The sequence below is a fragment of the Lycium barbarum genome, chromosome 10, assembly GCF_019175385.1.
Source record: "Lycium barbarum isolate Lr01 chromosome 10, ASM1917538v2, whole genome shotgun sequence".
In the NCBI taxonomy this organism is placed as follows: Eukaryota; Viridiplantae; Streptophyta; class Magnoliopsida; order Solanales; family Solanaceae; genus Lycium; species Lycium barbarum.
The window spans coordinates 69,194,614-69,482,971 of record NC_083346.1 but is presented as its reverse complement, the minus strand read 5'-3'; the positions used below and the strand labels follow the sequence as shown (position 1 = coordinate 69,482,971).

General features: G+C 39.9%; 1 non-coding gene across 1 annotated transcript; it reads right to left on the bottom strand.

Moving 5' to 3' along the window:
• Positions 1–215,450: 215,450 nt before the first annotated feature.
• On the bottom strand, positions 215,451–215,556 carry LOC132616345 (small nucleolar RNA R71). The gene has a single exon (XR_009573133.1). It is a non-coding gene; the product is annotated as a small nucleolar RNA R71 (small nucleolar RNA).
• Between the last annotated feature and the right edge of the window lie 72,802 nt (positions 215,557–288,358).

The window sequence follows — 288,358 nt, the reverse complement described above, 5'->3', positions numbered from 1 at the left end:
ATTTATTATCTTCAGTTGAACAAAGTTACCATCCAGAACAAGTATCCAATTCCCCGCCCAGCTTTAGGGAGCCATATTATTGTCCAAGTTGATTTGAGGTCGGGATATCACTAGTTGAAGATTAGGGCCGAGGATATTCCCAAGATGGCCTTCAGGACTCGTTATGGTCATTACGAGTTCCTAGTTATGTCTTTCGTGCTTACAAATGCCCTGATAGATTTTATGGATCTAATGAATGGAATCTTCAAGCCATATTTGGACTCTTTTTTCATATTCTTCGTTGATGACATTTTGGTGTATTCGCGAAGCAAAGAAGATCATGAGAGGTATTTGAGGTTTGTACTTGGATTGTTAAAGGAAAAGGAGCTTTATGCTAAATTTTCCAAGTGTGAGTTTTGGCTCAATTCTGTGGCACTCTAAGGGATGTTGTGTATACGGATGGGATTATGGTAGATCCCAAGAAGATTGAGGCAGTCCGAGATCAGGCTACGCCCACTTCAGTGATTGAGATCTGGAGTTTTTTGGGTCTTGCAATTGAAGGAGTTCTCTTCAATTTCTTCCCATTTAACTCGTTCAACTCAAAACAATGTGCCTTTTCAGTGGTCCGATGAGTGTGATAGGATCTTTCAAAAGCCCAAGACTTTGTTGACTACGACTCCTATTTTATATCTATCGGTCGAGGGAAAGGACTTCACTTTGTATTGTGATGCTTTATGTATAGGTTTCGGTTGTGTTTTGATGTAGGAGGGTATGGTGATTCATTATGCTTCGAGGCAGTTGAAGGTACATGAAAAGAGCTACCGTACTCATGACTTGGAGTTAACGGCTGTGGTATTTGCTTTGGAGATTTAGAGGCACTACTTGTATGGGGTTCATTGTGAGGTTTTCATCGATCATCATAGTCTTCAGAATGTGTTCAATCAGAGGTATTTGAATTCCAGACAGCGCAGATGGATGGAGTTGGTTAAGGATTATGACCTGACCATTCTGTATCATTCTTGCAAGGCCAATGTTGTGGCGGATGCATTGACCCAGAAGGCGGTGAGTATGGGTAGTTTGACTCGATGGGTTGTAGGGGAGAGATCATTGGACAGAGACGTTCAGACTTTGGCAAATGGGATAGTGAGGCTTGACATTTCGGATTCAGGTAGAGTTTTGGCTTGTGTTGAGGCGAGGTCATCTCTTTTAGAAGAAATTAAGCCATAATAGTTTGAGGATGTGAAATTGTGCAAGATTCATGATAAAGTGTTAAGTGGCAAGGCCAAAGAGGCAATTCTGGATAGTAAGGGGGTTTTGAGGATTAAGGGGGGGGGGGGTGTTTGCGTTCCTCGGGTTGGTGGCTTGATAAAGATGATTTTAGAGGAGGCTCACAACTCTAGATATTCCATTCACCCTGGTGCTACTAAGATGTACAGTGATTTGAGACAACACTATTAGTAGGGAAGGATGAGAGACAACACTATTGGTGGGGCAGGATAAAGCGTGATATTGTTGAGTTCGTATCTCAATGTTTGAATTGCCAGCAGATTAAGTATGAGCACCAGAGACCGGGGGTTTGATTCAGATAATGCCAATTCTAGAATGGAAGTAGGAGAGGATAGCCATGGACTTTGTGTTTGGTCTACCGAAGACCTTGGGTAAGTTTGATGTTGTTTAGGTTATCGTGGATAGGTTGACCAAGTCCGCGCACTTCATTCTAGTTCAGACTACCTACAGCGCGGGGAAGTTGGCCCAGATCTACATATGACAGATTATTCGATTGCATGGGGTGCCCATTTCCATCATCTGCGGTAGAGGCACTCAGTTCACGTCCCATTTTTGGATGACTTTGTAGAAAGAGAGGGGGGCTCAGTTGGATCTTAGCAACGCTTTTCACCCACAGATTGCTAGTCAGCCTGAGCGGACAAATTAGGTTTTAGAGGATATTCTCTGAGCATGAGTGCTCGACTTGGTGGTCATTGGGACCAGTTCTTACTTTTGGCAGAGTTTACGTTCAACAACAACTATTACTCGATTATCGATATGGCTCCGTTCGAGGCTTTATATGCGAGGTAATGCCGATCTTGGATTTTCTGGTTGGATGCCATTGAGGTGAGACCTTGGGGTATTGCTATGTTGAGAGAGTCGTTGGATAAGGTGAAGTTGATTCAAGAAAAGCTTCTGGCAGCTCAGATTAGGTAGAAGGTATATGCGAACCGAAAGGTTCGTGATTTGGAGTTTATGATTGGTGACCAGGTTCTATTGAAGGTTTCACCCATGAAGGGTGTAATGAGATTTGGGAAGAAGGGCAAGCTTAGCCTGAGGTTCATTGACCATTTGAGATCCTTCGTCGTGTTAGAGATGTAGCTTATGAGTTGGCGCTACCTCTGGGTTTGTCGGGTGTTCACCCGGTGTTTCTTGTGTCCATTCTGAAGAAATATTATTCGGATTGGTCTAATATCATCCAGTGGGACTTAGTCCTATTCGATTCGAATATGCCATTTGAAGAGGAGTCGATAGCCATCTTGGATATGGAGGTTCGAAAGTTGAGGTCAAAGGAGATAGCTTCGGTGAAAGTTCAATGGAAGCTTCGTCCAGTTGGGGAGGCTACGTGGGAGACCGAGGCTGATATGCGTAGTAGATATCCCCATCTTTTCACCGAGTCAGGTACTTTCTCTTTATTTCTTTTCTTTCCGTTCGAGGACAAACAATTGTTTAATTGGTATCTGATGTAACAAACCATTTGGTCGATTAGTCCTTTTTGACCCTTCTACCCCTGTTGACCGTTCCCCTAGCTCCGATAGAGCATATTTAACTCATAGGGATGGGTAGCACAGTTACCTAGGCGATCCGAATTGGTTTGAAGGAATTAGAGGCTTAAAGTGAAACACTATTGAACAATAGTTGACTTTTGAGTAAATAAGACCTTTTGGGAATGTTGTTGATTCCATGAGGTTCAGAGAGCCATTTATAACTTGGTGGGGTGATTGGTTTGGATCCCGAGGCACTCGGGAGTGTTTTGGGTCCTTGGTTGGAAACTTGATTTTGGGGGTTTTAGGGGTTGACCAAGCCAAGATGACCTCCGTTTGGAATTCCGATGGCACGGGTGGTTTCATAGCATGTTTTTATATTGATGTGCATATTTGATTTGTATTCGGGGGGTCTCGGATGAGTGTCGGGTTTCTGAATGGACTTGGTGAAAACTAGATTTTTGTTGGTTTCTAATTTCCTGCTTCTGCGGGCATGTATTCGCTTCTTCCGATCCTCCCATACGGGTCTTCGCCCATAGACACAAAGTGGTGATGTGGTAATTGATTCCGCGGATGTGAAGTCCTCTCCTTGGAAGCGAGTCCGCATCTGCAAACAAGGTGCCCGCAGATGCGAAAATCGCTGAATGAGAAAACCCTTTTATTTCCAACTATGAATCGTTCCTTCTATTCACCAGATTCATATAATGTTGTGGATGAAATTGAAAAGCTTTAAGTTCCTTTGCTCTCTCTTGTAATTTATTTATGATTTAGGCTTGGATTTCATGCTAGTTTTCATTTGGTAAGTTGGGGAAGTTGGATAGAGACCCTAAGTTATTCCTTTATGATTTTTTATTATTTCCATGAATTTGTGAAAGGTTTCTTAAATTCTAAGCTTGTAATCATTAGGGATTTAGATACTAAGTTGAATCTCTTCTTAAATTCTACGGTTTGAAATATGGAATTTGGGGGTTTCTATCATTGATGAAATTAATGCTAATTGGTGACTAATTAGTGTTGAGGGTTAGTAATTAGACTTCTTTAACTATGGATTGACCTTTTTCAACCCATAGTTTCCCGTTTTACTCTTGCGGGCCTGGGGTCACTTTCAGCGTTATTTTGGGGGTTTTTTCGAAAGAATAGCAATATTTATATTGATAGGTTCGTAGTCTATTGTAGATCATTTAATTGTTAGATTTTGAACCTTCCGAAGACAATCCGAAAGGGGAAGGCCCAAATTTGAGGAGTTCGAGACTCGTGCTCAGCTTCGTGGTAGTTACAGCTTATTTTCTTAGACTTTAATTAGCGAACCGCATGTGTTATGTAGTTGTTGATGGGGAAAGCATGATAGGCCTTCGGGCATGTTTGTGATGTTAAATCAACTAGGTTGGTATGATTTTTTATTAAGTGGGCTCGTCACCATTCTTTATACAATTATTGACATGTGGTGTACTTGACTACGTGGTTGTGGTGATATAGGATGTGTTGGTTATAATTGTTGTAATTGAGTTTGATTTTCTGATATGTTTCCATGGTAGTTGATATTCAGTGCAAAAATTGAATTGGCTTTATGGTGTTTTGTGACTTCCATATCATATTCATTAGCACTGTTACATGTGATCCCTAATTCTTGCATTCATACATGATGAGAGTGTTATGGAAACTGATTCGAATTGGAAAGAAAGAGAAAGATAAAAGTAAAAGTAACAAATGATTATTGGACAATTATTGCTATGGTCCGAGGTTTGTGTAAAACCGTAAATTCGAGTTAAGTGTGAAAGTGTCTTGGAGAATCGGACTCCACAATTTTTGGTTAATGTAAAATACGACCAAAGAATATGGCCCGTATTCCTTGTGCGTATTTTACCACCTTCCTAGGTTGCTCACGTTAATTTTATCACTTATTCACATTCTCATAAACCCTAAGGACGAAAACTTTTCTCTAAGTCTCCAAACATTAAGGTAAGAACATCTTTAACATTATTAATCAATCCTAGCATTAAACCTGTGATTCTTAACATGATTCTTGAATGAAAAACTTAGGGTTTGCAAAGTAATCCTTCTCAAAGTAACTCAAGCTAGGGTTTTGGGTGTTATTAGCTAAGAAGGTGAATTGTTAGGATACATAAGGCTTAATTAAGGTATGTCTCTCTTTTAAAAACCTTATTTTGGGATGTATGTCATCTTTTCAGAAGTTCTTAATTGAATAGAGAGCTGAACTTCTCATATGTTACAAAACCTAATTCATGTTTTGATTGTGGTTGGTGTGCGTGAGGGGACAAGCCCACATTAAACCTTGATTGTATTATCCTCTATATACATACATCAAATCGAAATCGTTTTCTTCTATAAGAGATGGTCAATAAGGATGGCTAAGGATTGGTAATAATGTTTTCATATTGTACTATGACATTCAAATCTTGGTTAAAGAAGTGTAAACATTTTCAAGACGTTCTTTGAAATGATTTATCTTTACGATATGGCATAATGAACTTTAATGCTAATTGATGGTGTGACTACATTGTGACAACTTGTGAACCGGCTTCTATGCTATGAACTTTATTGTTGTGTTTGGCCTAGCTACTCGGGAGGAAGGGTAGTCACCATGAATCCTAGTATGGTAATTGCCTAGCCATTTGGGAGGAAGAGTGGCCACTACCGGGTTCGCTACCTGGAGTGCGGTTTATGCCTAGCTATTCGGGAGGAAGGATAGCCACCGAGAATTACATATTCTGGTGTGGTGTGCTGTGATTAGGGAACCTCTATGGTCATCCCTTGGATATGATTGATTCTCTGGCCTGTAATGGCATGTGTGATATTCTTATTGTCTCATGGAACTGTTGTTGACAATCATGATCAATTTGAAAGGCATAATTGAAAGTTGTAACTTGACAAGAGGCTTCATAAGAAGTTTTGATAATTCTTATTGAGATACACAAGTTGAATAACTATTTTTAGATTGATTTCACATGGGTTTCAGAACTAATTTCTTTAAGTATTATTGTATTCTATTTTCGTATTACTTGTTGTCCCCGAGGCACTCACTGGGTACAAAGTACTCAGGCATACCATTGTTATTTTTGATGGTATGTTAGGTAACGGAAAAGAGCAGGTTCTTGATAATTCAGGCCCCTAGGAAGGACTTGTTGTTGCTGCTGACTTGGTGAGCCCACATGTTCATTGGTGGGACACCCTCATTATATTTATTCATTATTTTAGCATTTTTGCGGGCTGCGTCCGGAATGTTAGACAATCATTCTTTATCTTATAAGCTCCACAGTATACATTCTTGTGGGTAGTTATCGAGTTGTTTAACTCTTGGGCATGTGATACATTTGATTAAGCTTTATAATATTAAAGACTTCCGCTAATTTAATTCATATCCCATTATTTGTGTAAGTTTATTTTATAAACTGTTGGAGGTGATTATTGAACCTGGCGGGTTCAAGTGTTATTATTGCATCTTTTAGGTTCTTCCAATGTGGTTCATGACGTCGAATGCCGGTCATGTCTAGTGTGGGTTTTGGGACATGAAAAGCTTGGTATCAGATCCAGGTTTAAATATGTCCTAGGATTACTGTCGGTGTCTGTGGAGCTGTGTCTAGTGGAGTTTTCCTTGTGCAGCCTGATCACCTGCATGACCGAGAAACTCCCAGGACATTTATGGGTGTTTCCTATTCTTTTTTATTCTAGATTGTGTTGTGAAGGCCTTTTAGGATCGTTCTAATTCGCTCGTTAATTCGTGCCTTGCAGAAAGGGCTCTAACGCCATCAAAAAATGGTAACCGAGGACAACCCGTGAGACCTAACTGAAATCTCAGGGGCGCGGATGCGGGTAACGGGAATGATGTTGGAAACCAAGCACCACCTCCAGCACTGCCTGGTCCTGTTGTTCCTGTTATGGGTGTGCCTGAGACTGGTACGATACAAGATGCTATTCAAATGTTGACTACATTAGTTGCATCTCAGCAGCAGCGTGGAGGTGTGGGACCTCATGGTGGAGGCAGACTTAAGCAATTCCTCGACCTAAAGTCACTAGAGTTATTCGGGTCACGGGAGGTGGATGACTCCCAGCACTTTTTAGATGAGACTTTCAAGGCATTGAGGGCAATAGATTCCCATGATCCAGAAGCTGTGACTTGCTTCTTACCAATTGAAGGATGTTGCTCACGCATAGTTTGAGATGTGGAAGTCTGAGAGGGGTGATGCTGCTTTAGCTCCGACGGGGGCTGGATTTGAAGAGGCATTCATGGAAAGGTTTTTGTCTGATGAGGAGAGATTTGCTATGGCTACGGAATTTGAAAAGCTGGAATATGGTAACAAGTCGGTTCATGAGTATAGTTTGGAGTTCACCCGTCTGTCAAAGTATGCTTTATACATGATTCTGACTGAAAAGCATAAGTTGACTCGCTTTGTGAAAGGCTTGGTACCACGTATCAAGTCTGCATGTGTTGATGTTTCTATGTCTCCTACTTGCACTTTGTCATCTATGGTTGGGTTTGCTGAACAACAAGAGAGTTGGAAAAATGAGGAGAGGGTGGATCGAGACCAGAACAAGAAGGCCCGATCAGCGGGTGGTTTCAATGGTAATAATTATAAGGGAGGGCAGAGTAAAGTGTACTCTGCACCTCCTCAGCCTGGCGCATATTCGAACGCCAGTGTGCCTTCTGGTAGGTAAAGTCTAAAGACTAATAACCAAAGCAGTTCTCCCAAGGTAGTAGTCGGTCCGCTATATGGGAGGATCGTATCTATCATTATTGTGGTATTAGGGGGCACCTTAAGAGGGAATGCAGAACGTGGCTACGCGAGATGGCTGCAATGTCTAAACAAAGGAATGATTCGCCTTCTTCTACATCTGCAAAAAATTTGCCTGCTGGTAATGCTAACAATAAAAATCAGAATGCTCATAATAATGACAAAGGAAAGGAAGTTGCTAACATTTCTGGTGGAGGGACTACTTGGCTTTATGGGCTGACTCGTAGGGAGGCAGCTGAGGCTTCTGACACTGTGGTTACAGGTATCCTTACCATATGTTCTCATGATGCTTACTCATTGATTGATCCGGGTTTAAATTTATCCCATGTGACCCATTATTTTGCTCTTGATATGGGTATGAAACCCGAACCTTTGTTGGAACCCTTTGTTGTTGACACGCCTTCTGGTGTTCCTGTTATTGCTTCTAGGGTATATAGGAAATGTGTTGTTCTGATTAAGGGATGTGAGATCGTGGCTGATTTGTATAAACTTGAGATGGTGGATTTTAATGTGATTATGGGGATGGACTGGTTGTCCGCGTGTTATGCTAATGTGGATTGTCGCCATAAGTTAGTTTGTTTCGTATTTCCCGAGGAGCCTATTGTTGTGTGGGAGGGTGAAATGGCTAAGCGAAGGGGTAGATTTATTTCCTATCTTAAGGCTCAAATGATGATTACTAAGGAGTGTATTTACCATTTGATTGCTATTAATGATACAAAAGCCGTAGTACCCGAATTTTCATCTGTTCCAATAGTCAGTCATTATCCCAAAGTCTTTCCTGGAGATCTTCCTAGTATTCCTCCTGATAGAGTTATTGATTTTAGGATTGATGTTATTCCCGACACCCAACTTATTTCTATTCCAACCTATCGTATAACTCCAGCGGAGCTAAGGGAATTAAAGGATCAGTTGAAGGACTTGTTGGATAAAGGTTTCATCCGACCAAGTTCCTCACCTTGGGGTGCTCCAGTATTGTTTGTTAGGAAGAAAGATGGTTTCCTTAGAAAATGTGTTGATTACCGTCGGCTTAATAAAGTGATCATTAAGAATAAATATCCTTTACTTAGGATAGATGATCTGTTTGACGAACTTCGGGGTGCTAAGTTCTTTTCAACCATTGACATGAGGTCTGGGTATCATCAATTGAAGATAAAAGAGAAGGATATCCCAAAACCTGCACGCAACAAATACCAGCAATGCCTCACAGGGTCAATATATATATATATATATATATATACACAACATATCTTAGCCACACAGGGCTCCCACTTTCAAGTAAAAGCACAAAGATGTCGAAACTTACCTCATATATCACGCTTCGAGATATACCTGATCCTTTAGCGATCTGCCCTGTTACCTCGTCCTATTTACTTTTTCTTTCATTCTTCGGCTTTACATTTCGATCATATCTAAATATTCTTACTTTATTCGACACACATCTTTCGTACCGTTACTTACCTTTGTTCTGATTCATTCAATTTGCTTAGTTCTCAACTTATAGCTGAACTTATCATCAAAAGACACATTTAATCAATTTCTCTGTCATATGAGCACTGACTTACCTCCACGGCAATCAATTCAGCATCATATAATTACATATTTCGATAACGTAGCCTCAACGAAGGGGCTTACCTCCGTAACTTTCATTGTCATCAATCACTTTGTTCTATCATTACCATTCTTCTGCTGCAATAGGGATTAGTATAAGGAATCGCATTTCCTATGGCTTAGCTCTATCGCACGATCTTAGAGATGAAAGAAGAGTAACCATCCAAAATGCCCTGTAGCCTCCTGTTTATAGATGTGACGCGCAACACACCATAAACAAGACTCTACTAGACACGACTCGTAGACATTTCCTAGGACTGAACTGCTTTGATACCACTTTTATCACGACCCGACTAGGGGCCATGACGGGTACCCGGGGCTAACCACCGAGCACCGCTCATTCTGCTACTATCATACTCGTTAAGCGTTCTTTCATCAAATTCATACTCAAATCATAGAAAAATCATTTTTCATTTGGAAACATAATTACCTTTATGTGCATAAGCCCTTCGTCTATCAAAATAATACACACATACATATATATATGTATATACGCTTATCAAAATCGTGAGACCATACTACCCACACATACGTATCTACGAGCCTCTACTAGAATACTAGACATATGGATGGGACAGGACCACGTCGTGCCCAAAGCATACATGTACATAAAATGGTAAATCAATGGCACCTCCGAAATAATGGAGTCGTTTCAAAACTCTGCTTATCAGCTTTTATAAATCCGGGTCGCCTCCCTGTCTACCTGTGGGCATGAACACAGCATCCAAAGAAAATGGACGTCAGTACGAATATTGTACTGAGTATGTAAGGCATGAATGAAATAAACATAATAGAGAATCATAAGACATAAGATAAAGACATAACCTGCGTAACTTTTAAGGGAGGATACCTTTCATGCCTATATCATATATTATCACTGTACAATATCATCATAGCTCATACATCGTCGTATCATACATATATATATATATCATAACACCGCATCTGCTCATACACCTTAAACGTTATCCGTATATGGCCACGTAGTGGCTTGACAATATCACATACATATTTTCCGGGCTTTTCCTACATATATCATATTCATGTCTATATCATGTACGTATCCATATCATATACATATTTATATCATATACATACCTGGCCAACCAAGGCTTCAGGGTTACACATACCTGGCCATCCAAGGCTTCAGGGTTATACATACCGGGCCATCCAAGGCTTCAGGGTTATACATACCTGGCCCTACCAAGGCTTCAGGGTTATCCGTACCCAACTGTAGAGGTGCACGCGCGTTACATAAATATATATATATATATATAAATATACATTCTACCCGGCCGTATAAGCTCGAGGTTTCATAATAGCCATACATAGGCACAGATATACCTAAAAGACCATAAATATCTTTGGTGTCATCACTATTATTATCGTCATCATTATCATCATCACTATCAACATGGTGATTATTATCATCACATATATCTCATAATCTTATCATAACTTTTCATAGAGCATACATTTGGATTTAAAGACAATCTATGAAAATCACATCGTATTCGTAGCATGAACTTCGTAATAATATCACATAATAGACTTTATAATCTCTAACTTAGGCTCATCATTACCATCATCGTATCTATAGCATATCTCTTACCTTTATCTCATATGAAATCCTCTATGAAGATACACTCGTAACTTTTTAGAACATTGTTCATAGGACATATATTAGAGCTTATAGACAGTTTATAACAATGTCAGGGTGACATAAGGTCGAGAGCCCCCGATTCCATTATAGAGCATTCATAAGCATTATGCCTCACCTCGAAGGAATTAGCATATAAGGTGAGTGTAGTCACTGAACAACATCAATGGATCGTAATATGGATCATGTCACGACCCAACCCCATGGGCCATGACTAGTGCTCGAACTGGACACTCGTATACGAACCTGCTAGATATAGACAGACTGAAACTAAGGACAGTATGAAAACTTGTAAAAACAAACGAATGATTCACAACGCCATATATCATAAACCTGTCTCCCGAGGAGTCATAGCTGACCAAAGCATAACACAATACGCAAGCCGACAAGGCTGCCACTATATACGGGAAGATCCAAAACAAACCATATCGGCACAGTCAGATATAACCCACAAATGTCTACAGACCTCTAAGAGTGTACAAGTGAAATATGACGGGACAGGGCCCTGCCGTACCCCTGGACATGTAAAAGTCGACATCAAAAGATCTGTGCCAAAATAATCTAGGCTCCGGAATAATGGAGCTCTCCAAAACAGCTGAGCAGAAGTCCTAAGCTGGAGGATTATCAAACCGAGTTTCTGTACCTGCGGGCATGAAACGCAGCCCCCCGAAGAAAGGGGGTCAGTACGAGATATGTACTGAGTATATAACGCATGAAATACAATAAAGAAGATCAAGACTGAATAAAAGGTAACAGAAGGCAAGTATGATAATCAAGGATACCAATGTACCGGTGCCTTACAAGATGAAAATCATGTATGTCTATATCATATACTATATCCGGCCCATTATGGGACTCGGTGAATAAAGTCATCATATACCATACCGACCCATCATGGGACTCGGTGCCATCATCACATCATCATATCATCATCATCATCATATATATATATATATATATACGTACCCCCTCTAGTGAGGGGCTCGGTGAACAATGCAGTGAAACTGTGCACGAAAACATACCCGGCCCGGGCCTCGGTGAAAGATATATTAATGGCATGCACGAGAAGAGTAGTGAGCAACCATATGCAAACTAAATCATCATCTGAGACTCAATAGAATAAGTAGAATGAACCAACACTTGAGTATTAAAGACAACAGTCATGTCAAGTGCCCCTCGAATGTCACTATGGATTATATCAAATAGAATTTTAGGAATCATAGACACTTATCAAGACATAATGAAATAGCTTCTGGAAATCAAGAACATTAGCCATCTTGGTGTCTCTAAGAATAGGAGCTTCTTTGGAGTTTATACATTCGTCATCTGTTTGTCTCACATAGATCATGCCAAAAGAAAGAAGGGATAGCTTTACATACCTTCCATCGTCCAAGGAACTCAACTTAATAACGAACTTTTCACAATTAGTATGCCAAACCTATAATCGTAAGAATATGCACGTGACTTAAGAAGGCTTTCGTATATCATATATATTAATTGATAACTTAATTCTAAAACGAAACGGGCAGCATCTCCTCTATATCATTAGTATCTCCCAATTCAGTATATCACCACAACAGCCCAACAACAAATAAATCTCAAAAACACAACAATTTACTTAATTTACTGCAACAATCCATCCAATATATATCCCTAAAATCAATCCCTTAAACTTATCTCTATTTCTAACGGAATTTTGACAGCATTTCCTTTATAAACTGGACAAACCCGAAAATCCAATTCAGGTAAATTATCAGCAACAACGTCAAACAACAATATCGACAATCAATATACATCATAACTCAGATATTTCCATCCATTTAACTCCACTGAAACAGCCCCACCTTCATAAACCTCCCAAAAATGCCAAACGAGCTTTTAACATTATTTCCTCTGTTCTAATCCTTTAAAACTCTAAATAAACACTTTAATAACATAAAGGGAACCTTATACATACCTTAGCAGCAAATCCATCACGAAATATGACCCCCCCCCCCCCCCCCCCGCGCAAGCTGAATAATTAGCTTAAAACGATGACAACAACTCGTACTACACTTTATCCTTCACGAGCCTGGAGATTCGGGGCCTCGAACATGCTCGATTCTCCACTTTCTCTTTCTAACTCTCCTCTCTCTCTCTCTCTCTAAAAGTTTGTAGACTGCTTGATTTGTAAATGAATGAATTTGTATGCATTTAGCCCTTATATATGGGTCTTGGGTCGGTTCCCACCGACCTTGAGTTGGGTTGGGCCGAGCCCACTGCACAGCTTGACCTTACTGCATTAAGACATCCAAAACATTTTATCCCTATGTCGTGTGAAGGCCCACGACCTATCGTTGGAAAGATAATTTAATTATCTACAACTTTCATATTTGTGGTTTTCCCAAATTACCAAATAATGATGGGGTTACGGTCTCCCGAAGTCAGATCACCCGAAAACATAACTTAAAAACATCTTTTTGGAGGGCTTACACTTGGATTTGGCTGAAGGGTCCTTCTTGAGTTGTGTTTAACTTCACATATTTTTTCCATATAACTTATCATATGTCCTTTATAAAAATCCCATCATGTGGGCCCCACCTCATCTTACGGTTACAAGGGCTATATATCTTTTAACGTATCTTGTAATATTTGCTCCTCCTTGAGCTCACATTAAGCCGTCTGTAGCCTTAGTAACACGAAATTTTCTGGGGTGTAACAGATCATTAGCGTTGTAGAACCATAATATTATAGGCCTTAGAATCCTTAGACTTAGACTCATCATCATCATTACCACATTTGTAACATACCTCTTATCTTATCCCATATGGCTATTCATGACCATAGGCTCTTAGTTTTCCGGAAGGTAGGAAAGTCATGGAGAGGTAAGGAAAATACTATCATAGGAATCATATAATGATCATTAGCTTCGTAGGAATATCATATCATGATCTTTATGACTTTTAGACTTAGATTCATCATCGGTATCGTCGTATTCGTAACGTATCTCTTTTCTTTATCTGATATGAAGTTGTTTATTCTCGTAGATTCATAGTTCCCAATATGTAGGAAAATCATAGAGAGATAGGAGGATTCATACCATATGATTCATGCCTTAGAGAGAAAGGACTAGCCTTACATACCTCTTTCGTTTAACAATTTCCATCGCTTGGTTGTTCTCCTTCAATGCTCACGTTTTTACATTCAAGAGAATTCGCATTCACATTAGCTAATCGATTACATGAACGTGCTTACTAAAGCTAGAGAAAATTGGGAAGCATTTCCTTTGTTTATACAACCTTTCCCGTATTGTATATCAACTCCCAAACATTCATAATAACGTTCACAATATCATAACCAACAATCTTCATTCATCTGCATTACCCTCGTTTCACAATTCCACTTCAATTTATCCATAATCATGGTCATAGTATACTAGTGCTTTTTCACACATATAATGCTTATCCCATGTCCTTAATATCATTTATAACATAACCATATCAGAACACATCAATAATCGTGACTCAATTCAAGTTATCACTCAAAATGACACTATTCACACTTTCATTACCCATTTTCTATATCATTTCACAATCCAAGTGTTTCAACTTTCAAATACCTTAAATAATATGTAAATACCATAAATATTACCTTAGATGGTGTAGGAATTAACCTTGAGTGCAAACACTTCACTTGAGCAAAACCCTAGTTTCACCTTCACTTGGATTCCTTGTCTTGGGTGAACTTTAATGAATTTCTTACACTTGATTTCCTTGGTTTGATGTAGTTAATCACTAATATCCCTTGAATTCTTGTTGGGGAAGTGTAGAGAGATGTTTTAGATAGAAGGGGTGTGAAGGAAAAATGAAATGAAATGAGACTTGGTCCCTTATTAAATATACAAATCTGTCCCGACCCATTTATACGGACACACATACGGTCCGTACAATTTATACGGTCCATATGTGTGACCGTATAATGGTTCCAGCAGAGACTCTTCTCTAGACAAGTTATACGGCCAGATCTACGGTCCGTATAATGGACCGTACAATCCACAGTTTTTCCGAAAATCAGTTTCGTCGACTCGTTTGATCTCCAATCCTTATGGAACCTTCTTGACACTTGTTTATCACTTCATTAACAATATAGGGGTCGTTATAACTCTTCTCCAAAGCATCCTTTAATCATCATACAATGTTACTCATAAATGCTTTCCGATACATCTCGTATGTCTTGCCTCCTTTTGGCAAACTTTCTTCTCTTACTTCGAATGTCTTTGAAATCTCATTTAGAATCGTCAAATGTTATTTCTTACTTATCAAAACATCGCATACGTTGTACCCTTCATCGGTCTATTCACTGTGAATGAACGGAAAATTTTCCGAGGTGTAATATTCTTCCCCCCTTGGGAACATTCGTCTTCGAATGTTAAACTATTCGGGATTCTACGAAAGTTCGCCATATATTTACCTTCAACTGACCCGGAGTATCATGACCACACTATTCTTGGTTACCTCTTACTCCTCTTTTTAGGTACCCAATTGGTTTCATCGGCGACGTATAAATACTTGCAAGTTACATAATCGCTCTTGCGTGATTCGTGTACCTACACACTTATACATATACAGGTATCCATATATGTCTCTGTATTCATAATCGTACTCATTTACATATCATATCCATAGTCATATTCATATACATAGCATGCCCGACCACATAGGTTCGGTGTTTCGCGTACTCGATCATAACTAGGCTCGGTGATCATTCATACCAAAACCCTTTTGTCCATCTATAGTAACTTATCTCGTCATGCTCTCTTCCTTCCTTTATTTTTCCCTTGATTATCATATCTTATGTTCTACTATAGAAAACCTTAGGCCCCTTTCTTAATTGTCACTTATAAATCACAATATCATTACTTACGACTTTACCTTTAGTGCCTTTGCCTCTTATTCAGGTATAACATCGCCATCCTTTACAATACCCTCTTGAGTTATTTGCTCTCAATGTCACGTGGTTCAAGGTCTTCATGAATGATTTCCCCTACAGTTTTGTAATCAAGTAATACAACCGGCATAGCAATCCGAACAAGAATGTATTTTACTTAGCTCATTTGGTAGTTATAAGTCAATGTGTAAATCCGCTCCAATTCACAACCTTTTGTCCCATAAAGATGCCCACACGAGTAGTAGGTATAGTTATCCACACCCTCCATACAATGTCACTTTCCCTCTTTTTCAGTGCTCAAAATTCACTTGTAACGTCATCTTTGTTTTCCCGGGCCTAAGTCTCAGGCGTAACTAATACTCCTTATGCCTCATACTCTTTTACTCTTGTGTTGCACTCAACATTGGTTTCAAAACCAACCATAATCATATTGTGTTTGTCGTTGGTGATTGCTTTATTCTATCGTTTTATTGTCGTATGGTAAACTTCATAACTCATGATCATATTTTCTTTTCAACTTATTACCTCATATACTTTACTCATTCTAACTTGGTATAGGATATTGATGGGAGATGCATCTTCTTTTAATCATAACACGACTACTTCTTAAGTGCGCGTACTTTGCGGCGCATTCCCTTCTCTTTCCAATCCCATTCTTATTCTTTTACATTCCTTCCTTCTCAATTTATCTTATTTCCTCCCGTTTTATAATCAATCCTTTATTCTCCGCACGTGGGACCCTATTCATAACCTAGTACCGCTTGTCCTTTAGAATATACTACTCTGGTACAATCCATTCTTCGCATCAAAACTTATCCTGTTCATTCTGATCATCCCCTCTCATCCTTATTGTGTTGATCTTTTTCTAACAATCGTCCTATTTCGTTATTCATCTTTCTGTAGTCTTGGTCTTTTACATCCACCTAAAGATATCACTTATACCCTTGATTATACAAATCACAAACTACTTGTACTTTACCATCTCACATTTATCTAATTTCTCTTTCAGGTTGTTTTTTTTTTTTTTTTGTCATTGCTTGCTATCACTTCTGTCATTGAGGAACCTCTATGCTGGACTTCCCCTTAACAAGGTCTTATAAGCTTTCTCATCTACTGCCCCATGGCTCGCTCGTTGGTTTCACACTTGCATTCACTTTTTATTCACAAAGAACATGTCACATCATTAGTCATTTCCTCGCTATACTTTACTTACTTTGTATCCCGGTTCTTGCTATGTCCTCATTATATCCTGATCATAATCAACTCTATAGAGTGACGCTTCTTGATCTCGTTCACGAGCCCGCTTACGAAATAGAATAAACCTCGTGAAGTAAGCATACTCAACCTGTTACTCTTTCTGGTTATCCCTATTTCACTTACCACATAAGTCATCTCACCAATGTATTGACATTCATTATAACCCTTCATATTCATACCTCTGTCTCTGTGACGCTGCTGCTTTATTTTTCTAATAAACTTATTGTTGCTCCCAAACGCACACGCAAGTATACGTGGTCGTACAAGTAATATAGACTGTTATGTCCAGATATCGATTCCACAGAGACTTAGATTCTACTGTTAAGCTAATTCAAATTCGAATGAAACTATTCAAGAAAGTGAAAATCAAGATGTTTGTTGTACTAAACTAAAGCTGAAAAGTAAACAATTTGTGATGGGTGTTTTTGTGCCTGGGAATATCTTGACAAAGATTGTAAGAATTATCATATGAAAGAAAGATCTAGGGTCATGGCTTTCGACAATCCAGTTGATCTTCGGACAATTCCACCTATTTTATTTACTGGGTTACTAGTTGACAGATTAATTATACCTTATGATATTCCCTCGAACTACTCACAAGCCTGTAGATGTTACTATAACACCTATATCTCTATGGTCATCAGAGGTAACAAGAACGCATTTATTTCTCCGTACTCAACTAAGTAGGGCTAAAGGGTATATCTCTATCCTCAGTAGCGAAACGATTAAATCGAACATACTCTATTTATTCTTATTACGTACGTGAATTCTCTTTCTCAAGTCCAATTCGCGCACCACAGATAGTGTCTAACTATTGGCCAGATAATCAAACAATTAAGATCAAGAATAAATAAGCAACCCAAAATATGGAAAATCAAATTGTCATCAAACCAACTTTCAAGTCTTTCGCTACAACCCTAGAATTAAGAAATTTAGCTACTCATGATTCGATCATAGACAAAAGAATTCATGAATAATCTAGGGTTGGAGAAGATGAAAAATAAAATAAACATAGAGAGAGAAAATAGAACGGTGGCTTACAAGTCTTTCAATAATCCCAGCACACCGTTTTTAGCTAATAAAACGTGTATATATAGTCTAGGGTAAAAACAAAAAATAAGTAAACCTAATCCTAGTCGAACCAGGAAAGCTTGCGCAGAACCCCGCTTTCCTTCCGCGATGCGGAAGGATCGCGCAATTTACTGAGGCCTTCCGTTTTCCTTCCGCGATGCGGAAGGAAAGACTGATGGTAATGCCTGGGCTGGTTTTGTCCGCTTTCTTCATGCGATGCAGAAGAAAAGCGGACCCTTCAATCGAATTATTTTCCTTTTAGTTCGTCCTTTGTGGTCTTCGACTCGTCACCTCGTCTAATCGTCATATGCTCCAAAATCAATCACTTTAAGCACAGTTTTCCATCGTTTGTCATCATTGTACCTAGACACATGAAATATAATGACATAATTTCAAATACGACGATTGCATCATGAATTAAGCGATAAAAGTCATAAGAGTAGGATGTAAAATGACACAAATATGATATTTGTGGCAAATGTCACTTATCGAGAAAACTCAAACCAACACCAAACTACACTTCTAGCTCAACTCATTCAAACAGGTCTGCAACGGGATTCGGCTAGTATGATTATCTCAAAAGAAAATTTTCAAAACCAAAACAATGAGCCAAGTTGCGAAAGCCATGCCAAAGATTTAAAACTTTCAATGTTTGGCACCAAGGACCACCTTCCTACAAAAACACTTCAATTTTAAAATCAATTGACCCAACGACACCACTTTAAAACATGTAAGCAACCTTATGATCAAGAAATCAACACTTGACCACTCTATTGCTAATTATGTGCCCTCACCAAAATAAAGTAGGCCATATCTCTCAAGAATCACATATATTTAAATGAATGGACCTAAAATCAATAAGTACGCTCACTCTCACAAAGAATATCACATGTAAAATACGACATACCATAGGCTTGCCCGTAGTGTAACCACTTCACTAATACAAGTAAGACGAACCTAGAATCAAGTAGGACTTCCAGGGTTGTAATGTAGGCTAAGGGACGGATCAGAATTATTTGGATAATAGTTACTAACCTCCCTAAGCACTTTAATACATATACTTTTATCATTCTTGTACAATTTCTTCATTAGCCCTTATTCAACACCAACGAACCTTTAAATTTCTCCCAATTCACCTATTTTCTTTGTTTAAGCACCACTCTTTTTAAAAGTGACACAAGTTAGAAGGGAAACCTTTTCACTACATTTTTTCTGTCTTTTTCAGATTTCTTTTTTTTTTCTTTCTTTCAATTCCCAACTAACAGCTGAATTAGTTCTGTTCATTCGGTACTCCCATTGTCTTCCTAGATTACAACTAAGAACCATTTCCCCTCTTTATTTCACATCCCAACTCCCATTATACGTGTAAATGATTAAAGTGCTTATAGAGTATTTGGATCAAAAATCAAGTTTTATAGAACGAAGGGGTAAAGGCTAATTAACTGCTATCAAAGAAAAGGCTAAAGGCTCAAAAGGGTTAACTAGGGTGCTATTTGCAAGTTGGTGGGATAACTTTTTAGTATTTTTAGTGACTAATCAATGAAACGCCTCTATCATTTTCTAGGCTCAACCGAACTTCATTTCGCTTTGTGAAAACACAGGGCAAGTTCTAGACGTCAATACCAAACATGGATTCAAATGCAAAACCTTACTCACACATGGCACACAATCAACGCAAGAGGGATCCGGTTGTCCCTCGAATCAAACAACAATGAAAATCAACAATGCCAAGTGGGTCATACGAGTCAAAAAACCATTTTCAAGTGCTTTCAAGAAAAGTGATACAATTTCACGGCATGTTTTCATAAAAAATTTCAAGATCACTCATATGCCAATACTTCACCTAACCCGTGCACCTAGCATTTGAATAAACCTATCCTAAGGACTAATTTTTCCTCAAGCAGGTTATCATCCACCCGTCATCAGGAAAAGCCCTTTCTATGACTATAAAAGAAAAAATCTACCTACGCCCGATTCAAAGGCCCCCCCTCGGGAAAGAACCGAGGCCATAAGAAAACCTAAGGGGGTGGATGATGAATGCCTACTAATGAGGGACTTAAGAAGTTATCAAAGAAATTTAAGGAAAATAAAATATTTTTGAATTTTTTTTTCAACTTTTTCTATTTTTGTTTCGACACTAAGATGCAAAACTACTAAAAAAAATAATCCTAAGGCATACTAATCATCATCCGCAACCTCAAAACATGTTGTTAGAAACTAGGGACGTATTTTCCCATCCCACACTTAAAATTATGCAATTCCCTCAATGCATATATATTTGAAAACAAACAAAGCGTAAGCAAGGTAAGAAATACTCCCTGGGACCCACTAGGGCCTAGTCGTCCTCATCGATGTAGTCCTCATCATCAGCCTCACCATCATCTGGCTCGGCGTCCTCTTCTTCTTCATTTTCGTCGCCTTGCATAAGCAACTCTACCTCTTCCCCTTCTTCGAATGCAGACATTACTCGATCAACTGAGTTTTCGTCCTCATCCTCAGGCAACTGAGACACCTCACCCACAAGTGCCCGAGAATGTGGGGTGTGGGGATTATGAATAAAGACCCTTGAAAGATCAACGTTAAAATGCTCACTCACAACCATTATCCCCGTGTAAAGCTGGGCTAGTACAGTGGATTGGGCGGACCTCTCCTCTACCGGAGTCAAATGATGTCAGGACGCAGTCGCTGGGGCCATGACATTTGAGATGTCGAGTGAGTCAGTGGGCGCCTCAAGTACTCTATCAGTAGAGTATGCCAACTCCTCGTCGAGCCTTATTAAGTAGGAAGTGAGAGTGTGTCCATAACTCAGCCTTTTAGACTTGCCAGCCCGCACTCTTCAAATTTCCTTCATCATCCAATACCCAATGTTCACCAGCTGCCCTGTCATCAAGAAATACACTATGCACACTCTCTCCTTTTGTACCTCTGAGAAGTGATCAAGTGGCACGATTCTAGCATTTAGAAGGCGCAACCAAACTCGGGCTTCTCTACAAAATTACTCATACTCATACTCATGCTCCGATGCTTCCGCAGCGGCCCTGAGTATCGTGCCCATTGAGCTTTGGAGTTGGCTCCACAAAGAGTTTCCCGGATAGCCCTAAAATCGGGCCTTCTGATGAATTCTAGCAATGGTTCAATAGGCACATTCGGGACTCCAATTTCCCCACACAAAGTCGACGCCGTCATCGGCATCTAATTTTTTTGAACAAATACAAAATCGGGATTCCCGTTGCTTGGCATGCTAGCGTAAAGTTCCATGACCCAATCAATGTTCACTGGCCCCGGTTGTTCAAACACAGACGTCCATCCCACGACGACTATGCTGTTGTAGATATCCCGAAAATTCTTCTTCAAAGGGGCTCGACTGATCGCTCGCTCATGATTGTATCCCTTCGGGGTGTCAAACCCCGCATACCACTCTTCCTCGTCCCCAGAGAGATGGGGGTGGGGTGTCCTTTTAGATGCCGGAGGAATGACAATCGCGGGATGCTTGCCCTTTCCGGATGGTTGCCCTTTTGTCGCTTTGGACGGGTTTTGTGCTCTCCCTCTTTTTGTGCCTTGGGAGGAGGAGGCTACAGATTTTCCCTTGGACTTGGCGTGAACCATTTTGCCTGCAAAACAACGCATTACCAAACGATAAGTACAGGTCAGTAACTAAGGGGGTCGTGGCACAACCCCACACTTACTTAAAACTACATTACGAAAATCAAAATCAAAGAAGTTAACTACTCCTACATGACAAAACAATCAAAAACAAAGTAAGCTATTTCATTTTGTAGGGCTTGGGATGGAAAATCACAACTCTCCAATTCTCCTTCACAATTCGAATTTTATGGTGAGAGGAGATGCACAAGGGTTCCTATGCTTGGTTAATGTTCCATTGCTATTCAAGACTTCACAATTTCCACAAAAACTTGGTTTAGGACTTTTATCGAACACCTTGTGGGCCTAAAATCGTCCCTTCACTTTTGATAATAATGGTGGGTTTGGAAACCCTCCTTAGTGCAACTGGAGTAACATTCTAGCCATACTCACTCATACCACACAAGCAATACCAATCCCCGCCTAATATTCCCCTATACCCATATCCCTACCTTACAACTACAACTATCAATAACACGGGGAAAATGGGAAAAGAAAAAAAAATGGAAGATGAACCCGCTTACCTTGTGAAGTTAATGGGGGATGGATTGGAGCAACTTGAAGTTGTTTTTGTTAGAGAAGGAATGGGGATGGGGATTTTTCGTGTGAGAGGAAATGTGTTTGTGAGGGAATAGGGGTGAAGGGGCACGATTATATCATGAGTTGGAAAAATAAATACAAACTCGGGTCGACCCGCGTGATCCGTCCGCATCGCGGAAGGAAAGCGGGAGGCTTCAGTATATTGCGCGATCGGTCCGCATCGCGGGACCGATGCGCAAATCACTGAAGGTTGCTGATTTTTCATGCGCGATTGGTCCGCATCGCGGAACCGATGCGCAAATCACTGGGCAGTTCGTATTTTCTAGTTTCCGCCCAATTCCTGCAACATCAACAAACGCGACCTATATCATACAAAAAAAAATTGGGTTGCCTCCCAACAAGCGCCTTAGTTCATGTCGTGGCACGACACTTTTATGTATTTTTCTCATTTTTTTACACGGGTTGCCTCCCGAGAAGCGCTTGATTTAACGTCGCTGCACGACGTAGGATTTCCTCAAGCCTCTTCTAGATCGATGGAGGACCTCGCGCGGTCAGTGGCCTCCCCGTAGTAATGCTTCACTCTTTACCCGTTCACTAGGAATGTCTCATCCGAGTTGGGTTTCTTTAGCTCAACTACTCCATGTGCAGTCACACGAATTACCTCGAATGGCCCAGACCACTTACTCTTCAACTTTCCACCAAAAATATTCAGCCTAGAGTTATATAGCAAGACTAACTGCCTAGGCTCAAAGTCACGAGATTCGATGCGCCTGTCATGAATTCTCTTAGTTCGCTCCTTATACATTTTCGCGTTTTCATAAGCATGATAGTGAAATTCCTCCAACTCGTGCAGCTGTAACAGTCTCTTTTCTCAAGCTTGAACTATGTCTAGATTCAGCTTCTTGATCGCCCAATATGCTCTATGCTCATGCTCAACTGGTAGATGACATGCCTTACCAAAGACGAGCTTATAGGGAGATGTGCCAATCGGAGTTTTGTAAGCTGTTCTGTATGCCCACAAAGCATCATCAAGCTTCAATGACCAATCTTTCCTACTTACACTCACAGTCTTCTCCAAAATCCTCTTGATTTCTCTGTTCGATACCTCCACTTGACCACTCGTCTGAGGATGATAAGCAGTCGCTATCTTGTGTTTCACCCCATACTTGAGCAGCAATTTATTAAAGAGCCGATTACAAAAGTGCGTACCTTGATCACTGATGATGGCCCGAGGGGTCCCAAACCTTGTAAAAATGTTCTTTTTCAGAAATCATGCTACCACACTAGCATCATTGGTGGGAAGTGCAATGGCTTCCACCCACTTCGAGACATAGTCTACAGCAACCAATATGTACTTATTCCCCTTGGATGGTATGAAGGGGCCATGAAGTCAATACCCCACACATCAAACAACTCGATTTCTAAGATGCCTTTCAAAGGCATTTCATGACGCTTGGAGATATTTCCGGTTCTCTGGTAGCTATCACTTGCTCGCACAAATTCATCAGCATCTTTGAACAAAGTTGGCCAGTAGAACCCGGACTGAAGTACCTTTGCAGCTGTTCTGTCACCAGCATGATGTCCCCCATAGGGTGATGAGTGACACTTCTCGAGAATCGCGGAGACCTCTTCCTCTAGAACACACCTTCTGATCAGCTGATCTTTGCCAACCCGGTAGAGATAGGGCTCATCCCACACATAGAAACGACTGTCATGCAAAATCCGCTTCTTCTTCTCGTGATTAGCACCAAGGGGGATAAATCTCACTTACTAAAAAGTTCACCATGTCTGCATACCATGGCACCTTTGCTGATTGAAGAGCAAAGAGTTGTCCGTCAGGAAAAGTCTCCTTAATCGCCACTGCTTCATCCACATGTTCCCAATCTTCTAATCTCGATAAGTGATCTGCTACCTGATTTTCTGTGCCCTTTCAATCAAGAATCTCGATGTCAAACTCTTGCAGCAGCAACACCCAACGAATAAGCCTCAGCTTTGCATCCTTCTTTGCAAACAAATAACGAACTGCAGTGTGATCAATATAGACAATCGCCTTCGTGCCCACAAGATATGATCGGAATTTGTCAAAGGCGTAGACAATCGCCAATAACTCCTTCTCTGTGACAATATAGTTCATCTGGGCTGCATCAGGTGTCTTGCTGGCATAGTAAATAGGATGAAAAATCTTGTCCCTTTTTTGACCAAGGACAGCTCCCACAGCAAAACCACTTGCATCATACATCAAAATAAATGGCAGAGACCAATCGGGTGCGATGATAATAGGAGCCGACACTAACCTTCGTTTCAACTCATCGAAAGCCGTCAGACAGGCTTCATTAAACACAAACTTCACATCTTTCTCTAAAAGCTTGCACATTGGATTAGCAACTTTAGAGAAGTCTTTGATGAACCGTTGATAGAATCATGCATGCCCAAGAAAACTGCGCACTCCCCGAACTAAAACGGGTAGTGGCAATCATTTGTCAGGCCTAACAATAGCCTTAGCAATAGTTGCCAGACTAGGCCTAGCATAACTGGATAAAAGAATCTGTTGTTCTTGTGCTCTCGTAACTGCTCTTTCACCCTGTTCATCACCGTGTCAGGCTCTATCCCTTTCTTCCTGTTCAAGAGCAAGTCTTGCTACTTCGTTAGCCATTTTTCTCTGTCGGTGAAAAGTTCTTTCGATTTCGTGATCAAGATCAACTAACGTTTTTCCTGAACTTCTAGTGCTTAGCATAAACCAGAGAAGCCTGAAGTGACACAAGTAGAACAACGAAAAAAGTAAAGACATGAATAGAAAAACAAACTCAAATTAGAAAAACAGTAAATTTTTCTAAGTCCCTGGCAACGGCGCCAAAAAAAAGCTGCTCCCAAACGCATACGCAAGTATACGTGGTCGTACAAGTAATATAGACTATTAAGTCCAGATATCGATCCCACAGAGACTTAGATTCTACTGATAAGCTAATTCAAATTCAAATGAAACTACTCAAGAAAGTAAAAATCAAGATGTTTGTTCCACAAAACTAAAACTGAAAAGTAAACAATTTGTGATGGGTGTTTTTGTGACTAGGAATATCTTGACAAAGATTGTAAGAATTATCAGATGAGAGAAAGATCTAGGGTCATGGTTTTCGACAATCCAGTTTATCTTTGGACAATTCCACCTATTTTATTTCCTGGGTTACTAGTTGACGGGTTAATTATACTTTATGATACTCTCGAACTACTCACAAGCCTGTAGATGTTACTATAACGCCTATATCTCTATGGTCATCAGAGGTAACAAGAACGCATTTATTTCTCCGTATTCAACTAAGTAGGTCTAAAGGGTATATCTCTATCCTCAGTAGCGAAACGATTAAATCGAACAAACTCTATTTATTCTTATTACGTACGTGAATTCCCTTTCACAAGTCCAATTCGCGCACCACAGATAGTGTCTAACTATTTTCCAGATTATCAAACAATTAAGATCAAGAATAAATAAGCAACCCAAAATATGGAAAATCAATAGATAATAATTGTCATCAAACCAACTTTCAAGTCTTTCGCCACAACCCTAGAATTAAGAAATTTAGCTACTCATGATTCGATCAAAGACACAAGAATTCATGAATAATCTAGGGTTGAAAAAGATGAAAATAAAATAAACCTAGAGAGAGAAAATAGAACGGTGGCTTACAAGTCTTTCAATAATCCCAGCACACCGATTTCAGCTAATAAATCGTCTATATATAATCTAGGGTAAAAACAAAAAATAAGTAAACCTAATCCTAGTCGAACCGGGAAAGCTTGCGCAGAACCCCGCTTTCCTTCCGCGATGCGGAAGGATCGCGCAATGTACTGAGGATTTCCGCTTTCCTTCCGCGATGCAGAAGGAAAGTCTGATGGTAATGCCTGGGCTGGTTTTGTCCGCTTTCTTCACGCGATGTGGAAGAAAAGCGGACCCTTCAGTCGAATTATTTTCCTTTTAGTTCGTTCTTTGTGGTCTTCGACTCGTCACCTTGTCTAATCGCCATATGCTCCAAAATCAATCACTTTAAGCACAGTTTTCCATCGTTTGTAATCATCATACCTATACACATGAAATATAACGGCATAAGTTCAAATACGACGATTGCATCATGAATTAAGCGATAAAAGTCATAAGAGTAGAATGTAAAATGACACAAAACATGATATTTGTGCCTAATATCACTTATCGTATCCTTCTCGTGCTTATCCCTCCAATCAATACTTCAATATCACACTCTTTTGGAGTTACCCTTTCTCTTCTATGTCATGCTTTAGTGCTACCAATCTCCTAAATTTATTCTAGCATTTCTCTTTACCATATCAATGTCGCTCTTATAACTACCATTACTATCAATTCAACAACATTTAGCTCATCTCTTATAATCGTCAATGATACTCCTAACTTAACCTCATCCTTTCCTTACTTTTTGCACAACATATTTTCCCGTTATGACATATTGCAAGCTTATATCTTATTTCTTTTAGATTCTAGGAAAATTTTGGCAGAGTTTCCTCTACATTTCTTACTATCCCAAAACCTGCACGCAGCGAATACCAGCAATGCCTCACAGGGCCAATATATATATCTATACACGACATATCTTAGCCATACAGGGCTCCCACTTTCAAGTAAAAACACAAAGATGTAGAAACTTACCTCATATATCACGCTTCGAGATGTACCTGATCCTTTAGCGATCTGCCCTGTTACCTCTTCCTATTTACATTCTCTTTCATTCTTCGGCTTTACATTTCGATCATATCTCAATGTTCTTACTTTATTCGACACACATCTTTCGTACTGTTTCTTACCTTTGTTCTGATTCATTCAATTGGCTTAGTTCTCAACTTATAGCTGAACTTATCATCAAGAGACACATTTAATCAATTTCTCTGTCATATGAGCACTAACTTACTAGAATACTAGACATATGGACGGGATAGGACCCCGTCGTGCCCAAAGCATACATGTAGATAAAATGGTAAATCAATGGCACCTCCGGAATAATGGAGTCGTTTCAAAACTCTGCTTATCAGCTTTTATAAATCCGGGTCGCCTCCCTGTCTACCTGTGGGCATGAACACAGCATCCAAAGAAAATGGACGTCAGTACGAATATTGTACTGAGTATGTAAGGCATGAATGAAATAAACATAATAGAGAATCATAAGACATAAGATAAAGGCATAACCTGCGTAACTTTTAAGGGAGGATACCTTTCATGCCTATATCATATATTATCACTGTACAATATCATCATAGCTCATACATCGTCGTATCATACATATATAGATATCATAACACCGCATCTGCTCATACACCTTAAACGTTATCCGTATATGGCCACGTAGTGGCTTGACAATATCACATACATATTTTCCGGGCTTTTCCTACATATATCATATTCATGTCTATACCGTGTACGTATCCATATCATATACATATTAATATCATATACATACCTGGCCAACCAAGGCTTCAGGGCTACACATACCTGGCCAACCAAGGCTTCAGGGTTATACATACTAGGCCATTAGAGGCTTCAGGGTTATACATACCTGGCCATCCAAGGCTTCAGGGTTATACATACCTGGCCCTACCAAGGCTTCAGGGTTATCCGTACCTAACTGCAGAGGTGCGGGCGATATATATACATTCTACCCTGCCATATAGGCTCGAGGTTTCATAATAGCCATACATAGGCACATATATACCTAAAAGCCCATAAATATCTTTGGTGTAATCACTATTATCATCATCACTATCAACATCGTCATTGTTATCATCATATATATCTCATAATCTTATCATAACTTTTGATACAGCATACATTTGGATTTAAAGACAATCTATGAAAATCACATCGTATTCGTAGCATGAACTCTGTAATAATATCGCATAATAGACTTTATAATCTCTAACTTAGGCTCATCATTACCATCATCGTATCTATAGCATATCTGTCACGACCTAACCCCGTGGGCCATGACTGGTGCCCGAGCTGGACACCCGTACACACCTGTTTATCGAATCGTCGTAGCCATATCTTATTCATAACCAACATATAATGATTTATACAGATATTACTCTGAAGCGGTCACATATATCGTACATATCAAATCGAAGCATATACATAAGCATATATACATACAAGCCGTTGAGGCTGTCATAGCAAATGGGATCACTTAAACGCGAACCACAGACATGACCGAACAATAGCGACCCACGACTCACATATATATCTACAGGCCTCTAACAAACAAAACAGAATCATATGACGGGACAGGGCCCCGCCGTACCCCTGAATATGCACACATATATACATAACAGAAGAGTATGTACCAAAAGATGGGCTCCAGAACAAGGGAGCACTCCAAAGCAGCAGAACAGATAATCTAAGCCGTTGGGTCTCTCACACGAACGTCAGTACCTGCGGGCATGAAACGCAGCCCCCCGAAGAAGAGGGGGTCAGTACGGAATATGTACTGAGTATGTAAGGCATGAAATACAACTAAAAAGATCATAACTAAAACAGAGATTACAGAAGTCAGGTATTAAAATCAAGAAACCACTGTACCTGTGTAGTACGGAGCAGAAACAAACATTTTCATATTACATATCATACCCGGCCCACCCTGGGACTCGGTGAGTGAAAATCATATCATTATATCATCATGAAAACATGTATACATATATCGTACCCGGCCCGAGTGGTTATACATCAAATCGTACGAAACAGTTTGTGGAAATCAAAGACATTAGCCATCCTAGCGGCTCTAAGAATAGGAATTTATTTGCAATCATACGTATATGTCATTTATTCATTCTATCAAGATCATGCCAAAAGAAAGAAAGGTGAGCCTTACATACCTTGCCCGCTTTCTACTCTAACCCGAACTTAAGTCTTTTGCCTCGCAAAATCTACAACAATATTCATGTATGCCAATCATTAGCCATAAACACTTAGAATCCAATTCTAAACCAACACTTTTTCTACAGAAATTTCGGCAGCATTTCCCCTATAAATACAACATCCCCGAGAATTCAACTCGGCCAAAAATACAACAACAAATCCGAGAATTTAACTCGGCCAAAATATCAACAACAACACCAACAATCATCCTCACAATATCCATAATCAATTCAAAATGCATTCTAACATTAACAACTTCCTTCTACAACATTGACGACTTTCCATCCTTGTTCAATTCATAATGGCTTACACATTCAAGTTCAAATCCACAACCATTCAAACACTATTTAAACATACTTCAAACAATCCGTAAAATATTCAAATAATCCAACCCATATGCTATGCCATCCAAAACCTTCCAAAGTGGACAAGAACAATAACAACACATTTTCTATCTTCAATTTCATGAACTTTACCAACAATTCATACACTAACAACATTATTTTCCATAAGTACAAGAACACTACATCCAATTCACCTTAACTTCTAAAACAATTTTCCAACAATTAAAACTTAGATTAGAATCATCAACTTCTCATTACCAACATGGAATCCTCATCAACAACAACTAAAACACTAAATAAAATAATTGAACCACTGTTCCTACACACCATATACACACACGGTCACCACACAATACATCAATATTTTCATAAATTTCACTCATTTCTACATACTACAACATACACAACCATCTACAACATATAAAAAGAGGATTGATTCTTACCTTTTCTCCCTTAGCTTTCTACTTTGGCTAGAGTCTACAACTTGCTAGAATGCCAATTTTTCTTGCTCCAATAATTACTTCACCTTGCTAAGGACCATCCAATTAGTAGGAAAACAATTTTTGAACAATTTTTCCCAAGAATGTTTCCTCCATCACCATGGCCGAATAGGCCCTTTGGTTTTTCTTCTTCTTTAATTTTCTTGAATCTTCTTGAACAATGAATAATTTGTGGTCCCTTTTCATCTATTTATGACTTGGATTAATTATTTCCCATGGGCTTGGGCCATTGCCACTATGGCCGGCCACACCCCCACATTGGGCCTTTATTATTATTATTTTTTTTACTTTTCCCTAGCCCAATTACTTTGGTTCATATTTTGTAATTCACGAAATTAATTTCCGAAATTCCAATTTTGCCCTTAGCATTCTTCAATATTTCCGCATCAATAGTTCTCATGAACAACATATGTATTAAATAGAATCAAAATATTGCCTTGTCTCTTACTAGTCACAATTATTTCAAATTTTTCGAATATGCAAAACACAGGATATAACATCCTCCCCCATTTAGAACATTCGTCCTCGAATGTTGAACTGGCCTCATGGCGTATCATAATACTTCGGGGAGGTCTCCTCTATAATTATCACACATGACAATTTAACATTCCTATCTTAGAAGCTTAAATTGCTTGTAGGCGTAGGAGATGATTAGGAATACTTCCTCTTCGTTTCTTCCTCCGGCTTCCCAGGTCGTCTCCTCTATATTACTGTTTTACCGCGATACCTTAATAGAGACCACGTACTTGGTGTATAACTTTTCACCTAACCATTCGTTATAGACACAGATTATTCTTCATGTGGTAGCTTCTTGGTCACTTAGATATCACTTATATGAAACACTTGACAAGAGTCACTAACACATTTGCGAAGCATAGCACGTGGTAGACTGGATATACCGTTTCTAATTTGATGATATCTCTGATTCATGTATGGCATATTCCATATTTCTTGCGTTCATCGCTTCGGTACCCCTTTCGGCTTTCCTCCAATTGTTACATTCTAAGTGTTTATCCAATCGCGACTTTGTCGCTAATGAGCATATTGGTTGTGTTCCTTTCTAAGGCCAATCATATCAGTATTCCGAACGCATATACGTGACATTATGTTGCCATTTCCCGTCCTTCACAGTCCAACTATACCCATGACAACTTATGATTCGAATTCAGTTAATTTCTTAGCTCGCAACATCCTTGGGTTATTTTCCTCGTTTCCTTTCCTCACATTCCTCGATGTCAGTACACTTGTTTGTAACTTCCTTGAATTAGTGATCATTGCGTCAATCGTCATTCTTTATTAGCTCTCCAACGTGTACCCTTTATAATTAGGCGTTATTTCATGCTAGTTGTTCCTACTCTCTTTATTGCTTCCTTCTGGAAGTCATATCGTTATAATCCGTTTCAAATCTAGTATGTTCTCCCCCCCTTTATTAAGAGGGTCTATATACGTCTATGCCCTTTAAATAGCCATCGTTTTTCGCGGTCTTCTTACAATTGAAGTCCTTTCTTAGGGAGTAACTTCTTCTCTTGTCTTCCATTTACTTACTCTCTTTCCTTTCCAAATATCATTGCATTAGAATCTGCTAATCTTGACCTGTAGTGAAATCAGTATCAATTTACCTCATAACATCTGTACCATGCCTTTCGCCTTGTCTCTGGCATTCTGTCCAGTTAACGTCTTCCATACGTTACAACACTGGTCGTTAGAGTCTAGCTATCGATCAATATAATCATAAATGAGATGTCCTATACATACATATATATATTACTGTCATTTCTCTTACAAAACATTTCCAAACGCTTGTTCAAACATACTCCGATCCCAGAACAACGTTCCTCTTTCTTTCTTTTCACTAATCTAGTCCGCCTCAACCTACGCGACCTTTATAAGGTTTCTAACCACTCCACATACTCAAATTTCATTTAGGTTACCCCTAATTCCTATTTGTCTCTCATAACTAGATCTATGAAAATTTTTGATACACTTCCCAGGGGGTCACCCATCCCCAAATTGCTCTGGCCCCAGCACGCTTAACCTTGAAACTTTAGTGCATTTCGATGCGTTAATGCCGGTATAATTGTATCCACTACTCCGTAAGACCTTTATCACGTAATTTAAGGCAAGTCGGGGTCTTAACAATTTTCGGAAAGTTCTCGTAGTGGGTCCCACTCTGATCTAGAGAGGATCCTTTATTTTTCTGACTGCGCAATCTCCGAGTTAGCCTCTTAAATTCTCAACATTCACTTTTCATCTGTATGTATAGCTATCTCAGACGGTCCTATCAATTTCGGGTTTTTTTTTTATTACAGTTCTTATGACAATCAGGGGGAAATATATAATAAAATAAAGTCTGAATCTATCAATGCATATACATTTCAATAGAAAATTAATGGTATACCTGCAATCACGTCTGGTGACGCCTCCTGGTCCTGTCGGCTGGCCAAAGCATATAGGCGGTTCGAAGGACCGCTAGAACCGGGAGCTCCGCCTCGACCTCTACCGCGACCTGCCGGAGTCGGCCGCATAGCTACAGAAGGGGAAGATGAGCCAGCAATTGATCCGGTGGGCTGAACTGAACCACCTTGACCACCCCTAAACGGGCACTCCCTCATAACATGGCCCGGACGGCCGCAAGCAAAGCAAGCATTTGTACCAAAACGACATTCCCCGAAATGGGGCCTACCACAGTGAGAACACCGAGGCAAGGGTGGCCTTGTCTGACCGAAATCTCTGTCCACCCGCAAACCCGAGGCCCTGGAACTCTGGCCCACTCCTGTGTGCCCAGTGCTATCAGATCGCCTGCCCGTGAACTGTGAAGGAATACTACGGGCTGGCTGAGAAAAATATCCACTATGCTGCTGCTGAGGCTGGCCGCCTCGAGACTCCCCAAAATATCTAGCTGATCTGGCCCTCTTAGGCTGCCTCCTATCGCGATCCCTACCAGACTGATCCTCTCTGTGTCGGTCCTCCATTCCTTGCGCATAAGCCTGTAACCGGGCAATGTCCATACCGGTCTGCGATGCCACCGCCATACAGCTGTCAATCAGATAGTTATCCAACCCTATCACATACCGGTGCATCCTGTCAGTCATATCGGCTACAATGGTTGGCGCATATCTGGCCAGGGAGTCAAACTCTAGACTGTACTCCCGAACACTCCGGCCCCTCTATCTCAGCTGTAAAAATCTATCCACCCTTGCTTGCCGCATCTCGGGAGGCAGAAAATGGCCGAGAAAGGCGACTGTAAACTCATCCCACACAGCTGGAGGGGAATTCTCGCCTCTGGACAGCTCGTAGGACTCATACCAATTGACGGCTACATCCCACAGTCTATATGAAGCCAGCTCGACAGACTCGATCTCAGAAGCTCTAACTAATCTCAGCGTACGCTTCATCTGTCGAATAAAGTCCTGGGGGTCCTCGTCGGGCTTTGACCCATAGAACTCCGAAGGATTACAGGTCAGAAAGTGGCGAACTCTTAAGCTGTCGCGTCTATCCTCATAATCACCCCCTAGTCCAGGCCTGGGAGCCTGCGCTGCTACTAACCTCGTCAGTAACTGTACAACATCTCTCATTGCCCTATACTCTGCTACTAGCTGAGGAGCTGGTGGCTTGGGCACTGGAGCCTCTGGAGCTACTAGTGGAGCCGCCTCCTGATCCACAGCGGCAGCGGCTGCTGCTCCAGGCTCCTCTGATGATGATAGTGTAGCAGAGCCCGCTGACTGGGGCATAATCTCGGGCATAGTCTGAGCACGGGCCCGAGTGACTCTCTGAGCCTGACTAGTCTCTCCAACTGCTGTTGACTTGCCCTTCTGGGCAGCTGTCGCTTTTCTCGGAGGCATCGCTGAAAACATAACAGTCCGTTAGAAAAGAGCCACCCTAATAGCACAGCTCTGTCGCACGATCTAAGATCCAAAGAAAGGGTGACATCCTAAATGTCCTGTAGCCTCCTGTTTATAGATGTGGTGCACAACACACCGATAAACAAGACTCTACTAGACACGGCCTGTAGACATTTCCGAGGACAAACCGCTCTGATACCACTTTTGTCACGACCCAACCCCGTGGGCCATGACTGGTGCCCGAGCTGGACACCCGTACACACCTGTTTACCGAATCGTCATAGCCATATCTTATTCATAACCAACATATAATGATTTATACAGATATTACTCTGAAGCGGTCACATATATCGTACATATCAAACCGAAGCATATACATAAGCATATATACATACAAGTCGTTGAGGCTGTCATAGCAAATGGGATCACTTAAATGCGAACCACAGATATGACCGAACAATAACGACCCACGACCCACATATATGTCTACAGGCCTCTAACAAACAAAACAGAATCATATGACGGGACAGGGCCCCGCCGTACCCCTAATATGCACACATATATACATAACAGAAGAGTATGTACCAAAAGATGGGCTCCAGAACAAGGGAGAACTCCAAAGCAGCAGAACAGATAATCTAAGCCGTCGGGTCTCTCACACGAACGTCAGTACCTGCGGGCATGAAACGCAGCCCCCCGAAGAAGAGGGGGTCAGTACGGAATATGTATTGAGTATGTAAGGCATGAAATACAACTGAAAAGATCATAACTAAAACAGAGATTACAGAAGTCAGGTATTAAAATCAAGAAACCACTGTACCTGTGTAGTACGGAGCAGAGTGATAAAACTCCGGAGGCTTTAGAGTGATAAAATCACGAGCCCTCGCACTCACCGCCCAGTCTGCCTGGCCCTCATCTTGCCGCTGAACTTGTGCAGCAACTAGCTAGGTCAGCAGCTGAATAGCCTCTGCCATCTGCTGGCCCGCAGCTGCTGGCGGTGGAACTGGTGGTACTGGGGCTGGAGCTGGAGCTCTTTCCTGCTCTGCTGATACCGGGGAAGTAGGAGGAGTCTGAGGGGGAGCTTAATTATAAGACTCATCTTCTTCTAGCTCCCGTTCAACTCAGCTTCCAGCCGTCAACTTGCCCTTCTGGGCCGCCGTAGCCCTCCTCTTCATCGGCATTACTGAAACCATTACATAGAATTAAGAAAGGAACAAGGAAGCCTGGTAACATAGCTCTATTGCACGATCTAGAGTACAAAGAAGGTCAGATTTCCTAAATGCCCTGCAGCCTCCTGTCTATAAGTGTGGCGCGCTACACACCCATAAACAGGATTCTACTGGACACGGCTCGTAGACAAACCCCTAGGACCGCCTGCTCTGATACCACTTCTATCAAGACCCAACTAGGGGCCGCGACGGGTACCCGATACTTGTACCGAGCACCCCCTATCCCGTATCTTATTCATTTTACCAAATGGGCCGTATGAGTGATATTGTTATTTCATTACTTAATACTATCATTAATAGCCTAATCATAATCATGTGTTAATAAACTCTGCTAACATATTATACAACCTCAACAACAAATAAAAGCTCAAAACATCTAATTGTACATATCTGTCTACGAGCCTCTAAACAAAGTACATATATACATAAGAAGGGTCGGGTTCTGCCGTGCCCGATTATGTACACAAAAGTAGTACCAAGAAACTGAGGCTCCGGAACAACTGGAGCGCTGCTACAATACTGCTGATGAAGCTCCTAGGAGTCAAATCTGTCTACCTGCTGACCTGCGCGGCATGAAACGCAGCGTCGACAAGAAGGGACGTCAGTACGAGTAATGTACCGAGTATGTAAGGCATGGAAGATAATATAAACGGAAACATAAGGTACGAATAACAATATCATGGGATCGTAGAACATGTATTGAGATAAGAAAGTAACCTGTACATAGGAATGCCTTTTAGGCCGGATACCATGAATGCTTGTCTTTCCCTTTTTAAAAAAACATTTCTTTTTCATAGACATAGAAAATAGAACTTATATCATATCATATCTTATCATATCATATCATGTCATATCAGATCATGTCATAGCATAGCGCCGAACAACGTCGGCTCGCCCACATAGCGCCGAAATACGTCGGCTCGCCCATATATCCCGCGTCCGGGATGATATTACGCCAGCTGACCAGGTGGCAATGCAACATATGTCCCTTCCCCTCCATATCTCCCTCCCTCCCCCCATGTACATATACATATCATATACATATATCATATAAGCATGCCGGAGAGCCCAAGGAAAATCATGTATCCATCGGAGTGACGTAAGGTCGGTGGCCTCCGATTACATTATGGAATAATCATCAAGACTTTGCCTCACCTTGAAGGAACTAGTATTATAAGGAAAGACTATCAATAAGAATTGGCATTAAGAGAAAACGTAGAATAAGATCACGAACCTCATAAAACATTCATTCATACACTTTAGAGTCTTTTAGAAAAATAGAGTCATAATAAGGAATAGAATTGAAATCAAAAACTGGCTTGTTGTTCTTATTTTCATATTGAATCCTTAACATAAGACGTTGAGACGTGAAACCATTCTTATTATTGTCATCATAGAAATATTCTCATTAGAACAGTTACAACACTTATCGTTTGATAAACGGGACAATAAAGAAAAATCCGGGAACCATGGGCCCACCTCGGGCCGAATGAAGTGGCGTACACACAATTCACGTATGTTACATTTCATGACGTCACTTGTGAGAGTTTTAAGGTAATTGGGTCCTATTTGTGCAAGTTCTAGATGTTTAGATAATTTTCCAACATTTCATGCAATGTTTAATTCAATTCTACTGAATGAAAGAGGGCCAAATCCAAACTCCGATTTCTAGGAATGGAGTTGTCCCCGAGGCCCGTACCCAAACATATTACGTCTAAGACATGCAAAGGAAGGAAGGGCAAAGCCGTACATACCTTTTCCCCCTCTTACGCCACTCCAAACTCAAGTTTCAAATTCGCCAAAATCTACAATTTGGTCACATTAAAGTAACACTTGTCTACCGAAATTTCGGCAGCATTTCCCCTGTAAATACAACGTCCCCCAAGAATGTATCTGTCACACCCCGACTTTACTAGGGTGTGATGGGCACCCGACCCCATATCTGGAGCAGAGCGAACCCGCTGACTCTTATCACATAGATGAACTCTTATATCAATTAAGAAATAAATACATAGTAAGCTCTAAATTTTTTTTCCATAAGTAATGTTATCATCATATGGGACCCGCGCCATGAAATGTAATAGCATTGTGACTGGTGAAGCCGTCTACTAAGCTGACACTCTATACTCATGACTCTGTCTGCAAAGTCTCTAATATAGAACAAAACATCATAGTATAGCACGCTGACTCGGCTACACTCCAGGGCCAAGTGGAGCTTGCCAACTTCGCTGGAAAATCTTCTATAATAGCTTTTGCTCATCTGGGTGTACCTGCGCGGCATGAACGCAACCCCCGAAGAAGAGGGGTCAGTACGAGTAATGTACTGAGTATGTAAGGCATGAATAGTAACATAATAAAGGAATATACAGTATGAATAATAACGGAATAGACATATGGAGATTATCCTGGGACAGATGTAACCTGTACATATGAATGGCTTTCTGCGGATGCCATGCATGCTTAGTTTCTTATTCAGAAAAACGGTGCTTCTTCTTTACATATGCAGAAAACAGAACATTTCAGAAAACGGTGTTCTTTATTTACATTCACAGACGCCGAGTACATCGGCTCTCCCACCCCCCTCCCCAACAGTGTCCCAACATATTATATATATATCACATATACAGACGCCGTATCCGGCTCTCCCATATCCCTCGTCCGGGCATCCCGCGTCCGGGACGAAATCCAGCTGAATCAGGTGGTGATATAACAGTGGCCCTTCCCCCTTTCCCCATATACATATACATATACATATTCACATTCATATACATGTGTCATACAATTGGCATGCATGAGAGCCCAAAGAAAGTCATGTGTCCATCGGAGTGACATAAGGTCGGTGACCTCCGATTACATTATGTAATAAGCATGGGCGCTTTGTCTCACCTTGAAGGAACGAGTATTTTAAGGTGATACTACCAACGGAAAATAGCCTTAAGAGAGAGCATAGAATGAAATCATGGGCATTATAACCGCCAATTCATATGCTTTGAAGTCTTTTAGAAATTAGTGTCACAGCTAAGGAATAGAATTGAGGTTCAAGAACTAGTATAACACTTTCACATTCTCATTAGATTCTTAGCTCAAGACTCTTAGTCTTGGAATCATTCTTATCGTAATTATCATAGGCATATTCTCTTTCTTAACGTCATCATTATCATTGTCATCATAGGAGTATCCTTGTTAGCATAGTTACAGTACTTGTCATTCGATGAACGGAATAAGGATCAAAAGTTTTCTTTGGATTCTGCTACAAAATAGATCAAACGGAACAATAAGGAAAATCCGGGGACAATGGGCCCACCTCGGGTCAAATGAGGCGGCGTACCAAATTTACGTACATTACACTTCATGACGTCACTTGTGAGGGTTTTAGGGTAGTCGGGTCCTATTTATGCAAGTTCTAGAGGTTTAGGAAGTTTTTCCAACATTTCACATTATTTTTAATTCAATTCTACTGAATGAAAAATGGGAAACTTTAGGTGCGAATTCCGAAGAATGGAGTTGTCCCCAAGGCTCGTATCCAACCTAGTATGTCTAAGACATGCCAAAGAAGGAAGAGTAAAGCCTTACATACCTTTTCTGCTTCTTATGCGACTCCAAATTCACATTCCAAATCCGCCAAAATCTACAAATTAGTAATGTTTACCAAAACTTGATTAGAGCCTTTAGAAGTTGATTCTTTAAAGTAACACTTTGTCTGCCGAAATTTCGGCAGCATTTCCCCTGTAAATGTACCAACCCCGAGAGTACGGCTCGGCCCCAAATCGATGACAACAATTCGGGAATTTGACCCGGCCAAACCAACAACAATACTAGCAATTATTCCAGCAACAATTCAATCAAATTCACTTCAATTCAATTCAATTCTCATAATCTTCCAACAACTTAATCAACATATATAATCAATCCAAAACCATACAAACATGATTCCATAACATTTCCAACAATCCACAAAATTTTCCAACACAACCCGAAACCTTCCAAGTCCAAGGAAATATCACAACACATTTCTTTCTTCAAAATTCACAAACTACACCAACAAACCACACTTTAACAACATCATTATCATAATTACAAGAAACTACATTTGATTCAAATTGGCTTACAAAAACAGCCCGCAACAACTACGACACCAACTTGGATCATTAAACTCTCATTTACATCACATAATCCACAACACAACAACCCAAACATACTAAATAAAATTAGTCCATTCTTTGACATGCAAAACAGTCCATTTTCGGCCACAACAACTACACCCCTATTTTCATGAATTTCCATCCTTTTCCATACATTGCAACAACAACTAACATACTACATAGAATTAATCCATTCTCTTCCAAATCACACTATGACCACACGGCCACAACTACATATACACGGACAACTATTCAACATCCATATTTTCATAATTTTCATGAGTTTCATTCGCTCCTACGCACCACAACATACACAACCATACATAACATATAAAAGAAGATTAAGTTCTTACCCTTTTTCTTCAATTTCCCACTTGGCTAGAATGTTGATCTTGCAACAATAAATGTTCTACTTGTTCCAATGACCTCTTCTCCTTGCTAGGGACCTTCCAATTAGTAGAGAGTAATTTTTGAGAAAATTTTCCAAGGTTCTTGTTTCCTCCAAGCATGGCCGAAATTGGCCCTTTATTTTTCTTCCAAAAGTGTCTTTTTTTTTTCTTTGTTTCTCTTGAAATTTCTAGAGTTGTAAATGATAAATTGTCTTGTTTTTTCAAGACTCATATATATATATATATATATATATATATATATATAGTTATAGTGGCATGTGGGGGGCACATGCCTCTCTCTAGATTTTTCTCTTTTTTTTTTCCATTTTTCCTTTTCTAGAGTTTTCTTGAAAAAGATGACTTGGTTGGCTTCTCTTGCAAGCTTTGTCCATACATGTACATAATTAACCCCCATTAAATAAAAAGGTAGACATATAGGGGCATGTCACACGGCCAAGGGCCCTTGAAGAACATTCTTGATATTTTTTTTTTGAAATTCCCATTTTGCCCCTATTCTTTCCGCAATATTACCATGAACCCTTTTGCGAATTTTCCTTCTTACCCTTGGCCTTTCTCAACATTTCCATTCTAGTAATGTCCATAATTGATATTTATAACCAACTTGTACATTAACAGAATTTTTGAAAATAGCCTTACCCTTAACATGCCACGACTACCTTGGAATATCCGAACGTTTAAAATACGGGATATAACACTATCTTGGCCAATTTTACTCAACAACAATCCGGGAATTCAACCCGGCCAAACTATCCACAACAATATCAGCAATCATACTAACAACTTTAACGATTTATCCAAATTACATTCTAACGATTCAATCAATATACTACTTCCTTCAAGACCTTCCAACTCCAATAAGAACGATAACAACCTAACAACTTACACACCAACAACATCACACTAACCACATTATCTTCCATACATGCAAAAACATTATGTTCAGTTTACATAGACTTCTAGAACAAGTCTCCAACTACCATAATTTCACTATGATCATTAAGCTTTCATTAGCACCATAAAATCCACAACAACAACAATCAAAACACTAAATAAAATTGACTCATTTTCTCCTATGTTTCACTACAACCACACGGCCACTTCTAACACACATACACGGCCAAACATCATGCACACACACATGGCTACAACCTCACTAAAATCATCCAACCTCCATTATCAACATGGCACCCACAATAACAACAACCAAACACTAGATAAAATAATTAAACATGATTCCTACACACTCACATACATGCACGGCCACACCCCTATATTCATATTCTTCATGAATTTCATCCCTTTTTGTACACTACAACATGCACAAACATCCATAACATAAAAAGAAGGATGAATTCTTACCTTGTTCCTTGATTCTCCACATGACTAGAATTTGCAACTTATGTAAATATGTGTTTTTCTTTCTTCAATAACCACTCCACTTTGCTAAGGACCCTTCAATGGAGTGTTTGGATGGAAGAGAATAATTTTTGAAGAAAATGTTTCCAAGGTTCTTGCTTGTTGAAGCTTGGCCGAATGGCCCTTCTTGTTTTTCTCCTCCTTTTTTTTTGTTCTTGAATTCTCTAGAGAATTATGTGATAAGATGACTATTAAGTCATCTTTTAAATCATTCACTTAATTCCCATATGGGCTTGGCCCATCAAGAAGGGAGTTGGCCAGCCAACCTTGGCCCAAAGTGATCTAGCCCATTGTTTTTGTTTTGTTTTGCACCTCATGACAAATTTTAATTTTTCCAATTTCCAAATTTTCCCTTCACCTTCCTCCATATTTCCACGAGTCATATTGCAAATTTACCTTTTTGCCCCTAACCTTTCTTAATATTTCTGCTTCTAAATTCTTCATAAGCAACTCATATGCCAAACAAAACAAAAATAAGGCCTTGCTTGTTGTCTTCCCGCGATTGTCTTGAATTATCCGATTGTACAAAAATGCGGGATATAACACATAAGCGTTTCAGAAGCCACTTTTGAAAAATCACAACCATAATCATATCAAAATTTTTTGGACATCTTTATGGATCAAATCAAATAGAACTTTTGAAATCTTATATACATATCAAAACATATCAGAAATTCATTGGGACTTTTAGAACTCTTTTAGGACTCAAACTCTTTATGCACGTATCATTATTCAATCATATCGTAGGCTCAAACATATTAAGCATGCTCATACCCAGAAGTACGTGAGAATCGTAAACAGACTCGGGAACATATCAAACAAACTTCGGACATTATGGTTATACATTAAATCATACGAAACAGTTTGTGGAAATCAAAGACATTAGCCATCCTAGCGGCTCTAAGAATAGGAATTTATTTGCAATCATACGTATACGTCATTTATTCATTCTATCAAGATCATGCCAAAAGAAAGAACGGTGAGCCTTACATACCTTGCCCGCTTTCTACGCTAACCCGAACTTAAGTCTTTCGCCTCGCAAAATCTACAACAATATTCATGTATGCCAATCATTAGCCATAAACACTTAGAATCCAATTCTAAACCAACACTTTTTCTACAGAAATTTCGGCAGCATTTCCCCTGTAAATAGAACATCCCCGAGAATTCAACTCGGCCAAAAATACAACAACAAATCCGAGAATTTAACTCAGCCAAAATATCAACAACAATACCAACAATCATCCTCACAATATCCATAATCAATTCAAAATGCATTCTAACATTAACAACTTCCTTCTACAACATTGACGACTTTCCATCCTTGTTCAATTCATAATGGCTTACACATTCAAGTTCAAATTCACAACCATTCAAACAATATTTAAACATACTTCAAATAATCCGTAAAATATTCAAATAATCCAACCCATATGCTATGCCATCCAAAACCTTCCAAAGGGGACAAGAACAATAACAACACATTTTCTATCTTCAATTTCATGAACTTTACCAACAATTCATACACTAACAACATTATTTTCCATAAGTACAAGAACACTACATCCAATTCACCTTAACTTCTAAAACAATTTTCCAACAATTACAACTTAGATTAGAATCATCAACTTTTCATTACCAATATGGAATCCTCAACAACAACAACTAAAACACTAAATAAAATAATTGAACCATTGTTCCTACACACCATATACACACACGGTCACCACACAATACATCCATATTTTCATAAATTTCACTCATTTCTACATACTACAACATACACAACCATCTACAACATATAAAAAGAGGATTGATTCTTACCTTTTCTCCCTTAGCTTCCTTATTTGGCTAGAGTCTACAACTTGCTAGAATGCCAATTTTTCCTTCTCCAATAATTACTTCACCTTGCTAAGGACCTTCCAATTAGTAGGAAAAAAAATTTTGAACAATTTTTCCCAAGAATTTTTCCTCCATCACCATGGCCGAATAGGCCCTTTGGTTTTTCTTCATCTTTAATTTTCTTGAATCTTCTTGAACAATGAATAATTTGTGGTCCCTTTTCATCTATTTATGACTTGGATTAATTATTTCCCATGGGCTTGGGCCATGGCTACTATGGCCGGACACACCCCCACATTGGGCCTTTATTATTTTTTATTTTTTTTTTACTTTTCCCTAGCCCAATTACTTTGGTTCATATTTTGTAATTCACGAAACTAATTTCCGAAATTCCAATTTTTCCCTTAGCCTTCTTCAATATTTCCGCATCAATATTTCTCATGAACAACATACATATTAAATAGAATCAAAATATTGCCTTGTCTCTTACTAGTCACAATTATTTCAAATTTTCCGAATATGCAAAACACGGGATATAACAATATCTCTTACCTTTATCTCATATGAAATCCTCTATGAACATAGACTCGTAACTTTTCGGAACATTGGTCATAGGACATGTATTAGAGCTTATAGACAGTCTATAACAATGTCGGGGTGACATAAGGTCGAGAGCCCCCGATTCCATTATGGAGCATTCATAAGCATTATGCCTCTCCTTGAAGGAATTAGCATATAAGGTGAGTGTAGTCAATGAACAACATCAATGGATCGTAATATGAATCATTAGCCTTGTAGAACCATAATATTATAGGCCTTAGAATCCTTAGACTTAGACACATCATCATCATTACCGCATTCGTAACGTACCTCTTATCTTATCCCATATGGCTATTCATGAACATAGGCTCTTAGTTTTCCGGAAGGTAGGAAAGTCATGGAGAGGTAAGGAAAATACAATAATAGGAATCATATACGGATCATTAGCTTCATAGGAATATCATATCATGAGCTTTATGACTTCTAGACTTAGATTCATCATCGGTATCGTCGTATTCGTAACGTATCTCTTTTCTTTATCTCATATGAAGTTCTTTATACTCGTAGATTCATAGTTCCCAATATGTAGGAAAATCATAGAGAGATAGGAGGATTCATACCATATGATTCATGCCTTAGAAAGAAAGGACTAGCTTTACATACCTCTTTCGTTGATGTTACACCCCATATCTTCGAAGAACACTTATCAAATTTGAGACATAAGTACGTTGAGTTAGGGTTAAGTAAAACCACTTTGGGATATACGGAGCAAGCATTATTAAGTATATTTAATAAGTGAAGGATGTATATAAGGTATACCGGAAGGTTTTATAAGGAAATGAGTGGAAGAAATGGAGTAGTACGACTTTGGAGAAAGGATGGGTAATGTTTTGTGTGAAACTTTTGGTCCAACTTGGGGGGCAAATATCTCTGAGCATATGAAGTGTTTGAAGGTAAAACAAAAGCCTAAAATGAATTTCGTTGAGTCTAGTTTCAAATGCAACAAACCGCTCGTCTATAAGACATCGGAGTAGAGAATTATGGACTTTACATGTTCAGCTAATAGAGCAGAAACGCGTGCTATAGTAACCGACCTGCTACAGTGCTACTCCAGTAAAATGGTACAGTGAACCCGACTCGAATTTGACCCAATATAAAGGGTAATAACCCCCTTTTTTCATCATAATTTCCTAGAAAATTCCAGAAATTGGAAGAGGGAAAGTGAGGGAACCAAAAGTGAGCAATTTTTAAGTCGCGGAGTAATGGTTTAGGTCCGGGTAACGCATGGTGGTGATTCTAGTATTGTTTTGCGGTGGAATTTAGCGTGCATATTGAGGATATTTCTGTCTTAACAAGAAAGAAGGTATGAATCGTTCTCTTTTGGTATTATTTAAGGCTTATTTACGGAGAAAAAGTCGCTAAACAATTGTGTAGTAAGTTGGTTAGTTATGGAAGTTGGAAAACAGCGTGTGGGCTATTTTATGGTACATATCGGTCTTAGAAATGATGTTATTGATGTTGGTATTTTTGTTGTTGTTGTTGTTGTTGGTTGTTGGATTGTGACTTCGGGCTAGGCATATAAACAGGGGAGGTGCTGCCTGAATTTCGGCAGATTCTAAACGGAATTAAATTAAAGGCTTAAGATGAGCGTATGACATTGAGAATAATAATACTATGAATGGTTTATATGTAGATTTACGAGCTTGGAAGGATAAAAGTTGAACTACTAAGGCAACCGAAAGGTATGTTAAGGCTCGTCTCTTTCTTTCAGAGGCATGATTCCTATGGTATGACTTCATAAATGTTTTCGTAACCTTCTTGTCTTCAAGAGCTAAAAGTCCATGGTTCTTAAAATTTCTGATGATGTGAAGGATAGGAATGATTTTATGATGGTGACGACGATAATGATGATTTTGAATTTTAAGAACTCAAGTGTATGATTTCAAAGTGAGTATGAGAATGTGGAGCTACATCTAGATTTTCTCAATTCTATTAATTGATGATGACTCTACTTCTAAAGGCTCCAAAGTGTATGTAAAGTTACCCTTTCTTTCTTTATGGCATGAATTACATAAATTGAGCGAACAACGATCATGTATGACTCCAAGGAACTCTAGTTCTCAATAGTGCTTGACATGATAGTTGTCTTTAATTCTCAATTGTTGGTTCATTCTATTTTTCTACTGAGTCTCAGATAATGATTTAGTTTGCATATGGTTGCTCATGATATTCTACTCGTGCATACCGTTAATATATCATTCACCGAGTCCCGGGCCGGGTACGTAATCTGCACCGTTTCATTGCATTATTCACCGAGTCCCTCACTAGAGGGCCGGGTATGCATATTATATATTTCAACGAGTCCCATAATGGGCCGGGTACGGTATATGACTATTTCACCGAGTCCCTCACTAAAGGGCCGGGTACATATTATATTTCACCGAGTCCCTCACTAGAGGGCCGGGTACGTATTATATTTCACCGAGTCCCTCATTAGAAGGCCGGGTATGATATATTATATATATGCACGCATGACTCATTTCATAAGGCACAAATGCATTGGTATCTTTGATTTTCATACTCGTCTCCTATCGACTTTTTGCTCAGCCATGATCTTCTTTATTGTAATTCATGCTTTACATACTCAGTACATTTTCCGTACTGACCCCCTTTCTTTGGGGGCTACGTTTCATGTCCGTACGTATAGATACTCAGTGTGGTGATCCTCCAGCTTAGGACTGCTACTCAGCTGCTTAGAGAGCTCCATTGTGCCGGAGCTTTAGTCATTTTGGTACAGATCCTTTTGGTAATGACTTATACATATTCAGGGGTACGGCGAGGCCTTGTACTGCCGTGTCTTACTAGTGTGCTCATAGAGGTCTGTAGACATATGTGGGTTGTATATATGATCTGGTCAGCTATACAGACGTAATTCGTTTCGGATGTCTCCCTGTATAGTGGCGGCCTTATTGGCTTGCATATTTGTTGTGTCTTGATTAGCTATGACTTCTCAGGAGACAGGTGCATTTTGATCTGACATGATGAGTTTATAGCATGTTTTTACGGATTGCCAGATTGTTTTCAATTCAGTCTGATTAGATTATGCCCAGCAGGTTCGTATACGGGTGTCCAGCTCAGGCATCAATCATGGCCCATCGGTTTGGGGCGTGACAGAAGTGGTATCAGAGCAGTTCGTCCTAGGGATTGTCTACAGACCGTGTCCGGTAGAGTCCTGTTTATGGGTGTGAAGCCGGCCACACTTATATATAGGAGGCTGCGGGGCATTTGGGAATCATTGACCTTTCCTTCTATCTTAGATCGTGTGATAGAGCCAGAGTCTAGGAAGATCGCTTCTGATCCTTTTTCTTGCAGGCAGGTACAAACTGACGAGAGATGACGAGATCAGCTTCAAATAGTGGGGGTGCTAAGAAGGCCCCTAGAGTATCTCCAGGACCCTAGGCTCCTGGACCGAGCAGAAGGAGCCTCAGTTATTCTATTGAGACTGATCCTTCGGAGGACCCAGCGATGATTCCTCCAGAGTTGTTGACTCCCAGCGAGGAGGACCCCACAGAGGATAGCTATGACACAAATACGTCTGAGTATTCGTTTGGGACACCGGAGGATGAGATTCCCGAGGCCATACCAGCTGCTCCTATGGTGGAGCACTACGTCAGACCAGCCTCCCCGGTGAGTGTTACGGATTACTCCAGCCCCCTATCCTGGCCGTCGGTAAATCAGGAGTTACCCGGTTATGTATATCCTTCGAATTCAGATGAGAAAGATGACGAAGGCCAGACGAGCAGATGGTGGGTCGATGATGATGAGGAGCACACTTCACCTTATAGTCCACCAGATCAGACTAGGGACCGATCAACTACAGGTATATGAGCCCTTATTGGAATTTTCTATATATATGTATTTGGTGTAAGATTATTACTTAATAGTGGCGAGCGGAAATCTAAGGGCCGATAACCAAGTATTTATAACTAACTGCGATCAAGGTGTTTTCGCCACCAGTGGAAATCTGGAAGTCTAGGACGAAAGGTAGTTATACACATAGGTGAAAGGTGAATATTGAGGATTGAAAAGGCTAAAATAGTAATTGTATAGTCAGAAGAGTAAAAGACCTTTTTTGATTCGAAGGGAGATGTTTTACGAGAATGTTTTGGAATCTGTTAAGACTTCAACTTGCTCTAGATTATGTGATGAAGGTCATGCGGTGAGGTAGATGCGATTATACCAGCATTAATGCACCGGATTTCATCAAAGTTTCAAGGTTAAGCGTGCTAGGGTGAGAGAAATGTTAGGATGGGTGACCCCCTGGGAAGTGTACTAAAAGTCCTATAAATTCAAACATAAGAGACAAATGAGAAGCTAGAGTAACCTAAGGGAATTGGAGTATGTGGAGTAGTTGGAGACCTTAAGAGGTCGCGTAGGACGAGGCGGACTAGACCGGTGAAGAGAAAGAAGGTGCATCACAACTCTAGAACTAGGATGGGTTTAAGTAGCGTTTGGAAACACTTTGTAAGCGAGGTGTTAAAATACATATATTTGAATGCGTTTGATATCCCATATGTGGTTGTATCAACGGGTATGTGTATCCCAGCAACATGTTTTGCGGTATATTGAAGGCATTGATCGAACTGGGTGATAAAGTTCAAGTGACAAAAGAACGTTACCAGGTAGGCTGATGTTATCTTCACCACAGGCTAGAACTGGAAAGTCCTAAGGTAATGACATCTGGAAAAAGGGGAAAGTGAGTATAAGCAAGGTAAGGAGATCAAAATGTCGAAAAAAAAGTGAAAGAGTAAGAAAAAAAAGAGAATGAAGCCTCCAAGAGAGACGATGGGCAAAGCACGAGACTATTTGGGTAAAGATTCGAAGGTAGGCATGTGAAAGGGATAAAGTGTGGTAGTATAGAACAAAAGAGGAATGGTGGGGTTCGAGAACCGAATTCGATAAGTGAGGCTAAAAGGATAGTGACCACGACAAGGAATGTGAAGTTAGAGAAAGAATGATTAAGCCTTGCAACGATCCTAAAAGATTTCCAACTCTCGAAAGATATATATATATATATATATATATATATATATATATATATATATATATAAAGGGATAGATGTGTAGTCATATTGGTATGGTTGCCTCGGATATAGAGAAGCTTTCCTAAAAAGTGACTTAAGAATAGAACGGATTTGCACGTTTCAAGGAATATTTCACGAACTTCAGGGTCGATACTGTAAATAACGAGAGAAGAAAAACGCTCAAGGAGGAAGGAACCTAAGGAAGGGTAAGGATGAAAATAGGGAAGGGATACTAATGGGCTGATCGAAGGAAGAGGAGAGTATTTAGGAGTAAAGTAACTGGAAATCTTTAACCATGAAAGTAAGAAGCATACTTTAATGAGTTAGCGGTAGGAAACCGATTACTCATCGAGAAAAGAACGAGGATGATGGGGTGACCCACGTGATTAGAAAATTAATGATATGAGGCAAGAACTTCCGTAAGGACCGATAGGTTCGATTATAAAAGAAATAGAATGAAACGTAAGGAACGTGCATGAAAGAGAAGACAACCTGGCAGTGGCGTAGAAAGACGGATAAAGACCCGATGAACGAGAATAGAGAGAGTGGAAACTGTAAGAATTATGTGTTGAGAAAAAAGTAGAAGGACACTCAAAAAAACTTGGACGCGCAGCTGCAACACAAACGCGTAGTTAAGAAGAATTACGAGTAAGTGCGCTAAACGGGTGGAAGGACTAGTAGTGGATGGAAGGGTATGGAAATGTTGAAGAAAAACTCAGGGTAAGAAGTTTTAGAGATGTCATAAGCAAAGTCGGGAAGAGAGACGAGGAGTAAGGTATAATCGAAAATTTCATAAAGGATGTGGTGAATCTCGATGCCCCTATTAACTTGCGTATCTGAAAAATCGCTAATCATAAAAGACAGAGGTGTGAAAAGACGGAAAGGAAGGCATCAAAATCGGATCTAACCCTTATAAGTGTTCCAATTGAATGCAAAAGTGTAACTAGAAAAAAGGATAAATAAGGCAGACCATACGGTGACAGAACCCCGACCTTGAGAAGCTCGTGAAGGGCGGCAGATAATTGCCGAAGACGATGGATATTCGAACGCTATTGGTGTATTAGGACCTCCTTAATAAGGGGGGAAGAACATATTGGACTTGAAAGGGATTATGACGTTCTCAAGCTCCAGAAGGAGAAATTTATTAGCTCGGGGCCAGAGTTCGAAACATAACGGCATATCAGGAAGGTATCAGAAAGAAGCAGAAACGAATTGACAATAAGTGTACCATGAGGCAGACATAGGAAGAAAGTATGGAAGACATCGTAAGAGAATGCTTCACGCCAATATGAACTACGATATTTCTAGACCGTGATTTGAATCCCTCACATCGGGTAAAATAGTGTCGTACCTAAATATGTAGTGATATGCCTAAAAGGGTAGTAAAGAGACCAAGAACGGATTACAAGTCAAATTCACAGGATGACGGATCCAAGGATGACGACAAAAGGGGATTTTACACCGGAAGGGATAACAATTGTAACAAAAGAAACAAAAATTGGTAGTTCGGTAATTTTCTGAGGAAAGTGTCACGACCCGACTCGGGGTCGCGACGAGCACCCGGTACTAGCCCACCCGAGCACCCTCTTATCTTACTCTTATGCTTACATCTAGGTGAGCCACATAATTATACATGCATTTCCATTCGTTCATCAACTAGTCCCATTTGGACAACAACACATTTATATCATCGTAGGCATTTATGTCACATCAATGTACATGGGCCAACGTGGCCGACAAAATGATATAAAAAACATAGGCTGACAAGGCCAAACATATCTACCCACATACACACACATGTCCACGAGCCTCTAAGAGTATAACATATCACATTAGCGGGACAGGACCCCGCTATGCCCATAATTATATACACAAAAGAATGAGTACCCAAAAGATATGGCTCCGAAGGAAATGGAGCTCTCTATGTAATCTCCGAATAGGCAGCTATGGATCAAGTCTGTCTCCCTGTGCACCTGCGGGCATGACGCAGCGTCCACAAACAAAAAGACGTCAGTACGAAGAATGTACTGAGTATGTAAAGCATGAGCAACATCAATAAATAAGCATCATGAACAACATATGAAATAGCATAGGAGGGGGGAGACAATAATATCATCGTCATAGTGCTTACCTGCCTTTCGTAGGACTTTCCATTTCTCATACGTATTTGTACACCTACGTCATCATCTGTATTCCATAATAGTACTCATACCATACTTGTGCTCATATTCGTATACATGTCCTTATTCGTATTCTTATACATAGTCTTATCACATTCATATTCATATTATATACATAGTCATTTCATATACATGGCATTTACATAGCATACCCGACCTCATAGGATCGGTGTTTCATACATACTTAGCCAACCAAGGCTCAAGGTTACTCATACCTGGCCCTACCAAGGCTTCAGGGTTATCCGTACCATCTGCAGAGGTGTGCGCGCGTTTCATAATCGTATACATACTTTATATATATTCATATACATATATCCTACCCGGCGTTATAAGCTCGGGGTGTCATTATAGCCCTTCATAGGCACATGTAAGTATAATAGCCCGTAGGCACCTTTAGCATCATTATTATTATCATCGTCATCACTATCATCGTCATTATCACTACATCTATATCTTATGCTTACTCGTCATATGGGGTGCGTAGTACAATCGTATAACATATCGAGGATCGTGAGCTTATGAGCTCGCAGTGTCAATCGTTTGAATACAACATACTCATATAGAGGATTTAAGAGTTTGGCCAAGGAACCATGCCTTATGAAAGAAGGGTTAGCCTTACATACCTTTTCGTCGGACTATTCTACCCTTGCGCGTACTCCTTCGATGCTCAAGTTTCTACCTTCATTAATAATAACAATAGCCATTAGTCATTCACATTGTCCACATTCTTCATTTTACCCTCCATTGACCATTTTAGTATATACTTCTAGCATCCAAGTATTTCAACTCCCCAATATGTTAACCAACATGTAAATATCATGAATCTTACCTTAGATGATGTAGGGACAAGCTTTTGTTGATAATACTTCACTTTGAGCAAAACCCTAGTTTTTCCCGTTTGCATTTCTTGACTTGAATGGTATTTAATGGCTTGCTTACACTTGATTCACTTGTTTATGTTGTTGGTGACTTATAATCCTTGAAAACTTATGAAATAAATGTAGAGAGATGATTCTAGAGGGAAGTGGTGTAATGTAGAAATGAAATAAAACAAGTCTTGGTCCTCTTATTTAATGAATTCAAAATCTGTGCTGAGGTGAACAATGGTCGTCCATGGAGGTTTACGGTCCGTATTCCACTTTACGGACCGTCCCTCATGGTCGTCTTTAACCCTAAGCAGAACCAAAAACTTTGGCTACATGCATGGTGATTTACGACCATGGTTTACGGGCCGTAAATCACTTTACGGTCCGTCCACCAGGTCATTTTTAACCATTTTCTCGACTGGCAGACAGTTGAAGCTTTTGCATGCCAATTTACGACTGGCAGTTTACGGACTGTATTCCATTTTACGGACTGTATTCCATTTTACGGTCCGTATTTTGCACTTTACGACCACTGGGCAGTTTTGCCCACTCTCAACTTTTCACATTTCTCGACTTTTCATTCTTATCATTCTCGTCCATTTACGCACATTGCTTATGAAACCTTATACACTCGCACTCCTCGCACACATCACTAGTTCGTTTACTTGCGTACCAACGGGAAATTTTCCGAGGTGTAACATTCTCCCCCTCTTAGGAACATTCGTCCTCGAATGTTAAAGTCTCGGGGAATTCTACAAAAATTTCGCCAGAGTTTCCTTTGTAATGTGGCATTACAATCCTGTCACAACAACCCACAATAGCAATGCCTCACAGGGCAACAACACAATAGCAATAGAAATTTGGCCACACACGACCTAATGCATAAAAGGAAAAATATACATACCTTATGATCTTGACGTCTCATCTTGGGCTTCTTCCAAAGGCTGGAATAAATGTGGGTATTTGGATCGCATACTTTCTTCCACTTCCCATGTCATCTCCTCTCGTTTACTGCTTCTCCATAGAACCTTAACCGAGGCCACTTCTTTGTTTCTAAGCCTCCGTACTTGCCTGTCTAATATGGCAATGGGTACCTCTTCATAAGTCAATTTCTCTGTCACTTGCACATCATTTACTGGGACGATCCTAGTGGGGTCTCCAATACATTTTCGAAGCATCGAGGCATGAAATACTTGATGGACTGACTCCAATTCCGGAGGTAGATCTAAGTCATAGGCCACTTTGCCTATTTTGCGCACAATCTCATATGGTCCAATATACCGGGGACTAAGCTTCCCCTTTTTGCCAAATCTCATAACTCCTTTCATTGGCGACACTTTCAGGAATACCCAATCCTTCACGTTGAACTCCTAAGTCTCTTCGACGATTATTCGCATAGGATTTCTGACAACTTTGGGATGCTAACAACCGATCTTGTATAAGCTTGACCTTCTCTATAGCTTGCTGGACCAAGTCTGGCCCTATCAATTTAGTTTCTCCGGTTTCAAACCACCCAATTGGGGATCTACACTTTCTCCCATATAAAGCTTCATATGGTGCCATTTGAATGCTGGAATGATAACTATTATTGTAAGCAAATTCAATGAGTGGCAAATGATCATCCTAATTTCCTCTAAAATCTATCATACATGCTCGTAACATATCCTCAAGAGTCTGAATAGTACGTTCAGCTTGTCCATCGGTCTGGGGATGAAATGCCGTGCTAAGGCTAACTCGGGTCCCTAAACCCTCTTGGAAAGACCTCCAAAACTTAGCTGTAAACTGAGTCCCTCTGTCAGAGATAATAGATACCGGGACGCCATGGAGTTTTAATATCTCTTTAAGATAAAGCTTCGCATAATCTTCTGCCTCATAGGTTGTCCTGACTGGCAAGAAATGAGTTGACTTGGTGATTCTATCCGCAATCACCCATATGGAATCATACTTACGTCGAGAACGGGGTACGCCTGAAATGAAGTCCATGTTAATCACTTCCCACTTCCAAGTTGGGATTTCTATAGCTTGCAACAATCCACCCGGCTTTTGGTGTTCAATCTTCACTTGTTGGCAATTAGGACACTGAGCTACGAATTCCGCTATATCTTTCTTCATCCCATTCCACCAATATATAGACTTAAGATCATGATACATCTTCGTCGCTCCGGGGTGAACAGAATAACAGGAACTATGGGCTTCTCTCAAAATCCGGTGGCGTAGACCTGCCACATCAGGGACACATAATCTGCCTCGGCATCGGAGAACTCCGTCTCCTGAAATATCAAACGATGACTCCTCTTTCTGAGGGAGTGTATCTCTGTACTGCATTAGCATGGGATCCTCATATTGTCGCTCTTTTACTTCCGCTACTTGCGATGAAACTGCTGAATTCTGAATAGTAGCTCCGCTGCTACCTGAGTCCACTACTCGGACTCCTAGGCTAGCTAATTGTTGAAGCTCATGGGCCATCTCTTTCTTTTCTGGTCGTACATCACTTAGACTTCCCATCGACCTACGGCTAAGAGCATCAGCCACAACATTTGCCTTTTCGGGGTGGTACATGATCTCAACATCATAGTCTTTTAGCAGCTCTAGCCTTCGTCGTTGCCGCAAATTCAACTCTTTCTGCTTGAAGATGTATTGAAGACTCTTATGATCTGTGTAAATATCCACGTGGACACCATATAAGTAATGTCTCCATATCTTTAATGCATGGACCACCGCAGCCAATTCTAAGTCATGGGTAGGATAATTCTGCTCATGTTTCCGCAATTGCCTTGAAGCATACACAATCACCTTGCCATGTTGCATCAACACACAGCCTAGCCCAACACCTGAAGCGTCGCAATACACAACGTATCCTTCCAATCCCTCTGGAAGTGTCAGAACTGGGGCAGAAGTCAATCGACCCTTTAACTCTTGGAAACTACGTTCGCAAGCATCTGTCTATTGAAACTTGGCTGATTTCTGTGTCAACTTTGTGAGTGGTGCAGAAATAGAGGAAAAACCTTCAACGAATCTCCTGTAATAACCTGCTAAGCCCAGAAAGCTACGAACCTCTGTAGGAGTTGTGGGTCTTGGACAAGTTTTCACGGCCTCAATCTTTTGACTATCCACTCGAATACCATCGGCTGCCACAATATGCCCTAAAAATGCCACTGAGTTCAATCAGAACTCACATTTGGAAAACTTTGCAAACAATTCTCGAGTTCGAAGAACTCCAAGGACAATACGCAAATGATCCGCATGTTCTGCTTCGGATCTAGAATACACATAAATATCATTAATGAATACGATTACAAATAGGTCCAGAAAGGACCTGAACACATTATTCATCAAATCCATAAATACCGCTGGCGCATTAGTTAGCCCAAATGACATCACCCGGAATTCAAAATGACCATATCTCGTTCTGAAGGCTGTCTTAGGGATATCTTTCTCCCTAACTCTCACTTGATGATACTTGGACCTCAAATCAATCTTTGAAAACCATTTGGCGCCTTGCAATTGATCAAACAAGTCATCAATCCTTGGCAGAGGATATTTATTCTTAATCGTTACTTTATTCAATTGCCTATAATCAATGCACATTCTCAGGGAGCCATCTTTCGTTCGGACGAACAATACGGGCGCTCTCCACGGGGATTAACTAGGCCTAATGAAGCCTTTATCAAGCAAGTCCTTCAATTGCTCCTTCAACTCTTTCAATTCTGCGGGTGCCATTCTATATGGAGGAATAGATATAGGTGTGGTGCCTGGCAACACATCAATGGAAAAATCAATCTCCCATTCGGGAGGAAGGCCTGGAAGCTCTTTCGGGAACACATCCGGAAATTCGCTCACTACGGGAACTGACTGAAGAGTCGGAGATTCAGCTTCTACATCTTGAACTCGCACTAGATGATAAATGCACCCTTTTGTGATCATTTTCCTTGCCTTTAGATACGAAATAAACCTACCTTTTGGTGATGCCGTATTTCCTTTCCATTCTAACACTGGTTCTCCCGGGAACTGGAAACGAACCACCTTCATCCGGCAATCAACGTTGGCATAACAAGAAGCCAACCAATCCATGCCCATGATGACATCAAAATCTATCATTTCTAGCTCATGCAAATCAATCATAGTACGGCGATCACAAATCACAATCACACAATTCCTATATACTCGGCTAGCTATTACCGATTCACCCACGGGTGTAAACACCTCAAAAGGTTTGATAGACTCCGGCTCAATAATAAATTGACCCGCAATATATGGAGTAACATATGATAATGTGGAGACCGGATCAATCAAAGCATATACATCATGAGAGAATACCGATAATATACCCGTGACCACGTCAGGAGAAGACTCAAGATCTTGGCGTCCAGCCAAAGCATAAATACGGTGCTGAGGACCGCTAGTACTAGGAGCTCTGCCTCTACCTCTACCATGGCTGACTGGCGCATGTGTACCAGGCCCCGTAGGGCGCACAGATGCCGAAGATCCAGCTACCGACCCCGATGGTTGGGTCCTACCTCTACCATGTACTGAGGGGCAATCACGCATAATATGGCCTGGTTGACCACATGAATAGCAAACATCTGAACCCAATCGGCATTGACCCCAATGCGACTTCCCACACTGGGAACATCATGGTATAGGTGGCCTTGTTTGGCCTGAATCACCTCTAAACTGGGACCCCGAATAACTCTGACTCGGCCCGGGATGAGTAGATCTATCAAGGCTCTGGCCTGAAATCCGTGGAGGTGCACTGGTCATAGAATAGTTTGAATGTCTAGGGAACTGTTGCCTGTGTCCGCTTCGGGACTCACTCATTGGGCCTGAAGATCTGGCCCTCTTGTTATGTCCCCGATCTTGCTCACGTTCACCTCTTCGCTGCTGTAGGCTTTCTTCTAAGTTCTGAGAATGTGCCTGAATGCGTGCAATATCCATACCGTCCTGAAGGGACGCAGTTAAGCATTTGTCCATCAGATGGGGCCCTAGGCCCTTTACAAATCGGTGTACCCTGTCGCCCATAACTGCTACCATGGCCGAAGCATACCTAGCCAAGGAGTTAAAACGGAGGCTATACTCTAGGGCACTCATGCTTCCTTGCCTCAAGTTCAAGAATTTATCGGCCCTTGCTCGCCGAACTTCTGGAGGCATATAATGACGGAGAAAAGCATCAACAAACTCTTGCCATACTGGGGGAGGTGCATTGGCTCCCCGTAAATCCATTCATACTGTATACCACTGGATCGAGACATCTCTCAATCTATATGACGCTAGCTCTACCAACTCGGTGTCTGAAGCATGTATCAATCGGAGCGTCCTTAACATACCATCGATGAAATCCTAAGGATCCTCCTCCGTCTTTGACCCAAAGAATTTCGGAGGGTTCAAAGTAATAAAGTCACGGGCTCTTGCACTGACAGCCCTATCACCATACCCCGAACTGTGCCTCTGAGCCTGGGCCGCAACCAACTGAGTCAACAAATTAATGGCCTCTTTCACATCTTGGCCAGAAGCATTCAATGGAGGAGCTGGAGGTGCTGGAGCTGGGGCTGAGGCTCCCTCATGCTCCTCAGTAATAGGCACTGTCTGGGAGGACTGAGATCGAGCCGCACTCTGGGACTCACTTTCCTCTACTACCGGTGGCGGTGCTCTTTCAGCCCGCTTTTCTGCCACCGTCTTGCCCTTTTGGGTTGCCATAGCCTTTTTCTTTTTAGGCATCTTTTAAATACACAACACACGATTAAGGAAAAAGAATTTCTTACATCATAGCTCTATCGCACGATTCTTATGAAGAAAGAAGGCCATTCATTCCTAAAATGTCCGCAGCTTCTTGGTTATAAGTGTGGCGCGCAACACACCCATAACCAAGACTCTACTAGACACGGCTCGTGGACACACCTTAGGACTGAACTGCTCTGATACCACTTTCGTCGCGGCCCAGAGTCGGGTCGTGACAGAAAGGAAGAACACTGCTCTTGTGGATGGAAATAAAGAGTTCACTGGATATTAGAAAACATTTCATGGATTGCTCATTATATTGAACATGAGAGTATATGCTATGGAACTATATGAACCGTCAACTTGAAGCTATGCCCAACTACAATTGTAAAAAGGCCACACCAGAAAGCCAATAATGAATAACGACAGATGAAGCGACCGCCGGTACAAGGAAATCAAAGCTATATATATATATATATGTGTGTGTGTGTGTGTGTGTGTGTGTGTGAGAATTGAGGGAAGAAAGTTAAAGGAACAGTTATGGCAGGAGCTCAAAGAGGTTGTGAGCTATGAAATTATTTGAACTCAGATTATGAATTGCATAAGTGTAACTGTACGGTGAAGGATGGTAAAAGGTGAAGAACCATTATGTATATGGATCGATGGAGGTGGTTTTGGGATGGAACTGGGAGGAATAGTTTAAGGAACACAGCCATTATGCCCCCTAGCTGTCACGACCCGACTAGGGCCGCGACCGGTACCCGGGGCCAACCACCGAGCACCGCTCACTCTACTACTTATCATGCTCATTAATCGTTCTTGTATCAAATTCATACTCAAATTATAAGAAAATCGTCATTCATTTGGAAAACTTAAATACTTTTATATCCATAAGCCTTTCGGCCATCAAAATAATATATACATAGTAGCAACCTCGTGAGACCATAGAACCTACACTGCGTATCTACGAGCCTCTACTAGAGTACTAGACATATGGACGGGACAGGACCCCGTCATGCCCAACATATACAAATATACACAAAAGAATAATCAAGCACCTCTGGAACAAAGGAGTGCCTGCAATCAGCTAACCGCTCCTACGAGTCTGGGTCGAGCTCACCTCCCTGTCTACCTGTAGGCATGAACACAGCGTCCAAAGAAAACGGACGTCAGTACGAACATTGTACTGAGTATGAGAGGCATAAATAATAAAGATACGTCAATGAGATAAAGAAAGCATCAGTAAGAAACAATTGTATATGACTGTCACTTATAAAAGAAATAACACGTGCTGTCTTACTCATAATCATCATCATATCATATATGCATAAATGTATAAGCTGTCCATCCATACCGGATCGGTGTGATAATCATTAGCCTGCGTCCAGGCCTCCCGCGTCCGGGGTACCATCTCATGCTGCCCACTAGTGGTGCTGCCCGTGCCATATAGACATGATGTAATCATCTATAAGCCGCCTGCCTTAGCGGTGCTGCCCGGCCATATAGGCGCGATGTAATATAATCAACATGTACTCATCATAATGCATGCATAGAGACTCAGAGATAGCTATACTTTATCGATGTGACATAAGGTCGTGGACCCTCGATTCAATTACGGAGCATTTATAAGTATTCTTCCTCACCTTGAAGGAAATAGTATATAAGGTGAGTGTATACAATAAACAACATCATTAAATTTGTAGGGATATCATATCATGAACTCTAGAATCTCTATACTTTAACTCATAATCATCATTATTGGGCTCATAACATCTCTTATCTCATGTAGCTATTCATGAACATAGGCTCATAGTTTTTCCAGATTGTAAGAAATTCATGAAGAAGAAAGAAAAGTCAAGCCATAGGATTCATGCCATAGAAAGAAAGGACTAGCCTCACATACCTTTTCCATTTAACTAATCTATCGCTTGCTTGTTCTCCTTCAATGCCCACGTTTCTACCTTCAAGAGAAGTCGCATGAACATTAGCTAATCGATTACTTGAAAGTGCCTACTAAAGCTAAAGAAAATTAGGCAGCATTCCCTATGTTTATACAACTTTTCCCCATATCATATATCAACTCCCAAACATCCATAACAATATTCACAATATCATAGGCAACAATCATCATTCATCTACATTATTCGCATTTCGCCATTTCACTCTAATTTTCTCCACAATCATGGTCATAATTCATCATTGCATTTTCTCACAAATAATACTTATTCCATATTCTAGATGTTTTTCATAATATATTTACAATCCCAACATATCAATATTCATCATCCACCCCAAACTACTACTCAACAATGACACTATTCACACATTCATGACCCATTTCCTACCTCCTTCTACAATCCAAGTGTTTTTAACTTTCAATACCTTAGACAACATGGAATGATCATAAAACTCAACTTGCATGATAGATGAACAACCTTCGAGTGGAACTTCTCTTCTTGCACCAAAACCCTAACTCTCTTCTCTTGAGTTTTCTTGGTGTAGATAAACTTTTAATGGGTTTCACACACTTGATTTCCTGGTTTTGGTGTAGTTGATCATGGATTTCCTTTGATTTCATGTGGATGAATATTAGATAATGTTCTAGAGGTTTCTTGAAGAGAGGAGAGAGGAAATGAAATGAAAATAAAATGAAGGAATGTTCCTTATATTAAATCATGAAATCAGTCCCGATCGAGATATATGGTACGATCGACGAAGCGTCGATCTGATTGACGTGGCGTCGATCTGATCATCGAAGTCGTTAAATTTCGAGTGAGCAATCTGTCGTTTCCTCTCATTCTACGGTAAGAAGGACGGTTCGTCGAACTGATCGATAGAGCGTCGATCTCTTCGTCGAATGGTCTTCGCTCTAGCTCGATTCTACGGAACAATTGATGAATCGTCGGCCCGTCCGACGGTACAAAGAACGACCGTCGAACCCCCTTTTCGCAGAACTGCAGTGAAGTTTCATTTAATGAACTTTTCTCCCTTGCCTCTAACTTCTTTGGAATCTTAATTAGAATTATTAAGTATTCCTTCTTACTTGTAGGGACATCATGTACACCTTAACTTATGTTAGTCCATTCACCGCTCAGCAACCCAAAGTTCCGAGGTGTAACATTCTTTCCCTCTTTTTGGAACATTCGTCCTCGAATGTTAAGTACTCGGGAATTCTACAAACATTTTGCCATAGTTCCCCCTGTAATATGGCATTACCATCCTGTCACAACAACCCATAATAATTCTGCCTCACAGGTCTACAACACAATAAAACTATAAATTGGCCACACACGACCAAAAGCACAAAAAGTAAGCATACATACCTCAAAATCTTTGTGTTTCATCATGAATCTCTTCTGGGGACTAAAATAAGTGCGGATATGTGGATTTCATCTTCTCTTCCGCCTCCCAAGTCATTTTTTCCCGGTTGTTGTTTCGCCACAAGGCTTTGACTGAAGCTACCTCTTTATTTCAAAGTCTTCGCACTTGCCTGTCTAGGATGGCAATAGGCACTTCTTCGTAGGTTAGCTTTTCCTTCACTTGGACATCATTTATTGGCATGATCCTAGTAATATTTCCAATATATTTACGAAGCATCGAGACAAGGTTGTTAGATCTAATTCATAAGCCACCTTGCCTATTTTGCATACCATCTCATAAGGCCTAATGTATCGGGGACTACGCTTCCCCTTCATTCAGTGATCTTATTGCATTCGTAAGTTGTCATACCCCAAGGCTACTGTAGCAAGCGTATAGCATGTACTTATGTAATATTCCATGTAATTGTCCTATTTACCCCTAACAATAATCCCAACTCAACATTTCAACTCAATTTACCATATATTTTCCTTCAACTGACCTGGGGTATCATGACCACACTATTCTTGTTTACCTCTTACTCCTCTTTTTAAATATCCACTTGGTTTCATTGGCGACGTATAATTACTTGCGAGTCACATAATCGTTCTTGCGTGATTCATGTACATACACATCTATACATATCATTTACAACTACTATGTCGCTGGTGTCTTTACCTCTATTCTAGTATAACACCGTCATCCTTTACAATACCCCTTGAGTTATTTGCTCTCAATGTCACGTGATTCAAGGTCTTCGCGAATGGTTTCTCGTACAGTCTCAGATGCATGCTAAATTCGTGTTCATTTATTTACTAGTCATTGGACTCAATTCTGCGCAACTCTCACTCTTTGTTTTAGAGTCTATATCTGTCACATTTTAGGATCCATCGTCCCAAATCTCTACACTTGAATTCCCTTTACTCGTTTCCCCCCTTTAAGGGTTTTACTTGTACCATTCTCAAATCTGTTGCCTCTCCTTCAAATCTTGAATTCATACATCCCTTACTACACGACATCTTATTCATGCCATTTTCTCGTAATTCATAGCTATGATAATTCATGTGTGAAGTCTTAACATACTCACCTTCCAGTCTTGTAACCAATTAATACAACCGATATAGAAATCCGAACAAGATGTATTTTACTTAGCTCATCTGGTAGTTATGAGTCAATGTCTAAATCTGCTCCAATTAACTACTTTTATCCCATATGGATGCTCACCATAGTAGTAGGTATAGTTATCCTTACCATCCATATATGTCACTTGCCCTCTTCTTCGGTGCTCAAAGTTCACTTGTAACGTCATCTTTGTTTTCCAGGGCCTAAGTCTCATACGCCACTAATAGCCCTCATGCCTCTTATTCTTTTACTTTTGTTTTGCACTCAACACTGATTTCAAAACCAATCATAATCGTATTATATTTGTCGTTGATGATAGCTTTACTCTATCGCTTTGTCGTCGTACAATAAACTCATAACTCATGATCATCTTTTTCTTTTCGACTCTTTACTTCATATACTTCACTCGTTCTAACTTGGTACAGGATTTTCGCAGGGAATGAATCTCCCTTTAATTATAACGCAACTATTTCTTAAGCACACGTACTTCGTGTATTTCCTTCTCTCTCTATTCTCGTTCTTATTCCTTCCTCCTCAATTTATCTTGATTTATCCCGTTTTATAATCAATCATTTATTCTTCATATGAGGAACCCTATCCCTAACTGAGTACATCAACTTTTGTCCTTTAGAATATACTACCTTTGTACAATCCATTCTTTGCTCCCAAAACTTATTCTGTTCATTCTGATCATCCCCTCTCACCCTTATTGTGTTGATCCTCTTTTTAATAATCATCCTATTTCGTTATTCATCTTTCTGTAGTCTTGGTCTTTTACATCCAGCTAAAGATATCACTCATGCTCTCGGCTATACCAATCACAAACTACTGCTACTTTGGCATATCACTTTCCTCTAATTTCTTTTTCAAGTTGACTTCCCCTTTTTGCTGGCTATCATTTCTGTCATGGAGGAATCCCTATGCTGGACTTTCCCCTAACAAGGTTTTATAAGCTTTCTCATCTATTGCCCGATGGCTCACTTGTTGGTTTCACACTTGCATTCACTCTTTATTCATACAGAACATGTCACATCCTTAGTCGTTTCCTCACTATGCTTTGCATTACAGTTCTTGTTGCATTCTCATTATAACCTGATCATAATCAACTCTATAGAGTGACACTTCTTGATCTCATTCGCAAGCCTGCTTATAACATAGGATAAACCTCGTGAAGTAAGCATACTCAACCCGTTACTCATTCTAATCAGTTCTATCACGCTCACCATATAAATTGTTTTACCAACGTGTCCTCATTCATTATAACCCTTCGTATTTGTACTTCTGTCTCCGGGTACGGTTACTTTAGTCGCTAGTAAACTTATCACATTTTTTTCGTGCTTATCCCTCCAATCAATACCTCGGTATCGCACTCCATTGGAGTTACCCTTTCTCATCTATGTTGTGCTTTTGCACTACCAGTCTTCCCAATTTACCCTACTATTTCTCTTTACCATATCATTGTTGATCTTATAATTACCGTTACTCATCTCTTGTAATTGTCAATGATACTCCTAACTCAATCTCGTCCTACTATTACCTTGTTGCACATCATCATTTCTAGTCAGGACATATCATAAGCTTGTACCTTGTCTCCTTCAAATTCTAGGAAAACTTCGGCAGAGTTTCTTTTGTAGGCATAACAATCCCAAACGTACACATAGCCCCGAAAACACGTCTGCTGTCTCAATAGTACATATATCGGAACACACATAATACGCAACTGCACAACACAAGATCACTTACCATTAAAGGATATAAATAGTAGAGCTTGTCTCATAAGTTGTGCCTGCACACTCGGTCTAAAATTCCAATATCTATATACATACACATATTATTTGTATTCACTCACCGTCAATCAACTTACGCGTAAATCACGATTCTGGCTATCATTAGTTACTAACAAATATAGTCATCTCAAATTTTCGGATTGGCCCAATTTTTTTTTTCATCTCAACACAATCATCACAACGGGGGTGATACATGACAGCATAGGGTCCGAATCCATCGATGCACACATATCATAAAAGGATACTGACAATATACCTGGGACAATATCAGGGGAAGACTCAAGATCCTTTCACTCAGCTAATGCATGAATACGATGCTGGGACCCACTTGGACTGGGAGCTCCTCTTTGGTATCTATCACCACCTACTAACATTTGTGGCCTTAGCCTTGGAGGGCGTACCGATGACGAAGAGCCAGCTACTAACCCCATAGGTCGAACCTCATCTCTACCACACCTCCATGGGCAGTCGCGCATGATATGGCCTGGCCGAGCACAGGTATAACAAACATTCGAGCCCAAGCGGCACGGTCCCCAATGTAACTTATGACAGTACAAAGTGGTACCAGGGATCTCATTTGACTAGAACCACTCCGAATCTGAGAACTGGAAACTCTGAGACTCGGGGGTGACTTAGAATAAGTAGATCCATCAAATCGGTGTCTAGGAAACTGCGGAGGGGCACCACTTGGTGAACGAATTGAGTACCTAGAGAATTGTTGCCTCGGAGCACCCCTACGCTCATGATCAGACCCTGATGAACTAGATCTCTTCCTCCAACCCCTGTTATCGTGGCCTACATCCTGCCGCTGAGCTTGAGCGGCTACCAATTGAGTCAGTAGAAGAATGACCTGTCTTATCTCTTGGACCGAGGCATCTGGTGGAGGAACCGGGGGTGCTGGAGCTAAAGATGAGGCTCCCCTCTGATCCTCAAAAGTTGGCGAAGTATGGGAAAATCGAGACGGGGGCTTATTCTGGGGTTCGCCCTCAACATCTATAGAGGGCTCTCGTTCAAGCCCTTCTTCCACCACCATCTTGCCCTTTTGGGCTGCCGTAGCTTTTCCTTTCATCAGCTTTGCTGAAATTATAACGCACAATTAGGGAGGGGATAATCTTATACACAGCTCTATCGCACGATCTCATAAGAGGAAAGATGGCCATTTTTCCTAAATGTCCTGTAGCCTCCTGTTTATTGATGTGGCGCGCGACATACCATAAACAAGACTCTACTAGACACTTCTCGTAGACACTTCCTAGGACTGAACTGCTCTGATACCACTTTTGTCACGACCCGACTAGGGCCGCGACGGGTACCCGGGGCTAACCACCGAGCACCGCTCACTCTACTACTTATCATGCTCATTAATCGTTCTTATATCAAATTTATACTCAAATTATAAGAAAATCGTCTTCCATTTGGAAAATTTAAATACTTTTATATGCATAAGCCTTTCGGCCATCAAAATAATATATACATAGTAGCAACCTCGTGAGACCATACAACCCACACTGCGTATCTACGAGTCTCTACTAGAGTACTAGACATATGGACGGGACAGGACCCCGTCATGCCCAACATATACAAATGTACACAAAAGAATAATCAAGCACCTCTGGAACAAAGGAGTGCTTGCAATCAGCTAACCGTTCCTACGAGTCTGGGTCGAGCTTACCTCCCTGTCTACCAGTAGGCACGAACACAGCGTCCAAAGAAAACGGACATCAGTACGAACATTGTACTAAGTATGAGAGGACTAAATAATGAAGATATGTAAATGAGATAAAGAAAGCATCAGTAAGGAGCAATTGTATATGACTGTCACTTATAAAATAAATAACACATACTGTCTTACTCATAATCATCATCATATCATATATGCATAAATGTATAAGCTGCCCGTCCATACCGGATTGGTGTGATAATAATTAGCCTGCGTCCAGGCCTCCCGCGTCCGGGGTACCATCTCATACTGCCCACTAATGGTGCTGCCTGTGCCATATAGACACGATGTAATCATCTGTAAGCCGCCCGCCTTAGCGGTGCTGCCCGGCCATATAGGCGCGGTGTAATATCATCAACATGTACTCATCATAATGCATGCATAGCAACTCAGAGATAGCTATACTTTATCGAGGTTACATAAGGTCGTGGACCCTCGATTCCATTACGGAGCATTTATATGTATTCTTCCTCACCTTGAAGGAAATAGTATATAAGGTGAGTGTATACAATAAACAACATCATTAACTTTGTAGGGATATCATATCATGAACTCTAGAATCTCTATACTTTTACTGATCATCATCATTATTGGGCTCATAACATCTCTTATCTCATGTAGCTATTCATGAACATAGGCTCATAGTTTTTCCGGAATGTAAGAAATTCATGAAAAAGAAAGAAAAGTCAAGCCATAGGATTCATGCCATTGAAAGAAAGGACTAGCCTCGCATACCTTTTCCATTTAACTAATCTATCGCTTGCTTGTTCTACTTCAATGCCCACATTTCAACCTTCTAGAGAAGTCGCATGAACATTAGCTAATCGATTACTTGAACGTGCTTACTAAAGCTAAAGAAAATTGGGCAGCATTTCCTTTGTTTATACAACTTTTCCCCATATCATATATCAACTCCCAAACATCCATAACAATATTCACAATATCATAGGCAAAAATCATCATTCATCTACATTATCCGCATTTTGCCATTTCACTCAAATTTTCTCCATAATCATGGTCATAATTCATCATTAAATTTTCTCACAAATAATACTTATTCCATATTATAGATATCATTCATAATATATTTACAATCACAACATATTAATATTCATCAACCACCCCAAACTACTACTCAACAATGACACTATTCACACATTCATGCCTCATTTCCTACCTCCTTTTACAATCTAAGTGGTTTTAACTTTCAATACCATAGACAACATGGAATGATCATAAAACTCACCTTGGATGATGGATGAACAACCTTTGAGTGGAACTTCTCTTCTTGTACCAAAACCCAAACTCTTATCTCTTGAGTTTTCTTGGTGTAGATAAACTTTTAATGGGTTTCACACACTTGATTTCATGGTTTTGGTGTAGTTGATCATGGATTTCCTTTGATTTCTTGTGGATGAATATTAGAGAATGTTCTAGAGGTTTCTTAAAGAGAGGAGAGTGGAAATGAAATGAAAATAAAACGAAGGAATGGTCCTTATATTAAATCATGAAATCAGTCCCGATCGAGATATACGGTACGATCGATAAAGCGTCGATCGGATCGACGTGGCGTCGATCTGAGCATCGAAGTCGTTAAATTTCCAGTGAGCAATCTGTCGTTTCCTCTCATTCTACGATGAGAAGGACGGTTCGTCGAACTGATCGACGGAGCATCGATCTCTTCGTCAAATGGTCTTCGCTCTAGCTCGATTCTACGGCACAATCGACGAATCGTCGGCCCGTCCGACGGTACAAAGAACGACCGTCGAACCACCTTTTCGCAGAACTGCAGTGATGTTTCATTTAACGAACTTTTCTCCCTTGCCTCTAACTGTTATATCCCATATTTTTGTGCGTTCGGACAATTCAAGGTAATCGCGGGAAGATAACAAGCAAGGCCATATTTTTATGTTGTTTGGCATATGAGTTACTTATGAAAAATTTAGAAGAGGAAATATTAAGAAAGGCTAGGGGAAAAAAAGGTAAATTTGCAATATGACTCGTGGAAATATGGAGAAAGGCGAAGGGCAAATTTGGAATTTGGAAAAATTAAAATTTGTCATGAAGTGCAAAACAAAACACAAAAAAAAAGGGCTTGATCATTTGGGCCAAGGTTGGCCGTCCCCTTCTTGATGGGCCAAGCCCATATGGGGATTAAATGAATGGGTTTAAAAGATGACTTAATAGTTATCTTATTCACATAATTCTCTAGAAAATTCAAGAACAAAAAAAAAAAAAAAGAGGAGAAGGAGCAAAACCAAAGGCCTATTCGTCCATAGCTTGCAAAATTTGATGATCAAAAATCTTGATCCAAAAAAATATTTTTTTCTAGTATTCCTACTAATTTGAGGGTCCGCCTTAACGTGGTATAACTGTTGAGGCAAAAATCCTTCTCCTTATTGCAAGTTTACAACTCTACCTAGGTGAAGGGTTGAAGGAAAAAGGTCAGAATTCATCATCCTTTATATGTTTTAGATGTTTGTATATGATGTGGTATGTGAAAATGGATGGAATTTATGAAAATATGGATGATTGATTGTAGCCATGCAAAGGTAGTAGTTGGCCGTGTAGTGTGTGGTGTATGTTGTATTGTGAAAGGATAGTGAGCAAATTTCATCTAGTATTTTGGTTGCTATTGTAATGAAATCTATGGTGAGAAATGGAAGTTTAATAATTCTAGTTTAAGTTGTAGTAGTTGGAAACTTGTTTTAGAAGTTAATATGAATTGAATGTAATGTTCTTGCATCTATGGGAAATGAGGTTCTTAATATGATGTTGTTAGTGTGTAAATTATTTGGTTGTCGTACTTGAATTTGAAGGAAGGAATTAGGTTGATATTATTCTTTTTGAATGGAAAGGTGTCGGGTGAAGTAGTATGTCGATTGAGTCATTCGAATGTTATGCGAACTGAATTGAATATAAATGAAATGTCACTGAATTGTACGACAAGATTGCTAATGTTGGAATGAGTCTTGGATTAATTGTTGACGTTGTTCGCAAGATTTTGGTATTATTGTTGATAGTTTGGCCGGGTTGAATTCCCGGATTGTTGTTGATTAAAAATTGGCCAAGATAGATTCTTGGGGACGGTGTATTTACAGGGGAAATGCTGCCGAAATTTCGGTAGACAAAGTGTTAGCCTAGAATAAGGTTCTTAGACATCTATAGCTAATGTTTATATTCAATAATATTGTTATAGATTTTGGGAAGACCAAGAGTTAAGTTGGATTTACCAAGGAAGCGAACAAGGTATGTAAGGCCCGTCCCTTTTCTTTCAAGGCATGATTCCGACGTCATGACTTTATAATTGCTTCCATATTTTTCCTAGTTTTCAAAATATAGATGTTTATGATTCTATGGCATGACTCCCTTCCGATATCTCGTAGATGTTTTTCCAAGAGTTGGAAACCTATGATTTCTAAAAGTTCCTTATAATGTTAAGGATTGGATACTTTCCATAGTGTCCTTACTCTCAAAAGTTGAAGTTTCATAAAGTTCAAGAGTTTCTTATAACACTAGGGATGAGTGAACCTTATAAAGCTAAAGAAGATGAAATGTTTATTATGATGAAAATGGTTACGTGTTTGAAAGTCTCAAGTTATGAAACCAATATGAATACGAGGATATTGAGTTAGTTCTTGACCTTAAACCTTATTCCTTAATTATGATTCTATTTTCTAAATACTTCAAGAACATAAGTTGACGCCTTATGAGGTTTCATAATCTTATTACATGTTTTCTCTTAATACCATTTTTATTTATAGTCTCACCTTATAGTACTAGTTCCTCCAAGGTGAGACAAAGCGGCCATGGTTATACCATAATGTAGTTGGAGGCTACCGACCTTACGTCACTCCGATACGGGTATGACTTTCTTTGGGCTCTCATGCATGCCATTTATATGCTATAAGTATATGTATACGTATATGGGGAAGATTGGGAAAGGGAAGGTGCTATAGACGCATAGCCACCTGATCAGTTGGAGTATAATACATGATATCGTCCCGGACGCGGGATATATGGTTAAATGGATCGGAGCCGACGCCTCGGAAATATGATATGTTCTATTTTCTATATATATATGAAAAATGTTTTCCAAGAAAGTAAAGTATTATATGCACATATGGAGCGGGCTGCACGTTCCGCAGCAAGATGTTATAGTCAATGCACATATGGATCGGGCTTCACGTTCCGCAGCGCTAAGCATGCATAGTATCCGCCAAAGGGCACTTATATGTACAGGTTATTTTTCTACCTCATGATATGCTCTATATTTCTTTTATGTCATTATCCTTGTTCTATATTTCCCGTATGTTATTATTAATGCCTTACATACTCGGTACATTACTCGTACTAACGTCCCTTCATGTGGACGTTGCGTTTTCATGCCGCGCAGGTACACAGGTAGACGGGCTTGACTCTTAGGAGCTTTGTCAGTAGTATTTGAGGGTGCTCCAGTCGTTCCAGTGCTCCAGCTTATTCGTACTACTTTTGTGTACATATTCGGGCACGGCAGCACCCGACCCTCCTTGTTAATATCTGTATTTTGTTAGAGGATCGTAGACAGATATGTACAGCTAGATGTTTCAGAACCTTGTTTATCTCTGTCACTGTATAATGTGTCAGTAAAGTTATCAGTATACGTTTATAATGATGCTATTAATGATAGTGTTAATTAAGGAAATGACGGTATTGATTTATACGGCCCACCTAATAGTAATAGTACGACACGAGATAAGGGGTGCTCGGTACAAGTATCGGGTACCCGTCGCGGCCCCTAGTTGGGTCGTGACAGAAGTGGTATCAGAGCAGTTCGTCCTAGGGTTTGTCTACGAGCTGTGTCCAGTAGAGTCCTGTTTATGGGTGTGTAGCGTGCCACACTTATAAACAGGAGGCTGCAGGGCATTTAGGAAATCTAACCTTCTTTGTATTCTAGATCGTGCGATAGAACTATGTTTCCAGGTTTCTATGTTCTTTTCCTAATCCTGTGTTATGGTTTCAGTAATGCCAGTGAAGAAGAAAACTACGGCGGCCCAGAAGGGCAAGACGGTGGCTGGAAGAAGAGTTGAACGGGAGCCACCGGCGGAAGCGGAAGAAGGTGAGTCTTACAACGAGGCTCCTCCCCAGATTTCTCCCGCTTCCCCAGTATCAGCAGAGCGGGAGAGAGGTCCAGCTCCAGCCCAAGCACCTCCAGTTCCCCCGCCAGCAGCTTCGGCCCAGCAGATGGCAGAGGCTATTCATTTGCTGACCCTGCTAGTTGCCGCACAAGCTCACCGGCAAGACACAGACCAGGGAGACAGGGCAGTGAGTGCAAGGGCCCGTGATTTTATCGCCCTAAAACCTCCGGAGTTCTATGGGTCGAAACCAGAGGAAGACCCGCCGAGTTTTATAGATGAGATGCTGAGGACACTGAGGATAATACATGTTTCGAATACAGAATCAGTAGAGTTGGCCTCTTACAGATTGCGGGATGTAGCAGTTCAGTGGTATAATAATTGGATATCTTCAAGGGGAGCAAATGCACCTCCCCCGGTTTGGCAGGAGTTCACTGAGGCATTTCTGCGACATTACTTACCACCGGAGATTCGACGGGCTCGAGCCGATATGTTTTTGAATCTTAAACAGGGAAATATGAGCGTCCGGGAATACAGTCTTCGTTTTAACTCTTTGGCCAGGTATGCCCCAGCCATGGTGGCGTATATGGGAGATCATGTACATCGGTTCGTGAGCGGGTTGGGGCCACATTTAGTTAAGGAGTGTTTGACAGCTTCACTCCAGGACGGAATGACTATTGCTCATATCCAGGCCCATGCCCAAAACTTGGAGGAACAACATCAGTTACGGAGAGAGGAGCGCGATTCGGATAGGGGTTCCAGAAAAAGGAGCAGATCTTTCGGGGCTAGAAGTGAGTATAGAGGAGGGCAGGCACAGCAGTATTACGGGTATTCGGGCTAGTCAGCGGCCAACGCACCTTCTCAATACGGGAGTAGGAGATTTGATCGCCCTACCTATTCGGGGCCAGATCAGAGTGCCAGAGCTCCAGGATCCCAGTATAGAGCGGATTCTAGCAGGATGATGCCACCCCCGCCACGGTGTCCTCGGTGTGACAGGCCACACTCTGGAGAGTGTCGCGCCGGTACAGGTGCTTGTTTTACTTGTGGACGGGTTGGCCATTTGATGTGTGATTGCCCACTGAGGAATGAGGGAGAAAGAGCTCAGCCCGCCGGATCGGCAATTGGTTCGTCATCGACTGTGCGCCCTCCTGGACAGACTTCCCATGCTCCAGCAGGCCGTGGCCGAGGCATAGGAGGAGGGGCACCCAGTTCAGCCGGTCCTCCGCACCGTATATATGCATTGGCAGGACGGCAGGATCCTGAACCTTCCCCAGACGCGGCTACAGGTACACTATTGACATTTTCCTATTATATGTACGTGTTAAATTGATCTAGATTGTACTTTATCATGTACCGTCCTTTATATTACTGAACGTATTGGGAAATTGGAGATTTAGGACGAAAATAGCCGTACACATAGGTCAAAGGTGAATATTAGGGATTGTTGAGGTCAAAATAGTAATAAAAAGGAAGAGACGCGTTACGAGATCGTTTCGGAAATTGTCAAGACCCCAACTTACCCTAGATTACGTGATAAAGGCAGTGCGGGGGAGTGGAAACAAAAATACTAACATTAAGATACCGAAATACATTAAAGTTTCGATGTTAAGCGTGCTAGAGTGAGAACAATTTTGGGATGGGTGACCCCCTGGGAAATACGCTGAAAATTTCATAAATGTAGAAATAAGAGGTGAATGTGAAATCAGGGCAACCTAAGAGGAAATTAGAATATGTGGAGCGGTTAGACACCTTATAGAGGTCATGTAGGTTGAGACGAACTAGATTAGTGAACGAGGGAGAAAACACGACATAACTTTAGAATTAATGAACGTCTGAGTAACGTTTGGGAATGTTGGTAGGTAAAAATGGTAGTAATAAACACATATGAATGTAACATATCATTTATAACTGTAGAGTCCCAGAAGTAGTGTTGCGATATATAGAAGATACTAATCGGACGAAATTCAAGAAACGTAGTGAAAGGTATAAGTACAGATGTCACAGGGTAAGACCGATACTAGCTCCACACTAGTTAAGACTAGAAATTCTTAACACAGTAGTACACGGGAACATATTTAGCGAGAGGATAGACGTGACAAACTCCGCGATGAAGAAACTACAATTGTAGGAAGATCGCGGAAGGCGATGATTACTTAAAGGGCATAGGCGTGCATAGACCCTCTTAATAAAGGGGGGGAGAACGTGTTAGACCAATAATGAACTATGACGATTCAAGTTCCAACAAGGGGGACTTGTTAACTCAGGGCCAGAGTTCGGAGTTAAATCAATTGGCCTATGGCCAACAGACAACCTGAGCTTCTAAAATGGATATGTTAAGCGAAGTGTAAGATAACTACAAAGGAGACCTCCCCGAAGTATCATCATACATCACGAGACCAATCGAACATTCGAGGACGAATGTTCTAAAGGGGGGGAGGATGTTATATCCCGCATTTTTGTGCATTCAAACAATTCAAGGTAATCGCGGGAAGATAACAAGCAAGACCATATTTTTATTTTGTTTGGCATATGAGTTACTTATGAAGAATTTAGAAGCGGAAATATTAAGAAAGGCTAGGGGCAAAAAAGGTAAATTTGCAATATGACTCGTGGAAATATGGAGGAAGGCGAAGGGCAAATTTGGAATTTGGAATTTGGAAAAATTAAAATTTGTCATGAAGTGCAAAACAAAACACAAAAAAAAGGGGCTTGACCATTTGGGCCAAGGTTGGCCGTCCCCTTCTTGATGGGCCAAGCCCATATGGGGATTAAATGAATGGGATTAAAAGATGACTTAATAGTCATCTTATTCACATAGATCTCTAGAAAATTCAAGAACAAAAAAAAAGAGGAGAAGGAGCAAAACCAAAGGCCTATTCGGCCATAGCTTGCAAATTTTGATGATCAAAAATCTTGATCCAAAAAAATATTTCTTCTAGTATTCCTACTAATTTGAGGGTCCTCTTTAACGTGGTATAACTGTTGAGGCAAAAATCCTTGTCCTTATTGCAAGTTTACAACTCTAGCTAGGTGAAGGGTTGAAGGAAAAAGGTATGAATTCATCATCCTTTATATGTTTTAGATGTTTGTATATGATGTGGTATGTGAAAATGGATGGAATTTATGAAAATATCGATGATTGATTGTAGCTATGCAAAGGTAGTAGTTGGCCGTGTAGTGTGTGGTGTATGTATGGCCGTGTGTGTATGTTGTATTGTGAAAGGATAGTTAGCAAATTTCATCTAGTATTTTGGTTGTTATTGTAATGAAATCTATGGTGAGAAATGGAAGTTTAATAATTCTAGTTTAAGTTGTAGTAGTTGGAGACTTGTTTTAGAAGTTAATATGAATTGAATGTAATGTTCTTGCATCTATGGAAAATGAGGTTCTTAATATGATGTTGTTAGTGTGTAAATTATTTGGTTGTCGTACTTGAATATGAAGGAAGGAATTAGGTTGATATTATTCTTGTTGAATGGAAAGGTGTCGAGCGAAGTAGTATGTCGATTGAGTCATTTGAATGTTATGCGAATTGAATTGAATATAAATGAAATGTCATTGAATTGTAAGACAAGATTGCTAATGTTGGAATGAGTCTTGGATTAATTGTTGATGTTGTTGGCAAGATTTTTGGTATTATTGTTGATAGTTTGGCCGGGTTGAATTCCCGGATTGTTGTTGATTAAAAATTGGCCAAGATAGATTCTTGGGGACGGTGTATTTACAGGGGAAATGCTGCCGATATTTCGGTAGACAAAGTGTTAGTCTAGAATAAGGTTCTTAGACATCTATAGCTAATGTTTATATTCATTAATATTGTTATAGATTTTGGGAAGACCAAGAGTTAAGTTGGATTTACCAAGGAAGCGAACAAGGTATGTAAGGCCCGTCCCTTTTCTTTCAAGGCTTGATTCCGACGTCATGACTTTATAATTGCTTCCATATTTTTCCTAGTTTTCAAAATATAGATGTTTATGATTCTATGGCATGACTCCCTTCCGATATCTCGTAGATGTTTTTCCAAGAGTTGGAAACCTATGATTTCTAAAAGCTCCTTATAATGTTAAGGATTGGATACTTTCCATAGTGTCCTTACTCTCAAAAGTTGAAGTTTCATAAAGTTCAAGAGTTTCTTATAACACTAGGGATGAGTGAACATTATAAAGATAAAGAAGATGAAATGTTTATTATGATGAAAATGGTTACGTGTTTGAAAGTCTCAAGTTATGAAACCAATATGAATATGAGGATATTGAGTTAGTTCTTGACCTTAAACCTTATTCCTTAATTATGATTCTATTTTCTAAATACTTCAAGAACATAAGTTGACGCCTTATGAGTTTTCATAATCTTATTACATGTTTTCTCTTAATACCATTTTTATTTATAGTCTCGCCTTATAGTACTAGTTCCTCCAAGGTGAGACAAAGCGGCCATGGTTATTCCATAATGTAGTCGGAAGCTACCGACCTTACGTCACTCCGATACGGGTATGACTTTCTTTGGGCTCTCATGCATGCTATTTATATGCTATAAGTATATGTATACGTATATGGGGAAGATTGGGAAAGGGAAGGCGCTATAGACGCATAGCCACCTGATCAGTTGGAGTATGATACATGATATCGTCCCGGACGCGGGATGCCTGGACGCGGGATATATGGTTAAATGGATCGGAGCCGACGCCTCGGCAATATGATATGTTCTATTTTCTATATATATATATGTGAAAAGAAATGTTTTCCAAGAAAGTAAAGTATTATATGCACATATGGAGCGGGCTGCACGTTCCGCAACAATATGTTATAGTAAATGCACATATGGATCGGGCTGCACGTTCCGCAGCGCTAAGCATGCATAGTATCCGCCAAAGGGCACTTATATGTACAGGTTATGTTTCTACCTCATGATATGCTCTATATTTCTTTTATGTCATTATCCTTGTTCTATATTTCCCGTATGTTATTATTCATGCCTTACATACTCGGTACATTACTCGTACTGACGTCCCTTCTTGTGGACGCTGCGTTTTCATGCCGCGCAGGTACACAGGTAGACGGGCTTGACTCTTAGGAGCTTTGTCAGCAGTATTTGAAGGTGCTCCAGTCGTTCTGGAGCTCCAGCTTATTGGTAGTACTTTTGTGTACATACTCGGTCACGGCAGTACCCGGCCTTCCTTGTTAATATCTGTATTTTGTTAGAGGCTCGTAGACAGATATGTACAGCTAGATGTTTCAGAACCTTGTTTATCTCTGTCACTGTATAATGTGTCAGTAAAGTTATCAGTATACGTTTATAATGATGCTATTAATGATAGTGTTAATTAAGGAAATGACGGTATTCATTTATACGGCCCACCTAGTATTAATAGTACGACACGAGATAAGGGGTGCTCGGTACAAGTATCGGGTACCCGTCGCGGCCCTAGTTGGGTCGTGACACTAACTTCTTTGTAATATTAATTAGAATTATTAAGTATCCCTTCTTACATGTAGGGAAATCATGTACACCTTAACTTACGTTAGTCCATTCACCGCTCAGCAACCCAAAGTTCCGAGGTGTAACACTAGCGACAAGGTCATGTTGGATAAACACTCGGAATGTAAGGGTAAGAGAGATGGTGACAAGGATGTAGGGACTAATGAAGCTGACTAATGAAATACAAAGAGTTAGTACAGTGTATAACCAAGACCAACAGGTATCAAAAAGAGTAGCCCGAGGGTGCACCGAAGGAGTAAACGCAATGAGGGCACCGTAGAGAGAGAAAGGTAGCTGCCCACTAACAAGGAAACAAGGAGCGAGAAAAAAAAAGAGTACTTACAGGACGATGAATAGTTATGGCACGGCAAGTCAAGACTACCATAATGGAGAAAGGATAAGAGCGAGATGCTAGTAAATTTTCGATCATGTACATTAGGACAAAGAAGTGAAAGGAGATGACTGAAGGCAATAAAAGACTTAAAAAGAATGAGAAGAAACTGACCCAAGTTATAGTTTAAGCAAATGGTAATCGGACCCTAAAGGAAAAATAATTGTTCTAACGAATCAAAGATGGTGTCGTGGGTTGGCGATACAGCAACATTCGAGGACGAATGTTTCTAAGAGGGGAAGGATGTTACACCCCATATCTTCGAAGAACACTTATCAAATTTGAGACATAAGTACGTTGAGTTAGGGTTAAGTAAAACCACTTTGGAATATACGGAGCAAGCATTATTAAGTATATTTAATAAGTGAAGGATGTATATAAGGTATACCGGAAGGTTTTATAAGGAAATGAGTGGAAGAAATGGAGTAGTACGACTTTGGAGAAAGGATGGGTAATGTTTTGTGTGAATATTTTGGTCCAACTTGGGGGGAAAATATCTCTTAGCATATGAAGTGTTTTAAGGTGAAACAAAATCCTAAAATGAAGTTCGTCGAGTCTAGTTTCCAACTCAACAAACCTCTCGTCAATAGAACATCGAAGTACAGAATTATGGACGTTACAAGTTCAGCTGACAGAGCAGAAATGCGTGCTACAGTACTGCTACAATGTTACTACAGTAAAATGGTATAGTGAACCCGACCCGAATTTGACCCTATATAAAGGGTAATAACCCCCTTTTTTCATCAGATTTTCCAAGAAAATTCCAGAAATTGGAAGAGGGAAAGTGAGGGAACCAAAAGTGAGCAATGTTTAAGTCGCGGAGTAATGGTTTAGATCCGCGTAACGCATGGTGGTGATTCTAGTATTGTTTTGCGGTGGAATTTAGCGTGGATATTGAGGATATTGCTGTCTTAACAAGAAAGGAGGTATGAATCTTTCTCTTTTGGTATTATTTAAGGCTTATTTACGGAGATAAAGTCGCTAAACAATTGTGTAGTAAGTTGGTTAGTTATGGAAGTTGAAAAACAGCGTGTGGGCTGTTTTATGGTACATATTGGTCTTAGAAATGATGTTATTGATGTTGGTATTTTTGTTGTTGTTGTTGGTTGTTGGATTGTGACTTCGGGCAAGGCATATAAACAGGGGAGGTGCTGCCCGAATTTTGGCAGATTCTAAACGAAATTAAATTAAAGGCTTAAGATGAGCATATGACATTGAGCCTAATAATAGTATGAATGGTTTATATGTAGATTTATGAGCTTGGAACGATAAACGTTGAACGACTAAGGCAACCGAAAGGTATGTTAAGGCTCGTCCCTTTCTTTCAAAGGCATGATTCCTATGGTATGACTTCATAAATGTTTTCGTAACCTTCTTGTCTTCAAAAGATAAAAGTCCATGGTTCTTAAAATTTCTGATGATGTCAAGGATAGGAATGATTTTATGATGGTGACGACGATAATGATGATTTTGTATTTTAAGAACTCAAGTGTATGATTTCAAAGTGAGTATGAGAATGTGGAGCTACATCTAGATTTTCTCAGTTCTATTCATTGATGATGACTCTACTTCTAAAGGCTCCAAAGTGTATGTAAAGTTACCCTTTCTTTATTTATGGCATGACTTACATAAATTGAGCGAACAATGAACCTGTATGACTCCAACGAACTCTAGTTCTCAATGGTGCTTGACATGATAGTTGTCTTTAATTCTCAAGTGTTGGTTCATTCTGATTATTCTATTGAGTCTCAGATGATGATTTAGTTTGCATATGGTTGCTCAAGATATTCTACTCGTGCATACTGTTAATATATCATTCACCGAGTCCCGGGCCGGGTACGTAATCGTGCACAGTTTCATTGCATTGTTCACTGAGTCCCTCACTAGAGGGCCGGGTATGTATATTATATATTTCACTGAGTCCCATAATGGGACGGGTACGGTATATGACTATTTCACCGAGTCCCTCACTAGAGGGCCGGGTACGTATTATATTTCACCGCGTCCCTCACTAGAGGGTCGGGTACGTATTATATTTCACCGAGTCCCTCACTAGAGGGTTAGGTACGTATTATATTTCATCGAGTCCCTCATTAGAGGGCCGGGTACGATATATTATATATATACACGCATGACTCATTTCATAAGGCACAGATGCATTGGTATCTTTGATTTTCATACTCGTCTCCTGTCGACTTTTTGCTCAGCCATGATCTTATTTATTGTACTTCATGCTTTACATACTCAGTACATTTTCTGTCTGACCCCCTTTCTTCGGGGGCTGCGTTTCATGCCCGCAGGTACAGATACTCAGTGTGGTGATCCTCCAACTTAGGACTGCTACTCAGCTGCTTGGAGAGCTACATTGTGCCAGAGCTTGAGTCATTTTGGTACAGATCCTTTTCGTATCGACTTATATAAATTCAGGGGTACGGTGAGGCCTTGTTCCGCCGTGTCTTACTAGTGTGCTCGTAGAGGTCTGTAGACATATGTGGGTTGTATATATGATCTGGTCAGCCATACATACGTAGTTCGTTTTGGATGTCTTCGTGTATAGTGGTGGCCTTGTTGGCTTGCATATTTGTTGTGTCTTGATTAGCTATGACTTCTCAGGAGACAGGTTCATTTTCATCTATGACATGATGAGTTTACAACATGTTTTTACGGATTGCTAGATTGTTTTCAATTCAGTCTGATTAGATTATGTCCAGCAGGTTCGTATACGGGTGTCCAGCTTGGGCATCAGTCATGGCCCATCGGTTTGGGGTGTGACAGTTTAACAATTTCCATCGCTTGGTTGTTCTCCTTCAATGCTCACGTTTTTACCTTCAAGAGAATGTGCATTCACATTAGCTAATCGATTACATGAACGTGCTTACTAAAGCTAGAGAAAATTGGGCAGCATTTCCTTTGTTTATACAACCTTTCCCATATTGTATATCAACTCCCAAACATTCATAATAACGTTCACAATATCATAACCAAAAATCTTCATTCATCTACATTACCCTCGTTTCACAGTTCCACTTCAATTCATCCATAATCATGGTCATAGTATACTAGTGTGTTTTCTCACATATAATTCTTATCCGATGTCCTTAATATCATTTATAACATAACCATATCACAATACATCAATAATCGTGACTCAATTCAAGTTATCACTCAAAATGACACTATTCACACTTTCATGACCCATTTTCTATATCCTTTCACAATCCAAGTGATTCAACTTTCAACTACCTTAAACAACATGTAAATACCATAAAACTTACCTTAGATGATGTAGGAATGAAACTTGAGTGCAAACACTTCACTTGAGCAAAACCCTAGTTTCACCTTCACTTGGAGTCCTTGTCTTGGGTGAACTTTAATGAATTTCTTACACTTGATTTCCTTGGTTTGATGTAGTATCACTAATATCCCTTGAATTCTTGTTGGGGAAGTGTAGAGAGATGTTTTAGAGAGAAGGGGTATGAAGGAAAAATGAAATGAAATGAGACTTGGTCCCTTATTAAATACACAAATCTGTCCCGACCTATTTATACGGACACACATACGGTCCGTACAATTTATATGGTCCGTATGTGTGACCGTATAATGGTTCCAGCGGAGACTCTTCTCTGGACAAGTTATACGGCCAGATCTACGGTCCTTATCTTTTGTACGGTTCGTATACTGGACCGTACAATCCACAGTTTTTCCGAAAATCATTTTCGTCGACTCGTTTGATCTCCAATCCTTATGGAACCTTCTTGACACTTGTTTATCACTTCATTAACAATCTAGTGGTCGTTATAACTCTTCTTCAAAGCATCCTTTAATCATCATACATTGTTACTCGTAAATCCTTTCCGATACATCTCGTATGTCTTTCCTCCTCTAGGCAATCCTTCTTCTCTTACTTCGAATGTCTGTGAAATCTCATTTAGAATCGTCAAATATTATTTCTTACTTATCAAAACATCGCATACGTCGTACCCTTCGTCAGTCTATTCACTGTGCATGAACGGAAAATTTTCCGAGATGTAACAACATTTCTCATATAAACACATGGACATGTACCACAACCTCAAGTTCACCATATTCATATTATCTACTATGATTTCCAGCCAAAATAACATGTACGTAATACTTCAAAACAGTCCAAAACACAAGAACAACATACCTATGATTTTCAAAAAATCGGGCAGCACTTCCCCTATATCTTTTACCTCTTTCCAATTCAAACCAACACCAAAACAATAAGAATAACAAAAACATTATAATATCCAAGTTATTCCATCAATTTCCAGCCATAAAATACCACAAGAACAACTTCAAAATAGTTCAGCACTAAAAACATCACAACTACGATTTTCAAGCTTTATTTCAAAAGTTTTCAACCGTACAAGTTAGTCACGACTTCTATAGGCTAATTGTTACACCTCGGAAAATTTTTCGTTGATGCACAGTGGATAGACTAACAAAGGGCACGAAGTTTATGGTATTTCGATAAGTAAGGAATGACATTTGATGACCCTAATTAAGATTTCAAAGATGTTCGAGAAAGGGGGAGAAAGTTGCCAAGAGAAGGCAAGGCATACGATAGGTATCAGAAGAAAATTACGAGTAACAAGTTAAAGAGGATTTAGTGATGCTTTGGAGAAGTGTTATAACTTCCCTTAGATTGTAAATGAGGTGATAAACAAGTGCTAAGAAGGTTCCATAAGGATTGGAGATCAAACGAGTCGACGAAAACGAACTTCGGATCACTGGGGATTATACGGCCAAACATACTGGCCGTTAAAACATATGGACCGTACAATCAGCCCAGATTGGCACTATTCTCTGGACCAATTCTACGGCCAGACATACAGTCAGTATAATTTATACGGACCGTATATTGGTTCGTAGATCTGGTCGGGAATAGATTGGTGTATTTAATGAGGGATCAAGTCTTATTCCACTTCATTTCTATATTACACCCCTTCTCTATAAAACATATCTCTACATTTATTCCACATGAATTCAAGAGGTATTAGTGATCAACAACATAAACTAAGTGAATCAAGTGTGAGAAACCCATTAAAAGATCATCCAAGTCAAGAAATCTCATTAGAGATGAACTAGGGTTTCGGCTCAAGTGAAGTATTTCCACCCAAATCTTGTTCCTACAACATGTAAGGTAAGATTTATGGTATTTCCATGTTGTTTAAGGTATTTGAAAGTTGAAATACATGGATTGTAGAAGGATATAGAAAAATGGGTCATGAATGTGGAATAGTGCCACTTTGAGTAATAGCTTGAATTGAGTCATCATTCTTGATGTATTGTGATATGGATATGTTATAAATGATGTTAAGAACATGAGATAGACATTGTATATGAATGAATGTAAATATGTGTTATTACCATGGATATGGGTGATTGGGAGTGAGTTGAGAAATATAGATAATGTGGATGAATACAGACTATTGTTATGATATTTTGAATGTATTATTGACGTTTGGGAGTTGATATATGGTATGGAGGAATGTCGTATAAATAAAGGAGACGCTGTCCGATTTTATCCAAGTCTTAATCGCGTATGCTAGCTATCGATTTCTAATGATAGTGTGACTTTAATGAAGGTAGAAACGTGAGCGTTGAAGGAGAACACGTAAGTGGTAAAATAGTTGAACGGAAAGGTATGTAAGGCTAACCCTTCTTTCATAAGGCATGGTTCTTTGGCCAATCATCTAAATCTTCAATAAGTCTATGATGTCCTCTAAATGACTCTATCTTCAAAAGCTACTAAGCTTATGATTTTCGATATGTTACGATTGTACTAAGTTCCTCATATGACGAGTAATCCTATAAGGATAGATGTAACGATTACGACGATAATAGCGATGACGATAATGACAGTGGTGATAATAGTAAAGATGCTTATGAGCTACTATGTATATGTGTTATGTCCCGTGTTTTCGCATATTTGAAAATCGAGAAAAATGAATAAGACTTGTGTGTTATAAGGAAATATTTTGATTCTAGATAATATGACTATGTTGGTTATGAAACTATTGGTGCTAAGTCATTGGGGAAGGCCGAGGGTAAATTTGGAATTTCGGAAATTAGTTTCGGGAATTACAAAATGAGACTTCAACGAATTGGGCCAAAAAAAAAAATTGGAACAAAATTTGAGCCCAAGTGTAAGGGGTGGCCGGCCAAGGCTTGGCCCAAGCCCCATTTTAAGTGGTCATGTGATTACCACATGACCCTTAATCAAGTATACAACATCCTTAGCTATTAGAATGTTCAAGAAACAAAAACATAAACCATTGAGCTCCAAAAAAAAGGCTCTCGGCCGAAACCCCATAGAAGAGAAAAGAAAATTTTCTAGCCTTGATCTTAGTCTTAAAAATCTTGTTCTTCTTGTATTCGTAGAGTACGCAAGACGCTCTCCGACGTGATACAAGTAGTTTGGCGAAAGAGCGACGCTTGCGGCAAATCGGAATTTCAAGAAAAATGTGAGAAATCTATGTTTTTATGTTATGAAATGGGTTTATATGTTATAGTGATTGATGTTGCATGAAGATTATGGAATGGTGTTGTGTTTGTGCATGGCGTGTGTGTGTGAGAAGGGTGTGATTGGCCGTGAGCCATAATGTGGTGGAGGGGAGGTGAATTTGATTTTGTTTAGTTTGTTAGTTGTGTCGTTGTGGCATTTATGATGTAAATGAATGTTAAACGAATTGAATTGGCATTGAAAATGGTTGCGGATTATTGTGGGAAAGTATATGATTTTGGTATATTTGTGTATATCATTGTATAATTATGATATTAAGGCTTTAAATGTGACTTATGGTTGTTGTTAATGAACTTGGAATGAAACAATGTAAGTTGGAATGTTCGTCGGAATTTTTGATGTTTCGGGTGAAATATGGAAAGTAAGGACTTCTTGAAATTATGTATAGTGTTTGGAACCTAATTGGGATGTGCTTGAATAACCTTGAATGGGTGAATGAATACAATAAGGTGAACATTAGTTTGGTATTGTGAAGTTTGAATGAAAGTTGTCAACTTATATGGTAAGGAAGAATATTGAAGTTAAAGTGCTTTAGTTGTGGTTTGTGTTGTTTGTGATGTTTGGGTTGTTGTTGTTGATGTATTTTGAGCCGAGCTAAGTCTCGGGGGTGTTAGATATATAGGGGAAGTGCTGTCGAAATTTCGGTAGGCAGAAATGAAGTTAATGGAATTTTTAAGCTTAAGAATCTCTAATAGGTAACTTTGACCATTTGCAGATTCTGGACGAAACGGGATTTGATTTTAGGGTGAGCATAAGACGTTTCTAAGGTATGTAAAGTTTCCCACTTCTTCTTTTGACATGTCTTAGTATGTTAGGTTGATATCGGAACCCCGGGAGAAATTCTGCTCCTCGAAATCCGATCTAGAAAATGGCTACTATTCATTCAATTCAATTGAAGCCTAATGTTCCTATTTTGGCAAGAAAGCAATCAAACGTCCGAAGCTTATGCAAATGCAATCGGATTACTTTGAAATCTTTATGTATGATCTTATAGACCCGAAATGTTCATAAATTATGTTCGCCACCTCGACTTGACCCGGGGTGCGCCCGCTGACCCCGAGATGCCTTATTTGTCCTACTAGGCTCTCTTTTTGGATAAGCTTCGACAAAGAATCTTCGATTTTGAAATTGTCCTCTATGAAATAATGTTCGGAACACTATGATGTAACAAACTATGTTTTGAGCCATACGTACCACTTTGGAAACATTTTGTGAAATAAACTTTCGTACTAACTAATTATTTGACTATTTTGGTTAATGAACTGACTTATGAAGTAATCAAGTTTTGAAAGGCTATTTTAATATACAAAGTGCATTGTTTGCTCACGACTCCGCTCGTGCCTTACTATGACTTCGTTCACCGGTTCCCGGGCCGGTTATGATTCGTGCGCTCTATGATGATTCGGCCGTATGCTGTGTTACGGTTCCCCGAGGCCTCGCCATAGGGCCGGGTTCCGTTTGGAGTTATGCTGTGATATGGCTGTGATGTGATACGCTCATATGTGTGTGTTCGGCGATGTACGGAGATTTGAACCTTCTGGTGTTATGCTGTGTGTGGCACCAGCGTCGGAGTGGTGACCACGTTACTGAGCTTTGCATGATTTTGTTTGCATTATGTATATATGTTTTTGATAAACATTTGATATACTGTTCGGCATTTCTCTCCTTTGTGTTCTGTTTGCTTTCAGTTGTGGCCTATATTTTTGTACTCCATGCTTTACATACTCAGTATATCTTTCGTACTGACCCCTTTCTTCGGGGGCTGCGTTTCATGCCCGCAAGTACAGACGCCGGTGATCCACCACTGTAGGCTCCACTTCTGCTATTTCGGAGTACTCCTTTGATTCGGAGTCCACTTTTGGTATATATACCTTTCGCCATGTATATATTTCTGCATATCTGACTATTTGGGTACGGCGGGGCCCTGTCCCGTCATATTATTCTGTCGGTCAGTTTAGAGGTCTGTGGACATGTCTGTATGCTAATGTGTATATGTTGTTTGGGCGATCCCATACGCCGAGGCGGCCGGTCAGCATATGTTTGTGCATTGCTTTGATTAGCCCTGTGTGGCCTCTGTTGGTGTTTGTTGTGTACAGGGTTATTCTGGTTAGTCCGAAAAACAAAGGAAACTCTGCCGAAATGTTTCTGGATATTATCTGTATTTGGAATATAGCCTTGTCGGCTTTTGCAATATATATTTGAATACGTTTGATAGATGGGTTTGGGTGCCCAGATCGGGCACTAGTCACGGCCTACGGGGTTGGGTCATGACAAAAGTGGTATCAAAGCAGTTTGTCCTCGGAGTGTCTACAGGCCGTGTCTCGTAGAGTCTTGTTTATCGATGTGTTGTGCACCACATCTATAAACAGGAGGCTACAGGGCATTTAGGATGTTACTTTCTTTGGAATCTTAGATCGTGCGATAGAGCTGTGCTATTAGGATGATTTTGATCTGACTCGTTCTTGTGTTTGCAGTGATGCCTCCGAAGAAGGAAACAGCGGCCCAGATGTTGTAGGAACGAGCCTTGGTCGAAATACTTCACTTGAGAAAAAACCTTAGTTTTCCTTCAATAAGATTTTCTTGACTTGAATATTCTTAATGGGTTTCCTTATAGTTGATTCACTTGATTTGTGTTATTGATGACTAATAATCCTTGAAATCTTATGGAATAAATGTAGAGAGATGTTTTAGAGAGTGGGGATGAAATGTGGAAATGAAATAATAAACTTGGATCCCTTATTTAATGACTTAAAATCTGGTCTGGAGTGAACAGTACAGTGGTCGTAAACTTGGTTTACGGTCCGTATTCCAGTTTACGGACCGTCCTTCGTGGTCATGTTTTATCACAACAGAACCAGAAACTCAGGCTGAGATGTGGTGATTTACGGACACAGTTTACGAGCCGTAAATCACTTTACGGTCTGTATTTTGGGTCGTATTTAACCATTTGATCATTTGGCAGAAAGTTGAAGTTTTAGTAGCCAAAATACGACATGGAAATTTACGGGCCGTATACCACTTTACGGTCCATATTTCATTTGACGTGCAACTGGCCAAAATGCAGATCTGCAACTTTCCACATTTTTAGAACCTATAATTATTCATTATGGAGCATAACCTATCTCTTATTGCAATTGCCTTCGGAATCTTACTTATGTAAGTCAAACATCGTTCCCTTCTTATTAAAACATCATATACTCGTATTCTTCGTTTGTCTATTCACTGTACGTTCACGGGGGAATTCCTGAGGTGTAACATTCTCCCCCCCCCCCCCCCCCCTCCTTAAGAACATTCGTCCTCGAATGTTAACGTCTTCGGGGATTCTATAAAAATTTCGCCAGAGTCTCCCCTATAATATGGCACTACCATCCTATCACAACAACCCAAAATATCATCGCCTCATAGGGCTACGTCACAATATCAACATATCTATGGCCACACACGACCAAAAGCATGAAAAGGAAATCATACAAACCTCATACCGCTGATGTTTCATCTTGAATCTCTCCCAAGGGCTGAAATAAATGAGGGTATCTGGATCGCATACTTTCTTCCGCTTCCCATGTCATTTCTTCTCATTTACTGCTTCTCCATAAAACCTTAACTGAGGCCACTTTTTTGTTTCTAAGCCTCAGTACTTACCAATCTAGTATGGCAATGGGCACTTCTTCATAAGTCAACATTTCTGTCACTTGCACATCGCTTATTGGCACGATCCTAGTAGGATCTCCAACACATTTTCGACGCATCGAGACATGGAAAACTGGGTGAACTGACTCCAAATCCGGAGGTAGATCTAATTCGTAGGCCACTTTGCCCACTTTGCGCACAATCTCATAAGGTCAAATGTACCGGGGACTAAGCTTCCCCTTTTTGTCAAATCTCATTACACCTTTCATCGGTGACACTTTCAAGAATACCCAATCTTTCACTTGGAACTCTAAGTCTCTTCGGCGATTATCCGCATAGGACTTTTGACGACTTTGGGCTGCTAATAACCGATCTTGTATGAGCTTGACTTTCTGTATGGCTTGCTGGACCAAGTCTGGCCCTATCAGTCTGGCCTCTCCTATTTCAAACCACTCAATTGGGGATCTACACTTTCGCCCATATAAAGCTTCATACGGTGCCATTTGGATGCTAGAATGATAACTGTTATTGTAAGCAAATTCAATGAGTGGCAAATGGTCATCCCAAATTCCTCCAAAATCTATCATACATGCCCGCAACATAACCTCAAGAGTCTAAATGGTACGCTCGGCTTGTTCATCAGTTTGCGAGTGAAATTCCGTACTAAGGCTCACCTGGGTTCCTAGACCCTCTTGGAAAGACTTCCAAAAATTGGCTGTAAACTGAGTTCCTCCGTCTGAGATAATAGATACTGGAATACCATGGAGTCTCACTATCTCTTTGACATAAAGCCTCGCATATTCTTCTGCCACATAGGTCGTTCTGACCGGTAAGAAATGAGCTGACTTTGTGAGCCTATCTACAATTACCCATATAGAGACATACTTGCGTCGAGAACGGGGTAAGCTTGTAATGAAGTCCATGTTAATCACTTCCCACTTCCAAGTTGGGATTTCTATAGCTTGCAACAATCCACCCGGCTTTTGGTGCTCGATTTTCACTTGTTGAAAATTGGGACATTGAGCTACGAATCCCGCTATGTCTTTCTTCATTCCATTCCACCAATATACAGACTTAAGGTCATGACACATTTTCGTCGCTCCGGGGTGAACAGAATAACGGGAATAATGAGCTTCTTTCAATATCTGGTGGCGTAGACCTGCCATATCGGGAACACACAATCTGCCTCGACATCGGAGAACGCCATCTCCTAAAATATCAAATGAGGACTCCTCCTTCTGAGGGAGTGTATCTCTGTAATGCATTAGCATGGGATCTTCATATTGTCGCTCTTTCACTTCTGCTACTAGCGACGAGACTGCTGAATTCTGAATAGTAGCTCCCTTGCTACCTGAGTCCACTACTCAAACTCCTAGGCTAGCTAACTGTTAGAGCTCACGAGCCATTTCTCTTCTCTCTGGTCGTACACCACATAAACTTCCCATAGATCTACGGCTAAGAGCATTAGCTACAACATTTGCCTCTCTAAAACATCTCTCTACATTTATTCCATAAGAATTCAAGAGGTATTAGTGATAAACAACATAAACTAAGTGAATCAAGTGTAAGAAATCCATTAAAAGATCATCCAAGTCAAGAAATCTCATTAGAGATGAACTAGGGTTTTGGATCAAGTGAAGTATTTCCATCCAAAGCTTGTTCCTACAAAATCTAAGGTAAGATTTATGGGATTTCCATGTTGTTTAAGGTATTTGAAAGTTGAAATACTTGGATTGTAGAAGGATATAGAAAAATGGGTCATGAATGTGGAATAGTGCCATTTTGAGTAATAGCTTGAATTGAGTCATGATTCTTGATGTATTGTGATATGGATATGTTATAAATGATGTTAAGAACATGAGATAGGCATTGTCTATGAATGAATGTAAATGTGTGTTATGACCATGGATATGGGTGATTGGGAGTAAATTGAGAAATATAGATAATGTGGATGAATAAAGACTATTGTTATGATACTGTCAATGTATTATTGACGTTTGGGAGTTGATATATGGTATGGAGGAATGTCGTATAAATAAAGGAGATGTTGTCTGATTTTCTCCAAGTCTTAATCGTGTATGCTAGCTATCGGTTTCTAATGATAGTGTGACTTTAATGAAGGTAGAAACGTGAGCGTTGAAGGAGAACGTGCAAGTGGTAAAATAGTTGAACGGAAAGGTATTTTAGGCTAACCCTTCTTTCATAAGGCATGGTTCTTTGGCCAATCATCTAAATCTTCTATAAGTCTATGATGTCCTCCAAATGTGTCACGACCCAAACCGATGGGCCATGACTAGTGCCCGAGCTGGGCACCCTTATACGACCCGCTAGATATAATCAGATTGATACTAAGGACAATGTGGAAATATGTAAAACATGTTGTAGACTCATAATGCCATATATCAGAATGAACCTGTCTCCTGAAGATTCACAGTTAACCAAACATAACAAAATACATAAGCCGACAAGGCTGCCAATATACACGGGAATATCCAAAACATAACTACATCTGTATAGCTGACCAAACCATATACATAACCCACACTTGTCTACAGACCTTTAGGAGTATGACAAAGTCTATATAAGAAGATCTGTACCAAAACAGCTCAAGCTCCGGGACAATGGAGCTCTCCAAACAGCTAGGTAGAAATCCTAAGCCGGAGGGTAACCAAGCTGAGGATATGTACCTGCGGGCATAAAACGCAGCCCCCGAAGAAAGGGGGTCAGTACGAATAGTGTACTGAGCATGTAAGGCATGAAATCAATATATACATTAAATCATGGAAAACATTTGAGGCGTGTCAATGAATGGGCAAAATAAATGCATCAGTATAGTTATATCAAAGAAACACATATATCCATAGAAATATCACAACAAAGGCCACAGCGTCACCGCCTGTCAATTGTGCCATATATATACACATCACAACAAAGGCCACAGCACACCCCCTGTCAACTGTGCCATATATATACACATCACAACAAAAGCCACAGCACACCCCCTGTCAACTGTGCCATATATATACACATCACAACAAAGGCCACATCACACCCCCTGTCAACTCTGCCATACATATACACATCACAACAAAAGCCACAGCACACCCCCTGTCAACTGTGCCATATATATACACAACAAAGGCCACAACACACCCCCTGTCAACTGTGCCTTACATATACATGAAGAATGAAAATGAGTGCAGTGCATAATCAAAATGAAATAATAGAGCTCTTTGTGATGTCACAAAATAGTCATATGCATATATTATACTCATGGCATGCATAGGAGTTCAAATGAAAACTATCGCTCTATCCCACCTTGGAGGAACAATTTATAAGGTGAGATCAACAACAATGAAATAAATCGAGAAAATCATGAAATAGCTTAACATTTTTATATCATCGTTGAAATCATATTTGAGACCTTTAAGCATAAAATCATCCTCAACGTAATCCTCATAAAAACATTCTCGTTCTTAACATCATAAGAAGCTTTAAGATTCGTAAACTTTTATCTTTCAAATAAAGGAGGTTATGAAAACACTTATGGAATCATACCATAGGAATCATGCCTTTGAAAGAAAAGAACGAGTCTTAACATACCTGTTCAACCTCCTAGTAGCTGCGCGTATGTGTCCGAGCTCTCAACACTTGTAGAATATGAAAAATGAAGTAAATGAAAATCAGCCCGTCGTGACTTCCACGGACACTTATACGGTCCGTATAAGTGGTCGTGGTTTACGAACCAGAAAATCATCTCCCTTCTGGGATTTATATGGACCGTATAAAGTTATACGGAAGGTAAAAGTGGTTGTATAACTCCATTTCTCTAAAATGGTTTCCCTCGTTTCGTCCGATCTCAAATCCTTGTGGAACCTTCTTAACACATGTATAATACTTCATTAACCATACAATAGGCTCTATAGCATCCCTTCAAAACATCACCACATAAACATTAGCTCAATCATAGCGGAACCTTTCCGAACACGACTTACGTTTCGCTCCCTTTAACAAACTAAACTTCACATATTCATAGAACTTCAAAATCTTATTGTATGAACCTCAAGATATCTAATCTTTTGCTTAACCTCGTAGGGATTTCATAATCACCTTAAGCTCACATTAGCCTATCCACAAGGCAACACATACGGAATTTTTGAGGTGTAACATTCTGCCCCCTTTAAGAACATTCGTCCTCGAATGTTAGGTCTTCGGGGATTATATAAAAATTTCGCCAGACTTTCTCCTATAATATGGCACTACCATCCTGTCACAACAGCCCATAATAATAATGCCTCACAGGGCCATAACACAATAGCAATAGAATTTGGCCACACACGACCCAAATGCATAAAAAGAAAACATACATACCTTATCACCTTGATGCCTCATCTTGGATCTCTTCTAGGGGCTGAAATATGTGCGGGTACTTGGATATCATAATTTCTTCCGCTTCCCATGTCATTTCTTCTCGTTTATTGTTTCTTCATAAAACCTTAACTTAGGCCACTTCTTTGTTTCTGAGCCTCCGTACTTTCCTATCTAATATGGCAATGGGTACCTCTTCATAAGTCAACTTTTCTGTCACTTGAACATCATTTACTGGCACGATCCTAGCAGGATCTCCAACACATTTACGAAGCATTGAGACATGGAAAACTGGGTGAACTGACTATAAATCAGGAGGTAGATCTAACTCATAGGCCACTTTGCCTATTTTACGCACAATCTCATAAGGCCCAATGTATCGGGGACTAAGTTTCCCCTTTGTGCCAAATCTCATTTCGCCCTTCATTGGTGACACTTTTAAGAATACCCAATCTTTCACTTGAAACTCTAAGTCCCTTCGACGATTATCCGCATAGGACTTTTGACGACTTTGAGCTGCTAATAACCGATCTTGTATGAGCTTGACTTTCTCTATGGCTTGCTGGACCAAGTCTGGCCCTATCAATTTAGTCTCTCCTACCTCAAACTACCCAATTGGGGATCTACACTTTCGCCCATATAAAGCCTCATACGGTGCCATTTGGATGCTAGAATGATAACTATTATTATAAGCAAATTCAATGAGGGGTAAGTGATCATCCCAATTTCATCCAAAATCTATCATAGATGCCCGTAACATATCCTCAAGAGTCTGAATGGTACGTTTAGCTTGTCCGTCGGTCTGCGGATGAAATGCCGTGCTAAGGCTCACTTGGGTCCCTAAACCCTCTTGGAAGGACTTCCAAAAATTAGTTGTAAACTGAGTCTCTCTATCAGAGATAATAGATACTGGGACATCATGGAGTCGCACTATCTCTTTAACATAAAGCTTTGCATAATCATCCGCTACATATGTCGTTCTGACTGGTAAGAAATGAGCTGACTTCGTGAGTCTATCTACAATCACCCATAAGGAATCATACTTACGTCGAGAACGGGGTAAGCCTGTAATAAAGTTCATGTTAATTACTTCCCACTTCAAAGTTGGAATTTCTATAGCGTGCAACAATCCGCCCGACTTTTGGTGCTCAATTTTCACTTGTTGACAGTTAGTATATTGGGCTACGAATTCCGCTATATCTTTCTTCATCCCATTCCACGAATATATAGATTTAAGATCATGGTACATTTTCGTCGCTCCAGGGTGGACAGAATAACGGGAGCAATGGGCTTCTCTCAATATTTGGTGGAGTAAACCAGCCACATTAGGAACACATAATCTGCCTCGGCATCGGAGAACTCCGTCTCCTGCAAGCTCAAATGATGACTCCTTCATCTGAGGGAGTGTATCTCTGTAATGCATTAGCATGGAGTCTTCGTATTGTCGCTCTTTTACTTCCGCTACTAGCGACGAGACTGCTGAATTCTGAATGGTAGTTCCCCTGCTATCTGAGTCCACTACTCCAACTCCTAGGCTAGCTAACTGCTTGAGCTTACGAGCCATTTCTCTCTTCTCTGGTTGTACATCATACAAACTTCCCATAGATCTACGGCTGAGAGCACCAACCACAAACATTTGCCTTTCCAGGGTGATATAAGATATCAACATCATAATATTTTAGCAATTCCAACCATCGTCGTTGCTGCAAATTCAACTCTTTCTGCTTGAAGATATACTGAAGGCTCTTATGATCTATATAAATATCCACATGGACACCATATAAATAATGTCTCCATATCTTTAGTGCATGAATCACTGCAGCCAATTTCAGATCATGGGTTGGATAATTTTTCTCATGCTTTCGTAATTCCCTTGAAGCATACGCAATCACTTTACCATGTTGCATCAATACACAACCTAGCCCAATGCCTGAAGAATCGCAATAAACAACATATCCTTCCTGTCACACCCCAATTCTGATAGGGCATGATGGGCACCCAACTCTTACTTAGAGTTGAGCGAACCCTCTAGCATTCACATAATGAAACTGGACATATAATTTATTTATTTTTTGGAAATATAATAAAGTACTTTCAGTCAAACCATAGAAATTTGCAAACGATACTCAATTAATCAAAAATCGAATAATTCAAACTGACATGTCGGCCTACATGGTCGCTTTACTCAATGCATGACATCTCAACATACTAACCACAGGACAGTGTCTGCAAAGTCTCTAAGAGTAAACACCTGAATCATATGAATCGGGACAGGGCCCCGACATACCTATACACACATATGATAGCCATAATGACTCGGCACTACTCCAAGAAGAAAATGGAGTTTTCCAATCCCAGGTGATAGCCAATCACCCTAGCTGAATACTTTTACCTGCAAAATAATCTGGGACTGTGTGGCATGAACACAGCGCCCCCAGGCAAAGGACGTCAGTACGAACAATCTACCGAGTATGTAAGGCAGCATTTGTTATATCCCGAATTTTTATACGTCGAACTATTCGTAAGCTAATCGACATAAGTTAAGGACGGGATTATTTTGGGATATAAAATTAGTGCCTTTAATTCTCGATTTTAATTAGTGAACAATTCGTTTATAAATTTTAATTAGTATAGAAATATTATTGGAGATTAGGGACAAATTGACTATGATTAGATTATTAAGTGGGGATTAGTTATTAATTGAGATTAATTAAGGTAGCTAATTAGACACCAAGAGGACCCCACCGATTTTAATAAAAAAAATAGGATAAAATAAATAAAACAAGATATTTATTAAGTAAAATAGGTGGATGATTCACTATGGGGGGGGGGGGGGTACGTGTCCTATACATGGGCAAGATATATATAGCTACATTGTGACTAATCTTGCCATGTAATTTCATTTGCAAACTTAACAATTGAAAGCTAAGGGAAAGACATAGCCATGGCTGCCAAGGTTCGGCCATGGCAATCCCTTTATTTAAAAAAAAAAAACATTTTCTTTCTATTAAAATTTCAAGATATCTCACACGTTCAAGAAGGCACAACATAAAGTATTGAACCGAGAAAGAAGAAGCGGTGCAATTGGTGCAAGTGAGTGTAGAATTTGCTCCGATTAAATTAAGGTAAGATCTTCTCATTTCATGGCATAATTGGATTAATGGAATTGTTGAGTTGAAAAGATTAAAAGTGTGGTTTATGTTCATATGTTGTTATTCGTGTTGTCGTTGAGGTTGATTTTAAATTTGGAAGAAAGAAGTGTATAACGTATCGTATATGAAGCATATGTTGGTCTGTTTGGCGTATGATCTTAAATGTTAATGATTGGATTGGAAAAGGATTAAGAAAGGTTACTGGATTGTTTGAGTTGTTTATGGGTTGCATTGTAAGGATTTGATATCAATATTTCTATTACTATCGTTATTAGTATTTCTATGATAACAGGAGGTTAATTGGAAGTTCGGATTAAGCGAGTTATATAGTGGAAATGCTGCCCGATTTCCGTTAAGTTCTTAACTAATAAAAATCCTAATCAAGAAAGTATGAATTGAAGAATGATTCCTATAGGTAATTGGTTGCAGATTTATAAGCTAGAAAGTATAGTTTACTAACGATAACGTTACTTTCATAATGAATAGGCTAAAGGGGCGGCGAAGCGAACTTGACTACGGTTAACCTATAACAGGTATGTAAAGTTAGCCTTTCTTTCTTTTTTGGCATGATCTTTGTGAAACGAACAGACGACGTATATATATATGACTCCAAAGAAGTTCCTATTCTTAGAGCCACTAGGATGGCCAATGTTCTTGATTTCCAGAAGCTATTTCATTATGCCTGGATACATGTATATGATTCCGGAAGTTCTATTTTGATATAATCCATAGTGACATTCGAAAGGTATTTTATATGATTATTGTCTTGATTTTCAAATGATAGCTCGTTTTGATTATTCTATCGAGTCTCAGATGTGTTTTAACTTGCATATGGTTCCTCACTAATCTGCTCGTGCATGCTTCAATATGTCTTTCACTGAGTCCCGGGCCAGGATACGTTTTCGTGCACAGTTTCACTGCATTGTTCACCGAGTCCCTCACTAGAGGGCCGGGTACGGTATATATATATATGTATATGATGGTGTTATGATGTGATGATGTGATGGTGTTATGATGTGATGATGTAATGGTGTTATAATGTGATGATGGCGCCAAGGATGGTATGTGGCGACCTTCTTCATCGAGTCCCATAATGGGCCGGATATGATAGATGATATTGATATGCATAATTTTCATTTCATAAGGCAAGTGTATTGATATTTTAAAAGTCATACTTGTTTCTGGTAATCTCTATTTCAGTTATGATCCTCTTTATTGTATTTCATCCTTTATATACTCAGTACATATTTCGTACTGACCCCCCTTTCTTCGGGGGACTGCGTTTCATGCTCGCAAGTACAGATAGTCGGTTGGGTGACCCTTCAGCATAGGACTTCTACTCAGCTGTCTTGGAGAGCTCCGTTGTTCCGGAGCCTAGACTTTTGGTACAGATCTTATGATGTATTTATATATGTTTACCCAGGGGTACGGCGGGGCCCTGTCCCGTCATATTTCGCTATCGATATTCTTATAGGTTTGTAGAAATATGTGTGGGTTGTGTATAACTTTGTTCAGCTGTGTCTATACGATGTGCTATGGATATGCTCTTCTGTAGTGGCAGCCTTGTCGGCTTGCGTATCATGTTGATATGTTGTGGCAGCCTTGTCAGTTTGCGTATCATATTATGTTCTGATCAGTTGTGACTCCCCAGGAGACCGGTTATTTGGATATATGTATATATGATGATGTTATGAACCCTTGGAGTTCTTTTGCAAGTTTCCATATTGATTTTAGCTTCAGTTGACTATATCTAACAGGTAAGTATACAAGTGTCCAGGTCGGGCACTAGTCATGGCCGACTGGGTTGGGTCGTGACAAAAGTGGTATCAGAGAAGTTCATGCTCGGAGTGTCTACAGACCGTGTCTAGTAGAGTCTTTTTTATCGGTGTGTTGTGCACCACATCTATAAATAGGAAGCTATAGTTCATTTAGGATGTTACCTTTCTTTCATATCTAAGATCGTGCGATAGAGCCCAGCCATAGGAAATGAAATTCCTTATACTAACCCTTGATTTCAGCTGAAGAACGGCATCGACAGAAGGAAGTGACTGATGATATTGGAAGTTACAAAGTACACAGTTAAGCAACGGTGCAAAAGATGCATGTCGGATAAGGTAAGAACATTGAAGTATGATTGAAATGTAAAGTTGAAGAGTCAAAAGGAAGGTAGATAGGAAGGTATAACAGGATAGATCATTAAAGGATCAGGTACGTCTCGAAGTGTGATATGTGAGGTAAGTTTCGGCATCTTTATACTTTTACTTGAAATTGGGAGCCCTGTGTGGCTATGATATGATATGAAATATATGTATATATGTTGGCCCTGTGAGGCAATGTAGGTATTTCCTACGTGCAGGTTTTGGGATAGTGAGAAGTACAGAGGAAACTCTGCCAAAAGTTTCCTAGAAATAGAAAAAAAAAGAATGAGATATAAGTTCATAATATGTCTTGAAAGCCGACATCGATAGGGTAAATTTATCATGATGGATCAAAGCTTTAAGAGATACCCTCCATGTCATCCGTAAGAGGCATCATTGTTATTTGGGAAATTTCATTTCAAAGAAGCATATATGAGCAGCAAAGTTTGGAATTCATTTGAACGGACCAGAATACTTTCCAGCCACATTTTTACCTTAGAAATAGCTCACGTTGAAGAGCAAAAACGTCCAGCAATTAAGTTTCACTTTTATTGAAGAGTACAAAGCATACAACAAGTAGTTTATGAACTAAATAATTCGTTCACGACTTAAGAACAAATCTGGAGCTAAACCATGTGAATCAAGCACTAGAGGTCCTGTGGTGCTTGTCGGATTCTAGTTTTTCTTCTGGTGGTGGTTGGAGGATGCTTCATGGTGACATTTTTATTAGTTTTAATCAACTAATTGGAGATGGGATTTGTGGAAAGAAAAACTCAAACTTATGGGCTGTCTAGGATCATGTGTTTCACGTGTTGTTGATGAGATGCTAGGATAATTTGGAAGGGCTAGCGACACTAAGAGATGGTTTAGAAAAGGTGGCAAATCTTAACAGAAGGTTATATTGATGTATCGACTAAACTGATAAGCAGGGATAAATCACGACGAGTTTACAGTTAAAAGGAGTAGTAGTATGATTGAGATAAAAGTACGGAGGAGGAAGAATTATGACAAATTATGAAGGTATTAATAAGACAGCTTGTGAGATATTAAGGATAAGATTGATCAGAAAGGGTGAAGGGTTAAGTACGCCTACTCCACAGAGTGTAATTAAAACATAGTAAGAATCGTAAATAAGATTAAGAAGTGTTACGTTATAGGATTGATTACGAACAGGATGTAATGTGAATACCATAAGGATTGTTATAAAAATGAGTAAAGCCTAGCGAGGAAGCAACTAAAGGATATAATGTGATCAGTGTGAAACGAAAAAGCAAATATAGAACGAATAAGAAAGACTTATAAAGTCCTATAGGGAAAGTTCAGAATAGAGATAAAGTGGTAACGAAAGTGAAAGCGAGCACAAGAAGAGAAGGAGTTAATTGAAAGAAGAAAATAAGAAGAAAGAGAGTGGGATTACAGTGTAGCGATGTGTTATGACATGTATAGCTAAGAAAACGAGTAATATAAGTGCCAAACTAAAGGAAGATGAGCAACGAGACAGAATAAGTGCCAGAAATAACTGGTACGATAAGGACAAATAAGGATAAAGATAATATGTTTTGAAAATGAGAGAGGGGTTATGTAGAAGTAGTGTTTTCCGAAGGATACAAGAGTAGCATGAGATTCCTTGTGCAAAAAATAAAAAATGGACATAGAATGGAGAAATGAAAGGAATACTAAAGAAAGCACCCAAGACAGACATAATCAAGTGAGTACGAGTATAAAATAGAAAGGAAAATATATAGCTACGAACTTAAAAGTGCAGTACGACGACAAGGTAGTGAGATAAGACCATTATTAAGACGAATTTGATATGATTTTGAGTAAATTAGAAGTTAGTGCTAGGTACACAACAAGGGTGAAAGAGCACAGGGCATAAAGGAGTGCTGCATGTATATGACTTTATCTCGGAACTAGTGAAATCCTTAAAGGACAAGGACTGTAGGCCTAAGGAACAAATAATGTATTGTAAAATTATTACAGGAAACAGATGATATCCATTGAGATAATGATAATACTACAGGAGCATTTTGGACACTTATCATCGGAATATAAGTGCTAACCAATTGAGCATTTGGAACGACTATAGGTACTGATTAATTACGAATTGGAGTAAGTGGAATGTGGCCTTAGATGAGTTCCTACATGGGTTGCATTACTCGAGTATAGATGGTTAGATGAGATTTTGTACTGTATATAGAAAAGTTCTCGTCGCCTCGTGATTATGTTAGGGTTTCGTATATGGGTAATCTAAGTTATAGATGATATAAAAAAAAAGACATGGATATGGTGTAGTATACCAAATGTATTGGAAAAGAATCATATGAATTTGAAAATTGGAAATGGGGACATAGAGCAGAATATAAATAGATAATGATGTGAGTACACCCAAAAGGGGGGAAGCGGATGAGAGAAATGCAAGTGTAAGATGAAAACAACTGACGCTGCAATACAATTAATGTGAATACTTAAACTTCAAGTGAGATCCCTTGCTGAAACAAGTTAGTAAGATTTGAAAGCCAGCAATAAACAGATAAAAGTCAAGATGGTATTTGAGACAGTGCTGAGAATTATTGGTAAAGATCTTGGATAATATGACATTAGAAAGTGGATGCTTATAAAAAGGAAGAATATGACAAGAAAATGGTAACGAGTAACTTAAGAGATATTATAAAGAATAGAAATGCTATACTGGATTGGAGGTTGAGACGTTGGCAATGGGGTTGCTTGCTAATGATATTGTGACTTATAAGTAGTAAAGCAGAAGGGATAGGGAATCTCCTATAGTAGAATATGAGAAAATTGAATGGTAAGTAAAGGAAGGGAAAGGAGTATGACAAGATAGACAGCAAGTGAGTTTTAGTACAAATAAGATATGTAAAGCAAAATGAACCAGGAGAAGGATAGACTATGACTAGGATTGGATGTACTTTGTACAAGTTATACTAGAATAGTGGTGCGATCTACGCATATTGGTATGTTAAGAATGAGACCAAGTGAGTACTTGATAAGAAGAGTAAGGATTCAGTAATAACAATGTGGTTACGATGTTTTGGATACATTAGGGAAAGGTGTAAGATGGTTTGAACCAAAGTACCGAGATGAAATTAGCACTGAGGGAAAAAGCCATAGTTAAGCCTTGATATCAATTGAAAGATATAAGAGGAGAATGTAGGGTCTGCATAAAGACTAGTCATGCGACTCTAAGGTATTTCTCGGGCTGATTTGAGCACCTACACATACTCTTGTAAAGATTGCAATATGATGCGTGATAGGAGAACTAAGAGAAAATTTAAGTAAAGGGGCAATGGAAGAGTTTGAAGTAAAGATAATGAAACGACACGACATAATATGCCTAAAATGTTACAAGTTGGATTAAGGGAAGTTGAAAAATGGTTTAACCGAGACGGTCAAAACAAACGGGTTACTGGTTACTGGATGACAGTGAACTTATAATATGAGGAAACTCCAGCGCTACTTGATAGCCAACTCTAAAGATCGAGATTAAGAGCTAAAAGCAAAGTGACAGTTAAAGACCTTTAAAGGAAAGTCGAAAAATGACACATGATGCTGAAGCTTCCAGAATATGAACTGTAACAGTAGAGCAAACCAAGGTTATTGGAGTAAAATAATGTTACACCCTGAGAAATGTCATTTTATTCGTAGAATCTGTGAAGGGTCTACAAGTTACCGGAGGTATGAAATACTCCAAGGATTGTAAAGTCTAATGAATCAATGAGGGGTGTCTGCGTGTTACAAGGTCTTATTTAAAGATTAGAAGATAAAGTGAAGTGAACGATACATCATCTTAAAGGAGTAACTATAGAAAAAGAAAGAGTCGAGTTAATACTACGTGCACCAGGAGAGAGTAAGATTTCAGCGGAATAGCTCACAATACAACTGACAACCGACTGTGTAATACAGAGGAGAGTAAAGACAATGACGTGGAATTATTACCTCGAGAAGCAACAAAAAGAGGAAATATTACAGTAATAGTTACGTAGAGATCTGAAATGCATTATAGCAGAATGGAGGAAATCGACCAACGAAAGAGGCATGTGAGGAGTATAATTCAACAAGAGAACATTCAAGGAAATATTGGGAGTGCAGGACTAGCTTAACATTCGAGGACGAATGTTCTAAAGGGGGGAAGGATGTTATATCCCTAATTTTTATACGTCGAACTATTCGTAAGATAATCGACATAAGTTAAGGACGGGATTATTTTTGGATATAAAATAAGTGCCTTTAATTCTCGATTTTAATTAGTGCACAATTCGTTTAGAAATTTCAATTAGTATAGAAATATTATTGGAGATTAGGGACTAATTTACTATGATTAGATTATTAAGTGGGGATTAGTTATTAATTGAGATTAATTAAGTTAGCCAATTAGACACCAAGTGGACCCCACCGATTTAAAAATAATAATAAATAGGATAAAATAAATAAAACAAGATATTTATTAAGTAAAATAGGTGGATGATTCACTATGGGGGCGGGGGGGTACGTGTCCTATACATGGGCAAGATATATATAGCTACATTGTGACTAATCTTGCCATGTAATTTCATTTGCAAACTTAACAATTGAAAGCTAAGGGAAAGACATAGCCATGGCTGCCAAGGTTCGGCCATGGCAGTCCCGTTTTTTAAAAAGAAAAAAAAGCATTTTATTTCTATTAAAATTTCAAGATATCTCACACGTTCAAGAAGGCACGACATAAAGTATTGAATCGAGAAAGAAGAAGCGGTGCTATTGGTGCAAGTGAGTGTAGAATTTGCTCCGATTATATTAATGTAAGATCTTCTCATTTCATGGTATAATTGGATTAATGGAATTGTTGAGTTGAAAAGATTAAAAGTGTGGTTTATGTCCATATGTTGTTGTTCATGTTGTTGTCGTGTTGTCGTTGAGGTGGATTTTAAATTTGGAAGAAAGAAGTGTATAACGTATCGTATATGAAGCGTATGTTGGTCTGTTTGGCTTATGATCTTAAATGTTAATGATTGGATTGGAAAAGGATTAAGAAAGGTTATTGGATTGTTTGAGTTGTTTATGGGTTGGATTGTAAGGATTTGATATCAATATTGCTATTACTGTCGTTATTGGTATTGCTCTGATAACAGAAGGTTAATTGGAAGTTCGGATTAGGCGAGTTATATAGGGGAAATGCTGCCCGATTTCCATTAAGTTCTTAACTAATAAAAATCCTAATCAATAAAGTATGAATTGAGGAATGATTCCTATAGGTAATTGGTTGCAGATTTATAAGCTAAAAAGTATAGTTTACTAACGATAACGTTACTTTCATATCGAATAGGCTAAAGGGGCGGCGAAGCGAACTTGACTACGGTTAACCTATAACAGGTATGTAAAGTTATCCTTTCTTTCTTTTTTGGCATGATCTTTGTGAATCGAACAGACGACGTATATATATATATGACTCCAAAGAAGTTCCTATTCTTAGAGCCACTAGGATGGCCAATGTTCTTGATTTCCAGAAGCTATTTCATTATGCCTGGATACATGTATATGATTCCGGAAGTTCTATTTTGATATAATCCATAGTGACATTCGAAAGGTATTTTATATGATTATTGTCTTGATTTTCAAATGATAGCTCGTTTTGATTATTCTATCGAGTCTCAGATGTGTTTTAACTTGCATATGGTTCCTCACTAATCTGCTCGTGCATGCCTCAATATGTCTTTTACTGAGTCCCGGGCCAGGATACGTTTTCGTGCACAGTTTCACAGCATTTTTCACCGAGTCCCTCACTAGAGGGCCAGGTACGGTATATATATATATATATATATGTGTGTATGATGGTGTTATAATGTGATGATGTGATGGTGTTATGATATGATTATGACGCCAAGGATGGTATGTGGCGACCTTATTCACCGAGTCCCATAATGGGCCGGATATGATATATGATATTGATATGCATGATTTTCGTTTCATAAGGCAAGTGTATTGATTTTTAGAAGTCATACTTGTTTCTGGTAATCTCTATTTCAGTTATGATCCTCTTTATTGTATTTCATGCTTTATATACTCAGTACATATTCCGTACTGACCCCCCCTTTCTTCGGGGAGCTGCGTTTCATGACCGCAGGTACAGATAGTCGGTTAGGTGACCCTTCAGCATAGGACTTCTACTCAGCTGTCTTGGAGAGCTCCGTTGTTCCGAAGCCTAGACTTTTGGTACAGATCTTATGATGTATATATATATATATATATGTTTACCCAGGGGTACGGCGGGGCCCTATCCCGTCATATTTCGCTATCGATATTCTTAGAGGTCTGTAGACATATGTGTGGGTTGTGTATAAGTTTATTCAGCTGTGTCTATACGATGTGCTATGGATATGCTCTTCTGTAGTGGCAGCCATGTCGGCTTGCGTATCATGTTGATATGTTGTGGCAGCCTTGTCGGCTTGCGTATCATATTATGTTCTGATCAGTTGGGACTCCCCAGGAGACCTGTTATTTAGATATATGTATATATGATGATGTTATGAACCCTTGGAGTTCTTTTGCAAGTTTCCATATAGATTTTAGCTTCAGTTGACTATATCTAATAGGTACGTATACGAGTGTCCAGGTCGGGCACTAGTCATGGCCCGCGGGGTTGGGTCGTGACAGCAGTAATCATAAAGAATGAGATATAAGCCATAATGAAAGTATGAGAAACCACCTGCAATATGAATAACCCCGAAGGCAGAGAATAACCATGTAAGTAGCCCCAAAGGCAATGACTAGAAATGTAAATATATACCATACCCGACCCTTTAGTAAGGGTCTCGGTGAAATATAAATATATACCGTACATAGCCTTCTAGTGAGGGACTCGGTGAAGTAATCATATATATACCGTACCCGGCCCTGTAGTGAGGGTCTCGGTGAACAATGCAATGAAACTGTGCACGAATATGTACCCGGCCTGGGACTCGGTGAAATGATGTAATAACGTTATGCACGATTAGAATATCAGGAGCAACCATATACAAACTAAATCATCATTTGTGGCTCCACAGAATAATTAGAATGAACCAACACTTTAGAATCAAAGACAACTGTCATGTCAAGTACCGCTGAGAATTAGAGTTCATTGGAGTCATGTATGTTCGTCGTTCGCTCACTTTATGTAATTCATGCCAAAAAGAAATAAAGGGATAGCCTTAACATACCTTGTCCGCTCCTTAAGCTAACCCAAACCTAAGTCTTGGGCTTCCCAAGATCTACAACAACGTCAGTAGATACCAAACATTAGCTATAGGTACTTAGGAATCCAACCCTAAGCTAGCACGTCATTTATAGAAATTCAGACAGCATTTCCTTTATAAATTTAACAAACCTCGAGAATTCAACTCGGCCAAATCATCAACAACAATACCAAGAACCATATTAATAATATCAACACTAATGATAAGTACATTCTGTTCAAAATCAGTCCACAAAGTTTCCATCTCAACAACTTGATTTATAAGCTTCATAGCATGTTTTTCCTTCATTTAAACTAGAAAATCCATCCATAAACAACTTCATAACAAAGATAAATTCATGTTCTTACCTTAATCCAACAAGAATAAGCTTTATCTTAGGTCACTTCGACCTAAAGAAACATCCAATGCAACCACAACACGACGGAGCTTGCTCTACTGGCACCACACAATTGCTGACAATAGATTTACGACATCTGCCTTTCTTTTTGTTGAAGAAGATACAATTTATCAAGGTATTTGAGGGAAAAACGTTGCTACAAATCCAAGTAAGTGTTGCTGCTTGTTCTTTGGAGGAGAAAGAAAAAAAAATGGTAATACTAAATTGTTGAAGGAAGAGATTGATGTATCTTCTTTAAAAAAATAAAGTGTTGGTACGTTTTGTTGCTATACATCAATATGATGTAATGTTTGTTGCTGCTATATTTAGCAACTACTTTGCTAATGCATATACATATAGAGAGAGAAAGCATATTGCTGGTATATCTACAAACAAGTTGTTGAATATGCCCTTAGAAAAAAAACTAATGTCCGACATGAAATGCCAAAGAAAAAGGAACCAATTCTTTATGGATAGTGGGTCCCACCTCTTAAGTGTTCTTATCCCAAAATAATCACCACATGTCCACATATATGGTTAGTCATTAGGTACCATTTTTTCATGATCCCACGTGGATGCTTCCACCATATAATAATCCACTAGTCCTTAGTAAATTCGTTTACTTCCAATACCAATATTTAATCAATTATGCACATAATTAATTTCTTGACCTCAATTCACTTAAATACTAATCACTTTTAGCATACTTTATATACTCATTATTATAATCATGTGGTATAGCATTAATCCATGGCCTCATTTCCTACACATAAAATATTATTCCCAATCATCATCGTCACACCTTTCCATAGTAAATCATCTCGGTACTTCATCCTTTTGTACACTGAGTTCTTAGTTTTCATGCTTGAATATGACCAAATTTTCCCGGCTTGGGTAAATTTGCTCATATTAGATGGTTCAATTTTTCTAGTCAAAAAATACGGGATATTATAGCTTGGACCGTATTTCATTCAAATAAATTTTGAACCTCGACAAAACTTATTTTCTTCGATTTATTTAAGTTCTAATCCTTACGATACAGCTATACCATCATTCTGACCACCAATAAGCTTGGGGATAACCTCATTTCCGTTACTAATGTCATTTAACTCGCACACTTTCCAACGCATGAAAACACGGGATGTAACATCCTTCCCCCCTTTAGAACATTCGTCCTCGAATGTTAAACTAGTCCTGTATAAGTGTACGTATTATGATGATCTTATAACGGATCAATTCTAACAAGAACTCGTCTATCATGTTGTACCTCTCTTTGCTTAACTTGGTACCATTCTCCACCTGACATCAGTTATTATTAAATTTCCAAAGAAAGTGGTCATAATTTAGCTACTTCCGTAATTGACTGTAACTTACTATATCCATCTACGCTTGAAGGTTAGGTCGAGTTTTTCTTGTTTTGGAGTCATCTTTCCAGTAACACTGTAAAATAGGAGCTGTCTTTCCCTTGGGTAGTTTTACCATCGCATATTGGTTCCTCTTGTTCTCTCTTCTCATTCTTATAGATCTACTTCCACTCTTTATTTAGGTCGCATAGTCCGCAGCGTACATCTTTCTTGGAGTCATCATTTTAATCCTCTGACATGCACTATCTATAACATTCCTTTTGAATAGTTAAGAACGAGTTTCCTTCTTAGTAATGACCCTCGATTGCAATACTCCCTTGATTCCTCAGGGATATCTTTTAGATATAAGTGAGTTACTTTCCTGATATGATCCTCCTTGATACTCAGACTCTTTGATCCTTTTTCTTGCTCAATAATGGTATTAAGTCTCACATGGTTTACAAATCTCTCCCACTTCCTATCTTCCATATGACCATGATAATGGTATTGATTCACATCTGTAGGGTCTAGATAAATTCATTCCGAGATGTCCTGTCGTAGGTGTCCCTCGTCGACTCATTAAATGATTCATAATTCTCTAGAATTTCATAACCCTTTGGTAGACTGTTGGAAATTCGCTATAACTACAACCAAAAATGAAAGTTCCAAGGCGTAATATTCTTCTGGTAAAACGCCCTTTATTCAATGATCCCATAGAATTCGTAAGTAATCTAACACAAACCCAGAGCTATCATAGGAAACATATAACATATACTTCGGTTTCATTCTCGACATGTAAATACTTGCATGTTACATAACCGTTCTTGTGTGATTAGTAAATGAACATCTAATCTTATTCGTAAACTTCCCTTCCTTTGGTTCGTTCTACCTTACCTATATCATACATACCCAAACTCTGTTGCCTATCTGTAGTGACTTGTCTTGTCATACTCTTTTCTTTCTTTTATTTGTTCCGTGATTATCACATCTTATATTCTACTATAAAAAACCTTATTTCCCTTCTTATTTGTCTCTTATAAATCGCAATATCATTAACAAATGACTCTACTGCCAATTCCTTTGCCTTTATTCCAATATAGCATCGCTATCCTTTACAATATTCCTTGAGTTATTGCTCCCAATGTCATGTTGTTCAAGGTCTTCACGAATGATTTTCAGTACAGTCTCAGATACCCGCTCGATTCTTGTTCATTTATTTACTAGCAATTAAAACCATTTCTGCATAACTCTCACTTTTTGTTTTAGCATCCATATCTGTCACAACTTAGGATTCATTGTTTCAATCTCTACATGTCACACCCTAACCTTACTAGGGTGTGATGGGCACCCGACCCATATTCGGAGCCGAGCGAACCCGCTGACTCTTATTACATACATAACCTCTTCGGACTTCTAACTTAAATTAAATGAAATACTTAATGAAAACTTTCAGAAATATTCTCTTTCTTTGTTCCCAAATCAAACAAAATCTGTAATCTTTTGGAACTTAACACATAACACAGAATGACACATCGGCTGATGGAGCCGCTTACAACACTGACATTCTATACCCACGACTCTGTCTGCAAAGTCTCTAACTTCGAACAAAACATCATAGCATAATACTCTGACTCGGCAACACTCCAGGAACAAATGGAGCTTGCCATCAACGCTGGAACATCTTCTATAATAGCTTCAACTCATCTGGGTGTACCTGCGCGGCATGAAATGCAGCCCCCGAAGAAAGGGGTCAGTACGGTATATGTACTGAGCATGTAAAGCATGGAATACAGAAAACAGAGCCATAATCGAAACAAGCAGTACAAAAGGTAGGTACATTGTTTAGAATACCGAAAGGCTTATTTTTCAAAACACAGATCATGTATGCTAATGTTATATGTCAGAAGAGGTGCAAAGAATAAGTAAATCATCCAGAGTGCCAAATGCTTACTTTCCAAACACAGACCATGCGTGCCAACATTGTATGTCATCATATACATATACATATAACTGATTCATATGTAACATAATAGTGCTGAGGAACGTACGGCCCGATCCATATATATATCATATTAGTGCCGAGGAACGTTCGGCCCGATCCACAAATATATTGCTGCGGAACGTGCAGCCCAATCCATATACATATTTTATATTGCGGCGGAACGTGCAGAAGGTCAGTACAGACAACAAGCTCGATATGCAGATTGATAAAAACAACTTACGGGAAACACGAATCATGCATGTCAGGAACGGTATCCAGTCCCTTGCGGGACCCGGGGAACGTGGCGCCACACACATCATACTCCAGAAAATTTGCTCCGTAATCTCCGTCACACATAACACATCATAACATATACACGGTACCCGGAAACCGGACATATATACACGAGAACTCGGGAACCGGACACATCATACTCTATAACATATACACGGTACCCGGGGACCGGACACATATACACGGTACCCGGGAACCGGACACATGATACTCCGGAATATATATATGGAACCCGGCCCTCAAGCAAAGGACTCGGCGAATCATACGCACGATACATACCGGCCCGGGACTCGGCGACAGAGGTAATGGCACATGCACGAGCAGAGTACTGAGAAACTAAATGCACATAAATCAAGACTGGATAGATAAGTGTACTTACCGACACCTGAAGGCTCAGAAACAAGTTTCGGGTCAATTCGATTTAGTATAAGAAAGTTATGAGCGTTTGAAGTACAGAACCTTCTACGACCGTTTCAGATGCCATTTTTAGAAAATCAAAACAACAATCATATCAAGTACCTTTCGGGTATCGTTATGGATCAAATCAAATAGAGCTTTTGGAACCATATGTACGTGTCAAAATATACCACGACTCAGTGGAATAATCCAACGTGCTATCGTTTGAAAACCAAAACTTTAGTCATATCAATTATCTTTCGAAAGCCGTTCGGAAACATACAAAACTTTTTATGAACATTTTAAAGCAAATCCGAGATCTTTTTCGAAAGTTAGGGACGTTAGAACTTACATAACTCTTTTAGGAACAAAACTCTTTATGCTCATCTCGTTTTCAACCATACAATAAGTTCAACTATATCGAACGTACTCATGTCAGAAGTGAATAAGAATCATAGACAGACTCGGAAACATATCAAATAGAGCTTCGGAAATCATAGATACATATCAAAAAGGTGAATACGAATCATAAAAAAATTCGGAATCACAGAATAGAGTAACCCCAAGATGCATATCATACCATATTTGGCTCTAGGACATGCCAAAGAAAGAAAGGGTAAGCCTTACATACCTATTCCACGCCTTATTAGCTACGCTTAATTGTCCAAGCTTGCTAGTCTACATTCACAAGAATTCACACAATCATTAGATTCATTGTCATACACTTGCCTTAGCTTCTCAAATAAATTTATTCATAACCTGCCGAAATTTTGGCAGCATTTCCCCTGTAAATTCAACCAACCCCGAGAATTCGACTCGGCCAAATTATCAACAACAATACCAACAGCCATACTAACAACATCGATAATCAATTCAAAATGCATTGTAACGCTAGTAACCCTTTTCTACATAATTCGACAACATTCCATTTATATTCAACTACATACATTCAAACCAACATCAACGCTCACAAGTTCAAGTACTAATCCGAGATCATTCAAACGAGGTTCAAAAATATTTCAAACAATCCGCACAATATTCAAGACAACCCAATCACTCTATTACTTTAACCGAAACCCTCCACTTCCAATAGAAACAACAACATATTTCTTACTTCCAAATTCATAAACTATGCCAACAATCCACACATTGACAACATCATTCCCATAAATACAAGAACCCATCTTAAAGTTCCATTAGCTTCTACAACAAGTGACAAACGACTATAACTTCAATTTGAACCATTAAACTTTCACTTGCATCATAGAACCAACAACACAATAATCCAAAAATACTAAATAAAATTAGTTCTCCACTCCTACACAACACAACATATGCACGGCTACAACTTCCACACCATAATTTCATGAATTTCATTCATTTCCACATACTACAACATGCACAAATCATCCATAACATATCTAAAAGAAGATTAAACACATACCTTTTCCCACTCATGTTCTTAATCGGCCATGATTGTGATTTGCACAAATGAATGTTTTGATTGCTCCAACAACTACCCCACGTTAATAAGGACGTTCCAATTGGTTGAATTGCTAGGAGAAAATATTTTTTTGATCAATTCCTCATGAGGCCAATTTTCTTGGCCATGGCCGAATGGCCTCTTTTTTTTTATCCTCCATGTTTCTTGAACTTTCTTAAGTTAAAAGATGACTAATTGTCTTGTTTGGTCATCACTTATGCATATATATATACTTGGTCCCTTACAAATGCATAGTAGACACATGTCCTTATTCTTGGCATGAGTTAGAAGGTCAAGACTTGAGGTGCCCCCCCCCCCCCCCCCCCCCCACACACACACACGGCAAAGATGGCCCCTTCATGAATCTTCAAGAATTTTTTTTGTGAAATTCCCATTTTACCCCTAGTCTTCCACAATATTACCATGAGCAATCTTGTGAATTTCCATTTTTACCCTTAGCCTTTCTCAATATTTCCATACTAATAAACAACTTGTACATTAAAATAATTTGGAAAATAGTCTTACCCTTAACTTTTCGCAATTATCTTAAATTATCCGAACGTACAAAATACGGGCTATAACACTACACTTGTTGTCACACCCCGACTTTACTAGGGTATGATGGGCACCCGACCCCGTATTCGGAGCCGAGCGAACCCGCTGACTCTTATTACATATATATCCCTTTGAACCCCTAGATCAAGTACACATAATAAAATTTACTGAAATATTCTTTTGGTTGCTTTCAAATCAAATAAAATCTGTAACTGAGTAAAACATGTATCACATTACAAACTGACTCCTGAAACCCACGACTCTTTCCGCAAAGTCTCTAACATCAATCCAGAAATCCTTAGCATACAAACTCTGACTCGGCAGCACTCTCAGGAACAAGTGGGGTCTACCAACTTCGCTGGAACCTCTCCTATACTAGCTTCTGCTCGTCTGGGTGTACCTGCGCGGCATGAAACGCAGCCCCCGAAGAAGAGGGGTCAGTACGAGCAATGTACTGAGTATGTAAGGCAGGAATAGTAACATAGTAAGAAATGTGCGTATGAATAATAACTGCATGGAAACATAGAACATGTCATAGGATAAAAGAGTAACCTGTACATATGAGTGTCGCTGAGGGCGAATACCATGCATGCTTATCTGATCATGTCATATCATATCATATCATATCATATCATATCATATCATATCATATCTTATCATATCATATCGTATCATATCATATCATATCATATCGTATCATATCATATCATAGCGCCGAACAACGTCGGCTCGCCCACGTATCTCCCGCGTCCGGGACGATATTACCCGATGTGGGATTTGCCTAAACCAATGTGGGATTTGCCTAACTCAGCGTTCTTACTGAGGTTTGCCCCACCATTAGGTTTGCCCCACCACCGGCTCTGATACCAACTGATCAGGTGGCTACGCGTATATAACGCTCTGCCCTTTTCCCATCTTCCCCATATACATATACATATACATATACATATATATATATATCATATAGTAGCATGCAGGAGAGCCCAAAGAAAGTCATGTGTCCATCGGAGTGACGTAAGGTCGGTAACCTCCGACTACATTATGGAGTAACCAGGATCGTCATGTCTCACCTTGAAGGAACGATAATCATAAGGCGAGACTGTCAACGGAGAATAGCATTAAAAGAAAACATATAATGAAATCATGGACATCGTAAACGTCAATTCATATGCTTTGAAATCTTTAGAAAATAGGGTCATAACCAAGGAATAGAATTAAAGACCAAGATCTAGTTTGATACTTTCATACTCATATTGAATCCTTAACTTGAGACTCTTAGTCATGGAATCATTCTTGTCATACTCATCATAGACATTTTCTCTTCCTTAACATCATCGTTCCCATTGTCATCATAGAAATATTCTCATTAGAATAGTTATAACACTTATTGTTTGATAAACGGAACAATAAATAATATCCGAGAACAATGGGCCCACCTCGGGTCAAATGAGGCGGCGTACACAATTTACGTACGTTACATTTTTATGACGTCACTTGTGAAAGTTTTAAGGTACTCGGGTCTCATTTGTGCAAGTTCTAGATATTTAGGCAATTCTTCCAACTATTCATGGAATGTCTAATTCAATTCTACTGAATGAAAAAGGGGCAAATTTAGACGCGGATTCCGGAGAATAGGATTGTCCCCGACGCTCGTATCCAATCCTATTATGTCTAAGACATGCCAAAGAAGGAAGGGTAAAGCCTTACATACCTTTTTCCGCTCCTTACGCTCCTCCAAATTCAAGTTCAAATTTCTCCAAAATCTACATTTGGTCACATTTACCAAACATTAATTAGGGCATTTAGAAGTTGATTCTTAAAGTAACACTTTGCCTACCGAAATTTCGGCAGCATTTCCCCTGTAAATACACCGTCCCCAAGAATCTATCTTGGCCAATTTCAATCAACAACAATCCGGGAATTCAACCCGGCCAAACCAACAACAATACTAGCAATTTATTCTAGCAACACTCCAACATTCAATTCAATTCAACTCAATTCAATTCAACTCAATTCAATTCAACAACCCCAACCTTACAATCTTCCAACCACATCCTTTACTTCTAAATTCATGAGTTATACACTAACTACATTACCTTCCATGCATGCAAGAACATTATGTCCAATTTACATAACTCTCTAAAACAAGTCTCCAACTACTACAACTTTATTAAGATCATTAAGCTTTTACTCGCAACATAAAATCCACAACACAACAACCAAAGTACTAAATAAAATCAATTCACTTGTCTTACACAACCCCACCATTTTCGGCCACCATACCACATACATGGCCACAACTTCAACATGCATGATCTCATGTTCTTCATCCATTTTACATTATGGAATCCACAACACAACAATCAAACTACTAAAATAGAATTAATTCATCATTTCTACACAACAATTACTCCATTCGGCCAACACCATACATACACATACTTCATGAATTTCATTCATTTCCACATGCTACACATACATAAACATCCATAACATGTAAAAGATCATGAATTCTTACCTTCTCCTCTTATCTTCCTTCTTGGCCAAGATTGTAACTTTCAAGAATTTGTGTTTTTCTTGCTCCAATGAACACTCTACTTTGCTAAGGACCCTTCAATTAGTTGTTTGGCTAGGAGAGAATAATTTTTGGTGAAAAATTATCCAAGGTTTTTGTTGGTGGGGAGGGGGCCGAATAGCCCCTTAGTCTTTCTCCTTTTTTTTTTTTTTTTTTGTTGTTGTTGTTCTTGCTTGTCTTGAATTAAAGGGTAAGCTCTCATATATATATATATATATATATAAGTAATTCCTTAAGCATGTGAGGGGCACATGCCTCTTTCTCAATTTCTCTAGAAATTTCTTTCTTTTTTTCTTGAATTTTCTAAATTGGTCAAAGAAGACTAATTGTCTTCTTATGCAAGCTTTGACCCCATGTGTTTTTATTATTTACAATTAGCCCCCCACTTAATATGAAATGACCACATGCCTCCCTTTCTTTCTTTTCCTAGAGTTTTCTTCTTTTTTTCTTGAATTTTTCTTAAAGAAATAAAAGATGACTCATTGTCTTACCATGTACACTTTGGTCCATATATTTCCATCACATGGCCAATATGCCCTTTTTGGAACCTTCATGAACTCCTTTTGTAAAATTCCCGTTTTTCCCCTCGACTTTCCTGAATATTACCATTTACCATTTTGTGAGTTTCACTTTTTACCCTTAACCTTTCTCAATATTTCCATAACACTAATGTTCATAAATAATATTCATAACCACTTGTACGTTAAAATAATTTTTTTGAAAATGGTCTCGCCCTTAACTTTCCACGACAACTTTAAAATGTCCAAGCGTACGAAATACGGGCTATAACACTTGTATTTCCCTTACTCGCTTCCCCCCTTAAGGGTCCTACTTATACCATTCTAAAATCCATTTCCTCACTTCCAATCTTGAATTCATGTATCCCTTTCCTCAATTCCCTTATTATACTGAATCATATTCATGCCATTTCCCATAATTTATAGCTGCAGTAATTCATGTGTGACGTCTTAACATACTCATCTTGCAGTTTTGTGATCAAGTAATAGAACCAACATAGAAATCCATATCTACATCCGCATCAATTAACAACTTCTGTCCTATAGGGATACTCAAAATAGTAGTATATCTAGCTATCCATACCACCCATGTAATGCCACTTATCCCATTCTTCGATGCTCAGAGTTCACTTATAGCGTCATTTTTCCCTTTTCTTCCCATCTCAAGTTATTCCTCTCTTTCCCGTAATCGACTTATAGTAACCGTAAATGCATTTTCCTTTAAACCCGCCATCTTTGTTTTCAAGGATCTAAGTCTCATGTGCAACTAATATCCCTTATCCGACATACTCTTTTACTCTTGTGTTGCACTCAACATTGATTTCAAAACCAATCATAATCATATCGTATTTGCCGTTGATGATAGCCTTGCTTTATCGCTTTGTCGTCATACGGTAAACTCATAACTCATGGCCACATTTTTCTTTCCAATTTATTCCTTTATATACTTTACTCGTTCTGTCTTGGTATATAATATTCATAGGAGATGCATCTTTTTTTTTTCATGATATGACTACTTCTCAAACGCGCGTACTTCGCATATTTCCTTTTCTTTCTATACCCATCTTATTGCCTCCCGTTTTATAATCAATCCTTTATTTCTCGCACAAGGAACCCTATTCTTAACTCAGTACCGCTTTGTCCTTTAGAATATATTACTCATATACAATCCCATTTTCAGTTCCAGAACTTATTTTGTTCATTCTAATCATCCCCTCTCATCCTTATTATGCTGATCCTTATCCTAACAATCGCTCTATTTCGTTATTTGTTTTTTTTGTAGTCTTGGTCTTTTACATATCCAGCCAAAGATATCACTGGTGATCTTTACTATACAAATAACAAACTGTTACTATTTTGCCATATCACTTTTCTCTGATTTCTTTTTCAAGTTGACTTCCTCTTTCCTTTTGCTTCTACCATTTCTGTCACTGCGAAACCTCTATGCTAGACTTTCCCATAACAGGGTCTTATAAGCTTTCTTATCTACTGCCCATGGCTCGCTTGTTGGTTTAACACCTGCATTCACTCCTTATTCATATAGAACATGTCACATCTTTAGTCATTTCCTAGCTATACTGTGCTTACTTTGTATTACAGTTCTTGCTATGTTCTCATTATATCTTGATCATAATCAACGCTATAGAGTGCCACTTCTTGATCTCATTCGCAAGCCTGCTTATAAAATAGAATAAACCTCGTGAAGTAACCATGCTTAACCTGTTACGCTTTCTGATCAGCCCTATCACACTTACTACACAAGTTGTCTTACCAATGTATTTACATTCGCTATAACCCTTCGTATTTCGTACCCCTGTCATGTTGGCACTTTATTTTGCTAACAGACTTGTCGTATTTTACTTGTGCTTACCTTTCCAAAGAATACTTCTGTATCACACTCTATTGGAGTGTCACCCCTTTCTCTTCTATGTCTTGTTTTAGTACTACCAGTTTCCCTAATTTACTCTAGTATTTCTCTTTACCATATCAATGTCGATCTTATATTTACCGTTACTATCAATTTGACAACATTTAACTCATCTCTTGTAGTTGTCAACGATACTCCTAACTTAATCCCGCCCTGCCACTACTTTTTACACAACATCTTTTCCCGTTAGGACATATTACAAGCTTATATCTTATCTCCCTTAAATTCTAGGAAAATTTCGGCAGAGTTTCCTCTATATTTATTACTATCCAAAACCTGCACACAACAAATAGCAACAATGCCTCACAGGGTTAATATATATATGTATACAACATATCCCAGCCACAAAGGGCTCCCAATTTCATGTAAAAGTACAAAAATGTTGAAACTTACCTCATATATCACACCTCGAGATGTACTTGATCCTTTAGCGATCTGCCCTGTTATACCTTCCTATTTACTTTCCCTTTTATTCTTCAGCTTTACATTTCAATCATACCTCAACATTCTTACCTTACCCGACATATATCTTTCGTACCGTTGCTTACTTTTGTACTGATTCATTCAATTTGTTTAGTTCACAAACTTATAACTGAACTTATCATCAAAAGATACATTTGATCAATTCCTCTATTGTGCTTATACTGACTAACTCTATGACAACCAATCCATTATCATATAAATACATATTCGGAAACGTAGCCTCAACGAAGTGACCTACCTTTGTAACTTCCAATATCATCTGTCACTTTCTTCTGTCGATACCGTTCTTCTGCTGAAATCAAGGGTTAGTATAAGGAATCTCATTTCCTATAGCTTGGCTCTATCGCACAATCTTAGATATGAAAAAAGAGTTACCATCCTAAATGCCCTATAGCCTCCTGTTTATAAATGTGGCGCGCAATACACCATAAACAAGACTCTACTAGACACGACTTTACAGACAACCCCTAGGACGAACTGCTCTGATACCACTTTGTCACACCCCAATTCTGATAGGGCATGATGGGCACCCAACTCTTACTTAGAGTTGAGCGAACCCTCTGGCATTCACATAATGAAACTGGACATATAATTTATTTATTTTTGGAAATATAATAAAGTACTTTCAGTCAAACCATAAAAATTTGCGAACGATACTCAATTAATCAAAAATCGAATAATTCAAACTGACATATCGGCCTACATGGTCGCTTTACTCAATGCATGACATCTCAACATACTAACCACAGGACACTGTCTGCAAAGTCTGTAAGAGTAAACACCTGAATCATATGAGTCGAGATAGGTCCCCGACATACCCATACAAACACATGATAGCCATAATGACTCGGCACTGCTCTAGGAAGAAAATGGAGTTTGCCAATCCCAGCTGATAGCCAATCATCCTAGCTGAATACTTTTACCTGCAAAATAATCTGGGACTGTGTGGCATGAACACAGCGCCCCCAGGCAAAGGGACGTTAGTACGAACAACGTACCGAGTATGTAAGGAAGCAGTAATCATAAAGAATGAGATATAAGCCATAATGAAAGTATGAGAAACCACCTGCAATATGAATAGCCCCGAAGGCAGAGAATAACCATGGAAGTAGCCCTAAAGGCAATGACTAGAAATGTAAATATATACCATACCCGGCCCTTTAGTAAGGGTCTCGGTGAAATATAAATATATACCGTACCCAGCCCTCTTGTGAGGGACTCGGTGAAGTAATCATATATATACCATACCCGACCCTCTAGTGAGGGTCTCGGTGAACAATGCCATGAAACTGTGCACGAATACGTACCCGGCCCGGGACTCGGTGAAATGATGTAATAACGTTATGCACGATTAGAATATCAGGAGCAACCATGTACAAACTAAATCATCATTTGGGACTCAACAGAATAATTAGAATGAACCAACACTTGAGAATCAAAGACAACTATCATGTCAAGTGCCGCTGAGAATTAGAGTTCATTGGAGTCATGTATGTTCATCGTTCGCTCACTTTATGTAATTCATGCCAAAAAGAAAGAAAGGGATAGTCTTAACATACCTTGTCCGCTCCTTAAGCTAACCCAAACCTAAGTCTCGGGCTTCCCAAGATTTACAACAACGTCAGTAGATACCAAACATTAGCTATAGGTACTTAGGAATCCAACCCTAAGCTAGCACGTCATTTATAGAAATTCGGACAGCATTTCCTTTATAAATTTTAACAAACCCCGAGATCGGCCAAATAATCAACAACAATACCAACAAACATATTAACAATATCAACACTAATAACAAGTACATTCCATTCAAAATCAGTCCACAAAGTTTCCATCTCAACAACTTGATTTATAAGCTTCATAGCATGTTTTTCCTTCATTTAAACTAGAAAATCCATCCATAAACAACCTCATAACAAAGATAAATTCATGTTCTTACCTTAATCCAACAAGAATAAGCTTTATCTTAGGTCACTTCGACCTAAAGAAACATCCAGTGCAACCACAACACGACGGAGCTTGCTCTACTGCCACCACGCAATTGCCGACAATAGATTTACGACATCTGCCTTTCTTTTTGTTGAAGAAGATACAATTTATCAAGGTATTTGAGGGAAAAACCTTGCTACAAATCCAAGTAAGTGTTGCTGCTTGTTCTTTGGAGGAGAAAGAAAACACATGGTAATACTAAATTGTTGAAGGAAGAGATTGATAGATCTTCTTAAAAAAAATAAAGTGTTGGTACGTTTTGTTGCTATACATCAATATGATGTAATGTTTGTTTCTGCTATATTTAGCAACTACTTTGCTAATGCATATACATATAGAGAGAGAAAGCATATTGCTGGTATATCTACAAACAAGTTGCTGAATATGCCCTTAGAAAAAAACTAATGTCTGACATGAAATGCCAAAGAAAAAGGAACCAATTCTTTATGGACAGTGGGTCCCACCTCTTAAGTGTTCTTATCCCAAAATAATCAGCACATATCCACATATATGGTTAGTCATTAGGGACCATTTTATCATGATCCCACATGGATGCTTCCACCATATAATAATCCACTAGTCCTTAGTAAATTCATTTACTTCCAAGACCAATATTTAATCTATTATGCACATAATTAATTTCTTGACCTCAATTCACTTAAATACTAATCACTTTTAGCATACTTTATATACTCATTATTATAATCATGTGGTATAGCATTATTCCATGGCCTCACTTCCTACGCATAAAATATTATTCCCATTCATCATCGTCACACCTTTCCATCATAAATCATCTCGGTACTTCATCCTTTTGTACACTGAGCTCTTAGTTTTCATGCTTGAATATGACCAAATTTTCCCGGTTCGGGTAAATTTTCTCATGTTGGATGGTTCAATTTTTCTAGTCCAAAAATACGGGATATTATAGCTTGGACCGTATTTCATTCAAATAAATTTCGAACCTCGACAAAACTTATTTTCTTCGATTTATTTAACTTCTAATCCTTACGATACAGGTGTACCATCATTCTGACCACCTATAAGCTTGGGGATAACGACGTTTCCGTTACTAATGTCATTTAACTCGCACGCTTTCCAACGCATGAAAACACGGGATGTAACACTTCCAATCCCTCTGGAAGTGTTTGGACGGGGGCAGAAGTCAATCTATCCTTTAACTATTGGAAACTACGTTCACAAGCATCTGTCCATAGAAACTTTGCTAATTTCTGGGTTAGCTTTGTGAGTGGTGCAGAAATAGAAGAAAAACCTTAAACAAATCTCCTGTAATAACCTACTAAGCCCAGAAAGCTACGAACCTCCGTAGGAGTTGTGGGCCTTGGCCAAGTCTTCACGGCCTCAAACTTTTGGCTATCTACCCGAACACCATCGGCTGAAACGGTGTGCCCCAAAAATGTCACTCAGTTTAACCAAAACTCACATTTAGAAAATTTGGCGAATAGCTCTCGAGTTTGAAGAACTCTAAGTACAGTACGCAAATGTTCCACATGTTCTGCCTCGGATCTAGAATACACCAAGATATCGTCGATGAATACAATCACAAATAGATCTAGGAAGGGCCTGAACACGTTGTTCATCAAATTCATAAACACTGCCGGTGCATTAGTTAGCCCAAATGACATTACTCGAAACTCAAAATAACCATATCTTGTTCTGAAGGTTGTCTTAGGGATATCTTTCTCCCTAACTCTCACTTGATGATACCCGGACCTCAAATCTATCTTGGAAACCCATTTGGCACCTTGTAATTGGTCAAATAAGTCATCAATCCTCGGAAGCGGATATTTGTTCTTAATCGTCACCTTATTCAATTGCCGATAGTCAATGCACATTCTCAAGGAGTCATCATTCTTTCGGACAAACAATACGGGTGCTGCCCACGGGGACGAACTAGGCCTAATAAAGCCTTTCTCAAGCATGTCTTTCAATTGCTCCTTCAACTCTTTCAATTCTGCGGGAGCCATTCTATAAGGAGCAATAGATATAGGCTTAGTGTCTTTCGACACATCAATAGCAAAATCAATCTCCCGCTCAGGAAGGAGGCTTGGAAGCTCTTCCGGGAACACATCCGAAAATTCATTTACTATGGGAACTGACTGAAGAGTCGGCGGTTCAGCTTCTACATCTTGAACCCGAACTAGATGATAAATACATCCTTTTGTGATCATTTTCCTTTCCTTTAGATAGGAAATAAACCTACCTTTTGGTGACGCAGTATTCCCTTTCCATTCTGAAACTGGTTCTCTCGAAAATTGGAAACGAACCATTTTCATTCTACAATCAACATTGGCATAGAAAGAAGCCAACCAATCCATGCCCATAATAACATCAAAGTCTACCATTTTTAGCTTATGCAAGTCAATCATAGTACGACGGTCACAAACCACAACTATACAGTTTCTATAAACTCGGCTAGCTACTACCGATTCACTAACGGGTGTAGATACCTCAGAACGTTTGATCGACTCCGGTTCGACTCTAAACCGACTCGCAATATATGGAGTAACATATGACAATATGGAGCCTGGATCTATCATAGAATATACATCATGAGAAAATACCGATAATATACCTGTGACCACATCAGGAGAAGACTCAAGATCTTGGCGTCCAGCCAAAGCATAAATACGGTGCTGAGGACCGCTAGAACTGGGGACTCTCCCTCTGCCTCTACCATGGCCGACTAGCGCATGTGAACCTGGCCCCATAGGGCGTACAGATGATGAATATCCGGCTACCAACCCTGAAGGCTGGGTCCTACCTCTACCACCAATTGAGGGGAAATCAAACATAATATGGCCTGGTCGGCCACACGAATAGTAAACATTTGAACCCGATCGGCACTGACCCCAATGTAACTTCCCACACTGGGAAAATCGTGGTACGCGTGGCCGTGCCTGACACGAACCACCTCTGAACTAAGATCCCGAAAAACTCTGACTCGGCCCAAAACGAGTAGATCTATCAAATCTCTAGCCTGAAAACTGTGGAGGCGCACTAGTCATAGAAAGGCCTAAATGCCTAGTAAACTGTAGTCTGTGACCGCCTCTAAACTCACTCATCGAACCCGAAGATCTAGCCCTCTTGCTATGTCCCCTATCATGCTCACGCTCACTTCTTTGTTGTTGTAGGCTTTCTTCTAAATTCTGAGCATAGGCCTGAATGCGTGAAATATCCATGTTGTCCTGAAGGGACGCGGTCAAGCACCTATCCATCAAATGTCGCCCTAGGCCTTTCACAAATCGGTGAACTCGGTCACCTATATCCGCTACCATGGCCGAAGCATACCTGGCCAAAGAATTGAAGTGGAGACTATACTCCAGAGCACTCATGTTTCCTTGCCTCAAATTCAAGAACTTATCGGCCCTAGCTAGCCGAACTTCTGGAGGCAAACAATGTCGGAGGAAAGAATCAACAAACTCTTGCCATACCGGGGGAGGCGCATTGGCTCCCCGTGACGCCATCCAAACCGTGTACCAATAAACCGTAACATCCCTCAATCTATAGGATGCTAACTCCACCGATTCGGTGTCGAAGCATGTATCAAGCGAAGCGTCCTTAACATTCCATCAATAAAATTCTGAGGGTCCTCAACTGGCTTTGATCCAATGAATTCTGGAGGGTTCAAGCTAATAAAGTCACAGGCCCTTGCACTAATGGCCCTATCACCTTGCCTGTACTTTGGCGCTGAGTCTGAGCAGCAACTAATTGAGTAAGCAAATTAATGGCCTCTTTTACATCTTGGCCTGAAGCATCTGGTGGAAGAGCCGGAGGTGCTGGAGCTGGGGCTGAGGCTCCCTCACGCTCCTCAGAAATAGGCACTGACTGGGAGGACTGAGATTGAGCCGCATTCTGGGACTCACTTTCCTCTACAATTGTTGGCGGTGCTCTTTCGGCCCGCTTTTCTACCACTGTCTTGCCCTTTTGGGCTGCCGTAGCCTTTCTCTTTATAGGCATCTCTGAAATACACAATACACGGTTAAGGAGAAAGAAGTTCCTATATCATAGCTCTATCGCAGGATGTTATGAAGAAAGAAGGTCATTCATTCCTAAAATGCCTGCAGCCTCTTGTTTATAAGTGTGGCGCGCAACACACCCATAACCAAGACTCTACCGGACACGGCTCATAGACACACCCTAGGATAGAACTGCTCTGATACCACTTTTGTCATTCCCAACCGGAGGCCACGACGGACACCCGATGCTAGCCCACCCGGGCACCTCTTAACATACCTTTACATTTACATCTAGGTGGGCCACGTATAAAATCATACATTGATATTCATCAATCATACTAATCCCATTGGACAACAATACCTTTATATCAACATTTGCAACTATGCCCACATCAATGAACATAAGTCGACGAGGCTAACAAAATGACGTCCAAAATATAGGCCGACAAGGCCAAACACATCTAACCATACACACATGTCTACGAGCCTCTAAGGAGAGCATTCCATATCATATAGGCGGGACAGGACCCCGCTATGCCCATAAATATATACACAAAAGAATAAGTACCAAAAGTTATAGCTCCGAATGAGATGGAGCTTCGCTATGTAGTCCCTGAGAAATATAGCTATGGATCAAGCCTGTCTCCCTGGCCACCTGCGGGCATGACGCAGCGTCCACAAACAAAAGGACGTTAGTATGAAGAATGTACTGAGTATGTAAAGCATGATCATTATCAATATAGAAGCATAATAAGCAACTTAAGAAATAGCATGAAATGGGAGATAGTAGTATCAACGTCATAAGCACATACTTGCCTTTCATAGGGACTTTCCATTTCTAGTGCGTGATTGTGTACATACGTCCGTATCCGTATCCGTATTCATATACGTACTCATTTACATTCACATCCATAATCGTATTCTTATACACATTCTTATTCGTATTTGTATCATGTCCGAATTCATACTCATATCTATATCATATACATATCATTTACATAGCATACCCGACCACGAAGGTTCAATGTTTCACGTATCCGACCATGGTTAGGCTCGGTGATCATACATACCTAGCCAACCAAGGATCAGTGTTCCACATACCTGGCCCTACCAAGGCTCAGTGTTATCCGTACCCAACTGCAGTGGTGTGCGCGCATCGTCATATACATATATATATACATCTATATATTCTACCCGGCCATATAAGCTCGGGGTTTCATAATAGCCATATATAAGCACACATACATATAAGCTCATAGGCATCTTTAGCATTATCACTACTATCATCGTCATCATTATCGTTATCGCTATTATCGTCGTCATCATTATCATCATTACCATTATCGTCATTCATTAGGTCTATCCTTATAGGATTATTCATCATATGAGGAATTTAGTACAATCGTAATACATATCAAGAATTATAAACTTTGTAGCTTTTTGGAGATAGAATTATTCGGAGAGCATCATAGGCTCACAGAAGAATAGATATTTGGCCAAAGAACCATGCCTTATGAAAGAAGGGTTAGCCTTACATACCTTTCCGTTCAACTATTCTATCACTTGCACGTTCTCCTCCAATGCTCACGTTTCTACCTTCATTAGAGTTATACTATCATTAGAAAACCGATAGCTAGCATACATGACTAAAGCTAGAGAGAATTGGGCAGCATCTCCTTTATTTATATGACTTCCTCCATAGCATACATCAATTCCCAAACCTCAATCATAACATTCACAATATCATAACAATACTCTTTATTCACATACATTATCCTTACTTCTCAATTCACATCCAATTCATCCATATTCATGGTCATAGCACACTATTATATCCACTCATCTACAACGTCTATCCCATTTTCTTAATGACATACATAACATGATTATAATCATATCATATCAAGAATTATTACTCAACCCAAGCTACTACTCACAAACATCACTATTCTCACATTCAAGACCCATTTTCTATATCCTTTTACAATCCAAGCGTTTCAATTTTCAAACACATTAAACAACATGAAAATACCATAAACCTCACCTTAGATGGTGTGGGAATGAATCCTGAGTGGAAATACTTCACTTGAACCAAACCCTAGTTCTCCTCCAATGGAATTTGTTGTGGTCCTCTAACCCATGGAAGCTTTCTAACACATAAACACTTGATTCTTGTCTTTGATCTTTGTGTTCTCTTGGACTTGAGTGGAATATGTTTAAAGAAGGGTTTTTGAGCTCTCAACACTTGTATAATATGAAAAATGAAGTAAAAGAACCCAACGCATCTATTTATACAAACATTGAAAATCAGCCCGTCGGGACTTCCACGGACACTTATACGGTCCGTATAAGTGGTCATGGTTCACGAACCAGAAAATCATCTCCCTGCTGGGAGTTATACGGACACCTTATACAAACCGTATAAGTGGTCGTATAACTCCATCTCTCTGAAATGGTTTCCGTCTTTTCGTCCGATCTCCAATCCTTGTGGAACCTTCTTAACACTTGTATAATACTTCATTAACCATACAATAGGCTCTATAGCAGCCCTTCAAAACATCACCACATAAACATTAGCTCAATCATAGCGGAACCTTTCCGAACACGACTTACGTTTCGCTCCCTTCAACAAACTAAACTTCACATATTCATAGAACTTCAAAATCTCATTTTATGAACCTCAAGCTATCCAATCCTTCGCTTAACCTCGTAGGGATTTCATAATCACCTTAAGCTCACATTAGCCTATCCACAAGGGAACACATACGGAATTTCCGAGGTGTAACATGGAATTTGTGTACAACAATAGTTATCAAGCGAGTATTCAGATGGCTCCTTATGAGTCTCTTTATGGGAGACGTTGTCTATCTCCAATTGGTTGGTTTGAACCAACTGAAGTAGAATTGTTGGGTCCTGACTCAGTTCATGAAGCAATTGAGAAAGTTAATCTTATTGTACAACGACTCGAGACAGCTCAGAGTAGACAAAAGTCTTATACAGATATGAGGCAACGTGAGCTAGAGTTTTCAGTTGGTGACAAGGTGTTCTTGAAAGTATCGTCGATGAAAGGAGTAATGTAGTTTGATAAAAAGGGGAAACTTAGTCCTCATTTCATTGGCCCTTATGAAATTGTTACGAAAATTGGGACAGTGGCTTATGAATTAAAGTTGCCATCCGATATGGCCATGGTGCATCCGGTGTTTAACATTTTGATGTTGAGGTTGTACAAACCAAATTCTTCAAGAGATTGAAATTAATGAAGGGTTATCTTACAAAGAAAAACCAGTTCAGATTCTAGATCGCCAAGTTAGAAGGTTGAGGACGAATGATGTGGCGTCGGTCAAAGTGTTGTGGCAGAACTATAATACTGAGGAAGCTACTTGGGTAGCGGAGGAGGACATAAAGAAAATATATCCTCAATTGTTCCCTATGGCATGTATGAGCTAGCGTTTTAAAACTATTCATAGATGAATCGTTGTGTTTGTTCGAAACAACTTGTGGTTTAGTGAATTCTTTCTAGGTTATGATTCCCATTCGAGGATGAATGATCATAAGGGGGGATTGTTATATCCCGCATTTCGCGCATTCGGAAAAATTCAAGATAATTGCGGGAGGTTGAGTGCAAGCCTACATTTTAACCTTGTTTAGTACATAAGTTGTTTATAAGAGTTATGGGTGTGGAAATATTGGGGAAGGCTAAGGGCAAAATTGGAAATTGGGAAAAATTAGTTTTCATGAATTACAATTAGCCATGGAATAATTGGGCTTGAAAATCAAAAAAATAAATAAAATGAAATGGCCCAAGATGGTGGCCGGCCATAGCATCATGGCCCAAGCCCATGACAATTAAATCCATGTGCTAAATAAATAAAAGGGCCCTATATTTATCATGTAATACATGGAACTTTCAAGAAAACAAAAGAGAGAACAAGAAGAAGGAGAAAATTCAGCCATGAAGAAGAAAAATGGCCCCCTTGAAATCTTGTCCCAAAAATTATTTTCTTCTAGTATTCCTACTAATTCAAGGGTCCTCTCCAACGTGGCATAATCGTTGAAACAAGAAAACCGCTCTTTGTTGCAAAATAACAACTTTAGCTAAGTGGAGAAGTTGAGAAGAAAAGGTAAGATTTAATCCCTTTTTATATGTTATGAAGAGTTTGTTTAGGTTGTAGTATGTAGAAATGGATAGAAATCATGAAAATATGGAAGTTTGCATGGTGGTTGTGTGTAAGCATATGGGCCGTGTGTGTGTGTTGTGTGTAGGGAGGATGGAACAATTTCTATGTAGTAATTTGATTGTTGTAGATATGTATTCTATGATGGAAATGAGAATTTGATGATTTAAATTGATGTTGGAATTGTGATGGGCTGATTTGGAAGCCAATATGATATTAGTGTCGTTTCTTTATTTATGAGTATAATGTTGTTAGAATGTGTGTTTATGGGATAGTTCATGAATTTGGAAGCAAGAAATGCATTAAAAAAAATTTCTAGGGAAGTTGGGGAGTTTTCGGGTGAATTATGGTTTTGGTGGAAATTTTGTATGTTTTGTAGAATGATATGAAATGCTTTCGAATTGTATTTGAATGATCATGAATTAGTAAAGGAATATGAAAACGTTGATATTGGTTTGAAAGTGTGAAGTTGGAGTAAAAGTTGTTGCATTGTGTAGAAAGGAAGACTATTTATGTTATAATGTGTTTGGTATTGATTGTTGGTGTTGTTGGTATTGCTGTGGGTGTTGTTGTTGACATTTTGGCCGAGTTAAATTCTCGGGGATGTTGAATTTATAGGAGAGATGCTGCCCAAATTTCTGTAGACAAGTATGGATTTACGATTTAACTCCCAAAGGCTTATAATTAATATTTGGTAATTGTGACCAATTGTAGATTTTGGAGGAAACGGGATTTGAGTTTGGACAAGCGTAAAAGGCGAATAAGGTATGTAAAGCTCTACTTTTTCATTCTTTGGCATGTCCTAGTTATGATAGGCTATGATACGAACCTCGGGGATCACTCTACTCCTTAAAATCCGAGCTTAATTTTGACCCTTATTCATTCAATGAAATTGAATTAGGTTTTGTTGGAAAAATGTGTTTAAACACCTTTTTACTCCAAAAAGTGTCTTGCGCCATAAAACGTTCATAACTTTCACAAAGAGAATCGGAATGCCCCGAAACTTTCGTTGACGCCTCCATAAGTCTTAATGTCCGTAATTTATGTGCGCCACCTCGACTTGACCCGAGGTGGGCCCACAATCTCCGAAACATTCTTGTATTGTTTTACTCGACCTATTTCCGTACTATGATTAAAAGAAACTTTTGGTTATTGTTCCGACTACTAAACGATAGTTGTTTTCACTATTCCATTGAATCCTATGATATTTTGATATGTACAAATAATCTCAACATTTTTACTTTGACATAATCCGTCGCAACATCCGAAAGGTACGTACTATGACTATCGCCTGATTTCTTTTCTAATGACCTACCATTCGGACTATTCTATCGAGTCTTTCCAAATATTTTATGATGCATATAGTTTCTCACTACTCTACTCGTGGATGCCTCAATGCTTCCTTCACTGAGCCCGGGCCAGGATATGTTATCATGCGAATTCCACTGCATTGTTCGCCGTGCCTCGATGTGAGGGGGCAGGTATGACATGTACATGGGTTCTGGAGTTATGCTGTGCCATGTACATATATTCTGACATTTGATGATATGATATTATATGTGCACACTCTGATATTTGATATGATATGGCCATCTGATATGTTATGATATGTTACGGAGCTATTCCCTACTCTGGAGTTATGTTGTGTTGTGGTGCCAGTGACGGGGTGGCGACCACGTTCTATCTGCCGTGTCCCATAATGGGGCCGGATATGGCATATGTTCTGACATGCATTACCTATGTTTTACGAGTAAGCATTTTAATATTCCGGTTATTATGCTTATTTTCTGTACTCCCTGTTCAGGTTATGATTCTGTTTATTGTACTTCATGCTTTACATACTCAGTATCTTTTTCGTACTGACCCCCTTTCTTCGGGGGATGCATTTCATGCTGCGCAGGTACACCCAGATGATGTGGAGTTATTATAGAGGATTTTCCAGCAGAGTTGGCAAGCTCCATTTGCTCCTGGAGTGCTGCCGAGTCAGAGTTTGTGTGTATGCTTCCTCTGGATCGATATTAGAGACTTTGCAGACAGAGTCTTGGGTATAGTATGTCGGTTGTGTAAGCGGCTCCATCAGCCGATATGTCATTCTGTATTATATGTTAAACTCTATATGATCACAAATTCTGTTTGATTTGGAAAGCTTCGAAAAAGAATATTTTTGAGAGCATATCATGTATTTTATTTTTATTTGATTTAAAAGCCTAATAAGCTTTTGTATGTCCCAAAGGTTTGTGGGTTCGCTCGGCTGCGGATATGGGGCCGGGTGCCCATCACACCTTAGTTGAATTGGGGTGTGACAAAGTGGTATCAGAGCAGGTCTGTCCTAGGGGTTGTCTGCAAAGTCGTGTCCAGTAGAGTCTTGTTTATGGTGTGAAGCGCGTCACATTTATAAACAGGAGGCTACGGGGCATCTAGGGATTGTTGACCTTCTTTTTATCTTAGATCGTGCGATAGAGCTAAGTCATAGGAGAATGAAATTCCTTATATGAGCTTTAGGTACGACGGGAGAAGGTAAGGGATGACATGGAAAGTCATAAAGGTAAGTCTCGATGTACTTGTTCTGTTACTGAAATCGGAAGTTCTGGACGGCTGGAATGTGTTATATAGTTGTATGCTCTGTAAGGTATTGTCGATATTTGTTGCGTACAGATTCGGAATAGTAAGAATGGTAAGGAAGACTCGGTCAAATTTTTCAAAATCTGGTCATGCAACTAGGTATACCTAACAGGAAGAAGCATGGAAAGGAAACATCGTAAATAGACGATAAGTGGGATGTGACATTTTAGAAAAGCAATAGATTTGGGCACGACGTGAAGAACAATTGTAAGAAAGATGATCAACGGTCCGAAGAGTTAAAAAGGGATAACAATTTGAGGTTAGTAAGAACAAGGTTTGTTGGATGATTCAGAGAAATTTAACAATCAGTTTTGCTGTAGATTAGTATGTACGGATGGTAAGAGGAAATCTGGACATACGGACACCTGAGTACTTATACGTAACGGCGACGAAGGTATGTCCGCCACCATTAGTAATTTGGAAGCCCAGGACAGGCAATAATCATACATATAAGTGAAAAGGGTAAAATAGTAATTGTACAAAGAAAGACGTATTACGAAGATGCCTCGGAACCTGTAAGATCTTGACTGGCCTCAAATTACGTAATAAAGGCCGTATGAGAAAGCGGACGCGATTATATCAGTATTAAGGCACTGGATTCCATCAAAGTTTCGAGGTTAAGCGTGCTAAGGTGGGAGTAATTTTAGGATGGGTGACCCCCTGGGAAGTATGCAAGAAATCCCGAAGATTTAGCCATAAGAGACAAATGAAAAGCTAGGATAGTCTGAGTGAAATTAGAGTATACGGGATGGTTGGAGACCATGAAAGGCTACACAGCACGCGACAGGCTAGACTAGAAGAAAGACAGAAAGTACGCCACAACTCTGGAATTAGGATAGGCTTGAATAGCGTTTGGAGGTATTTTGTGGGCTAGTTGGTAATAATTATATATGTATGTATGAATGCGAACGACATCCCATATATGATCGTATCGGCGGACATGTGAGACCCAGCAACCGGCACTACGGTGTGGAAGGCATTAATTGAGTAAGGGCACTGAAGCTTAAATGACAACAGGAATAAATGGTGCAAGTGCTATAAGGCAAGCTGTTATTATTTTCACTACAGGCTAAGACTGGAAAGGTTATAATGCAACGATATTTGAAAAAGAAAGAGAGTGAGTAAATGGAAGACAAAGAGACCAAAATGTCGGAAAAAGTTAAGAAATTCCGGTAAGGGAAGCCCGAGAGAAATTATCGGCAAGGTACGAGACTATTTGAATAATTCGAAGATAGGCATATAAAAAGGATAAGATGCGGTCATATGGAGCAAAAGAAGAATGTATGAGGTTCGAGAACCAATTTCAAAAGCGGGACTAAAGAAATAGTGACTACTACAAGGAGTGTGTAGTAAGAAAAAGAACGATAAAGCCTTGTGACGATGACAGGAGATTTGGTATATAAAGGGACAATATGCAGTCGCGTTAAGGTGATTACCTCGAACGTAAAAGTGTTCGCCTGAAAGGATGATCTAGAAATGAAACAGATTTGCGAGCTTAAAGCGAAAATTTCGTAAACTTCAGAGTCGATGCCACGAAGGGCAAAAGCAGAAGAGTGTTCGAGGAGGAAGGAAACTAAGGAAGGTTAAGGATGAAAGTAGGTGAAATATACTAATGGGATAGTCCAAGGAAGAGAAGAACCTTTGGAAATAAAATAATTGGAAATCTTTAATTATAAGAGTGAGGGAATACTTTGACGAATTAGCGATAGGGAACCCGGTTACGCACCAAAGAAAGAACAAGTGTAATGGGTTGACACTGTTGACTGGGAGATTAATGATGTGGAATGAGTATTCACGCGAAGCTCGACAGGTTTGATTTCGGAGGGAATAGAATGAAGTACAAGGAACAAGCTAGGGAGACTGCTCGATCATAGTGTCATAGGCATAATTAAAAGCTCAATGAGTAAAGATAGAGAGAGTGTAAGCTGTATGGACTTTGTGCTTAGAGCAAAAGTAGTGGACGCTCAAAGCGTACGAATGCACAACTGTGGCACCAATGCATAATTAAGAAGACTTACGAGTATGTGAATTAGATGAGTGAAAGGATCAATAGTAGGTGAAAAAAGACGAAAATATGGACAGAATGACGATATAGACAGGAATTAAAAGAAAAAAAAATTAGGATAAGGAGTTTTGATATGTTATGTATGGAATTGGAAACAAGGACGAGGAGTGAGGTAATTATCATAGCCGAGGTACTCGAGGACTGTTGACACATAAGGAGCCCCTTAAAGGGGGGGGGGGGGGGGGAGAACGTATTATATTAGACTTAGAACGGAATTACAATATCTTCAAGCGTTAAGAAAGGAAATCTATTAACTCTAGGCCGGAGCTTAAACGTATCGACATACCAAGAGAATACAGGAAAGAAGTAGAAATAAATTGATAATGAGTGTGCCGAGAGGCCGGCATAAAGGGAAAGAATGAATGATACCTTAAGAAAGTGCTTCTTGCCAACATGAATTATGATACGTTTATGTCATGATTTGAATCCCTCCTATCGGGCAAACTGGCGTCATACCTAAGTACGCAGTAAAATGTTTTAAAGAATAGTAAAAAAAGCAAGAAAATTGCTACGAGCTAAGTTCCTAAAGAATAATGGAGAGAATCATAAGACTCAAGGATATTTCGGATAACAACGATTATCGTAACGGGAATACCAGCGCTTAGTAGTTTGGAAATTTTTGAAAGAAAGAAAGAACGTAATGCATATGAATGAAATAAAAGGGTTTGTTAGATACTAGAAAATAGTTCGTGGACCATTAGTTACATGAAACATGAGAAGATACGCTATGAAACTTTATGAATCATCGTCGTGAAGTGGTGTTCGATCATATTTGTAAGGAATCCGCACTGGAGGGCCAACAACGAATAACGATGGACGGAACGGGATGTGTAAAACAGAATAAACCAGGAAATGGAAAGAATATGTCTGAGATCGAATACCTTCTATACGAATATGCAAGAATGGTTATGCAACTTATGAATAATTGTACGTTAGGCAAGCTAAGTGAGTGAGTACCTGATAAGGAGAAGTAAGGATTTGATAATAACAATATGGTTATGATATTTTGGATATGATATAGAAAAATGCGGAGACGGTTTAAACCAAGTGACCAGGATAGAGTCGGTACTAAGGGCAAGTAGAAATTAGTCAGGGTTGAATCAAAGACCCCTCCCGATACTGATTGTAAGATAATTGAGAGAAGTCAAGGAAAAGCGTAGAGATTGGTGAAGTGTCGCGAAGGTATTTCTTGAGCTAACGTGTGTATTTTCATACGTTCTCGTAAAGATTGTAACCTAATGAGGGACGGAAAGTTAAGGGCAAACCGCGGAGAAAGGACAATAGAAGAATTTGAATTAAAGACAAAAGAGTGACACAAGGTAATCTGTCTAAGGTATGACAAGTCAAATTAAGGAAATTGTGGAATGATTTAAGCAAGATGGTTAGTACTAGGTAAAGTTATACCTCAAGGAAGTAGTGAGATTTCACAAGGTTTTCACATCTATTATATCGGACAGAGGGCATAGTGTATAGTAATTTCTGGAAATCTTTTCGGAAGGAATTGAGGACACAAATAAGTCTTACCACAGCATTAGCTTTTAACTGACGGACAGGCTAAGCGTGTTATCAAAGGCAGCAAGAATGGACACTTGTCATCTGTTGAGTTACTGGTAATAATAGTCGTTGTTCTAGCATTTAGAAGACACCGTATAAGGCTCTGTATGGCAAGAGGTGTGCGCCATCACTTGGCTGGTTTAATAGTGACAAGGCTAAATTACTTAGCACAGATAAAATTCAACGGACAGTTGACAAGGCGAAACTCATTCGAAGACGACTATCAGCAGCTTGGAGTAAACAGGAATCATACGCAGACGACCGACGTCAATATTTAGTGTCCAAGTCGGTGATTGGGTACTTCTAAAAGTGTCACATATGAAGGGCGTTACGAGATCCGGCAGGAAAAGAATGTTCAGTCGAGATATATGTGACCTCATCAAACCGTTCGTAAGGTAGGCAAGATTGCCTATGAATTAGGCCTACCACCTAACATAGAGGCGGCACATCCAGTGTTCTACATATCTATGCTTTGCAAAGGCATTAGTGACCCTTCCAGAATGTTTCCCGTGGAAGATATCCAAGCGACAAAGGAATTGTCCTACGAGGTACAACCAATAGCCATACCGGATCGTCAGGTGAGGAGATTGCGTAATAAAGATGTAGCATCCGTTAAAACCATTATGACAGAACAGTAATAGGAAGAAATTGAATAGGAGATGAAGAAGGAATGACCCACCTATTTTCCTATAACCACAGGTACTCAAAATTCCTTATTTGGCTGCATTGGTGAATGAACTAATTGTATATGATAACCACAAAAAGAAACTCCCCCAAAACGCTCATAAATCCCGATAAGGCTAGTTTAACATTCGACGATGAATGTTTTAAAGGGGGGAGGATGTTATATCCCGCATTTCGCGCATTCGGAAAAATTCAAGATAATTGCGGGAGGTTGAGTGCAAGCCTACATTTTAACCTTGTTTAGTACATAAGTTGTTTATAAGAGTTATGGGTGTGGAAATATTGAGGAAGGCTAAGGGAGAAATTGAAAATTGGGAAAAATTAGTTTTCATGAATTACAATTAGCCATGGAATAATTGGGCTTGAAAATCAAAAAAATAAGTAAAATGAAATGGCTCAAGATGGTGGCCGGCCATAGCATCATGGCCCAAGCCCATGACAATTAAATCCATGTGCTAAATAAATAAAAAGGGCCCTATATTTATCATGTAATACATGGAACTTTCAAGAAAACAAAAGAGGGAACAAGAAGAAGGAGAAAATTCAGCCATGAAGAAGAAAAATGGCCCCCTTGAAATCTTGTCCCAAAAATTATTTTCTTCTAGTATTCCTCCTAATTCAAGGGTCCTCTCCAACGTGGCATAATCGTTGAAACAAGAAAACCGCTCTTTGTTGCAAAATAACAACTTTAGCTAAGTGGAGAAGTTGAGAAGAAAAGGTAAGATTTAATCCCTTTTTATATGTTATGAAGAGTTTGTTTAGGTTGTAGTATGTAGAAATGGATAGAAATCATGAAAATATGGAAGTTTGCATGGTGGTTGTGTGTAAGCATATGGGCCGTGTGTGTGTGTTGTGTGTAGGGAGGATGGAACAATTTCTATGTAGTAATTTGATTGTTGTAGATATGTATTCTATGATGGAAATGAGAATTTGATGATTTAAATTGATGTTGGAATTGTGATGGGCTGATTTGGAAGCCAATATGATATTAGTGTCGTTTCTTTATTTATGAGTATAATGTTGTTAGAATGTGTGTTGATGGGATAGTTCATGAATTTGGAAGCAAGAAATGCATTAAAAATTGTTTCTAGGGAAGTTGGGGAGTTTTCGGGTGAATTATGGTTTTGGTAGAAATTTTGTATGTTTTGTAGAATGATATGAAATGCTTTCGAATTGTATTTGAATGATCTTGAATTAGTAAAGGAATATGAAAACGTTGATATTGGTTTGAAAGTGTGAAGTTGGAGTAGAAGTTGTTGCATTGTGTAGAAAGGAAGACTAATTATGTTAGAATGTGTTTTGTATTGATTGTTGGTGTTGTTGGTATTGCTGTGGGTGTTGTTGTTGACATTTTGGCCGAGTTAAATTCTCGGGGATGTTGAATTTATAGGAGAGATGCTGCCCAAATTTCTGTAGACAAGTATGGATTTACGATTTAACTCCCAAAGGCTTATAATTAATATTTGGTAATTGTGACCAATTGTAGATTTTGGAGGAAACGGGATTTGAGTTTGGACAAGCGTAAAAGGCGAATAAGGTATGTAAAGCTCTACTTTTTCTTTCTTTGGCATGTCCTAGTTGTGATAGGCTATGATACGAACCTCGGGGATCACTCTACTCCTTAAAATCCGAGCTTAATTTTGACCCTTATTCATTCAATGAAATTGAATTAGGTTTTGTTGGAAAAATGTGTTTAAACACCTTTTTACTCCAAAAAGGGTCTTGCGCCATAAAACGTTCATAACTTTCACAAAGAGAATCGGAATGCCCCGAAACTTTCGTTGACGCCTCCATAAGTCTTAATGTCTGTAATTTATGTGCGCCACCTCGACTTGACCCGAGGTGGGCCCACAATCTCCGAAACCTTCTTGTATTGTTTTACTCGACCTATTTCCGTACTATGATTAAAAGAAACTTTTGGTTATTGTTCCGACTACTAAACGATAGTTGTTTTCACTATTCCATTGAATCCTATGATATTTTGATATGTACAAATAATCTCAACATTTTTACTTTGACATAATCCGTCGCAACATCCGAAAGGTACGTACTATGACTATCGCCTGATTTCTTTTCTAATGACCTACCATTCGGACTATTCTATCGAGTCTTTCCAAATATTTTATGATGCATATAGTTTCTCACTACTCTACTCGTGGATGCCTCAATGCTTCCTTCACTGAGCCCGGGCCAGGATATGTTATCACGCGTATTCCACTGCATTGTTCGCCGTGCCTCGATGTGAGGGGGCAGGTATGACATGTACATGGGTTCTGGAGTTATGTTGTGCCATGTACATATATTCTGACATTTGATGATATGATATGATATGATATGTGCACACTCTGATATTTGATATGATATGGCCATCTGATATGTTATGATATGTTACAGAGCTATTCCCTACTCTGGAGTTATGTTGTGTTGTGGCGCCAGTGACGGGGTGGCGACCACGTTCTATCCACCGTGTCCCATAATGGGGCCGAATATGGCATATGTTCTGACATGCATTACCTATGTTTTACCAGTAAGCATTTTGATATTCCGGTTATTGTGCTTATTTTCTGTACTCCCTTTTCAGGTTATGATTCTGTTTATTGTAATTCATGCTTTACATACTCAGTATCTTTTTCGTACTGACCTCCTTTCTTCGGGGGCTGCGTTTCATGCCGCGCAGGTACACCCAGATGATGTGGAGGTATTATAAAGGATTTTCCAGCAGAGTTGGCAAGCTCCATTTGCTCCTAGAGTGCTGCCGAGTCAGAGTTTGTGTGTATGCTTCCTCTGGATCGATATTAGAGACTTTGCAGATAGAGTCGTGGGTATAGTATGTCGGTTGTGTAAGCGGCTCCATCAGCCGATATGTCATTCTGTATTATATGTTAAACTCTATATGATCACAAATTCTGTTTGATTTGGAAAGCTTCGAAAAAGAATATTTTTGAGAGCATATCATGTATTTTATTTTTATTTGATTTAAAATCCTAATAAGATTTTGTATGTCCCAAAGGTCTGTGGGTTCGCTCGGCCCCGGATATGGGGCCGGGTGCCCATCACACCCTAGTGGAATTGGGGTGTGACAGGGATAATGTAACACTCTGTAAATCTGAGTTAAGTGTGAAAGTGTCTTGGAGAATCGGACTCCACTGTTTTTGGTTAATATAAAATACAGCCAAAGAATACGGCTTGTATTTTGAAATACGGCCCGTATTCCTTGGGCGTATTTCACAACCTTCCTAGGTTGCTCACTATTTTGCTATCATAAAATACGACCCGTATTTTTAAATACGGTCCATATTTTTGGGCGTATTTCACCCGTTCCCTAGACTGCTCACTGTTTTGTTAACGTTAAATACGGCCACAGAATACGGCCCGTATTTTGAAATACGATTAGTATTTCTGGGTGTATTTCGCCCGCCGCCAGCTGTGTATATGTATAGCAGGTTCAGTTAATTTTATCACTTATTCACCTTCTCATAAACCCTAAGGACGAAAATCTTTTCTACAAGTCTCCAAACATTAAGGTAAGAACATCTTTAACATTATTAATCAATCCTAGCATTAAACCCGTGATTCTTAACATGATTCTTGAATGAAAAACCAAGGGGTTGCAAAGCAATCCTTCTCAAAGTAACTCAAGCTGGGGTTTTGGGTATTCTTCGCTATGAAGGTGAATTGTTAGGATACGTAAGGCTTAATTAAGCTATGTCTCTCTATTAAAAACCTTACTTTGGGATGTATGTCTTCTTTTCAAAAGGTCTTTGTTGAATAGAGAGCTGAACTTCTCATACTTTAAAAACCCTAATTCATGTTTTGATTGTGGTTGGTGTGCGTGAGGGGAAAAACCCCACATTAAACCTTAATTGTATTTTCCTCTAGATACGTATATGAAATCATAATCGTTTTCTTCTATAAGAGATGGTCAATAAGGATTGGTAATAACGTTTTCATATTGTACTATGACATTGAAATCTTGGTCAAAGAAGTGGAAATGTTTTCAAGACGTTCTTTGAAATTATTTATCTTTAGAATATGGCATAATGAACTTTAATGCTTATTGATGGTATGACTACTTTGAGACAAATTGTGAATCGGGTTCTATGTTATGAACTTTATTGTTGTGTTTGGCTTAGCTACTCGGGAGGAAGGGTAGACACTATAGATCCCACTGTGGTAATTGCCTATCCATTCAGGAGGAAGAGTGGCCACTGTCGGGTTCGCTACCTGGAGTGCGGTTTATGCCTAGCTATTCGGGAGGAAGGATAGCCACCGAAAATTACATATTCCGGTGCGGTGCGCTGTGATTACGGAACCTCTACGGTCATCCCTTCGATGTGAGTGATTCTTGGGCCTGTATTGGCATGTGTGATATTCTTATTCTCTCATAGAACTGTTGTTGACAATCATGATCAATTTGAAAGGCATAATTGAAAGTTGTAACTTGACAAGAGGCTTGATAATCAGTTTTGATAATTCTTATTGAGATACACAAGTTGAATAACTGTTTTTAGATTGATTTCACATGGGTTTCAGAACTGATTTCTTTAAGTATTATTGTACTCTATTTTCGTATTACTTGTTGTCCCTGAGGCACTCACTGGGTACGAAGTACTCAAGCATACCATTATTATTTTTTATAGTAAGTTAGGTAACAGAGAAGAGCAAGTTCTTGATAATTAAGGCACTTAGGAAGGACTTGCTGTTGCTGCTGACTTGGTGAGTCCACATGTTCATTCGTGGGACACCCTAATTATATTTATTCATTATTTTAGTATTTTGGCAGGCTGTGCCCCGATGTGTTAGACAATCATTCTTTATCTTAGAAGCTCCATAGTATACATTCTTCTGGTAGTTGTCAAGTTCTTTAACTCTTAGGCATGTGATACGTTTGATTAAGTTTTATAATATTAAAGACTTCCGCTAATTTAATTCATATCCCAGGATTCGTGTGAATTTATTTTATAAACTGTTGGAGGTGATTATTGAACCTGGCGGGTTCAACTGTTATTATTGCATCTTTTAGGTTCTTTCGATGGGGTTCATGATGTCAGATGCTGATCACATCTAGGGTGGGTTTTGGGGGTGACAGTTTGTACTGGATATGTTAATAGAGACACGACCTGTAGTTAGTCCGGGTGGTTAGAACATAGGCACCGCGGGCCACCCATGAGTCATCACTATTGAAGCGACAAATGCTTATAGCATGTGTGAACAAATTTTAGATATTGGCCATTGCATTGCACAACATTGCATCTCATTTGCATTGCATATCTCATTATCGCATCATATATTATCTTATCGGAGTTGTACGTGTATTGTGATCGATGGATGAGGATTTCTTAGAACTTGGCAGACTTCTGGAATAGAAGCTTAACCTAGGCTATGACTTGATGATGTCGGGATATTCTGTGCTTATTGATTATTGTTTGTTGTCTTATCTGTTTACCTGTTGATTTCTATATTTCATATATGCATTATCTAATCTTAGTCGGCCTATGATGCTTACCAGTACATGTGTTGTACTGGTACTACTCTTGCTGCACTTTTTTTGAGTGCAGAGTTTGAGACAGGTTCTACATCGAGGCCCTAATTTTAGCCCCGAGGCTTCTTATCTCGAGCTTGGAGGGTGAGCCACCTGCCAGCCTACAGCCCTATATCTCTTCTTTTATTGTTTATTTCTCTATCCCTTAGACAATATTCTCTTGTGATCAGACCATTATTATATTTCTAGAATATTATTTGGATTAGTCGTTCTTGTCCTTTGGCTTCATACCTTGGGAGATGTATTTGTATTTGACTTAGTAATCCGCTCTTTTAGTATTTATGGTATGTTAAGACTTATGAAATGTTTGACTTGTGTTATTTATGTCTGATTCGTAATTTGACTAAGTAACGAATGAGGGGATGGTCCGCCCACCAGGGGTTTTGTATTCAGTCAGCCGTTTTGAGAACCGATGCTCTGTTTTATGTGTCGTCTATTCCATAAACTCCGTAATAATTATTTTGACTTGCTTGCAAAATTTGAAGTCAAATGGATGTCATTTGGTTCACTTTGGGAAAAGGTTACATTTTGGAAATCTTGGTATTCAATTATTTGGATAAATTGTTTATTTTTGGAAAACGGGCTCTGATTAGCAATCTGAAGATTCCATTATATTTGAACTAATATTTATGACCTGCAGAAATTGACAGAGCTAATTTTAGAGTTTGTTTGGTTGGTGTTTTACAATTAAGTCGTTTTAAATATTTACTATGCCTATTTATGGTGAAAAGATAGTCACGGGAAGAAATAAGACCTGGATTTGAGATTTGTTGTTTCTGTTAGCTTCGTTTTGATGTTTATGGCTTGTGGGGAAGGGTGGGGCTATTCCCGAGGTGATCGAATGAGAATCGGAGAAGAAAATCTAAGTTTTGAAATTTTGAAGGTATAAGTTTGAGAAGTCAGACCAGTTCCTTGGGGATTGTATTTATATTCCGCACTTATGATTATTTATGATTCAGGCTTCTACTTATTCTGCTCTATTTACTTTATTGTGGTTTGAATTGACGATTTGGGAAAGGGATCGCCTACCGAGGTGGGAAATGGTAGGTGCCCGCATGACTTATTGAAATTGAATCGTGACAACAACCTCCTCCTAAGGTTGTCCAACCCAAACCACCCTTAGACTACTACCAAATATTACAATCAAACACGCAAAACTCTAGCATTTCACAAACAGTGCCGTCAAACCCTATACCAATCAAACCCATCATTTACTTGCATGTACAACCCACTGTGCAATATAGCATGGAGGAGATTGATCTTATGATAATGTAAGAAAAGCTACAATATGTAGATGTTCGGAAATTCAGTTATGGATGGACAGATTTTCATGAACTAGGTATATCAATACATAAAAATGTGATTTGAAAGAAGAAGCCACTATTGGATTCCTTTGTAACCGTCACGTTTTGATTAGGTGTACGCTAGTTGAGGATTATATTACTCTATTATCCAAGCCTACATTTTGGATCAAAGAAAAACAGTGGTACTTCTCCCATGAGAACATTAAAATGGGATCCATGGTTTTCTCCTGATGAAGAGACTAGCATTGCAATTGCATGGATCTCCTTCCCCATGTTAGCTCTTAACTATTTTGGAAAATCTCAATTATTTTCAATGGCTTCAACAGTAGGGAATCCATTTATGTTAGATTTGGCTACTAAGAACAAGAAACGACCTAGTTGTGCTCGTGTGAAAGTGAAGGTGGATTTGCTTGTTAAGCATCTTAAGCGTGTGTAGATTCAAGTAGTTGATGCTTCTACTGGTGAGATTAAAACTAGATGGGTGAAGATTTAATATGATTTCTTACCCAAGTACTACAAGGAGTGTTGCTTGCAAGGTCATTATGAAGATACTTGTTGGAAAATTCATCATGAATTATTACATGAGAAGGAAACTGATGAGGAAGATGATGGTGGGGAGGAATAACAAGATACAAGCACTACTGAAAAAAAAAGAAGTCATAAACTCTAACAATGCTAAGGAAACTGTCAAGGCCAACAATAATGGAAAGAATACAAATCCTAATCCTAGAAACCCTAAATATGCACACCCTAACCCTAGAAAGCTTAATCACGTTATTAAAGTTTTTCAAAGTGGTAAGGTAATGGGAAATGTCAAGGTTTTATATAATTTGAACACAAATAAAGGAAAGAAACAGGTTCAAGGTAATGGTAATGGTAATGGTCAAAAGCAAGTTCCATTGCCTGCAGGAAAAGAGAAAGGAAATAATAATGCAGGCAGGGAAGTTGTTCTAAACTCAAACTATAATCTTGGTGTTGCGCAAACTACTAACAAGTTTCCAGCATTAGGAGAGGATGAAGATGATGAAGCAGAAATGGAGGTTCATGATGTTGATACAGAGAAACAAATAGTTGCAGCTAATGCTGCTAAGGTCGTGAAAAATATTAAGGATGTTGGAAAGAAATTGGTGACTGCAGCTGTGCCAGTTGTGACTCAAAGTTTTGACACAAATGTGATGGATAAGACATCTGAGGTACCAGTAGTTGCTAAAACGGCTGAGAAGAAGTTGATGTGAATGCCAAAGTGTTTACTCTTATCAAAAAGAAGAATTCACCAGTTAAGACAAAATAATGGGTTGCAACTTCCTCTCTCCCTGTTAAGAAAATGGTTCCTACAAATCAGGCTTGTCTAGAAATTCCTTCGGCTACTTATGCTACCGATAATGGCACTGGTGGAGATAGGAGATTGTGGAGTGATCAAGTATAAGAAGATGTGGAAGAGGGTGAAATATCAATTGCTAGAGATGAATAAGTGCAATTATCAAATTCAATGGGATCATCACAATAAATGCATGCTATGTTTGAGAAAAATGCAGATGATGCAAAATTTGATTCCCAAGCCAATATAGATGTTGCAGATACGGCTCAATGTAGAGATGATGCAATAATTACAAGCAAAGGGATAAAACATATTAATATTGGCAATCAGGTCCAGGACAATGGTACTAAGGTACGTGAAGTGACTCAGGCTACTACTAGAATTCAAGAAAGCAGTCAAGAAGTGGACAAAATTCCTGATTCTGCAGGAAATATAATTCACAAGCAGCAGCATATGGGACAAACAGAGGTTGGAGCAGGGCAAGATTTGGACCAAGTACTTGGCTGTCAATAACATGTGACTCTAAGCACTAGTGTTCACAAGAAAAGTAAGCCTCATAATACAAAAAACTAAGGGAGTGGTTCTAAGTAGCCTCATTCAAGTGGGAAAGAAAATACAGCAGCATCACAGAATTTAGGGTAGTACAAGTCAACAACAAGTTGTGCAACATGATTCTACTTCAACCAAAATGAAGCAAAATCAAGTTGCCACTACTCAATCTAACAACCCTCAAATTGCAGTACCAGATGCTAGAAAGGATGAAGGTCAAATTAATCTTGATGAGGAGTCTACTGCTCAGAAGTTCATGAATGTTGTAAGAGACGGTGATCTGTCTCCTAAACAGGTTGAAAAGGTGATAGGGAAAAATAGGAGAAAACCAGCCAAGGAAAATAATGCACCTCAAGTTCTTGGGGTACATACAAGAAGAACTGTATCTAAATCCAATGTGTAATGATGATGAATGCATTACTTTGGAATATTAGATTAGTAGAAACTAAAAAAGATTTTAAAAGGCTTTTGACAATGCATACTAAGTACAAGTTCTTTCTTATTGGCTTGATGGTTGCATTTCAACAAGCTTATAAGTTGGAAAGTTATAGAAGGAGATTGGGCATAGAGAGTGCTTATGCCATGTTTCAGGTAGGATTTTGGCCTTTGTTGATGAAGAGTATGAAGTCACTATCTTGATTGATAGTGTTCAACAGTTAACTGCAAAGTCAGTCAATCTGGATCTAGACACGGAAATGGTTGTCACACTAGTTTTTGCTAAGTGTGATAGGATTGAATTGATAGAATTATGGGATTCCTTGTATAACCTAGCATCAGATATGAGCATCCCATGGCTTGTGGGTGGAAACTTTAATGTGATCACTGATGAAAAAGAGAAGTATGGGGGCCAACCTATATCTCTGAATGAAGTAGAAGATTTTAGGCATTGTATTCAAACATGCAATCTCAATTGTTATACCTCGGAACTTTAGGTTACCGAGCGGTGAAGGGACTAACGTAAGTTAAGGTGTACATGATGTCCCCACAAGTAAGAAGGGATACTTAATAATTCTAATTAAGATTCCAAAGAAGTTAAAGGCAAGGGAGAAAAGTTCGTGAAATGAAACTTCACCGCAGTTCTACGAAAAGGGAGTTCGACAGTCGTTCTTTGTACTGTCGGACGAGTCGACACTTCGTTGATTGTGCCATAGAATTGAGCTAGAGCGAAGGCCATTCGACGAACAGGTCGACGCTCCGTCGATCAGTTGGACAAATCGTCCTTCTCACCGTAGAATGAAAGGAAACGATAGACTGCTCACTGGAAATTTAACGACTTCGTCGACCAGATCGACGCTCCGTCGATCGTACCGTATATCTCAGTCGGGACTGATTTTAAGAATTAATATAAAGACCCCTCCTTCATTTTATTTCATTTTCATCTCACTCCTCCACACACCAAGAACCCTCTAGAATCTTCTCCATCATTCATCCACAAGAAACTAAGGGAAAACCAAGATCAACTACACCAAATCCATGAAAACAAGTGTATGAAACCCATTAAAAGTTCATCTACACCAAGAAAACTCAAGAGAATAAAGCTAGGGTTTTGGTGAAAGAAGAGAAGTTCCACTCAAGGGTTGTTCATCCACCATCCAAGGTGAGTTTTATGGTATTTACATGTTATTTAAGGTGTTGAAAGTTGAAACACTTAGACTGTAGAAGGAGGTAGAAAATGGGTCATGAATGAGTGAATAGTGTCATTATTGAACAATAGTTTGGAGGAATTATGAATGTTAGTATGTTGTGATTGTGAATATGTTATTAATGACACTTAGACCACGGAATAAGTATTATGTATGAGAAAACGCGATAATCGGCTATAACTATAATTGTGGAGAAATTGAAGGGAAATGGTGAATTGTGGTAAATGTAAATGATTGATGATTGTTGTTGTGATATTGTGAATATTGTTATGTACGTTTGGGAGTTGATATAGAATGTGGGAAAAGTAGTAGAAACAAAGGAAATGCTGTCCAATTTTCCCTAGAAATAGCAAAATGTTCTCATAGCCGACTAACTAATGTTAATGCGAATCTCCTTGAAGGTAGAAACGCGAGCATCAAAGGAGAACGACCAAGTGATAGAGTAGTTAAATGACAAAGGTATGTGAGGCTAGTCCTTTCTTTCATGGCATGAATCCTATAGTATGACTTTCCTCCCTCTTCATGAATCTCTTAAATTCCGGAAAACTATGAGCCTATGTTCTTGAATAGCTACACAAGGTAAGAGTTATGTTATGAGCCCAATAATGATGTCATTTATTGCCTACACTCACCTCATATACTTTTCCCTTCAAGATGAGGCAGAATGTTAATGAGTGCTCCATAATGAAATCGGGGAATCACGACCTTACGTCACCCCGATAAAGCATAGTTATCCTGGAGTCTTTAAGCATGCACTATGATGAGCATATTATGAAGATGATATAACACCGCGCCTATTTGGCCGGGCAGTCACCGCTAAGGCGGGCAGCGTATACACCACGACCAGATGGCATCGGCAAACACCACTAATGAGCGGCATGAGATGATACCCCAGACGCGGGAGGCCTGGACGCAGGCTAATGATTATCACACTGATCCGATATGGACGGGCAGCTTATATATTTATGCATATATGACATCATGATGATTATGAGTAAGCCAGCATGCATCATTTCCTTTATATTTGACAGCCAGATACAGATGTTCCTTATTGATGCTTCCTTTATTTCATTGATGTAATATCATTGTTTATGCCTCTCATACTCAGTACAATGTTCGTACTGACGTCCATTTTCTTTGGACGCTGTGTTCATGCCCACAGGTAGACAGGTAGGTGAGCTTGATCCAGACTCGTAGTAGCTGTTAGCTGATTTGAGAGCACTCCATTGTTTCAGAGGTGCTTATGATTATTCTTTTGGTGTACATACGTATATTTTGGGCATGACGGGGTCTTGTCCCGTCCTTATGTCTAGTACTCTAGTAGAGGCTCGTAGATACGCAGTGTGGGTTATATGGTCTCACGAGATTGCCATTATGTATGTATGTATATATATATATATATATATATATATATATATATATATATATATATATATATATATGTATATGTATGTATATGTTATTTTAATGACCAAAAGGCTTGTGCATATAAAACTATTTATGTTTCCGAATGAAAGATGATTTTCGTATAATTTGAGGCCATTCATCTATTGACACAGTTGGTTGCCGCCCAGGCACAGCGACAGAATGCGAGCCCAAGTGATCGGTCAGCTAGTACCCGATCCCGTGATTTTATGAGCTTGAATCCTCCAGAGTTCTTCGGGTCAAAGCCGGATAAAGACCCGTAAGGTTTCATTGATGAGATGTTGAGAACATTGAGAATCATTCAGGCCTCTGAGACTGAATCCGTGGAGTTGTCATCTTATAGACTCCGAGATGTGGCAGTATTGTGGTATAATAATTGGATAGCATCAAGGAGAGAAAATGCGCCTCCTCCCGTGTGGCAAGAATTCGTAGATGCTTTCATTCGCCATTATTTGCCACCCGAGGTCCGCCGAGCTATAGCGGATAGATTTCTAAATTTGAAGCAATGAAGTATGAGTGCCCGGGAGTATAGCCTGCAATTTAACTCCTTGGCTAGATATGCCCCAACTATGGTGGCCAATATGGGAGATAGGGTGCACAGGTTTGTGAGTGGCTTGGGGCCACATTTGTTCAAGGATTGTTTGACGGCTTCGCTACAAGAAGGGATGGATATTTCCCGAATACAAACCCATGCCCAGAACTTAGAAGGACGACAGCCACCACCAAGAGGTTATCTCGATATTGAAAGAAGGCAAAGCAAGAGGGCTAGATATATGGGGGCAGGCATTGATTATAGAGGGGGATCAATGCAGACATATTCTAGACATTCAGGCCAGTTGGTGACTAGTGTACCTCCTCGATTTACGGGTAGGAGATTTGATCGCTCCTTTCATTTAGGACAAGGTCAGAGTTCGAGGGCCTCAGATTCTCAGTTCAGGGAAGATTATAGTCAGAGGAGACCCTCAGTACCGCGATGCAGCCAGTGCGGTACACTACATTTTGGAAAATATCGCCAAGGTTCGGATGCTTGCTATGCCTGTGGCCAGGTTTGGTATATGATGCGATATTGCCCGTCGACGAGCGGTAGAGTGGGGATTCAGCCCACAGGATTAGCAGCGGGTTCATCTTCAGTGCGCCCAGTAGGGCAGACTCCCCAGATCCCAGCAGGTCGAGGTAGAGGCAGAGGGGGAGCGTCTACTTCAGGTGCCACTCAGCCCCGTGTGTATGCTTTAGCCAGACAACAGGATCTCGAGTCCTCCCCAGATGTGGTTATAGGTACATTATGCATATTTTCCCATGATGTATATGCCTTGATAGATCCGGGTTCTACTTTCTCCTATATTACTCCATATGTTGCTGGTCGTATTGGGGTGAAACCTGAGCCAATCAAACCTTATGAAGTAACTACTCCGGTTGGTGATCCCGTGATAGCTAGACAAGTGTATAAAAACTGTGTGCTTGTGATATGCAATCGCCAGACCAAAGCTGATTTAATTGAGCTGGAAATGCTAGATTTCGATGTGATCATGGGTATGGACTGGTTGGCATCATGTTATGCTAATGTTGATTGCCGAATGAAAATAGTTCGATTCCAATTTCCGGGGAAGCCCGTGCTTGAATGGAAGGGTAATACAGCCTCTCCAAAAGGTAGGTTTATTTCCTACCTCAAGGTAAGAAAGATGATAGACAAAGGCAACATTTATCATCTAGTACGAGTTCATGACACCGAAGCAAAGTCACCAACTTTCCAATTCGTTCCGGTAGTGAATGAATTTCTTAATGTATTTCCAGATGAACTTCCAGGTCTTCCTCCAGAAAGAGAGATTGACTTCGCCATTGATGTGCTGCCGGATACCAAGCCTATTTCTATTCCCCCTTATCGAATGGCTCCGGCAGAATTGAAAGAGCTAAAGGCGCAGTTGAAAGATTTTCTTGAGAAGGGGTTTATTAGACCCAGTTCATCGCCGTGGGGAGAACGAGTCTTGTTTGTGAGAAAGAAAGATGGTTCCCTACGAATGTGCATCGATTATAGGCAGTTGAACAAGGTGACGACAAAGAACAAATATCCTCTCCCTAGGATTGATGATTTATTTGATCAACTACAGGGTGCCAAGTGGTTTTCTAAAATAGACTTGAGGTCGGGTTATCATCAAGTGAGGGTTAGAGAAGAAGATATTCCCAAAACAACTTTCAGAACAAGATATGGCCACTATGAATTCTGGGTGATGTCGTTTGGGCTGACTAATGCCCCGACAGTGTTCATGAATCTGATGAATAATGTATTCAGGCCACTCTTGAAATTATTCATAATAGTATTCATTGATGATATTCTAGTGTATTCTCGCACAGAATTAGAGCATGCAGATCATTTACTTATCGTATTTTGAATTCTTCAAGCTCGAGAATTATATGCAAAATTTTCAAAGTGCGAGTTTTGGCTGAATTCCGTAACATTTCTGGGCCATGTCATATCAGATGACGGTTTTCGAGTTGATACTCAGAAAATTGAAGCTGTGAAGAATTGGCCAAGGCCTACGACGCCTACCGAAGTTTGTAGTTTTCTAGGATTGGCAGGATACTACAGAAGGTTTGTAGAAGGATTTTCCTCTATTTCAGCTCCATTGATGAAGCTAACCCAGAAGTCAACTAAATTTCAATGGAATGATGCTTGTGAACGCAACTTCCAAGAGCTGAAGGACAGATTAACCTCAGCTCCAGTCTTAACACTTCTAGAAGGGTCAGATGGTTATGTGGTATACTGTGATGCTTCCGGTGTTGGGTTAGGATGTGTGTTAATGCAACACGGTAGAGTTATTGCTTATGCTTCGAGACAGTTGCGGAAGCATGAAAAGAACTATCCAACTCATGACCTCCAATTAGCTGCAGTTATTCAGGCATTAAAGATATGGAGATATTACTTGTATGGCGTACATGCTAATATCTATACAGACCACAAGAGCCTCCAATACATTTTCAAGCAGAAGGAATTAACCTTCGGCAGAGGCGGTGGTTAGAATTGTTGAAAGATTATTATGTGAATATTTTGTACCATCCTGGAAAAGCAAATGTAGTGGTCGATGCGCTTAGCCGCCGATCAATGGGAAGTTTATGTAAAGTTCCTCCGGAAAAGAAAGAGATGGTTCATGAGCTCCATCAATTAGCTAATTTTGGAGTGCGTGTGTTTGATTCAGGTAGTGTAGGGATTGGTATTAATGATCCTATGGTATCATCCTTGAATGTGGAAGTGAAAGAGCATCAGTATGAAGATCCTCAGTTAGGCCACTATAGAGACACATTTCATGAAAAAGGGAGATCTCCATTTAAAACTTCGATGGATGAGATCCTTAGATACCAAGGCAGGCTATGTGTTTCGAATGTTGCAGAATTACGCCGACGAATTCTGGAAGAAGCCCATTATTCTCGATATTCTATTCCCTCAGGTGCAACAAAAATATACCACGATCTCAAATTGATATATTGGTGGGATGGCATGAAGAGAGACATAGCAGAATTTGTAGCCCAATGTTTAAATTGCCAACAAGTAAAGATCGAACATCAGAAGCCAGGAGGATTATTGCAAGCAATGGAAATCCCTACTTGGAAGTGGGAAGTGATGAATATGGATTTTATTGTGGTCTTACCTCGTTCCCGAGGCAAGCATGATTCTATATGGGTGATCGTGGACAAACTCACGAAAGCAACCCATTTTCTTCCAGTCAGAACCACATACTCCGCAGAAGATTATGCGAGGTTGTATCTCAAGGAAATTGTGCCACTTCATGGTGTTCCATTATACATTATCACGGATAGAGGTGCACAATTTACAGCTAAGTTCTGGAAATCTTTCCAGGAAGGTTTGGGTACTCAAGTAAGGCTCAGCACAACATTTCATTCGCAAACTGACGGACAAGCCGAACGTACTATTCAGAATTTGGAAGATATGCTCCAAGCATGTGTGCTGGATTTCGGTGGTAGTTGGGATGATCACCTACCCCTTATTGAGTTTGCATATAACAATAGCTACCATTCAAGTATCCAAATGGCCCCGTATGAAGCTTTGTATGGAAGAAAGTATAGGTCCCAATTGGATGGTTCGAAATAGGGGAAGTACAGTTAATAAGCCCTGAATTAGTTCAGCAAGCGGTAGAAAAAGTCAAATTGATCCGAGATCGATTGCTGACAGCCCAAAGTCGTTAACAGTCTTACACGGACAACCGCCGGTGAGAATTGGAATTTCAGGTTGATGATTGGGTATTTTTGAAGGTATCGCCAATGAAAGGAGTGATAAGATTTGGCAAGAAAGGGAAATTGGGTCCCCGCTACATTGGACCCTATAAAATTATCCGTAAGGTGGGCCAAGTATCCTATGAATTAGACTTGCCTTCGGAGCTTGAATCAGTTCACCTAGTTTTTCATGTCTCAATTCTTCGCAAGTGTGTTCGAGATCCCAAGAGAATTGTTCCAATAGATGATGTGCAAGTGACAGAAAAGTTAGCATATGAATAAGTACCCATTTCCATCTTAGATAGGCAAGTACGAAGACTTCGAAACAAGGAAGTGGCTTCAGTTAAGGTCTTTTGGCGGAATAACAATCGAGAAGAGATGACTTGGGAAGCGGAAGATAAAATGAAATGCAAGTATCCACACTTATTTCAACCCCCAGGAGAGGTTCAAGATGAAATGCCAACAATATAAGGTATGTATGCAGTAAATGAAGTGTAATAATTAGAGTATCTGAACACCCCTATTTCCATCATTACTCAGATATTATATCCCCCATCTTCGGGAGCTTTCGTAAGTCCTTCATAGAGTTTTATTGTGTTGTAGCCCTGTGAGACAGAATTATTATGGGTTGTTGTGACAGGACGGTAGTGCCATGTTAGAAGGGAAACTCTGGCGAAATTTTTGTAGAATTCCCGAGTACTTACCATTCGAGGACGAATGTTCCAAAAAAGGGGGGAAGAATGTTATACCTCGAAACTTTGGGTTGCCGAGCGGTGAAGGGACTAACGTAAGTTACGGTGTATGTTATATCCCGTATTTTTGTACGTTGGGATTATTCGTAAGCTAATCGCAATAAGTTTACGGACAAGATTGATTTTGAGATATGAGACAAGGACTTTTAATCCCGATTTTATTATTGCTCGGTTCATTAATTAATTACAATTGGTGTGGAAATATTAGTGGAGATTAGGGATTAATTAACCATGATTAGATTATTAAGTGGGGGTTAGGGATTAATTAAGATTAATTAAGTGTATTAAATGGACCCCACTGACATGTGTCAACATGGTGGGACACATGTCATGGTAGTGGACATGTGTCCTATGGCTAGGAAGCATATACATATTTACAATTGATGAATCATGCTAGCCATATATTTTATTTTGCAAAATTCAATTCAATTGAAATAAAAAGAGAGGCACATAGCCATGGCTGCTCTCACGGCCATGGCATCTCACGGATGAGCTCAAAGAATTGGAAGGAAGAGAAATTAAGTTCTAAAAGTGTTCTACACGTTCAAGGAGGCGGCAACCTTGGTATTTAAATTAAGAAAGAAGAAGCGGTGCAATTGGTGCAAGTGATTATTGTTGATCTGTCCCAATTAAATTTGAGGTAAGATTTCTTCTTTTGTCATGAAATTGGAGTTAATAATGTGGTAATGGAGAGATTAAATTGCATTAGACGAAATTGGAAATAAGAAAATTGCATGAATTCGTTGGCATTGTAAGTTGGGCTGAATTGGAGTTGCTTCGATTTAATCAAGTTTGATTGTTGTTGGCGTCGTTAGTGGTGTGTTGAAATTTAAGGAATCATGGTAATTAAATTTGTAGTTTTTTATATGGAATTGTTGAAATATGAAATGGATTAAACGTGCATGAGGTTAGAAGCTATTCTTGTTGTAAGTTGATGGGCTATTTTAGAACTTATTGTGATATTAAGATAGTTTTCTTGTGTATGAGTAATTGGTGGTGTTGTCGTGTTATTGTTGATTTGGCTTATAAATTTGGAAGGAAACAAGAGTATAATGTATCGTATACGAAGTGTATATTGGTCTGTTTGACGTATACCCCTTGTATATGGATGATCTTAATTCAAAGGGACTTAAATGAGGTTGTTATTGTTGTTGCGGGCTGCTGGTTACATTATAGTGATTAAAGAATAGGGGAAACGCTGCCCGTTTCATTTTAGAAATGAATTATCATTTGATATACATCATATACTAGCGTCATCTAAGTTCATATACGCATTCCCTTGTTATAGGATTGGCTTAAGCATTAACGAGTTCATTGTTGGTTCATTTTGGCGACTTAAGGTATGTTAAGGCTATCCCTTCTTTATTTTTTGGCATGGTCTATATGAAACAAACAGACGACGAACGTATAAACTCCAATGAAGCTCCTATTCTTAGAGATACTAGAATGGCTAATGTTCTTGATTTCCAGAAGCTATTTCATTATGTCCTGATAAGTGTCTATGATTCCTAAAGTCCTATTTTGATATAATCCATAGTGACATTTGAGGGTGCTTCCAGGTTATTCAAAGAGTTCAGAAATAATTTTATGAGTCTCACTTACATTATGACTCCAATGAATTCTAGTTCTCAGCGGTACTGACATGACAACTGTCTTTGATTTTCAAGTGTCGGTTCATTCTAATTATTCTATTGAGTCCCAGATGATGATTTAGTTTGCATATGGTTGCTCATGATATTCTACTCGTGCATGCCGTTAATGCATCATTCACCGAGTCCCGGGCCGGGTATGTTTTCGTGCACAGTTTCACTGCATTGTTCACCGAGTCCCTCACTAGAGGGCCGGGTACGGTATATATATGTATATATATATGATGATATGATGATGTGATGATCTGATGATATGATGATGTGATTATGGCGCCAAGGATGGCATGTGATGACTTTATTCACCGAGTCCCATAATGGGCTGGGTATGATATAGGTTATACCCCGTATATTTATACGTCGAATTATTCGCAAGCAAATCGACTCAAGTTAAAGGCGGAATTATTTTCGGACATGAAATAGGAACCTTTAATTTTCAATTTTAATTATTACATTAATTGTTTATAAATTTTATTTAATGTAGAAATATTATTGGGGATTAGGGACTAATTAATTATGATTAGATTATTAAGTAAGAATTAGTGATTAATTAAAATTAATTAACTCAGTTTTAATTGTGGGCCCCACCCGAAATTTAAATAATAATAATAATAATAACAAATCAACCAAATATTTGATGAGTCACCATGGAGGGCACGTGTAGGATTGGTGGGTTTCATATAAATAACAAGCTAAGGACCAAATTGAGTGTTCATTTTCACTTTGCAAATTAAAGCTTAAGGAAAAGAGAAAGAAGAGCATGAGTAGCCATGGCTGCTACTGTTCACGGCCAGCCATGGCTGTTTTTTTTTAAAAAAAATTGCTTTGATTTAATTCCAAGGTGAATTACAAGTTCAAGGAGGTGATAGCAACATTGGATATTGAATTGAGGAAGCAGAAATTGTGAAATTGGAGCGATTAAGTGTAGAAAATTCCTCCGAGAAAATTAAGGTAAGATTTTCTTGTTTTGTAGTATAATTGTATTGATGGTGTTGTAATGGAAGGATTAAAATTGGATTGGATGAAATTGGAAGTAAGAAATTGCATGAAATCGTTGTTATACGAAAGTGTGGGTTGAAAAGGATTAAAAAGGGTTATTGGATTGTTAGGGTTGTTTATGAGCTTAATTGTAAGGATTCTATATGAATATTGCTATCTTTGTCATTGTTGGTATTTCTGTGATAACAGGAGGATAATCGGAAATTCGGGCTGGGTGAATATATAGGGGAAATGCTGCCCGATTTCTGTTAAGTCCTTAACTAATGAAAAACCCTAATCGAGAAAGTATAAGTTAAAGAATAAGTTCTATAGGCGATTGGTCACAGATTTATGAGCTAGGAAGTATAGTTACTAACGATAGCGTTACTTGTATATTAAATAGGCTAAAGGGGCGACAAAGCGAACGAGATTACGAATAACCTTCAGCAGGTATGTAAAGCTGTCCCTTCTTTCTTTTGGCATGTCTTAGATTTAAGTGACGAATGATATGAGCTTTGGGGTAATTCTATTCATAAGTTTTGAGCGTGATTCATGATTCCTATTCACTTCTTGATGTTAGAACTCTTAAAATGATTGAGCTTCCCTCTTCAGTTTTCTATACGTTGGATAGTAGTCGATATATATATAAGCTCCTATTCTTAGAAACTCTACGATAGCTAATGTCCTTGACTTCCATAAGCTATTTCATACGATATTGATATGTGCCTATGATTCCTAAGGCTCTTTTGATATTATTTATGATGACATTCGAGGGATATTTGATATGATTGTCGCTATTGATACTCAGGTGTTAATCCCTTCTTCTTATTCTGTTTGAGTCTTGATAATGTTTTAAATTGCATATAGTTGCTCACTAATCTGCTCGTGCATGCCTCAATATGTCCTTCACCGAGTCCCGGGCCGGGTATGTTTTCGTGCACAGTTCACACTGCATTGTTCACCGAGTCCCTCACTAGAGGGCCGGAATATGATATATATATATATACTGGAGTTATGCTGTGTTATGGCGTTATGCTGTGTTTATGGAGTTATGCTGTGTTATGGCGTTATGATGTGTTTATGGAGTTATGCTGTGTTATGGCGGTATGCTGTGTTTATGGAGTTATGCTGTGTTGTGGCGTTATGATGTGTTTATGGAGTTATGCTGTGTTATGGCGCCAAAAGACGGGGTGGCGACCATGTTCACCGAGTCCCATAATGGGCCAGGTATGATATATGATATTCACATGCATGATTTATGTTTCAAAAGGGCAAGTGTTTGGTATTCTGGACATTGTACTTGTTTTCTATACTCCCTATTTCAGTTATGATCCTTTTTACTCTATTTCATGCTTTACATACTCAGTACATATTCCGTACTGACCCCCTTTCTTCGGGGGGCTGCGTTTCATGCCCGCAGGTACAGATAGTCGGTTTGGTGACCCTTCAGCATAGGACTTCTACTCAACTGTCTTTGAGAGCTCCGTTGTTCCGGAGTTTAGACTTTTGGTACAGATCTTCTGATATATATATATATATATATATATATATATATATATATATATATATATATATATGTATGTTCATCCAGGGGTACGACGGGGCCCTGTCCCGTCATATTTCACTGTTAGTACTCTTAGAGGTCTGTAGACATATGTGTGGGTTGGGTATAAGTTCTGTTCAGCTGTGTCTACACGTTGTGCTATGTATATGTTCGTCAGTAATGGCAGCCTTGTCGGCTAGCATATGCCATGATATTGTTGTGTAATGGCAGCCTTGTCGGCTTGCGGATCATTTTATGATTTGATCAGTTGTGACTCCTCAGGAGACAATTTATCTGGACATATATATATAAGATGACGTTATGAACCTTGGAGTTCCTTTACAAGTATCCATATTGTTCTTAGATTCTGTATGACTATATCTAACAGGTACGTATACGGGTGTCCAGGTCGGGCACTAGTCATGGCCCACGGGGTTGGGTCGTGACAATATATGATATTGATATGCATGATTTACATTTCATAGGGCAAGTGTATTGGTATTTTGAATGTCGTACTTGTCTCCTGTGATCCCTATTTCGGACATGATCCTCTTTATGGTATTCCATGCTTTATATACTCAGTACATATCTCGTACTGACCCCCTTTCTTCGGGGGGCTGCGTTTCATGCCCGCAGGTACAGATACTCGATTTGACGATCCTCCAGCTTAGGACTTCTACTTAGCTGTCTTGGAGAGCTCGATTGTTCCGGAGCCTAGACTTTTGGTATAGATCTTTGATATATATATATATGTATGTATGTTTATCCAGGGGTACGGCGGGGCCCTGTCCCGTCATATTTCACTATCGATACTCTTAGAGGTCTGTAGACATATGTGTGGGTTGTGTATAAGTCTTGTTCAGCTGTATCTATATGGTTTGCTATGGTATTGACATGTTGTGGCAGCCTTGTCGGCTTGCGTATGGTATTGATATGTTGTGGCAGTCTTGTCGGCTTGCGTATCATATTGACACGTAGTGGCAGCCTTGTCGGCTTGCATATCATATTATATTTTGATTAGTTGTGACTCCTCAGAAGACAGGTTATCTGGATACCTATATATGATGACGTTGTGAACCTTTGAGGTTCTTTTGCAAATTTTCCATATTGTTCTTAAGAATCAGTTTGTCTATATTTAACAGGTACGTATATGAGTGTCCAGCTCGGGCACTAGTCATGGCCCACGGGGTTGGGTCGTGACAGTGTACATGATGTCCCCACAAGTAAGAAGGGATACTTAATAATTCTAATTAAGATTCCAAAGAATTTAAAGGCAAGGGAGAAAAGTTCGTTAAATGAAACTTCACCGCAATTCTGCGAAAAGGGAGTTCGACGGTCGTTCTTTGTACCGTCGGACGAGTCGACGCTTCGTCGATTGTGCCATAGAATTGAGCTAGAGGGAAGGCCATTTGACAAACAGGTCGACGCTCTGTCGATCAGTTCGACGAACTATCCTTCTCACTGTAGAATGAAAGGAAACAACAGATTGCTCACTAGAAATTTAAAGACTTCGACGACCAGATCGTCGCTCCGTCGATCGTACCGTATATCTCGGTCGGGACTGATTTTGAGAATTAATATAAAAACCCCTCCTTCATTTTATTTCATTTTCATCTCACTCCTCCACACACCAAGAACCCTCTAGAGCCTTCTCCATCATTCATCCATAAGAAACTAAGGGAAAACCAAGATAAACTACACCAAATCCATGAAAACAAGTGTATGAAACCCATTAAAAAGTTCATCTACACCAAGAAAACTCAAGAGAATAAAGCTAGGACTTTGGTACAAGAAGAGAAGTTCCACTCAAGGGTTGTTCATCCACCATCCAAGGTGAGTTTTATGGTATTTACATGTTATTTATGGTGTTGAAAGTTGAAACACTTAGACTGTAGAAAGAGGTAGAAAATGGTTCATGAATGAGTGAATAGTGTCATTATTGAACAATAGTTTGGAGGAATTATGAATGTTAGTATGTTGTGATTGTGAATATGTTATTAATGACACTTATACCATGGAATAAGTATTATGTATGAGAAAACGCGATAATGGGCCATAACTATAATTGTTGAGAAATTGAAGGGAAATGGTGAATTGTGGTAAATGTAGATGATTGATGATTGTTGTTGCGATATTGTGAATATTGTTATGTACGTTTGGGAGTTGATATAGAATGTGGGAAAAGTAGTTGAAACAAAAGAAATGCTGCCTAATTTTCCATAGAAATAGCAAAATGTTTTCATAGCCAGCTAACTAATGTTAATGTGAATCTTCTTGAAGGTAGAAACGCGAGCATCGAAGGATAAAGACCAAGCGATAGAGTAGTTAAATGACAACGGTATGTGAGGCTAATCCTTTCTTTCATGGCATGAATCCTATAGTATGACTTTCCTCGCTCTTCATGAATCTCTTAAATTCCGGAAATCTATGAGCCTATGTTCTTGAATAGCTACACATGGTAAGAGTTATGTTATGAGCCCAATAATGATGTCATTTATTGCCTATACTCACCTCATATACTTTTCCCTTCAAGGTGAGGCAGAATGTTAATGAGTTCTCCATAATGAAATCGGGGAATCACGACCTTACGTCACCCCGATAAAGCATAGTTATCCTGGAGTCTTTAAGCATGCACTATGATGAGCATATTATGAAGATGATATAACACCGTGCCTATTTAGCCGGGCAGTCACCACTAAGGCGGGCAGCGTATACACCACGGCCAGATGGCATGGGCAGACACTACTAGTGGGCGGCATGAGATGATACCCCGGACGCGAGAGGCCTGGACGCAGGCTAATGATTATCACACGGATCCGATATGGACGACCAACTTATATATTTATGCATATATGACATGATAATGATTATGAGTAAGCCAGCATGCATCATTTTCTTTTAAATTTGACAGTCAGATAGAGATGTTCCTTATTGATGCTTCCTTTATTTCATTGACGTAATATCATTGTTTATGCCTCTCATACTCAATACAATGTTCGTACTGACGTCCGTTTTCTTTGGACGTTGTGTTCATGCCCACAGGTAGACAGGGAGGTGAGCTTGATCCAGACTTATAGTAGCTGTCAGGTGATTTGAGAGCACTCTATTGTTTCCAAGGTCCTTATGATTATTCTTTTGGTGTACATACGCATATTTTGGGCATGATGGGGTCTTGTCCCGTCCTTATGGCTAGTACTCTAGTAGAGGCTCGTAGATACGCAGTGTGGGTTATATGGTCTCACGAGATTGCCATTATGTATGTATATATATATGTATATGTTATTTTAATGACCACAAGGCTTGTGCATATAAAACTATTTATGTTTCCAAATGAAAGATGATTTTCGTATAATTTGAGAACGATTTTGATAAAAGAACGTTCAATGAGCATGATAAGTAGTAGAACGAGGGGTGCTCGATGGTTAGCCCCGGGTACTCGTTACGGCCCCTATCCGGGTCGTGACATCAATGATCTGGGGTATAAGGGAAGCATTTTCACTTGGTGGAATGGGAGAGGTGCTATTGATTGCATTTTCAAGAGGCTTGATAAGTGTTTAGGCAACTTTGAATTCCAGCAGTTGTTTCCAGGCTTGGAAATTACTCATCTGATCAAATTGGAGTCTGATCATTCTCCTATGTTGCTTGAATGTAAACAAGAGCTTCAACAGTTCAAAAAGTCATTCAAATTCCTCAACTTCGGGACTAAACATGCAACTTTCCTTGATGTTGTGAAGGAAAACTGGGAAACTGATATGGTTGCTCGTTCCTTCATGACTTTCAATATGAAGTTGAAGAAAATGAAAAAAGTTCTGTCAACTTGGAGCAAAGCTACTTATTGTGATATCTTTCAACAAATCACTAACCTGGAGGAAGTAATTAAGGCTCATGAAGCTTTGTTTGAGGCTAATACTTCTTATGCCAACAGAGAGAAACTTACGAAAGTCCAAGTTGATCTTACTAGAGTATTACATTTAGAGAAGGAGTTTTGGAAGCAAAAGCCTCGTATTTCTTGGTTACAAGATGTGGATAAGAACTCTAAATTCTTCACATGTGAATAGAAGAATAAAAATGTTGCAGCATAAGAGGATTCAAAACTACCAAGGACAGTGGCTTGATAATGAGCAGGAAATTGCAGATGAGGCTATCAGGTTCTATCAGGCTCAATTCCATGAAACTGAGGTGCCTTCAAAGTTTGATATCTTACAGAATGTTCAATCCATGATAACAAGACAGTAAAATGAAGACTTGGTTGCAGTTCCAACTAAAAAAGTGGTGAAACAGGCAGTTTTTGGCTTAAACAGTGAAAGTGTTGGTGGTCCTGATGGTTTCACAGGCCTGTTCTTTCAAACATTTTGGGATATTTTTGGTGATGTTGTTTTTAACATGGTTTAGGACTTCTTTAGGGTTTTTGACCTACCAAGTTACATAACTCATACTAATCTTGTTTTATTGTCAACAAAAGAAGGAAGCTCAAGCTTTCAGTGATATGAGGCCTATAAGCCTGAGCAACTATGTAAATAAAGTGTTTTCTAGAGTTTTGCATGAAAGATTGGTGCATTTGCTTCCTGGTTTAATTTCTCAAATCAGGCAGAATTTGTGACGGGCAGAAGCATAGTAGAAAACATTTTGCTTACACAGGAGATTATCAGACTTAGAACAAAGAAAAGAAATAATGTGGTGCCTAATGTTGTGATGAAATTGGATATGACCAAAGCATATGATAGGCTATCATGGATCTTTCTTACAAATGTTCTACGAAAAATGGGATTTGGTGAGCAGTTTATAAGCTTGATCTATAAGATTATTGGCAATAACTGGTATTTTGTGCTTGTTAATTGTAAACCCCATGATTTCTTTCATTCACTAGGGGTGTTAAGAAAGGTGATCATTTGTCACCTACATTATTCATCCTAGCTGCAGAAGTGTTTTCAAGAGGTTTGAATGCATTGCACAGCAATTTGTGGTTCACTGGTTTTGGTTTGCCAAAGTGGAGTCCCAAAATAAATCATCTTGCTTATGCAAATGATACCATCATCTTTTCTTCATCTTTTAAGATTTTCTTGGGGCTGATTATGAATGTTTTGCAAGAATATAACCAGGCTTCTGGACAGTTGATAAACAAGTCAAAAGTTTTGTTTACTTGCATGATAGAGTGGAGAAGGAGGTATTTCAAAAGGCAGAGAGGGTCACTGGCATTGCAAGGAAGGAATTTCCTTTAATGTACCTAGGTTTTCCTACTTACTAGGGTAGAAGTAAGATGCCCTTTTACACAAAACTTATAACAAATGTGAGAAACAGGCTGCAAAGATGGAAAGGCAAGCTACTTTCGTTTGGTGGAAGGGCAATTATGTTGAAGCATGTTTTGCAAAAAATACCAATGCACTTGTTGTCTGCTGTTGATCCACCTTCTTTTGTCATTGAAAAACTTCATAAGATATTTTCTCAGTTTTATTGGAGCAACACAATTGGAGAATGGGTAGACATTGGACTGGTTGGGATACAGTTTGCTTGCCTCTAAAAGAAGGTGGATTTGGTTTCAGATCTCTCAGTGACATGTCTATGGCAGTATTTGCTAAGTTATTATGGAATTTTAGAATCAAACCATCTTTATGGAGTTCTTTCATGAGCAACAAGTACTTGATGAAAAACAATCCTATTTTTGTGCCATGGAAAGAAGATTCACATATATGAAGGAAAATGATTCAAGCAAGGGATTTAATAGATCATCAAATATGGTGGCAACTCATAATAGGGTTATCTCTATTTTTGTTTGATAACTATACTGTTTTAGGTCCACTTTACTTCCTTACACTTCTTGATTTCCTTTGTAATGAAAAGATCAATAATATGTCTAATATAGTGACAGAAGGAAGGTGGCATGTACCAACTATTAGAAATTACTTACCTAAGGATCTAGCTAACTATATAATTAATGATATCAAGCCTCTAGCTAGGGGTGATGAGCTTGACAAGCGTTGGTGGATGCTTGAAACTAATGGTGAGTTCAATATGAAGCTTGCATGGGAGTACATAAGAAGTAAGGATAAAAAAAAAGGAAGTTTATAAGAAGATTTGGGTGCAAGGATTGACTTTCAAGATTTATTCTTAATGTGGAGATTGTGGCACTTCAAAGTTCCATTGGATGATATGATTATAAGTTGGGGTTATCATATGCCTTCCATGTGCTTATGCTGTGAAAATCTTAATGAGGAATCAATCCCTCATATTTTTTTGAGGTGTGATACTGCTCAAAACAATTGGTCATATTTTTGTGCTTCTTCTGGTATCAATATTGAAAGGATGCATTTGCATCAAGTGATAATGAAATGGTGGACTGCAGATGTGTTGCCAAGAGTTAATCCATTCTACTATGCTATCCCTTCTATCATAGTGTGGGAGCTTTGGAAGAAAAGAAATGGGGATAAACATAGGAACAAGATATCAACTAGCAGGGTCATTTATCAAGCTTCAAGCACTATTTAGCAATTAGTAAGATTGAGGAAGACTGAGATAAAAAAAAGTTCCACATAAGTGGCCTGACATACTTAGAATTTTAGACAAATCTGTACCAAAGTTACAAGTTACTAAGGTCATGTGGAATTTTCCTCCTTATGGTGTTTTGAAATGTAACATTGATGGTGCTACTAGGGGCAATATGGGTAGGAGTTCCTTTGCATTTTGTGTAAGAAACTCTAGTAGTGATCTGGTGCATGCCAGGGCTAAAGAAATGGAGGATAGCACAAACACTGAATCAGAGGCAATGGCACTTCTGGAGGCTGCTAGATATTGTCCATCCCAACATGTATATACTTTCATCTTGGAAACTGATTTACCCTTCTTGAAGAACATACTGGATAGAGAGTGGAAAACACCTTAGAATATTATATTTGCAGTTGAGGAAATTTTGGAGATCATTGATAATCCAGATGTTCAGGTACTGCATATCATGAGAGAGGGCAACCAATTAGATGACCGCTTAGCTAATTATGCCCTTGATCATGGTGAGGTTATGGTAAACTCATTTGCAGAACTGAACTGAAAAGGGAGAAAGATTCTCAATAGTGACAAACTTCAGTGTCCCTATTTGAGAATTATGACTAAGAGGAGATATTGAAGATGGATTTTGGTGACTTGAGTGGAGGAATGATTACCATCATACTCAAGTCCATCTGGAGGAGAGTATGGTGGTATATTTTTCTGCTAACTTAGTTTTCTTTTTTGCAGGTTGCATTACTTTAGATGGAACCAATGCTTCATTGGAAATTAAGTTCACCAGGATTTCTACCACAACTGCTGCTGTGTGCATCAATGATCTGCTTCAGCTTAGAAATGATTTGATACATACATGGCTCAAAATATATTACTTCCATTGTTCAATTGATTCTGAGTGCACAGGAAATGATATGGGACCAATTAATATGGTGCATCACAATGGTTACAGGATTTCTACAAGTTTTACTGTTGCTACTTATTAGATTCTACATATGGTTTACACCAATTCACACGTGATCTCTATATTGGCAATCCCTCCGTGTGTGGTATTAGTACTTTGTGCTCATTCTACGAAGGGATTATCAATAGAAGGAAAGTGTTGTATGCTTAGATATGCAGCAGGTTGATGTTGGAACAAAGAAATGTTGGAGCAATATGGTGCTTCAAGGATACCATCATGCTCAAATCCTATGGGAGGAGGGCTTGATGGTATCAGATTTATCTAACTTGGTGTTCTTTTTCGCTGATGATACAATTGAGGATAGAAAAGTTACTGCAAAAAGTCACAAAGTTTGCAGAACTATATCAAAAACTGTTAAACCTTACAGATGTGTCATTGATCCTAATCTCTGTGGATATGATGTGATACATAATGCTACAGTTCAGTTGTTATGTTCCATTGATCCTCTACTATCAGGAAATGATATGGGATCCTAGGGTCATTTGGTCTTATTTACTTATACTACAGTTTTGGTATGGTTTTTTGCATATTTTCAAACTCTGCAAGCTGGTTGACATTGTTGGTAGCACTAAGTTCATGACTCTGTTACAGTTTGTGGTATTATTACATTATACTCATCCTAATGTGAGATTGAGAATACATAGAAAGTGGTTCGAGCTTCAATGCAACAAAAAGAAGCAGCATATTTTGTGCACTGACAATGCAGAATTTCAGCAGTCTTTACTAAAAAATTGTGCAGATATAGGAATATGGTTCAACTACTACTATGTTACTTATGGCTTTATCATTAGAAGAAGCAGGTGCTCCATACTATTACTACATGATTGGTACAAGCATGTGTCAAATTGGCTCAGAAGCAGAATTGTAAGATCATTTATGGATGCCATTAATACAGCCTCCTGGTGTCGTGGTTACTATAGTATATCTTATGTATATTGAATTATACCATCTGGTTTTTGCAGTACTGGGTTGGTGCTACTAATCGATAAAGTTCACTCAAGTTCATTCATGAGATTTTGCAGGCTTACAGAGGCTGATACACGCATATACCACTGATATATATATATATATATATATATATATATATAATGGTAACACAATTGGTATAAGTAGTGTAATTTGCAGTGATTTCGCAAGACAATACATGATCTGTGTATTGTCTTTCTCTCAGCGTGTGGTATTAGCACATTGTGCTCAATCTACTAAGAGAGTTACAACATATAAAAAATGCATTGGACCACAGCATGGAATACACAGAAAGAAACAGAGATGGTGCAGGACAAGTTCAAGCATGCAGGATTACATTAGAAGCAGTAATTTCATTAGATATGTTTTTCAAGTTTTTGTTCAAAATTTAGCTACTTGTAGCATTAACTTAGGACAAGATATAAGTCCTAAGTTGATCATTGGTTTAATTTTTGTATTTCTATTAGCCTTTTTGGCTACATTTGTAAAGACCTTTGCTTGTTTTGTTTTTGAGAAAAATATATAAAATCAGCCCTAGGCTCGCAGCCTAGTGGACTTTATTTTTAAAAGCAAACCCAAAAATGCAAAAAGTAAATGAAAAAAAAAATCAGTTGGCATTTAGCCAATTTAGAACTCAAAGTGTTCCTTTTGCCAAATCTTCTCTAGTATCTTATTATTCAATATTTACTACTACTTGTTGCTTTATTTGCTTTGTTTATCTTGCTATTTTAATTTGTTGTAAATATTTTCCTTTTAATCCTTATTTGATTGCACTTTTGAGTCCAGGGTCTATCAAAAACAGCTTCTACCCTACCAAGGTAGGGGTAAGGTCTGCGTACATCCTACTGTTTCTAGATCCCACTTGTGGGATTACACCAGTATATTATTTTTGTTGTTATTTTTGTTTATTTCATTTGATAACTTGATGAATGTACATACCAGATTAAAGATAAAACACATAAATTGATCATCTCCCTACATCGATAAAGTTGCAGTAAAGTAAGATAGAACAAGGGAAAGAGAAATCTATTTATCACCATAGCTAATTCCCACATTTTTACATGAGATTAATTATCATTTTCAAGATCTTAGATTCATTATTTAATTATGATGATGCATGTATTTTTATGCTTAGAATTATATTTTTTAATTGTCTGTATAATGTATATTTGGTTAGCGACTAAAAGAGTATGACTCTTTTACCTAGTGAAAACACGATGATGTCAACTTCAGCACCAGTCATGGCAATAAGTTCACAATCCTCTTTAAATAGATCATTCTGGCATCTGGAGAAAGTCACTTATAGGTTATCTGATTTTATATCTTCTCGATAGCAACGGTTTTGCAACTCTTACTTGGCCTAGTAGTACTCACTCTTAAAAGTTCTATCGTGAAGAGAGAAAATCAAAATAGCCTATCAATGACTTTCTCCAAAAGTCGAAATGGCCCTTTTTAGATGGTCAATGAACTTGCTACCATGAATGTGCTGAAGCTGGCTCCAAGTTCATTGACCTTGATATAAACTTTGTAGTGCAGAAGCCTAGTATTTATTGAGTTTTTCCAACATCATGTATATACCTTATTTGATTTTTCAGTTTTGGTAGTTGGTAGAGATGAATCTAGATCACTTTATTTGTGTTCTGTCACGACCCAAATCACAGTCCTGATGGCACTCACACTAACTGTCACAACTCGACCGGAGGGCCATGACGGACACCTGGTGCTAACCCACCCGGACACCTCTTATCGTACTCTCATATTGACATCTAGGTGAGCCACATAGCTTACTCATAATGTACATACATCAATAGTACTAATCTCATTGGGCAACAATACATTTATATCATCATCAGCAGCAATTCCCATATCCAAATACATGAGCCGACGAGGCTATCAAAATAATATACAAAATATGAGCCAACAAGGCCGCAAGACATCTAACTATACACAACTGTCTATGAAGCTCTAAGAAGAGTAGGTAACATCATATAGGCAGGACAGGACCCCGCCATGCCCATATGTATGTACACAAAAGAATAATACCCAAAGGCTGTAGCTCCGGATGAAATGGAGCTCCACAATGCAGTCCCTAAATAAGAAATCTATGGACCAAGCTTGTCTCCCTGTCTACCTGCGGGCATGACGCAGCATCCATAAACAAAAGGATGTCAGTACGAATAATGTACTGAGTATGTAAAGCATAATCAACATCATAATAAGAGCATAAGAAGTAGCGTAAGAAGTAGCATAAGGAATAGCATAAGATAGAAGAATCAAGAGGTAATAGAGCCCTTTGTACCCCTAGTGGCTATCATCATATTTACTTACTTGTCTTTCATAGGGGCCTCCCATTTCCAATGCTTACTCATGTATGTATACGTACATATACATATTCGTATTCGTATTTATACCACCAAAAAGGTTCGGTGATTCACATACCCAGCCATGACGAGTGTCAAGACTCGACTAGGGGCCATGACGGGTACCCGGGGCTAACCACCGAGCACCACTCATTCTACTACTTATCATACTCGTTAAGCGTTCATTCATTAATCTAATGCTCAAATCATAGGAAAAATCATTTTTCATTCATTTAGAAACATAATTACTTCTATACCCATAAGCCCTTCGGCTATTAAAATAATATACATATATCCACATAATACATATATGCACGTGGAAAATCGTGGGACCATACTACCCACACATACGCATCTACGAGCCTCTACTAGAGTACTAGATATATAGACGGGACAGGACCCCGTCGTGCCCAAAACATATATGTACACAAATAGTAAATCAATGGCACCTCCGGAATAATGGAGTGCTCTCAAAAGTCTGCTTATCGGCTTCTATAAATCTGGGTCACCTCCCTGTCTACTTGTGGGCATGAACACAGCGTCCAAAGAAAAAGGACGTCAGTACGAATATTGTACTGAGTATGTAAGGCATGAATGAAATGAACATAATAGAGAAATCATAGGACATAAGATGTAGACATAACCTGCGTAACTTTTAAGGGAGGATACCTTTCATGCCTATATCATATATAATCATAGCACATGTATCATCATAACGCATATGTCATCGTATCATACATATATATATCATAGCACTGTCTCTACTCATACACATTAAACATTATTCGTATTCGGCCACGCATTGGCTCGACAATATCACATACATATCTTCCGGGCTTTCCATATATATATCATATATATATCATATACATAATCATAGTAGTATCGTACCCGACTATATAGGATCGGTATCTTACGTGCCCAGCTATAATAAAGCTTGGTGTTATACGTGTCTGGCCCTACCAAGGCTCAGTGTTATCCGTGCCTGGCCCTACCAAGGCTCAGTGTTATCCGCGCCTAGCCCTAACAAGGCTCAGTGTTATCCGTACCCAATTGCAGTACTGCGCGCGCATCATCATATATATTCTACCCAACCATATAAGCTCGAGGTTTCATAATAGCCATATATAGGCACATGTACATAAAAGCCCATAAATATCTTTAACGTCATCATTATTATCATCGTCATCATTATCATCATCACTATCCATATCATCATCGTTATTACATATATCTCATCTTTATGTCATAAGAAGCTCTTTATCAATGTTTACTCATAGGTCCCGGAATGTAAGAAAGTCATGGAGAGGTAGGGAAATAATATCATAGGAATAATATAAGGATCATTAGCTTCGTAGGGATATCATATCATGAGCTTTAGGACTTCTAGACTTAGATTCATCGTCGGTATTGTCATGCTCGTAACATATCTCTTTTCTTTATCTCGTATGAAGCTCTTTATACTCGTAGATTCATAATTCCTAATATGTAGGAAGATCATGGAAAGATGGGAGGATTCATACCATAAGAGTCATGCCTTAGAAAGAAAGGACTATCCTTACATACCTCTTTCGTTTAACAATTTCCATCACTTGATTGTTGTCCTTTAATGCTCACATTTCTACCTTCAAGAGAATTCGCATTCACATTAGCTAATCGATTATATGAACGTGCTTACTAAAGCTAGAGAAAATTGGGCAGCATTTCCTTTGTTTATACAACCTTCCCCATATTTCATATCAACTCCCAAACATTTATAATAACATTCACAATATCATAACCAACAATCTTCATTCATCTACATTACCCTCATTTCACAATTCCACTCCAATTCATCCATAATCGTGGTCATAGTATACTAGTACGTTTTCTCACATATAATGCTTACCCCATGTCCTTAATATCATTTGTAACATAATCATATCACAACGCATCAAGAATCATGACTCAATTTAAGCTATCACTCAAAATGACACTATTCCCACATTTATGACCCATTTCTATATTATTCTACAATCCAAGTGTTTCAACTTTCAAATACCTTAAACAACATGGAAATACCATAAATCTTACCTTAGATGGTGTAGGAATGAACCTTTGGGTGGAAACTCCTTACTTGAGCTAAACCCTAGTTTCACCTTCACTTGGATTCCTTGCCTTGGATGAACTTTAATGGGTTTCTTACACTTGATTTCCTTGGTTTGATGTAGCTAATCACTAATATTCCTTGAATTCTTGTGGGAGAAGTGTAGAGAGATGTTTTAGAGAGAAGGGGAGTGAAGGGGAAAATGAAATGAAATGAACTTGGCCCCTTATTAAATACCCAAAATCTATCCCGACACATTTATATGGACACACATACGGTCCGTACAATTTATACGGTCCGTATGTGTGACCGTATAATGGTTCCAGCGGAGGCTCTTCTCTGGAAAGTTTATACGGCCATACTTACGGCCTGTATCTTTTGTACGGTCCGTATAGTGGACCGTAAAATCCACAGTTTTCCCGAAAGTCGTTCTCGTTGACTCGTTTGATCTTCAATCCTTATGGAACCTTCTTGACACTTGTTTATCACCTCATTAACAATCTAAGGGACGTTATAAATCTTCTCCAAAGCATCATTAAATCATCATTAATTCGTTACTCGTAAATCCTTTCCAATACATAACGTATGCCTTGTCTCCTCTTGGCAACTTTCTTCTCTTACTTCGAATGTCTTTGAAATCTCAATTAGAATCATCAAATGTTATTTCTTACTTATGAAAACATCACATACGTAGTACCCTTCGTCAGTATATTCACCGTGCATAAACGAAAATTTTTCCGAGGTGTAACATTCTCCCCCCCTTGGGAACATTCGTCCTCGAATGTTAAACCATCCGGGATTCTATGAAAATTTTGCCATATTTTCTTTTCCTTCAACTGACCTGGAGTATCATGACCACACTATTCTTGCTTACCTCTTACTCCTCTTTTTAGGTACCCACTTGGTTTCATTGGCGATGCATAAATACTTGCAAGTTACATAATCGTTCTTGCGTGATTCCTGTACATACACATCTATACATATACTTGTATCCATATCCTTATCCGTATTCATAATCGTACTCATTTACATATCGTACCCATAGTCATATTCATATACATATCATTGACATAGCATGCCCGACCACGAAGGTTCGGTGTTTCGCGTACCCGACCATAGCTAGGCTCTGTGATTATATATACCTAAACACTTTTGTCTATCTGTAGGAACTTATCTCGTCATGCTCTCTTCCTTCCTTTATTTTTTCCCCTTGATTATCATATCTTATACTCTACCATAGAAAACCTTAGGTCTCTTTCTTAATTGTCGCCTATAAATCACAATATCATTATCTACGACCTTACCGTTAGTGCCTTTGCCTCTATTCTAGCATAACATCTGTCACGACCCGACTAGGGGCCGCGACGGGTACTCGGAGCAATTACCGAGCACCGCTCACTCTACTGCTTGTCTTGCTCATTTAATACTCTTTTATCAATTTTACATACCAATTGTAGGAAAAATCATATTTAATCAGAACATAAATACTTTATATATACATTTGCCTCTCGGCCAACAAAATAATATACATACATATGAAAACATCTTGTGAGACCATCTAACCCACACTGCGTATCTACGAGCCTCTACTAACATAATGAATACATAGACGGAACAAGACTCCGTCATGCCCAAAATATGCATATATGAATGTACATGAAAAGAATAGCCATAAGCACCTCCGAACAATGGAGTGCTATCTATCAGCTGACAGCTACTGAGGACCTGGGCCAAGCTCTCCTCCCTGTCTACCTGTGGGCATGAACACAGTGTCCGAAGAAAGGACGTCAGTACGAATATTGTACCGAGTATGAGAGGCATACATAATGAAAGGAGACACTGATAATATGGGGATAACATCAACATGAGACATCTGGATCTAATTGATAATCATAAATGAAGTAATGCATGCTATCTTACTCATACTCATCATCTTAGCATGTATGCATCATATGCAAGCTGCCCGTCCATGTCGGAACGGTGTAATAATCAATAATATTAGCCCGCGTCCAGGCCTCCCGCATCCGGGGTACCATCTCATGCCGCCCACTAGTGGTGTCTGCCCACGCCCGTAGGTCGTGGTGTATCCGTATCGCCGCCCACTGAAGCGGTGTCTACCCGGCCAACTAGGCACGGTGTAAAATGCTCATGACATGCTTAATGTAAATACTCATAGTAATATGCTTATCATAAAATACTTGTCTCATCATAATGCGTGTATAAGGCTCATGATCAACTTTACTCTATCGGGGTGACGTAAGGTCGTGATCCCCCGGTTAGATTATGGAACCATTAGGGACATTCTGCCTTACCTTGAACGGACTAGCACATAAGGTGAGTGTAGGCAAGGAATAATATCATCATCATTCTAGTGTCATCATATCGTATAACTTATCCCATATAGACATTCATAGGTATAAACTTTTAACTTCTTAGAATGTAAGACCTCATGAAAGGAATAGGGATTCAAGCTAAAAGATTCATGCCATTAGAAAGAAGGACTAGCCTCACATACCTTGGTCTTTTAGCTAAGATATCACTCACTTGTTCTCCGTCGATATCACGTCGTTACCTTCATATGAGAATTCGTATCAACATTAGTAAACTAACTATAAGAACGCATCGCTAATTCTAGGAAAAGTTGGGCAGCGTCTCCTTTGCTCATACTACTTTTCTCACGTTCTATATCAACTCCCAATATTCATAAAATTACTTACAATACCGCAATCGACAATCGTCATTTACGTACATTTGGCAAAATCCACCCTCTTCCTCCAATTTTCCCTTATTTCTACTTCTAGCTCATCCTTGCGTTTTCATGTATTTAATGCTTGTTTCATGATATAAACATCATTTATAAAGTATTTGTACTCACAACACTTCAATGTTCATAGTTCAATTCCACTATCATTCATTTATGTCACTATTCACTCAATAATGACTCATTTCTATGTTCTTCTACATTTCAAGTGTCTAAGCTTTCCAACACTTCAAACAATATGGAATAATCATGAAACTTACCTTGGATGATGGTTGAACAATCCTTAAGTTGAAATACTTCAATTAACCAAAACCCTAGTTCCACCTTCTTGGGAATTTCTTGACTTAGAAGATCCTTTGATATGTTCTTACACTTATTTTTATGAATTTGGTGTTGATAATCTTAGGTTTCCTTGAATTTCTTGATATTCTTAGAGTTGAAGTGTTGAACAACACTCTAGAGTTTTCTTGAAGTGTTTGGATGAAAAATGACGTGAAATGGGCTTAAATCCCTCTTAATAATCCCAAAATCTGATCTTTAATGAATTCTTGTCGGGATGAACAGTGGTCATAAACCACCATATACGGACCGTATTTTGATTTACAGTCCGTCCTCCATGGCCGTATTTAATCATTTCAAAAACAGGAAGTTTTGGCTGAGGAACATGGCAGTTTACGACCTGGTTTACGGGACCGTAAACCAGTTTACGGGCAGTAAACTGGGTCGTATTTAACCATATTCAACACTGGGCAAAACTTGAGATTTTTGGCAAGCTGAAGGACGATTGCACTATACGGTCTGTAAATCACTTTATGGGCCGTATAGTGCCATATACGACCACTGGGCTGAAAAACATTTCGCGACTTTCTTATTTCCAAAAATTCATAATTAGCCATTCCCGACTTAATAAAACATCATTCACTCAAGCCCTTCATAGTTCTACTCATCACACAAGTACGGAAAAATTTCCGAGGTGTAACATTCTTCCCCCCTTTTGGAACATTCGTCCTCGAATGTTCGACACTCGGGGATTCTAGAAAAATTTTGCCAGAGTTTCCTTTGTAATTTGGACACTACCTTTCCATTACAATAACCCACAATATCTTCGCCTCACAGGGCTATATCACAATATCAACGCATTTACGGCCACACACGACCAAAAACATAAAATTAAAACATACATACCTTACATCATCGACGTCTCATCTTGAATCTCTTCTGGGGATTGGAACAAATGGGGGTACATAGATTTCATCTTCTCCTCCGCTTCCCAAGTTATTTCTTCCTGATTATTGTTCCGCCTGGGAACTTTGACTGAAGCAACCTTTTTATTCCGAAGCCTTCGTACTTGTCTATCCAAAATGGCAATGGGAATTTCCTCGTATGTTCGATTCTCTGTTACTTGCACATCGTTCACCGAAACTATTCTTGTTGGGTCTCCAATACACTTGCGGAGCATCGAAACATGGAATACTGGATGCACGGATTCGAGCTCTGAAGGCAAGTCCAATTCGTAGGCTACTCGACTCACCTTGTGAATGATTTGGTAGGGTTCGATATATCTGGGACTTAGCTTCCCTTCTTGCCAAATCTCATCACTCCCTTCATCGGCGATACCTTCAGGAACACCCAATCGCCCACTTGAAATTCCAAATATCATCGGCGATACCTTCAGGAACACCCAATCGCCCACTTGAAATTCCAAATATCATCGGCGATTATCTGCATAAGACTTTTGGCGACTTTGAGTTGTTAACAGTCGGTCTCGAATCACTTTAACCTTTTCAACTGCTTGTTGGATCAAGTCGGGGCCTATCAATTGTACTTCTCCGTTTTCAAACCATCCAATTAGAGATCTGCATTTTCTTCCATATAAGGCCTCGTATGGAGCCATTTGAATACTGGAATGATAGCTGTTATTATAGGCAAATTCAATAAGAGGCAAATGCTCATCCCAACTACCACCAAAGTCCAGCAAACACGCTCGTAGCATATCTTCCAAGGTCTGAATAGTACGCTCGACTGGTCCGTCGGTCTGCGGATGGAACGCCGTGCTGAGCTTAACTTGAGTACCTAGGCCTTCTTGAAAGGACTTCCAGAACTTGGCTGTGAACTGTGTCCCTCTGTCTGTGATAATGGCCAAAGGAATACCGTGAAGTCGTACAATTTCCTTCAGATACAATTTAGCATAATCTTCCGCTGAATATGTGGTTTTAACGGGGAGAAAATGAGCTGCTTTCGTGAGTCTATCCACGATCACCCATATAGAATCATACTTCCCTCGCGTACGGGGTAATCCTACCACAAAATCCATATTAGTTTCTTCCCATTTCCACGTAGGAATCTCAATTGCTTGCAATAAGCCTCCTGGTTTTTGATGCTCGGCCTTCACTTGCCGGCAATTTGGGCATTGTGCTACAAATTCTGCTATGTCTCGCTTGATGCCATCCCACCAATATATCAATTTGAGATCGTGGTACATCTTGGTTGCACCGGGAATAATGTGCTTCCTCTAAAATTCGTTGGCGCAAGTTTTCCACATTCGGTACACATAGCCGGCCTCGATATATAAGAACCCCTTCTATGGAAACTTCGAATGGTGACTTTTCCTTTTCCTGAGATAGATCTCGATAGTGGCTTAACTGAGGATCTTCATATTGTCGTTCCTTCACTTCTAGATTCAATGATGAAACTGTAGGGTCATTGACGCTAATACCTGCATCTTCTGAATCAATTGGCCGTACGCCGAGACTTGCTAACCGATGGACCTCACGAACCATTTCTTGGTTTTCCGAAGGAACTCCACATAAACTACCAATCGATTGGCAGCTAAGTGCATCTGCTACTACATTCGCCTTCCCTGGATGATATAGAGTGTTCACATCGTAATCCTTCAGTAATTCTAACCATCGCCTTTGCCGCAGGTTCAACTCCTTCTGTTTGAAAATATATTGAAGGCTTTTGTGATCCGTATAGATGTCCACGTGCATACCATATAAGTAGTGTCTCCACATTTTCAATGCATGAATGACCGCAGCTAGCTCAAGATCATGAGTGGGATAATTCTGTTCATGTTTTCGCAACTATCTTGAAGCATATGCAATAACTTTCCCATTCTGCATCAATACACATCCTAATCCCACACCGGAGGCGTCACAATATACTACATAGCCATCTGATCCTTCTGGAAGTGTTAGCACTGGCGCTGAGGTCAACCTGTTTTTCAACTCTTGGAAGCTACGCTCACAGGCATCACTCCACCGGAATTTAGCCTACTTCTGGGTTAACTTTGTCAATGGGGCTGAAATAGATGAGAAGCCCTCTACGAATCTTCGATAATAACCTGCCAAACCTAGAAAACTACGAACTTATGTAGGCGTCGTAGGCCTTGGCCAAGTCTTCACAGCTTCTATATTCTGAGTGTCGACTCGGATACCATCATCTGAAATAATATGACCCAGGAATGCAACAGAATTAAGCCAAAACTCGCACTTTGAAAACTTTGCCTACGATTCTCGATCTCGAAGAACGCCAAGAACAATCCTTAGATGATCAGCATGTTCTGACTTTGTGCGAGAGTACACCAAAATATCATCGATGAACACTATCACAAAAAGGTCCAAGAAAGGCCTGAACACATTATTCATTAAATTCATGAACATTGCCGGGGCATCCATCAACCCGAACGACATTACTCGAAACTCGTAGTGACCATATCTTGTCCTGAAGGCAGTCTTGGGAATACCTGCTTCCCTAATTCTCACCTGATGATAACTCGATCTCAGATCTATCTTGGAGAACCATTTAGCGCCCTGTAATTGATCAAACAAATCATCGATTCTAGGAAGAGGGTATTTATTCTTTATTGTCACCTTGTTCAACTGCCTGTAGTCGATGCACATTCGTAGAGATCCATCTTTCTTCTTTACGAACAGGACTGGTGCTCCCCACGGCGAAGAACTAGGCCTTATAAACCCCTTCTCAAGTAAATCTTTTAGATGTGCTTTTAGCTCTTTCAGTTCTACTGGAGCCATTCGATACGGAGGAATAGAAATAGGCTCGGTGTTTGGTAATACATCAATGGAGAAATCAATCTCCCTTTCTGGAGGAAGGCCTGGTAACTCGTCGGGAAACACATCTGGGAATTCATTCACTACCGGGACAGACTGGAAAGTTGGCACTTCCGCTTCCGTGTCATGAACCCGAACTAGATGACAAATATAACCTTTGGCTATTATCTTTCTCGCCTTAAGGTAGGAAATAAACCTACCCTTTGGGGAAGCTGTATTACCCTTCCACTCAAGTATGGGCTCTCCCGGAAATTGGAATCGAACTACCTTTGTCCGGCAACAAACATTAGCATAGCACGATGCCAACCAGTCCATACCCATAATTACATCAAAATCTATCATCTCAAGTTCAATCAAATCCGCTGTCGTCTGGCGATCACATATAATGACTACACAGTTCTTATATACTTGCCTCGCTATTACAGGATCACCAACCGGAGTGAATACCTCGAAAGGTTTAATTGGCTCGGGTCTCACCCCAACACAATCAGCGATATACGGAGTAATATATGAGAAGGTAGAACCCGAATCAATCAGAGCATATACATCACGGGAAAGTATAGTCAAGGTACCTGTGACAATATCTGAGGAAGACTCAAGATCCTGTCGCCCAGCTAAGGCATATACACGGGGCTGAACAGCACCTGAAGTGCATGCTCCCCCTCTACCTCTGCCTCTGCCTGCTGTAGTCTGAGGAGTCTGTGTTGTCGGGCGAGCTGACGAAGAACCCGCTGCTGAACCTGTGGGCTGAGTCCCCGCTCTATCTCTCACGGAGGGGCAGTCTCTCATCATATGACCAACCTGCCCGCAAGCATAACAACCATCCGAACCCTGATGACATTGTCCGGAATGCAATTTACCGCACTGGCTACATCGCGGTACTGAAGATCTCCTCTGGCTAAAGTCTCCCCTAAACTGAAAATCTGAGGCCCTCGAACTCTGCCCCTGGCCTGACTGAGTAGAACGATCAAATCTCCTATCCGAGAATCTGGGAGGTGCACTGGTCACTGTCTGACCTGAGTGCCTAGAATGCGTCTGTTTCGATCCCCCTCGGTACTCACTGCTCTCCCCCATAGATCTATCCCTCTTACCTTGTCTTCTGTCACCATCACGATCACTTCTCTGCTGTCGTTGTCGTTCCTCGAGGTTCTGAGCATGGGCCTGTATCCGGGAAATATCCATCCCATCTTGCAAAGAGGCTATCAGACAATCTCTGAACAAGTGTGGTCCTAAACCACTCACAAATCTATAGACTCGGTCTCCCATGTCAGCCACCATAGTCGGAGCATACCGGGCCAATGAGTTGAATTGCATACTATACTCTCGGGCACTCATGCTTCCCTGTTTCAAATTCAAGAACCTGTCCGCTCTAGCTCGGCGGACTTCAGGTGGCAAGTAGTGACGAATAAAGGCATCCACAAATTCTTGCCAAACGGGAGGTGGTGTGTCCTCTCCCCTTGATATCACCCAATTTTTATACCATAGTACCGCCACGTCGCGAAGTCTATATAAGGCCAACTCCACGGATTCAGTCTCAGAAGCATGCATAAGTTTCAGCGTCCGCAACATCTCATCGATAAAACCTTGTGGGTCCTCATCCGGCTTCGACCCGAAAAAATCTGGAGGGTTTAGAGTAAGGAAATCACGGGCTCTTGTACTAGCCAAACGATCACTTGGGCCCGCATTCTGTCGTTGTGCATGAGCGGCAACCAACTGTGTCAATAAATGTATGGCCTCAGACACTTGTTGACCCGAAGCACCCGGTGGAGGAATCGGAGCTGAGGCTCCTCCCTGCTCTTCTACATTGGGCGCGGCCTCACTTTGCGATTCACTTCCCTCTACCTCCGCCGGAGGCTCCCTTTCGGCCCGCTTCTTCGTCGTAGCTTTTCCTTTCTGGGTAGCTGTAGCTTTTCCTTTCGGCGACGTTTTTCTGAAACCATAACGCACTTTTAGGAATGATATAATCCTAGACATGGATCTATCGCACGATCTCATGAGAAGAAAGATGGTCATTTTCCTAAATGCCCTGTAGCCACTTGTTTATTAGCGTGGCGCGCAACACACCATAAACAAGACTCTACTAGACACGGCTCGTAGACACTTCCTAGGGCGAACTGCTCTGATACCACTTCTGTCACGACCCGACTAGGGGCCGCGACGGGTACCCAGAGCAATTACCGAGCACCGCTCACTCTACTGCTTGTCTTGCTCATTTAATACTCTTTTAACAATTTTACATACCAATTGTAGGAAAAATCATATTTAATCAGAACATAAATACTTTATATATACATTTGCCTCTCGGCCAACAAAATAATATACATACATATGAAAACATCTTGTGAGACAATCTAACCCACACTGCGTATCTACGAGGCTCTACTAACATAATGAATACATAGACGGAATAAGACTCTGTCATGCCCAAAATATGCATATATAAATGTACATCAAAAGAATAGCCATAAGCACCTCTGAACAATGGAGTGCTATCTATCAGCTGACAGCTACTGAGGACCTGGGCCAAGCTCTCCTCCTTGTCTACCTGTGGGCATGAACACAGCGTCCGAAGAAAGGACGTCAGTACGAATATTGTACTGAGTATGAGAGGCATACATAATGAAAGGAGACATTGATAATATGGGGATAACATCAACATGAGACATCTGGATCTGACTGATAATCATAAACGAAGTAATGCATGCTATCTTACTCATACTCATCATCTTAGCATGTATGCATCATATGCAAGCTGCCCGTCCATGTCAGAACGGTGTAATAATCAATAATATTAGCCCGCGTCCAGGCCTCCCGCGTCCGGGGTACCATCTCATGCCGCCCACTAGTGGTGTCTGCCCATGCCCGTAGGTCGTGGTGTATCCGTATCGCCGCCCACCGAAGCGGTGTCTACCCGGCTAACTAGGCACGGTGTAAAATGTTCATGACATGCTTAATGTAAATACTCATAGTAATATGCTTATCATAAAATACTTATCACATCATAATGCGTGTATAAGGCTCATGATCAACTTTACTCTATCGGGGTGACGTAAGGTCGTGATCCCCCGGTTACATTATGGAACCATTAGGGACATTCTGCCTCACCTTGAAAGGACTAGCACATAAGGTGAGTGTAGGCAAGGAATAACATCATCATCATTCTAGTGTCATCATATCGTATAACTTATCCCATATAGACATTCATAGGTATAAACTTTTAACTTCTTAGAATGTAAAAACTCATGAAAGGAATAGGGATTCAAGTTAAAAGATTCATGCCATTAGAAAGAAGGACTAGCCTCACATACCTTGGTCTTTTAGCTAAGATATAGCTCACTTGTTCTTCGTCTATATCACGTTGTTACCTTCATAAGAGAATTCGTATCAACATTAGTAAACTAACTATAAGAACGCATCGCTACTTATAGGAAAAGTTGGTCAGTGTCTCCTTTGCTCATACTACTTTTCTCACGTTCTATATCAACTCACAATATTCATAATATTACTTACAATACCGCAATCGACAATCGTCGTTTACGTACATTTGGCAAAATCCACCATTTTCCTCCAATTTTCCCTTATTTCTACTTCTAGATCATCCTTGCGTTTTCATGCATTTAATGCTTGCTTCATGATATAAACATCATTTATAACGTATTTGTACTCACAACACTTCAATGTTCATAGTTCAATTCCACTATCATTCATTAATGTCACTATTCACTCAATAATGACCCATTTCTATGTTCTTCTACATTTCAAGTGTCTAAGCTTTCCAATACTTCAAAAAACATGGAATAATCATGAAACTTACCTTGGATGATGGTTGAACAATCCTTAAGTTGAAATACTTCAATTAACCAAAACCCTAGTTCCACCTTCTTGGGAATTTCTTGACTTAGAAGATCCTTTGATGTGTTCTTACACTTATTTTTATGAATTTGGTGTTGATAATCTTAGGTTTCCTTGAATTTCTTGATATTCTTAGAGTTGAAGTGTTGAACAACACTCTAGAGTTTTCTTGAAGTGTTTGGATGAAAAATGACGTGAAATGGGCTTAAGTCCCTCTTAATAATCCCAAAATCTGATCTTTAATGAATTCTTGTCGGGATGAACAGTGGTCGTAAACCACCATATACGGACCGTATTTTGATTTACGGTCCGTCCTCCATGGCCGTATTTAATCATTTCAAAAACAGAAAGTTTTGGCTGAGGAACATGGCAGTTTACGACCTGGTTTACGGGACCGTAAACCAGTTTACGGGCCTAAACTGGGTCGTATTTAACCATATTCACCACTGGGCAGAACTTGAGATTTTTGGCAAGCTGAAGGACGATTGCACTATACGGTCCGTAAATCACTTTACGGGCCGTATAGTGCCATATACGACCACTGGGCTGAAAAATTTTCCGCGACTTTCTTATTTCCAAAAATTCTTAATTAGCCATTCCTGACTTAATAAAACATCATTCACTCAAGCCCTTCATAGTTCTACTCATCACACAAGTACGGAAAAATTTCCGAGGTGTAACAACATCGCCATCCTTTACAATGCCCCTTGAGTTATTTGCTCTCAAAGTCACGTTGTTCAAGGTCTTCGCGAATGATTTCCAGTACAGTCTCAGATGCCTGCTCAATTCATGTTTGTTTTTTTATTAGTGATTAGACTCATTTCTGCATAACTCTCACTCTTTGTTTTAGAGTCTATATTTGTCACATCTTAGGGTCCATCATTTCAATCTCTACACTTGTATTCTCTTTACTCGCTTCCCCCCTTTAAGGGTTTTACTTGTACCATTCTCAAATCCGTTGCCTCACCTTCAAATATTGAATTCATATATCCCTCACTATACTACATCTTATTCATGTCGTTTCCCATAATTTATAGCTACGATAATTCATGCGTGAAGTGTTAACATACTCACCTTGCAATCTTCTAACCAAATAACACAACCGATATAGCAATCCGAACAAGGATGTATTTTACTTAGCTCATCTAGTAGTTATGAGTCAATGTCTAAATATGCTCCAATTAACAACTTTTGTCCCATAGGGATGCTCACAATAGTAGTAGGTCTAGTTATCCATACCATCCATATAATGTCACTTGCCCTCTTCTTCGGTGCTCAAAGTCCACTTGTAACATCATCTTTGTTTTCCAGGGCCTAAGTCTCATGCGCGACTAATACCCCTTATGCCTCATGCTCTTTTACTTTTGTGTTGCACTCAACATTGATTTCAAAACCAATCATAATCGCATTGTAGTTGTCGTTGATGATAGCTTTACTCTATCGCTTTATCGTCGTATGGTAAACTCATAACTCATGATCATCTTTTTCTTTTCAACTTATTACTTCATATACTTTAGTCGTTCTAACTTGGTATAGGATATTCGTAGGAGATGCATCTTCCTTTAATCATAACATGACTACTTCTGAAGTGCGCGTGCTTTGCGGCGCATTTCCTTCTCTTTCTATTCCCATTCTTATTCCTTTACATTCCTTCCACCTCAATTTATCTTATTTCCTCCCGTTTTATAATCGATCCTTTATTCCTCACACAAGGAATCCTATTCTCAACTTAGTACCGCTTTGTCCTTTAGAATACACTACCTTTGTACAATCCCTTCTTTGCTTCCAAAACTTATTCTATTCATTCTGATCATCCCCTCTCATCCTTATTGTGTTGATCCTTTTCCTAACAATCGTCCTATTTCGTTATTCATCTTTCTGTAGTCTTGGTCTTTTACATCCAGCTAAAGATATCACTCATACTCTTGATTATACCAATCACAAACTGCTACTACTTTGCCATATCACTTTTCTCTGATTTCTTTTTCAAGTTGACTTCCCCCTTTTTCCTGGCTATCATTTCTGTCATTGAGGAATCACTATGCTGGACTTTCCCCTAACAAGGTCTTTTTAAGCTTTCTGATCTACTGCCTCATGGCTCGCCTGTTGGTTTCACACTTGCATTCACTCTTTATTCATATCGAACACGTCACATCCTTAGTCGTTTCCTCGCTATACTTTGTATTACAACTCTTGTCACACTCTCATTGTGTCTTGATCATAATCAACGCTATAGGGTGCCACTTCTTTACCTCGTTCGTAAGCCTACTCGTGAAGTAGAATAAACCTCGTGAAGTAAGCATACTTAACCTGTTACTCTTTCTGATTAACCCTATTACACTTACCACATAAGTTATCTCACCAAGGTATTCATATTCATTATAACCCTTCATATTCGTACCTCTATCTCTGTGATGCTGTTGATTTATTTTGCTAATAAACTTATTGTCACAACCCAACCCCGTGGGCCGTGACTAGTGCCCGAGCTGGACACCCATACACACTCACTTACCAAATCGTCATATCAATGACTTATCCATATCCAACATATATTAATTTATACAGATACTAAGAACAGATGTCATCTTAAGCGGTCACATGTAACATACATATCATACAGAACCACCAAGGCTGTCGTAGAACATATCGTCCAAAACATATATATACGTATACATATATATATACGAGCCGATAAGGCTGTCATAGCAAATGGAACCGCTTAGGATGCATATCACAGAGACATAACCGAACAATAACGACCCATGACCCACATATATGTCTACAGACCTCTAACAAAGACAACAGAATCATATGACGGGACAGGGCCCCGCCGTACCCCTGAATATATACATGCATATATACAACGGAAGAGTCTGTACCAAAATGTAGCCTCCAGAACAAGGGAGCACTCCAAAGCAGCAGAACGGATATCCTAGGCTGTCGGGTCACTCACGTGAACGTCTGTACCTGCGGGCATGAAACGCAGTCCCCGAAGAAAGGGGGTCAGTACGGAATAGGTACTGAGTATGTAAGGCATGGAATATAGAAAACAGAAACATAACCGGAACAACGGTACAAAAGTAAGTACGTTAGTCAGAATACCAAGGTGCTTATTTTTCACAATGCAAATCGTGTATACCGATATCATATGTGAGAAAAAGTACAGAAAATGAGTAAATTATCCAGAGTACCAAAATACTTACTTTTCAAACACAGATCATGTGTGCCGACATCATATGTCATTATATACATGTACACGTAACTGATCCATATGTGATATGATAGTGCCGAGGAACGTACGGCCCGATCCATACATATATATTATATTGCTGCGGAACGTGCAGCCCGATCCATACATATATATTATATTGCCGACATCATATATCATAAGAAATACAGAAGATAAGTAGCTTATCCAGAATATCAGAATGCTTACTGCATAGGGCACAGGAACATGGTCGCCACTCCTATCTCTGGCGCCATAACACATCATACTCCAGAAGATTTTATATCTCTGAACATCTCCGTCACATAACACATCATAGCATATACATGGTACCCGGGACATATCATACTCCGGGGAACCGGACACATCATACTTCGTAACTGTCACGACCCAACCCCGTAAGCCATGACTAGTGCCCGTATTGGACACCCAAACGTACCCAATAGCCCTAGCTAGCATATTAGCAGAGTATATCAATATAAACTTCAATTGGCATTACTAAATATCGCATAGGCACAAGTATAACACGTAGAAGCCGATAAGGCCATCACAGATCATAACAACCCAAAAGCATATACAGAACCCACATGTGTGTCTACAGACCTCTACAGAACATCAGAATCATAAGACGGGACAAGGCCCCGTCGTACCGCTGAATGGCGTATATATACACAATAACAGAAGGCTATACCAAGATGTAGGCTCCGGATAAAAGAGCGCTCCAAAATAGCGGAATAAAGTCCTAAGCGGGCGGATCAGCAAACCTGTCGTCTGTACCTGCGCGGCATGAAAATGCAGCCCCCGAAGAAAGGGGGTCAGTACGGAATATGTACCGAGTATGTAAAGCAGGGAGTGTAGTAAACAAGCCAGAACAGAAATCGAAAATGTGAGTATGAACATAATAGGTATAGAATGTACCCGGCCCAATAGGGGTCTCGGTGGTATAAGTACATCATAATCATATGCATGAACATATATAATTATATGCCAATATCACAAACCGTACCCGGCCCATTACTGGACTCGGTAATATAAGCAAATCACACCATATGCATGCACACATATATATTTATATATAAATACCGTACCCGGCCCTCTAGTGAGGGACTCGGTGAATGGAATCATCAGATGCCCTCCTGGCCGCCGAAGCCCGTCATCACATCAACACATCACCACATCCTCATCAGATATACATATACATACCGTACCCGGCCCTCTAGTGAGGGACTCGGTGAATAATGCAGTAGAAAGTGCACGATAACATACCCGGCCCGGGACTCGGTGAAAGAGATCATAGCACATGCACGAGCAGAGTAGTGAGAAACTGATGCACATAATCAAGACTCAATGAAATGATCGAACGTATTATCAGAGTATTCATAGCGGATCTCTCACATCACATATTTTTGTCAGAATACTTATACCGGAATACTTGTATCAAATACTCGTATCAGATAATTCATATCAAAATATTCATACCAGAATACTTATGTGCGAATGCTTATGTCGGAACATTTACATCAAACTACTTATGTCAGAAAACTTATATCAAAATGCTTATACCGGAATGTTCGTAGCGGAGATCTTATGTCAAAGAGGGCGTACAATTCATAACAAACTTGGAGTGGTTAGAATACCACCATTTAGTAGTCGGAACGGTAACCAAGAGTTTCCTTTAATTATCGTATAGAAGTAAGTCAAGTAGAACAATAGGAAGGGATTCGGGAATGGTGGACCCACCTCGGGTCAAATGAGGTGGCGTACATAATTTCACGTATTTTACACTTCCTAATATCCCTTATGAAAATTTTAAAGTAATCGAGTCCTATTTGCTCAAGTTCTAGGTGTTTAGACAACTTTTCTAATCATTAGCAACATAATTGATTCAATTCCACTGAATGAAAAAGGGAGAAATTTAATCGTGGATTCCGAAGAGTAGAGTCATCCCCGGGGTCCAAATTCAAACCTAACACGTCTAGGGCATGCCAAGAGAAGAAAAGGTGGAGCTTTACATACCTTTCTTGCCTTTTACGATCGCCAAAGCTCAAATCCCGTTTCGTCAAAAACCTACAAATGGTCACATTTACCAATTACTATTCATAAGGCTTAAAGTTCCAATTTTGATTTAGTATTTGTCTACCGAAATTTCGGCAGCACCTCCCCTATAAATACAACATCCCCGAGAATTCAACTCGGCCAAATTCATCAACACAACACCCAAAGCAACACCAACAACATCAAGAATCACAACAAAAATACATTCTAACATAAATGTTCCTCTTTTCTACATTGTGCAATAACTCCCATTCCAACTTCACACCTCCAACCCAATCTCAATATTTTCATGTTCATTATTAATCAAGATCATCACAATGTAATTTGGAAGCATTTCATATCATATTTACAAAATATTCACAAGATATACAAAATATACAAACTTTCCACCAAAGTCATAATTCATCCGAAACCTCTAATCTTCGACATAAATATTCATAACACATTTTCATCCTCCAATTTCATTAACAATAATCATAATTCACACTTTAACAATTTCATTTTCATCATTACTTAAATCTACCATAAAATCACAAAACTTCCCATAACAACTTAACAACCAATCTTTCATGCCAATATGGATTAGTATCCTTCCAAATCCATCAACTAACATAATAATCCACATTTAGAACTTCACTCCCATAATTACACAAAACTATATTAAAATCACATAATTTCGCATAACCATTTTTCTATAAATTTTTATACCAACTTGAACCATTATTCTTCCATATCCATCACAAGGCCACAACAACACAATTAACATAACAAAAAACATTTACCATCCTTCTTCATCCACACAATTTTCGGCCATACACACATATGCCTATAACACACAATTTTTCATACTCTACATTCCTTTCCTCATTCTACAACACATATATATATATATATATATTTCTTTCAAGACAAAAGGAGTAAAATCTTACCTTTCTCAAGAAATTTCCACTTGCCAACACAAGCACTTTCTTTCCTTAAAAATTATACCACGTTGAAGAGGGCCCTTAAATTATTGAGAATACTAGAAAATTATAATTTTTGAGACAAGAATTGGTGGCCTAAAATTTTTTCCTTTCTCTCCTTGCTTGGCCGAAATTCTCCTTCTTTTTTGCTCTTGTTTCTTGTTTTCTCTCCTTCTAGTTTTGTCTTGAAACTTCTAATGTTTCATGACAATTAAATGGTCCTTATATTTAATTACCACATGGATAATTTCCATGGGCTTGGGCTTGGCCATGTTGGCCGGCCACCCCTTGCAAATTTGGGCCTAATTTGTTTTTCATTTTTTTTTTTTTGGGCCAACCCGGTTGGTCCCGAATTGGGCCTAGCCCACAGACCTTTCGACCCTAAAACGTCCATATCTCCTTGTACCGACGTCACCTGGGAACCCACGACCTATGGATGGAAAGCTAATGCAATTATCTACAACTTCTATTTCCTGGTATTTTTCCAAATTCCAAACTTATAATACGGTGTTTGCCCCCCAAAGTCAGGTCACCCGAAAACGTTTTCTTAAAAATATTCGTTTGGAGGACTTCCACTTTGATTTAGCCCAAGGGCCCTTCTTGAGTTGTGTTTAACTTCACATATGTAATTCATATAATTTGTCACATGTCCCAAAAAAAATCTTGACGTGTGGGCCCCCACCTCAGCTTACAATTAATCCGACGTTCAAAAATACGGGTTATAACATCCTCCCCCCCTTTAGAACATTCGTCCTCGAATGTTAGATTAGTCTTATAGGGTCTGAAAGTGCTTCGGCGGAGTTTCTTCCTTTCCTTCGAGCTTTTTCCAAACGTTACCATTACTATCCCCTCTTTAGTACTCGCTTTCTTTCTATTCCCGAGCATCGCTATACTTAGGGCTTTCCAACCTTAACTAGTGGTGGAATCAGTATCCGTCTACTTGCAACATCTGTACCATAGCTTTCGCTTCGTCTTCTAGATTTCGTTCAGTCGATGTTTTTCATATATCGCAACACTGACTGCTGGGGCCCACCTGTCGATCGATACAGTCATAACTGAGATGTCATTAGCACACATATACACTTATTACCATTTCACTTACAATTCATTTCCCAAACACTATTCAGACTCTTCCTGATCCCAGAACTGTGTCACGCTTCCTTTTTCTCCGCTGGTCGGGCCCGCCTTAGCCTACCCGACCTATTTAGGGTTTCCAACCATTCAGTACATTCCAGTTTACTTTGAGTCGCCCCATATTTTCCATCTATATTTTGTATCTACATTTATGAAAATTTCAGTACGCTTCCCAGGGGTCACCCATCCCAGAATTTCTCTGGCCCTAGCACGCTTAACCTCGGAACTTTAGTGAATTTTGATACGTTAGTGCTGACGTAATCGCCCACTACCCCGCACGAGCTTTGTCACGTAATTTTAGGCAGGTCGGGGTTTTAACAAATTTTCGGAAAATTTTCTTAGTGGGTCCCACTCCGATTCGAAGGAGGTCTTTTATTTCCCTTACTTAAGGGATTACCGAATTAGTCCTTTAAACTCTTAACGTTCACCTTTTATTAGTATGAATAGTTACCTCTGAGGATCCTATCATTTCAGGTTTTACCCAGATTCTATTAGCAACTAGGAGGGGAAAATATACCCCAAGATAACGCCTAGACTTATCAATGCATATATATTTATTTCGAGAAAAGGTCAATAATGTACCTGCGTCCGCGTCTGATGGTGCTCCTGGGTCCTGTCGACTGGGCAAGGCATAGATGTGGTGTGAAGGACCGCTAGAACTGGAACCCCCACCGCGACCTCTCCCGCGGCCTGCTGGTATCGATGCACTCTGCTCCGCAGGGCGCATGGCTACAGAAGGGGAAGATGTGCCAGCAACTGACCCGGTGGGCTGGGCTGAACCACCCCTAAACGGGCACTCTCTCATAATATGGCCTCGACGGCCACAAGAAAAACAAGCATCCGTAGTATAACGACATTCTCCGAAGTGGGACTTACCACAGCGAGAACATCGGGGCAGGGGTGGCCTCGTTTGATGTGGACCTCTGCTCGTCCGTGAGTCTGAAACCCTGGAGCTCTGGCCTGCTCCTGAATACCCTGCATAATCTGGTCTTCGGCCCGAGGGCTGTGGGGGTGTGCTCCGTGCTGGCTGGGAAGAATATCTGCTACCCTGCCGCAGAGATGGTCTGCTCCGTAACTCCTCAGAATACCCAGCTGATCTTGCCCTCATAGGCCGACTCTCATCCTGAATCCTATCGGGCTGACGCCCCTTATGCCGGTCCTCTATGCCCTGGGCGTGCGCCTGTATACGGGCGTTATCCATGCCGGTCTGAGTGGCTAGCACCAGACAACTATCGATCAAATAGTCATCCAGCCCCACTATATAACGGTGCATCCTATCAGTCATAGTAGCTACCATGGCAGGTGCATACCTAGCCAATGAGTCAAACTCTAGGCTATACTCTCGGACACTCCTACCATTCTGTCTCAGTAGCAGAAATTTGTCGGCCCTAGCCCGCCGTAGCTCCGGAGGCAGAAAATGACCAAGAAAAGCCTCAGCAAACTCATCCCAAACTGCTGGGGGGGCACCGTCGCCTCTAGATAACTCCCACGACTCGTACCAATTAGCTGCTACATCATACAACCGGTACGAAGCTAACTCAACTGACTCTGTCGCAGAAGCCTTAATCAAATGTAACGTGCGCCGCATTTTCCTGATAAACTCCTCTGGATCCTCCTCAGGCTTTGTCCCGAAGAACTCTGGAGGACTACATGTCAAGAACTCACGGGCCCTGGAACTATCACGTCTATCCGCACGATCACCCACAAATCCGTGCCTGTGAACCTGCTCCGCCATCAATCTGGTCAACAACTGGACCGCATCTCGCATAGCCCTATACTCCTCCCCTGGCTGTGGAGCTGGAGGCTCGGGTACTGAAACCCCGGGAGCTAACGGTGGAGTCGCCCCCTGATCAGCAGCTGCGGTTGCCCCAATCTCCTCCGGTAAGGGCGGTGTAACAGAACCGGCCGATGGGGGTATATCCTCCGGTACAGGCTGGGTACGGGCCCTGGTAACTCTCTGGGCCCGGCTGGTCTCTCCTACCTCCATCATCGCTTTGCCCTTCTGGGCAGCCGTTGCCTTCTTCGGAAGCATTCCTGAAACATAATAAATTGTTAGAAAGGAATCATCGAACCAATACAGTTCTATCGCACGATCTAAGATCCAAAGAAGGGTAACATCCTAGATGTCCTGTAGCCTCCTGTTTATAGATGTGGTGCACGACACACCGATAAACAAGACTCTACTAGACACGGTCTGTAGACACTCCGAGGACGGACCTCTCTGATACCACTTTTGTCATGACCCAACCCCGTAGGCCATGACTAGTGCCCGTATTGGACACCCAAACGTACCCAATAGCCCTAGCTAGCATATTAGCAGAGTATATCAATATAAACTTCAATTGGTGTTACTAAATATCGCATAGGCACAAGTATAACACGTAGAAGCCGATAAGGCCACCACAGATCATAACAACCCAAAAGCATATACAGAACCCACACGTGTGTCTACAGACCTCTACAGAACATAACAGAATCATAAGACGGGACAGGGCCCCGTCGTACCCCTGAATGGCGTATATATACACAATAACAGAAGGCTATACCAAGATGTAGGCTCCGGATAAAAGAGCACTCCACAATAGCGGAATAAAGTCCTAAGCGGGCGGATCAGCAAACCTGTTATGTCCCGTGTTTTCGCATATTTGGAAATCGAGAAAAATGATTAAGACTTGTGTGTTATAAGGAAATATTTTGATTCTAGTTAATATGACTATGTTGGTTATGAAACTATTGGTGCTAAGACATTGGGGAAGGCCGAGGGTAAATTTGGAATTTCGGAAATTAGTTTCGGGAATTACAAAACGGGATTTTAGCGAATTGGGCCAAGAAAATTGGAAGACAAATTGAGGCCCAAGAACCAAAGGTGGCCGGCCAAAGGCTTGGCCCAAGCCCCTTATTAAGTGGTCATGTGACTTTCACATGACCCTTAGTTAGGATATATATCACTATCCCTTTAGAATTTTCAAGAAGCCAAATCAAACAAAAAAAAAAAAATTGAAGAACACCCCATTTGAGGCTCTCGGCCGAACCCTTTAGGGGGAGAAAGAAAAAATTTTCTAGCCTTTGTTTTAATCCTAAAAATCGTGTCCCTTTTGTAGTTATAGCAAGTGCAAGACGCTCTTCGACGGGATACAATTAGTTTGGCGAAAGGAGCACGTTTGCGACGAGTCGGATTTTCAAGAAAAGGTAAGAATTTTGCCCTTTTAATGTTATGGAATTGGTATGAATATGATAAGGATTGAGAATAGACGAGAATTTCGTAGTTTGGTGTGTGTATGAAACCGTGGGTGTGTGTGTGTGAGGTGTAGTGGCCGTGACTTGTGTGGTGTGTAAGGCAACGTGACTTTGATTTGTTTAGTTGGTTAGTTGCGTCGTTGTGACATTTATGACGTAAATGAATGTTTAACGAATTGAATTGGAATTGGAAATGGTTGCGGATTATTATGGGAAAGTATATGATTTTGGTATATTCGCGTATATCCTTGTATAATTATGATATTAAGACTTCAAATGTGACTTATGGTTGTTGTTAATGAATTTGGAATAAAACAATGCGAGTTAGTAAGTTCGTCGTAGTTGTTGACGTTTGGGATGCAATATGGAAAGTAGCGAATTGTTTGAACTTATGTATATTGCTTGGAATATTATTGGGACGTGTTTGAATAATCTTGAATGAGTAAATGAATACAATAATGTGGATGTTAGTTTGGTATTTCGAAGTTTGAATGAAAGCTGTTGATTTATGTAGAAAGAAAGAATATTGAAGTTAGAATGATTTAGTTGTGGCTTATGATGTTTGTGATGTTTGGGTTGTTGTGTTGATGTTTATTGAGCCGAGCTAAGTCTCGGGGGTGTTAGATATATAGGGGAAATGCTGCCGAAATTTCGGTAGACAAAAATGAAGTTACGGAAATTCTTAAGCCTTAGAATCTCTAATTGGTAACTTTGACCATTTGCAGATTCTGGACGAAACGGGATTTGAGTTTGGGGTGAGCATAAGACGTTTATAAGGTATGTAAAGCTCCCCACTTCTTCTTTTGGCATGTCTTAGTATGTTAGGGTGATATCGGAACCCCGGGAGCAATTCTGCTCCTCGAAATCCGATCTATAAAATGGCTACTATTCATTCAATTCAATTGAAGCCTAATGACCCTATTTTGGCTAGAAAGCAAGTAAGCGTCCGAAACTTATGCAAATGCAATCGGATTACTTCGAAATCTTTATGCATGATCCCATAGACACTAAATGTTCGTAATTTATGTTCGCCACCTCGACTTGACCCGAGGTGGGCCCGCTAACCCCGAGATGCCTTATTCGTTGTATTAGGCTCTCTTTTTGGATAAGTTTCGATAAAGAATCTTTGATTTTGAAATTGTCCTCTATAAAATAATGTTTTGATTACGATGATATACTAAGCTATGTTGTGAGCCATACGTACCACTTTGGAAACATTTTTGTGAAATAAACTTCCGTACTAACTAATTATCCGACTACCTTGGTTAATGAAATGACTTATGAAGTACTCAAGTTTTGAAAGGCTATTTTGATATACAATTGCATTGTTTGCTCACGACTCCGCTCGTGCCTTATTATGACTTCATTCACCGGTTCCCGGGCCGGTTATGATTCGTGCGCACTATGATAAATTCAGCCGTATGCTGTGTTACGGTTCCCGAGACCTCGCCATAGGGCCGGGTTCCGTTTGGAGTTATGCTGTGATATGGCTGGTGATATGATATGCTGATATGTGTGTGCTCGGGGATGTACGGAGATTTGAACCTTCTGGTGTTATGCTGTGTGTGGCACCAGCGTCGGAGTGGTGACCACATTCCTGAGCTTTGCATGATTTTGTTTGCATTATGTATATAAGATTTTGATACACATTTGGATATACTGTTCGACATTTCTCTCCTTTGTATCCTGTTTGCTTTCAGTTGTGGTCTATATTTCTGTACTCCATGCTTTACAAACTCAGTACATCTTTCGTACTGATCCCCTTTCTTCGGGGGCTGCGTTTCATGCCCGCAGGTACAGACGCCTGTGACCACCACTGTAGGCTCCACTTCTGCTATTTCGGAGTACTCCATTTGATTCGGAGTCCACTTTTGGTATATATATCTTTCGCCATGTATATATATTTCTGCATATCTGACTATTTGGGTACGGCGGGGCCCTGTCCCGTCATATGATTCTGTCGGTCAGTTTAGAGGTCTGTGGACATGTTTGTGGGTTAGGGTCTTTTTGTATGGATATGTGTATATGTTGTTTGGGCGATCCCATACGCCGAGGCGGCCGGTCCGCATATGTTTATACGTTGTTTTGTTAGCCCTGTGTGGCCTTTGTTGGTGTTTGCTGTGTACAGGGTTATTCGGGATAGTCTGAAAAACAAAGGAGACTCTACCGATATTTTTCGGGAAATTATCTAAATTTGAAATACAGCCTTGTCGGCTTCTGCTATTTACTTGAATGTATTTGATAGATGGGTTTGGGTGCCCAGATCGGGCACTAGTCACGGCCTACGGGGTTGGGTCGTGACAAAAGTGGTATCAGAGCGGTTTGTCCTCGGAATGTCCACAGGACGTGTCTCGTAGAGTCTTGTTTATCGGTGTGTTGTGCACCACATCTATAAACAGGAGGCTACAGGGCATTTAGGGTGTCACTTTTCTTTGGAATCTTAGATCGTGCGTTAGAGCTGTGCTATTATGATGATTTTGATCTGATTCGTTATTGTGTTTGCAGTGATGCCTCCGAAGAAGGCAACGGCGGCCCAGAAGGGCAAGGCAGTGATAGCAGGGACTAGTCAGGCACAGCGAGTTACCCGAGCTCGTGTTTATGATTTGCCCGAGGTTGTGCCCCATTCAGAGGGATCCGCTACACCACCACAGGCGGAGCCTGGAGCAGGTCCATCAGCAGCTCCAGGGGCCCGAGTACCCGCACCCGAGCCTCCAGCTCCTCAGCCAGGGGCGTAGGACAGGACACTGAGAGAGGTTGTGCAGTTATTGACCACTCTGGTAGCGGGACAGGCTCGCAGACGCGGGCGAAGGGATGATGATGATGACGACAGGCGTGATAGCCTGAGAGTTCGAGAGTTCCTATTGTGTGGCCCTCCAGAGTTTTTCGGGTCTAAGCCCGACGAGGACCCCCATGACTTTATTCGGGGGATGCGGCGCTCACTCGACTTGGTCAGGGCTTCAGAGACTGAGTCTGTTGAGCTGGCTTCGCATAGACTACGGGATGTTGCTGCTCACTGGTATGAGTCCTGGGAGCTATCCAGGGGTGAGGGTGCTACCCCAGCTACTTGGGACGAGTTCGTGACTGCTTTCACTCACTACTTTTTGCCCCCAGAGTTACGGCGGGCGCGGGTTGACCAATTTTTGCATTTGCAGCAGAGGGGTCGGAGCGTCCGTGAGTATAACATGGAGTTTGATTCTTTGGCCCAGTATGCACCTGCCATAGTAGCAGATATGGCCGATCAGATACACAGATACGTGATGGGGTTAGACCGCTATTTGATTGATGGCTGTATGGCGGTGGCATTGCAGGCAGACATGGATATTGCCCGAATACAGGCTTATGCCCTGGGTATGGAGGACCGACATAGAGCTGATTATTCTAGCAGAGATCGGGACAGGAGGCCGCCCAAGAGGGCCAGATCCGCAGGTTATTCTGGAGATTCTCGAGGCGGACAGCCTCAGCAGCAGCAGTCAGGCAGACATCATCCTCCGTCAGGCCGGGGTACACAGCCAACCGGTAGGAGATTTGACAGTGCAGGACAGTCTGGGGCCGGTCAGAGCTCCAGAGCATCAGGGTCACAGATTGCTAGAGGTCCCAGCCAGCCCAGCCCACCTAGGCCCCGTTGTTCCCATTGCGGGAAATCGCACCCGGGAGAGTGTTATCGACTTACTGGAGCCTGCTTTACACGCGGTGGTCAGGGCCATCTTATGCGAGATTGTCTGTTGGCGAGCGGTTCTGGTAGCGTGGCTCAGCCGACGGGGTCAGCCGCTGGTTCATCATCTGCTCCATCAGTTGCACGCCCTGCGGGGCGAGGTATGCCGGCACCGGCGGGACGCGGTCGAGGCCGTGGCAGTGCTTCAGGTTCTAGCGGTCCCTCGAACCGCATATACGCATTAGCCAGCCGCCAGGATCAGGAGGCCTCGCCGAATGTCGTCACAGGTACATTATTGGTTTTCTCCAGATCTGTATATGCACTGATTGATCCTGGTTCTACTTTATCATATATTTCCCCGCTCGTTGCTAGTAAAATTGGGATAGTGTCTGAGCCTATAGAGCCATTTGAGGTCGCTACACCGGTTGGGGATTGTATTATAGCGAGGCAGGTATATAGGGATTGTTCTGTGACTATATGTGATCGTTGCACTAAAGCTGATTTGATAGAATTAGATATGCTGGAATTCGATGTCATTATGGGTATGGACTGGTTAGCTTCCTGTTATGCTAATGTTGACTGCCAGAAAAAGGTAGTTCGTTTTCAGTTTCCAGGGGAACCAGTTATAGAGTGGTTCGGGTCTACAGCATCGCCGAGGGGTAAGTTTATTTCGTACCTCAAGGCCAAGAAGATGATTCAGAAAGGCTATATCTATCACTTGGTTCGTGTGCACGACACTACAGCTGAGACACCTACCATTCAGTCTGTTCCGGTCGTAAATGAATTTCCAGATGTATTTCCTGATGAGCTTCCGGGTCTTCCACCCGAGCGGGAGATAGATTTTACTATAGACTTGTTGCCGGATACGCAGCCTATATCTATTCCGCCGTACAGAATGGCACCGGCTGAATTGAAGGAGTTGAAAGAGCAGCTGAAAGATTTGTTGGATAAGGGTTTTATCAGACCCAGCACATCACCCTGGGAGTGCCGGTATTATTTGTAAGAAAGAAAGACGGGTCACTGCGCATGTGTATTGATTATCGGCAATTGAATAAGGTGACTATAAAGAATAAATATCCCCTCCCCCGGATTAATGATTTGTTTGATCAGTTGCAGGGTGCTAAATATTTTTCGAAGGTAGATGTGCGCTCAGGGTATCATCAGGTGCGAGTGCGAGAATCAGATATCCCGAAGACTGCTTTCAGGACCCGGTACGGGCATTATGAATTCAGAGTTATGTCTTTCGGGTTGACTAATGCTCCAGCGGTATTTATGGATCTCATGAATCGGGTATTTCGGCCTTTCTTGGATATGTTTGTTATTGTGTTCATTGACGATATTCTGATTTACTCGCGATCAGCTGAGGAGCATTCAGATCATTTGAGGACGGTACTTGGTATTCTCCGTCAACAGAAATTGTATGCTAAGTTTTCCAAATGTGAATTCTGGTTAACTTCTGTGGCATTCTTGGGCCATATTATCGGCGCAGATGGTATTCGGGTCGATACACAGAAGATCGAGGTTGTACAGGATTGGCCCAGGCCTACTACTCCGACAGAGGTGCGCAGTTTTCTGGGATTAGCCGGATATTATCGGAGGTTCGTGGAGAATATTTCTTCCATAACAGCACCACTGACGAAGCTTACTCAGAAAGCAGTGAAATTTCAGTGGACCGATGCCTGCGAGCGCAGCTTTCAGATGTTGAAAGAAAAATTAGTTACAGCACCAGTTTTACCTCTTCCAGAAGGATCAGATGGGTATGTTGTCTACTGTGATGCCTCTGGTATTGGGATAGGTTGTGTGTTGATGCAGCACGGTCGAGTTATAGCCTATGCTTCCCGGCAGCTCATACCGCACGAGAAGAATTATCCCACTCATGATCTTGAGTTGGCCGCGGTGATTCATGCTTTGAAGATTTGGCGGCACTATTTATATGGGGTCCATGCTGATATTTATACGGACCATAAGAGTCTCCAGTATATTTTTAAGCAGAAAGAATTGAATTTGCGACAGAGAAGATGGCTTGAATTATTGAAAGACTATGACGTTGATATTCTGTACCATCCTAGGAAAGCCAATGTGGTAGCGGATGCACTTAGCCGCAAGTCCATGGGCAGTTTAGCTGATGTACCATCTGGTAAGAAAGACTTGGTTCGTGAGATTCATCAGTTGGCCAACCTTGGAGTTCGTTTGGCAGATTCTGGAGATTCTGGGATTTGTGTTCGTGCAGTTGCTGAATCATCTATTATAGAGGAGGTAAAGCAGCATCAGTTCGAAGATCCTATTCTGATTCAGTACAGAGATGTGGCCCTTAATAAAGCAAAGACTCCGTTTGAAATTGTCACGACCCGTCTAGGGGCCGTGACGAGTACCCGATACTTGTACCGAGCACCCCTTGTCTATCGTTTTACCTTTACCTCTTAGCAAGCCATGTAAACAGAGCCATTTTTTTTTTTTGAACATTGACATTAGCGGCGTCATTCTGAACATAGACTAATAAACTTCGTTATCAATTATACATCAACATTAGCATGCCAAAACACCATATATCTAACTGTACTTAACTGACTGTACATAACTGTCTACGAGCCTCTAGACGTAGTACACTTATACATAGAAAGGGTCGGGTGCTGCCGTGCCCGAATATACATACACAAAATAGTACCGCAGAAGTGAGACTCCGGAACAACTGGAGCGCTGTCAACACTGCTGGTAAGGCTCCTAAGGATCAAATCCGCCTATCTGCTAACCTGCGCGGCATGAAACGCAGCGTCCACAAGAAGGGACGTCAGTACGAATAGTGTACCGAGTATGTAAGGCATGAAAGATAACACTAACAGTAACATAATGTATAATTAATAATGTCATGGAGTCATAGAATATAGAAGATAGAACGTATCTCATGTCATATATTATCATCTCGTATCATATCGTATTATATCTTATCTTGTCTTGTCGTAGTATATCACGTCATAGTATATCGTGTCATAGAGTGTCAGGCTATAGTATATCATAACATAGTACCTCATATCGTAGCATGGCATGTTATAGCATGTCGTGTCATAGCATAGCGTGTCATAGCATGGCTTACCATAGCATAGCATATCATAGCGTATCATAGCATAACATAGCTTGTCATATCATGTCCTGTCGTAGCAGATCATAGCATATCATGTCATAGTATAGCTTACCATAGCATATCTTATCATAGCATGTCTGGTCATGACATCGTAGGTCATATCATAGCGCCGATCAATGCCGGCTCACCCACATAGCGCCGATATACACCGGCTCACCCATATATCCCGCGTCCGGACACCCCGCGTCCGGACACCCCGCGTCCGGGATGATAAGCCAGCTGATCAGGTAGCAATGAAACATGTTTCCCTTCCCATTCCCCCATGTATCCCTTCCCCCTAACCCAGGTTCATATACATAGCTTGCATACATATACATGTCTTATATACATTTACTTATCTTATATACATACATATATTTTATATACTTATACATATCTTATATACATATACATGTTATATATATATATATACATGTCTTATATACATAGACATGTTTTCTATATGTATATATCCTATAAGCACACAACGGAGCCCAAGGAAAAATCATATAGCCATCGGAGCGGCGTAAGGCCGGTGACCTCCGATTACATTATGGAATACTCGTGATCGCTCTTGTCTCACCTCGAAGGGATGAATATTTTGAGGTGAGATGGTCAATGGAGAATAGTATTAACGTAAACGTAGAATGAAATTGTGGGCATCATAGATGACAGTTCATAAACTTTGAAATCTTTAGAAAATAAAGTCATAGCTAGGAAATATAAATAAGATTCAAAAATTAATTTATCATTTTCATATTTACATAAGATACTTAGCTTAGTTATCTTGGTCATAGAGTCGTTCCGGTAGCACGTATCATAGGCATATCCTTTTATCTAACGTCATTGTTATCATTACCGTCATGGAAGGGTCCTCGTTGGAGGATTCATAGTACTTATCATTTGGTAACGAAATCGGGATCAAAAGTTCCCTTTGGATTCACTTCTAATAAGTCAAGCAACACTGTAAGGAAACATCCGAGAGTAGCGGGCCCACCTTGGGCCGGAAGGGGTGGCGTATGTTATTTACATATATTACATGTCATGTCATTACTTGTGAGGGTTCTAGGGTAATCGGGTCCCACTCGTGCAAGTTCTAAGGGTTTAAGAGGTCTTTCCATCATTTGCACACTTTCTAGTTCAATTCTATTGAACAAAAAGTGGAAAACTTTAGGTGCGGATTCCGGGGACTAGGGTTGTCCCCGAGGCTCGTACCCGACTTATTACAGCTAAGACATGCCATAGAAGGGAGGGTGAAGCCTTACATACCTCTTTCCGCTCCTTTTGCTATTCCAAATTCACGTCGCAATCTCGTCAAAATCTGCAAATTGGTCATGTTTACCAAAACTCTTATTAGGGTACTTAGAGTTAGAATCTTAAGGAAACATTTGGCTACCGAAATTTCGGCAGCACTTCCCCTATAAATACTCCATCCCACCAAGTTCAACTTGGCTAATTTCAATCAACAACAATCCCGGGAATTCAAACCCGGCCAAAATATCAACCACAATTCCAACAACAACAATACTAACAACTTCCATATTCAATCAACTTACTACTTCTTCCAAAAACTTTCTAACTTTAATGAAAACAATAACAACCTCATAATCTATATTCCAACAACATCATACTAAATAAAATTGACTCATTCTCTTCCATTTTTTCACCATAACCACACGACCAACACCAACATACACACTACAACTTCTCAAAATTCATTCAACTTCCATTTTCCACATATCATTCCCAACAATAACAACCAAACACTAATTAAAATAATTGAAGCATGACTCCTATACATATATACATACACACAGCCATGTACTATATTTCTCTCCTTCATGAATTTCATCCATTTTAGCATACTACAACATATATAAACCATATATAACACATAAAACAAGATCAAAACTCACCTTTCTTCTTCAACTTCTCACTTGACTACAACTTGACAACTTGTATGACTTTGAATCTTTCTTGCTCCAACAACAACTCCACCTTGTTAATCACCCTTTACTTGGTAGAAAATGATTTTTGAAGAATTTTTATCAATTTTCTTGTTGGTTTTTTATCTTGGCCGAAATGGCCTTAAAGTTTTTCTCCTCCTTTTCTTGTTCTTACTTTCTTGAAAAATCTAGAGAGTTTGATGAAAAAGATGACTTGGTCATCTCTTTATTTACTCATTAACCTTGATGTGGGCTTAATCCCACACCAAATGGACGGCCAAACAAGGCCCAAACCTTAGCCCACTTATTTTTTTTTGATTTTTTTGGGCCAACTCGGTTTGGTCCCGAGTTGGGCCTAGCCCACTGACCTTTCGACCTTAAAACGTCCATATCTCCTTGTACCGACGTCACCTGGGGACCCACGACCTATGGTTGGAAAGCGAATTTAATTATCTACAACTTCTATTTCTTGGTACTTTTCCACATTCCAAACTTATAATACCGTTTTTGCCCCTTGAAGTCAGATCACCCGAAAACGTTTTCTTAAAAATATTCGTTTGGAGGACTTCCACTTTTATTTGGCCCAAGGGTCCTTCTTGAGTTGTGTTTAACATCTCATATGTGATTCATATGAATTTTCAGATGTCCCAAAAAAATCTCGATGTGCGGGTCACACCTCAGCAATTAATCTGACGTTCAAAAATACGGGATATAACATTCTCCCCCCCTTTAGAACATTCGTCCTCGAATGTTAAACTGGCCTCATAGTGTATCATAACACTTCGGGGGAGGTCTCCTTCGTAGACATCTCACTTGTCGCTTAGGTCGCTTTTATGTCGTAAGTCCATTGAGTAAGCTCTGAACGTTGGCCCCACGTTAATAAGTCCCCTTTCTGTCACGCTTTCTCCTCTTCCGTTAGTCTTGTCCTGTCTCAGCCTACATGACTTTTATAGGGTTTGTAACCACTCCACACACTCTAATTTACATTGGACTACCTAGCTTCACATTCGTCTCTTGTTCCCACATTTGTGAAAATTTCAGCATATTTCCCAGGGGGTCACCCATCATGAAATTACTCCCACCTGAGCACGCTTAACCTTGAAACTTTAATGCATTTCAGTGTCTCGGTGTTAGTATTTTTACCTCCGCTTCCACGTACTACCTATATCACATAATATGGGCAAGTTGGGGTCTCGGCAATGTTCAAAACACCCTCGTAACGCATCTTTCTCTTTTAATGACTATTTAGCCTTCGTGGTCACTAATATTCACTTCGTATTCGTGTGTATGGTTACTCTTGTCCTGAATTTTTCCCGAATTCTTTATATGTTCCATAATACAAGGGACGGTGCAAGATAAGGTAAAATCCAATTCAATTTAACATCCATATATTATAGAAAAGATGCCGGAAGTGTACCTGCGGCCGCATCGGTGGAAGGTCCAGGATCCTGCCGTCCTGTCAAAGCATATATACGGTGTGGAGGGCCGGATGAACTGGGTGTCCCTCCTCTGCCTCGGCCACGGCCTGCTGAAGCTTGGGAGGCCTGTCCTGGAGGGCGCACGGATGGTGAGGAACTCACTGCTGACCCGGCGGGCTGAGCTCTGCTTCTCTCATTCCTTAGCGGACAATCTCGCATCAAATGGTCAGTCTGTCCGCAAGCATAGCACACACCTGTATCCCGGTAACACTGTCCCGAGTGTGGCCTGCCACACCGGGTACACCGTGGCGGGGGTGGCATCATCCTGCTGGATTCAGCTTTATACTGGGACCCCAAAGCTCTAGTGTCCTGACCTGCTCCCGAATAAGTAGAACGGTCAAATCCCCTATCCGTAAATCGAGGCGGTGCACTGGCTGCCGGTTGTTCTGAATGCCTGAATTGCTCTTGTGCCTGTCCCCCTCTGTACTCGCTTTTAGTCCTGGAAAACCTGCCCCTTTTTCTGGAACCCCTATCTGGGTAACGCTCCTCTCGCCGTGACTGATATTGTTCCTCCAGATTTTGGGCGTGGGCCTGGATTCGAGTAATAGTCATCCCGTCCTGGAGTGAAGCTGTCAAACATTCCTTAACCAAATGTGGCCCTAGCCCACTCACAAATCGGTATACATGATCTCCCTTATCCGCTATCATGGCTGGGGCATACCTGGCTAATGAATTAAAACGGAGGCTGTATTCTCGAACGCTCATATTTCCCTGTCTCAGGTTCAAGAACATATCGGCTCGAGCACGTCGAACCTCTGGCGGTAGGAAATGTCGCAGGAACGCCTCAGTGAACTCTTGCCAAACCGGAGGGGGTGCATTTGCTCCCCTCGATGATATCCAGCTACTGTACCACAGAACTGCCACATCCCGCAGCCTGTATGAAGCCAACTCTACGGGTCCTCCTCTGGCTTTGATCCATAAAACTCTGGCGGCTTCAGTGTAATAAAGTCACGGGCCCTTGCGCTTACCGCCCTATCTCACAGGTCTACATCTTGTCGCTGAGCCTGTGCGGCGACTAACTGGGTCAATAACTGGATGGCCTCTGCCATCTGCTGGCCCGGAGCTGCTGGCGGTGGAACTGGAGGTGCGGGGGCTGGAGCTGGAACTCTTTCCTGCTCTGCTGATATAGGGGAAGCAGGAGGAGTCTGAGGGGGAGCTTCATTATGGGATTCTCCTTCTTCTAGCTCCTGTTCAACTCTCCTTCCAGCCGCCGTCTCGCCCTTCTGGGCCGCCCTAGCTTTCTTCTTCGGCGGCATTACTGAAACCATAACTCAGGATTAGGAAAAGAATATGGAAACCTAGTAGCATAGCTCTATCGCACGATCTTGAGTACAAAGAAGGTCATATTTCCTAAATGCCCTGTAGCCTCCTGTTTATAAGTGTGGCGCGCTACACACCCATAAACAAGACTATACTGGACACGGCTCGTAGACAAACTCCTAGGACCGAACTGCTCTGATACCACTTCTGTCACGACCCGTCTAGGGGCCGTGACGAGTACCCGATACTTGTACCGAGCACCCCTTGTCTATCGTTTTACCTTTACCTCTTAGCAAGCCATGTAAGCAGAGCCATTTTTTTTTTTTGGGCCAACTCGGTTTGGTCCCGAGTTGGGCCTAGCCCACTGACCTTTCGACCTTAAAACGTCCATATCTCCTTGTACCGACGTCACCTGGGGACCCACGACCTATGGTTGGAAAGCTAATTCAATTATCTACAACTTCTATTTCTTGGTACTTTTCCAAATTCCAAACTTATAATACCGTGTTTTCCCCTTGAAGTCAGATCACCCGAAAACGTTTTCTTAAAAATATTCGTTTGGAGGACTTCCACTTTGATTTGGCCCAAGGGTCCTTCTTGAGTTGTGTTTAACTTCTCATATGTGATTCATATGAATTTTCAGATGTCCCAAAAAAATCTCGATGTGTGGGTCCCACCTCAGCAATTAATACGGGATATAACAGAAATTTCGCCTGAAGGGGTATTATTATATGACGGCAGATTCTGTGTACCGGACGTTGCAGGGTTACGGCGGCATATTATGGGCGAGGCGCATAATGCACGGTATTCTGTTCATCCTGGTTCCACTAAAATGTATCATGATCTCAGGTGTTTGTACTGGTGGGACGGTATGAAGAAAGATATTGCCGAGTTCGTTAGTCAGTGCCCAAATTGTCAGCAAGTAAAAATTGAGCATCAGAAGCCCGGTGGATTATTACAGGAGATGGAAATTCTAGCCTGGAAATGGGAGATGATTAATATGGACTTCGTTGTTGGATTACCGCGCACTCCACGCAGGTACGATTCTATTTGGGTTATTGTTGACAGGTTGACGAAATCGGCCCATTTTCTTCCGGTTCGGACTACGTATTCGGCCGAGGACTATGCTAGATTGTATATCAGAGAGATAGTCAGACTTCACGGAGTCCCTGTATCTATTATTACTGACCGGGTCGCCCAGTTTACGGCAAATTTCTGGAGGTCATTTCAGGAGGGATTAGGGACTCAGGTGAGCCTCCGCACAGCTTTTCATCCTCAGTCCGATGGGCAGGCCGAGCGCACTATTCAGATGCTGGAAGATATGTTATGGGCCTGCGTTATTATTTTCAGGGACAGCTGGGATGATCATTTGCCGCTTATTGAGTTTGCCTATAATAACAGTTATCACTCCAGCATTCAGATGGCACCGTACGAAGCCCTATCTGGTAGAAAATGCAGATCTCCTATTGGCTGGTTTGACGTAGGCGAAACTAAACTGATTGGGCCAGATGTGATCCAGGAAGCAGTAGATAAGGTAAAGCTTATTCGGGAGCGATTATTGGCTGCTCAGAGTCGACAGAAAGCTTATGCAGACAGACGACGTCGACCGTTAGAGTTCCAGATTGGCGACTGGGTATTCCTGAAGGTGTCGCCTATGAAGGGTGTTATGAGATTCGGTAAGAAGGGTTAGTTGAGCCCGCGGTATATTGGGCCGTATCAGATTGTTCGAAAGATAGGCGAGGTCGCCTACCAGCTAGACTTACCATCCGACTTGGAGGCCGTACACCCGGTATTTCATGTGTCTATGCTGCGGAAATGTATTGGTGATCCTTCCAGGATATTCCCGGTGGATGACATCCAGGTAACGGAGCATTTGTCTTATGACGAGCAGCCTATAACTATTCTGGATCGACAGGTGAGGAGACTGCGCACTAAAGAAGTGCCTTCTGTTAAAGTCCTGTGGCGCAACAATAACCGGGAGGAGATGACTTGGGAGGCGGAGGACGAGATGAAGAAGAAATACAATACCCCCACTTGTTCCCGACGTCCACAGGTAATCTAAACTTTTCAGTTTGTTGTGTTGGATGACAAAATGAATTACGTATGCCTTTATTAAAAAGGACTCCCCCGCCATGATCATAAGACTTTATAAGATTAATTTAACATTCGGGGACGAATGTTCTTAAGGGGGGGAGAATGTTATGTCCCGTGTTTTCGCATATTTGGAAATCGAGAAAAATGATTAAGACTTGTGAGTTATAAGGAAATATTTTGATTCTAGTTAATATGACTATGTTGGTTATGAAACTATTGGTGCTAAGACATTGGGGAAGGCCGAGGGTAAATTTGGAATTTCGGAAATTAGTTTCGGGAATTGGGCCAAGAAAATTGGATTTTAGCGAATTGGACCAAGAAAATTGGAAGACAAATTGAGGCCCAAGAACCAAAGGTGGCCGGCCAAAGGCTTGGCCAAAGCCCCTTATTAAGTGGTCATGTGACTTTCACATGACCCTTAGTTAGGATATATATCACTATCCCTTTAGAATTTTCAAGAAGCCAAATCAAACAAAAAAAAAAATTGAAGAACACCCCATTTGAGGCTCTCGGCCGAACCCTTTAGGGGGAGAAAGAAAAATATTTCTAGCCTTTGTTTTAATCCTAAAAATCGTGTCCCTTTTGTAGTTATAGCAAGTGCAAGACGCTCTTCGACGGGATACAATTAGTTTGGCGAAAGGAGCACGTTTGCGACGAGTCGGATTTTCAAGAAAAGGTAAGAATTTTGCCCTTTTAATGTTATGGAATTGGTATGAATATGATAAGGATTGAGAATTGACGAGAATTTCGTAGTTTGGTGTGTGTATGAAACCGTGTGTGTGAGGTGTAGTGGCCTTGACTTGTGTGGTGTGTAAGGCAACGTGACTTTGATTTGTTTAGTTGGTTAGTTGCGTCGTTGTGACATTTATGACGTAAATGAATGTTTAACGAATTGAATTGGCATTGGAAATGGTTGCGGATTATTATGGGAAAGTATATGATTTTGGTATATTCGCGTATATCCTTGTATAATTATGATATTAAGACTTCAAATGTGACTTATGGTTGTTGTTAATGAATTTGGAATAAAACAATGCGAGTTAGTAAGTTCGTCGTAGTTGTTGACGTTTGGGATGCAATATGGAAAGTAGTGAATTGTTTGAACTTATGTATATTGCTTGGAATATTATTGGGACGTGTTTGAATAATCTTGAATGAGTAAATGAATACAATAATGTGGATGTTAGTTTGGTATTTCGAAGTTTGAATGAAAGCTGTTGATTTATGTAGAAAGAAAGAATATTGAAGTTAGAATGATTTAGTTGTGGCTTATGATGTTTGTGATGTTTGGGTTGTTGTGTTGATGTTTATTGAGCCGAGCTAAGTCTCGGGGGTGTTAGATATATAGGGGAAATGCTGCCGAAATTTCGGTAGACAAAAATGAAGTTAAGGAAATTCTTAAGCCTTAGAATCTCTAATTGGTAACTTTGACCATTTGCAGATTCTGGACGAAACGGGATTTGAGTTTGGGGTGAGCATAAGACGTTTATAAGGTATGTAAAGCTCCCCACTTCTTCTTTTGGCATGTCTTAGTATGTTAGGTTGATATCGGAACCCCGGGAGCAATTCTGCTCCTCGAAATCCGATCTATAAAATGGCTACTATTCATTCAATTCAACTGAAGCCTAATGACCCTATTTTGGCTAGAAATCAAGTAAGCGTCCGAAACTTATGCAAATGCAATCGGATTACTTCGAAATCTTTATGCATGATCCCATAGACACTAAATGTTCGTAATTTATGTTCGCCACCTCGACTTGACCCGAGGTGGGCCCACTAACCCCGAGATGCCTTATTCGTTCTATTAGGCTCTCTTTTTGGATAAGTTTCGATAAAGAATCTTTGATTTTGAAATTGTCCTCTATGAAATAATGTTTTGATTACTATGATATACTAAGCTATGTTGTGAGCCATACGTACCACTTTGGAAACATTTTTGTGAAATAAACTTCCGTACTAACTAATTATCCGACTACCTTGGTTAATGAAATGACTTATGAAGTACTCAAGTTTTGAAAGGCTATTTTGATATACAATTGCATTGTTTGCTCACGACTCCGCTCGTGCCTTATTATGACTTCGTTCACCGGTTCTCGGGCCGGTTATGATTCGTGCGCACTATGATAAATTCGGCCGTATGCTGTGTTACGGTTCCCGAGACCTCGGCATAGGGCCGGGTTCCGTTTGGAGTTATGTTGTGATATGGCTGGTGATATGATATGCTGATATGTGTGTGCTCGGGGATGTACGGAGATTTGAACCTTCTAGTGTTATGCTGTGTGTGGCACCAGCGTCGGAGTGGTGACCACGTTCCTGAGCTTTGCATGATTTTGCTTGCATTATGTATATATGATTTTGATACACATTTGGATATACTGTTCGACATTTCTCTCCTTTGTATCCTGTTTGCTTTCAGTTGTGGTCTATATTTCTCTACTCCATGCTTTACATACTCAGTACATCTTTCATACTGACCCCCTTTCTTCAGGGGCTGCGTTTCATGCCCGCAGGTACAGACGCCGGTGATCCACCACTGTAGGCTCCACTTCTGCTATTTCGGAGTACTTCCTTTGATTCGGAGTCCACTTTTGGTATATATATCTTTCGCCATATATATATATTTCTGCATATCTGACTATTTGGGTATGGCGGGGCCCTGTCCCGTCATATGATTCTGTCGGTCAGTTTAGAGGTCTGTGGACATGTTTGTGGGTTAGGGTCTTTTTGTATGGATATGTGTATATGTTGTTTGGGCGATCCCATACGCCGAGGCGGCCGGTCCGCATATGTTTATACGTTGTTTTGTTAGCCCTGTGTGGCCTTTGTTGGTGTTTGCTGTGTACTGGGTTATTCGGGATAGTCTGAAAAACAAAGGAGACTCTGCTGAAATGTTTCGGGAAATTATCTAAATTTGTAAATACAGCCTTGTCGGCTTCTGCTATTTACTTGAATGTATTTGATAGATGGGTTTGGGTGCCCAGATCGGGCACTAGTCACGGCCTACGGGGTTGGGTCGTGACAAAACCTGTCATCTGTACCTGCGCGACATGAAAACGCAGCCCCCGAAGAAAGGGGGTCAGTACGGAATATGTACCGAGTATGTAAAGCAGGGAGTGTAGTAAACAAGCCAGAACAGAAATCGAAAATGTGAGTATGAACATAATAGGTATAGAACGTACCCGGCCCAATAGGGGTCTCGGTTGTATAAGTACATCATAATCATATGCATGAACATATATAATTATATGCCAATATCACAAACCGTACCCGGCCCATTACGGGACTCGGTAATATAAGCAAATCACACCATATGCATGCACACATATATATTTATATATAAATACCGTACCCGGCCCTCTACTAAGGGACTCGGTGAATGGAATCATCAGATGCCCTCCTGGCCGCCGTAGCCCGTCATCACATCAACACATCACCACATCCTCATCAGATATACATATACATACCGTACCCGGCCCTCTAGTGAGGGACTCGGTGAATAATGCAATAGAAAGTGCACGATAACATACCCGGCCCGGGACTCGGTGAAAGAGATCATAGCACATGCACGAGCAGAGTAGTGAGAAACTGATGCACATAATCAAGACTCAATGAAATGATCGAACGTATTATCAGAGTATTCATAGCGGATCTCTCACATCACATATTTTTGTCAGAATACTTATACCGGAATACTTGTATCAAATACTCGTATCAGATAATTCATATCAAAATATTCATACCAGAATACTTATGTGCGAATGCTTATGTCGGAACATTTACATCAAACTACTTATGTCAGAAAACTTATATCAAAATGCTTATACCGGAATGTTCGTAGCGGAGATCTTATGTCAAAGAGGGCGTACAATTCATAACAAACTTGGAGTGGTTAGAATACCACCATTTAGTAGTCGGAACGGTAACCAAGAGTTTCCTTTAATTATCGTATAGAAGTAAGTCAAGTAGAACAATAGGAAGGGATTCGGGAATGGTGGACCCACCTCGGGTCAAATGAGGTGGCGTACATAATTTCACGTATTTTACACTTCCTAATATCCCTTATGAAAGTTTTAAAGTAATCGAGTCCTATTTGCTCAAGTTCTAGGTGTTTAGACAACTTTTCTAATCATTAGCAACATAATTGATTCAATTCCACTGAATGAAAAAGGGAGAAATTTAATCGTGGATTCCGAAGAGTAGAGTCATCCCCGGGGTCCAAATTCAAACCTAACACGTCTAGGGCATGCCAAGAGAAGAAAAGGTGGAGCTTTACATACCTTTCTTGCCTTTTACGATCGCCAAAGCTCAAATCCCGTTTCGTCAAAAACCTACAAATGGTCACATTTACCAATTACTATTCATAAGGCTTAAAGTTCCAATTTTGATTTAGTATTTGTCTACCGAAATTTCGGCAGCACCTCCCCTATAAATACAACATCCCCGAGAATTCAACTCGGCCAAATTCATCAACACAACACCCAAAGCAACACCAACAACATCAAGAATCACAACAAAAATACATTCTAACATAAATGTTCCTCTTTTCTACATTGTGCAATAACTCCCATTCCAACTTCACACCTCCAACCCAATCTCAATATTTTCATGTTCATTATTAATCAAGATCATCACAATGTAATTTGGAAGCATTTCATATCATATTTACAAAATATTCACAAGATATACAAAATATACAAACTTTCCACCAAAGTCATACTTCATCCGAAACCTCTAATCTTCGACATAAATATTCATAACACATTTTCATCCTCCAATTTCATTAACAATAATCATAATTCACACTTTAACAATTTCATTTTCATCATTACTTAAATCTACCATAAAATCACAAAACTTCCCATAACAACTTAACAACCAATCTTTCATGCCAATATGGATTAGTATCCTTCCAAATCCATCAACTAACATAATAATCCACATTTAGAACTTCACTCCCATAATTACACAAAACTATATTAAAATCACATAATTTCCCATAACCATTTTTCTATAAATTTTTATACCAACTTGAACCATTATTCTTCCATATCCATCACAAGGCCACAACAACACAATTAACATAACAAATAAAATTTTTACCATCCTTCTTCATCCACACAATTTTCGGCCATACACACATATGCCTATAACACACAATTTTTCATACTCTACATTCCTTTCCTCATTCTACAACACACATATATATATATATATATTTCTTTCAAGACAAAAGGAGTAAAATCTTACCTTTCTCAAGAAATTTCCACTTGCCAACACAAGCACTTTCTTTCCTTAAAACTTATACCGCGTTGAACAGGGCCCTTAAATTAGTGAGAATACTAGAAAATTATAATTTTTGAGACAAGAATTGGTGGCCTAAAATTTTTTCCTTTCTCTCCTTGCTTGGCCGAAATTCTCCTTCTTTTTTGCTCTTGTTTCTTGTTTTCTCTCCTTCTAGTTTTGTCTTGAAACTTCTAATGTTTCATGACAATTAAATGGTCCTTATATTTAATTACCACATGGATAATTTCCATGGGCTTGGGCTTGGCCATGTTGGCCGGCCACCCCTTGCAAATTTGGGCCTAATTTTGTTTTCATTTTTTTTTTTGGGCCAACCCGGTTGGTCCCGAATTGGGCCTAGCCCACAGACCTTTCGACCTTAAAACGTCCATATCTCCTTGTACCAACGTCACCTGGGAACCCACGACGTATGGATGGAAAGCTAATTCAATTATCTACAACTTCTATTTCCTGGTATTGTTCCAAATTCCAAACTTATAATACGGTTTTTGCCCCCCCAAAGTCAGGTCACCCGAAAACGTTTTCTTAAAAATATTCATTTGGAGGACTTCCACTTTGATTTGGCCGAAGGGCCCTTCTTGAGTTGTGTTTAACTTCACATATGTGATTCATATAATTTGTCACATGTCCCAAAACAAATCTTGACATGTGGGCCCCCACCTCAGCTTACAATTAATCCGACGTTCAAAAATACGGGTTATAACAGTAACATATACACGGTACCCGGGAACCGGACACATATACACAGTACCCCGGGACCGGAAACATCATACTTCAAAATTTATATGTGGAGCCCGACCCTCAAGCAAGGGACTCGGCGAACCATACGCACGATACATACCGGCCCGGGACTCGGTGAAGGAGGTCATGACACATGCACGAGCAGAGTAGTGAGAAACGATATGCACATAAATCAATTCTAAGACTCGAAAGACAAGTATACCTGTCGACATCTGAAGGCTCAGAAATAAGTTTCAGATCAATCGAATTTAGTATAAGAAAGTTATGAGCGTTTGAAATACAGAACCTTCTACGAACATTTCAGAAGCCATTTTTGGAAAATCAAAGCAACAATAATGTTAGGTACCTTTCGGATATCAATATGGATCAAATCAAATATAGTTTTTGGAACCATATGTACATATCAAAATATATCAAGACTTAACAGAATAATTAGACGTGCTATCATTTGAAAATCAAGACATTAATCATATCACTTATCTCTCGAATGCCAATTCGGAAACATATCAAATAGATCTTCGGACATCATAAATACGCATCAAGACCATATGGAACAGCTTATGGGAATCAAGAACGTTAGCCATCCTAGTGGTTCTAAGAATGGAAGTTCCTTCGGAATCATACATATACATCATCTACTTGTTTTATAGAGATCATGACAAAAGAAAGAGAGGGTAAGCCTTACGTACCTTGCCCGCTTCCTACGCTAATCCGAACTTAAGTCTTTGGCTTCGCAAGATCTACAACAATATTAGCATATACCAAACATTAGCCATAAACACTTAAGAGTCCAATTCTAAGCCGACACTTTATTTACAGAAATTTCGGCAGCATTTCCCCTGTAAATACAGCAACCCCGAGAATTCAACTCGGCCAAATCATCAACAACAAATCCGAGAATTCAACTCGGCCAAATTATCAACAACAATACCACAGTTAATTCAAAACGCATTTCAACATTAGCAACATTCTTTCTACAAACTTTAACGACTTTCCATTTACGTTCAATTCATAATTACTTACATATTCAAGTACTAATCCTCAACCATTCAAATAATATTCAAGAATACTTCAAACAATCCGTACAATATTCACAATAATCCAACCCATATGCCATTTCACCCGAAACCTTCCAAATGGAACAAGAACAATAACAACACATTTTCTTTCTTCAATTTCATGAACTTCACCAACAATTCACACACTAACAACATTATTTTCCATAAGTACAAGAAGACTATATTCAAATCACCTTAACTTCTAAAACAACTCTTCAACCATCACAACTTCACTAGAATCATCAAACTTTCATTATCAACATAGCATCCACAACAACAACAACCAAAACACTAGATAAAATAATTGAGTCATTATTCCTACACACACACACATACACGGCCACACACACTACATATACACGGCCACCACACAACTTCCATATTTTCATGAATTTCATTCCTTTCTACATACTACAACATACACAACCATCCATAACATATAAAAGAAGATTGAATCTTACCTTTTTCCTTAATTTCCCACTTGACTAGAATTTTGGACTTGCAACAAAGAGTAATTTTCTTGCTCCAACAAATATACCACGTTAAAGAGGACCTTCAAATTTTAGTGGGAATACTAGGAGAAAATATTTTTTTGGATCAAAATTGGAGGCTTCAAATTTTGTTTGAGGTGGACGAATAGCCCCTTATGTTTGGCTTCTCTCAAGTTATCTTGAATGTTCTTGAATTGAAGATGACAAAATGATCCAATACTACTTATTTTAAGCCTCCATATGGGCCTTGGCCCATACCTTGGCCGGCCACTTTGGCCTTTTTTTACTTAGGCCCAATTTTTTTTTGTCTTGTAATTCATGAAAAGTTATTTTCCAAATTCCAAATTTGCCCTTAGCCATCCTCCATATTTCCACGAGTCATCTTGCGAATTTCCCTTTTTACCCCTAGCCTCTCTTAATATCTCCACTTCAAAAAATTTCATGACAACTTGTGTGCTAAACAAGATTAAAACATAGCCTTGCCCTTAACTTCCCGCAATTATCTTGAATTATCCGAATGTACAAAATGCGGGATATAACACTTATCGTATCTTTCTCGTGGTTATCCATCCAATCAATACTTCAGTATCACACTCTATTGGAGTTACCCTTTCTCTTCTATGTCATGCTTTAGCACTACCAGTCTCCCTAATTTACTCTAGCATTTCTCTTTACTGTATCAATGTCGCTCTTATAACTGCCATTACTATCAATTCAATAGTGTTTAACTCACCTCTTGTTGTTGTTAACGATACTCCTAACTTAATCTCGTCCTGCCATTACTTTTTGCACAGCATCTTTTCCCGTCAGGACATATTTCAAACTTATATCTTATCTCTTTTAGATTCTAGGAAAATTTCGGCAGAGTTTCCTCTATATTTCTTACAATCTCAAATCCTGCACGTAGCAAATACCAACAATGCCTCACAGGGCCAATATATATACGACATATCTCATCCACACAGGGCTTCCACTTTCAAGTAAAAGCACAAGGATGTCGAAACTTACCTCATATATCACGCTTCGAGATATACCTGATCCTTTAGCGATCTGCCCTGTTATCTCTTCCTATTTACTTTCTCTTTCATCCTTTGGCTTTACATTTCAATCATATCTCAATATTCTTACTTTATTCGACACACATCTTTCGTACTGTTGCTTACCATTGTTCTGATTCATTCAATTTGCTTTGTTCTCAACTTATAACTGAACTTATCATCAAGAGATACATTTAATCAATTTTCTCTATCATATGAACACAAACTTACCTCTATGACAACCAATCTATTAACATATGAATACGTACCCTGATAACGTAGTCTCAACGAAGGGGCTTACCTCTGTAACTTTTAATGTCATCAATCACTTTCTTCTGTCAATACCGTTCTTCTGCTGCAATCAAGGGTTAGTATAAGAAATCTCATTTCCTATGACTTAACTCTATCGCATGATCTTAGAGATGAAAGAAAAGTAACCATCCTAAATGCCCTGTAGCCTCCTGTTTATAGATGTGGCGCACAATACACCATAAACAAGACTCTACTAGACACGGCTCGTAGACACTTCCTAGGACTGAACTGCTCTGATACCATTTTTGTCACGACCCGACTAGGGGCCATGACGGGTACCCGGGGCTAACCACCGAGCACCACTCATTCTACTACTTATCATACTCGTTAAGTGTTCATTCATTAATCTAATGCTCAAATCATAGAAAAAATCATTTTTCATTCATTTGGAAACACAATTACTTTTGTACCCATAAGCCCTTCGGGTATTAAAATAATATACATATATCCAACTAATACATATATGCACGTGAAAAATCGTGGGACCATACTACCCACACATACGCATCTACGAGCTTCTACTAGAGTACTAGACATATGGACTGGACAGGACCCCGTCGTGCCCAAAACATATATGTACACAAACAGTAAATCAATGGCACCTCTGGAATAATGGAGTGCTCTCAAAAGTTTGCTTATCGGCTTCTATAAATCTGGGTCGCCTCCCTGTCTACCTGTGGGCATGAACACAACGTCCAAAGAAAACGGACGTCAGTACGAATATTGTACTGAGTATGTAAGGCATGAATGAAATGAACATAATAGAGAAATCATAGGACATAAGATGTAGACATAACCTGCGTAACTTTTAAGGGAGGATACCTTTCATGCCTATATCATATATAATCATAGCACATGTATCATCATAACGCATACGTCATCGTATCATACATATATATATCATAGCACCGTCTCTACTCATACGCATTAAACATTATTCGTATTCGGCCACGCATTGGCTCGACAATATCACATACATATCTTCTGGGCTTTCCATATATATATCATATACATAATCATCGTAGTATCGTACCCGACTATATAGGATCGATGTCTTACGTGCCCAGCTATAATAAAGCTTGGTGTTATACGTGTCTGGCCCTACCAAGGCTCAGTGTTATCCGTGCCTGGCCCTACCAAGGCTCAGTGTTATCCGTACCCAACTGCAGTGGTGCGCGCGTATATATATATATATATATATATATATATATATATATATATATATATATATATATATATATATATATATATATATATATTCTACTCGGCCATATAAGCTCGAGGTTTCATAATAGCCATATATAGGCACATGTACATAAAAGCCCATAAATATTTTTAACGTCATCACTATTATCATCGTCATCATTATCATCATCACTATCCGCATCATCATCGTTATCATCACATATATCTCATCTTTATATCATAAGAAGCTCTTTATCAATGTTGACTCATAGGTCCCGGAATGTAAGAAAGTCATGGAGAGGTAGGGAAATAATATCATAGGAATCATATAAGGATCATTAGCTTCGTAGAGATATCGTATCATGAGCTTTAGGACTTCTAGACTGAGATTCATCGTCGGTATTGTCAGGCTCGTAACGTATCTCTTTCCTTTATCTCGTATGAAGCTCTTTATACTCATAGATTCATAATTCCCGATATGTAGGATGATCATGGAAAGATGGGAGGATTCATACCATAAGAGTCATGCCTTTGAAAGAAAGGACTAGCCTTACATACCTCTTTAGTTTAACAATTTCCATCGCTTGATTGTTGTCCTTTAATGCTCACGTTTCTACCTTCAAGAGAATTCGCATTCACATTAGTTAATCGATTATATGAACGTGCTTACTAAAGCTAGAGAAAATTGGGCAGCATTTCCTTTGTTTATACAACCTTCCCCATATTGCATATCAACTCCCAAACATTTATAATAACATTCACAATATCATAACCAACAATCTTCATTCATCTACATTACCCTCATTTCACAATTCCATTACAATTCATCCATAATCATGGTCATAGTATACTAGTATGTTTTCTCACATATAATGCTTAACCCATTCCCTTAATATCATTTGTAACATAACCATATCACAACACATCAAGAATCATGACTCAATTTAAGCTATCACTCAAAATGACACTATTCCCACATTTATGACCCATTTCTATATTATTCTACAATCCAAGTACTTCAACTTTCAAATACCTTAAACAACATGGAAATACCATAAATCTTACCTTAGATGGTGTAGGAATGAACCTTGGGTGGAAACTCCTCACTTGAGCAAAAACCCTAGTTTCACCTTCACTTGGATTCCTTGCCTTGGATGAACTTTAATGGGTTTCTTACACTTGATTTCCTTGGTTTGATGTAGTTAATCACTAATATCCCTTGAATTCTTGTGGGAGAAGTGTAGAGAGATGTTTTAGAGTGAAGGGGATTGAAGGGGAAAATGAAATGAAATGAACTTGGCCCCTTATTAAATACCCAAAATCTATCCCGACACATTTATACGGACACACATACGGTCCGTACAATTTATACGGTCCGTATGTGTGATCGTATAATGGTTCCAGCAGAGGCTCTTCTCTGGACAGGTTATACGGCCATACTTATGGCCCGTATCCTTTGTACGGTCCATATAGTGGACCGTACTATCCACAATTTTCCAGAAAGTCGTTCTCGTTGACTCGTTTGATCTCGAATCCTTATGGAACCTTCTTGACACTTGTTTATCACCTCATTAACAATCTAAGGGACATTATAACTCTTCTCCAAAGCATCATTAACTGATTACTAGTAATTCCTTTCCAATACATAACGTATGCCTTGCCTCCTCTTAGTAGCTTTCTTCTCTTACTTCGAATGTCTTTGAAATCTCAATTAGAATCATAAAATGTTATTTCTTACTTATCAAAACATCACATACGTCGTACCCTTCGTCAGTCTATTCATTGTGCCTGAACGAATAATTTTTCGAGGTGTAACAACGAGGCTCGGTGATTATACATACCTAGCCTTACCAAGGCTCAGTGTTATCCGTACCTAACTGCAGAGGTGCGCGCGCGATGGGTACCATACCCGGCCATATAAGCTCAGTGTTACATAATAGTCGTAAATACTTAGACACGTATACATAAAAGTCCATAAGTATCATCAACATCATTGCCATCATCGTTCTCGTTACATCTATCCTTATAGGATCAAATATCATATAAAGGAAGTACTAGTATCAGGAAAGTATCGAGAATCATGAGCTTTGGTAATCTTAGAGGTAGAGTCATTTGGAAAACATTATGAAACTCATGAATGGATATATATATATATATATATATATATATATATATATATATATATATATATATATATATATATATATATATGTGGCAAGGGAACCATGCCTTAATGAAAGAAGGGTTAGCCTTACATACCTCTTTGTCTTCTTAACTACTTAACGTTCACCATCATAGATTGAACAATCTACATTAGAAGGAATGATACTCTTAAATTCAAACTAGAATAATTCATGATCTAATCAAAATCGGACGGTGATGTGCCATGAATTTCGGCATATTTTATGCCTTTGTCACTAGAAGTGTTGCTTGTTTTTTTAGTGTTTTTACATCATTTCTGATGTTATTTTGGTGTTTTGTTGGATTGGTTGACTAAGGAACGGAAATGATAACAAATGCTGAAAAACGGACAACTTGGAGTAAAAAGGACGGTCTGTAACTCGAGTTACGGACCGTAACGTGATCCGTACCAGAGAGGAAGATCCAGATACGTGCCGCTATAAAGGACGATCCGTAACTCAGTTTACAGGCCGTAACGCGTACCGTAAGCTGAGGGAAATTTCCAGTGAGAAGCCTAAGTCGTGTCACAGGTTACGCCAGAAGGACGGCCCGTAACTCAGGTTACGGGGCGTAACGTCATGATGTAACACATTGGCCACTGAAGACTGAGGCCATGATCCGCTGGAAGATATGGACCGTAACCTGTGTTACGGTCCGTCACAAGAAGCCGTGACAGTTGACCTAATCAAGCTGATAAAGTACGAAACTAAAGGACGGACCGTAACCTGTGTTACGGTCCGTAACGATGTCGCGTAAGGGTGTTTTTGTCCAGAAACTTGGCGTGATTTTTGGCCCTATAAATACTTAAAGTTAGGGTTTTAATTCACAATCCTAATTTTCTTTGGAGCATTAACTTAAGTCTTGAATATTTGAAGCGGTTGGAGCATTTAAAGCACCAACTTCACTTCCATTCCATATTGTATTAACATCGTAAGTATATTATGTTAACCTTTAAGCTTTCTTTGTTAACCAAAATGATGAGTAGATAATTTTAATTCTGAGGTTGTGGATCTCATGATGGGTATTATGTGAATGGGTTTCTAGTATTGATATATGCATAATGGTTGTTAGTGTTTATTCTATCTTTGTGCGTTAGCGTTGGGTAATGATTGCAAGCATTAGCCTAAGCCATTATACTAACTTTTCTTGGGAAAGAGAGTCAGTATTGGTAAGATTGAATAACAATGACTCGGGGCGTTAACCCTCGTTTAATAGACTAACTTAGGGATAAGAACAAGTCTAAATTGGCATTATTGGTCGCTCTTCGATTTCAACTCTTTTACATTTAGAAAAATCATAAAGAGGAAATACGGCCTAACTGTTGGGAAACATTAAGAAGTCCTTAAGAGATCAAGTGCATACTCTTAGAACAACCATTAGAAATATATCACATTGAAACCTAAAGCATAATATCTAATCAAAATGGGGAACACAACCTTAGTCTTTCTCTCGCATTGGAACACAACCTTAGTCTTTCTCTCGCATTAAGTACAATTCAAGTCTAAGTATTGAATTACATTACTCAACAATTATTTCAAACTGTTCGGAATAGGATTAAAGCCTTTAAAGACTAGTATCTCATACAATTAGTACCCTTTTCTCTCCATATTCCCTGTGGGATTCGATCCCAACCTTGTTTGGGTTACTATATTTGACAACATCCGCTTTACGCCATTAATAGGTGTAATTTGAGCGTATCAAATTTTGGCGCCGCTGCCGGGGAATACGGTTTTCAAATTACTGAATGTGCGTACTCTTCTTTAAAACTTTTTCTATTTCATCACACCTTGTTTGTTGTTGTGGTGAACATGGCTGGAAGACAGAATCGCAATCAAGGAAACCAAGGTGGACTCCAAGTGAACCCACTTTCACCAGAAGGGACGAAGATGAGAATATATTTGCGGAATTCATCAATGAAGCTGATTATGCTTCTGTTGTGGTCCCTCCTAGGATTGGAAATGCTACGTTCAAAATTGATAGTTATATCTATCAGCTGCTGAAACTTGAAGGTTATTTCCAAAATTCTGTGGAGGATTGTCCACTTCGACATTTGAAGAACTTCCTACACGTGTGTGCTCAACAATCCCAAGGTGTTGTTTCTGCTGATGCACTGCGGTTATGGGTCTTCAAATATTCCATGGCTGGCCAAGCAAGGGAATGGTATGAAAAGCTTCCTAGCAATTCTATTCGTACCTGGAGCGAGCTAGCCAACACAATTCTGATGAAATGGTTCCCACCGAGCAAAAAGGCTGAACTTCGAGATAAGATCTTTGAGTTCAAACAGCTCCCGGGGGAACAATTATATTCGGCATGGGAGCGGTTCAAGTACTATCTAGCTCAATATCCAACTCACGGGTTTCCGGATGTTATTCTCATGGAGAAACTCTACAAGGGCTTAGATACAATGAATCAGATTGCTGTCAATACTGCCGCGGGAGGATGCTTCATGGACAAGTCATTTATCGTCATTACTCGTTTGCTAGATAAAATCACCACCCACAATCAAGCTTGGCATTCAACTGATAGTGAGAGTCTCTCTTATGGCAGTCCATCACTAGCTGCCGTTGCAAAAGAAAACCATAAGAGAGATCATGCCTTTGCTCAATTGCAAACCACGGTGGATCTATTATCAAAGAAGTTGGCAGAAAAGGATGCACAAGGGGTAAATGTTGTTGAGGAGTTACCACCTCATCCACAGGGAACGTATTAAGTCCCTGAGGGGATGTACCAAGATGGGTAACAACAGTATGAAGATGCTAATTATGTCAACAATTCACAAGGGGGCTATCAAAGGAAAAATTATCAAGGTCCGGGCATCACCCGTGGAAAAAGCCTCAACACCAATTTCAAGGGAACAATTATAGCAGAAATGATCAGGGAAATCCAAATCAAGGGAATTACAATAACAACAATTATGGAAACAAGAGCTCGAACCCCTACATTCCACCAAGGGGGAAAGCATCAAATTCCCAATAGTGGAGAGACAATTCAGCTAGCAACTCTGCTAGCAATGCTGCTAATGATTATGCGGAGCTGAAAAGTATGATGCAGAAAATGCTAATAAATTAGGACAAAACAGAGAGCACAATCAAGGGAATGTCTCAGGTTCAACTATATCATTCAGCTTCCATTCAGAAGCTTGAATCGCAATTCAGAGACCTTTCCAGAGAAGTGTATACTCCTCAACGTGGAAAACTACCAAGTGATACAGTTCCAAATCCGAAAGGTAGTGGGGTAAACTCTGTGGAGCATGTAGCTTCTTTTAGCACCCGAAGTGGAAAAATACTTCAAGGTGCTGATAAAAAAGTGATTGATCTCGAGCCAATTGTTGAAGAAGAAGCACAACCTGATGTATCTAATGTTATTGTGGAGGAAGAAACAGAGGAGAAAGTCCCTATTATAGCTGAAGATGAGCAAAATCTTGATAATCTCAAGGCACAAGGAGAAAAACATGAAAAGGGGAAGGCAAAACTTTCTGGCACTCTACGCCCTTTGAGCCAAATGTTAAAATCTTCACCGCCTTTTCCTCAAAGGCTAGTGAGGAAAACAGAAGATGAAAAGTGTTTGCGATTTTATGATCAACTCAAGCAATTGACGATGAACATTCCTTTCATGGACGCTGTCCAAGAAATGCCTGGGTTTGTTAAGTATTTGAAGGATCTCTTAACAAAGATGAAGAAGCCATTGAAACACGACACTGTGGGTATCACTCATCGCGTTAGTGTAATTATTTCCAAGACCACAGTGCAAAAAGGGAATATCCTGGAGCATTCACCATTCCATGCACCATAGGGCAGCAGGATTTTGCCAAGGCGTTGTGTGATAATGGAGCTAGCATAAATCTCATGCCCCTTGAGATTTCAAGAGATCAGGATTAGGGATACCAAGGCCAACGACCATGAAGTTGCAGATGGCTGACAGATCGATAAAAAGGCCAGTTGGGGTAGTTGATGATGTGCTTGTTCAAATTGGGCAATTCCTCCTGCCGGCAGATTTCGTGATTCTTGACTATGCTATTGATCAAGAAATTCTTATTATTCTGTGGAGGCCTTTCCTTGCTACAGGGAGGGCTCTTATGGATTCAGAGAAGAATGAAATCAAGTTTCGGGTGAACGATGAGGAGGTGACTTTTCACACCAACAAGGGTATGAAATTGCCTAGTCTTTATCAAAGTATTGCAGTCATTAATTCTGTTGATGTGGTGGATGAAGCGGTAGAATTCAAGATGGAGGAAGAATGCTTGGGTGAAGCAATATCGGCCATTTTGGTAAATTTTGATGCAGAAGAAATGGAGGGATATATTGAGACGGTGAATTCACTCACCGGTCTAGGGTATTACTCCTATGAGCCCAAGAAATTGTCTCTTGATTTAGAGAAATGAACAACTCCTCCGGTAAAACCGTCAATTATTGAGCCACCGAAGTTGGAGCTCAAGCAACTTCCATCCCATCTTCGGTATGAGTTTCTTGGAGCAAATGCCACCCTTCCAGTTATTGTGTAATCACTTCTGAATAAGGGTCAAACTCATAGACTCATCGCAATTTTGAGAAAACCGAAGATGGGATGGAAGTTGATTCCTACAAGAACTGTCACCGGTTAGAGAGTGTGTATGGACTATAGGAAGCTGAACACTGCATCTTGCAAGGATCATTCCCGATGCCTTTTATTGATCAAATGCTTGATCGGTTAGCTGGAAGGTCTTATTATTGTTTCTTGGATGGGTACTTAGGTTACAATCAAATCAACATTGCATTGGAAGACCAAGAAAAGACTACTTTCACTTGTCCCTATGGGACATTCGCTTTCAGCCGGATGCCATTTGGTCTTTGCAATGCCCCAGCTACTTTCCAACGATGCATGATGTCCATATTCTCTGACATGGTTGGAAACTAACTTGAAGTCTTCATGGATGACTTCTATATGGTGGGAGATTCATTTGATGAATGTTTAGACCATCTTGATCAGGTGCTACAAAGGTGTGAGGAGACAAACCTCGTTCGCAACTGGGAAGAGTGTCATTTTATGGTAAAGGAGGGAATTGTCCTTGGTCATAAGATTTCCGAAAGAGGGATTGAGGTTGACCAAGCCAAAATCGATGTGATTTCAAAACTCCCTCCACCCATCTCAGTAAAAGGGGTTCGGAGTTTCTTGGGGCACGCCAGATTCTATAGAAGATTTATCAACGAACTCTCCAAAATTGCAAACCCAACGTGCAAACTCTTGGAAAAGGAGTCCAAATTCAATTTTGATAAGAAGTGCATCAAGGCTTTCGACGAGTTGAAGTTCAAATTGACCTCAGCCCCTATTGTTGTGTCCCCGGATTGGTCGCTTCCCTTTGAATTAATGTGTGATGCCAGTGGTCTTGCAATTGGCGTTGTGCTTGGTCAGTGGCTCAACAAAATCTTGCACCCAATTTATTATGCCAGCAAAACACTAAATGGAACTCAACTGAACTATACAGTAACGGAGCAGGAACTACTTGCTATTGTTTATGCCTTTGAAATGTTTCGGGCTTATTTATTGGGTGCCAAGGTAGTGGTTCACACTGACCATGCTGCTCTGCGGTACTTAATGGCTAAAAAGGATGCTACGCCTCAGTTGATAACGTGGGTGTTTTTGCTACAAGAATTTGACTTTGAAGTCAAAGACCGAAAAGGGTCAGAAAATAAAGTAGTTGACCATCTCTCCAGACTTGAAGCACCAAGGAGACCGATTGATGTGCTGGATATTGATGACACTTTTTCGGATGAAAGAGTCTTGGCAATCTCCAATGATGTGGCACCATGGTATGCCGATATTGCCAATTATTTGGTAACTGGAATTGTTCCTGAAGATTTGAAGGCATATCAAAAAAAGAAATTCTTGAGAGATTGCCGCCAGTATTATTGGGATGAGCCTTACTTATTCAGGACTTGTGCAGACAATATGATCAGAAGATGTGTGGCTTGAGGTGGAGCTCTTTGATGTATGGGAAATTGATTTTATGGGGCCCTTCGTGAGCTCATATGGCCTGAAATATATTATTGTTGCGGTGGATTATGTCTCCAAGTGGGTAGAGGCGGTGGCCTTTCCTAAAAATGATGGTAGGAGAGTAAATGCCTTTCTAAAAAAGAACATCTTTACTAGATTTGGCACTCCTAGAGCTATTATTAGTGATGGTGGGTTCTCATTTCTGCAACAAACCATTTGCTGATCTTCTTGAAAAATATGGTGTGCATCACATGGTTGCCACTCCATATCATCCTCAGACGAGTGGTCAGGTTGAAGTCTCCAATAGAGAGATAAAAAGCATCTTGGCAAAGACTGTCAATGTGAATCGCACTGACTGGTCCAAAAGTTGGATAATGCTCTATGGGCATATCGCACGGCATTCAAAACGCCGATGGGACTTCACCTTATAAGTTGGTATTTGGGAAGGCATGTCATTTGCCTATTGAGCTTGAGCATAAGGCCCTTTAGGCATTGAAAAAGCTGAACATGGATTTGCATGAAGCAACAAAGCTGAGGTTGTTTCAAATCAACGAGATGGATGAATTTAGGTACAATGCCTATGAAAGTGCAACACTGTACAAGGAAAAGATGAAATACTATCATGACTCAAAGATCCTCAAAAGGGATTTCAGCCGAAGGACTTGGTCTTGTTGTACAATTCGCACCTAAAGTTCTTTTCGGGCAAGCTAAAGTTACGATGGTCAGGTCTGTTTGAAATCGCAAGTGTTTCCCCAAATGGAAGTGTCATTGAGGTGAAAACCGAGGACGAAACTCAGACTTTTAAAGTGAATGCACAAAGAGTAAAGCACTACCATTGGTGCATTGATGATAGTAAGGAGGTTGATAGGTATCGTTTGAAATACGGTTCCTGAACTGGAAATTGAGGTATCACGTCGAGCCGTGACGTTAAACCAAGCGCTGTGTGGGAGGCAACCCACATTTACTGCTTTATAAGTACTTTAAATTTTGTATTTCCTTTGTTTTCTTTTATGTTTTTGATGTTTGCAGATGTGGTAGGAATTTGAGGACTGAAGAGGCCAAAAGAAAGTTAATGCTAAGTTTGCAAGGAAAGGACGCTCCACGTTACGGCCCGTAACTCATGTTATGGTTCGTATAATGGAGCGTAACAAGAGATTCTCTCTTCCTCTCCCCCTCACCATCTGTCCATAATTGTTTTTTACAATAGTTGTTGTTTTTCTCTTCAAAATCCATCGTTGTTTTGCTTTAATCTCGAGTTTCATCCAAGCATTGCCAACGATCAGGTATGACAATGTGTTGACTCTCTCTTGTCTGTCATCTATCTATGGGATTGGTATGATCTTCCATGATTCAATTCGTATACAGTGCCATGTTGTGAGTTTGAATGATTTTTAATCCCTATTGAATAATTACGCAGGATTTAACAATAGTGGGGGGTTGGGTTTGGTATGATTGCTGTTTGAGAGACTCGTGGGCACGAGGACATTATCTCCCACTGAGTCGGAGGGCATCCCGATTGAAAGTTTCATTCGTGAAACTATTAAATTGGTTTGCCCACCAACTGTTCGATAAAAGGTATCAAAGAAAACTTTGGTAAAACCGGGTGAAGTCTGAGTAACCCAAGGTATGTGAGGGGATCAACTGGTGTTTCACACCATACCCCAAGGAGCATAAAGTTGAAAATCTTGGCCTCGTGCTTAAACGGGAAAAGGTGGCTACTCTGTGCATCTGTGAAACTGATTGCCCGACGTTCAGTGTTCCGGGCCGTAACGTGTGTTCCGGACCGTAACACCCCATCGTAACACTTGCGATTTCCATGAAAGCTTTCTGGAAATTTGGGTGACGTTACGGTAAGGTGTTACGGACCGTAATACGGTTGACGGTCCGTAACATCATACCGTAACACCTATGATTTCCCCAAAATTTTCTGGAAATTTGGGTCAGGTTACGGTCCGGTGTTACGGACCATAACACGTTTGACGGTCCGTAACATCATACCGTAACGTATATGATTTCCAGAAAACTTTCTGGAAATTTGGGTCATGTTACGGTATTATGTTACGGACCGTAACACGTATGACGGTCCGTCGATCGTGTTACGTTTCCTGTGTTATAAATAAATGAATTGAGTTACGGTAGAAGCTACGGCCCGTAACACCATCGACGGTCTGTCGACCGTGTTACGGTGCATGCGCTAATTGCAGTCCTAAACTTCAACAATAAGTTGTATAATTGAAAAGCTTCTCGTGTATCATAGCTAACTTTGCCTTCAACAGGTATAGTTAACCCAAGGCAAGGAAAGGAGGTTGTACCCAAGGTTACAGGAAAAGGAAAAGGTCGCGGTGCAGGCAAAGTAACCTCACGGTTGCGCGATGAAGATCAAATCAAAGACACAAGGGCTACAAAGAAGCCCGCTGCACCTAGCAGGCCAGCCTCACCATCCAAAAGTTCCACCTCGTCTGATGAGGAGAGTTCTTCTAGTTCGTCTAGCCATAGTGGACTCAGGCAGGATGTCACACCACCACACCGGCCTCAACTACCCATTAGACAGCCTACTGCGGAGAAGCGCGAACAAGAGCGCGAACAGGAAAAGAGAGAGACTAACATCCGGATGAGGGCTATGTGTGAACAGGACCTCCAGTTTTCTGTGGAGGGATCTGAAGAACTGTACAACAAAGGGTGTAAGCTAGCAAAGCATGAGGGGCAGGGCCTGAAGAGAAGTATTTTCGAGGAAAGGGACGTCAGCTTCGATGGTCTCGATGGATATCCGGGCATCCGTGACACTCTCCGCTTCCACAAGTTAGAGGTTTTGAAAAACCCTGTGGGGTTCTACATCCCGGCTCTCTTTCGGGAATTCTATGCTTCTTATGGGGCTGCTGTATTCAAAGAACTGAGAAAAGGGCAGCGCCCAATTCAAGTGTCGGCCATGAATGAGGTAGTAGTGCGCAAAAAGAAGATTGATGTTTCTCCAACGGCCATCAATACAGTCCTATTCGAGGAGAATTATATTGCGCCTACAGCGGCGGAAGAAGGAGAGATTGTCTACAAAATTGCACAGAAAGATACAATATCCGTCAGAAAATAGGTGGCCTCAGTAATTGCACGGTCGGCAGATCCCGAATGGGCAATAGTGCCAAAGTTGACAGCCACTACAAGGATTTGAAAAAACACCCTCACACCTGAGGCAATGTTTTGGTGGCAGATTGTTCTGTTCCGCATCCGTCCTACCCAGGCAGATAATTATTTGACTCCGGACAGAGCTGTTCTTGTGGCTGCCCTTATGTCGAGGTATAAGATCAACATCGGAAGACTGGTAGCAGCAGATCTCTGGGAGAGAGCCACTCAACCAGCCATTTCCCTAATTCATCCATGTTTGCTCACGGTCTTATGCCTGTGCGTTGAACTAGAACCCCTCCCCTTTATCGACCACAGTGTGATCGCCAGGAGTATTTATGATATCACAAAGGAGAGAGATGATATGTTGGGCCAAGGTACAATGCCATCTGCCTCGTCTTCTGATGCCGAAGTGGCCAATGGGATTAGATGTTTTACCCTTAGCTATCATGGGTGCTGAGGCAACTGCTGCGGGTCAGCCCATAGATTCTGAGGCTCCACCGGCTGACTATGCTACACAGCCCATGCCAGCTCCAGCTCTACCTACTACGAGTGGTCCTACCTCTTCCACTGGAGCGAGCCCAGCACCAGCTCAGCCCATACCGGGAGTCCCACCCGAACTTGCGACAAAAATGATTTTCAACCGGGAGAATTTTGGGGTAGTGGTCCTGCAAGCAGATACGATAGATAGGCAGGTCAAGCATCTCATGACTGAGCTGAAATTGTACAAAAAAAGGGCTATTGATGCATCGTTGAGGCCGATAAAAGAACAGATGGCTGATGACCACCTAAAAATCCACTCTCAGATAGATGGTATTGAGAACAGAATGACGGAGCTGACTAAGACACACCCCGCTGTGGAATTAGGTACTATTCGGAGTGAGTTGCGAACCCTAAAAGATGATGTGCAGAAATTGAAGCCACAGGAAGTGGCTGTTGTGATGGACCAGATTTCGAAAGTACACACAGAGTTGGTACAGAGCTTATACCCTCCGGTTCAGAGTCTACTCGGGGATGATGAGATCGAGGACACAATTGATGAGGAGCAAGACAAGGAGTTGGAAGAGGATACCCACTCTTTGGCTAAAGGGAAGCGCAGGAGAGCCACGCCAGATGATGAAAACCTCGATCCCATTCTCAAGAGTGTTGATCCGTTTGATGCTTTGCGCCCACCAAATGAGGAGGAGGAGCGGCGAACATTGAAGAAGATCCGACATGAGTCCCGGCTGGGTTCTGACACCACTGGAGCGACTTCTAGCTCAGCCCATCCTATTGAGCCGGCTCACCATACTTCTGCTCCACCTACTGAGACTGGGACTTCTAGTGTTGGCCAGCCTGATACCACCATTGCTCCTGCCTCCGAGGTTACCCAACCTCATGATGCTGCAGCAGATCCAAATGCCTAGTGCGCTCCAGAGAGGCCCTCCATTCTATTGATGGACTATATAGATGCCTTGAGGGCAATGCATGTTTCTAAGTTGGGGGTGTAGGGTAATTGCTGGTATTGTTGGTATTGTTTTGGTATATCGGATATTGTTTGTTATTGTTTTTGTTTTTGTTTTTGTTGGTGTTTTATCCTAAATTATGATATTAAGTATGTGTTTAGGACAATTGTTATTGTTTTTTTTGTTTTTGTTAGTATTTTTTTTATCCTAAATTGTGATATTAAGTATGTGTTTAGGACCCTCTTCGGCTGTTCTTTGCCATGTGTTCTTATCCTGAAGAATGTTATTTTTATGTTGAACTTGGCATGCTTAGGATGTTTAGTTAAGAGTAAAGTAATGATGACTTAAGTGGTGGTGGTCCGTGTTTTCTAGCATATATAAAAGTGTTTTCACAAGTCAATGATATCCCTCCGAAATATTATTTGTGATGTACATCAAGAATGGGTTGTTGATATTGACATGTATGGTTCTTTTAATGACATTGCAAATAAAGGGGGTCCATGTGTGTGAAATCTTTAAACGGAAGTGAAGTCAGAATATTTAAACAATGCTTATGCCATTGTGTTGTGAGTTCTTAGTTTCTATTTGTGTATGATGCTTGTAATCTAGAACTTGCCTGGTTGGTCGTGCGTGAATTCTAAGGAGAGTTTGATTGTGAAGTGATCTTAGGCTTTCTTTGTATTGAATCCAAAGCCGGTTTATCTTAAATGAGCCTAGCCCGTACAGAAAATGATCCTTATTCTCCCATTTTGAGCCTATAGATTTTTTCTTTGATTAGCTGTGAACTAACCTCCTTCCCTTCTGTGAATAAACCCATGTGGCACCAAGTCCTTGCTTGACACTAAAGAATGACAAATGAGGCTAAAAGCCTAAGTAGGGGGTGATAAGCGAAATATGCGGATAATTTGGCCAAAAGCCTAAGTTGGGGGTGATCATGAGTATTGCGGGGCATGATTCAGTGTGGATGTGAAAAAAAAAGGCTTGATCCTACAACTAGAGGAGCAGACACTAACAAATTTTTGAAAGCTATTTGTGAGCTTGGGTTTACCATCGAGTCAAAGGATTTCTCCAACAAAATGTTTGTGCTGTTGTACTTAAAGAAAAAGGAAAAACTGAATTCAGTAGAGAATGAGATAAATTGGCCTGAGCTCAAGCCTTGTATATATAAACGACACTAAGCTTGGTCATAATATGGCTTAAGCTTTCAGTGTAGTCTTTGTCCAATCTGGAGGTGGTTTAAACTTGTCTAGATCTCACTCGTAATTTAAGCCCGTGCTCCCGAAAAAGGAAGGGAAGCTCTACTCAGTTTTGCTACTTTTTAAAGTGAGGAATGAGAAGGTCCTTTGAGCCTTGTGGAAAGACCAGTGTTATTAAAATCAAAATCACTCTTTTGTCGCTTACAGCAGTGAAGTGATGAGTAAGGGATTGTCTATTTCATGGACGGCGTTATGTGTGTTTCATAGACGTGTGCGCTTAAAACAATGACACGTTGATCCCGACGAGAAGTAGTAAATTCTTTAAATCTCAATTTTGAGTTGGATTAATATTAGCGTTATTGTATAATGGGTTCTGAAATTAGTTATTTAGATTGAAAATTTGAGGATTATAGTACTAAATTAATATATGCTTGATACTCTTTAAAAAATAAAAAAATAAAAAAATAAAATAAAAAAATATACATGTATATAGATATACAAGTTCTAAATAAATCCACGCTGAAGCTGTAGGGTCAGAAATAAAAGGAAGAAAGGTGAATGAAGTCAAAATGGAGAGTCAAGGAGGGTGAGTCACCACTATCAAAATATTCATCCTACCCGTCCCTAAGCCAACGTTACAAGCCTCAAAAGTCCTAATGTGATCACAGTCGAACTGTTCAAAGTTGAAGGCATGGAAAATAACGGCAAGCCTATGGTATGTGCACGCATGGTATGCAAATTTCTTTGTAAGTGTGAGTGTCCTTCTGTCTCTTTAGTTTTCTGTCCCATTTATGTTGTAAATGTGTGTTGGAACATTCTTTGGTCTATGTGAGGGCGTAAGGATTGTAGATTGCAAAGTAACTGGGAAGTTGAAATTCATGTGCATAGAGACTCCCATACTATGATTATTTCATTGATTAAGGTTGCATAGTGAATTGCAATTGTTCTGAAATGTGCGTCTTGTGTCACAAATAGGATGTGGATAAAAGCCCAATATTTTTCTTGGATTGAAGAGTCTGTGTTAGAAACACATGCCAAAACCACCGTAGCCATTCTTATTTTGCTAGATGTCGTGTGTTAGTAGTGAGTCTTGTTGAATTTGCTTGAGGACAAGAAAAAGCTTAAGTTGGGGGTGTTGATGTACCGTGAATTTCGGCACATTTTATGCCTTTGTCACTAGAAGTGTTTCTTGTTTTTGAGTGTTTTTACATCGTTTCTGATGTTATTTTGGTGTTTTGTAGAATTGATTGACTAAGGAACGGAAATGATAACAAATGCCGAAAAATGGACAACTTGGAGCAAAAAGGACGGTCCGTAACTCGAGTTACGGACCGTAACGTGATCCATACCAGAGAGGAAGATCCAGATATGTGCCGCTATAAAGGACGGTCTGTAACTTAGGTTACGGGCCGTAACGTGTACAGTAAGCTGAGGGAAATTTCCAGTGAGATGCCTAAGTTGTGTCACAGGTTACGCCCAGAAGGATGGCCCGTAACTCAGGTTACGGGGCGTAACGTCATGGCGTAACACATTGGCCACTGAAGACTGAGGCCATGATCCGCTGGAAGATACGGACCGTAACCTGTGTTACAGTCCGTCGCAAGAAGCCGTGACAGTTGACCTAATTAAGCTGACAAAGTACAAAACCAAAGGACGGACCGTAACCTGTGCTACAATCCGTAATGATGCCGCGTAAGGGTGTTTTTGTCCAGAAACTTGGCGCGATGTTTGGCCCTATAAATACTTAAAGTTAGGGTTTTAATTCACAATCCTGATTTTCTTTGTAGCATTAACTTAAGTCTTGAATATTTGAAGTGGTTGGAGCATTTAAAGCACCAACTTCACTTCCATTCCATATTGTATTAACATCGTAAGTATATTATGTTAACTTTTAAGCTTTCTTTGTTTACCAAAATGATGAGTAGCTAATTTTAATTCTAAGGTTGTGGATCCCATGATGGGTATTATGTGAATGGGTTTCTAGTATTCATAAATGCATAATATAATGGTTGTTAGTGTTTATTCTATCTTTGTGCGTTAGCGTTGGGTAATGATTGCAAGCATTAGCCTAAGCCATTATACTAACTTTTCTTGGGAAAGGGAGTCATTATTTGTAACATTGAATAACAATGACTCGGGGCGTTAACCCTCATTTAATAGACTAACTTAGGGATAAGAACAAGTCTAAATTGGCATTATTGGTCGCTCTTCGATTTCAACTCTTTTACATTTGGAAAAATCATAAAGAAGAAATACGACCTAACTGTTAGGAAACATTAGAAAGTCCTTAAGAGATCAAGTGCATACTCTTAGAACAACCATTAGAAATATATCACATTGAAACCTGAAGCATAATATCTATTCAAAATGGGGAACACAACCTTAGTCTCTCTCTCGCATTAAGTACAATTCAACTCTAAGTATTCAATTACATTACTCAACAATTATTTCAAACTGTTCGGAATAGGATTAAAGCCTTTAAAGACTAGTATCGCATACAATTAGTACCCTTTTCTCTCTATAATCCCTGTGGGATTCGACCCCAACCTTGTTTGGGTTACTATATTTGACAACGTCCGCTTTAAGCCATTAATAGGTGTAATTTGAGCGTATCAGGCAGCATTTCCCCTATTTTGTCAACTTCCACCATTTTACAAAACAGCTCCTAAACATACATAATAACACCCACAATATCATAATCAAATGATCACATTCCATTAAGCCTTCAAAATTCATCCTTATTTTCAACTTATACTCACAACTTCACACTCAACCTTAGCACATTTCCATACAATGCTTCCTCACCACTATTACTACCTTCCATAACAAGATTATATCCATATTATACTAAGAATCATGACTCAAGTTAGATTACTACTCAAGAACATCATAAAAGTTACATTTAACCGTCATTTTCTACTTTCTTCTTTTACCCAAGTTCTTCAACAACCAAGCATCCATGACGACATGAAATTAGCGTGAAAACTAACCTTTTATCACCTGGGGATGATCTTTGGAGTAGCTATCAACTTATGTGAAAACCCTAGCCTCAACACCCAAGAATTCCTTGTAGCCTACTAACCCTAGCAAGACTCCTAACACATGGGTACCTTGATTCTTGCCTCTTGATCTTTTTTTTCTCCTGGATTAGGGTGGAATATGCTTGGAGAAGGGTTTTGAGCTCTCAAGACTTGTGGAAGATGGAAAATGAAATAAATGAACAAAGACCATCTATTTATACAAAACATAAAAATTCAGCCCGATGGACTTATATGGACCACTTACACGGTCCGTATAATATTATACGGTCTGTTTAAGTGGACTGTATAACATCACCATGGGAAAGTCCTTTTCTGAAATAGGTCAAGTTATACAGACCGTATAAAGTTATACGGACCGTATAAATGGTCGTATAACACCACCAAGAAAATGACCCTTTCTGTGAAGGCCATGTAATACGGACCCTCCTTATACGGACCGTATAAAGTTAAATGGACCGTATAAGTGGTTGTATAACTCCCAGTTATGCGACACTTCCTCTCGTTGATTCGTTTGACTTTCAATCCTCGTGGAACCTTCTTGGCACATACATAATACTTCATTAACCATACAATAGGCCCTATAGCAGCCTCTCAAGACATCACCAAATTAATATTAGCACAATCATAGCGAAAACCTTTCCGAACACGACTTATATTTCACTTCCTTCAACAAACTAAATTTAACATATTCGTACAACTTCAAAATCTTATGGTATGCACCTTAAGTTACCTAATATCTTCCTAAATCTCATAAGTATTTCATAATCACCTTAAGCTCACATTAGCCTATCCACAAGGCAACAAATCAGAAATTTCCGAGGTGTAACATTCTTTCCCCCTTAGGAACATTCGTCCACGAATGTTAGGTTCTTGTGGATTCTATAAAAATTTCGCCAGAGTTTCCCCTATAATATGGCACTACCACACTGCAACAACAACCCAAAATACATCGCCTCACAAGGCTACAACAACAACATCAATAACCATGGCCACACACGACCAGGAAAACATCAAGGAAAACACTACATAACTGAGGATAATGGCGTCTCTGCCTGAGTTTCCTCTGGGGGGTGAAAATAAATGCCAATACCTGAACTTCATGTCTTCTTCGGCTTCCCAAGTCATTTCCTCTCTATTATTATTCTTCCATAAAACTTTAACTGAAGCTACCTCTTTGGTCTTGAGTTTTCGTACTTGCCAATCTAAAATGGCAATGGGTACTTCGTCATAAGACAATTGTTTGGTAACTTAGACATCATCTATTGGTACAATTCTAGAAGGATCTCCAATGCACTTACAGAGCATCGATACATGGAAAACTAGGTGAACTGACTCCAAATCAGGAGTTAGGTCTAATTCGTAAGCTACCTGGCCTACCTTGCGTACAGTCTCATAAGGCCAATGCACTAGGGGATAAGCTTGCCCTTCTTGCCAAATCTCATGACGCCCTTGTTACACCTCCAAAAATTTCGCGCTACCTAGACTGTAGACAGCTTAGTGTGAGTGAGCCCGAACAAGAGCAAATTCATGCGAGGATTAAGCAGAAAGGTTATTGTTATAGCCCGTATTTCATACGTTTGGACATTCCAAGGTAGTCGTGGCAAGTTAAGGGAAACGCTACGTTCAAAAATTATTTTAATTTATAAGTTTGTTATAAATATCAATTATGGATATTAGTGTTATGGAAATATTGAGAAAGGTTAAGGGTAAAAAGAGAAGAGAACTCTAGGAAATAAAGAAAGGAGCATGTGGCCATTCATAAGTGAAGGGGGCAAAGTGCAAATATGGAAGGGATAAAGTGTAAAAAAAAAAAGAGAGAGAAGACATTTGGTCTTCTTTGACCAAGTAAAACAATTCAAGAAGGAAAAAAAAGAGAAAAGAAAGAAAGAAAAATCAAGAAAATTGGAGATTATTCTAGAGAGGGGCATGTGCCCCTCACATGCTTGGGTATATATATATATATATATATATATATATATATATATATATATATATATGAGCTTGTCTTCCAATTCAAGATAAAAAGAAGAAGAACAAAAGAAAAAAAAAATGAAGAGAGTGCAAGGGTTTCAGCCATGGCTCTAGAAATTGAGCCATGGGAAATTGACCAAGAAAAATTATTTTCTCCTAGCTTTTCTACTAATTGGAAGATGCTCTTTAATATGGTGAAGTTGTTGGAGCAAGCAAGACACTTATATGGACAATTCATGAACCTTAACCAAGTGGAGAAGTTGAAGAAGAAAGGTGAGTTTTAATCTTGTTTTATATGTTATGAAGGGTTTACATGTGTTGTAGTATACTAAAATGGAAGAAATTCATGATAGAAAACAAGTTGGAGTTGAGGCCGTATGTATGAAGTGTTATGTATGGAAGAATGAATTAAAATTATGTGATGTATTGGTTGTTGTTGTAATGTGTTGTAATGTGTAGAAAAGAATGGAAATTCATGAAATATTGCATGTTCAAGTTGAGCCGTGTGAAGTGTTGTTTGCCCGTGTGTTGTGTGCAATGTGTAGGAATAATGAATTAAGTGTATTTAGCATAATTATGTGGTGTTGTATTGTATGGAAAATGAATAACAAATCATGGAATGGGTGTATTGTGATGTTGGCCGAAAATGGACTGTTTTGCATGTCAAAGAATGGACTAATTTTATTTAGTATGTTTGGGTTGTTGCGTTGTGGATTATGTGATGTAAATGAGAGCTTAGTGAGCCAAGATGGTGTCGTAATTGTTGCGGGCTGTTTTTGGAAGCCAATTTGAATCAAATGTAGTTTCTTGTAATTATGATAATAATGTTGTTAAAATGTGGTTTGTGGGTGTAGTTTGTGAATTTTGAAGAAAGAAATGTGTTGTGATGGTTCCTATGGAAGTTGGGAGATTTCGGGTTCCATGGTACATTGTTGGATTGTTCGAATGTTTTGTGGTTTGTCCGAAGCGTTCTCGAATCTTATTTAAATGGTTTGGATTAGTACTTGAATGTATGAAGGTGGATGTTGGTTTGATTGCATGCGGTTGATTTGAATGAAAATAGAATATCGTCGAATTGTATAGAAAAGAGTCACTAATGATTAGAATGTGTTTTGAACCTCTTATTGATGTTGTAGCTTGGTTGTTGGTTGGGTTGTTGTTGAATTGGGCCGAGCCATATTCTCGGGGTTGGTACATTTACAGAGGAAATGCTGCCGAAATTTCGGCAGACAAAGTGTTACATCAAGGAATCAACTTCTAAAGGCTCTAATCAAGTTTTGGTAAACATGACTAATTTGTAGATTTTGGCGGATTTGGAACGTGAATTTGGAGTCGCATAAGAAGCAGAAAAGGTATGTAAGGCTTCACCCTTCTTTCTATGGCATGTCTTAGACGTAATATGTTGGTTAAGAACCTCGGGGACCCTTCTACCCTTCAGAATCCGCATCTAAAGTTTCTCCTTTTTCAATCAGTAGAATTGAATTAAAAAGTGTGCAAAATGTTGGAAGAATTTCCTAAACCTCTAGAACTTGCATAAATAGGACCCGATGACCCTAAAACCCTCACAAGTAACGCCATGACATGTAACATATGTAAATTTGGCGCGCCGTCTCATTTGATCCGAGGTGGGCCCACTGTTTCCCGGATTTACCTTATTATTCCGCTTGACTTAAGTTGAAGATGAATCCAAAAGAAACTTTCGATCCTTATTCCATTACCAAATGACAAGTCCTGTACCTATCCCAACGAGAATACTTCCATGACGATAATGATAACGATGACGTCAGAAAAGAGAATATGCCTATGATAAGTACGACAAGAATGATTCCACGAATAAGAGTCTTGAGCTAAGAATCCAATGTGAATATGAAAGTGTTGTACTAGTTTCTAAAAGACTTCAAAGCATATGAATTGACAGTTATAATGCCAATGATCTTATTCTGTGTCTCCTCTTAAAGCTATTTTCCGTTGATAGTCTCGCCTTATAATTATCGTTCCTTCAAGGTGAGACAAGTGACCCGATTATTCCATAATGTAATCGGAGGGTTTCGACCTTACGTCACTCTGATGGACACATGACTTTCTTTGGGATCTCATGCATGCCAATTGTATGACATATGAATATGAATGTGAATGTGTATATGTATATGTATATGTATATGGGGAAGGGGAAGGGCCACTGTTATATCACCACCTGATTCAGCTGGATTTCGTCCCGGACGCGGGATGCCTGGACGCGGGATAGGGGAGAGCCGGATACGGCGTCTGTATTTGTGATATATATATAATATGTTGGGAAACTGTTGGGGAGGGGGGTGGGAGAGTCGATGTACTCGGCGTCTGTGAATGTAAATGAAGGACACCGTTTTCTGAAATGTTCTGTTTTCTGTATATGTAAATAAGAAACACCGTTTTTCAGAAAAAGAAACTAAGCATGCATGACATCTGCAGAAAGGCAATCATATGTACAGGTTACATCTGTCCCAGTATAAGCTCCATATGTCTATTCTGTCATTATTCATTCTGCATATTCCTTTATTATGTTACTATCCATGCTTTACATACTCAGTACATTGCTCGTACTGACCCCTCTTCTTCGGAGGCTGCGTTCATGCCGCGCAGGTACTCCCAGATGATTAGAAGATTTTACTGAAGATGTTCCAGCGGAGATGGCGAACTCCCTTTGTCCCAGAGAATTGCCAAGTCCAAGTATATACTATGATGTTTTGTTCTACGTTAGAGACTTTGCAGACAGAGTCTTGGGTACTGGGTGGTCAGTCTGTAAGCAGCCGATATGTTATTACGCTTCATGTCAGGAGTTTTACATGATGTCGGAGTTTACTTATGGAAAAAAAAATATTGGAGAGCTTACTATGTATTTCTTTCTTTACTAATTCCGGAGTTTATATATGTAACAAGAGTCAGCGGGTTCGCTCGGCTCCGGATATGGGGTCGGGTGCCCATCACACCCTAGTAAAGTCGGGGTGTGACAGTTATATTATAAGAGTGAATAATGGCATATATATGATATGTGGAGACCATATGGGGTGAATTGGTTCATATGTCACTTGACGAAAAGCCCTCATAAGGTCCAACATACCGGGGGCTAAGCTTGCCCTTCTTGCCAAATCTCATGACGCCCTTCATTGGCGATACCTTCAAAAATACCCAATCTTTCACTTGGAACTCTAAGTCCCTTCGACGATTATCTGCATAGGATTTTTGTCGACTTTGAGCTGTTAATAATCGATCCAGTATAAGCTTGACTTTCTCTACAGCTTGTTGGACTAAGTCTGGCCCTATCAATTTGGTCTCTCCTACTTCGAACCATCCAATTGGAGATCTACACTTTCGCCCATATAAAGCTTCATACGGTGCTATTTGGATGCTAGAATGATAACTGTTGTTATAAGCAAATTCAATAAATGGTAAGTGATCATCCCAACCACCTACAAATCCAATATACATGCTCGTAACATATCCTCAAGGGTCAGAATGGTACGTTCAGCTTGTCCATCAGTCTGTGGGTGAAATGTTGTGCTAAGACTCACCTGAGTCCCTAAGCCTTCTTGGAAAGATTTCCAAAAATTGGTTGTAACCTGAGTCCCTCTGTCGGAGATAATAGATATTGGAACACCGTGAAGTCGCACTATCTCTTTAACATAAAGTTTTGCATAATCTTCTGCTACATATGTAGTTCTGACCGGTAAGAAATGAGCTGACTTCGTGAGTCTATCCACAATCACTCATATAGAATCATTATTACGTCGAGAACGGGGTAAGCCTGTAATAAAGTCCATGTTAATTACTTTCCATTTCCAAGTTGGAATTTCTATAGCTTGCAACAATCCACCCGGCTTTTGGTGCTTAATTTTCACTTGCAGACAGTTAGGACATTGAGCTACGAATTCCGCTATATCTTTCTTCATCCCATTCCACCAATATATAGATTTAAGATCATGATACATATTTGTCGCTCCAGGGTGATCAGAATAACTGGAACAATTGGCTTCTCTCAATGTTTGGTGGCGTAATCCTACAACATCAGGAACGCATAACCTGCCTCAGCATCGAAGAACTCCATCTCCAGAAATCTCAAATCATGACTTCTCCTTCTGAGGGAGTGTATTTCTATAATGAATTAGCATGGGATTTTCGTATTGTCGCTCTTTCACTTCCACTACTAGCAACGAGACCGCTAAATTTTGAATGATAGCTCCCATACTACCTAAGTCCACTACTCGAACTCCCAGGCTAGCTAACTGCTGGAGCTCATGAGCTATCTCTCTTTTCTCGGGCTTCACATCGCATAAACTTCCCATGGATCTACGACTAAGAGCATCAGCCACAACATTTTCCCTCCCGGGATGGTACAGGATGTTAACATCATAATCTTTCAACAATTCCAACCATCACCGTTGCCTTAAATTCAATTCCTTCTGCTTGAAAATATACTGGAGGCTCTTATGATCTGTATAAATATCAATGTGGACGACATACAAATAATGTCTCTACATCTTCAATGCATGAATCACTTCAGCAAATTCAAGATCATAGGTCGGATAATTTTTCTCATGTTTCCACAACTGCCTTGAAGCATACGCAATCACCTTATCATGTTGCATCAACACACAACCTAACCCAACGCCTGAAGCATCACAATAGAAAACATAATCTTCCAATCCCTCTGGAAGTGTCAGGATTGGGGCAGACGTTAATCTATCCTTTAGCTCTTGGAAACTACGTTCCCAAGCATCTGTCCATTGAAACTTAGCTGATTTCTGGGTCAGCTTCGTGAGCGGTGTAGAAATTGAAGAAAAGCCTTCTACAAACCTCCTGTAATAACCTGTTAAGCCCAGAAAACTACAAACTTTCGTAGGGTTTGTAGACCTTGGCCAAGTCTTCACGGCCTCAATCTTTTGGATATCTACCCGAATACCATCGGCTGAAACAATATGCCCCTAAAAGGTCACTGAGTTCAACCAAAACTCACACTTAGAAAATTTGGAAAATAACTCTCGAGTTTGAAGAACTCTAAGAACAGTACGCAAATGATCCACATGTTCTGCCTCGGACCTAAAATATACCAGGATATCATCAATGAACACAATCACAAATAAATCTAGGAAGGGCCTGAACACATTGTTCATCAAATCTATAAATACTACCGATGCATTAGTTAGCCCAAACGACATTACCCGGAACTCCAAATGGTCGTAACTGGTTCTGAAGGCTGTCTTAGGAATATCTTTCACCCTAATTCGCACTTAATGATACCCAAATCTCAAATCTATCTTTGAAAACCATTTGGCGCGTTGTAATTGATCAAATAAGTCATCAATCCTTGGGAGTGGATATTTGTTCTTGATCGTCACTTCATTCAGTTGCCGATAGTCCATGCACATTCGCAAGGATCCATCTTTATTTCGCACAAACAACATGGGTTCTACCCACGGGGATGAGCTAGGCCTAATAAAACCTTTCTCAAGCAAGTCCTTCAATTGTTCCTTCAACTCTTTCAACTCTGCGGGAGCCATTCTGTAAGGAGGAATAGATATGGGCTTGGTATCCGGTAGCACATCTATAGAGAAATAAATCTCCCGCTTCGGAGGGAGGCTTGGAAGCTCTTCCGGGAATACATCCGGAAACTCATTCACCACGGGGACAGACTGAAGAGTTGGTGGTTCAGCTTCTACATCTTGAACCCGAACTAAATGGTAAATACAACCTTTTGTGATCATTTTCCATACCTTTAGATAGGAAATAAACCTACCTTTCGTGGACGCGGTATTTCCTTTCCATTCTAAAACTGGTTCCCCCGGGAACTGGAAGCGAACCATTTTCATTCTACAATCAACATTGGCATAGCAAGAAACCAACCAATCCATGCCCATGATAACATCAAAGTCCACCATTATTAACTCATGTAAACCAACCATAGTACGATGGTCACAAATCACAACTACACAATTCTATATACTCGACTAGTTGTTACCGGTTCACCAACGGGTGTAGATACCTCAAAAGGTTTGATCGACTCCGGTTTGACCCCAAACCGACCCGCAATATATGGAGTAGCATATGACAATATGGAGCCCAGATCTATCAAAGCATATACATCATGAGAGAATACCGATAATATACCTGTGACGACATTGGGGGAAGACTCCAGATCCTGTCGCCCCACCAATGCATAAATACGGTGTTGGGGACCACTAGAACTGGGGGCTCTCCCTCTGCCTCCACCATGGCTGACTGGCGCATGTGAACCTGTCCCATAGGGCATATATATGATGAAGACCTAGCTGCCAACCCTAAAAGCTGGGCCCTACCCCTGCTATCAATCGAGGGGCAATCACGCAAGATATGGCTTGGCCAACTGCATGCATAGCAAACCTCTGAACCTAGTCGACACAGGCACCAATGCAACTTCTCGTACTGGGAACATCGTGGCACGGGTGGCCTTGCCTAACCCGAATCACCCCTGAACTGAGAACTTGAGGCCTTGAAACTCTGACTCGGCCCGGAATAAGTAGATCTATCAAATCTCTGGCCTGTGAACTGTGGAGGCGCACTAGTCATAGAATGGCCTAAATGCCTAGAAAACTGTTATCTTTGCCCGCCTCTAAACTCACTCGTCGGACCCGAAGATCTAGCCCTCTTTCTATACCCTCTATCATGCTCACGCTTACTTCTTTGTTATTGTTGGCTTTCCTCCAAATTCTAGGCATGGGCTTGAATGCGTGAAATATCCATGTTGTCCTGAAGGGACGCAGTCAAGCACTTCTCCATCAAATGTGGCCCTAGGCCTTTCACAAATCGGTGCACTCGGTCACCCATATCCGCTACCATAGCCGAAGCATACCTAGCCAAAGAATTGAAGCAGAGACTATACTCTAAGGCACTCATACTTCCTTGCCTAAGATTCAGGAACTTATCGGCTCTATCTCGCCGAACCTCTGGAGGTAAGTAATGTCGGAGGAAGGCATCCACAAATTCTTGCCATACCGGAGGAGCTGCATTGACTCCTCGTGAAGCCATCTAAACTGTGTACCAATGAACCGCGACATCCCGCAATCTATAAGATGCTACCTCTATCGATTCAATGTTTGAAGCATGCATTAATTGGAGTGTCCTCAACATCCCATCAATAAAGTTTTGAGGGTCCTTATCCGGCTTTGACTCGAACAATTTCGGACTATTCAAGCTAATAAAATCACGGGCCCTTGCACTAACAACCCTATCACCTTGCCCGGTACCTTGCCACTGAGTCTGAGCGGCAACTAACTGAGTAAGTAAATGAATGGCCTCTTTCACATCTTGGCCTGAAGCATTTGGTGGAGGAGTTGGGGGTGCTGGAGCTGGGGCTCCCTGATGCTCCTCAGAATAGGCACCGAGTGGGAGGACTGAGATTGAGCCGCATTCTGGGACTCACCTTCCTCTGTATCCATTGGCGGTGTTCTTTCAACCCGTTTTTTTACCACTGTCTTTCCCTTTTAGGCTGCCATAGCCTTTCTCCTTACAGGCATTTCTAAAATACATCATACACGGTTAAGGAAAGAGAAATGTTACACCTCAGAAAATATTCCGTGAATGCATAAGTGAATGGACTAGTGATGAGTATGAGTATATGATATGTTCATGAGTAAGCAATGACGCTCGACGAACTCTAGATAAGATTTCAAAGATATTAGAGATGGGGGAAGAGGATTGCCAAGAGAAGGCAAAGTATTTGATAAGTATTGGAAAGGAAATACATGTAACGGGTTAGCGAGGCTTTAATCATGTCTTGGGGAAGAGTGATGACGTCCCTTAGATTGGTATTGGAGTGTTGAACAAGTGTTAAGAAGGTTCCATAAGGATTGGAGATTAAACGAATAGACAAAATGAACTTCGGAACCCCTGGGAGTTATACGGACAAATATGTTTGGGACCGTATAACCAGCCCAGCAAGGAAAAAGTTTCTGGACCAAATGTACGACCAAACATACGGCCCGTACAATTTATACGGACCGTATGTTGGTCCGTATATTTGGTCGGGACAGATTTGGATCAATAAATGAAGGGGCCAAGTGTTATTTCATTTCACTTCCACTTCACACCCCTTCTCTCTAAAAAATCTCTCTACATATGTTCCACAAGTTTTCAAGGATATTTAGTGATCAACAACATAAAACAAGTGAATCAAGTGTAAGCAAACCCATTAAGGACCATTCAAGTCAAGAAATCTCTTGGAGATAAACTAAGGTTTTTGCTCAAGTGAAGTATTATCAACCAAGGATTGTTCCTACATCATCTAAGGTAAGATTCATGACATTTATATGTTTTTTAAGGTATTTGAGAGTTAAAATGCTTGGACATTGGGTGAGTATAGGAAAATGGGTCATGAATGATGAATAGTGACGTTTTGAGAAATAGTTTGAATTGAATCATGATTGTTGTTATGTTGTGATATGAATGTGTTATAAATGATGTTAAGATCATGAAAATGGGAATTTTACATGAATGAACAAAGTCGGGTAACATGACCATGAATATGGGCGAATTAGGAGCGAATTGAGAAATCTAGATAATGTGGGTAATGTGAATGATTAATGGCCATTGTTATGATATTGTGAATGTATTATTAACGTTTGGGAGTTGAATTACGATATGGACGAATGTCGTGTAAATAAAGGAAATGCTGTCCGATTTTCTCTAGCTTTAGCCATGTGTGCTAGTTATCGATTCTAATGATAGTATGACCTTAATGAAGGTAGAGACGTGAGCATCAAAGGAGTACGTGCAACTGTAGAATAGTTCAACGAAAAGGTATGTAAGGCTAACCCTTCTTTCACAAGGCATGGTTCTTTGGCCTAACGTCTAAATCTTCTATAAGTCTATGATTTCTTCAAATTATTGACCTTCCGAGCTAATAAGCTCACGATGCTTGATGTGCTACGATAGTACTAAGTTCCTCATATGACGAGTAGGCCTATAAGATAGATGTAATGATAACAACGAAGATAGTGATAATGATAGTAATAATGATGAGAATAATATGATGATTAAGATGCCTATGGGCTATTGTATGTATGTGTGCCTATGAAGGGCTATGATAAGACCCCGAGCTTATGATACCGGGTAGAATGTATGTATATGAATATGTATAGAGTATGTATACGATTACGTAACGCGCGCGCACTTCTGCAGAAGGTACGGGTAACCCTGAAGCCTTGGTAGGGCCAGGTATGTATAACCTTGAGCCTTGGTTGGCCAAGTATGTATGAAACACCGATCCTTCATGGTCGGGTACGCTATATAAAGGCTATAAGTATGTATATATACATATATATATATATATATATATATGACATCAATATGAGTACGAATATGCTAAGGATATGTAAATGTTGTGCAAAGGCTATGTATAAGCAATGTATATGAAATGTAGACGATATGAATAGGAGTGTGAATACGAATGAACAAGATTTTGTATACGGATACATAATGGAAATGGAATGTCCCTATGGAAAGCAAGTAAGTGCTATGACAATGATATTATTATGTCCCATCTTATGTTATCCTTTATGCTGTCTATTACGCTTTCTTATTGATATTGATCATGCTTTACATACTCAGTACATTCTTCGTACTGATGTCCTGTTGTTTGTGGACGCTGCGTCATGCCCGCAGGTGGCCAGGGAGATAGACTCGATCCATAGCATCATTATTCAGGGACTACATTGCGGAGCTCCATCTCATCCGGAGCCGCAGCTTTTGGTATAGATTCTTTTGTGTACATATTTATGGGCATAGCGAGGTCCTGTCCCGCTCATGTGATATGTTATACCCTTCTTAGAGGCTCGTAGACATGTGTATGTGGTTAGATATGTTTGGCCTTATCGGCCTATATTTTGTATATCATTTTGTCGGCCTCGTCGGCCCATGTACATTGATGCGGCATAGATGCCTATGATGATATAAGAAATGTTGCCGTCCAAAGGGACTAGTATGATGGATGATTAGAATGCATGATTTGATTTATGGCTCACCTAGATGTCATGTGAAAGTATGTCAAGGGGGTGCCCGGGTGGGATAGCACCGGGTGCTCGTCGCGGCCCCCTAGTCGGGTCGTGACAAGAAATCCTTATATTATGGCTCTATCGCACGATCTTATGAAGAAAGAAGGTCATTTATTCCTAAAATGCCCGCAGCCTCCTGTTTATAAGTGTGGCGCGGAACACACCCAAAAACAAGACTCTACTGGACACGGCTCATAGACACACCTTAGGACAGAACTGCTCTGATACCACTTTTGTCACGACCTGATCGGAGGGCCATGACAGGTACCCGGTGCTAACCCACCTGGGCACCTCTTATCATACTCTCATATTGTCATTTAGGTGAGCCACATGGCTTACTCATAATTTACATACATTAATAGTACTAATCTCATTGGGCAACAACACATTTATATCATCATCAGCAACAATGCCCATATCCAAATACATAAGCCGACGAGGCTATCAAAATAATATACAAATATGAGCCAACAAGGCTGCAAGACATCTAACCATACACAACTGTCTACGAGCCTCTAAGAAGAGTAGGTAACATCATATAGGTGGGACAGGATCCCGCCATGCCCATATGTATGTATACAAAAGAATAATACCCAAAAGTTATAGCTCCGAATGAGATGGAGCTCCTATATGCAGTCCCTGAATAAGAAATCTACGGACCAAGCCTGTCTGTTATATCCCGTACTTTTGTCCATTGGACTTGTCGTAAGTTAATCGACATTAGTTCAAAAAAATATATTATTTTTGACGTTATAGGTATTTATGCTATGTTTAACAAGCGATAAATGTTACATCCCGTATTTTCATATGTTGGAAAGCGTGCGAGTTAAATGATATTAGTAACGAAAACGAGGCTATCCTCCCAAGATTATAGGTGGTTAGAGTGATGGTATAGATGTGTTGTAAATATTAGAATTTAAATAAATCGAAGGAAATAAGTTTCGTCGAGGTTTGAAATTTATTTGAAGGAAATACGGTCTAAGGTATAACATCCTGCATTTTTGGACCAGGAAATTGAACCATCTGAGGTAAGCTAATTTTACCGAGGCCGTAGGATTTGGTAATATTCAGGCATGAAAATTAAGAGCTCGATGTGTAAAAGGATGAAGTCCCGAAATTATTTAACACGAAAAAGTGTGACGATGATGACTAAAGATAATATTTTATGTATAGCAAATGAGGCTATGGATAGTGTTATATCACATGGTCATGGTAATGGGTATATGGAGTATGTTAAGAGTGATCAATATTAAAGTAAATTGAGATCAAGAAATTAATATGTGTAATTGATTAAATGTTGAATTGTAGTGAGATAAAGAAATAAATTAAGTTGGTGACATGGTGGTGAGTGGGACACCAATCCACGTGTGCCCTTGACTAGCGGGCAGCTGGTAGGATATACACATGCATGATTAATTACGTGTAAGTGGATAGACAAAATGGTGCCATGTAATCACAAAAGTAATATTAGGCTTTTTGCTCAATTAGTAAGTACGGACACAAATATACATACATATTTCACATATATTCCTAGAACAACAATATGGTACTCCATGGATGTAGCAACGCGATAGAAAAAAATTCATGGGATCAAGTATAATTTTTTTTTCTTTTTTTTTTTCTTTCTTTCTCAAGAACAATATTCGGATTTTGCTCACCGCTTCGATCTCGTTGTTCCGTCTTATCGTGTTGTTGAATCCGGGCTTTCTTCGAAGTGAAGTAAGGTGGAAGGAGATTATTTCTTGGCATATGAGGTAAGAATTCTCCTCTACTAGATATATTTAAATTCGTCCAGGTCATAGTTAAATTGAGAGACGGGAACTACGAAATTAATTGCGCGAAATCGGATAAATTGTTATTGTTATCATGTGGACTGTTTGGTGGTTGTTATAAATTGTTTGGTGTGCTGGAATATCGTGGGATTGGCTGTAGTTGTTGTTGTTGTGCTTGTTGTTATACTATGTATATACGAAAATAAAGAAGTGTATACAAGTATCGGTATAGAAATGTATATTGAGTTGTTTTGGAGGTGATTTAAGAATGGATTTGATTCTATTTGGATATGTATTTATTGATATTGTTGTTGGTATGGTGATTGATATTTTGGCTAAGTTGGAATCTCGAGGATTGTTAAGTTTTTAGGGGAGATGCTGCCCGTTTCGTTTTAGAATTAAGTTATTTATTAATATATATGATATACGAAAGCCTTCTTAAGTCACGTGCATATTCTTACGATTATAGGTTTGGCATACTAATTGTGAAAAGCTCGTGATTAAGTTGAGTTCCTTGGACGACATAAGGTATGTAAAGCTAACCCTTCTTTCTTTTTGGCATGATCTTTAGGAAACAAACATACGACGTGTATATGATTCCAAAGAAGTTCTTATTCTTAGAGTCACTAGAATGGCTAATGTTCTTGACTTCCAGAAGTTATTTCATTATGTCTTGATACATGTATATAACTCCAGAAGTTCTATTTTGATATAATCTGTATTGATATTCGAAAGGTACTGGATATGGCTATTGTCTTGATTTTCAAAAGATGATTCGTTTTGAATATTCTATTGAGACCTTGAATTCCATAAACTATTTCTGTCACGACCCAACCCCGTGGGCCATGACTGGTGCCCGAGCTGGACACCCGTACACACCTGTTTACCAAATCGTCGTAGCCATATCTTATTCATACCCAACATATAATGATTTATACAGATATTACTCTGAAGCGGTCATATATACCGTACATATCAAAACGAAGCATATACATAAGCATATATATACATACAAGCCGTTGAGGCCGTCACAGCAAATAAGATCACTTAAACGCAAACCACGGACATAACCGAACAATAGCGACCCACGACCCACATATATGTCTACAGGACTCTAACATACATAACAGAATTATATGACGGGACAGGGCCCCGCCGTACCCCTGAATATACACATACAAATACATAACGGAAGAGTATATACCAAAAGATGGGCTCCAGGACAAGGGAGCACTCCAGAGCAGCAGAACAGATAACCTAAGCCTTCGGGTCTCTCACACGAATATCTGTACCTGCGGGCATGAAACGCAGCCCCCGAAGAAGAGGGGGTCAGTACGGAATATGTACTGAGTATGTAAGGCATGAAATACAACTAAAAGATCATAACTGAAACAAAGATCTCAGAAGTCAAGTATCAAAATCAAGAAACCACTGTACCTGTGTAGTACGGAACGGAATCAAACATTTTCATATCACATACCGTACCCGGCCCACCCTGGAACTCGGTGAGTGAAAATCATATCTTTATGTCATCATGGAAACATGTATGCATATATCTTACCCGGCCTGTTATGGGACTCGGTGGATGGAATTATGCGTGCGGACATCAAATATCATTTACATATCGTACCCTGCCCATTAAGGGACTCGGTTATCAAATCATGTCATCCTGCTTTCATATCATCATGCATGCATATACATATACATATACATATACATATCGTACCCGGCCCTCTAGTGAGGGGCTCGGTGAATGAAGTCATACCGTACCCGACCCATTAAGGGACTCGGTAAATGAAATCATGTGCACATATACCGTACCCGGCCCATCATGGGACTCGGTGCCATAATCATATCATCATGTACATATACCATACCCGGCCCTCTAATGAGGGACTCGGTGAACAATGCAAAGGAATTCGCATGATAACATATCCTAGCTTGGGCTCAGTGAAGGACATACTGAGGCTTGCACGAACAGAGTAGTGCGAGACCATATGCACGTAAATCGAGACTCAATAGACAAATATACTTATCGACATCTGAAAGCTCAAAAACAAGTTTCGGATCAATCCGAGTCAGTATATGAGAAAGTTATGATCGTTTGAAGTACAGAACGTTCTACGAACATTTCAGGAGCCCTTTTTGGAAAACCGAAGCAACAATCATATCAAATACCTTACGGATTGTTACACCTCGGAAAATCCCCCGTATATGTACAGTGGATAGGTTAACAGAGGCCGTAGAGTATTCGATGTTTGACGAGTAAGAAAGAGTATTAGATGACCCTCGACGAGGTTTTAAAGGCATTCGATGCAAGGGAAGAAAGTTAGCAAGGGAAAGCGAGTCGCATGTTGTATATCGGACAAGAATTTCAAGCAACGAGTTAACGAGAGCATAAGGATGTCTTAGAGAAGCGTGACGATGTCCCTAAGATTGATATTGAGGAGCTAAACAAGTTCCAAGAAGGTTCCATCCGTATAAAGTCCCTCGGCCAGATTTCAAGTTTTAATATAAGGGCCCCTTTCCATTTCATTTTCATTTCACTTTCACTCTCCACTTCAAGAACCCTCTAGAGAATATTCTAACCTTCTTCCATAAGAAAAATCCAAGGGGAATTGATGATCAACAACACTAAATTTATGCAACCAAGTGGATGAAACCCATCTAGAGCTCATCTTCTCCAAGAAATCCCAAAAGAGGTGAAGTAGGGTTTTGGTGTTTGAGGAGTATTCTTGTTCAAAGCTTGTTCCACAATCATCTAAGGTATGTTTTATGAATTTATCATGTTGTTTAAGGTATGGGGAAGCTAGGAAACTTGAGTTGTAGAAAAATACGGGAAATTGGTCTTGAATGGGTGAATAGTGACACAAGTGAATGGTAGATGAATGAAACCATGAATGTTGATATATTTGGATCATGAATGCATTATAAATGACATTTAGACTATAGAATAAGTAGCAGGCATGAGAAAATATGATGATAAGCTAAAACCACTAAATGTGGAGAAATTGGAGGAAATTGGTGGATTTTGCTAAATGTATATATGTGATGATTGTTGGTTTATATATTGTGATTATTGTTGTGAATGTTTGGGAGCTGAAATAGAATAAGGGAGACGTAGTAGAAACAAAGGAAATGCTGCCCAATTTTCCCTAGAAATAGAAGTCCGTTTTTATAATCGCTTAACTAACGATGGCATGAACTCTCTTGAAGGTATATACGAGCGCATCATAAGAGAAACGTGCAAGAGATAGGAATGGTAAACGTCCAAGGTATGTGAGGCTATCCCCTTTTCTTTCAAGGCATGATCCTTAGGTTAGGATTCCGTAAATGCTTCCATATTTTCCTTGCTATCAAAGGTTGGAGGTCTACAATCCCAAAGCGTGATTCCTTTCTTGTTAACTCATAAAGGTTTTCCAAAACATTCATACTCTCTATCCAAAGGTTGTGATCTAGTGACCTATGAGTATAATAACGATGACATGTTTTTCAATGATGATGATGAATATGATGAAAAAGGCTTTATGATTAAAGGTTCCAAGTTACGATTTCAAAAATGACATGAGAATGTTGAGCCACTATTGACTCCTCGATTTTATTCATGGATGACGACTACATTTCCTTTAAGATTTCCAAAGGTGTATTAATTGACTTCTTACAAGATTATGACTGCTTTTTATGTTCCTTCTTGATGTCATTATTCATATCAGAATTCTTCATTGACAGTCCCACCTTATAATAATTGTTCCTTCAAGGTGAGACATGACGATCATGATTCATATATAATGCAAACGGAGGTTACCGACCTTACGTCACTCCGATGGAGATACAGTTTTTCCTTGGGCTCTCCTGCATGCTAGGTATATGATATAAGTATATGATATGTATATGCACACAGGGGATATAGGGAAAGGTGAGGCACTATAGACGCATAGCCACCTGATCAGCTGGCATATCATGATTTCATCCCGGACGCGGGATATATATGGGTTATGGATCGGGTCGTACGTTCCTCGGCACTAACATATTATAATTATGGATCGGGCCGTACGTTCCTCGGCACTAACATATTATGATTATGGATCGGGTCGTACGTTCCTCGGCACTACTATTGTATTGATATGAGGATCGGGCTGCATGTTCCGCAGTAAAGCATTATTAAGCATGCATGGATCCGCCTTAAGGGGCAAGCAGATATCAGTTATTTTCTTGTTCTACTTTACTTTATTATTCTTACCTTATTGATTGATGCATGCCTTACATACTCAGTACAATGTTCGTACTGACATCCTTTTCGTTTGGATGTTGTGCTCATGCCCACAGGTAGACAGGGAGACGCCGCAGATCCGTAGGAGCCATCCGCAGATTACAGGGGCACTCCATTTTTCCGGAGGTGCTATTCGGTTGATCCTTTTGTGTATATGGGTGTATGTTATCCAATAGAGGCTCGTAGATGCTAGATGTGGGTTATGTGGTTCCACGATGTGGATAGTATGTATGTGTATAAGTTTATTGAAATATGTTCTCGTATTAAAGCAGTATATTTTTGGTAATGAAAAATCCGATACTTCTTAAAGTTAACAGGAAATCAATGAATGATCATTAAATGGGGTAAGGAAATGATAGTACGAGCGGTGCTCGGTGGGTAGCCCCAGGTACCCGTCGCGGCCCCTAGTCGGGTCGTGACAGAAGTGGTATCAGAGCAGTTCGTCCTAGGAAGTGTCTACGAGCCGTGTCTAGGAGAGTCTTGTTTATCGGTGTGTTGTGCACCACATCTATAAACAGGAGGCTACCGGGCATTTAGGAAAGTCAACCATCCTTCTTCTTAATAGATCGTGCGATAGAGCTGTGTTATAGGATTATTCCTCCTCTAACGGTGCGTTATAATTTCAGCGAAGCCGATGAAGGGAAAAGCTACGGCGGCCCAGAAAGGCAAGATGGTGGTTGAAGAAAGGCTTGACCGAGATCCGTCTATAGATATAGAGGAAGGTGGACCCCAGAATAAGGCCCCACCTCGATGTTCCCATACTCCGTCCACATTTGAGGATCAGAGGGGAGCCTCGATCTTAGCTCCAGCACCCCCCGTTCCTTCGCAAGATACCGCGGGCCAAGAGATGAGACAGGCTGTTCTTTTACTGACTCAATTGGTAGCCGCTCAAGCTCAGCGGCGAGATGGGGGTCACGATAATAGGGATTGGAGAAAGGGAGCTAATTCTGTTAGGACCGATCATGAGTTGAGAGGCGCTCCTTCGCGGTTTCCTGGACCCAGATTCGATGGATCTACTTGTTCAAGGTCACCCCAGAGTCTCAGAGTTTCTAGTCCCCGAATTTGGAGTGGTTCTGACCCGAAGAGATCCTCGGTACCGCGATGTGCTCAGTGCCGCAGGTTACATTGGGGACCATGTCGACGGGGCTCGGACGTATGTTATGCCTGTGCTCGGCCAGGTCATTTAAAACGAAATTGTCCATCGCTATGTGGTAAAAGTGAGGTTCGGACTACGAGAATGGTAAATACGACAACCCCGAGAATTCAACTCGGCCAAAAATACAACAACAAATCCGAGAATTTAACTCGGTCAAAATATCAACAACAATACCAACAATTATTCTCACAATGTCCATAATCAATTCAAAATGCATTCTAACATTAACAACTTATTTCTACAAACTTTGACGACTTTCCATTTACGTTCAATTCATAATTGTTTACATATTCAAATACTATTCCGCAACCATTCAAACGACATCCACGAATAATTCAAACAATCCGTACAATATTCAAACAATTCAACCAACACCCTACTTCATCCAAAACATTCCAAATGCAACAAGAACCATAACAATACATTTCCTTCATTCCAATTCATGAACTTTACCAACAATTCACACACTAACAACATTATTTTCCACAAATGCAAGAACACTATGTTCAATTCACCTTAACTTCTAAAATAATTTTTCCAACAATTACAACTTGGACTAGAATCATCAACTTCTCATTATCAACATAGAATCCACAACAACAACAACTAAAACACTAAATAAAATAATTGAATCATTGTTCCTACACACCACATACACACACGGCCACCACACTATATCCATATTTTCAAGAATTTCACTTATTTCTACACACTATAACATACACAAACCTTCCATAACACATAAGAGAAGACTAATTCTTACCTTTTTCCCTTGATTTTCTTCTTGTCTTGAATTATGGACTTGCAACCAAGAGTAGCTTTCTTGCTATAATAATTATACCACGTTGAAGAGGACCCTCAAATTAGTAGGAATACTAGAAGAATATAATTTCTTGGATCAAGATTGAAGACCTCAATTTTTTTCTCTCCTTTCTCTTGGCCGAATGGCCTATTGTTTGCTCTCCAAGTTCTTTTCTCTCTTGAAGGTTCTTGAATTATGATGACAAATAATAGTAGTCATCTTATTTATTCACATGGATTAAATCCCCCATGTGGGCCTTGGCCCATGGCCTTGGCCGGCCACCTTGGGCTCTTTTTTTTTTTTTTTTTTGATTTTTCTAGCCCAATTCACTTATGGTGAATATTTGTAACTCATGAACCCATTTTTCAAATTTCCATTTTTGCCCTTGGCCTTCTTCCATATTTCCACATCAATATTTTTTGTGAACAACATATGTATTAAATAGAATCAAAATATTTCCTTGTCTCTTACTAGTCACAATTATTAAATAGAATCAAAATATTTACTAGTCTCTTACTGATCATTTATTATATCCGCCGTAGATGCTTAGATTACCTGTGGCGTAGAAAACAATTAAGGACACTTTCTCTTCATTTCTTCTTTCGGCTTCCCGAATCGTCTCCTCTTTATTATCGTTTTACCGCGATACCTTAATAGAGACCACGCCCTTGGTGTGTAACTTTTTCACCTGACTATTCGTTATAGACACAGATTATCCCTCATGTGGTAGCTTCTCTGTCACTTAGATATCACTTATATGAAACACTTGGGAAGGGTCACTAACACATTTGCGAAGCACAGGCACATGGAAGACTGGATGTGCTGCTTCTAACTCTGACTCATATATGGCATATTCTTTGTGTTTATCTCTTCGATACCCCTTTCGGGTTCTCCTCTAGATTTTTTTTCGTTCTAAGCATTTATCCAATCGCGACTTGTCGCTGATGAGCATAATGGTTATGTTCCCTTCCAAGGTCAGTTCATCAATATCCAAAACGTATATACGTGATGTTGCTTTGCCATCTATCGTCCTTCGCAGTCCAACTATACTTATGACAACTTGTGGTCCGGGTTCAATTAATCTCTTAACTCGTAACTTTTTCCTTATTTCCTTCCCTCACATTCCTTAATGTCAGTATACTTGTCTATAACTTCTTTGGTTTGGTGATCATTGCATCAATCATCATTCCTTGTTAGTTCTCCAGCGTGGGCTACTTATAATTAAAATTGAGCATAGCTTCATGTTAATTATTCTTACTCTCTTTATTGCTTCCTGCTGGAACTTAGATCGTTATAATTCGTTTCAAATCTAGTATGTTCTCCCCCCCCCCCCCCCCCCCCTTTATTAAGAGGGTCAATATACGTCTATGCCCTTTCAAATAACCATCACTTTCCGCGATCTTCTTACAGTTGAAGTCCTTTCTTAGGGAGTAGCTTCTTCTCTTGTCGTTTGTAGCATCGCCTCCGGAGCTCGTAAGATATTACTTCTATTCTCGCGAATCGGTTCCATTCTTAAGTCACCCTCCAGAAAGGCTTCTCTTATGTCCAAATTAACTGTATCAATATGGCTGTGGAATTATCTTTCCTTTGATAGGTAGTCAGTCGACCGTCGCTAGCTTATTATAATATCTTTCGTACTTCCATATCCTCGTCCTATTACCACCGTTAACCTTTTTCAAGTTTGTCCCTCTTTTGTCCCACATTATTACATTCTAATTCCTTTACAGACCTGTCCTCCAAATTTCCACGCAAATAATCTCATGCTTGCCCGTCGGTTCTTTTAGAGGCTTTGCTTAATTATGTTTCTTACTTGTCACTTTTATGACATTTTGGTTTCCTTACCTTCTATCTACTTACTCTCCTTCCTTCCCAGTTATCGTTGTGTTAAAATCTTCTAATCTTACTTGTAGTGAAATCAGTATTCGTCTATTTCATAACGTCTGTACCATACCCTTTGCTTGTTTCTTGAATTCCGTTTAGTTAGTGTTTTCTATACATCGCAACACTGGTTGCTATGATTCGCCAGTCGATCGGTATGGTCATAAATGGGATGTCATATGCATACACATACATTTACTACCATTTCGCTTACCAAGCATTTCTCAAACGCTTACTCAAACTTACTCTCATTTCAAAGCTGCGTTGCGCTTTCTTCTGCTTTATCGGCCTATTCTAACTTAACCTACTCGACTCCTTTGAGGTTGCTAATCACCCCCCATACTCTAATTTCCTTTAGGTTACCCCAAATTTCCCATTTGTCTCATAGATCTATATTTGTGAAAATTTTGTACACTTCCCAGGGGGTCACCCATCCCAAAATTGCTCTGGCCCTAGCACGCTTAACCTTGAAACTTTAGTGCATTTCGATGCGTTAATGCCGGTACAATCGCATCAACTACCCCGTACGACCTTTATCACGTAATTTAAGGCAAGTCGGGGGTCTTAACAATTTTCAGAAAGTTCTCGTAGCGGGTCCCACTCCGATCTAAAGAGGGTCTTTATTTTTCTGCCTATGTAATTACCGAGTTAGCCTTTTAAATTCTCAACATTCACTTTTTATATGTATATATAGCTACCTCAAACGGTCCTATCAATTTCGGGTTTTTATTTCAGTTCTTCTAACGATCCGGGGGAAATATATACTAAAATAGAGTCTGAATCTATCACTGCATATATATTTCAGTAGAAAATTAATAGCATACCTGTAATCACGTCTGGTGACGCCTCCTGGTCCTGTCGGCTGGCCAAAGCATATAAGCGGTTCGAAGGACCGCTAGAACCGGGAGCTCCACCTCGACCCCTACCGCGACCTGCCGGTGTCGGCCGCATAGCTACAGAAGGGGAAGATGAGCCAGCAACTAATCCGGTGGGCTGAACTGAACCACCTGGACCACCCCTAAACGGACACTCCCTCATAACATGGCCCGGACGGCTTAAAGAGCTTTTTAGGAAATAGAGATGAGATATGTTCCATGATAATGATGATGATGATAATGATGCTATGATGAGTTCGATATTCTTATTTTTTTGATTTCGTGAATGTTGCTTCTTGCTGTTGGTCTCACGTCTTGTTTGTAGTTCCTTCACACCGATAGATAGATAGATTTTATTTGAGCTCCCATGCATGCATTGGCTTATGTGTATGTAAGATTACACTTATACGGCCGGGCAGCACCGCTAAGGCAGGCAGCTTATGGATGATTACACCGTGTCTATATGGCACAGACAGCACCACTAGTGGGTGGCGTGAGATGACTATCCCGGCCGCGGGCTACTGATGATATATGACTCAACCAACTTACTCATATATGTATATATGTGTTATAATCTGGTTTTAAAGGTAAAAGTAAGCATGCATGATTCCGCCTCAAGAGGCAAGCAGTTGCAGTTATCTGTTCTTCTTATGCTTTCTATATTTTCTTATTATGTTACCATATATGCCCTACATACTCAGTACATTGTTCATACTGACGTCCTTTTCTTTATGAATATTGTGCCCATGCCCACAGTTAGACAGGGAGACGGTGCAGATGCTTAGGAGCTTACTCAGCAGTTGTATAGGAGCACCCCACTACTCCAGAGGTGCAACCTATTGGTATATTCTTTTGTGTACATACTTGGACATGGTGGGGTCCTGTCTCGTCCTTATGACTCCAGTATTCCGGTTAGATAATTGAATTAGCTTCTCAACCATAGGTCGTGGGCCCTCACAAGATATCGAGATCAAGAGTTATAACCGTTTTACTGAATGAACGCGCAGGCAGTGGAATAAGCCAGTGAGAACGCGCCAGGAAGTAGCGCGAACGCGCTGACCATTTTTTAGGTCGGTGCAACCCGAGCCTAAAAAAATCTAAAAGGGGCTTTACCCCCTTAAACAGAAACCAAACACCCTCTAAGCCTCCCCAAACCTCTGGAAACTTTCACCAACTTCCACTCATCAATTTTCACGCAAATCAAAGTATAATTTCTGAATTCCAGTCCAGATAGCGTATAGTTGTGATTATAAAATCGTACAGCGGCGCGCTTTGGCTTAAGTCCAAGAAGAAAGTGAAAATATAGCAATAATATTGGAAGTAAGGTATGAATATCTTATCATTCATGTTAATTTCGATTTATTTACGGAGGTAAAGTTGTTAAACAATTGTGTAGCGAGTTGGTTAATTATGGAAATTGGAAAACACCGTGTGGGGTGTTTTATGGAATATTTTGGTGTTGATAATAATGTTATTGTTGTGGTTGTCGTTGTTGTTGTTGTTGTGGGTTGCTGAATTATAATTTCGAGCTGGGTATATAAACAGGGGAGATACTGCCCGATTTTTGGAAGGATGAAGAACAGTTTAACTTGAAAGCTTAACACAAGTATTCTATGATGAGTCTAACGATAGTGTGGATCCTCTTAAATGTAGACTTACGAGCTCAGACGAATAAGTGTAGATAATTAGAGGTTGAACAGGTATGTAAAGCTATCTCTTCTTTCTTTTTGGCATAAATTACATAAAACGAGCGAACGATGAACATACATGACTCCAATGAACTCTAGTTCTCAGTGGTACTTGACATGATAGTTGTCTTTGATTCTCAAGTGTTGGCTCATTTTATCTATTCTCTCGAGGCTCAGATGATAATTCAGTTTGTATATGATTGCTCCTAATATTCTACTCGTGCGCATTGTTATTGCATCACATCACCGAGTCCCTCACTAGAGGGCTGAGTACGGATTCGTGCACATTGTTATTGCATCACTTCACCGAGTCCCTCACTAGAGGGCCGGGGGCCGGGGGCCGGGGCCCGGGTACGTATTCGTGCACATTGTCATTGCATTGTTCACCGAGTCCCTCACTAGAGGGACGGGTATGTATATTATATTTCACCGAGTCCCATAATGGGCCGAGTATGTGATATATTTCACCGAGTCTCATAATTGACCGGGTATGCTATATATTTCACCGAGTCCCATAATGGGCCGGGTACGCTATATATTTCACCAAGTCCCATAATGGGCCGCGTACGGTATATTATATATATATATATATATATATATATATATATATATGCATGAATCATCTCATAAGGTACATATGCTTTGATATTCCTTGATTATCATACTTGTTTCCTGTCATCTTTTACTCAGTCATGATATTCTTTATTGTACTTCATGCTTTACATACTCAATACATTTTCCGTACTGACCCCCTTTCTTCGGGGGCTGTGTTTCATGCCCGCAGGTACAAATACTCAGTTTGGTGATCTTCCAGCTTAGGAATGCTACTCAGCTTCTTAGAGAGCTCCGAAGTTTGAGTCATTTTGGTACAAATTCTTTTGATATAGATTTATGTATGTCCAGAGGCACGGCGGGGCCCTGACCCGTCATATGTCACTGTTATACTCTTAGAGGTCTGTAGACATGTGTGGGTTGTGTAAATGTTGAACAGATGTCACGCAGTTTGCTCTTGATAATCTGGTATATAGTAGCAGTCTTGTCAGCTTACACATTTTGTTATGTTTGGTTAGTGGTGACTCCTCAGGAGACAAGTTCATTTTAATATACGACATGATGAGTTTATAACATGCTTTTACCGATTGCCATATTGTCTTTAGTTTCAGTTTGATTAGATCTAGCAGGTTCGTATATGGGTGTCCTCGGGCACTAGTCATGGCCCATCGGATGGGTCGTGACAAAAAACCACGACCTACTCCAGTAAGATTTTAACTCTACTACATCGAGCAACTTCAGGTTACAACTCTATCGTAAGCTACAAACTAACTCCTATAATCCCTCACCCTTAAAATAACACTTATATAACCTAGGAACTAACCCCCGTAGTCCCTCCACACTTGCAATGCTTCGATTACAAGCAACTCCACTTGACTAACTCTAGCCAAGGACCCTAATACACCTAGACTCAGTCCATGCTAGTGTACCACTTAAAAGCACCCTTTGAGAATTCACTACAGTGACTAACTCTAGCCACACACTAATAAAACTAAGCTAAATCTAGTCTAGTGTACCACTCAAGAGCTTGTGAAAGCAACCTTGAGAATTTAGAACACCTACAAAGAGATTCTTTTTATGGAAGAGTAGGTTTACAATTTAAACACAAACAAATAAAGACTCAACAACCTAAGGACCTAAAACATCTCCAGTTTTGGACCTGGTCCTTCGGGTTGTTGAGGCTCTGTTCTTGAGGAACACCTTGAAAGGTGGAGACTTGCACTTTGTATAGAGCAATTTTTAGATTTGTTCAAGAATGAGTCTTCTCTTGGAAGATGATGTCTTTATATGCACGGGGGAGAGAGATATTAGAGATGACCACTCATGAGATTTGGACCGTTAATCAATTCGGCCTTGCTGAGGTACTGTTGTACAACTGCATTGTACTTTTTGGCAGCACGTTTTACAACTGTGGATTTGGACTTTCTGCTTCAGTGACCAAGACCTTTATCTGGAGGAACCTGGTTCCTCATCTGTTCTTCGAACAAGTTATAAGTACTGGATACACTGTTAGTAGCTCTAGAACTGCATTATTGGCTGAGCAGGTTGGAGACCTGATCCCATCTGGTCTTTTTGAATCAACATATCTGGTCTCTCATTTATGAGCAAATCCTGCAGGCATCTGATCCTTCAAGAAGCATGTTAGAAAAGTAGCATATGAGATATCATAAGGTTAACCAAGGTCAGACATGTGAACCTAATTGTATCTGGTTCCTTGGGGTTTGTCATGTCATCGAAACATATCAGTTCTTATCAATTCCCCCCTTTTTGATGATGAAAAAGCGACATCCTTTGTATTCCCCCTAAGGATTAGATCCCTTACCTGAATACCTCATTTGTCCCCCCTGAGACTCAGACTTTGAGATACATAGTAGTATTCGGGTTCTTTGAGTGAGTTTTGTCAAGTCATCAAAACATGTCATGACATATCAATTTCCCTCTTTTTGATGATGATAAACTCATAGACGAAGTTCTCCCTGAGAACTAAATTCTCAGTTGTTCCCCCTGTGGATCAGTCCTACGATTGCCCAGCTTGCAGTCCTTTTTCCCTTTTTCACGGTTCCCTCTATCTTCTGCACATGTCTCTCCCATATATATCAATTATATTCTTAATATTGTGGGATGTCTGGAGAGGCCATATAGAGGAACGGGTTTCTCTCTCTCTAGTTTCACCAGGTTTGACAATCATTAAAACATATAGTCATTTTTCCCCTTTTTGATGATGACAAATTTAGAAACGCTATACTGCTCTCCCTCATCATTTTTCATTCTTCCTCTCCTTTCTCACCCTTTTGTTTTCTTCCCCCTTTTGGGATCATTGAAAAGAGTAATAAAAGTAGCATAAGCCAAAAAGAAGTTCAATAGCATTCACTCATGGCCACTAGGGAAACACAACATAAGCAAGTATATAAACAATGAGTTTTAATATCATTGCACAAATCAGAGTAATTGCTCAGATTAGATTAAGCATATCAAAAACATAGTAGTCTTAATCAGTACAAAATATGATGCTTAAACTGCCATGAGTGCCATAGTCATTAAGTGATGGAATACAAAGGGTTAGATATTTAGAGGGACTAGGAGGGGCTCAAGAACTAAGGATAAGTGGGTCTAGACAAAGATTTTCAACCTTTAGCTAAGAGTCGGCTTCCTTTGCAGCACCACTTAGACCTGGTCCCTTTGCCTTCTTAAGCGTTTTCATTTCTTCATGATTACCACATCATCCTCAATGTAATATCGTGCACAACAGGCAACTAAATGTGCATAATAGGCTGGTGGATTCATGGAGACCGAACATGTGCACCTTGTATATGTAGCATAGCCAGTTTGTAACTGCATCGAATCCATTCTCATCAACTAGTACATGGTGATGAGTTGGACGGCTAGTGCCTTGGATTTTAGCGTGGCTATACCAGTAAACATTAGGTTCCATAAGGTGGCATATCTTGGTATCTATTACAGTACCTAGCAAGGTGTTTCCATCCTTGTCTGTCATGTTAGGATCATTGTGATTTGCAAGGAGCATATGTGTATGATATCTCTTCTGCACTACCACAGGGGTTGCTCAGGACAGATACCTTTCTTCCAATGGATTGCATGACTTGTGGATTACATCAATTTCTTCCCTAATAGGTTCCTTCCCCTTCATCAGTTTAGTCATCTGATCCTTCTGAGTTCCTTCACAACTTCCTTTTGCCTTCAAGGCCTTTTCAAAGCCCTTAACAATTTCAGTTACACTTTCATTGATATTAGATCTGTTTATCTCCCCCTTATTTAGATTCATCGAGGAGAAGATCTACACCGGGCTCATAAAGTCCTTTATCTGTTCTAGAATGATTGATGGAAGTGGGGCTTACCAGAGTCAGACTATCTTTGGGATCTGGTAGTGATATGGTGGGGTTTAGATTCTAATGAGTGAGGAGGAATGATTCAGATTTAAGATATGGTAATTTTTTTTTGGCAAGATCTGAAGAAGGAACGGTTTTCTTTTGAAGTACGAAGAGGTTCAGGATGGACAGGCATTTAAAGGGCTTAAATTGGAATAGGAAGCGGAAGAGTCTTAATGACATAGCATTCTAGATAGTTCGAGACATATTAAGCACTGAAGAGACTACTAACCTGAGTCACAGACAACAGGTCCCTCGACAATTTTGAAGACGAGCCAAGAGCTCTGAGATGTGCAATGTCACTTATGCTTGTACTGTCCTGACCCTGCCATGTGTGTGTACCTGTGACGGTACAGGAGTGAGTTAGATGCCACCAAAAAACACCTTTTAACATTATACCTTTCTTCTTAACATAGCCAAGCCTAAAGAAGTTTAAGGAAAGGCAACAAGTTGAGCTCGATCAAACCCATCTCCTATAGATTTCTCCCTACTTAGTGCCTTGGTAAGATGTCTGTCCTCTGTCTTACAAAATCAGCTTTCAGCAAGTAGAGTGATAGAAGGACCAGGTTCATTTATGCTTTTTGGAGATTTTGCTGCTTCTTCTGTTATTGCAGGGACCAGGTTCCTCTGTGCTATATGTTTAGCTCATGGGAGGATGTCGACATCCAATTGTTTTCCATGGCCAAGAATGTGAACTTTCTTGCCATTTCCAAAAGACATACTACCTTCTTGGTAGGCCTTGAGTGAGAGGAAATCATCTACTCTTCCAGTTATATGACTTGAGCAGTCACTATCCAAGTAAACATTATTAAAATAATTTGACTGCCTCCTCTCACTCAAGCCTTCTTCCTTTTTCGAAAACTGGGTTGGTCAACTCTTTGCTTCTTCTTAATCTTTTGACCAGTCCTAGATCCACCCCTGCAACTTTTCATAGGAACATAAGGTCCATCACAAATAATATCCCACAGCTTAGATCCTCAGCCATGAAAAGTTATGCCTTCTCCCCTTCTATCATCCATGATATTCTCTGTTGGATCTTGGTGGTCTTGTGACAGATTCTCCTTTCTCTAGGCTTGGTGAACTAGCCATGATGAAGATCCTCTCTAGGTGTTAACCTTTTAAAAAGAACCCACTCTGATACCACTTGTTAGAGGTTGTGCGTCCACCAAACAATATATGAGGGACCTGGTTGTGTACTAGTTCCCTTATGCAGTGCAGTACGAGAATCAACACAAGATTGTTACGTGGAAAACTCCTTGCTGAAGGGATTAAAAACCACGACCTACCCTAGTAGGATTTCAACTCCATTACACCGAGAAAATTCAGGTTACAACTCTATCGTAAGCTAGGAACTAACTCCCATAATCCCTCACCCTTACAAGAATGCTTATATAACCGAGGAACTAACCCCCGTAGTCCATCCACACTTGCAATGCTCCGATTGCAAGAAATTCCACTTGACTAACTCTAGCCAAGGACCCTAATACACGTAGACTCACTCCAGCCTAGTGTACCACTCAAAGGCACCCTTCGAGAATTCACCACAGTGACTAACTCTAGCCACACGCTAATACAACTAAGTTAACACTAGCCTAGTGTACCACTCAAGAGCTTGTGGAAGCAACCTTGAGAATTTAGAACACCTACAAACAACTTCTTTTTATGGAAAAGTAGGTTTACAGTTTAAGCATAAACGAATAAAGACTCAACAACTTAAGGACCTAAAACATTTTCAGTTCTGGACCTGGTCCTTCGGGTTGCTGAGGCTCTGTTCTTGAGGAACACCTTGAAAGGTGGAGACTTGCACTTTGTATAAAGCAATTTTCAGATTTGTGCAAGAATGAGTCTTCTCTTGGAAGATGATGTCTTTATATGCACGGGGAGAGAGAGAGAGTAGAGATGACCACTCATGAGATCTGGACCGTTAACAATTCGTCCTTACTGAGGTACTGTTGTACAGCTGCATTGTACTTTTCGGCAGCACGCTTTACAGCTGTGGATTTGGACTTTCAGCTTCAGTGACCATGACCTTTATCTGGAGGAACTTAGTTCCTCGTTTGTTCTTCGAACAAGTTGTAAGTACTGGATACACTGTCAGTAGCTCTACAGCTGCATTGTTGGCAGAGCAGGCTGGAGACCTGATCCTATCTGGTCCTTCTGAATCAACATATCTAGTCTCTCTTCTATGAGCAAATCCTGCAGGCATCTGTTCCTTCAAGGAGCATGTTAGAAAAGCAGCATATGAGATATCATAAGGTTAACCAAGTTCAGACAGGTGAACCTAGTTGTATCTGGTTCCTTAGGATTTGCCATGTCATCAAAATATATCAGTTCTTATCGCAGACCTTACCTTACCTTTGTGGGTTAGAGAGGCTATTTCCGAAAGACCCTCAGCTCAAGTAACACATAACAAGACAATTTGGAAAGGACAATATAGAAGCAAACAAGGCAGCACAAATTAGACATAACAAATAATAGAGAAAGTGTAACAAAACATTTGGAGCCAAATAATGCGATAAACAAGCACAAGAAGTGCATTTCAGTCATTAACTGATATTGGTGAAAAGGTTGTTACTTTGTAAAGTTAGACTGTTAGAGGTTGTTTCATTGTTATTTTCTCTATATAGACTTATATTGACAACTAGCATCTACTCAGGTAAGTATTTATCTTGTGTTTAAATTTTTTTCAGGCTGTGGTTGTTGAGGTTTCCTTAACTTTTATGAGTGGGACGACTAAAGGCCACATGACGAAGGTGGCAATGGTAGCCACAGTCACTCCTCAGTTCAGAAGTACTTGCTAGATGACGTAAGTATATTCTATAAGGTGATGGGCTTGGAATCACATGCTTTTTTTGATGTGGGACAAGATTATCGGACGCTAATGATTCAACAAACTGAAGCACGGGATTCAGATATAAGGTCTCCTTTTATACCAATGTATAGGTCATCCCCTCCGAATGATTCATATTCTGATTGTAAGATTGCTTCACAAATTTGATTTGATTGGAAGGACAATAATAAGGATGTCAAGGTCGAGACTTGTGGCTTCTACGAAGGGGCTAAAGCTAACAATGATAAATCTGACAAATGAGCAGATGATAAAGTTAAGCATGATAAAGATATTTATCCTGAATAAAAAGGTGATGTGAAGGTGGCTAAAGATTGCTTTGGTGGGATGTAACGACCCGTTTAGTCGTTATAGTGTATTGACCCATTTAACTGTGTTGACCCTTTCCCCGAGTCCCGTTAGTGCGACCTATGAATTAGTGAAGCCATTGGTTTGGGTCCCATGGCATTTGGGGATGTTTTGAGTCTCAAGTGAAGGCTTAGTTTCATAGTGTTGGGGTTGACTTGGTCAACACTGGGTTAAAATGATCTCTTTTAGGAATTCCAAGATCACGAGTGCATCTGTAACATGGTTTACAATCAAAACGCATATATGGTTTGTGTTCAAGAGGTTTCGGATGAGTTTCAGGGGCTAAAACGAAGTTTTGAACAAATCAGAAAGTTGGGCACCCGCTATAGCGAAGGGGGCACCCGCTATAACGGGTGCACTGGGCAGAATTTCGTTTTTAATGTCTTTTTTTCAAGTCTTTCCCATCAAAAACCCAAAAACACTTCCTTAGAATGTGAGAGGCTATTTTCCTAGGGGTAGGGCAATGTTCCTCCTTGAAGGTAAGTGCAAATCCTTATGTGATTCATTATCATTCCTTTCTCAAATCCCATGACAAGCTTAAGCTCCATTAATGGTCGGTGCGAGATTAGAACCCAAGAATTGATGAAACCTTCAATAGTTGGAGGGTTGGGAGATAACAATGGAAAATCATTCATAAGCACTTAGGGGTAAGATTCTAACCTAGTATTCATTATTTATTTGCTGATTATCATCATCTCATAGTCATCCTACACACTAATTGTGAAGAACTAATGGGTTAAGAACCCTAAGGCTAAAAATTGAAAAGATGGATTTGCATATCTTGTGATGAATAGAATTTCATGAAATTAAGATTGAAGGTTAACTAGATGATGGGAAGCATAATTATGCACTAAATTTCCCATTTTACCTTCATGGAGCCGGATTCACATTGTAGGGGTATTTTTCTAAAAGCATATCAATATGGGTATCTTTGGACTCGTTTAGTCTCGTAGAGTACTATTTTGACTATATTGTATCTGAATTTTCACTAAAATTACAGTTTTGCCCTTGTGGCTCGGGTTTGGCTATTTTGGGTCCATTTTTGGGTTTTGGGTAAAACTAAGACAATATTGGTGTCACGACCCGTCTAGAGGGCCGCGACGAGCGCCCGATGCTAGCCCACCCGAGCACCCATTGTCTTACACTTACACTTACATCTAGGTGAGCCACATAATTAAACATACATTTCTATTCGTCATTCATGCTAGTCCCATTGGACGACAATGCTTTTATATCATCACTGGCATCTATGCCACATCAGTGTACATGAGCCGACAAGGCTATCAAAATGATATACAAAGTAAAGGCCGACAAGGCCAGACATATCTAACCATATACACGTGACTACGAGCCTCTAAGGAGAGTATAACATATCACATAAGCGGGAAAGGACCCCGCTATGCCCATAATTATATACACAAAAGAATAAGTACCCAAAAGCTATGGCTCCGAATGAAATGGAGCTCTGCTATGTAGTCTCTGAGAATACCGCTATGGATCGAGCCTGTCTCCCTGTGCACCTGCGGGCATGATGCAGCGTCCACAAACAAAAGGACGTCAGTACGAAGAATGTACTGAGTATGTAAAGCCTGATCAATATCAATATAGAAGCATAATAAGCAACATAAGAAAAGCACAAGATGGGAGATGGTGATATCATAGTAATAGGCACTTACTTGCCTTTCATAGGGCTTTCCCATTTGTAATGCGTATTTGTGTACTTAAATCCAACTCGTATCCATTCCATATTTGTACTCATATTCGTATACATACCCTTATCCACATTCATATCATATACATAATCATATCATATACATAGCATTTACATAGCATACCCGACCATGCAGGATCGGTGTTTCATACATACTTGGCCAACCAAGGCTCAAGGTTACTCATACCTGGCCCTAACAAGGCTTCAGGGTTACATCTACCTGGCCCTACCAAGGCGCCAGGGTTATCCGTACCATCTGCAGAGGTGTGCGCGCATTACGTAATCATATACATACTTATTTACATATCTTACCCGGCCTCATAAGCTCGGGGTTCCATAATAGTCATACATAGACACATATACACAATAGCTCATAAGCATCTTTACTATTTACATCATTACGATAATCGTCATCAACATCATTGTTACTATTATCGTCATTCATCACCCTTATCTTTATAGGCTTACTCGTCATACGATGGAATTAGTACAATCGTAGCGTATCAAGAATCGTGAGCTTACAAGCTCGGAAGATCAAATCATTTGAAAGATATCATAGTCTTATAGAAGATTTAGACTTTTGGCCAAAGAACCATGCCTTATGAAAGAAGGGTTAGCCTTACATACCTTTTCCGTTCACTATTTTACACTTGCGCGTTCACCTCCAATGCTAGCGTTTCTACCTTTATTGAAGTCATATTATCATTAGAATCGGTAGCTAGCATATACGACCTAAGCTAGAGAAAATTGGATAGCATCTCCTTTATTTATACGACATTCCTCCATAACGTATATCAATTGCCAAACGTCAATAATACATTCACAATACCATAGCAATAGTCATTATTCATCCGCACTATCCACATTTCTTAATTTGCTTTCAATTACTCACATCCATGGCTATAACACACGACTATGTTCATTCACGTACATTGCTCATCTCATGTTCTCAACATCATTTATAACACATTTACATTACAATACATCAAGACTCATAACTGAATTCAAACTATTTCTCAAAATGGCACTATTCCACATTCATGACCCATTTTGCCATACCTCTCTACAATCCAAGTATTTCAACTCTTAAATACCTTAAAAAACATAGAAACATCATAATTCTTACCTTAGATGTCGTAGGAACAAGCCTTGGTTGATAATACTCCACTTGAGCAAAACCCTAGTTTATCTCCAATGAGATTTCTTGACTTGTATGATCCTTAATGGGTTTTCTTATACTTGGTTCACTTAGTTTATGTTGTTGATCACCAAATATCCTTGAATTCTTGTGGAATTTATGTAGAGAGATGTTTTAGAGAGAAGGGGTGTCATGTAGAAGTGAAATGAAATGAAATAATAAACTTGGTCCCCTTTTTAATAACCCAAAATCTAATCTGAACTGAACAGTCGTCGAAAGTGCACAGTGGTCGTAAACCCAGTTTACGATCCGTATTCTAGTTTACAGGCCATATTTCATGGTCGTATTTAAGCATCACAGAACCAAAAAGTATGCTGGGGATCATGGTGATTTACGATCGCAGTTTACGGGCCGTATTTCAATTTACGGTCCGTATTCCAAGTCGTATTTAACCATTTGGACATTTGACAGAAAGTTGAAGTTTTGGAAGTCAAAATACGACATGGCAGTTTACGGGCCGTATACTATTTTACGGTCCATATTTCATTTTACGTTCAACTGGCCAAAGTAAAAATCTGCAACTTTCCACATTTTTAGAATCTATAGTTAGTCATTATGGAGCATAACCCATCTCTTATTGCAATTGCCTTTGGAACCTTACTTAGGGTCATCAATGTCATTCCATACTCATGGAAGTATTGTATACTCAAACTCCTCACTAGTTCATTCACTTGTGCAATAACGGAGGATTTTTCCGAGGTGTAACATTCTTCCCCCCTTAAGAACATTCGTCCTCAAATGTTAAAATCCTCGGGGATTCTATAAAAATTTCGCCAGAGTCTCCCCTATAACATGGCACTACCATCCAGTCACAACAACCCATAATACCAATGCCTCATAGGGCCACAACATAATAGCAATAGAATTTGGCCACACACGACTCAAAAGCATAAAAAGAAAACACACATACCTTATAATCTTGACGTCTCATCTTGGATCTCTTCCAAGGGCTGAAATAAATGCGGGTATCTGGATCGCATACTTTCTTCCGCCTCCCATGTCATTTCTTCTCATTTACTGCTTCTCCATAGAACCTTAACTGAGGCCACCTCTTTGTTTCTAAGCCTCCGTACTTGCCTATCTAGAATGGCAATGGGCACTTCTTCATAAGTCAACCTTTCCGTCACTTGCACATCGCTTATTGGCACGATCTTAGTAGGATCTCCAACACATTTCCGAAGCATCGAAACATGAAAAACTGGATGGACTGACTCCAAATTCGGGGGTAAATCTAATTCATAGGCCACTTTTCCCACTTTGCGCACAATTTCATAAGGCCCAATATACCGGTGACTAAGTTTACCCTTTTTGCCAAATCTCATTACACCCTTCATTGGTGACACTTTCAAGAATACCCAATCTTTCACTTGGAACTCTAAGTCTCTTTGACGATTATCCGCATAGGACTTTTGACGACTTTGGGCTGCTAACAGCCGATCTTGTATGAGCTTGACTTTCTCTATGGCTTGCTGGACCAAGTCTGGCCCTATCAATCTAGCCTCTCCTGTTTCAAACCACCAAATTGGGGATCTACACTTTCGCCTATACAAAGCTTCATACGGTGCCATTTGAATGCTAGAATGGTAACTGTTATTGTAAGCAAACTCAATGAGTGGCAAATGGTCATCCCAATTACCTCCAAAATCTATCATACATGGCCGTAACATATCTTCAAGAGTCTGAATGGTGCACTCAGCTTGCCCATCGGTCAGCGGGTGAAATGTTGTGCTAAGGCTCACTTGGGTCCCTAAACCCTCTTGGAAAGACTTCCAAAAATTGGCTGTAAACTGAGTTCCTCTGTCTGAGATAATAGATGCTGGAACACCATGGAGTCTTACTATCTCCTTAAGATAGATCTTTGCATAATCTTCTGCCACATACGTCGTTCTGACTGACAAGAAATGAGCTGACTTGGTGAGTCTATCCATGATCACCCATATGGAATCATACTTACGTCGAGAACGGAGTAATCCTATCATGAAGTCCATGTTAATCACTTCCCACTTCCAAGTTGGGATTTCTATGGCTTACAACAATCCACCCAGCTTTTGGTGCTCGATTTTCACTTGTTGAAAATTAGGACATTGAGCTACGAATTCTGCTATGTCTTTCTTCATTCCATTCCACCAATACACAAACTTAAGATCATGATACATTTTCGTCGCTCCGGGGTGAACAGAATAACGGGAACAATGAGCTTCTCTCAATATCTGGTGGCGTGGACTTTCCCCATCGGGAACACACAATCTACCTCGACATCGGAGAACTCCGTCTCCTGAAAGCTCAAATGATGACTCCTTTTTCTGGGGGAGTGTATCTCTGTACTGCCTTAGTATGGAATCTTCGTATTGTCGCTCTTTCACTTCTGCTACTAGTGACGAAACTGCCGAATTCTGGATAGTAGTTCCCTTGCTGCCTTAGTCCGCTACTCGAACTCCTAGGCTAGCTAACTGCTGGAGCTCACGAGTCATTTCTCTCCTCTCGGGTCGTACATCACACAAACTTCCCATAGATCTGCGGCTAAGAGCATCAGCTACAACATTTTCCTTTCCCGGGTGATATAAGATATCAACATCATAATCTTTTAGCAATTCCAACCATCGTCGTTGCCGTAAATTCAGCTCTTTCTGCTTGAAGATATACTATAGACTCTTATAATCTGTATAAATATACACATGGACACCATATAAATAATGTCTTCATATCTTTAACGCATGAACCACTGCGGCCAATTCTAAATCGTGGGTTCGATAATTCTGCTCATGTTTCCGCAATTACCTTGAAGCATACGGAATCACTTTGCCATGTTGCATCAATACACATCCTAGCCTAATGCCTGAAGCATCGCAATAAACAACATATCCTTCCAATCCCCCTGGAAGTGTCAAGACTGGGGCGGAAGTCAATCTACTTTTTAACTCTTGGAAGCTACGCTCACAAGCATCTGTCCATTGAAACTTTACTGATTTCTGGGTCAACCTTGTGAGTGGTGCAGAAATAGAAGAAAATTTGACGAATCTCCTGTAGTAACCTGCTAAGCCCAGAAAGTTACGAACCTCCGTAGGAGTCGTGGGCCTTAGCCAAGTCTTCACGGCCTCAATCTTTTGACTGTCTACTCGAATACCATCGGCTGCAACAATATGCCCCAGAAATGCCACTGAGTTCAACCAAAACTCACATTTGGAAAACTTTGCAAACAGCTCTCGAGTTCGAAGAACTCCGAGGATAGTACACAAAAAATCCTCATGTTCTGCCTCGGATCTAGAATATACCAAGATATCATCAATAAATACGATCACAAACAAATCCAGGAAGGGCCTGAACACATTATTCATCAAATCCATAAATACTGCCGGCGCATTAGTTAGCCCGAATGACATTACCCGGAACTCAAAATGACCATATCTTGTTCTGAAGGCTGTCCTAGGGATATCTTTCTCCCTAACTCTTACTTGATGATACCCGGACCTCAAATCAATCTTTGAAAACCATTTGGCACCTTGCAATTGATCAAATAAGTCATCAATCCTCGGAAGAGGATACTTGTTCTTAATTGTCACCTTATTCAATTGCCGGTAATCAATGCATATTCTCAAGGAGCCACCTTTCTTTCGGACAAACAATACGGGTGCTCCCCACGGGGATGAACTAGGCCTAATAAAGCCTTTTTCAAGCAACTCTTTCAATTGCTCCTTCAACTCTTTCCATTCTGCGGAAGCCATTCTATAAGGAGGAATAGATATAGGCTTCGTGCCTAGCAACACATCAATGGAAAAATCAATCTCCCGCTCGGGAGGAAGGCCTGGAAGCTCTTCCGGGAACACATCCGAAAATTCATTTACTACAGGAACTGACTGAAGAGTCGGTGACTCAGCTTCTACATCTTGAACCCGAACTAGATGATAAATGCATCCCTTTGTGATCATTTTCCTTGCCTTTAGATATGAAATAAACCTACCTTTTGGTGACGCTGTATTCCTTTTCCATTCTAAGACTGGTTCTCCTGGAAATTGGAAACGAACCATTTTCATTCTACAATCAACATTGGCATAGCAAGAAGCCAACCAATCCATGCCCATAATAACATCAGAATCCACCATTTCTAACTCGTGCAAGTCGATCATAGTACGACGATCACAATTACACAATTTCTATATACTCGACTAGCTATTATCGATTCACCAACGAGTGTAGACACCTCAAAAGGTTTAATCGATTCCGGCTAGACTCTAAATCGACTCGCAACATACGGAGTAACATATGACAATATGGAGCCCGGATCAATCAAAGCATATACATCATGTGAAAATACAGATAATATACCTGTAACCACGTCAGGAGAAGACTCAAGATCTGGGCGTCCAACCAAAGAATAAACACAGTACTGAGGACCGCTAGAATTGGGAACTCTCCCTCTACCTCTACCATGGCCAACTAGCGCATGTGAACCTGGCCCCATAGGGCGTACAGACGCTGAAGATCCAACTACCGACCCTGAAGGCTAGGTCCTACCTCTACCATGAACTGAGGGGCAATCACGCATGATATCGGCTGGTCGACCACATGAATAGCAAACATCCGAACCCAATCGGCATCGACCCCAATGCAACTTCCCACACTGGGAACATCGTGGTGCGGGTGGCCTTGCCTGACCCGAATCATCTCTAAACTGGGACCCCGAATAACTCTGACTCGGCCCAGAACGAGTAGATCCATCGAATCTCTGGCCGAAAAACTGTGGAGGTGCACTAGTCATAGAATATCCTGAGGGCCTGGGAATCTGCTATCTGTACCCACCTCTGAACTCACTCACTGGACCTGAAGATCTGGCCCTCTTGCTATGACCCCTATCCTGCTCGCGTTCACTTCTCTGTTGTTGTAAACTTTCTTCTAAGTTCTGAGCATGATCCTGAATGCGTGCAATGTCCATATTGTCCTGAAGGGACGCAGTCAAGCACCTATCCATCAAATGTGGCCCTAGGCCTTTTACAAATCGGTGCACTCGGTCACCCATATCCGCTACCATGGCCGAAGCATACCTAGCCAAATAATTGAAGCGGAGACTATACTCTAGAGCACTCATGCTACCTTGCCTCAAATTCAAGAATTTATCGGCCCTAGCTCGCCAATTTTTGGAGGCATATAGTGTCGAAGGAAAGCATCAACAAACTCTTGCCATACCGGGGGAGGTGCATTGGCTCCCCGTGAAGCAATCCAAACCGTATACCATTAGATCGACACATCTCTCAATCTATACGACGCTAGCTCCACCGACTCGGTGTCCGAAGCATGTATCAATCGAAGCGTCCTCAACATACCATCAATGAAGTCCTGAGGGTCCTCCTCTGGCTTTGACCCAAAGAATTCCGAAGGGTTCAAAGTAATGAAGTCACGGGCTCTTGCACTAACAGCCCTGTCACCTTGCCCTGTACTTTGCCGCTGAGTCTGGGCAGCAACCAACTGGGTAAGCAAATGTATGGCCTCTTTCACATCTTGGCCAGAAGCATCCCGTGAGGGAGCTGGAGGTGCTAGAGCTGGGGCTGAGTCTCCCTCACGCTCCTCTAATATAGGTACTGAACGGGAGGACTGAGATTGAGCAGCACTCTGGGACTCACGTTCCTCTACTACCGGTGGCGGTGCTCTTTCGGCCCGCTTTTCTGCCACCGTCTTGCCCTTTTAGGCTGCTGTAGCCTTTCTCTTTACAGGCATTTCTGAAATACACAACACACGATTAAGGGACAAGAATTTCTTATATCATAGCTCTACCGCACGATTCTTATGAAGAAAGAAGGTCATTCATTCCTAAAATGTCCACAACTTCTTGTTTATAAGTGTGGCGCGCAACACACCCATATCCAAGACTCTACTAGACACGGCTCGTAGACACACCCTAGGATTGAACTACTCTGATACCACTTTTGTCACGACCCGTCTAGAGGGCCGCGACAAGCGCCCGGTGCTAGCCCACCCGAGCACCCCTTGGCTTACACTTACACTTACATCTAGGTGAGCCACATAATTAAACATACATTTTTATTCGTCATTCATGCTAGTCCCATTGAACGACAACGCTTTTATATCATCATTGGCATCTATGCCACATCAGTGTACATGAGCCGAAAAGGCTATCAAAATGATATACAAAGTATAGGCCGACAAGGCCAGACATATCTAACCGTATACACATGACTACGAGCCTCTAAGGAGAGTATAACATATCACATAAGCGGGACAGGACCCCGCTATGCCCATAATTATATACACAAAAGAATAAGTACCCAAAAGTTATGGCTCCGAATGAAATGCAGCTCTGCTATGTAGTCTCTGAGAATACCGCTATGGTTCCGAATGAAATGGAGCTCTGTTATGTAGTCTCTGAGAATACCGCTATGGATCGAGCCTGTCTCCATGTGCATCTGCGGGCATGACACAGCGTCCACAAACAAAAGGACGTCAGTACGAAAAATGTACCGAGTATGTAAAGCATGATCAATATCAATATAGAAGCATAATAAGCAACATAAGAAATAACACAAGATGGGAGATGGTGATATCATCGTCATAGGCACTTATTTGCCTTTCATAGGGCTTTCCCATTTCTAATGCGTATTTGTGTACTTACATCCAACACGTATCTGTTCTATATTTGTACTCGTATTCATATACATACCCTTATCCACATTCATATCGTATCATATTCGTATTCATATCATATACATAATCATTTCATATACATAGCATTTACATAGCATACCCGACCATGCAGGATCGATGTTTCATACATACTTGGCCAACCAAGGCTCAAGGTTACTCATACCTGGCCCTACCAAGGCTTCAGGGTTACATCTACCTGGCCCTACCAAGGCGTCGGGGTTATCCGTACCATCTGCAGAGGTGTGCGCGCGTTACGTAATCATATACATACTTATTTACATATCTTACCCGGCCTCATAAGCTCGGGGTTCCATAATAGTCATACATAGACAAATATACACAATAGCTCATAAGCATCTTTACTATTTACATCATTACGATAATCGTCATCAACATCATTGTTACCATTATCGTCATTCATCACCCTTATCTTTATAGGCTTACTCGTCATACGATGGAATTAGTACAATCGTAGCGTATCAAGAATCGTGAGCTTACAAGCTCGGAAGATCAAATCATTTGAAAGATATTATAGTCTTATAGAAGATTTAGACGTTTTGCCAAAGAACCATGCCTTATGAAAGAAGGGTTAGCGTTACATACCTTTTCCGTTCACTATTTTACACTTGCGCGTTCACCTCCAATGCTAGCGTTTCTACCTTCATTGAAGTCATCTTATCATTAGAATCGGTAGCTAGCATATACGACCTAAGCTAGAGAAAATTGGACAACATCTCCTTTATTTATACGACATTCCCCCATAACGTATATCAATTCCCAAACGTCATTAATACATTCACAATACCATAGCAATAGTCATTATTCATCCGCATTATCCACATTTCTTAATTTGCTTTCAATTACTCATATCCATGGCTATAACACACGACTATGTCCATTCACGTACATTGCTCATCTCATGTTCTCAACATCATTTATAACACATTTACATTACAATACATCAAGACTCATAACTGAATTCAAACTATTTCTCAAAATGGCACTATTCCACATTCATGACCCATTTTGCCATACCTCTCTACAATCCAAGTATTTCAACTCTTAAATACCTTAAACAACATAGAAACATCATAATTCTTACCTTAGATGTCGTAGGAACAAGCCTTGGTTGATAATACTCCACTTGGGCAAAACCCTAGTTTATCTCCAATGAGATTTCTTGACTTGTATGATCCTTAATGGGTTTTCTTATACTTGATTCACTTAGTTTATGTTGTTGATCACCAAATATCCTTGAATTCTTATGGAATTTATGTAGAGAGATGTTTTAGAGAGAAGGGGTGTCATGTAGAAGTGAAATGAAATGAAATAATAAACTTGGTCCCCTTTTTAATAACCCAAAATCTAATCTGAACTGAACAGTCGTCGAAAGTGCACAGTGGTCGTAAACCCAGTTTACGATCTGTATTCTAGTTTACGGGCCGTATTTCGTGGTCGTATTTAAGCATCACAGAACCAGAATGTATGCTGGGGATCATGGTGATTTACGATAGCAGTTTACGGGCCGTATTTCAATTTACGGTCCGTATTCCAAGCCATATTTAACCATTTGGACATTTGACAGAAAGTTGAAGTTTTGGAAGTAAAAATACGACATGGCAGTTTACGGGCCGTATACTACTTTACGGTCTGTATTTCATTTTACGTTCAACTGGCCGAAGTAAAATTCTGCAACTTTCCACATTTTTAGAATGTATAGTTAGTCATTGTGGAGCATAACCCATCTCTTATTTCAATTGCCTTTGGAACCTTACTTAGGGTCATCAATGTCATTCCATACTCATGGAAGTATTGTATACTCGTACTCCTCACTAGTTCATTCACTTGTGCAACAACGGAGGATTTTTCTGAGGTGTAACAATTGGGTACCTTTAGATTCGTATTCTTACGTAGAATTCATATTTTATAGATGTTAATCATTTTGAGGTTCTCCAAAGAGGAAGGCAAGGCTAAGGTTTGGCAATTCGAGACTGTTGCTCAGCATTCCAGGTAGGTTATGGCTTACTTTAGTTAGACTTTGATTAGCGAAACGTATGTATTGTGTAGAATTAATAGGCGAAAGCATGATTAGGTCTTCGTACATGGTGCTTTTGTTGGATATTAGCTAGGTTGGTATGGCTTGTGATTTTGTGGGCTCGTCAGCATTACTTTATGTACTGAAATATGAGGTGTAGTTGTATCCATACCGTGGCGATTCAGGATGGATTTCTATTAGATTGATTGTTATTGGTGGTGGCTCGTTGCCCTGTCATTGTATTAGGCTTATTACCTAAATTGTCGTGTTGTACTCAATTCTCTCTTATTGTAACACATATCATCGGAGAAAGAAAGGATACTGAGTTTAGACCTGAACTGTGATTTATATATTTATGATAGTACGTAGATGAACACTTGATGTATGATTTACTGTTGATGATAATATATAGAAAATGGAGCTTCTTGGTGATACAAGACTTAGTTGTGAGGCGTACTTGCTATATGAGGAAGTAAAGAGGGACATAGACTCTTATATTGGTTGAGACGGTTTGTATGATTCATTTCATGGTTGAGTTGATCCAAGTCTTGATATGACTTGTGGCTTTGTGACTTGTACGCTCACTGTTTCTTTGTTGGTTTGCATTGATTTACCATGTTTACACTCGTTTATTCATTCGTACACTCATACATGGTGGAAATGGTTCGGAAACGATTCATGAAAGACTTGTGGCATGGTGCCTTGTGTTTGGCATTGACATTGATAATTGTTCATAGTCCATACATACTAATGAACTGAATACGTTGAGACATGCATTGTGATGTGAAATTAGTGAAGAAGTTAATATAATCTTCTTGTTGAACTTGTGATACTATTTGATATATGGTACTTGATGAATTGATCAGTGGGAGTGATATGATAGTGTTACTATACATATGGAAAGGCACAAATATGACCTAGATTATGGGCTCATGGTCCGAGGTTCTTTTCGAAAACGAGAGGTACATTGATATGGCCTGCGTCCAAGGTTCGTTCCGGAGCGGAGGTTTATGCTCTGGTCCAAGGAGTGAATTCAGAATGAGTGATACATTTAAACCATGGGTCCCCTATAGGTTATGACTATTGAGCAATGGCATCAGTTAGCATGTGTGTACAGTTTGAGTGATTGGCCAGTGCATTGCATTGCATATTATCATATTTTGCATTGCACATCATTACATTTTATTCTGTATTATTATATGCTCGTTTGGTTCTGACTTTGGTATGGATGTTGACTGTCTATTGTGATATAATGATGACCATTGACTGAGTTAAATTGTGGAATAGTGACTCTACCTAGGGAAGGAACTTGGACTTGTGATCATAAGGTGAGATTATTGAAACTTGACAGACTTGTGGTTTAGAAGCTTCATCTTAGGTTGTGACTCCGTTATGGGATATTCTGTGACTTGAATTTGAGTGTTAAGTGCCTATCTGTTTATCTTGTTGATTTTATACTTACATGCGTGAACTAATCTTAGTCGGCCTATCATGCTTACTGGTACATTGTGTTTGTACTGATACTACCTTGCTGCACCCTTTTTGTGCGCAGATTGTGTTTCAGAGATTTCATCCAGACTACAACTCTAGCTTGAAGCTAGTTTGCTCAATCAGATCTGAGGGTGAGCTTCTATCCATGCCATGCCACCTGAAGAGCTCTCTTTCCAGATGTCTATTCTTATTCCAGACATTATTTGTTATTATATTTGAGATATACTTCAATCTTTAGACATTGTTGGTTAGAGTCCTTGTACGATGACTTTTAGATTTTGGGGGTGTAATAGTTAGACTTCCGCACTTATATTATCTATTAATTATGACTTGTTTTATTTATTCATTCATTCACTTTTCTATTGACCGTTAATAAATGATTTAAAGAAGTTGAAATTAGCTAATGATTAATGGGTTAACGGGTAAGGGTTCGCCTACTAGTGATAATAAGGTAAGTGCCCGCATGATCGGTAATTAGGGTCGTGACAGTTGGTATCAGAGCCTAGGTTCATGAATCTCGTTATACAAGGACGTGTCTAATAGAGTCTTGTGGATCCGTACGAAGAGCTTCGTACCTAGCTGCGAGAGGCTATGGGAATTTAGGAAACTTCCATTTCTTTCATTCTTTCGTGCTACTTCATTCAAATTGGTATCTAGATGATTCCAATTGGTATCTGCACTTCCTTGTCTATTCTTCCACGAATGGTCGAAACCTCTCCCCTAAACTCTTATGCGAATGGTTTGTGATTATTTTTTGGTTGTATTGAGTCCATTGGGGGGGAGGGGGTGGCGCAAGAATTTTGACTTCCGTTGGGGATTCCAAGGCCACGGGTGGATTCATATGACATTTGTAATTATATATGCATGTTTTGTTTGTGTGAGGCGTCGGATGAAATGTTGGGTGATAGAGTGGAAAACTTATCAAACGTCGAGCTTACTGCCCAAATTGGACCGCTGCGGCGAGGCTTGTACAGCTATGGTGGTACCGCTATAGTGGTGAGCCTCTCGCCGCCAGCAGTTGACCAGTGATCATGTGTCCGCCGTGGCGGGCCATGTCCCGCTATGGCGATGTCGCTATAGAGGAACATGGGTCGCCATAGCGGTGGTCGGGTTCCTCTTGGTCCACTATAGCGGGCACCTAGCCGCTATAGCGAGACCGCTACAGCGGTAAGTTGACTGCCACAACGGTCGACGGTTACAGTAAGTCGTGTTTTTAAATACTTAGTCCGAGTTATTATTCTCTTAAATCCGACATAGTTCCCAAGAAACACTTGTGGTAACTTGGAGAGTTCTTGAATTTGTTTCTTTTGGGGGTGAGTTCCCTTGCCTTATCTTATGATTATCTATCATCTTAGGCTTGAAGTAATGGTGCAAGTGTATGGGGACTAGTTGGAGAAGATGAGTTTCTACCTTAGCATTGAGAATTGAATAATAGGCTTTAAATATTAGTTTAATTGGTGAGTCTTGCCAATAGTAAGATGGAATTTCATGAAGTAGTAAACCATAAGCTTGAATCTCTAATCTAGACTAAGATGGATTAAGGATAAAAAGGGGGATCGTTCGAAACAGGAGCTAATAATTTGAGAGTTATGTTGAGGTTGTACAATGTGAAGTCGACTTGAGGGTTATGTATGAATTGGTAAGTTTTAGTATGTCATAGGCTATAAGGGACGTTTGTTGGATAACAGGAACGGAGACTCTAGTGGTTATTATGTTACATACGGCTGGTGAGAAATGATATTATTTATTGTACTATATTTTCGTAACTACCTATGTGGTTAATGAGCTTGAATATGTATTTGTTGGTTGGTGTTCCCGAGTTGTACGACATCTTGCTAAGGTAATGCTTAATTTTGAGATCTCTGAGATAAATTCCGTCATAAAGTAATGGTGATCTTAGTTAAATTAGTTGTCTAAGTCAAAAAAGGGTTAAGTATGAACTTAGTGAAGCAGGTGCCTGAGTCCTGGTTTGTTGAGATAGATATAAGGATTAATTAATAAATTGATAGTAGTTGCGATTTGTCTAAGAATTGATATACTATTGTGATTTCCTGATAAATAGTAAATTTGTCATAATGTGAGGAATATAGGGATGTTAAACAGTTCAGATAGGACGCGATGTTATGAAAAGTGTGCTAATGAATTAGTCTCGAGGAAAAAAGGTAAATGAGTTGGTAGAATAGATAAGGTTATTGGGTTTCACGTGGTCCTTTTGTAGTATTAAGTAAGTGATAGAAACAGAGAGGTTCGGGTAAGTCTGTGATAAACTATTACTTGGCTTGGATGGTTGATAGGTAAAAGGTTGACATAGCAGTATTAAACAAAGTGTGTCGAGATATGAAATCTTAGTTTACTGATCTAAGAAAGATTTGTTGTTTCCGTTGGTGGTCATGTTACACATCGTAGTTTGGACGTAGAGGTTCGCTAGGTGATAGTTGTTTTAATTGCTATTTGGAGTGATATGCGCCTATCTTATGGTTATTAGGGTTTAGGACCATGTATGAGAGATGTCGAAAGGATTGGAGGTCGATCGGGCGAAAAAGGAAAATTTGGACGAACTGGCAGAAATTTCCCTACGCGTTCGCGATAGAGCCTCGCGTTCACGATGGCCATGGAAATTCCAGACCATCGCGTTCACGAGAGGCCCTCGCGTTTGCGAAGGCCAATTATTAAGTCGGTTCCACCGACTTTGACCCCCCCCCCCCTATATAAAGGATAAAATCCTTTTTTTTCACTAATTACTTCCCAAAAAACTCAAAAAACAGATGAGGGTGTGAAGATATCATAAAATTGAGTGATTTTCAAGTGGCGGAGTATTAGTTTAGGTTCGGATAGCGCGCAGATGTGATTGTAGTATCATTTTGCGGTGGATTTGGTTTGGATTCCAGGCGACACTGAAGATATTGCTGTTTTAGTAAGAATAAGGTATGAATATCTCTCTATTTATATTGCTTTAGGTTTATTTACGGAAAAAGAGCGACTAAATAGTCGTATAATGAAGTAGTTGGTTGAAAAATCGGATAAACATCATAGGGGATGTTTTGTGGAGTATTTTGGAATGGATGATGATGTTGTGATATTAGTATTGTTGTTGTTGTTGTTGTTGTTGGTTCTTGGTATTGTGATTTCGGGCTAAGGGTATAAATAGGGGAGATGCTGCCCGAATTTTGGCAGATTCTAAATAGATTTCATTTGAAGTCTTAAGACAGGCATATAAAGATAAGCTTAACAATGGTATGAATATTCTTGAATGTAGATTTGTGAGCTTGGGAGGATAAGCGTAAGTAGTTAAGAAGACCAAAAAGGTATGTTAAGGCTGTCCCTTCTTTCATTTTTGGCATGATCCTATGATATGAATGAACAAGCGAGTAAACGAGCTTCCATATTACTCTTCTCTTAGAAGCACTAGGAGACTTCAGTCTTTGACAATCCTGTACCCCTGTTATTATGTTCCTTCTGTTCATGGGTCTTGAGATTTCATGTATTAGTAATGTTAGTTCAGCAGTTGTCCACCAGAGTTAGTGTGACATCATATTATTCTGAGAGTTTTATTATTTCATTTTACATATGCACTTCATTCATTTACATATGCATATTGATCTATGACCAGAAGACGTTATATACGCGTATATTAGTATATGGGGTATGGGGAAAGAGATAGGCGTTATATACACATTACCACCTGATCAGCCGGTGCTCCTTGATGATAATATATGGATCGGGTCGTACGTTCCTCGGCACTATTATATATGGATCGGTCTCTATGTTCCTCGGCACTATTATATATGAATCGGGTCGTACGTTCCTCGGCACTATTATATGGTCTATGGATCGGGCTGAACGTTCCTCAGCACTATGACCTATATGTATACATGAGCATGATTATCATTGAGAGTATGCATGTTATGCGCCCACAGAGGCATTGCCAGTATACAGATTTATGCAAATGTTTTTAGATACTCAGTCATACAGATGCATCTAGACAGCCAGTCAGTTTCAGAGATCAGACTCAGTTCATGATTCTTATGTTTATGTTACTTTTATGCCTTACATACTCAGTACATTATCCGTACTGACACCCCTATTGCTCCGGGGGATGCATTCATACCCGCAGGTTCAGGTAGACAGAGAGAGGATCTAGCTCAGTAGGACTTCCCCTCAGCTGTTGTCGGTGCGCTCCACTCGATCCGAAGTTGTGGTCTATTTTGGTACGTTATTTTAGGGATGTATATGCATGTATGGGTATGACGGGAGCCCTGTCTCGTCCTTTCTACAACTTGTATTCCATTAGAAGTCTGTAGACTGTTGTACATAGTTGGGATGTTATGTAGCCTTGACGACTCTCATTTTGTTATACAATATATGCAGCCGCCTAATCGGCTTGCATCGTTCTTTCCATCTTATATATGTACAGATTGTGCAGAGGTTATGACGACATTCTTTCAAGAGTCAGTATAAGTTTGGTTTGAGCTACTTATTGGCCCTTGTTATTTAAGGTTATTCAGATATAAGTATAGGGGTGTTTGGTCACTAGAGATCACGCACTTGTCACGACTCATCGCTTTAGGTCGTGACAGAAGTGGTATCAGAGCATTTCCGTCCTAGGGATGTCTACAGACTGTGTCGAGTAGAGTCTTGTTTACGGGTATGTCGTGCACCACACTTATAAACAGGAGGCTACAGGGCATTTAGGATATTGCAATTCTTTCTATCCTAGATCGTGCGATAGAGCTGTGGGATAAGAATTTCCTTTCTAATAATTTGTTCTGATTTCAGTGATTCCTCGTAAGAAGGCTACAGCTGCCCAGAAGGGCAAGGGAGTGGCTGGTGAGGCCACTAGTTGTCACGACCCAAACCGATGGGCCATGACCAGTGCCCGAACTGGACACCCGTATACGAACCTACTCGACATGATCAGACCGAAACTGGAAACAATAAGGCAATCTGTAACAGCACGCTGTAAACTCATCATATCATACATCAAAATGAACTTGTCTCTTGAGAAGCCACAGCTAACCAAACATAACAAAATATGCAAGCCGATAAGGCTGCCACTATGCACGGGAATATCCAAAACGAACTACATCTGCATAGCTGATCAAACTGTATATACGCAACCCACATATGTCTACATACCCCTAAGAGTATAACAAAGCCTATGTCAAAGGATCTGTACCAAAACGACTCAAGCTCCGGAACACTAGAGCCCTCCAAGCAGCTGAGTTGAAGTCCTAAACCGGAGGATCACCAAACTGAGTGTCTGTACCTGCGGGCATGAAACACATTCCCCGAAGAAAGGGGGTCAGTACGAATAGTGTACTGAGTATATAAGGCATGAAATCAACATGTACATAAAATCATAGAAAACATTTGAGACATGTCAATGAATGGGCAAAATAAATGCATTAGTACAGCTATATCAAAGAAACACTATATGCATAGAAATATCACAACAAAGGCCACAGCGTCACCCCCTGTCAACTGTGCCATATATATACTCACCACAACAAAGGCCATAGCGTCACCCCCTGTCAACTATGCCATACATATACACATCACAACAAAGGCCACAGCATCACCCCCTATCAACTGTGCCATACATATACACATCACAACAAAGGCCACAGCGTCACCCCTGTCAACTGTGCCATATATACATACAACAAAGGTCACAGCGTCACCCCCTGTCAACTATGCCTTATATATACAACAAAGGTCACAGCGTCACCCCCTGTCAACTGTGCCTTATATATACATGAAGAATGAAAATGAGTGCAATGCATAATCAAAATGAAATAATAGAACTCTGTAATGTCACAAAATAGCTATATACATATATTGTACTCATGGCATGCATAGGAGTTCAAATAAAAACTATTACTCTATCCCACCTTGAAGGAACAATTTATAAGGTGAGATCAACAACAATGAAATTAATCGAGAAAATCATGAAATAGCTTAACATTTTTACATCATCGTTGAAATCATAGTTGAGACCTTTAAGCATAAAATCATCCTCAACGTAATCCTCATAAACATTCTCAATGTTAACATCATAAGAAGCTTTAAGAGTCATAAACTTCTAGCTTTTGAAATCAAGGAGGTTATGGAAACACTTATGGACTCATACCATAGGAATCATGCGTTTGAAAGAAAAGGGACGAGCCTTAACATATTTGTTCAGCCTCCAAATATCTACACTTATTCATCCGAGCTTGCAACTCTACATGTAAGAGGATTCACACAATCGTTAGACTCATCGTAGTATATTTGTGCTAAGCTTTCAAGTCAAACTATTTTATATCCTGCTGAAAATCGGGCAGCATCTCCCCAGTTTATATGCCTAGCCCGGAATCTCAATACAGCAACCAACAACAACAACAACAATACCAGCATCAATAACATCATTTCCAACACCAATATGTACCATAAAACAGCCCACACGCTGTTTTTCAACTTCCATAACTAACCAACTTACTACACAATTATTTAACGACTTTGTCTCCGAGAATAAGCCTTAAATAATACCAAAACAGAAAGATTCATACCTTTTTTCTTGTTAAGACAGCAATATCCTCAATATCCACGCTATCAATACTAGAATCACAACCATGCGTTACCCGGACCTAAACCACTACTCCGCTACTTGAAAATTGCTCACTTTTTTATTTCCTCACTCTCTCTCTTCAAATTTCTGGAATTTTCTGGGAAAATCTGATGAAAAAAGGGAGTTATTACCCTTTATATAGGGGTCAAATTCGGGTCGGGTTCACTGTAGCAGTTTACTGTAGCAAGTCAGTTACTGTAGCACGCGTTTCTGTTCTGTCAGCCAAACTTGTAACGTCCATAATTCTCTACTTTGATGTTCTATCGACGAGCCGTTTGTTGCGTTGCAAACTAGACTCAACGAACTTCATTTTAGGATTTTGTTTCACTTCAAAACACTTCATATGCTAAGAGATATTCGTCCCTCAATTTGGACCAAAATTTTCACATGAAACTTTACCCATGGTTTCTCCAAAGTTGTACTACTTCGTTTCTTCCACTCATTTCCTTATAAAACCTTCCGGTATACCTTATATACATCCTTCACTCATTAAATGTACTTGATAATGCTTGCTTATATTTCGAAGTGGTTTAACTCAACCATAACTCAACGTACTTACGTTTCAAATTTGATAAATGCTTCTTCGAAGATACGGGGTGTAACATCCTTCCCCCATTAAAAACATTCGTCCTCGAATGTTGTAGCTTGCGAGCAGGCGATACAATCCAAACGCCTTCTTTATTGTCTTTTCACCTCTACCTCTCATGACTAGTAGTCCCCTAGGTTAATGAATTAATGGGGCATCGGAATTCATTAAGCCCCTTATGGAGTGTCCGACTATACCACGCTCTTTTAACCCTAGTCTTTCTCCACGACTATCTTCTTAATATCCTTGAAATTCTCCTTGCTCTAGGTTCTGACTTTCTATTTATGTCTATACTATACCATTGAAAGTTGATATTCAACACCATCCATTCCCACGACTCGTCCTTTCATTATCTTAGCTCATTTGTCCCGTAATTATCCTTAACTACTTGTTTGCATCACAGCTATGCATCATAGTCCTTTTAGTGTTCTGTCAGTTCTTGTTCTTAACATGAAATCCTCACAAAGTACACCCTTTCCTTTCTTCTTTCGTCGATTCTTCATCTTCCTTTATGATACTACAACTTGTGCACACACATATAGATATATAACTAAAAAAAAATTGGTTTTCTTCATGGTCGCATCTTTGCATCTTTCATATAACCATTGTCTTATAATTTCAATTTGTTTTCCCTTGGGCAAGTTTACTGATTCACTAACCTTCTCCTTGTTGTCAGCGGCCACATAATTCCCTTTAACCATTTCATTGACACCTTCTCCTTCCTTTAGTCCTCATAGTTTATTTTACTTGTACAATGCTTATTTCCATTAGTCATCTTTTACTCTTAGGTTAGAAAACTTTGGAGTGTTTCATTACGAGTGCGAATCCCTTTTAACACTGAAAATTTCTTTTTGCCCTAAGTTCTCCTTCCATTTAGGTCTATACCGTACCATCCTATCACTATTCCATCCACTGTTAGTCCTTCCACCCATTTAGCTCATTTACTCGCAACTCTTTCTAACTATGTGTTCGTGTTGCAGCCGTACATCAAGTTTTCATAGTGTCCTACTACTTCTTGCTCTTAGCACGAAATTCTTACAGTTTACACTCTCTCCATGCTTCGTTCATCGAGCCTTTATCTGTTTTTCTGATGCTACGGCCGAGTTGTCTTCCATACACGTTCCTTACATTTCATTCTACTCCCTCTATGACTGAATCTCTAGGCCTTTACCGGAATTCTTGTCCCATGCCATTAATTTTCTAATCATTTGTGTCGTCCCATTATCCTCGTTCTTATCTCGATGATTGATCGGTTTCTTACAACTAAATCGTTAAAGCATCCTGTGTACCCCTGGGGTTAAAGATTTCCAGTTACTTTACTCCTAAATGCTCTCCTCTTTTCCTCATATTATAACATTGACCCTAAAGTTCATAGAATATCATTTTAGAGTTGTAGATCCGTTTTATTTCCAAATCATCTTTTAGGAGGTCTTCCTCCCTTTCCAAGGTGATTATGTCTGCTTGGCCGTGCCTTTAGTTCCTCGATTGCTTCTCAAGAACTGGGAATCCCCTAACATTGTTACCGAACCTGATTATTGTTCCTCACTTCCCCTTCCTCTTCGTGGTTACTTCCCTTCAGTCCTACTTACTAGTATTTGTTCTCCTAATTCTGTACGTTCTTTTCCTGTCTGTGCTATCATACCCTATTCCTTTCACACACCTACTCCTAAATTTTATCCAAATAGTCCCTTGCTTTGCCCGTCATCTCTCTTAGAAGCTTCACTTACCCTCATTTCTCACTTCTCTCTTCTTTTCTCAAGACATTCTAATCTCTTCTCTTCCTATATATACTCACTTTCTTCCTTTCCCCGATGTTATTGCATTAGGACCTTTCAACTCTAACCTGCAGTAAGAATAACATTAACTTACCTTGTAAAATTCATACCATTTTTTCCACTTGAACTTCGTTACCTTATTCGATTAATGCCTTCCATATACCGCAACGTCGGTTGCTGGGATACACATACCCGTTGGTACAACCACATATGAGATATCATACGCATACGCATATATTTTCTAACGCCTTGCTCACAAGTACATCCGAATACTTTTCAAAGCTATCCTAATCCTAAAACTGTGATGGGCCTTCCTTCTCTTTGCCGATCTAATCCGTCTAATTCCTCACGATCTTTTAGAGTTTCCAACCACTCCACATACTCCATTTTCCCTTAGGCTACTCTAGCTTCTCATTTTTCTCTTATGTCTGAAGTTATAGAACTTTTAGTACGCTTCCCAGGGGGTCACCCATCCTAGTATTTCTCTTACCCCAGCACGATTAACCTTGAAACTCTGATAAAATCCGGTGTGTTAGTGTTGATATAATTGCACCCACCTTACTGCATGACCTTCATCACCTAATCTCGAGCAAGTTGAGGTCTTAACAGATTCCAAAACATTCTCATAACGCATCTCCATCCAAATTAGAAAGGATCTCTTATTCTTCCGACTACACAATTACTACCTTGGCCTTTTTAATCCTCAATATCCAACTTTCACCTATATGTATGACTACTTTCCATCCTAGATTTAAAAATTCCCCATGGTGACGAAAACACCTTGGTCGCCGTTACTTATAAATACTTGGTTGTCGGCCCCTTTTGATTTCCGCTCGCCTCTATTAAGTAATAATCTACAGTAAATACACATACACAGGAAATTCCAATAAAGGCTCATATACCTGTAGCCGATTGGTCTTTAGCCTAATCTGGTGGACTATAAGGTGAAGTGTGCTCCTCGTCATCGTCTACCCACCATCCGCTCGTCTGGCCTTCATAATCTCTCTCATCTGAGTCCGATGAATGTAGATAACCGGGCAACTCCTGGTTTACCGACGGCCAGGATAGGGGGCTGGAGTAAACTGTAACACTTACCGGGGAAGCTAGTCTGACGTAGTGCTCTACTATAGGAGCAGCTGGTACAACCTCGGGGATCTCCTCCTCCGGTGTCCCAGGAGGAATCCTCGATGGGTCCTCTGAGGGATCCGTCTCAATGGAATAACTGAGGCTCCTCCGACACGGTCCTGGAGCCTGGGGTTCTGGATCTACTCTAGGGGCCTTCATAACACCCCCACTATCTGAAGCTGATCTCTTCATCTCTCGTCAGTCTGCACTTACCTACAGAAAAAAGGATCAGAAGCGATATTTCCCAGACTCTAGCTCTATCGCACGATCTAAGATAGAAAGAAAGGTCAATGATTCCTAAGTAAATCAATAGGGCATCCCACGAATGCATGTGTGGGCTCACTAAATTAGCCGCAACAGCAAGTCCTTCCTAAGCGCCGGGAGTATCAAGAACCTGTTCTTCTCCGTTATCTAACATACCATCAAAAACAACAATGGTATGCCTGAGTACTTCGTACTCAGTGAGTGCCTCAGGGACAATAAATAATACGAAAATAAAGTAAAATAATACATAAAGAAATCAGTCTTGAAAATCACATGAAACCAATGTAAGAGCAGTTATTCAGTTTGTGTATCTCAATAAGAATTATTAAAATCGATTTTAAGGCCTCTTGTCAAAGTACAACTTCAAATATGCCTTTCAATTGATCATAATTAACAACAACAATTCTATGAGAAAATAAGAATGTCACACATGCCAATACAGGCTCAAGAATCAAGCACATCGCACCGTAGAGGTTCCCTTGTCACAGTGCACCACACCGGAATATGAATTCTCGGTGGATATCCTTTCTCCTGAATAGCTAGGCATTAACCGCACTCCGGGTAGCGAACCTGGTAGTGGCCACTCTTCCTCCCGAATGGCTACGCAATTATCACACTAGGATCCATAGTGACTACCCTTCCTCCCGAGTAGCTAGGCCAAACACAACAACAAGGTTCATAGCATTGAAGCTGATTCACAATTTGTTTCAAAATAGTCACACCATCAAATAGCATTAAAGTTCATTATGCCATTACCAAAATCCATAACTTCATAGATAATCTTGAAAACGTTTCAACTTCTTTAAACAAGATTCCCTTGTCATAGTTCATTATAAAACATCAGTACCAACAATTAACCATCACTATTGATCATCTCTTATGGAAGATAATGGTTATGATTTCATATACGTATATAGAGGATAATACAATCAAGGTTTAATGTGGGCTTGTCCCCTCACGCACACCAACCACAATCAAAACATGAATTAGGGTTTTGTATGAGAGATTCACCTTTTTATTCAATATAGAACTTTTGAGAAGAAGACATACATCCATAATAATGTTTTTAAAAGAGAGACATAAAAATCACCTTTGTAGTCAACATTGATTTTAAAAGAGACATACTTCAAAAGAAGGTTTTCAAAAGTGACATACTTCAAAAGAATGTTTTCAAAAGAGACATACTACAAAAGAAGGTTTTCAAAAGAGACATACCTTAATTAAGCTTTACGTAACTCAACAATTCACTTTTACAATGAAGAACACCGGAAACCCTAGCTTGAGTCACTTTGAGAAAGATTACCTTATGTTTTGGGGAAGCCCTAGGGTTATTTCTCCTCAAACAGTCGACCAAAGATGAGTTGGAATGATGGTTTAAGAAAATTTCACGTTCTGGGGGTTTTTTATAGTCGAGCAAGGCGCGTGACGCATCGTACGATTCTTACATTTGACCCGTGAAATGCAGCCCTATCGCACAACGTGTCAGAGGGGAGTGATTTCTGGTGTTCATCCTGAGATTCGCAGGATTGAACCGCAAGATGATCCCGCGAGACGCACGTTAGTAAAATGGCCATAACGTTTTACTCACAAGTCCGTTTAAGCTCCACTATATACCATTGGAAATATATTTCAAAGATCTACAACTTATATTAGAGGAAGGTTTCCCAAATTCGCAACGGATTTTCACGAAATTGGCCTACAAGACAGGTCAACAAATCTTAGGCGATTTTAAGAACTCTTATGTACTTCACTACTTGGTCTTGATCTTAAATCAACTATTTCCACCCAAACTCATATTGATAGGACCTCCTATGCATAAAATGTCACATTACTTCTTATTTAATACCTTCACACCTAACTCAGATTTACGGAGTGTTACATTATCCCCACTTAAGATCATTCGTCCTCGAATGAGAATTGTAGCATAGAAAGAATTCACTAAACACAATGATTCATCTTTGAATAATTTAAAATGCTAGCTCATACCTGCCATAGGGAACAAGTGAGGATATCTCTTCTTCATGTCCTCCTCTGCTTCCGAAGTAGCTTCCTCAGTATTATGATTTCGCTACAACACTTTAACTGATGCTACATCCTTTGTTCTCAACCTTCTAATTTGACGATCCAAGATCTGAACTGGTTCTTCTTCATAAGACAGAGCTTCATCAATTTCAATATCTTCATGGTGCAACACATGGGAAGGATCAGGTTTGTACAATCTCAACATCAAAATGTGAAACACCGGATGAACCATGGACATCTCAGCCGGTAATCTCAACTCATACACTACCTTCCCAACCTTTTTCGTAATCTCGTAAGGACAAATATAGAGAGGACTAAGCTTGCCCTTTCTGCCAAAATGCATTACCCCCTTCATAGGTGACACTTTCAAGAAAACCTTGTCACCAACACCAAATTCTAATTCCCTACGTGTCACGACCCAACCCCGTAGGCCATGACTAGTGCCCGATCTGGGCACTCAAACGCATTCTAGTATATGGCAGAAGCCGACAAGGCTTTATTTCAAATTTAGCTAATTTTTAGAAAAATTTCGGCAGAATTTCCTTTGTTTTACGGACTATCCCATATATCCTGCACGCAGAAAATACCAACAAAGGCCACGCAGGGCCAACAAAGCAACATTTAAATATATGCGGACCGGCCGCCGCGGCGAATGGGATCGCCCACACACAACATAAGCACCCAACTGTACAAAAAGATCCCAACCCACAAACATGTCCACAGACCTCTAACAGACCGACAGAATCATATGACGGGACAGGGCCCCGCCGTACCCATGAACGAGAATATACATATATAGAAGTGACAGACTATACCAAAAGATGGCTCTGAATAAAAGAGCGCTCCAAAAATAGCAGAATGAGATCCTAAGCAGACGGATCAGCAAACCTGTCGTCGGTACCTGCGCGGCATGAAAACGCAGCCCCCGAAGAAAGGGGGTCAGTACGAAATATGTACTGAATATGTAAAGCCTGAGTTGCAGAAACAAAATCATAACTGGTGCAGAACATACAGAAAGTAAACGGAAAATCCAAAGTATCAGATACATATTTCCAAAACATGCAGAGTGTGTACAGAACATATGTCATATCAAATCCGGCCCCTGCCAAGGGACTCGGCAGACAGAACGTGGCCACCCTCCCGACGCTGGTGCCACAACACAGAAGAATCAGAATAGGGGCATAACCTCGTAACATAACATATCATATCAGATGGCCATAGTAAATCATATCAGAACAAGCGTACATGGCACAGCATACTCCACAAACCCATGTACGCGTATACCTGCCCCCTCACATCGAGGCACGGCGAACAATGCAGAGGATCACGCTTGACAACATATCCTGGCCCGGGCTCAGTGTGGGAAACATTGGGGCATCCACGAATGGAGTAGTGAGAGACTAATGCAATTAAGATATCATGAATGTTTCCATAGACTCGATGAGGCATATCAAAGACAAACCGATCCAATGAAGTCGGAAGGAATCATAGTAAATGAGTTTCGAGTATCAAAACAATTTATCAGACTTAATGGAATATTTAAAACCATATTCGTTAGGTAATTAAAAGGGTAGTCGAAACGTTTCTTTCAAAAATCATTCGAAAAGGAGACTTTAGTACATTAAGGGCAAAACCGGGAATAGCGGGCCCACCTCGGAACAAGCAAGGCGGTGGGCTCAAATTACGCCCTTTAAGCTTATGGGGTCACCTATAAAGGTTCTACGGACATTCTATAGCTTTTCAAGGAGTTTAGAGAAAGTTTGCATAATTTCAGGAAAAGCATATCAAAATGGTTCAATTCTACTGAAGGAAAAACTGAGATTTTCTCTTGCGGATTCCGATGGCCAAGAAGGTCTTTTGAGGCCCGAATCCGATCCTAAAACACTTAGACATGCCAAAAGAAGGATCGGGGTAGCTTTACATACCTTTTGAGCTTTTTAAGCCTATCCAAGCTCACTCTCCGTTTCGTCGAAAATCTGCAAATGGTCACATTTACCAATTGTAAGTTATAGATGCTACAAATTCAATTCAACTCTTATTTGTCTACCGAAATTTCGGCAGCACTTCCTCTATACATATAACACCCCCGAGAATTCAACTCGGCCAAATCAATCAACAACAACCCAACAACAACGCCCACAACAACCACAATCAATACAAAACACAATATGACATAACTAGTTCTACTTGCCGACATAATGCCATAACCTTCACTTTAACCTTAACTTTCAAACTAAGCTCAACGACTTCACATTCATTATCAATCTAGATTACCACAACATAGTTTAAAAGCATTTCATAGCGTTTCCACAAAATATTCATACGATATACATAATATACAAACTTTCCGCTAAAGTCATAACTCGTCCGAAACTTCTAATCTTTAACAAACATATTCATAATATGTTTCTAGCTTCCAACTTCATCAATGATCATCACTATTAGCAACCAAACAACTTCATTTCTTTAATGTCGGAAAATCATACTAAAACGACATAAGCTTCCATATTCCATTTCGATACAAACTTATATCATTCTATCTTCATTTACATTGCAAGCATCACAATAACACACTAACACACTAAGCAACTCAATCCATTTTCCATTCCAACTTCATCATAGTACACGGCCATATGCCCTTCTATCAACATCAACTAAATTCATGCAACTTTCAATTCCTATATGCATTTCATCACAACCACAACTAAGATATAACATGAATTCTATACATTGTGGCTATACAACATATACATACTCACGGCCATATAGCTATAACACACACCCACTTTGCAAACATCCATTTCTTCACACAATCAACACATTTCTACATACCACAACACAAACAAGACTTCATAACACAAAAATAAGGGATAAATTCTTACCTTTTCCTCTAGTCTTCTTCACTTGGACAAATGATCAAATTGATGAACCAAGGCCTCTTTCTTCCAAACCAACTACACCAAGTTGAAAAGGGACCTTGAATTAGTAGGAATTCAACAAGAATTTAATTTTTAGAGGGAGATTTTTTATGGTGATTTTCCAAGGCCAAACCCGAAACCCCTTTTTTTCTTGCTCTCTCTTTGCTTGTTCTTTCTCTTCTAATTTTTCTTGAACTTTCTAATGTATATAATAGCCCCTTAATTAAATTGTCACATGGTTACCATGTGACTTGGGTTTGGGCCAAGTATGTTGGCCGGCCACCCCTTTTGAGTTGGGCCCAAATTTCCTTCATTCATTTTGGGCCCAATGACGTATGGCTCACCTTTTGTAATTCCCGAAACTAATTTCCAAAATTCCAAATTTTCCCTTAGCCTTA